This window comes from Vigna unguiculata, chromosome 7, assembly GCF_004118075.2.
Source record: "Vigna unguiculata cultivar IT97K-499-35 chromosome 7, ASM411807v1, whole genome shotgun sequence".
Taxonomy (NCBI): Eukaryota; Viridiplantae; Streptophyta; class Magnoliopsida; order Fabales; family Fabaceae; genus Vigna; species Vigna unguiculata.
The window spans coordinates 37,914,523-38,165,858 of NC_040285.1; the positions used below are offsets into that span (position 1 = coordinate 37,914,523).

Here is a 251,336-nt window from a genome sequence, read left to right on the forward strand (position 1 = left end):
CCAAATAACACCATCAAAAAAGTAATGCTATTATTTGGGGGGACTGCCACACTTCTATTTTCGTAACATATCTTTGTATATGCATACAACAATAATAGTAACACTTTACTTATTCATCGATTAAAAAATATTATCAACTAATGTTTTTTTTTTTTATTGTTTTTTAACTTATAGCTCGTGACACAAGTTAATAATAAACCTCACCCAATCACAACTAATTTTCAAAACTTATGTAGTTCGTTTGTAATTTTGAGAAAAATAATTGTATGGATAATATAATTTTACATTTAACATTGTAGGTATTTGTATTTGTAGTTATAAAATTAATTTAGTTTGTATTATTTATTCAGGTGCTAAAACTACATAAACATTAAAATTACTAACTATAATTTTTAAATATTATATATGATTATAATTTCCATAGTTTGTACAATAATGTAATTTGAAAGTGAATTTAAAAAAAATATGTGTAATTTTAGTGAAATTTTGTCATTTAAATATAATTTATATTGCATCCTAATATTTTTTTAATATTAATACTACTATTATTAATATTAGTTTTGTATGTAGTCAACGAGTCAAGTCCGTTAATATTTTTTTCTATTTTCTATTCTTTCAAAATCATGATTTTCTCAATCTAACTTTTTTTTCTTCTCTTATATTTTTAAGTTTTCTCGTCTTAATTAACAAAATTAAATTTTGCAAAAATATTTATGATAGCGAGTATCTTTGGACAAGATTTGTGGTGGATAGTTAATATATACAGATCGTAGATATTTTAATACTCGTTTATAAACGGTTTGGGATGGGAATCATACTACTCGTACCCATAGGTTTATGTTACCGACAACAAAATAAAATTAAAATTTAATTTATATTTTATTAAGTTAAATTTAATAAAAATGAAAATTTAATTAAAATAAAATTTTAATATATATTTTATTAGATTAATTTTAATTAATATTAAAATTAAATTAAATTTAAAGTACATTTTATTTCAATTTTATTTTTAAAATTTATAAAATATTTTTTTAAATATTTGAAGATATACGAATATTCCCGTGGATTTAAAAAAAATTGCATTTTTTTTTAAACGATCGACGAGTAAACAATGGGTAGCGGGTGTTTTTGTGCGGGTCGAGTAGTGAGTACTATCCGTTAGAGCCATCAAAGTGGATCAAAACCCGTGGGCCAACCCGGCCCACCACGGGTTTGGGTCGGGTTGGGTTGAAATTCTTTTACAAATTTCAGTACGGATCAATTTTTGGTCCGGTCCGCCAAGAACCCGACTCACCCGGATTGAACCCGTGGTGGGCCAGGTTGGCCCACCAACCCGCATGGTGACACACATTATGTTGAACTTTGCAATGTTGGGCTGTTTTTTTAACCAAACACATTGGTGGGTGGGCAAATGAAAACTAGCTTCAACTAATAAAAGTATAATTATTGAAAAAAGTACAATTAGTTTGCTGAAAAAAGTATTGCATTCAATAAAAGATTGGGTAAGTCACAATAATGCTTTGATCTTAGATAGTAATTTGTATTTTTATTTATTTATTTTGGTTTGTATTGGAGTTTAACATCATTTTGGATTATATGGAGATTGTATTAAAGTTTATTTAAATTTTAATCTAAAATATAATTTTTTAGTTATTAGTGAGCCAACCCGTTTAACCCATCAACCCGTGATGGGTTGGACCGGGTTCAAATTTTTTCGACTCACTAATAAATGAGCCGGGTTGGGTTGATCCACTAAGTGACCAATCCGTGGTAGGTCGAGCCGAGCGACCCATTTTGATAGCTTTACTATTCGTGCTTGATCTAATCCGTTATCCCTATCATTAATTTACATGTTCAAAATCATTTCAATTGAATAAATTTTACTTTGAAAAAGAAAATTGTTCTAAATTGTCCCAACTCTTTTTCACTAATATTTAAGATCAATATTAGTTACGTTAGTTAAAAAAATGTCTCGCTTGATTTGATTGTTATATGATTTTTAGTATTTACGCATTTTTTAAATATGCGTGATATTATATTAGTAGATGATGATAATGTAACATTTTTAAATTATTATATAAAATAAAATGAGATATATCAAAGAATATAAGAAAATAACTATTGATAAATAAAGAAAAAGAGAAGAAGATGAAATAAACGATTTTTTAAAAATGTTTATAACAATAACGATTAATTTTCAAAAATTTAATAAATAATTATATTTTAAAGGGTAAAATTGATAATTAGAAATATGGACACGAAAGAGGTGATTTCTTTATATTTTGTTACAGATGGTTACGTTGTTTTTTATTTATAATGTTTTGGTGAAATTATATTTTTGTTGTTGTTAGTACATGGTTTGCAAACAACACTTAGCTAAGTCAAAAATTTAAGTGAAAGAGTAACATTGAATATTCATTATTTTCTTGAAGTAATGATTGATCGTTTAAGCAATGCACTTTTAAATGTTTTTCTATGAGCTTTTTCATCTTCGTAAAATCTCACAATCACGCATTTCTCAAATGATATGACATTTGTTTAAGTGACATTTTACAATTTCAGTGTGGAACTCTAATAAGAGACTTTCATATTTTCTAATGTAAGACCCTTAGGAGTTATTTTTTGATGTTCAAGTTATTGCTAGTTCAAATTTTAAATGTAAAAATAAAATTGTTATATTTTATCGATTTGATTAATTGTGAATGTTATAGATTTATGATATATTTTTTTGTTTGATGTCATACATGTAAGATGTGGTAATGTAATTTGTAATTGCATAAATTGATTATAAACTTTTATATTTAATAAAAATCTATTGTTTCACTAATATTTAAGTTGAGTAAAGTAAGACATTAAATGATGAAATACTAAATGAAATGAGACTTATCATTTATTAGGACATTCGAAGATGTGAGAACATAGATTGGAATAAATTTATCTTGATTATTGACATTGTGTTCTTTTTATAAATCAAGTTAGGTTTGTTCACATTTTAGTATGTAGTAGGATGTGTTTAGACACGTTATATACCTATAAGACATAGTAATGATATTAATTTGAGTTGATTGATATTGATTTATTTGTTGAAACATATTAAAATATATTGAATATTTATATAAAGTAGTATTTCATACTTATTTTCAATAATTAATCCTTTTTTTTGCCATATTTGGAATATGTTTTGACTTACCTGGTACACGAGAAGATAATCGTTATTTATTTATTTTTACTGTACAACTTTTCTTTTACAACCTAAATCTTCTAATATTTTGTTCAACATCTCTTTGTTTGTAAAAGGATGAAAAAATTTAGAGGATAAAACACTTTAAAAAATCTCATTAAAAATTAAAACTAGGATTCTTTTAGAAATTGTTTCCAATGTTTCATATAGAATTTATAGGTGACTCATAAATGAGTAATATTTTTAACTATTACTAACTTTGTAAATCCTTTATATTATATGTGTGACGTGAAAAAAAAACTTGAAATTACAAGTTATATGTAATAAGTACCGGACAAAAATATAGTTTACACTGCTATTATTTCATTATTCTATTTTTATTTTAGGCTACACTAAACTATTTGTTTTAAATGTGTTAGAAAATGTTGATAATTTAGTCCACCTTTTTGCAATTATGGGTAAGTTAACTTCAAAATTTCATATTACTAAATAATAATTAAATTATTGTAAGGTGAATCGATTGTCTCATGACAGATGTTAAATAGGTCAAGTCACAATCAATCCATGAAACTTGGATTGTTATGTTTTTAAGTAGAAAAAGTTACACTTTGACTATCACCAATAACTTTTGGTCTAGTAATAAGTTTTTGATCCAATAATTGATATCAATTCATATCATTAACTAATTATGTTCCAAACGAAGATGTAACGATTAAATAATCATTATCTAAAGAATACACAATGTCCACGATCCGAAAATCGTGACGATGTAGTGTCATATCATGCTTTCTACAAGTTAAAAGTTTAAGCATGAGCTAAAATTCAAAATAAAATAAAAAAAACTATAAATTAATTGTTATATAGGCTAATTTTAATTGATAGACTATTTTTTTTTCTTATAAAAATGTGGAAAAAAAAGTTTGGTCAAAGATGGGTAAATGATTAGCATATAAAATCGAAATAAGTAGAATTATGGTTTGGTAAGTAGGGCAATAATTAAAGTGTGTTGTGAAGGAGAAGTGATATTTTAGAAAGTTGAGGTTGTAAATTGACGATTGAAGGTTGTTTTGGCAAAGAAAGGGTGGATGGATGGTTGGTTATGATTTTATCTTATCTTATATTCAACAAAAGTGGGTGTCTCCATCATTTTCCTTTCTCTTTATCATCATACCTATCTCAACTCTTAACTGGAAATTACTCATTCCTATCATCCACCTTTCAATCTCAATCCTCTTCTACTCATTAATAGGGAAAAATAATCACTTCTATAATTATCTTACTTTTTTTATTTATTTAACATCTTATTTAGACTATTTAACTTTTCATTTTAAACTCATCCCCTCATCTTATTTTCAAACAGTAAAAAATGAAGTTTTGTAATAACGAATTGATGTACAGAATTTGCATTTATTTAATGTATAAACTCGTGAATATATATATATATATATATATATATAATATTCCCTGATAGTTTTATTTTTGTGCATGGACTTAATTTTACTTTAATATACGAAAAAAAAAACAGAAATTAAAATACGACTCGGAGGAATTATGTTTCAGAGAGACATTGTTTTTCTCATTCTTCGTTTTTTGTTATTCTAAAATTGGAAATAATTTTATTTCTTCGTCTAGAAGAAAACCTATAACCTTTTCAAATATTTTTTTACCTTTAATAATTTATTATAAAGGTATTTATTGATATAACTTAAATAAAATATATTTATAACAGAAAATTTAAGTTTAAGTTTAAGTTTCACCTTTAATATAAATAAACTAAACATGAGTCTAACTCTGATGTTGGTTAATTATATTTAACTGGATATTAATATTTTATCCATTGAAAATATTATCTGTAGTAGTTAATCCTAATCTCATACACTTATTAAGAGACTAAAGATAAAATTTATTTCAGTTTAAGATGACTTGATATATTAGTCTATGCAATCAAATTATTCACAAATGATGAATATTTCTTTTTATTAATGAGTTTTACTTTTGATATATATCAACTCTTCTGACATAAATCATGATACTATTTAGCGTATACTTGGTAACATCATATCCACAAATGAGCAACATATTGACAAAGGGATAACCACGAAATACTCATATCATATAGATATCATCATTTGAGTGAGATAACTTCAAATATCAAAATTGTTTTTTTTTTTCTCCTCGCTAAAGTACCAACTTATACGCTTCAATGTTATAATGGTTGAAGGATATTCGAGATTCAATAACCCATACAATGTTGTCATGCTTGTCATTTATGTAAATAACCTATTGCTTGAGCAATAACCCATGAGAGAGTTGTCTCATTTTCTTTCTCACTTAAGCTACACACTCTCATTTGAACTATTTTTTTATCGCTTGAAGGTCCACATGAAACTTAATGTTTCACTTATGCTTGAATAGGGGTGAGAAGTACAAATAATTATTATATACGGTTGGGAATTCAAATGTGAGTCTAAATCTCACATTGAGTAAAAATGAGGAAGTTGAACACCATATAAAAATGAAAGCCCATAAATCCATCACCTTAAAGTTTTTTGTTAAGAGTGATATCAATCCCCTATATGTGATTTGACTCATGTCTCATCAGTGTTGTATCTCTCTAATGATCATTCCTCAAAAGACCCAACAAGTGGTATTGAGTCTGGTTCGTGTGGTGACCAACTTGAATGACTTAAGGTATCCGGAGGTACCAATGTGAAGGGACTCACACTTGAACAAAAAATTGTTGGAAATCCAAGTGTGAGTTTAAGTCTCATAACCTAAGCCTCACATTAAGTAAAGATAAAAAAGTTGAACATAATATAAAAACAATAATTCTTAATAAAAGTTGAACCACATACCAAAATCACAACTTTAATTTGTTTATATATATATATATATATTTTACTGTCTCCTTAACATTATAATCAGACTACACCACAAAGTTCTAATTATTTTTTAAACTTAAAGAGAACTCACTGGAATGCGTTTTAGAAGAAAAACAAAGTGCATGTAGTTTTTTTTTTATTGACTATCTATTTTTTTATCTATTTAAAAATATATTTAAATAAAACTTAAATCTTGTTTTAATAAATAAAATATTTATAATTAAAAAATATTATTCATAACAATTACAAGGGCAAAATATAGCTATTAAAATTATAAAAACCAGTGGAATGCATGGTAATTATTCTACAACTGCGACCCACCGTGTAAGCATGCAACATTCAAAATTCTTCAAATATTCTCTGAATATTCTCCGAATGTCAAATACTTAAAATTCTAAAACCCAAAATAATTAAATTATACCAGACTCAATTCATTAAAAGGGAGCTGAAAATATACGTTGGTAATAAAAATTACAAAACTGTCGATAAAATTGATATCGGATACATTACCTACATAAATATTTTCCTTTTATACATTTTTTTCTTAAATTTTATTGTATTATTGTGTGTGTAAATTTAAACATATTTTGAATTGAAAAGGGTGAAAAGTATTTTATCCAGTTAGAAAAAATTTGAACAACTTTAACAGAAAAATAACTAAAAATACCATGATCCGAATATACAGGGCATACACAGATTTGAAAAGCTGCTTCTTGAACGGGTCTTCCTTCAAGGAGCCGCCATCCACTTCTTCTAGAACACCAACAACAATTATTTATCCCAAAAATCAGGAGAACATCGTAAATAGGATAATTAGGTTTTGTCGAAAAAAAAAGTGTCCCACCTAAAACACGTTACAAAATCTAATTTTTTTTCATTATCAGAAGAAAATAAAGAGTTTTAGAAAATGTATAAATGGTATGGGAAATAAATAAGTAAGGTAGAGAGTTACATCATAAGAGTGATGAATGAGATATAAGTATATTAAGATTAGAGAGGATTAGAAAGATGTAACAAGAATATTCTGAATACATCAGAAGTTTTGACTTTGATGGGGTTTTGTTTGGGTCCTTGAAATGGGTTTGTTCACGTGCAGGACTGAGGTAACGAAGGCATAGGGCTGCCTGAGGCATGTGACACAGACATGCTTTTGGTGTCTGTGTGTGTCCGATTTTGCAGTTCTTCATAATACATGTACGATGTGTGGGCTCTTAATTACTCATTTCAACACCCTCGCACATGATCGTGACACTCACACTCACACACACACAACCCCTAATGGCTAATGCTATTTATTAACCACTGCACCAACAACCGTCTCGCATTATTTCTCACCCGCTCCTTTTTTATTAGCCTCCAATTCCAAACACAGTTATTCACTGTTTAACGCAAATTATTAACAGATAGATAGATAGATAGGAATTGATGGAGAGGAGAATATTGACTCAGCTGTCAGAAAGGAGGCTTTGAGGGAAAGATGTTGATGTCATTTCAAATGGTGTGTGTGTGTCCTTTCTGTGCCACCTACCCATTATTATTATCATCAACCAGAGACACCTACTACTACTACTTCTACACCTTTTCCTTCGCTTTGGACCCTTCTCTGCGTGTGTCACTATGTCACCACTCACACTTCCAGGTCAGGTTTTGTGTGTTTTTCAGTATTACTTGTTGGATCGAGCACTTGCTACTTAGTTAAAAGTTATAGTTATTAATCAGGACGTAATTCTTTTTATTTAAGAGTGTACGAGTTTATGTGTCATGATTCGATTGTGGCTCGGCTCACCTGACCTTTGTCACGGGACAATTGTTGTCACCTTCAATAATCTTCTCCTCAACAATTTTCCACTGGGAATTGAACTCATGTCCTTGGGCTCATACACTCTTAAGTAGAAAGAGTTGCACCCTGACTAATAGCTATAGCTTTTGACCAAGTGGTAAGCGCTCGATCACATTATGTGGGTGTGTTGATCATCATGAAGATGATATCGTTAAGAATTTAAATGTAAATCTAAGTTTTATATTGGTTAAAAATGAGAAAGTATAATATTATATAAAGATAAAGTCTCATATTTTTATTGTTTTAAAATTTTGGATTGAAAGTAGTGTTAATGTCTTATATGATTGGATTCAGATTTTACGAATTCAGTATCTTTAAATTTTGCAAGGTGGTATCGATCATTTCGTGATACTTGAACTCTTACAAACATTTCATCCAATAATTAGTATCACAAAGTCACTTGATTTCGAGTTTTAGTAAATAAGTGTTGCTAAAATTCATGTGAATGTGACTTAGAAAGTGTCTCGGATGGATTTATGTGTTTATGGCTAGGTGAACCAGAAAAGGATGGTATCAGAGATGGAAAATTGGGATTCAGAGTCATTTTCCAAGAGCCTTTGTGTTGTGTTTGTTTCTGGGAGATGTGTGGTTTAGTTTTGTTATGGGAAGTAATGCGCCAATGGTTAATGCGTCCATTGCAAGACGTTTTCTTTCTTTTGTTTTATCTCAATTATTTCGTTTGCTTTTGCTCCTGCTTTATTAGCTTCTTCCAGAAACTTATCTATATTATTGAATATACTATTATTACAGTTCAGGACACTGAATTAAGGCGTGTTCTATTGTTGCAGTTTTTTATATGCAAAAATTCAAAATACAAATTAAATGATGAAAGTGGATTTAAAAGAAAATGATTGGACAAGAGTAAGACCAATCAACACCCTTATTTATTTCTTATTTTCGGTTCTCGTATCCTTCTTTTAATAGCATCCTTCATCAATTGTTACTCATAGTACAGTCATTATTATCAGAATCACAATAAAAAATCAATCTATTAGTTATAGCTATTAATAAGGGACTATGCTAACCAATTTTTAATTTAATGATTTTATAGTTATAATAGAACCCATTTTATTAATTTATTTCGTATTTAAAAATTACTTACTACAAATAATAAATATTCTAAATATTTTTGAAATTATAATATTATAAAAGTTGATAAAATATTTTTTGATTATTTTTCCATATTAATTCTTTTATAAATTTAATATAAATAATAATAATAATAATAATTGTTCCTCTTATATTCAATAGTTTCATTTTATTTAAAATTCGAGATCCGAGACGATTTAAATAATTTTTCTTCCTTTCATATTTTCTTTTAATAACAAAATCATGTCGATTGTTTTGAAAATTTTATTTTAATAATTATTATAACATATAACTTTTAATTACATTTTTATTTTAATATTTTTAAAAATCGATATCCAATAATAACAATTATGAAACTTAAACTTCAAATCTTAAACCTTAAACATCTTATATTATAATATATTTATATACATTTTAGACATACAGAATAAATATTTACATTTTAGAAGCTAAGATGATTTGTGTAATACGAATATATATATATATATATATATATATATATATATATATATATATATATAACTTTTTGCTCTATGTGACATCCCATTTAAATAGATTAAATCTACTAAACAAAGCATCGCATAATTATGATAATAGGAAACAATCAGAGGAACAAAACACGTACGGATCTACTATTACAGTTATTCATAGGAGTACTTAAAAGGAAACATAGGCATAACACCATGCCAAAATCGAAACAAGGGCTGAACGTTAACTGTCTTACAAAAGGGTCGCTCCTAGAGCAAGAAATCACAAAAGAGAGGGGTATTAAAGCCATAAAAATTACTATTAGGAGCTACAGGTAACTGGTCCAAACTATGCAGCACCGCTACCACCAGCAGATCCACCTCCAGAGCTCTTTTCATCTGCTCCCACCATAAGGTGATCATCGCAAAAGGAAAAGAATCAAGGCAAGAACATACACAACAAAGAAAGGGTAAGCTAGTGTAATTTAAAGTTAACATAGTATAGCAAACAAGTACTTACACAATTCAAGCATTTCAACACAGTGAGCACAGAGAATCATGTTATCGCAGACAAGCAAGACACTATGACTCGATTATCCAGATAAATATACTAAGATCGGATTCATTGGACGCTTGCACTTGTGATGGCCTCTACTGTTCTGCAGAGCCATTGCCAATGGGTTTCACCCTACCACACACAAGGTTAACCTTCAAGCATCTAAGGCCATTATCCTGCCAAAGACTAAGGCCTCCCGCCACTCTCACCACTTGGGTCAATTTGCTCTACCTGAGACTCACTGACCCCTTTGAGTTTCGAGATGCGATCCTTACTTGAATCCATACCTTAATATATACACTACACACCACCACGAGGTCTCCCCACGAGACTCATGGAATTACGCCTATCACACAACAAATTCATGTTTCATACCATATCCACCACCTTTATCTCAAAACATCCTATTCTCATGCAAGTTCTCAACCAACCAACCAACCAAAATCCATGTGTTATTCATGCCAACATACCAACTTTTAGTTCATAAGATTCAAGCAACCATATATATTCACATGCTTTAGGTTTTGAAAGAAAGGGGTGAATAAATAAATCACACAATTCACCCATCAAACAAAGAGAAAAGCAGAATTGAAACCACCCGCTGCAGCAGCCTCGCTCAAGCTAGGAGTCATCGCCCAGACGAGAGAAGTTGTCTCGCTCAGGCGACGGGCTCTCGCTTAGGCGAGCCTACAACAGTGGGTCTTGGAGAGTTTCACGATCCCTCGCTTAGGCGAGGCTGTCTCGCCTGAGCGAGCTGGCCTGTCGCTCAAAACGCAGCCCCTCGCCTGGGCGAGTGCTCAAGGCAGAACCCTGAGCGAGCTGCTGGTATTCTCGCCTAGGCGAGACGAGCTCGCCTGGGCAAGAATATCAGTTCTCCCCCACTGTTCCACACATGCAAGGCAGAAAAACGACATAGAGCAACATCCAAAATATAAGCCAACCATTTTTACACAATTCCAACACCATTCAAGCACCCACAATATGGAACAGAACATAAGCATGGCATAATAACTTTAAACTTAAAACCTAGCTCCCCTTACCTTGTTATACGCTAGCAGAATAGAGTGGTAACCCAAGAAAAGTAGTGGAGCACTAGAGCAGGTACGGAGCTGGAAGTACAATATCCTTTGCTAGCTTGAAACAAGGGGAGAATCTCTGTGCCCTAGCAGAGCTCTTACACTAGACGAGGGGAGGGAACAAGGAGCTGATTTTTCTGAAAATGGAACAGAATGAAGGGGTTAGGGACTGACAAGGGTATTAGGTCCCTTTATTGGGCTGGCCTTAGGCCCACGAAGACTAGGCCCCAACTACTCAGCTGAAAAGGAAGAAGGGGACTTACACTCTAGAGAAAATCAAAACTTATTTTATATATAGTTTGTTAAATTTATTTTAATTTATCTTCAGTTCTATTTTTTAATGATGAAATTTGTTTGAAGATGATAATTGATCAATTGAGAACTTAAGAGACAAAGTTTTAATTAAAGTAAATAATAAATTATTTTAAGTCCGTTTATAAAACTTTTTATGTTTTATTTATTTTTAAAATTATATCCTAATAAAATTGACACGTTACAAATTTGACAAAAGATTAGACACTAAAAAAATATAAAAAAATATTTATTTTCCACAAATAAACCTAATCCAATCCATTGGTGGATCCCATAGTGATGGATTTAGCTGTAGCTACAGTTTGATCTCTTTGGTGACGGTTTGATTTGATTAGTGTGACATAATGAATCGCAATGGTGGCATTGGCCGCGTTTAATGCCGTATACAATACCTTTTTCCTTCTTTCATCCTGTCATCTTCATACACATCTTCCAAAAGCTGTGCCACTTTATTACAATAAATTAAATATATCTTCGTCACAACTAAATTATAACATAATAAATTAAAGAACAATGGTATTTCTACATCTATTTTTCTTTTTTACTTTTTATTTGATATTATCATTCATTATAAATTATTTTTACGATCGTTTTACTCTACATAAAATAAACGTGTCAATGTTAATTTTTTTTTTCAAGACAAAAATCTCTTGCATTAGATTTTATATATTCCTTACTAAAAAAATTTATATTTCTTGTTATTTTATTTTAAATTTTTTTTCATAAAAAATACTTACAAATTTTGTTGTGAAAAAAAATTACAAAAAATTGCTATCAACTTGCAAAATATTTTGTATAACACTTTTCGTAACAAATTTTGTAAGAAATATTTACAAATTTTATAATTTTGTAAGAAATGATTATTCACGAAGAAATTGACTGCCAATTAAAATTTTTATAAAAGGTGACAAAAAAAAATTTGCTAATTTTTTTAACAAATTTGCAAGAAAAGTTCCATGTAATATGAAAATTTTTTGTAATAATTTTTATTATTAAATCTTAAAGGAATTTCTTTTTACATAAAAAGCTTCATGAAAATATGTTATTAAATTAAAAATTTGGTTTTGTTTGTGAGCTTAATTAAAAAGAATAATAAGAATATTTATTTTAATAAAATTTTTAAATATATTAAAATCTCTACTGCGAAATGAGGATTAGAGGTCGGTATATATGAGTTTAAATTACACTTGTATAAATATATAAGACATATTACGAAAAAACTAAGCTTTAAACTAACCAACTAATTTATTAGACAAATTTTCTGCCATCATTTTTTTTTCAAACATCAATATGGCATATTACTTTATTTATGTAACTAAGTTGTTGGAAATACCATGTGTTTTAAAGACAATGTTAAATTATAATGCATGAGTGGAGGTAAAATTTTTCTTCTTGATCCGTTTTGGTATGATTAAACTAGGTCTAAATTTCACTAGCTTAATATCATATTAGAGTCATTGAGAATTTATTATATAATCAAGATGGTGTAGTAATGAAACTCATGTGGAACAGTTTGGGCTATTCCCGTTATGTCGAAATTTCAACTATTTAACATTTTATAACAAAGTACCAAAGCATATAACTAGCATTCAATGATCCAATATTAAAAATTGGTTCTCATTTATCAAGAAAAGAATCATTCAGGAGAAAGTTGAACCTTGAAGCAATGTTTCGAGGATATAAGATAGTATGCTCATAAAAAAAAAATGTTGTAAGATAACAATTTGATTATCTCACTTATCAATCTACTTTAGTTTATGTTTAAACATACCATCACACATTGCCATAAATCTAAATGTTTTTTTTTTATTTATTTAATAAGGTAATTGAATTCATTTGTAGAAAGATGGATACTGATTACGAGAACAAAACTCATTAAAAAAATAATGGAAATCCCAAAATTTCAATCACTTTAATTAATACAAAAAAAAAAAAAACTAGACACGATGAATTAAATATATATAGCATGGAAGTTGCAGAGTGGGAAGAAATTGCATGTTAAGTTGGGTTGAAAAGAAGTAAGAAACGGCACGCAAATAGGGTTTGGTGTCTGAGTTTGTTGGCATCATATCATGTGCCAGTGCTTTTGCATGGTTCAGGGAAGATCATCACCAAAGAAGCAACACAAACCAATATCACTGTCTTTTAACGTGCGTTGCAAACATTAAGGAAAACAAAAACAAAAAACAGACACATACATAAAATACGTCACACACTTTTTTCTTTCTAGTCCCAACATCAAACACACCGTTCGCTTCACGTAATCACCATTCAATTTCTCAATCCATATTTACCATTATTCACAAACCACACATCAAACGATGCTCATTTTTGTATTGTCGTCTACATTTATCACGTGTAGTAGTGGAATTAAAAAAACACGCAATTTAAAAAAGTGATAGTTACTGAAAATCCGTAATGGATTTATACGAGCATAATATTATTGTAATTACCCTAGCTAACCCGATGGTGGTGATCCTATTAAGTCCTATAAAAGATTATTAGTGGGGAATATGATTAGTGGAGCATTAGTAGCATACACATAACCATATAAAGCATTTGACTTTCGGTGCAATATTTGGTCCTCATATCTTATTACTTTTTTATATGATCTTTCTCGGCTTAAGCAACTCAATTTTCGCTTTATTAACCTTCCACCCTTCAATAATTATTTTAATTAACCAACATCCAATCGCATAATTTAATGTGTACACCATATTAACTGTTAGGTTTTATAAAGGAGTATGACTATGGAGATACAATACCAATGAGATCTGAGCTCAATCATATAAGACATTGACATCACTCTTAACCAAAAACCTTAACCCACATTGGTACACTCTCCCTCCAGTGGAAGCACACGAATACTCCTTTTCTGCTGCAAAGATACAACATCAATAAGACCTGAGCCTAATCACATAAGACACTGACACCACTTTCAACCCAAAACCTTAAGACAATGGATTTATGAGTCTTTATTCTTATATAGTACTCTACTTTCTCATTCTATCCAACGTGGAATTTAGACTCACACTTGAAATTTCTAACGATATATATTTTTCGAAAAAGAGTAAAACAACATCGATGCAATTTTTGTATTTATTTTGTTTCTAAACATACATAAACATACATGTAATATAACTTCTTTTTTGTGTCGGGATGATAGAATTTGGGTAAAGAGAAATAACTTTAAGAATAGGTGTGGATATTGATAAAATGAAGAAACTTTATTTGGAGACTTTTGTGTGTGCTCTTTATCTAAAACTTTTGCATTAAAGAACGTGATAGATGACTTATCTAGCTTAGTTAATCGGTCCTTCTTTTGCTTTTTTTTTTTCTTTTTTTTCTCTTCCATGGATGAAAAGTGAGTAGCAATCATAGAACTATCAATTACCATTTGAACATGTCAACAACAGTGGGCATCTACTTCTTGAAGGAACCAACCAACTTCAGAACGAATACTTAAAGGGCTCAGTTTATATTTTGGTCCCATAATCATTATTTTCTCTTTTCAGCAAAATATTCAATTGTGTATTATATACTCTGGTCCCGTAATGATTAGGGTAATCTGATACATCATCAACTTAATAATTGATATTCACTTCCATATTAACAAATACTAAAGAATTATATATATGTATGTATATTTACAAATACTAAAATAAAATAAAAAAATTATATGTGGAGATTAAAATAAGAAAGTAATGTTAGAAATTAAGATATGAACGATTATGCGACTCTCTTATTTTTTTTTTTTGGAAGTGGGTATATGTTTTTGTAATTACCCTAATCGTCTATTTATGATTAAATGAATTAAATGTGTGGTTTGAATATATACCTTATACGAGGGATGAGGAAAGGCAAATTCTCCGCAATTTATGAACTAAAACACACTATTAAGGTGTGGTTAACTTAGGTCAAAAACTTTGAAAGGTATGAAGAATAATGACCATTAGATTTCCGCCATCATGCAATTAGATTTCGGGAAGTGGGAAATCCATTTATATAAAATACCTATTTTTTTTTAAAAAACGTGAGGTTTTTGGACAATTTTTGTATTTATTTTCATATAAAATTGTATTAATTACTTTTTTTTTATCAATGATGTCTTTATAGTGTTGTTTTTAGTTGAAAGGTGAATTAGTTAGACACTTAAAAGTTGGATGTGAAAACGACATCGTTCTGTTGTTAAAATAATAACAAGTCGTAATAATCACACTCATCACGTTTTGACTTGTATTGATCGATCCTAAGAAAACTTTGGTTAGGATCGAGGGGAATGAAAATGCAATAAAGAAAGTACCTACCAATGTATAATATGGTGTCATATCAAAGACATTTAATTAACTTTTACGGGTTATTCATTAATAAAAAACTTAGATATTATAAACTATCAATAATTTACGATTAATTTGATAGGAACAACGACCGTATTTCTAAAGTATTGTCTGTTTTAGAGTGTTTGAATTCTGTTATGGTTTTGTCCTTAACAGAAATCTTAAAGAATAGAAAGAAGTAAGAGTATTTAAACTTCACTTGACATCGACTCTTAAACGATTTGAAACTTTATTAAATGTATCGATATATATTTTAAAATATATATATATATATATATATATATATTAAACAAAGATGGAAACGTCTTGTTCCGTCTATTCAAACTTAGTTATATATGGAAAAATGTGATTTGATGTGAATATAAAGAGCATAAAGTTAGAAATGTAAGAAATAATGGGTAAGTTCTTAAAGTGTATGCATCGTAATGAAAAGCAAAAGCAAAAGAGTTTTTTTCTTTACCGAATGCATGGGTTAGGTTTGTCATCTTCCATGCTTTGGGCAAGGAATAAGACTAAAGAAGTTATACAATAATTATTGAATCTAGTGAAGCATCTAAATCACATTATTTTATGGATAAATGTTTGTTCACATTACTTTGATTCCTATAAACTTTGACTCCTGCACTTAAAGTTCAAATCAAGTTAATATGTATTCAAAGTTCAGATATGTACGCACAAGAAAAAGATTCTTTTTAAACAAAAATAATTACTAAATTTGAAAACAACTCAATTATAACAAGTTCCATATATGATTATTCAAACAAACTTTAAACCTAAATTTTAACAACTGTACTCCAAGATGTGTCCACCATTAAAAAAAAAAAACACAGTTAGATGTCATGTGGATGCAAGTTAAATTTGATTAAAAAAAAGTTTCACGAGAGAACAGTGTAAACATCTCTATCTTTTTTTCAGATGGAGTGGGGTTAATAAATTAATTCGTGAAAAAATAAATTTAACATATGTATTCAAAGAAAGAGAGACTAAAATAACCTTTTTGGTGAAGTAATTTATATTCAAGATTTAATGTTAGCTTGAAAGCTTTTTTCTCACTTATTTTCAAAAATTCTATGCATTCATTTGTATAAAACAAAATTTTCATAATGTATAAATCAGTTGATTAGTTTTCATTTGTTTTAAATGAAAATTTATGTAATATGTAATTATACGTATCCGTAAGACTAATAAAAAATACATTTCATAAAAAAATATATTAATGATGTAATATTTTCAAAACGGATAATCTGGTTCGGCTTGACTTGATCCACCATGGATTGACTACTTAATGAATCAATCTAATCCGGCTCACTTATTAGCGAGTCAAAATTTTTTGAATCTGGTCCGATCTAATACGGGTTGGTAGGTTAAACAGGTTGACTCACAAACTCACTTAATTAAAAAATATATAATTTTTTTCTTCGAATATCAAAAAAACTAAATTGTAATTATGATTAAAATCTAAATAAATCTCAATAGAATCCAAATACAATCTAAAAGGATGTTAAACTTCAAATACAAACCAAAATCACAAAAAATACAAATTAACAATGTGTTAGGTAAAAAAACAATCTAACTTGACTCAAATACAAAACTCAATATAATAAAAAACACTAATGTCACTCTTTATTTACATATTGGTAAGCCAACTCGATTCACCACGGGTTCTAGGTGGGTCAGGTCAAAAATTAACCCATACTGAAATTTGTAAAAAAGTTTTAGCTTAACCTGACTCAAACTCGTAGTGGACTGAGTTAATTCGCAGATTTCAATCCGTTTTGACAATTATAATTGATGAATTATTTAATGGAAATTAGTGAACACATACATGTATTAGGTTTATGTACAGAATAATAATTTCTTTCTAGTACTAATAAATAATCTAGAAGAAGTTTCACTTGCAGCAATTAATACATACATGGTTTCTAACTTCCATCAAACACATTAATGGCATATGGCAACAAATTTACTAAATTGTCTGTTTTCATCAAGTTTATCCAAACTGACAATTAAAAAAAAAAACATGAAAGTGTGTGTCACACAAACACAAATTGTCTATTTTTATAATTCTTTAAAATTAATAATTTCAATAAATTTCAAAACGTGGTACACCAAATTGTATGCATACTCTACATGTATAACACTTACATGGCATCAGTTTACAAAGACAGCAAAAATGTGTGAATTGGATTCCTGAAAGCAACATTTTAAATATTATCATGTAAGTTTAGAGAAAACGCCGACCTGCATAATTGCTAATTAATTTATTTTGATCACAGCGTTGCGAGAAGAATTAATATTAAACACAAATTCCTTCATAATTCATATTAACATAACATTAATAAAACATAAATTTAATTTATATATAAAATTTGTATCCATGGGAGAAGAAACGTAGTGGAACCAAAAATAAAATTATTTGCAGAGAAAAATATAATATAAATTAGTATTAATTGTTGGAAGAGTGGAGCAGACAGAAACAAATATACAGCTCCTATGTAGATAGAAATGAATGTTATGTTAGAAGAATGTAGCTGGGAGAATATCATTACTAATTGTTCAACATAAATAACTAATCAACCATCACCACAAAGGGCTCCACATGTCAATTTCAAACATCTAATTAATCATATCTTCACATTTTTTTTATTTAACTTGGCGGTGCCAACAATCTCCACATCACAAACATCATTTTTCACTTGTTCATATTCTCTCATTTACCTCAATTTTTCATTTTTTACTCAATAACTGGTTTTCTGATAGGTAACAAGATTAGAAGTGAGTGGTTTTGTTTTTGTTGTGTATCGAAGTGTATTATTGTAATCCTGATTAGGGAAATTTGTCTTCAGTGTTTGTCCTCTGCGATCCAAATCATAACAACAATAATAAATGAGTCGAAAACAACATTCTGATTCACTCAAATTACAAAGAAGCAAAAACCAGAGACATGTGCAAGACAAGAACTCACTCGCTACCTCAAACACTAGGGTGTCACTTTTTCAGTTCCTCAAGCGCATCACGCTAATCGCAAACTTGTGTGAATGTGACCAAAGTGTACCCTTTTCAATCTACATTACTTTCTCCCCCAAACCACAATCACACGTTTTGTAGTTAAATTTTGCAACTTCGAAGATATTTATGATAAAAATGAATAAACGTTTTGTTATGAATTCATTAGGGTCGCTAAAAGGGGGCAGAGAGACCCCTGCCCAGGCTGTCGCAGACTCAACTGGGTCAGATTCCATTATTTTCCCAAATTATTTACCTAATCCGAAAAGCATGCCCCGACAACTAAATCAATGTCTCATTTCAATATTGCTCCGATTATTTTCTAAAAATTAATAAAAAAAGAGTATTACATGCACTGATCCGACATCTCTAATCATGGTTAAGGTATAGAAGTGTTGTTTGTTTAGATGGATGAGGTGGCAGGTGATATATTAATTAAAATTTCGAAGGTAGTAGACATGAAAATGGAGTTGATCTGGGAAGTTATATTTTAAAAAAGATGATTTTGAAGTGGGTGGCCTAGGGAAAGAAAATGGAGTGGTATAATATATAGGGTCAATGAACCTTGACGTTTCACTAAATATATATATAATTGTCACAGTCACATGCAACAAGTCCCTACTGTGATTATCCCTGTCTTCTATATTCACTTCCTTCTCAAACTTGTTCATTTTTTAAGTCTCTCACGTTTTGCTGATGCTACCCACCTTCTGTTTCATCTCACCTTCTTCACTCTTCTTTTCTCAAATCTCTCTCTTTTTTCTTTCTGGACATCATATGTCTTTCTTTCATCAACTCGTGTTTCTGTTTTGGTTTTATAAGAAACACAGATGTTCTCATTTGTTTCCATTTTCTATCGTATTTATTTTAATAACTTCAAATCTAATTTTCTTCTTCTATAGGTTTTTAAATAAGTTATAATAATGTGCAATTTTATTGAGATCGAGTAGTTGTCGTGACAGATTTTTATATTATTATCATTTGATGATTTTCTTTATTGCATATGATTGAAAGTGTCATGTGTTCCACACGTCGGACACGGATACTCGTACGATATTTGTAGGATACATTATGTATAATTTAAAAGATATTTTTTTTTGAATATGATTTTGATGATTAAAATAAAAAACAAATCTTATTCTATTACTACTTTTTCCATATTGAATATTAAATAGATAGATTTGATTTATTTTTGTGTTAATTGACAGTTTCATGTCTTATATTTTTTCAATTTAGTCATATCTTCTTATTGTGCCATATCAGTACTCGTGTCCGACCAACCTAGAAGTTAAATATATAATAGAAGGTTAAATTTTAAATCATACAGGATTTTAAACAATAATTAAAGAAAAAAAAATAGAAAAATGATTCTGATGATTAGATATATATTTTTTTATCAGTTTTAGTATAGGTTGTTATATATATATATTGAGATATTTTTGTTTCAAATAAAATGGTATATTCCTTGATTCAACTATAGGGATGCATTATTGATTGTTTTTCTATGGTTTAGTTTACCTTTAGAAAATTGTTTACACTTCTATTGGTTTATTCTTTTTACTAAGAATTTTATAAAGCTTCTTCTGATTGCACATATATTCAAATCATTTAAGTCAATGTTTTTATCATCTTCCCTGCAATTTGTGTTATTTTAATGTTCTATCCAATATATTAATTTCAATTCTGTTTTTTTTTTTTAAAATGGACAAGCATCTAACGTAAATTTACATCTTTGTTATGTTGAGTTATATATATTATGGTCCATTTAAAAAAAAAAAACAAAATTTTATTGGTACTTAGTTAATTATTTATTTTATTTTTAAAAATTCAATTTGATTATTCTTAAAGCTGAAAAATGGACACGTTTTGCTTTTTGTTTTTAAAAACACAAGAAAATAATTAGTTCTGCTTGAAAATATATTTTATTAAATATATTTTATTTTGTCTCGTGTCTATTTTTTTCAAATTATTCCGTACTAAACACTTTCTTTTTGCTTACTTTATTTTGAAATAAAAAAGTTATTTAAAATAATAATTGAAAAAACCAAAAAATAAATAAATAGCTGGCCCTTGTAACTTTACAACTCTATAACAAGTTGTATCATGATAAATTTCTCTTAAAGTCGAATGGTACCTTTAACACTTAAATTAAAAGTACTTTTCCATTTGTACATTAAAACCTACATTGTGGTTTATATCATTCTATATGTCTTCGTCAAGTTGTACGAACATATACCCAAATTGAGTCACTTCACATAATTTATTTGTTGCAATTTTTTAGTTATTCTCCTTATAAGATATATGCACTTATTCATTATATAACATCTCCCAGAGACTCAACTGAATATTAATTATTAACAAATTTAACAAAATACTTCATATTTATAATATAATTAAAAAATAATTAATGATTTTTCATAAACCAATCATATTGATTCATAATGCCAAGAAATTTCAACTAGAGAATACAAGTTTTAGTTTTTTATAAAATAAAATCTATTTTAATATTCAGAATAATCATATATATATATATATATATATATATATATATATATATATATATATATATATATATATATATATACACATTTTAAGAGTAAGTGAAAAATAAGAGCTTACTCCTATTTTATCCTGGGTCGAGGAGCTTAAATTAAAAATGGATATCAATTGGGCCCAATAAGTGGGAGTTGAATAAAAGGCCCCGTGTAAGTGTTTGTTCTAAATCATATTACCCCTTCATTAAAAATTGGATTTCGAAATGAGGCCCGTTACAATAAGTGTGAGTTTTAAAGAGAAAAAAAATTACAATTCTTCATTTATTTTATATTATAACTATTTTAAAACTGTAAGAATAGTTTAGGCTTAATTTGATTTTTGTGTCTCTATTTCACAGAGTCCACAAATTTAGTTTCATCATTTTGGTTATCTATTTTAAAAAATTCATAATTTGGTTTTTATTTTATTTTTCACAATTTTAACTTCTCAAATTTTCATTATTTGTAATTTTAGTTCTTAATTTTTACGTAATTGTAACCCTTAATTTTTAATTATACATACCTTTATATTTTTAGTTTAATTATTCATATATTTTATTTATTCGCGTATAACGTAGTGAAAACATTATATTTGTAGTTTTTAATTTTTTTGAAGAGGATAACAGTGGCAGAAAGTCATTATAAGATGTAATTTGACAGTGATTGAATATATTTTAAAAGCTTTAACAAAACTTTTAGTATTTTGTGAACTTATCTACGTTTATTTTTGGCATATTTTACTATTATCTTTTAATTGTTCACATTTTATCACTGAAAATTTTGTTCCACATTTTATCATATTGTTTTCAATTTTTTTACCATACTAGTAACGAAACAACACCATCTTGTTTTTGTAAAACATGATGATAAACCGACATAATTTTTAAAAACATTTTACTAGTTGTTACAAATTTAACATATTAATAAAATGTGAGAAAAAAATTATAATAACAAATGAAAAATCATGATAATTTAATGGTAAAATCACCACTAAAGTTTTAATTTAATGATAATAGAAAATATCTTTTGCATTTCAATATTATTTATAAAAAAAACTTTTTTTATTCCTCTAAATAATATGATAGTTGCCAAGAAAAAAAAAACAAGTGGTTTATTCTTAATTTATATAAATAATAATAATTCAATTATTATGCACTAACAATATAAATATTTTTTGACACATAATTGATTTATTAGAAATTAGGAACGTTAAAAAGTAAATCAAATTACTTTCAAAATAAACATGTAACTGAACTAAGCCCATTTAAATTGAAAACCAAAATGATATTTTTATTAAAATTAGTGCTTACGGTTATCTTTCTATTGTGTTTTGTCCACACACACTAATCCAAAGTTATATTAATTTACTTATAAATAAACTGGTAACTGAACTAAGCCCGTTTAAGCCCAAAACCAAAACAAAAAAACAGTAAAAGTAACTAATTCAGCTTAACATACAATTTTTTTTTTGTAAGTTTTCCATGGACCCTTAAGTATCACGTTTCTTGGTGTTGGTTGGGAAGAGTTTGTTCAATCTCTAATACACATAAAATATCTTTTAATTTTTGTTGTAAATAAACAGTTGCTATTTTAAAAATAATATATAATTTAAGCATATTAAACACGTTGGTCCACAAAACCGAGAGTTAAGGAGTCAACTGATATATGAGTTAGGTATTACAGTACTGAATTTTGGTTTTTACGAGTTAAAACGAGTCAGCTCACTGTAACTTAAATTTTTAATCCCAGCATGCACGCGCGGTTGGGAGCGTGGAAGATAGATCTCACCGTCGTAATGTGCTTTAAGTGAGTATTTTTTCGCACGAACAGATAACAAAATAGAGGTAAACCTGAAGAAAGCAGTGGAGAAGAAGCAAAGAAAGAAGCACTTGACACATAGGAAAGGACGTGGTAGAAGTTTGCATGCTCTCGGTCACGCAACCTTCGTGCATTCCCAAAACCCTAAAACCCTTCATTCCCCTTCCGTCTCCGGCCATGAAGGACCGCCGCGCGCTGTCCTCCTATGGCTCCGTTTACATTCCGCCGCACCACCGTTTGCGCTCCGTTGCTAATTTCAACAACTCACCCTCTCCGTTTCGCGCCAAACCCCACGAAAACCCTACACACACCATTTCTACTCTGCAACCGCCGTTCACGGAACGAGTTACCGATAAGGCACGTTCGCGCTTCGTTTCTGCTTATGACGATACCGTTTCCGAGGAAGGCTCCGATCATGAATTCGAACTTCCCTCAGTAGTGGTGAGTAATTTTTTGTTTTTTGTTTTAACGTCTTGCATTTTCTGTTGTTATATTCGAAGTGTAGGTGGACATGTTTGTGAACGTGGTATTTGAGTTTAATTTGTGCTCTTTTGGTTTACTAGCGTGTTTCCAAATTTGCTTGTCCTAATGCTTCGCTTGATGATAACACTGACGAGTGGAAGCGGAAATTTACCGTGCTCTTAAATGACAAGAGTAAGCACGAATTAATCTCGAGAGAGAAAAGGGATAGGCGTGATTTTGATCGAATAGCAGTTATTGCAAGCGGAATGGGATTGTATAGGTGATTCTTCAATTATTTTTTCGCAACCTGAGTGCTATTGTTTTTAGTGAGGAGTAGGTCTTTATTGTGGGGATTTTCATTTGCGTTAGTTTTTGGCAGCCATATCTATGCTAAGGTTGTTGTCTTCAGTAAGGTCCCACTTCCAAATTACAGATATGATTTGGACGATCGGAAGCCTCAGAGGGAGGTATGTATCCTGTTCAATCATTTGCTCTTTACTTTTCCCTTTGGCCTTTACTGAGTTCAAATGTTTTTCCTTTTTATTTGTTTGTGTCTATAGAATGTATTTGAATCTTGTTATCCATAGAAAATTTACTTGTCAATAGATACACCTTAGTGAAGCTTTCAGGAATTGACAGGTGAGCTTGTCTTTCACCACATTTACCCGTGTTAAGGAGCATTTTGAGGAATATCTTAGCCAAAAATCCAGGATGAACAAAAGCTGTTTGGATTTTTCATCTGCAAGATCCAGCAGTAATTGCAGTATTGGTATGGATGAGGGGCTTTTTGAGCAACCTGAGCCACTAGCATCAAGTAAGGGTGTTATGGAGAAAATTGTTTGGCAGAGGAGCTTACAAATGCGTGATCAGCAGCAAGCTTGGCAGGTTACCTTCTCTCAAATAGAAAATAGTAGCATGTTTTCCTGTTCTGTGATAAAACTTTGTGCATTTTGTAGTTTATTCCTTTACCTGCATTTGGTTGTTTATTCTGAATTGAATGAATATTGAACCCACAAACTGTTTACAGAGATCTGTATTTATAATACGGTTCTGCTAGAAGTCAGTTGTAATTGTCTAACTAAAACTGTAGCACTAACTGGCACAAACAATGAAGAGCCTAAATAGAGATAACGACAAACTATAACTAACTAATTGATGACAAAGTGAGAGTTACACTCACCCCCACAAACTTGAGGAGCATTTGGCCCAAAGTAAAGAAAATCTAGCAGAAGATAATGGTTTAGCAAGAAGATCTGCCCACTGATCTTGACTGGGAACATGTTGAACCGCTAACTGCTTATCAACAACTTTCTCTCTTTAACAAAGAAAACATCAAGTTCCATCTTCTTTGTTCTTGCATGAAGGCCTTGATTATGGGCTAAATTGATAGCACTGAGATTTAAGCAAGGATTTACCATTTATTTTTTGTTCTAAGGAGTCTATGAATAAGTTTGTTGTAATTTTATAGTGTATTTATTAATTAAAAATCATAGAATTATGATAGGTGGAAATGATATCACATGCTTGTCATGGCATGCTGGTAGTATTGTAAAATATAAATAGAAATAGTCGTGAACTAAGTGAATTGCTATTTCTCTTAAAATACCTATTAGGTAGAAACTACGATGTTAATGCTACGATGATGTTTTAGATTAATAAAAACAGTATATTTTTTCAGAAGAAAAGTTGTTTCCAAATTTCAATTATTATCCTTGTCCCAAACATATAGCTAAAATTGCAAATAGCTTATGTTTTTTTATAAATCTCAAAAAAAGCTGAAATCTATCCCAATAGTCTTTCCCAATCATATCCTAAGTATGTGTTGGAATTTCATCCTCACTGGATTAAACACCTGTCCACCTCACAGCAACATACTGTAGCTTCAGCTTCAATTTGGCTTAACATTACCCTAAATACTCTGTAATGTGAACATAAAGCGATAACATAATGCAAATCTTATTTTAAATAAAAATCCTAATATCTTAATCTGCTTATCCGTAATGGTACATTTCTGCTGGATACATGTGAAAGACAATAAGCAGAACAATTTTTGTCAGTTTTCATCTTTGGACCATGATTTTTCCATTTTCATGAAGTACACATTTGGTACATTACATACCTGGTGCAGGACTACAAGTATGTGATAGATCTATGAATCTAGGAAGGTCTCAAAAGTATACTCTAATAGGTCTACATTGAAGGCCTGATTGCGATTATCTATACCTTTAACACTACCAAAGCACCATATATACACATATCTGTGGAACATAGGTTTTCATTAGTCACAGTTTTGGGATGATATCTTCCCCCCCATTGACAATGATCATATATCAATCTAATGCTTATTGTTAGTTGATATTCACACTAACTTGTTTCGTAATAAGTTGAAAAGAAAAAAAGTCCAGTGGTTCTTCTCCGTGGTCATTACAGTCTGTCCACATTACCTGTTACAGATACTTATTATTTTTGTGTGTTAATTGTTTTCCTTGATTATCTTTTCAATATTTTGAAATATAAACCATCGAGGCAAAACAAAGTTGGCTTGAATGTTCTTCTCATCTTACCTTCTCTTTTCAGGAATCTGCTGAAGGAAGTAGAATGCTAGAATTTCGCAGAAGTCTCCCGGCTTATAAAAAGAAAGAAGACATATTATCAGTCATATCAAGGAATCAGGTGTGTTGAATAGTTGCATTATTAACAAAATTGTTATTGGTTAAACTTATTGACTTATTAATTGTATTACAAGTTGTGTTGAACATCCTTTTAAATTAACTTTATACCGTTTGTATGTTGAATGTTGGACTTCTCTAAAAACAATGTTGCAAGTCAATTCCTGTTAGCTGGTTTGACTGGCTGATGCACTGAGGATTGTGAGTTGGTTCAGAAAATGAATCCAGTGATGCTACTTAAACTGAAATTTTTCTTGTGGAATTCAGAACCCGCTGCAAATACATTGTTGAATTTTTTATTTTAAATTTTTTTAAACCATGAATATCAAGTGTAAAGGTTATGGTGGTGGTTTGGGTGAATTTCAATGCAAACAGTAGCAGTGATTATCCCTTAAAAGGTGGGTTGTCAGGTGGGGAGTTGGCTCTTGACATTTGTATGAAAATATTTTATGATAAAAAATTTAATGTACAGGCTTTATAATTTTATACAGAAGTTAGACAACTGATATTCGACTATTATCAAGTTAATATTTATCAGACAACTATATATTAGACTGTTGTATCATATGGTTAGTTAGTTTAGCAGAGTTATTGATGAATGAGAAGTACTTGGGTTTGTGGTAGCTAGAATGCCATTCCCAACTCAATAATCAGAAAAAGCTCGGTATTTGACCTGCTTTGGTTTATACAATTGCTATAGTAATTTGATGTATGTGTGGGGACTTGGGTTGGGAGTGATAAGATATACTTCCTCAGTCTGTGTGGTCCTTAAGACTCTTGAAGTGATACCCAAATTTTCTGCTTTTATATGCCCATCGCTAGTGTCACCAGAAACACTCTTTTGGCAGAACCACTGATGTTATTGTGACTGTAAAGCTTTTATAATAATCAATATAAAATGTAGTATGCATCTTGGTTGAGTTCTGTTTCCCTTTACTTTTATTCAAATATGCAAGTTGGTTTGTTGGTAAATATATGATTTAAACACATTGTAGTCGTAATTTTGATCTTCTAAAATTTTGTTTCTATAATTTGATTGTCTGTTGTTAAATGACATATTTTTTAGGTAGTTATCATTTCAGGCGAAACAGGTTGTGGCAAGACAACACAAATTCCACAATTCATTTTAGAATCTGAGATAGAATCAGTTCGTGGAGCTTCTTGTAATATCATATGCACACAGCCCAGACGCATTTCAGCCATGTCAGTTTCTGAAAGAGTGGCCTATGAGAGGGGAGAGAAATTGGGCGAATCTGTAAGTTTATCTGCGATAGACAGAGACAGTTACTTTAATATACTATCCCAATCTATTACTTTTCTGTTTTCTTAAAATTTCATTATTTCTCCCTGTTTATTGGTTGCTCTCACACTTGCTCTTTCTCTCTCCTTGAAAGGTTGGATATAAAGTTCGACTTGAGGGTATGAAAGGGAGAGATACCCATCTTCTCTTTTGCACCACAGGCATTTTATTAAGAAGATTACTAGCAGATAGAAAGTTAAAAGGCGTAACTCATGTTATTGTGGATGAAATTCATGAGCGTGGGATGAATGAAGGTAGAGTTTTGAGCTTCATTGAATTTATTTCTTTTAGAACGTTTCTAAATATTCATATACTTTCATTTTTTTGTGACAGATTTTCTGCTTATTATCCTTAAAGAACTCCTTCCCTTTCGGCCAGAACTGAAACTGATTTTGATGAGTGCTACCCTAGATGCAGAGCTCTTTTCTTCATACTTTAATGGGGCTCCGACTATGTTTATTCCTGTGAGTTGCTGAAACATAGTGTTATTCCTTTTTCTTGATGGGAGATAGAGGTGTCTCTGGCAATTTCTTATGATAAATGGATCATGAACCTGACTACATAGATATAAAATGAAATAATTTCATAGTATCAAGGCATTAAATAAATGTTCTATTTTTTTAGTAAATAATAATATATTGGGGCCTAGAACTAAAGACTTCCCCTTTTCTTATTGTTTGGATGGACATGCTTATTAATACAGGGCTTCACATACCCCGTCAAAACCCATTTTTTGGAGAACATTCTTGAAATGACGGGCTACAGATTAACTCCTTATAATCAAATTGATGATTATGGTCAAGAAAAGATGTGGAAAATGAACAGACAGGTCCCAAGAAAGAGGAAAAGTCAAATTGCTTCTGCGGTAGAGGTATTTTAGAAATTCAAAACTTCAGTTGCTTACTACCTGTTTAGTATTTCTTAACTTTAGTTTATTTCGGAAAATGTATGACCAGGATGCAATTAGAGCTGCTGATTTCAAAGATTACAGCCCACATACACAGGAGTCTTTGTCATGTTGGAATCCTGACTGCATTGGTTTTAGTCTCATAGAATATATTTTGTGCAATATATGTGAGAATGAAAGACCTGGTGCTGTTTTGGTTTTCATGACTGGATGGGATGATATAAGCTGTCTGAAAGAGAAACTCCTGACTCATACTGTCTTGGGAGATCCAAACCGTGTTCTGTTGCTTACATGTCATGGCTCAATGGCTAGCTCAGAGCAGGTATTGTTCTGTACGTTGATGACTAATCTATAGTTGCTTTCATACAATCTGTATGTATAATGATTTGTTGTCTGAAAACAGTTTTAACAATATGTTTGTGCATGGTTTGTCAAAGAAAGGTTGTGTGTGCTTTTCTCCCTGGCACTTACTATTAATATTTAGATATACATAACGGATAGGCAATATGCAGAGATTAATATTTGAAGAGCCTGAAGCTGGAGTAAGAAAAATAGTGCTAACAACAAATATTGCCGAAACCAGTATCACGATAAATGATGTTGTCTTTGTTCTTGACTGCGGAAAAGCGAAAGAAACATCGTATGATGCTCTGAACAACACACCTTGTCTGCTCCCTACATGGATTTCTAAGGTTTCTTCTCAACAAGTAAGTTTATACTTTACTTGATTGCGTGTGTCTGTAATATATCACTCTAATAACATCTTGGTAATTACTAGACATCACTTTTTCTTATGTCATCTTCACCCTTAATGTATACATACTGGTTTTTTTCAAAACTTTCTGCATAGTTTGTCATGTTTAGTTGGTTGAATGCTATGGACATTGGGCTGTTGAAACCATAAATGTTGCTAGCTAGGAGTAATCTGGATTGGAATGTGAATTATTCTATGATAACAACTCTGCATTTTTTCCTGTAGATTAAGGCTTAGCTCTTTACCTTGTGTTTATCATTGACAGGAGAGTGGCTGTGTTCTTCATAGTTTCGTAATAATCATTATTTTGGGAAGAAATACGTACACTGAACATATTTTATCAAGTTTGATAGATGTTTTATTTACTCACTGGTCATTACTTGCACCAAGAGCTATAATGAAAAATTGGAAGTTGTAATACAGGAAGAACATTATATGGTCGTCATGAAAAGATATAAATCTAAGTTGGACTAATGGAATTCTACTATTCCTGACCATAGCCCTATAGAGAGCTTCTGATCTGATGTCTTAATTTTAATAGTTCCCAAGGGCTTTTGTAGATGAGTTTTAATTAATCTAAGTAACTAACATCCTACCACCTATTGCATATGGCTTAAATGGTCATGTCAGTCGACTTTTTAAATGAGTTAGAACAACGTCATTAGCTGCCCCTACAAATAAGAACCAGAAACAAATCTAATAATATAAAATAATAAATCGTGACACATGATATAAATTATCCAATCCAACTCTATTTGTACCTTGAAATTACCTTACATAACTAAAATACCTAATCATTCATAATTCATGTGAAAATAACGTCAAAGTAATCAAAATCTGAAATATAATTATAATTTGTCCTTTAGTGTGCTGCATCAGTGGCATAAAAGAAACTATAGATCATTTACATGGATAAGAGGCTACACGCAATTTTGATTAATTTTTTTGGTGGGGGTGGAAGAGTGATTTTATTGGTTTGTATAAAATATAAATAAAGTTATGCAATTGAAAATTGGCATTTTATTTTCTTGGATTTGGTACCACGATCCTTGGGCCATTATTTAATTACCAACTTATGGTAATTTCTCCACAGCCTATCTGAAGGATATCAAGGATAATGTCTGATGAGACTATCCAAGAGATTTCCTACAAACTTTTAGGCAAGAGTGCACTGTCATTTAAGTGAATGAATGCATTTGCTGCTGAAAATAATAATGCCTGGAAATTGCTGTTGTGTTGTAAGGCCTGGTCATGTGCCATTTTCTAAAGATTAAGGATGAAAATCGATTAGACCCGAGGATTATAATGGTAAAATGTAGTACCCCTAAAGGCTGCATACAGTTAACTACCAGTGAATTACGACCTTAATTATTAAACCATGAATGAAAATATTGGACCTTAAATGCTGAGTTTTCCCCTGAATCATTTTTCTAGAGAAGAGGAAGAGCTGGTCGAGTACAACCAGGAGAGTGTTACCATCTCTATCCTAGATGTGTGTATGATGCATTTGCGGAGTATCAATTGCCAGAAATTTTGAGAACACCTCTGCAATCCCTCTGTTTACAAATTAAAAGTTTAAGACTTGGAAGCATATCTGAGTTCTTGTCCAGGGCTTTGCAGTCTCCTGAGATACTTGCGGTATATATTTAGTTTATTCTTCAGAATTCCATCAATTCATGTACTTTTCTTTTTTTAATAAATTCATATATATATATATATATATATATATATATTGTGTGTTGGTTGTTTGTATGTAAATTTGTACCAGTTTTCTTTTCTGATTGTTTTATTCATAGGTACAAAATGCAATTGAATATTTAAAAATAATTGGAGCTTTGGATGAGACTGAGAATCTCACTATTCTAGGTTGGTTGATCCCTTGCTGGTACTAGAAAATTTAGCTTGTGTTCTCCCCCTGAAATGATGAGGACTTATACATGGTTCTTCACTTGACAGGGCGCTATTTGACAATGCTTCCTATGGAACCCAAACTTGGCAAGATGCTAATATTAGGTGCTATTTTCAATTGCCTGGATCCCATATTAACTGTTGTTGCTGGTCTTAGTGTGAGAGATCCTTTTCTAACACCGTTGGATAAAAAAGATGTAAGTTGTTTCTGTTTAAGATGATTGATTAATCATTGAAATGCTAGTTTGTTTTTATTATAGATTACTTAATTACTTAATGTCTAATCGTGTTACTCTCTTCTGCACTTATGTTCCCTCTTAGCATGAACATATTACATGACAATAACATTTTATTTTCCATTTTTATGCGTGTTTCTTGGACACTAATTGCAATTGAATTTGCTTCAAGAACCCAGATACACTGAACTTTATCTGAATTGAGGCTCTCTTTTGTCGCATACAATACAGAAATATGGTACTAGGAAATAAGAAGTATGGGCATATGAAAAAATCTTTGACAAATAATAATGTGTAAACCTTATGTATTATAGATCTTGCCTTTTACCTATAACCTATATAAAGAATTAAAGTGAAGCTAAATCTTATACTTATTTCATTTTTATTTTGTTTTCTTCTCTCTGGTCTACCTTGTCTTTGGTAAAATTTGATTAAGTTTGCGTTATGTGTTAGATGTTTAGTAGAATAGAAGTCGCAGCACTCCTACAATAATTTATTTCTGCTGTTCTGTAACTAAATACTCATTATTTGCTATCTGTAACTCGTTTTTTATTACCTTGGGAAAATGTATTTTTTGTTAGTTGTTGTTAAAGTCTTCATGTTGTCGTATAGATTAATTTGGTGCCCAACTAAAGAATGCACGGATTTAGTCCCTCAAAAAATTGATCATATTTTTCAGAGTTTGGAGATACTAAGTTGACATATTTTTCTAACTCTAGTTTAGCAATTAATTATTCTGAGCTTCTATTGCAGCAGATTATTAGGATTAAGATATTCTTGATATCTCCATAGTAACTAGGAAAACTATCTTCAACATCTTCCTGTAGATCAATCCTAGTCAAGTTGGTTAGGTCTATCATACGGCTTCTATCGGGATCCCTTCTATTTGCATGCTCAATGTTCTTAGTGTGAGGCAATGTGTGGAAGATCTTACATTAAGTAGAAATATGGCCAAATTATAATATCCGGTACAAATCTATCTTTACAAGCTAACTTGTAAAGGTTGAATTAGGTTTAAAGTCTACTTTATTAAAATGTATTAGATTTAGGTCCATTTTGATGATAGGCTCAAACGAGTATGATATATTGAGTGGTCCATGTATCTGTCCATGTATCAAAAGTTCCGTATAAGAGCTACTATTGAAAATCTCATGGTTAAAAATGCTTCCGGTCAAAGAGGAGTGTACCAATGTGGAAGAGACTGAGGAGGACATTGTTAGGAATCTAAGTGTAAGTTTGAGTCCTACATTGAATAGAAAAAAAAATTTTGAGCAATATATAAGAAAAAAATACCTACAAGCCCATTACTTTAAAGTTTTGGGTTGAAAGTGATGTCATGGTCTCTTATATTAGTTTACTCAATGGTGTCAAATATTCCCCGTTAAAAGACCCAACAATTTCCAATCTTGCTCTCCTTTTCTTCAGCTAGGCTTTTCTATCTGATAGTCCCTGACAACATACTATTATTGGGTTAAACTATGTTGTGTCCCACTTCCTACTGAGTGGTACCAACATGAAATTCATCTGATAATAGTGTGAAAGAAGTGTGTTCCTATTATTTCTCCAAAAACGAATTGCAGTTTATCTTTTGTATACTGCTTGAAAGATACTTTAAACCGTGCACTATTTAAAAAAAAAGTTATAAAAATTTTCTACAACTTGTACATTGGGTTTCATTGCCAAAGTGTATCATGTGATGTTTTGACATTTTTTTTCTGAATGTAAGAGCTAGTCCGGATAATCACTATTTCAGTTAATTAGACTTATTTGAAGTATATAATGGATATGGTAACTTTCATGACAAAAGCACTATATGTAATATGGCCAATTTATTTTCCAACTTGTTGGTTGGGCTATGTCTTGTGTTGAAATGAATTTCATTATTTGACAGCTCAGAGTTCTTCATTGTAGCTTGCAGAGGCTGCAAAAACTCAATTCTGTGGTGCATATAGTGACCACCTTGCACTTGTAAGGGCACATGAAGGTTGGAAAGATGCTGAAATGGACATGGGTGGATATGAATACTGTTGGAAAAACTTTCTTTCCTTACAATCCATGAAAGCTATTGATGCTCTGCGGAGAGAGTTCATATGCCTGCTCAAGGATACCGGATTAGTTGATAGTAACGCAGCCAGCTGCAATGCATGGAGCTCAGATGTAAATCTTATCCGAGCAGTTATTTGCTATGGCCTATATCCTGGAATTGCTTCTGTTGTGGTATGTCCTATTTTCAAGACAAACATAATATGTTAATGTCTTCATTAGTCTAATTTTATCTTTTTTCTGTTAATAGTTGATTCCAGCACTACTCCAGAATAGTTTGTTTATAAAAGTATATTTTCTTGTACTTGTAGTTCTAAGTTTTCTTTCTTAATTATATATGAAGAGAAATAATCAAGTGCAATTTAAATTAAAATTAGATCATGTTCTGTTTAGTCAGTTACAATACATAATGACACAAATTCTTTTATTCAACTCAGTTATATTTTAAAATTGAACTTTTGCCCGCCAGATTCTCGTATTGATGGACAGAGGCCCATCCTGAACGTTTGTATGTTAATATATGTATGTTTTGAAAATGTAAATAAAGATGTAATTTCATTTGCAGAATAATGAGAAATCATTCTCTTTGAAAACAATGGAGGATGGACAAGTGCTCCTATATTCGGTAAGGTCATTCGGACCTTTATAATTTGCTGCTAGCTGTGAAGTATTTTAAATAATTCTATTAAGGTTTTATGTCACCTTTCCGTTCTATTTTGGGCTTTCCTTTTTAATCGAATATTCATTACGTTTACCTAGAACTCAGTGAATGCTCGGGAAACTAAAATTCCATATCCATGGCTTGTTTTTAACGAGAAGATAAAAGTGAACTCGGTTTTTCTCCGCGACTCTACAGCTGTGTCTGATTCAATGGTGCTTCTGTTTGGAGGAAGCTTATTGAAAGGAGATGCTGTAAGTTTGATGTGATTTTCTATTGTTTCCTGTGTTTGTTATAATATTATATGCAATGTTTGCAGTGTCATATTGCTGTCTTAGTTTTAGTTGTCTGATGTTTTACTGGAATCCAACCCTTTTCTATCAGGATAACCATTTAAAAATGTTGGGAGGATATCTTGATTTTTTTATGGATCCGAGTGTTGTTGAAATGTACCAGAGTATACGGAGAGAACTCGATGCCTTCATTCAGAGCAAAGTAGGTGCAAATTAATATCATTCTACCTTGTCGATGCAAATAGAACTACCATTCTATTTCTGTTTTATTGCTTTTTCTGTGGCCAGTCTGAATTGACATGACAGTTAAATTTTTAATATAAACTTTGTATTTGGCAGTTAATTTTTCCAAGAATGGGCATACAGTGGTATCATGATCTCCTATATGCAGTACGGCTGCTGATTTCCAATGACAAATGTGAAGGTAGATTTGTATTTGGTCGCCAGGTCCATAAACCATCTAAGAAATCTATTATGTTGGCCTCACACCCAACCTTGGTTTCAAGGACTGAGAGTGGACCTGGGGGAGATAATTCTAAAAGTCAGCTCCAAACATTGCTTACGAGAGCAGGATGTGCAGCACCCGTCTACAAGACTAGACAATTGAAGAACAATCAGTTTCAGGCTGCAGTTGAATTCAATGGAATGCAGATAATGGGTCAACCTTGTAACAATAAAAAGAGTGCAGAAAAAGATGCTGCAGCTGAGGCATTGCAGTGGCTGATGGGTGGAAAGCAAGCAGGCAGGGAGTATATCAATCACTTGTCAATGTTACTTAAGAAAAGTAAGAAGGATCACAATTAAGCGGTCAAAGTAATATGCTCAATGCAAAGCTAAAAAGGACGTCTAAGGTTTCATGGGGCATTGTTACTATGAAGTCCTGGATCATTGAGTCAATTTGTCCACCATCAACCACATTGAATTTGAAGTTGAAAGATTACTCATTCTTTTATTGGAGCAAGATAAAAGATCGTCCGCGAGCATGAAGCAAGTAACTGTCAATCAAGGCTTGATGATCCTTTTCCAGCATCAGTGAGAAAATTGACGGTTAGTGGCTGGGAGGGATTAGTACATAGCATTCATTAAATGAGTTGGGTTGGCGATGCGGGCGGTTGTGCACATATTCGGCGGGAAATGATGCTACACTCGAATTCCAGTACATTCACCCATTCATTTTGTACAGTGATTATCATTTTTGACAGTATTAAAATCCTAAATATTCCAATGTTGAGCCCAAATGAACCTTTTTCTGGTCTTTTGTTCTTGGTCCGAGCAAAACCAGGTGAAAAATTAAAGTAACCGGCCAAATAAATGGGAATCTGAAACGATTGTTCAGCATCAATAAATTTTGGTTGGTGACAAATATGAGTTGAAATTTATCACATTCTAAGTTGCTTTGAGAGGACAAGCCCTGAAAGGAAGCAAGTGTTGCCAGCTCAACATTTGTTTGGATTTTCATTTCCATAGCAAGAAACAGACTATCAATGTAAAGACACCACACTCATGGAATGATTTGAATGTTCTTTGGAATGTGTATTGGCGGTAAACCAAACATGCAAGGGAAGTACAAAGATTATTTCAACCTATATCCAATTATATGTTTTAATTTATCTAATTTATTTCTTAAATAACTGATGTTCTTATTTAATAGTAATCTTATAATACATTATTAAGTTTTTTTTTCTAATTTGTTCTCACGTAAATTAAAATGTTAATTATTCAACCAACATTATTAAAAGTGTTTTTATTTTCTTAGTACTTTTACAAAAAATCTCAGGTTGCATATAAAATGAGATTGAGGTACAAGATTGGTTATCATTTGGTGTAGAAATTTAAAAGTAAAGAGAAGAAAACTAAGAGCCAAAAATTCCTTTCATTTTATTTATTTTCTATTGATAGGATTTGAATGAGAATTTCTTTGTAATATTCAGAATGTTTGCACTAAGTTTTGTTGAAATTTTATTTTCCTTTTCTTTTCTTTTATTAACATCCGTAAGAATGAGCTAGTCATTGTTTTTCCTCCCCTCCTATTACAATTCAGGATCTCCTGTCTCTACGCAGACTTTTTTCCTTTCCTTTTATTAAAAAGTTCTCTGCTAAAATGAAAAGAAAAACATCCTTTCATTAACTCTTGTGTTTGTTCAGTAACTAGAAGTTTTGGTTTATCTTATATTTCTTGATAATGTTTACCCGAAAAAAAAAAGGGACAAAAGTTTGCTTCAGTAAACTTCCCCAGAATCAGTTCTAGATACAAAAACAAATAAATAATAATAATAATAATAATAAATTCTCCACAATCATATTTAGACTAGTCATCATTAACTACGACCAACTTATAATTAAAATTTTATTTGGACCAAAAATGCAGTTTTCCTACTAAAATTAACCAAAAGTATACATGCATAACGTATTCCCAGCCAATGATTTCTAATTGGAAAACTTAAACACTAGCACAGGACAACAAAGACTAGTCAAATGCTTATCAACTTCATATCGCTCAGGAAAGAAAAACTAAGAAAAGACTTATTCTTATTGTTATCATTTTTTTCAATACTTCATAAATATGGCACACACATGCGGATCAAATATGCGTATAATATGTCCCAATCTCCCCATCACTGCCGAGAACAAAATCTGTAAACAGACAAATAACCAATAACCAAGTAATAAAACTGTTCTCATTTGGGTTTTTTAGGTTTTTTACTAATACCCATCCATTATACCAATAAAACCTTTCCTTCTAGCTTCAATTTATTCAAACTCATCTGCTAGAAGTAGAAAAAAAAAAACTACAACACATCTAAGTCCCCTTCACGATCACTGCAAAGGAATGATAAAAAGCTAAAGAAATTAGTAGACATAGCCCTTGACAAACATTCCCTTCTTTGCCTCTTCACTCTCACCCTCCGCAGAATATCTTCCGAGTTGAGCCAAGGAATTTGCTTTAGCGCGCACCAAAAGAGACTTTTGAGCAGCTTCCACATTCTCAGGGTGTCCTTTCCACGTCTTCAGCACGGTGTTCTGAAGAGCTCGAGCGTACGAGAAAGAAACATGCCACGGGTTGGGGCTTTGGTTCATTGCATTTAGATTAAGTGTGGCTTCCACTTCAGATTGCCCACCAGACAAAAACTGAGAAAATAAACATTTTCACGGTTTAATTTAGTAGTTTTATATTTCACCTTTTAATTAGGTGCAATAATAAGTAAAATCAGCATAGCCAATTATGTGATTGGAGAATACAAAGGACAGGTTACTTTACCATGATTCCAGGTACTGCAGGAGGAACTCTTCTTTTAAGCAAGGTTAGAGTATATTTGGCAATGGTTTCCGGAGAAGCCTTTTCCTTATGTTCAGCGCCAGGTGTAACCATGCTAGGTTTGAGCAGAATACCCTCAAAAAGGACATTGTTTTCAGCCAAGTAGAAGAAGACTTCTGACCAAACTTTCTCGGCCACTTCCAATGTCCTTTCAATTGAATGGTCTCCGTCGAGAAGAATTTCAGGCTCTACAATTGGCACAAGACCATTTTCCTGCAACAGAGAACAAATGGAGTCAGGGGGCATTGTAAAGGAAAAACCTTTCTTGAGATAAAGAGTAACAAAAGTTCAAAGAATGACAAAAAATTACAGGGTTATCATTCGTTCAAATTTGACACCCTATGGAGTTGCATAGTTTAACACGTGCATAAAATATCTGTTCCCTTTGTCATAGACCAAACTCAACCCACAACCAAAGTTCACTCCCTCCCTCCAAATTAAAAGAACCACTATTGGTGATCGATACCAAAGGATAAACTACAAATGTATGTGCGTTACTCTAAGAATCGGCTAATTTCAGCAAACAAAGATTTGTGGGAGCAAGAATACCTGAGAGATAGAGGCATAACGTGCAAGTCCCCATGCTGCTTCCTTAACAGCTAATGCAGAAGGACCACATGGAATGCTAACAACTGTCCTCCTGTGGATCAAAACAATTTTAAACCCATCTCAATGCATCTGATTAGGAAGAAAATTTCACAAAGAATCAATGACTTACCACTTGGCAAATCGAGCACCTTGCTTGTAGTATTCAGCAGACCTAGAAGCCAATCCATCCAACCCTTGGCACCATGATTCATTGTTTGAACCTGGCAGGGGGACCAGACCCTAAAAATAGCAAAACTATAAATGTAACTACCGAGCCAACTTCTAAATCTAATCGGTAAGACATGAAACCATTGACAAACTCAAACAACAAACCTTATCAACTTTGATGCCAGGAACAATGTTCTCATCACGGAGGCAATCCACAAATTTCTTTCCATCAGTGGTTGACTGGTACAGGGTTTCTTCAAAAAGAATGGCACCAGAAATATACTCACCAAGACCAGGTGTGGTGAGCAGGAGTTGCCTGTAGGCCTGGCGATTCACCTCAGTATTGTCCAATCCAATGGATGCTAAACGCTTCCCGCATGTTGCATTTGATTCATCAATTGCAAGAATCCCACGCCCAGGAGTTGCAATAGATTTCTATACCACCAACAAACAAGAAAACCAGTCAACAACCAATAAAGAAACCAAGAACTGGTCCAAAGAAATATATATCTACCTAATATGGAATGAATCATCTAAAAAAATGAGATGACCCAGGGTCATGTCTCATCATTAATTCCTTTAAACTTTCACTTTATAAAATAAACATAGCATATTAATAAAGTTCATTGAAGGGTTAAGATCCAAAAGTGATAATAATGTCACCGGAGAGGATCCGTTGCTATGGGAATGGATCATGTTCAGAAGAAAAAATAAATCTTGTGAATGATAAAGTGTCAAGAAAAGGTTGTTTTAAACCTAAACTATAATCCAAATGGACACGGAAAAACAGCACCTGAAAGCATCTTCCAAGAAGTAAAGTAATACTAAAAAACCAAACCCAAAGAGAGATTTCTTTACAGAGTAAATTACGGATCAAATTAATGTAAATCAACAGACAAACAAACACGACCAAAGGCAGAAAAATACGAATGCACAAAGGGTGTACCAAGAAACAGCAAAGTTAAAACCTTTAGAGCAGAAAAAGGATGGAAATCAAGCGAATAGAGAAAGGGCAATAAATAAAGAAGAAGATAACATAAAGAATTGGTACTAACAGCGGTTTGGACGAGTTCGTGTTGGAAAGAAGAGGCGCGGATCGGGAGAGAGACCCGGCGAGGAGAGGATCCCCGGCGTGGAGAGAAGGAGCTGTGGGCGACCCACTGTGAAGACAAAGCATTGAGTTTTGCAGAAGCCATGGCCATGGAAATTACGAGTGAAAAAATTGATTGATTCAAGGTACAGTGAAGTTTGTGCTGTGTTGTGTGATCTGAAGGTTATATAGTGAAACAGAAAATTTGGTTTTCTTCGGTTTGGTTTTCTTGGTCACACCGCGGTAGGTGATGTGAGACACTTCTCAAGCGGCAATATCAACAACCCACTTTTTGCTTTTCTTTTTCAATTTATATTTTTCAAACACAAAAGTCCTTTTCCATGCTTTGTTTGAATATCAAAATATTTTATTAAAACTCAATGTTTTTATTGATTCATATGCGGAAAATGGTTGTTATTTTTTCATTTTTCATTTGTTATAATTGAAATTATAATAATAAACTATATTTTATGTTTTATTATATTTTAAGTTTCATTGGTGTGATACTTCTTATTGGAATTTAATAACAATTGGTAATTGCGGTTAAAATTACCCGTGTATTTTTTTTAATTAAAGATTCATTATATTTGTTTCAAATAAAAATGTTTACTTTTTAAAAACTTGAGTCAATATAAACCCACAATCTGAATAACCATAATCCTTATCCAAACAACGTGTATTCAACTAATCTAACAAATTAAATTATTGAATATAAATTTTAAAATATTAAATTTAGATTATTCTTGATTAAATTAAATTTAAATTCAATCCGATTTATTGACACTCAGGTCAAATGTAAAGAGATTGTGAGACTGCTCAGTTCACTAATATATAAATTATTATTTTTATATTAATTAATAGATAAAATTTAGTGTGATGTATTGTATTATTGTTTTTTCTTTAAATAGAATTAAAATTCCACTTTAATAATATAAATTAAAAAAGATAAATATTTGGTTTATACGATGTAGATAAGTACAAATTTAAAAGATTTTAAAAGATATCACCTATTTAATTTTTAAACAAGACAAGTCTTTTGAAAAAGGATATTTGAACTTATTCAATTACGGGTCTTGCTAATCAGTGTCAGAGACAGGATAATTAATATACATTGGATCATATAAAAGTACATAAATATTAAACAAAATTTGACCTAATAATCATTAATGCAACTTTATTTTATTTAAAGGATAAAAATGCCCATAAATATTGTGCAAGTGTGTTTAATATTTTATTTAATGTTCACAAATAAAATTTAAAAAGTTATTAAATAATAAAATAAGTATTTTTTAGTGTTGTTAAAAAATAAATATAATTAAACATAAGAAAGTTTAAACTAACAGAAAAATCAACAAAAAATAATAATTTTAAACATTTAAAAAAAACAACATAAGAAAGTTTAAATTAACAAAAAAAATCAACAAAAAAAAAGTAGTTTTAAACATTTAAAAATTTGACAAAAAAATAAAATTAAAGTGTCAATTTGAGATTTCATTGAATTTTTTTTGCTTTTGTTTGGTATCAAAAAGTTATTGTCTAAAAAATTAAAAGGGTATTTTTGTCTTTATAAAATTTGTTATGTACATTTATACTATTTTAATTATTGTACTTAATTATTTCATCTTTCAATATAAAAATAATAGTATCAATGTACATTAATTATTCATTAACTAGTGCATTTAGGACACAAGTTAACATTTTCGTTCAATTATAAACAATGCAAGAATATAAGGACAAAAATTAAAGGAATGTTACTACAAGAAAATCTTAAAATAAAAATATGAGTTTTAGAGACAAAAATAATTGGTCATTATAGTGATTAATTTATAAACTAAAATTTATTGGTCTCTAAAATTATCACTATTATGAATAAAAAATTATAATTAGTGACTAATTTAAACACTTAATTTTTTGATAATTAAAACCTGAGTAGCTAATGTTGATGACAAATTTAAAATTTAACTAATTATTAATTATAATATTTTGTTTATAATTGTGACCGATTTAGAAATCAATAATATAAATAAGCACAATAACAAAATTGTTATTTATTTTGAAATTGATTATTGTTTAAAGATATTTTTTTATATATGTACATACTTATTATATCTTTATACTTAATTTAAAAATATAATATTTTTTATATGGAATTAATGTAAAGATTCTTCATCATGATACCGAGATAATAATGATACTCAAATAGTGTTTTAAGCTTCTTACAACACTCTCTCATCTCCCATCAGATGAAGTTATGAAAAAATGGATGATTTTTAACCTTTTATCCTGAAAATCATAAGTGTCTCACAGAGAAATCTTCTAACAAAAGATGTGAATTGTTCATTTAAGGTGGAAAAAGTAAGATTAATGAGGATTGTGCTGAATCATTTGAAATGTGCTCACCAAACTCTTGACAAAGATTAATGGAAAAGTTCATTTGTAAAAAATCAAATATACAAATAATGAGTGAAAGAATTGAATAAATATTCTATTTAAAAGCCAAACAAAAAAACAAAAAAATAAAATGGATTTAATATAATTTCTCCGGTACTTGTAATTTTCATGTATAACTACTACTATATTATATATACATTATAAAAAAGTGAAACAAAATATATTATTCAAAGTTGTACTATTAAATTAAATTTAAACTGCTGACAAATCCTCGGTTTTTAGTAAATTCTGAAATTTAAATTCCTTTAAAAAATATATAATTAAGAGGAAAGATACAACTTAACAATGACTAACTACTTTTTCTCATAACAAGTTAATAGATAGTTAATATTAAAACTTTAATTTCTTAAAACATTAATTTTAAATCAGTTCTACTACCATAATAATAATAATTAAAAAGTTCTTATCCACATTATAAATAAGTCTTAAATATAGATTTGGTTTATATTTTTATTATTTTTATTCAATTTGGTCTCTATTCTCGTTTTATATTGAATTAAGTCCTCATTTTTGTCAAATTGTTGTTGTTAATTTGATAATTTCACTGACGGTGTTTAAATAATTAACGTTTTTGAACAGTATATATCACGTGTCAGCTCCTGGATTTTTTTATTTTTTCTAAATTTTTTTAAATTTTTTTAATTTAAAAAATTGTCCACATGTCAAGTCACAATTGTGTCACGTGTCAATGCTAGTGCCATGTGTCAGTTTGTGGTTGTATTATTATTTTTTTGTTCAATTTAGTCCTGATATTCGTTGGTTTTGTTCAATTCAGTCCCTATATTCGTTATTTTTGTTTAATTTACTCCCAAAATTTGTTAAAACAAAATCGTTTAATTTTTAAAATTGACATTATTATTAGTTATTTTTTAAATTCTATTATAAATTATAATATTTAATTATAAATTGAATATAATTCTTAGATTCAATTGTTAAATAAAATATAATTATTTAAATATTATTAAAATATAATTATTAAAATTTAAAAAATATATATTAACATTTGTAAAATTCACATTTAAATTTAAAATATTTAATATTTTTATTGCATTTTAGATATTAAAATCTAAAATACTTTATATTTAAATGTTAATTTTACAAATATTAGTTTACTTTTCTAAAATATTTTAAATTTTTTATATACCAATTTTAAAAATATTAGAAAAAAATTTAATAACTATATTCTTATAATATTTTAAATAATTATATTCTATTTAGCAATTAAATATAAGAATTTAATTCAATTTATAATTAAATTTAATAATTTATAATTGAATTTAAAAAATAATAAATTGAAATGTCAATTTTAGAGAAAATATTAATATAATTTGTATAAAAGATATTAAATTTAGTGTCAATTTGAAAGGGATAAAATTGATTTATTGTAACAAAAATTGGGACTAAATTGAATAAAAATAACGAATATAGGGACTAAATTGAATAAAAATAATAATACTATCACAAACTGACACATGGCACTAGCATGGACACATGGACCAATTTTTTGAAATAAAATAAAAAATTAAAAATTAAAAAAAATAAATAAATAAATTAAAAAAAAACTGGGGCTGACACGTGGGTTGTACTCTTTAAAAACGTTAACTATTTAAACACCATTAGTGAAAATGACTAAATTGACCACAATTTGACGAAAATGAAGACCTAATTGAACACAAAACAAAAATAGGGACCAAATTAACCTATAAATAATCATGTAATTATTAGAGTTGTCAAAACAGGTAACCTAGTCTGATTTCACTCAACTCGGCTCACATTTTCGCGAGTCAAAAAAATGAACCATGTCCGGTCCAGCACGGGTTGACAGGTTATACAGGTTGGCTTACATATTCACTTAATTAAAAAATACAAATTATTATTTTTTTCAGTAAAATCTAAATTATAATTCTAATTAAAATCTAAATAAACTTTAATACAATCAAAATATAAACCAAAATTAAAAAATATAAATTATTTATGTGTTGGCTAAAACAAAACAACCTAACATGACCGAAATGTAAAGTCAAACTTAATAAACAACACTTATGTGACCCTTTTATCTGCGGATTGGTGAGCTAATCCACCAACCCGACTCACCACGGGTTCAACCCGGATGAGCAGGGTAAACACATATATTATACAATGAAATTATAAAAAAATAAAATTATATACATTTTAATGTGATAAAATCGTGAGTAGTATACATATAGGAAAAACAAATGTATTTCTATAGCAAACAATAATAGTAATAATTTTGTAATTGTATTTTTACTTTTTACTCAATCATTAATTAAGTTATACTTGTACATTTAATATTAAGTAAAATAAATAAGTCAAAATAATCATGTAATATCTTAAAAAAATGAAAAGTTTTCAGAAAAAAAAAATCAACACTAATAGCTCTATGAAGTACTTTTGTGAGGTTCAGATTTTGAGAGAGTAGACGAAAATGACGACGGGTGAATGGAGGTGATGAGGAGTGAAAGGAAATGCAGAAAAAAAAATGTTAGATAGAAAGTTATCAAAATTTGTATATAACATTTTTAATGGCTGTTAAGTCAATTTAAAAATTAAATAGCCTCTATTTAATAAACATGAGTAATAAATATATAAGAACAAAATAATTCACAAGTCTAAATATATTCAATAAATTAATAATTAAACCTAAATTTTAATATTATTATTAATATTAGTGAGTATTTGAACCGTGTCTTTCATCAATTATTACGCATTCATTCAAAACTTTGTTATAATTTGTAATCGTTAATTTTTTAACGATTACATCATCTACCAATAATATCCAAAAGTATAGTTTATTTTATTTTCTATGGATTTTGTAATGTTAGGTTTTCATACTTATACTAAAAGTTCACTCAAATGTTGATGTTTATGACGTTCGTGGTGTTCTCTGAGATGTTAAATTTAGTATTTACCCTATTTTTTATAATTTAAAAATACTTACTTTTTCTTATAATTAAATAAAGTTTTTATAACTTTAATCAATGTAAGTAACTTTGTTAATAACACTTTAGGGTGCATTTTCACGGATGTGATAAAAAATGTTAGGAATACAAATTTGAAAACTAAGTAGGGACTAAAAACAAAAATACAAAAACAGGTTAAAGAAAAAAAAAATAGTAAAGCCTATAAATGCAAAGATTATTGCAAAGAGAGACATTGGATGTTTTTCTCTTATAACGTCATAGCAAAACCACCAAAACCAGAGAGACACGATGAATTGAAGGGCAGTGTGAGCACATCACCACCCTCACTCTCACAACAATTACCCTTTTCAGTTTTCTTCTTTCATTCTCTTTCTCTGTGCTAAAGACCGTGATGTCTCAGAACAAGAATGTTTCTTTGGAGCGAAGTGCCCCACAACAACCTCGTCCTTCCAATGTATACGTGGGAGTGGGAGGTTCAGACAGCCTCTGCATAAGCCCCAAACGAGATCACAAGTCTGAAAACTATGAGGACCTTCAATTAGAGTTCAACCCTCTTGTGTTTAGCTCTCTGGAGCAGTATTTGCCTCCCCACATGCTCAACCTCTCACGCGAGGTTAAGGTTCAGTACATGAGGAACATTTTGCTTCGATATTTGCCCGAGAGTGAGCGCATTCGGGTGGGTGCCGCTACAATTTTGGACTTTTTTGTGTTTTCAATTTTTTGTTGACTTCACTGTGTTTGAAAAATGATGGTGGGCTGAAGGGCCCAGATGGGTGTTGGAGTTTGGAAGCGCTCAATTTTTTCGTTTCTTGAATTAAAATTTCATTTTGATGTTGCCCTGGGTCAATAGGCTCTCGTTTCGTTTGTGGTACCTTGTTGCTGTCTTTTTTGCATTCTCGATTGGTTTGGGAAATTTTTGATGGGAATTGGGAAAAGTAAGTATTTGAATTGTGTTACATATTGTCTTTCTTGATTGGCAGCACACAATTTGGATGATTCTATATTTTGATTGCTCAATGCGAGTGCATGTTGTGAAGATGATGATGTTTTTTTAACAAGTTGGTCTTTCATCAAAGATGTGGTTCCTAATCATTTATGTTTATAGTCTTGTCTTCTTAAATCTTAGGAAAAATGCCAATCTTTTCTTTTGTCCGTCGGAAGTACTTGCCTGCGCCTATCTTGAAAAATGATACATCTGCCATGCAATTAGCGGGTTTTCTGAAAGCTTATCATTCTCAAGTGTAGAAGTCAACATGATAGGGATTTCTGTCTGCACTTGTCTTAGAAAATTTATTGACTTGCCATTTCTGCTAAATTACTTGTTAACCTAAATAGGTGATGATAAATGAGACCAATTCCTAGTATGATAATGGAGATGTTTTTATTTTATTTTTTTCTGGTATTTTTACTTTTTTGGCTTGGTTTTGTTGTTCACTCTTTTTGAGTTTTTGACTTTGCTATTCTACCTTGGATTGAACAGATTCAAAAGCACAAGGAATACAGGCAAAAGATCATGTTGAACTATCCAGTAAGTTTTCTATGGAATGTCAAAATGGCGGTTTTGTTCGTTTGAGAATTGAAAATTTAGATGGTTTCATTTTATGATTCTCTTGGAAATTGTGGGAGATGCTATTGATGTTCTTGCTGTTAACGACATTTGAACTTAGAACCTTGTGGAAATGAATTTCAATAAGAGCCAGAGAGACCTGAATTGCCAGTAAAAAAGCACATGTTAAGATTTGAATTTTCTGAAACAACAACAGTCATACTGTTTCCTTTCTGTATGTTCTATCATGCTCAATCTCACTGGTTATTTTCACTTTTGATTGTAGCCTCTGCACAGGGAGATATATAGTATGGATGCTGAGAAATTTTTCACACCATCATTTCTCAGAGCAATTAAAGAAAATACAGAAGAGAGTTTTAGAAGTATAATGACAGAACCCTGTAAAGGAATTTATACATTTGAAATGCTTCAACCACGATTCTGTGAAATGCTAGTATCTGAGGTATTACATTTCTTTGCTTTGCTTTTCATGCGTATATAATTTTATCGGATCTATATCAATGTATGTTCTTATCAAGTTCTGATTATTTAGGTGGATCATTTTGAAAGATGGGTCCATGCTACCAAGTTCAGAATCATGCGACCCAATATAATGAATCAATATGGTGCCGTACTTGATGATTTTGGCTTGGAAGCCATGCTTGACAGATTGATGAGTGATTTCATACGTCCTATGTCTCGAGGTTATTTTTTATTTTTCTTAATGAGAATGGATTACAACAGTATGACTGAACTATAACTAATGTTGACTAACTTTTGCAATTTGATGTTTTTCTTTTGTAGTTTTCTACTCTGAAATTGGTGGATCCTCACTGGACTCTCATCATGGGTTTGTTGTTGAATATGGAATCAATAGGGACGTGGAACTTGGTAGGTTCTCAAATTTAGGTCGCTGTTTTGTACATATGGTATTGTCTGGGATCTGTAATAGTATTTTGAACCTAAATGGAGTTTATTGTTTCAAGCAAATCTATTTATAGTTTTATGTTAATATGCTTGAAAAATTTCTTTATGCTATACACATTACCTTTCATCTTGCTGATTTTTATTCTTTTATTTGGCCATACAAAAAGGATTAGAAAGAAAAAAATGGATTAGATTTCAGATTGTTTGAAATACCAAGATATTCAGGTTTTATATTTTTCAGCCGCAATGCCATATATGGCCGTTTTGTATTCTTTTTCTGAGTAGTAGGGTACCTTATCTTTCCCCTAAAGATATTTGGGATGAATGGTTTTGGAGGATAAATTTTTCATTACGTGTATAGATTCTCTAATTCAACAGTTTTCAGAATGGAAGGTAAAAAATGATAGTTTATAATGAAATTCCAGTCAACCCTTGTTCATTTCAATAAATACTATGTTAATTCAGTTAATTCAAGTTCACTCTAACTATGATTGATAACTTTGTCATTCTGGATTATCTTGTGTTAAATTTAAATGTATCTACTCTTCTACTACAAAATTATCTCTTGTTGCCTTACTCGTTAATCCACCCCAAATCATGACTATTAGATACTTTCTCTCACGAATTCGTTTCTACGCTAGATCTTTCTCCTGTTATATTGCCTACCTTAGATGCTTCCATGTTTTGTATAGTATACAAGTGTATCTTGCATGCTTTGTGTTGGCTGTTCCCAACAAATTAGCTTTATGTGCATTTGATGAAATCTAAAGTGCAAATATTTTTTCAGGCTTCCATGTTGACGATTCAGAAGTCTCCTTAAATATTTGCTTGGGAGGCAAATTTTCTGGTGGAGAACTGTTCTTCCGTGGTGTTCGATGTGATGAACATGTAAATTCAGATATCCAACCAGGGGTATGTTTACTACCTCACTCTTATTTAAGCTGAATAATTTATATTTAACTTCATTGATCTCCAGCATATATCTGAGTTCAATTTTAAACTTTAAAGAGGTATTACCCACCAGTTGATTATTCATACCCTTCCACTATTCTGGATGGTTTTCTTTCTGTATCCCTTGTTCCTTAATCTGACATACTTCTAATGTGAGACTTCAGTGTCATACCTGGCAATTTATTTCCATAGTGCATTAATGGACAAACTTCATAAATTTCTGAGTTGTATACGTGTCATGTCGTTCATCGTGCAATTGAATAATATTATGGCAATATTAGAACATGATACTGACCAAAAGATCTCACATTAGTCATAAGTATACAAATTTCACATGAGCATCTTTATTACTTTGTTAAATAAATAACACCAAACATATGTATGTAGGAAATCTTCGATTACTACCATGTTCCAGGACATGCAATTCTTCATCCAGGTCGTCATCGGCATGGTGCTAGACCTACAACATCTGGGAATCGGATAAACTTAATTCTCTGGTGTAGAAGGTATTTGCATCATTTAATTCTCACTGGGGCAGCAATTTTTTCACACGTCCCCATGTGACTTTAGATTGCAAATTGTAAGCATAGTTCTGGTCAATCTCATATGAATGAACCTTCATGTTGTCACGCAGTTCGGCTTTTAGAGAGTTGAAGAAATATCGGAGAGATTTCTCTAGCTGGTGTGAAGAATGCAAACGCAAGAAGAAGGAGAAAGAGCGTTTGTTAGTTATGGCCACCCAACAGGTAACACTGATTGACAATAACCACCATTGAGATTGAAGGGACATCTAAGATTAATGTTATTGTTAATGTTGCAATTCTGTGTCTTCACGTTGCAGGAATTAATGAAGAGGGAAATGCAATCGGCCTCGTGATGTTGCACATGCAAATCATATTGTATAGTTGATTCTCACCTCTGAGCTTCTTTACTGTCTCTAAATTATGGATTATCTGTAACGAAATGAAATGTACTTCAAGTTGAAAGTAATAGGCATCCATTTCATAGGGTTACATGAACCAAAGAGTAAAATAGTTATAGTTTAATAGTTGAATGTTTTTAATTTCTAATTATGATAATAAGGAACTTGAGTTCCTGATTTTTTTCATTCGTTTCTCGACAGGGGCTTTGCCTCTTTACTTGTTCACAAGATTAAGGGAAGCATGGCCACAAGACTGAAATCTTAGGACATTTCTGACCAAGCAATTCCTATAAATTAAAAAAAAATCAACTTTTTGTTCTATTTGAGTGACTTTTTAGAAAATGAAAAGAATCCAGACTAAAAAAATACCGTGATAAGTAAAAAGTAATTATGAAACTAACAAAGTATCATACCATTGGTTTGATGGACTTTGAAATGTCAGCAGCGACATAACAAAGAATTCTTAGATTGGATGCTTGTTTTGACAAATGATGTTGTGAGGTAGATCTGTTTAAATATAAATTCCATGAAACATGTTTTTGGAACTGCATGGCAAATCTAGAATTAGATGCAGCTAGAAAGCGCGAAGGTTATGAAGTCTCTCCTATTGTGTGAAATTTCTTTCACATTTAGATCTGTTCATTTCAAATATATAACTGAAATTCTCTCTCTCATTTTTTTCCCTTTTCTGTCCCTCCCTCTCTACATTTGTCCATGCTTCTTTTCTTTCTCCTTCTCTTCTTACTATATCTAATGGCTATAACACTGATGCTATTGTTTTTGAATACTTGAAAACTAACATTCTAATATATAAGTTTAAAAAAGAAAAACCGAGAATAGTAGAGAGAAAAAAAAAACTATGGATTGATAAGTTTAAAAAAAAAATACATTCTAATATATAAATTTTGTATTTGAGAATGTATAATCTAAAATACAAGTTTTATATGAATACACAAAATAAAAAATTCATTTTCAATTACATAATTCAAAACATAATTTTTCAATAAGCCACTTCATGAATGGGTATATTTTACTTTTCACACACCTTATCGAGGTGGAGGAGAAAACAATGGAGGTGTAAGAAGAAAGACCAAAAAGGTACTGTTTCTTATAAAAGGGGTCAATTGAATACTTTTAACAAAGAAATCTCCAAAAACTTTTTCCAATTGAAACAATTAACACTTAGATGATTTTGTTAATATTGATTATTAAATTTTAACAATTGATTAATTGAACATCTTTATTGATATTTTGAATAAAATTTAAAAAGTGCAGGTCATTGTCTTCTACCATCCTTTCTAAATGTATATATACTAGTATTTTACCAGATAAACGGACTATTTAAGAAAATAAAATATTAGTATTAATATTCTATTTTATAAAATTTAAAAAGTTTTTAAAATATAATTAGTATTAATATTCTATTTTATAGAATTAAATAATAATATTTTACAACTTTTAATATGAAAATGCATTTAAATTATTTATACCTTATAATAAATATATTTTTTCACACAATAATGAAATTAATTCAAATAAAAAAATCAAATTTAAATAATTTAAATAATTATTAAAAATTTATTTACATTATGTTTAAAAATAATATTTTATAATTGATATTCTTTTCTAAATATTTTGTTATAAACTATTTTCTAAAAATATAATTAAAATTATAAAACATGGAATGAAAATTATTTTTTTATTTAACTTAATAATTTTTAAAAGATACTACAATAAAAATGGAAAATAAATATCAATATAACTTTAAATAAATTGTTTATATATATATATATATATATATATATATATATATATATATATCTCGCATTGCTCATTTCTTTGTTCTTCTAAGTGAAGATGTCCCAGAACCAGTACAGTGCTCCACAGCAACCTAGACCCTCCGGTGGACATACGGCAGGGAGAGTCGGAAATTTGAATTCCGATAGGCTCTGCGATAAGCTGTGCGTAAGCCCCAAGCGAGATCACAAGTCTGAAAACTATGAAGACCTTCAATTGGAGTTCAATCCTCACGTCTTCGGCTCACTGGAACAGTATTTGCCTCCCCATCTCCTCAACCTCTCACGTGAGGTTAAGCTTCGTTATATGAGGAACATTCTGCTTCGCTATTTTCCTGAGAATGACCGCAATCGGGTGAGTGTCACTGTCACCGTAACCATAATAACGTCCCTCCCTCATGGGGTGCCCTTTAAGTTTTTTCTATCAAAATTTCATTTTTATTTTGCCCTTATTCTGGTTAGGTCTTGTTTATTTGTTTGTGTTGCCTTGTTGGTGCCAGGCCTGCACTGATGTTTTGTTTCAGAAAGTTTTGTTTATTTGTTCTATTTGGAAGACGGGAGAGTATGAATTTAGGTTGTTTCATGTTGCCTCGCTTTATTGTTGGCAAATAATTTGGATTATTCTGTACTTTTGACTGTTCTGTTGAATGGTGATGCATGATTTGAATATGGCCATGTCTGTTTAATTAACAAGGTGAGTTATGGTTCCAAATCATTATTGTATTAGTCTGGTATCTCTAGTTCTTAGAATAGTGTCATCCTTATATTTTATTGGCGTGCTGTCTTGGGTGTTGGGACTGGCAGTACTCGCTTGTGCCTGTTTTGAAAATGATACATCTACTGTGCATGTCAACTGGTTTTACGGGTGCTTGACTTCCTCTAGTCTGGAAGTCTAAATAATATGGATTTCTGTCTACAGTTGTGTTAGAAGATATCATGACATGTGCTATTTGGTTTCTGGCATTACAAATTTACTAGTTAGCCTAAAAAGGTGATGATAGGTGAGCATGGTATTTTTTTGTTTTGTTGATGTGGAGTTATTCTTGGTATGGTAGAGGAGAGGTGTTTCTTTTGTTTTGTCCTGTAATTTTTTTTTCTCTGGCTTGGTTTTATTGTTCACTCTTTGAGTTTTTGTTATTTTATGTTGAATTGAACAGATTCAAAAGCTGAGGGAGTACAGGCTAAAGATCATATTAAATTATCCAGTAAGTTTTCAAAGGATATGAAAATGGCAGTTTTGCTCATCGGTGAATTGAATATTTTGATGGTTTCCTTTTATGATTCTTTCTGAAATTGTGGGAGATGGTGCTGCTGAAATAATTTATACTACACTTTTAACAGGAGAGATATTTTATTTGGTACTTGTCTGTGAGAATTTTGAATGAGCAGCACATGTTACCATTAGAAATTTCTGCACGAGAACAGTTATCCTTTCTCGTTTCTGTATGCAACATGATTTTCCAATGTTGCTCGATCTTACTGGTTATTGACTTTTCTTATAGCCACTACATAGGGAGATATATACTATGAATGCTGAGAACTTTTTCACGCCATCATTTCTCAGAGCAATTAAAGAAAACACCGAAGCAAGTTTTAGAAGTATAATGGCTGAACCTAGTACAGGAATTTATACATTTGAAATGCTTCAACCACAATTTTGTAAAAAACTGATGTCTGAGGTATCACATTTCTTTCCCTTCCTTTCCTTTTCATGCTATATAATTTTATCAATTTATGTTAGTGTTTCATGTTCTGATTATTTAGGTGGATAATTTGGAAAGATGGGTTCGTGGTACCAAACTCAGAATCATGCGCCCTAATGCTATGAATAAACATGGTGTTGTTCTTGAAGATTTTGGGCTGGAAACCATGCTTGACAGATTTATGAGTGATTTCATACATCCCATATCACGAGGTTTTTGTTTATTTTTCTTAACGAGAATGAATTAGAAAATGATGACTGAGATGAGGAAACTGATATAATGACATGAATTCACTTGTGCAATTTGAATGTTTTTTTGTAGTTTTCTACAGTGAATTTGGTGGATCCACGTTGGACTCTCACCATAGTTTTGTTGTTGAATATGGAATCAGTAAAGATGTCGAACTTGGTAGGTTTCTCCAACTCGTTGAATTTGGTCACTGCTTTGTAGATGCAATCTGTTATATTTTTTTAGAACCTAAATGGAGTTTAATGTTTCAAGCATGTCTATTTATCTTTTTATGTTATTCTACTCTAATCATACACATGATGGAATAGGCGTTTATATACCTGGCATCTTACAGATTTTGATTCTTTTATGACTATAACTAAAGGATATGAAGAAAAAATGTATTAGATTTTTCAGATTGTATCAAATACTGAGATATTTAGTTTTGTTACATTGTTAGCCACAATGCCTTATATTCTTGTTTTGTCTATTAATTTTTATGTAGTGAAGATATCTTATCTTTTTTGGGGGTTGGGGGATGGAGTGGGAGGGTAAAATTTTCGTTACAACTATATATTCTCTAATCTGAGAGCCTTTTGGAGTGGAACAAATAAAATGATAGTTTATATGGAATTCCATTCATACTTATTCGTTTTAATAAATATTTTATAATCGTACCCCTCCTAAACAAGCAATCTAAATGGCTGAACTTTGCACGGTAAGGAGTCTTCTTACACCAGATTTTTTTGTTGAAATCTGAAGAGCAATATTTTTGCAGGCTTACATGTGGATGATGCAGAAGTCTCCTTGAATGTTTGCTTGGGAAAAGAATTTTCTGGCGGAGAACTGTTCTTCCAGGGTGTTCGATGTGAAGAACATGTACTATCGAAAGCCGAGCCAGGGGTATGTTTACTACCTTGCACTTAAATCCTAACATACGGTTCATTTCTTAAGTGCATTAATGGACAAATTTGTTATAACTTTCTGAGTGATACATTTCGTGTCATTCATACCGAAATTCAATAGCATCAGGAAAATATTAGAAACATGATATTTACAAAAGAGTATTATTACATTGGTGATAAATATAGAAATTTCATGCAGACGTTTACTTTGTTAAGTAAATAACAATAACGTATCTTTGTAGGAGATCTTCGATTATACCCATGTTCCAGGACACGCAATTCTTCATCCTGGTCGTCAACGGCATGGTGCAAGACCTACAACATCTGGGAACAGGATGAATTTAATCATCTGGTGTAGAAGGTATACAATCACTTTTTCTTAACAAAAGATTGACATGGAATGACCCCTTGTTTCACTGAAGCAGCAAAATTCTCACACTGTTCCCCTTGTAACTTTGGATTACAAATCATAATTTACATTATGCATGAACCTTCATGTTGCTGTCACAGTTCGGCTTTCAGAGAGTTGAAGAAATATCAGAGAGATTTTCCTAGCTGGTGTGGAGAATGCAAACGCAAGAAGAAGGAGAGAGCGCAGTTATCGCTTATGTTCACCCAACAGGTAAGAACACTGTTTAATAATACCCTTTGAGATGAAAGGAGCTACAATGATTAACGCTAATGCTTTCACCTTCTATGAAACAAATTCTGTGTCTTCACATTGCAGGAATTACTGAAGAGGGAAATATAAACGGCCTCTTGCACATGCAAATCTTGCTTGTATAGTTGATTCACATCATTGAGCTGCTTTTTTGTTTGTAGATTATGGATTTTTGTACGAAATGAAACATTATGTAGTTGAAAGTTATAGGCATTCGTTTCATAGTATAAATGTATGTTTTTTATTTTCTGATGATAAGAATGAACTACAGTTCCTGATTTTCTTTCCTTTTGGTTTCTCCTTTGGGGCCTTGCCTCTTTACTTTCTTAGAAGATTGAAGGAAGCTATTTCTAACCAAGAACAAATTTAACATTTTATTACTTTGAATGACTCAAATCTAGCATTTAAAAACAGAGGGGCCAAATTCAGCTTCATAAATAAATTAAAGGAAAAAAAACTTATTTAATAAAAATAGTGATATGTTTTGACAAAAAATGTATTTTTATTCGGAAATTAAATTTTTACCTCTCACTTCTTTTGTTTTCTTAAAAAAGCTTAGCAAAAAAATCCGTTCACAAAAAACAAGTAATAGCTAAAGGTTTTATTTTTTGAGGTAGTAACCAAATCAAGAAAGCATCCTCTCTTTTAAAGAAGTATTTTTTTGCAGTTAACACACCCTCAGTCAATACAAGGAAAATGATTTAAAAATAATTGAATTTTTATTGTTTTTATATTTTGTCTTCTAGATTATTCCATGGTAACTTTTCTTCCTTTTAGACTTTTTACTCTACAAAATTCATCCTCATTGTAAAAGAATATGATGAGGCGGAATTTCTTTAAGAAAAATCTATTGAAAAATAAATTATTGTGGTTTAACAGTCGCTAATTTTATTTTTTTAATTTAACCTAAGAATAAGGTTTAAATTACACTTCTTTATATACAAGACAAGAAGCAGTAGCCGTTATTTGTGTTAGAGTTAGTTATTATTATGGTTAGGATCATGTTTATGTCAATTAGCGTCTTCATTCACTCCTTTATATACACTTGGATCTCCAACTCACCTCTACAACGCACTCAAAACAATTCTCTCTTTCTTTATCATCTCTTTCTTCTATACTAACTCTTTCTTCTTCTAAAAGTTCTTTCAACTACATAACGTTGACGTCTTCTTCTAAAAGTTCTTTCAAAGAAAATGACTTCCGAAGAAGCTATATAGAAACCGATGAAGAAGGTGACAATGTACTATGGTAAAGCTACTAGAAACTCTTTCTGAACTTCCATGCTTTTCTTTTTTCTCCTGTAATATCAATTCATCCCTTGCGATGTCCAAGAACAACCCACTTGCATCCAAGATTTTTTCACTTCGTGTATTTACTTACAGGAATTAAAGAATTACATGTGAAGCTAAAAAGGCAATGACAACTCAGCACTTCATTTCTTGTTTTGTTGACATCGAATTATTATTACATGTTTCTTCTATTTTCTTAAATTTTTATTTTGCCTTTGGCTTGGTTTTGTGATTCAATCTTTTTTAAGCTTTTGTTATTCTGGGCTGGATAAAACAGTTTCGAAGGCGGACACACTACAGGCTACAGTTGATTGTGAATTATCCATTAAGTTTTAACACTCTGAAAGCAACACTTTTATTCATTTGTAAATCGAACATTTTTTTTTGTTTTATTTTAAGGTTCTTCCCAAGAATGTGAGAGTTGGATTCGTGGGATGATTTCTTGAACTTGTTAACCGTGCATATGTTATTTGATACTATCTATGAATTTATCTATGAATGTACATGTTAACATTAGAATTTTATGAATGTAGAATGTTCCAATTATGCTTGATCTTGAACAAAAGAGGGATTTCAGAAATATAATAGACGAACCGTGTTCAGGAATTTTTACATTTGGTATGCTTAGTTGTGAAAAGATGATACGTGAGTTATTACATATTTCATTGCTTTCCTTCTTAATCATATATTCATTTCTTCCCTCCTATATTATGTTCTTATTAATTTGTGGTTGCTTTGGTCGATTACTTTTTAAGATGAACAGATGATCTCAAAATCAAAACCATGCGACCAGATATATTGCATGAACATGGTGTTGATCTTGGAAAGAATATAATGGTGTGGACTCTCTTTTGCAATTTGAGTTTTTTTTTATAGTTTTCTACTGTGAATCTGGTGGATCAATGCTAGGGATGGAAAAGTTGGTTCGTTTCTCAGAGAAAGGTCACTCGTAACAAGTATTTTTGTTGTGTAGGAGATGTTGGATTATTGCCATGTTCCAGGACATGCAATTCTTGTGGGAGACGATTAACTTAATGTTCTGGTTGAGAGGACATGCAAAAATCTTTGACATTTTTCATGTTGTCATGCAGTTCGCGTCTTGGAGAATGCAAACGCAAGAAGAATGAAAGTAACTCTGCAACCATGAAAAAGCCTACTTGACAACTTGACTGAGTCCTGACCAACTATGGTTAGTTGGCTTTTATGACTTTATAAGTTCAATAATTCAAGACTTTTGCAGCCACACTTGTTCAATGCTAATAATAGATTGTGTTAACAATGAAAATTATGAATTCGTATTACATTTGCACATTGATGCCACTATTTTGTGATTATCTTATTCTACTGCAAAGTTTGAAACTAAACAATTGTGCAGGGACGTGATAATATGCTTACATCAATATTGTAAACAGTTTTTGACTGAAACTATTTAAAGAATCATCCATGCCACTCTCAACCCAAAGGTTTCTTATGATATCTTTGTATGTATCATTTCTTAATTACTGCTTTTAAAAAATAGACTAGGTGCTGCTGAAGTTGAAATAATAAAGTGATCAACAACAAAAGAAACACCTTTGAGTAATGTTATTATCATTAATATTTTTCCTCAGATGTTGTTGGTGATAAACTAAGTACTTTAAGGATGCATAGAGTCCAAATACACTATACTTTTTAACTTTTGTGAATAATAAAATTAAACTTAAAAATGATTTATAATGAAATATAAATTAGTATCTTTGGGTGAGCAGTTCTTTTTATAAAAAATAAAATAATTAATAAAATTCAAAAGTTTTACTTCAAACTACGCAGCCTCCACCTATAGCTGGCACCAGTTGGTCATATTCTCCCCTTTCCACTTTATTTGATGGATAGAAATTTATGAGAAATTAAGACGGGATAGTTAACGAGTGAAAATTATTTATGAGAAAAAAAAAATGAAATTATTTGATATCAGTAAACTTTTTAGTAAAAATATAAAATGGGGACTTTCACGAAAATGTATTTCTATACTAAAAACGGTGGGCGATTGGGAAGTTACTCCTAACTTAGATACTAAGCCTTACTATCCAAAATAATCTTATTTTTTATCTTAACAAAATTTAGGATATATTTATATGTATTTCTCCTAAAATTTAACACAACAAAGTTTTATAACAAAACAACAAAGTATTAGTTATATTATTTTTAATAAATATATAAATAAAAGGTGAAAAGTTAAATTTAAATATTAAAATTTATTGAGTGATAATAGTTATGTTGTAAATAAAAACAAAATAAAATTTTAAAATTTTTAGAATATGTAAGAATATTATTGTTAAAGATAATAAAATTAAGTGTATGAGATTTGTTTTTTTTTTTTTTCTTTCTATGGAGACTATAAAGATAGAATTGCAAATCAAAAGGTAATATATGAAGAGCCAATCAAAGACAACCGATGCGAAGGATTAAGGTAAATACTCTAAATCTCTTTGTAATTCAGTGTTTCTTATATTCTATCTATTATTTATTGTTAATGATTAGGTAAATATTTAAATTTGCTTACTATGTAAAGTTAATTATCAAATTATATTTAAGATAAAAAAAATACTTAAAAGAAATTTATACTTATATGTTTTTATTAAATTAATTATAAATTTAATTAAATTATTATCGGTGTCAGCTAACTTTTATTAGAATTAAAAATATTTCATGAGTTTAAAAAAATTTAATAAATTATAAATTTAATTAGAAAAAAGATAATTAGTTATTTTTCTCTATTATAATCGATTTTAATTCTATTTTTTTCTTTTATTTATATGTTACTTCAATTTTGATTATATTTTGTTTTTATCTTTATGTAATTTAAATTTTGATTTTATTTTCTTATTTTATTTATCTGTTATTTAAATTTTGATTTTTTTTTCTTTTTTATTTTTATATAACTTTTGATCTACTAATTTCACTCTTTGACTCTCCTTTCTTTCTGTTATTATAGAATTGTTTTTTTTTTTTAAGATTTTGATAGATTTCATTCCTTAAATCTGATATTGTTATACTAATCTTTTTATTCTCATTTATAGTTAGTATGTTTTTTTTTCTTTTTTGTTGATGTTGGTTTTATTCTTTTGCCTGTTTTTATTTATTTTTATTAATAATTAATATCAAAATAAACTTTGCAGGCTTATTAAAAAAGTTGAAACTTGAATAAGAGAAAAAGAGACTTGAGACTACAATCGAGTTTACTTTATTGACAGAGTTTACCTTATTGACAATCAGAACTAGATTTTATTATTTTAACTCATTTTTTTACATACTTATTTTTAGCAGTGTTTTATACTTTATTTATTTCATATAAATATATATAAATATATATATATATATATATATATATATATATATATATATATATATATATATCGACTAAAAAATTTGAATTAAATTATTCATAAATTCAAAAGAAGAGAAAAATTAAGGCTTTAATTACATCAGTTATAAATAAATTTATAAAAATAGATAAGAAAAAATGAATTATAAAATTGAAGAATCATAACAATATAATAATAACAACAAAATAGAAAATGAAGAGTAGTTAGTGATAAAAATGACTCTGATTCTCAAACTTATGATAACATTAAAAAGATATAAAAAATATTAAATGGATAAACTTTATTATCTATAAAAAAAATGTTAAATGAAATTAAATTCAACAATTTAATAAATAATTTTGCACAAAAAATTTTAAAAATAATTTTTAGATAAAAGGAGTTATTTTTAAGTCTGTTTTAGACCTTCAAACCCTTGACTTGCTCCTAATCTCTTGTCTTCTTCATCCCAATCCAAATTAAAAAAAAAAAAAAAAACTTAAGCTAAAAAAATGTTTAAAATGTTTGTATTTAAACCCATTGCATTTAAATATTTAACGAAAATAGATACCATTATGATAAAAGGGCATTTTTTATCGCAAGGTTACTCTCTCGTATGTTTAGCTTGTACTTTTCTTTTTCTATTTTCTTCATGCCTTTGTTTTGGGTGGTGGTCTTTGGTATACAAGGTAGTAGTATACAATTAGGTTTTCTTTCTTTCGAAGGATGAATTTGAGAAGATAAGTTAGGATTATGGTGTAATATGTTTAAGGGATGGAGAGATAAAAATGAATACATCTACAAGTAAAAATTGTAAAAGTTTGTGAATTATGATAGACAAAAAATGTTTTAATAGATAAAATTATTAGAATATAGTTTTATTTTTATGATTAAAATTATTAGAAAATAAAACATAATTATTATTTTTATCTTTATGATTAAAATTATTACAAAATAAAATGTAATTATTATTATTATTATTATAATTTCAAGTAAAAGTTCGCTATCATAGTTAAAAGCATTTTACTATTCAATTAAAATTCAAATAAAAGTACAGGAATTTAATTAAAATGAAAGGTATTTCTGTAAAATGATCTATACTGAGTTATATTTATTTTTTCCCTCTAATCTCTCTTTACTCATGTGAGGATGAGATTCAGTCATTTTTCATAATAAGTGGTAATGTTCAAGGATTTAAGTGAATTGGGTGGTTGAAATCTTATTTAAGGAAAAAAATATTTTAAACAGTTTATATTTACGGAGAATATTAACCCATGTCCCAGGTATTTTTTATGAATATATAATAAACATAAAACTTACAAAAGTTATAATTAATTGTGATATTAAAAGATTTTAGAATAAAAATAAATAAAAGATAATAAAAATGTATTTTAGAAAATTTTGCATCTTAATATTCTTTTTAAGTAAAGATTTTCTCAAATAATAAAGAATATGAATCTAACAAGATATATTAATAATTATACTCATATATTACCGTGTTAAAAATCCTGTAGGAAACAACAATAACTTACTAAACAGAGACATCGAACGATTCATTACACCTGTATTGTATCCTAGGTCTTAATGTGATTAATACACTTGGACACTCTGATGTTAACGTTTGTTATGATTTTTAGGTATTGTTAATGATTCAATGAATATTTTAAATAAAACAGTCTTCTTCTCCCTACTTAATATTTTAAGAATCTTCTGGACTCTCCTACTTCCACTAATTAATAAATTTCCATCATTACACTTTCTTGAACCTTCCTTGAAACTCTTCTAAACTTTGTAGGTTTACCATTTAATATCATCCAATCTAATGCCAACTCATCTTGAAAGCACCATTTCTCATGTCTCGTCATTGCTAATTGCTTCCTCTCCACCTATGAAGTTCCTCATCAATTGTGTGTCTTTTTTCTCACATGGATCAAATACTAACATTTGTACGATACGTATCAGTCAAGTCAAGTATTCAATTTGAAAAATATATTTTTTGATTTTAACATGATTTTAACATGACTCCAATACAATGTTAATAACCACAAATTCAGTCATTTTCTATAAAAACCTATAAACTTATAAATTTATCACATAAGTTTCTATTATGATTATAAAAATAAGGAAAAAATATTATATGAACACTACTTTTCACCTTTTCTTTATATTAGATTGATAAATTAGATTCATTTTTGTGTTAATTGACAATTTATTAGTTGAAAGTTTGAAACTAATATGTATATGCATGTCATGTCCCGTGTTTTTCAATTTAGCCATATCTCCGTGTCCGTGTCATATATGTGTCTGTGTCCACATCCGGGTTTCATAGCTCTTCACCCATGGACCATGTCACCCCAAATTTTATAATCACATTCTCTAGTTTTTCAAATTTATGTACATGTTAAAAAATAAAGTGATAATTAGTTAAGTTTAAAAAGTCATGTTAGATTATGCATTCAAATAAACCAATCACAAATAAGCACTTAATCCCCTTAATCAATGAAGTAATCATCAAAAAATCGGAAACTTATTTGGATTGGTCATAGATGAAGTTTAGTATCTGATTTTTTAATTGTAAAACACCTGAATGTTCTTTCTTGATTTTTTTTTCTTCTAATTATGGAGAAGAATAGAAAGAAATAGAAGTATTAAATAAAATACTTTCAATAGGACTATAACCCCTTTATATAACCTCTATCGATTACTTTCTTTATAAAAGTTAATATTTTTAATTTGGTTCATTCATCAAATCAAAATATTGTTGATATATACACAATTAATCTTTCATAACATATATTCTCTTAGTCATAAACTTAATTAATTAGACTTTTTTTTAATATTTTGAATAATAATATAATGACTCTGCCACATTTTTTATTATATATATATATATATATATATTAGAAAATGATTACTGAAATAATACTATTAATAATAAAAATATGAAAATAATATAATGATTATTAAATCAATAATAATATAAGACATATATATAAAACAATGAATATTAATCAGATATCAACAAATATAATAACAATAATAAATAAAAAATAAACAAGGAAAGGAATAGAAATATCCTGCGTTGAGGCACGCATAGCCCCTACTGCACAGGACTAAACAAATATATCAATACACAATCATATGTATTTCTTATCATATGCGTTTGTCTCCCGTCAGATCGATGGAGTGTAGCGAAGGATCTCCGAACCTTATGAACACCACTGTCTTAAAGATAATATAAAGAATAAAGAATAACACTTTTAAGAAAACTCTAGTGTTGTCTCTGTTTGTTGTGTTTTTCCCCATGCACCTAGGTGGTATTTATAGGTAGATAAAGGAGACAAAGAAGTAAATTGTAATAAGGATATAGCCGTTAGTCATTAAAAACCATTAACCCATAAATTAAAGGTCTATAAAAACTTCAGTAACAGTAAAATCTTTATTTTAATTATTTATTTTTTAAATTATAATAAAATATTTCTAACAATCCCCCCACATAATTTAAAAAATAAAATAAAACAAAAAATATATTATCTTGTTAAACAAAATATTGTAGTTCAGTGTAAGGAACCTTCCAGGTCTGACCCTTACACCTAGTGCTTATAAACTTCCACCCGAGAAAATGCAGAGACTTGATTGTCTTGAATTACGTCCCTTGTGGTCAGGTTTTAGTAAATAACACATACAATATCGGTGTTCATTATAGGTTCTAATCAGTGGGTGCACGTTACGACCTTGTGCATGTATCTTGTTTCATGAGTGTCACTTAGAGACTTGCCCATGTCTCACAATGGCAGCCCCACCATCACACTCACTAGGTAAACCCTCAAAGGGTGGTTTGTGACTCACACCCCTACAATAATTGTCATTGGGTTTATTAAGAGATATTTTATAAAATAAGCATAATAATGTGCATACCTCAACCATTGAGTTTATTAAGAGGTATTTTATAAAATAAGCATAATAATGCACATACCTCAACCTTATTATTGCCACAATTTATAGTACACCTCGCCATAGGAATGAGACATAAAATTTAATCAAATTATTTGGTGTACTTTAGTCAACAACAACTTCGTTGTTACCCATTGAACTTCATTCCATGGGATCACCACTCATGTGGAGATGGGTGTCCATTGTTGCAACTAATTTATGGGCTATAGTCTCATTCCCCTCGACGACTTAAATTCTTGTTGTTGATGCATCAACCCTTTGATAAGCAGATCTACAACATTTCTTTCTAACCTGACAAAGTCAAGAGAGATAATATCATGAGTAATTAAGTTTCTAATATATTTGTCTCTCATTCTCATATGTCAATTTTTCAATTTCATTGACATTTTTACTAAAAACTTTAAATATAACAATATGATTGTCATGATGCATTGGAAAAAGAAATAATTTATGCTTGCATAATAGATCATGATAGAACAACAACTTTTTAACATATTTCCATTATAGGACACCTTCATCCAAGGTTATAACATAACCATAACCAATAGTTGATATTGTGCCACCAAAATCAATATCCAATTTACATTATCCTTCAATCATCTCAAGAAATTGGACATATTGCCATAATATAAGAAACACAAATAATATTACACTAGATGGCAAATCAATAAAGTATATATTCATTCACTTTATAATATATATAGCCAAGATATTTTTTTTTCTCATTAAAAGGTATATTAACCTTTACAAGACACCCCCACACTTTGAAATATTTTAAATGTGGTTCTGCTTTCTTTCATAACTCATAAAAAGTGTTCAAAAAATGGTAAACAAGATATGAAATTTGACTAATATAATGTTAGGCAAGCTAGAACTTGTAGAATAACATTTACCACATCAAACAAAAACATTTTTTTTCTTTCGCTGCACCATTACATTAACACCATATGAAAATGTTGCTTAATGAATTATACCATGAATTTTACATAAAAACACTCATTTGTAAAGACATGTATCATCACTTCTCTATTTAATTAATTTTGAACCTCAAAATTTTATAATATGAATGGTCTTTAACCAAACTTCTCAACAATTATAATAATAGCATGTGATATATCAATACTTTCAACATATGTGATAATCAAAGAAAAACTACTAAATATTGTATTACAAGATAAAGATCCTTAACTCAAACAAACCATCACAAATATATTATTTACCAACCAAATAACACTATCTATAAATAATAATTTTGAATTCATAAATTTGATAAAGATTATATTTATCATCAGTCATTTTTTTTTCATATCAATATCAAGATAATTTTTTTTTTTGCAAATGCAAAGTTTCACAACTTAAAACAAATTTTAGTATGGCAAACATTTCACAATTATTTTCATACAAAACATTTAAAATATATAGATTATATAGAACATCTTTATCAATGGTAAGAATAGACAATATTAAATTATAAATTAATATAACAACATAAACATTAACTATAGACATCACAAAAAATTATTCAATGAGCAGGAATATCATTTATCCATAATTTTATTTATTGTTACCAATAGAAATAGAAACAATTATACACATCAATTTTTAGGCTTAGTTGAAACTGATTTAATTATGACCATAAGAAACACATTAGTTCACAAAATGTGTTTTGCTGTCTTCGACTTTATATTGTTTTTAATTTTAGAATTGAATACAAACGAGTAATCAAAAAATAGAAATAACAAGATAAATTTTCTCTCAGAATGTTAGAAAATGATTACTCAGATAATATTAATAATAATAAAAATATAAAATGATATAATAATAATTATTAGATCAATAATAATACTGAGACAATATATATAAAACAATGAATATTAATCAGATATCAACAAATATAATAACAATAATAAATAAAAAATAAACAAGGAAAAGAATAGAAATATTCTGGGTTGAGGCACGCATAGCGCTATCCTTAGAGAGAAAACGCCCCTACTGCACAGGGCTAAACAAATATATCAATACACAATCATATGTGTTTCTTATCATATGCGTTTCTCTCCCAAGATACAACAACCCGTCAGATCGATCGAGTGCAGCGAAGGATCTCCGAACCTTATGAACACCACTATCTTAAAGATAATATAGAGAATAAAGAATAACAATTTTAAGAAAAACTCTTGTTGTCTCTGTTTGTTGTGTTTTTTCCCATGCATCTAGGTGGTATTTATAGGTAGATAAATGAGACAAAGAAGTAAATTGCAATAAGAATATAGCTGTTAGCCATTAAAAACCATTGTCTATAAAAACTTCAGTAACAGTAGAATTTTTATTTTAATTATTTATTTTTTAAATTATAATAAAATATTTCTAAGTTGCTAAGGAGACTTATTTATTTTTAATTTGAAAAGACTAATTTAAAAGTGATGTTTTACCTAATTACTTAAAGGAAGGAGCATGTACTTTTTAACATTCTTACCTTCCTCCATTTGGGTGTGTTTGCCATTAAAGAGTAGAGTGTGATCTTGAATTCTTTACTTATGAGTTTCTTCTAAACACTTTTCCTGTAGGCAGAACCAACCAATATATATCCAAAAAGCATGTCAAGGTCAAGCACAGATAATAATAATAATAAAGAAAGCTTGATAGGTATGGTTGTTGTACCTAAACCACATTTTGGATTTCAAAATTCATCACCAAGATATTTTGGGATAAGAGATGCTAACAAACATAATCGTTATGTGCTTAATACTGATCACGCTCATTACAGTGGTTTAGTCAAGTGTAAAGTTAATTAAAAATGGTTGTAGAACAATAATTGAATACCTGTTTTAATGATACAAAACAAAAAATAAGATATGTTATAAAAGAATTTGTGACAACTCACATAAGAATCCTAGTTATATTATGGTTAGAACATCAATTTATAAATGATACGGAAGACCATATTGTAAGCAAAAAAACAAAAGAGAACCATAACCAACACAAAATTACAATTTCCACCTTTTAGAGACAAATTCAAACATTTCCCAACTCCTAGATAATATATCTATGTGCATATACTTTTATTGTTTATTTAAAAAACTAAAATACAATTATATCAACTCCCTTTAACATTTTTACTTTTTTATATAAACGAGAAAAAGATTACAAGATTACAAGATAATATATAAAAGATTACAAGATAATATATAAACGAACAAATGAGAAAGAAATTACAACCTTAAAAATAAACTATGAAAATAAACAATTGAGAGTTTCTAAAAAGGATGTTAGAAGAAAAATATTGATCTATAACAAGAGATATATGAATGACTATAGTAAGCTAGTGAAAATAAAATAAGCAAATAATAATCAAGCCACTTTAAATACAATGAACATGTATTACCAAACATAAAAGACACACTAATTCTAATTCAGTTATTCAGATCGGGTTCAATAGAAACTTGAACTTGTGGTGGTCTCTACTGCCTTAGACTAAGATCTCCTGCTATATTCACCACATGAACCATTCTACTTTATGTGAGTTTGAATGATCATTAGAGTGTCAGTATGTAACTTTACTTGAATCCATAAATCCTTACATACATTATATTACCACCAAAGAAATTTCTCCACAAAACTCTCACATCTTTCACATGTTATCTCAAAAGAACTCATATCTCATGCAAAACACATAAAGTCAAGTCTAAAAAATACCAATATTATTCATGCATAGTTTCATACATCATGTTTTTAAAATTAACTATGTCAATCACAGGTTAAAAATAAGGAATTATAATTCTGCAACATTCTCGCTTGAGTGACAAGTGTTTTCGCTTTAGTTAGGGATTCTCGCTTTAGTTAGGGATTCTCGCTTAAGCTAAAGATTCTCGCTTGAGCTAAAATTAAACATAAACAAAAAGAGTTCTAGTGATTTTCTCGCCTAAACTAGAGATTCTCGCTTAAGCTAAGATTCGAACAGAGAACAAGGTGGAATTCTAGTTATTTTTGCTTAAGATAGATTTCTCTCGTATGAGCGTGACAAAGTTTCTCGTTTAAGCTAAAGATTCTCGCTCTAGCTAAAATAGCATATTTTCACCTGTTCAAAAAAAACATCCAAAACCAAAAGCACAAACAACTAAAATTTCACATACACTCATAAATCCAACACATCAAAACACAATAATTAAAGTAATTCAATCTATCAAATTATAACATGCAAGAAACAAAATTTACTTCCATAAAAAGGAAATAGCTTTCTTCACCTCAAAAGTAGACCAAGATTAAAATAACAAAAAGCCCCTGAGACGATTTTTGAGTTGTGAAACTTCAATTCAACCTAAAGAAACCAAAATTCAAGAACATAGAAAAAAAATTAGAGATCTGATCATGATCAAAGCGAATTAAAAACTCCAAAATAAGAAAAGGAGGTAAAGGTCAAATTATCAATTTACACGGATGGATAAACTATTTGGATGAATTTGAAGAGGACTCCGCTACAAATAAAAACTGATATCTGATTCAAGAAGAGATGGAAATCAAAAGAAAAATAAGGTTGATTTAGGTAAAAAATGCACTAAGTTGAAAGAGAATGAGAGATGAACATTTTAGAAAAATATATCTGAGAATTAGGTGTTCAGTTTAAAAAAAAAAGAAATGACTATAGTAATTTTACAAAAAGGTAATTGTATTATTAATATTAAACTTGAAAGTTAAATTTCACTTGCTACAAAATATTTGTACAAGAAGTAATGAATACTAAATTTAAAAAATAAAAAATTAAAACATGATTATCATTCGTTCTAATTGCTCCAAAACATGTGGTTGCATCGTGTCTGCTGCCCACACTTGTTTGAAGCCACTAAAAGTGTGGTCGGTAGATACGCGGATTTCATTGGACGGCGTGGATTGGATTCGGGTCGATGGGAACTCTCTTCCATATGGTTTTATTAGTTTAATTTAATTTTGGCAAATAATAAGAGAATATCTAAAAAAACCTTTAACAAGTTAACTATACAAAATAATGTGAAAGTGTTTTGTAGGAGTAAAATACCAATCACATAAAACATACGCACATTGTTGCTTATTCCTCTGCCAGGATCATTTACAATTTTAGAATTTTTAATTACATTGCTTTGTGAGTTTATTAAGAGGTTCCAAAAAGCTTAATGAGTTAACCCTTTTTAAACACAATTATGATTGTGCTTATAGTCTGAACACAAGTCACCGACCCAGCGCAGATTACGCAGAATCTGTGTGTTGCAAATCTTGGTGACATCTCTCTTCTTTACCTATCAATTCGTTGCTTTACCTTAATTAATACACATTTTTTTAATTATCCGCTTCATTAATGGACTTAGATACATTATTAATCCACGCCACAAGATTAAAGGTGGCAAACAGATTCTTTTCATTTTTCTATCACAACCACCCCAACACGTCCTTATTATACCATTGCAAATTGCACACACAATTAATTACTCTCTGACAAATCATAATTAATGAGAGGTTTTCTCGTAAATACCATAATCTAATTCTTTGGTGTTAATTTGTTACTACACAACTTCAAATAGCGTAAGCTTCGCCTTACACTCATATTTGTTACCACCCAAACTGCAGCATGTTTCTCAACTTGCTTATTAATAACGTCAATTATAGGTCTCTGGGGGATAACATATCACAAACTTGATCCACATTATCTTCGTTTGTTTTTTTGAATATCCAAAAAATATATTATAATTTTTAAACAGGTTTAACGGTTAAATTCTTTCTATGTTCTTAATTACTATAATGTTTAATCCCCTAATATTTTACATTTTTTCTAGAAAAAATTATAATATTTATACATAAATATAGTAATGGTTTTCTTTCATTGGGAGGATTGTGAAAATATCTACAATAAGATGAGATTAATACTTTTTAAATTTACCCTGATTTCAATTATAATTGTTTATCCAACCGTCATCATATTTAATTTTTTAAATATTGATTTTGTTTTGCAGCTATACTCTAATCTTGCATTATTTCATAATTTCGATGTCACAATTGATAAACTATCGTACAACACAATGATCTTACATCATTTATATATATGTGAAACTTAAATATATCTTTATAAATAATATATATATATATATATATATATATATATATATATATATATATATATAATTAATTTGCACTTCCTTACTATCTGGTAGATGAGTTGTAAATAATATACAACCCAAAGATTAATTTTTATTGGATCTGATAATTTTATTTTGTCTTAGTCTAAATTAATTGGAATTGTATTATGTCAGATTTTATTTAATATCACATTTATATATATTTTAAAGGATTTAATGTATATTAATGATTTTTAATCGATATATACGTGTATTAAGATGCATTTTACCAATCAAATGAGTATTAAAGAGGTCTTGAGAGTTATTTTTAGTAATTCTATCATAAGCTTAAGTAAAGAAAGTTCGACTCTTGAATTTTTTTTTTTTAAATAATGATAGGACATTAAAACATGTTTACATGATTTTCTGTAAGTACACGTTTTTTCAAATTATCTTACAAGATGGTTTGTAGTTAAAGTTTTGGATCTTGATAACTAATGTTTTAAGAGCACTGATTAAGGATAATTAATATGCATTGAATTTTATAAAAATATTTAGATAAATGTGATATTAAATAAAATTTGATCTAATAACCATTGATGTACTTTTATTTTATTTAAAGGATAAAAATGTCCATAAATATTATACAACGATATTTAATATTTTATCTAATGTTAAGAAATAAAAGTTAAAAACCAATTAAATAATAAAATAACTATATTTTAATCTAGCTAAAAATTAAATATTATTAAACATAAGAAAATTTAAATCATTAGAAAAACCAACAAAAAAATAGTGTTAAATATCTAAAATTTTACAAAAAAAAAAATAACATAAAAAAGTTTAAATTAACAGAAAAACCAACAAACAAAGTAGTGTTAAACATCTAAAAATTTTACAAAAAAAAAAAACAAGTAAAGTGTCAATTTGAGACTTTCGCTATTTTTTTTTTGTTTTTTAGTAGAGACCTTACAAATTTCAAAGTCTTTGTTTTGTATTAAAGAATTATTGTCTAAAAATTTAGAAGGGTATATTTGTCTTTATAAAATTTTTTATATGCATTTATACTATTTTAATTACTGTACTTAATTATTTCAGCTTTCAATATAAAAATGATAGTACCAAAAGACATTAATTATTCCTTAATCGGTGTCTTTATAACCCTGGTTAGCATTCTCCTAAAATTTTTTGGAATTCAGATATAATAACATTTAAAAAATATTTCAAACATTTATATACTAAATACATTTATTTATAATTTTCCCAATATATATAGATATGCGTGTTTTTGTATTCAGAAAAAAATTGGCATTAAGCAAGACCCAAATTATAACGTGTAGTGAAAGAGTAAAATTCTTCCAAAGATAGTTTTTTTTTTACCATTATTTTGGAATAGTTAACCAGCAGAATCAACCTTAAAAGTGCACTACATATACATCATGCGAATTTTGCAGTGATATTTAGAGATCCCATCAATGTCATCTCTACGTAAATAACACACATAATATCGATAAAACAATGGAGAAAACATAAATCCTAAAAATACAATTTATAGTGTACACATATATCACATTATTTTATATAACTTCGTAAGGAATCATGCGTTACGAACTTTGTTCTTTCGATAGTTGGTACTATTGCACCTGCTTTTTAGACGTGATTAATAATTTGGTAAAAAACTAATTTCTAGTGTTTGAGATGGAGGATACGAAATTCGAGATATATGTCAAGCTAATGTGACTGACTATATTCGAATTGGGTGCTTGCAACTATTATTAAATAAAAAAAATGATTTAAAGTGCTGTATTTTATGATATTTTCCAACTCAATTTAAAGAATCATACCAACTTACTATTCTCAAATCAATTGAGTTATGATAACTCTTATAAATAAAAAGACGTTACTCTTATAATACTTGTTTGTAAATTAAAGTTTGTATTTATATTTTATAAATTTATCTTATTTTTAATTTTTATCTCCAACATATTATTTATATATATATATATATATATATATATATATATTATATTATATTAAACGTAAAATTAAATATTTATGAATAGTTTAAAAATAATTTGATAGAAAATATCATGATATATCTAACAAATAGAAAATATTTTTTAAAATAGATTCTTTAAATAATTTTATTACTACATTAAGAAATGAAATTTAATGATAACTCCGTTCTATAAAATCAACTTATGTAATAAGATTCACACTAATTTATATAGTATAAATTTCATTTCACTTTCGCATAGTTCTCGTAAAAACACTTAATAGTAAAGGTACAATCATCAATAAAAAGTGAAAAGTGAAAAAATTAGACAATAATGTAAATTATAAAAGATAAGTACCCTATCAAAAGACTATGATACTTTGACAAAGTTTATTTTTTAACACACATCAAATTTTTTCATCTCTTTTTAAGTTACATCAAATCTCTATTGAGGTGTTGTCACATGTGCATTATAAAAAATTTGTCAACAAAATTTTTATTAAAAAATAATTTTCTCCAAAAGTAATTAGATGATGTTGTGAACATGAGAATATATATGAGAATATCCATCAAAAGGAAGTAGAAGGAGGAAGGGATGATTCCAAGCATCTCCATATCTTTCTATTTGGCTTTACACATTACAGACTTCATTTAACACCCATCAAAGCAGATTAAACTCTACTTACTACTTAATCATCCCACATTTTGGGTTCTAATTTTCCTTTTATTTCTAATAATAATACAAAAGGATTAAAGTTCACAATCTTATAACAAAAACAATATCAAAACTGTTGTAGATAGAGTCTTCCTAGTTCCTACACTCTTCATACGTATATATAAATTAATTGTTGCATTGTAATCGATTGAATATTAAAAGATACATTTTAGCGGTGGAACTCCTTTCGAAGACCAAGAGGCAGCATGGTTTTACTTTCTTTAAGAGAAGAATACAAAACAAAATGGTAAGAATTAGATAGGAAACATAAAGAACACACACACTTCCATTTTTATGAAAGTTCGTATCGATCTTCCTAAAGTTATGAGAGTGTAGGGTAAAGTTGTGAGTGTAGACTCTAGTATAAAAAATAATATTTCTTTTTTCTACATCCTACAAAATACATGAATATCAATATCTTCTCTTCTTTATCCATTAGGGCAAACAACAAAAGAATAAAAATGGTGTATTAGAGTAAGAGACAGAAAAGTTGAGAAATCAGAAAGGGCACTTTGCTTTACAAGTAAAAGAACAGGGACAGAGAATCTTAAAGTAATCGAGTAAAAGAATAAACTATTTTTGTAGGGATAAAATGGAAAACAAAGATTCTATCCAGCCCGATTTACTTCTTTGACTGAAATTCACATAGGAATAACCGAAAGAACACGGATAAGAATTTTAAGAAACGTGTTGTTATGGGTAATTGTTTTTAGAAGGTATTGCACATTAGTGTTGGAGGTGTGATTAATTGAACTTAAACAGAGAATATAGTTAAGAAATGTGGAAAAAAGAGGAAGAAGAAGGTATTGCATATTTGTGAAAGATCCTGTCCAGCTTTTGACGTTTGAAAAGCGAAACTAATTCAATGTATGAGATAAACATCACATGCCCATTTGCTCTTAATTTACTTCCATTTAAATAAATCATCACCTTGCATTGACTCTAATCTTGCAGATCCATATCAAATTACACAAATTACACAAATTACTTTGGGACACCTAATCCTAAAAAGGTAGTTTTTTTTTTTTTAATTTTAGAAAAAGCTCACATTGCAATTTTTTAATCTAATTGTTTTAATTTGAGAAAGGTTATTTATTACGTTCCAAGTTGGTGGATTTAATGTGAGTAATTTATGAAAATGAATTTAAAAATAGGGGAATAAAAGGAAATTAGAATAGTGAAGAAGTCCCTGACATCACATCAGAGAGGCTTTTTATAACAGAGGTGGAAGGTGTTGTGTTCTCGCAATCCACACAAAGACGACACGACACGATACGATACGATACACCGCGACCTCTTAAAATCTTCGTTCTCTCTATTCATTCATTAATTCATTCAGAGTTGATTGGGAAATTGGAATCATGGGTTTGCAAAGCGAATTAAACGACGTGTCGTCGGGTTCGATTCCGCTGCTGGTGTTGGCGCAGATAGCCATGTGCGTCAACTACCTCCGCTCGATGCTCTTCGCGCTGTTGCAATCCCTAGGTCTCGCCCGCTTCCACACGCACCAGATCGTCGACGACCGCTTCCTCGCCGCCGTCGGATCCGGCCTCGCCGGACTCATCATGCTCTCCGATCAGCTCACCCTCAACAACCAATTATTCTTCTACGAAGGACCCGCCCACGACCACCCCTGCGTCGTCTGCCAGGCCACCTTCCAGGACGGCGACCAGCTCCGCATGCTCCCCTGCCGCCACGTCTTCCACCGCCGCTGCTTCGACGGCTGGCTCCACCACTACAAGTTCAACTGCCCCCTCTGCCGCTCCCCGCTCCTCTCCGAGGAGCGCGTGGCCCTCACCGAACGCCGCCTCGGCCAACAACTCATCTCTTGGTTCTCCCTTCACTGATGCGGCGCCGTTTCGGTTTTCCAATCTCCCACTTTTACCCCTCTTTCGCGATCACTTTTTACAGACCTGGACGCGGTTTCTTTTCTCTTTTTCGTTTCTTACTTTCCCTCCTTTTTTTTCTTTAATATTGGGCTTTTTATTTTTTTTGTAGGGTTTTAATATTATGATTATTAGGCTAGATTTTTTCTTTCTTTTTGTCCTATTTAACAGTAGTTCTGGTGAAGGTATTTTTTGAAGGGTTTTCTAGCGTCTGAGAATCCTTTTTTATCTGCTGTAAATTTTGGACTCCCTTTGTGTCTATTCTAATAATCGGAGATATTAGAAAGCTTATGCACAAATTTCCATAACACACCACTATCTTGCCCTCACTTCCGGTAAATCTTGGATGCATCTAATTCACCGTGTCTAGTTTCTAGCGAAGGGAAATTAAATACAAAATTATCAGAAAAAGGAGTATTTATTCTGGAAATTAAATGCAAAAGGGACAAATTGAAGTCATTGAACTAAATTTTGAGAGATAATTACGGTACGCAAGTGGAAATTATTGAGTCCAGTGTTATTTTCACTTGGGATGGCCAACTAGAAAAAATCGTTAATACGAATGGAAGGACACTGTTTCTTTAAGAGAAGAAGGATAGAATCTAGATGGAGTGATTATATGAATTATGTGAAAGTTAAATTTTTGTTGTGGGAATAACACTTAATAAACCTAAATGGTTGATATTTAATAAAAGTGTATAGTGATGAAATAAAACTGAATTTTCAAAATTTTGAGGCATTAAATTGGACATTGAAGTGGAAATTAGTTGGGAGAGAAATTGGGAATTGGGTTTGTTTGATTGAAGGGAAATAGGAGAATGTAGAGTTGTATATGAGGTGGAGAAGTGCGTGGTGTGAGTGAAAGTGTGGAATTTCCAATTTGGCAAAAGCTGTGTGTGTGTGTGGTGTTGAAGTTGAAGACTCCGTGTTAAATTACAGGTCTCCCAGCATGCGGCGCCTCCAATTTACGTCACCATTAAAACTCAGTTGTTGAACTGTCACTGTTTCTTTTCTTTTTCTTTTTTACATTTTATGTACTTCGTTAATTAACTCTACGTCTAAATAATAACTATAATTTCATATAGTTAATTAATTTATATTTCAGACGTTGAGTTGAAAAAACTTGTCTTAACAGGCTTACACGTAAACTAGGCTCAACTGTGGGTGATGATGCCAATATTAACAAATGCTTACGCCTCATATTCAACCAATACCGGTTTCTTCATTCTTAAAAAAACACACATGTGTGTATACCATGTTTATACATATGATGAAACAAAGTATTGTGCTGAAAATTAATACGAATTCCGAGAATACTAGTAAGTAGGAATTTATTTATAGGTGAGAGACACGTCAACAAACCCCTGAACTTATGAAACTTAACATTTGACAGGTGTCAAGCTCATCTGGTCAATCGTTTGACTAGGGTATATAGTCAACCTATGTGAGTAACCGTAATACGCCTTTAATCTCATGTTTAAGGGATTTTTAATTCATGATTTACTTTAAAAACACCTATATGTTTGAAGGGTTGTGGCCCAACAATGCAAATCACCATGAATAATTAGTTTAAATAATCGTCACAGCACCAAAATTATAGTTTGAAATTGTAAGATAAAATGGGTAGAGTTAATATGGATGAAAAATAAAATAAAAAATAAAATGAGAAATTGGTGGTATTGGATAGGAAGGTTGGTGATTTGTTAGGTTAAAGTGAAGAAGGTTTGAAAATAATTGAGATGATTGCGATATTTGAATAGTTATGGTCCCAACACAACTCCTCTCAGCTGCATCACTTTCACATTTTTTTGTTGTTTGAATAATTTTAGAATGGACCCAATCCAACCCTTACACAGCTTTGGAACAAGAATTTGTATCATTATTGCTCCTCTCAAACTCACATTGCTCAACTCTTTATGCATTTTTTTCTTCTTCATTCATTCATCTCCGTCCATTTCCTGCTTTTTCAACCCAAGGAGTTCAATCTTCAATGCCAAAGAAAAGTCAGCAAAATGGTTAACCTTCAACGTCTTGCAAATTTATTAAAAAGAGTTTTTTTTTTTATGTATGAAAATACATTTTTTTAAATATACATATGAACAAATCACGCTAGAAATCATTGTTTTACAATAAAAAATTGTACCAAATATATGATTTTAGGTTATTTTGTTTTTGAAGTTCATGTTGTAGCACGACTTCAACTTCTTTTAGAGCTAGTGTTTCCATGCGTGAGTTCTATTTTATTTATTATGTTTTGGAATGGACAAGTTATTGAAACTTTTTTTGTTTCATTTTTAGACATTGTTTACTTTTAAAAAGTTATTTAATACGTTAAATTTGGGTATTAATAGAATGAAATTTGAGATAAAAAAAATAGAATGGAGAAAGCTTTTGTTTTTTTTTTTTCAAAATGAATGTTTAAAAGCGTATATTATAATTTTTTTCTTATTTATTTATTGTACCTGAAAAACATTTTTTATTTTCTCAAAATTTGTTTAATTAATATTAATTTTCAATTTATTAATCAAGTTTTCTATATAAATATCTAAAAATTTGTTTCAATAACCTATTTATTTCATTTACATCAATTAAAACCAAATATTTATAAATGTTCTGGTCTCAAATTTATTGAAGTACATTATTAGGATTAAATACTATATTTGAGATATTTTTTATTTTATAATTGTTACTTCATCATAATTATGTCTTTAAAAGGTGTATTAAAATGTTGAATGAGAAATATATATTTAAATCAGTTTTAAACTCTTCACCTTAACAATAATTAATAATGTGAGACTATTATGTATCAAAATAATAAATATAAAAGGTTTAAAAAATAAAATTATGCATGCAATTATGATTTATTAAAAACTCTAAAATCATTTTTGCAAACATAATTTCAGAAGAAAAAAAAATAGTAAACCAATTAAAGTTGTGTTACCAATTACAACTTCAATCTAAGTTAAAGAAAAAAAAAAAAAACAAAGTTGTACATAGTGATAAATTTCAAACAAAAATCATGTTTTTACCTTCGTCATCGTTAGATAGAACAGTTAATCATTATACTAAATTCTTTTCAACTTTGTAAAATAATTATTTCATAAAATTTAGATTCTTTGTATCGTCTTTTGCTATGATTTCAGAGTACACTAATTTTAATAAGTAGCTTAAACTTCAAAAAAGAAATTAGTCCTGTTTTTAAAAAATGTAATCACTTCTATCAATTTTAAAATAGTTATTTTTAATATATGCATTAATTTACCACTTTTTTTTTTGTAAGAGGACATTTTGTATACATTCGTACGGAATTTTGTTGGCTAATAGAATAATGTGATTTGGTAGTCAATAAATGGTAGTTTGAAAATTGATTGAATATTATTTTTGTGATATTTTTTTATTAAAAAAAACATTTAGCTGAGTAAGTTTTCGCTTTCCACATCACAGATAAGCTTTCCTCTTTTCTTCACTAAAATATCTAAAGATAGAAAGTGGAAAGTGCTCGTAACTGTTTCAAAAATATATAAATAATTCCAACTTGCCATCAAAAGTGACCTCTTAATCTTCATTTGCCAACAAGATAACCGATGGCACAAATTCAATGGACCCAAATGCTTCGACGGTGGCACTTGGAAAATTCAAGTTTTTTTTTTTTCACGAATTTTGCTTTCAAATATTTATAAAAAAAAATGAATTGTTTTTTACATAAATTAAAATTGATTATTCATTTTCATTTTTATAATCATTCATGAAAAGATTTATCTACAGTATATAAGATAGTTTTCAGATAAGAAATGCAATATGATTCAATAGTTTTTTAATGACCAAGATAAAAGCTTGGAGGGAAGAAGGTTAGATAGGTGTTTGGATTATGATAAGATTCTGATTACAGCATCAATGATTAATAATTTCGCATGCATTATTTCAGACTACAACAAACACCTACAACTCTAATAAAAAATGTTAGAAAAAAAACAAAGGATATATAAATTAAGGTTTAATTATTCGAATGATACTCACTTTGGTACAAGTGTGTCAATCTGGTAATCGTTTTTAAAAAAGTGTCAATTGCATCCCAATTTTTGAAAAAGTGCTTCAATTAGGTCCCTTTCAGACGGGTTGACTAACGCCGTTAGTCAACGTGTCACGTGTCAGTGTGTGGTTTTTTTTTGTTTTTTTTTATTTTTTGAAAAAAAAATTTAAAATGCCACGTGTCAGGTCCCTGTGTGACACGTGACATTGTTAGTGCCACGTGGTATTGCAATGCCACATGCCAGTGTCACTATCAGATACCATTGTGTTGATTTCGATTTAGTCCCTATGTCTTTTTGTTTCAATTTGGTACCCACTTTTTTTAATAAATAAAATATTTTTGTAATCCATTTTTTTAAGATTAAAACTAATTAAGTATAAATATTTTTACAAAATTAAGTACTAATATATATATTGTTTCTCTCAATTTCAGACAAAATTTATTATTTGTATAAAATGTTTTACTAATATTTTTTATTAAAAATGACTTTTTAACATATTACTTTATTAATTACTTTTTTATTAAGTACTCATGTTTTGTTAATTATTATTTTTTTAACCTAAAATAGAACAATATTGTCTCTTACTAATTTTAAACCAAAATTTTTATTTGTTTGAATGTTATACTAATTTTTTTATTAAAAATGACTTAATAAAATGACTTTTACCACTAAATTTTAATATAAATATCAAATACTTAATTTTTGTAAATTTTGTATACTTAATTACTTTTAATTTTATAAAAAATGGATTTTAGTTATTAAAAAAAATTAGGTAAAGATTGAATCATATACACATAAGTAGGTACTAAATTTAAAGAAAATGACATATATGGGGACTAAATCGAAATCAACACAATGACATCTGATAATGACACTGACACGTGGCATTGCAATGCCACGTGGTACTGACAATGCCACGTGTCACACACAGAGACCTGACACATGGCATTTTTTTTTCAAAAAATTAAAAAAATTAAAAAAAATTAAAAAAAATCAAAAAAACCACAGACTGACACATGGCACGTTGACCAACGACGTTAGTCAACTCCGTCTTAAAGGGACCTAATTGAAACACTTTTTCAAAAGTTGAGATGCAATTGACATTTTTTTTAAAAGCGGTATCAAATTGACACACTTGTAGGGTACCATCCGAGTAATTAAACCATAAATTAATTAAAAAATATAAATGTTTAAAAGTGTGAAATTAGTTTCTAATTTTTTAAGATTTTTAAAATGTAATTACGAGATTATTTGTATAGAGTCACTTATTTTCAATTAATAACAAATTGAATACCAAGCAAGATGGGATAGTTTGGGAGAAAAAAAGAACCAAAAGAGGTAAGTTGAAGATTCCATTCCACAGTCGTTGGCTGCGAACGCAATGACCTTTCAATTTTGGAAATATTATTTTCAAAATATATTTTATAATAAACTTTATAAAAAATATAAATAAAATAAAACAGGGGAATGCCAACAAGATAAATAAGTATTGTAAAAAACTATATAAAAAGTGATTCTTTGTAAATTTTCTTCTCATTCTTATTTAAGCTAACAAAAGAAAACAATCGATAAAATAAAAGTACAAGATTAAATATTATCTTTTATGGAATCAAATAGTGTAAAAGGCCAACATTCATGGGTGGGTTCTTAATAGATTAAAAATTCATGCCTACAAAAAGCTGTTATTTGATGGTTTAAGATAATGATGTGATGATTCCTTTTTATTATAATTAATTAAGTGTTATTAATTTATTTTATAAATTAAAAGTTTGAAACATGATAATCCCAAATTACCTAATGATTTTTGACACAGGGGAGGGAAAACATAGAATATGTGGATAGAAGTGAAGCTCTGAAGTATCTCTATCTGCATTTGCCAAATTATTTGACTGGGTCACCTTGTTCATATTATTGGTTTGTTCTTGCTTTGTATCGCATTAGATTCCTTATTATTTTTAATGTGAGCAATAATTGGATATTAAATTATCTTTATTGTCTTGAACTAAAAGAGTTAAAAATTTAGATTATGCGCCACCCACTTAGATATCTCACTATATAAAATGTGTCTCTTTTATGTTGTTTGGTATCAATACCGTCCGTAAAAAAATTACTTTGTTTCTTTTGTAAAATTTCAAGTATGAGTTTAAATTTTATGTTGAAGAAAAAAAAAGTTAAATATCGTGTATAAAAGTAAATATTTATAAATCTATTATTTTAAAATAAGATTTTGAGTTAAAAATAATGTTGATATTTTATGTATAAGTTGAACTATTCTATTATTGATGTGGATTTTTTTCGAAAGACTCAACACAAAAGTAACTCTAAGCTTAAACACAAAATATAAACTTACATAATTTTTCATTTAAATTTACCAAGATTCGATTTTCTTAATTTATTTTCATTCGTTTAATTAATGTATTTTTTATATAATGATGTTTAATTCAAGGAATGTCCTTAGTTATACAGAGATTGTTGTCTTTGCACCTATGTTCTTGCACCTGTCATATTTATGTAATAATGCGATGAGAAATAAGTTTGGTTTTCTTTCAAGTTGATTCAAGTTCAAAGTTTCTAAATGGACGATAATATTTTGACTACTAAATTTTGATAATTTTTTTTTACAATATGAGATGTCATTTTTTAAATAATTTTAAAATATTAAAAATGAGAAAAATAAATAAAAAATTACTTAAAATATGACACCTAAGATCGTAAAAAAAAATTGTCAAAATTTAGTAGCAAAAAAATCATTTTCTTTTCAAAGATTAAGGACGATGAGAATCAAGGAACCTTAAATCATCCTTTTCCTTGTAACTTGGTTGTGGTTCTGACTTAATATTTCAATCTCATGACAAAAGAGATTCTACTGCACAATGCAAAGTGTATAGAAATAGCAGCTACCCTTTTCGTCTAAGCCGCCAACCATTAATTGCGGTGGTCCTCATATCATGCACTTTCTTCGTCACTCCTAAAAACAAAATAACCTAAAATTCTTCAAACAATTTAGTTCAACATCATGGCATATGTTCACTTTGTCTAGATACAGTTATATTAGGATATAGAAGGATCAGAAAACCACCCTTCTGATACATAGATCTAATACTATCCACATACTCAGATATTTCAAATTTGATAAATTCAAGAGTTATATGTTGAACATTTTTTGTATGATAGATATATTAAATATTTTACTATATAACTGTTGGAAGTTTGATGTTCACTAAAAATAAAAATTAATTCATAATATATAAATAGGTACAATTCTCATTTTACAAATTTAATTTTGTAAGATTAAATTAGATTTAAAGCTCGCTTTAAATAATTATGTTCACTCGATACTTCTGAGTTTGGTCCTGGAAAAAAGTAAGTGAAGTCAATTCGTTAAGACGAGTAAAATACTCTTCTCAGCATTGATGTTAACTTATCAAATGAAGAGAAGGGTAAATGTAATATTCTATTTTAACCGTTTGTTTGAATGTCACTTTCTCTCGCAAATATATTGAGTGTGCTTCTAAGTCAAGAAATTGAACGAATGTTTTCCACCAGAAGTATCAAATTTACGTTTTAGTTCTTCATAATTAACTGTGATGGCTTTTTAAGAAGCTTGAAGATGATATTTAAGATGAGGGAAGCAAAATTGAACTCTTACAGATTTCAAATTTCAATGTTTTTTTTTTTTCTTTTTTCTTTTCTTATGGGTTTATTGCTTGTACAATGAGTCTCTCTTAAACATTTGCAATAACTATTTATGGTTGTTGAATTTTGCTTAAGCCTTGCGTTTATTAAAAGGTTCAAATTTTGAAAATTGATTATTTTGACATACACGATTCATTTGACAACCCATTTTAAGTAAATTAATTTTTAACAAAAGAAATTTTTATATTTATAATAAAAAAGAAAATTAAAAATAAAAAAATAAATATAAGTCCGTAACAAAATTTAAATGTCAAAGTAACAACTTTTATTTTTTGTTTTCGTTTATGTATGCTCATTTGTGGTTGGAGCACATGCATTTTTTATTGAAAAATTCACATCGATTATAAATAAAACACTTTCATAATATATAAGTGGATGTAGTGCAAACTTTACCTTACATACCATTTTTATGGGATTGAATTAAGTTTAAAATTTATTTCTTAACATGATATCAAAGTCATAATTTATAATCTATCATAACGAGATTTGTGGGCATATAGTTTCATCCGCTATCGGATTATCCATTAATATCTAGTCTCACGCACAAGACATATATATATATATATATATATATATATATATATATATATAAAGTATACATATGAATGCAAACTTCACCTTACAATCAGATTTTGTGAGATTGATTTAAGTTTCACCTCTTATCATCTTTTACTAGTGATTGCAAAAGTCTTTTTTGTAATTACAAATTTTCTCTGTTTAATTTTGCATTGTTATTTAATTAAATAAATGACTAATATTAGTAGTATTATATTAAAGACAACCATTATAAAAGTTAATATATTAATTATATGTAATAGTTTATAATTAAAAAGATATTTTATTATTTTACATATATAGTTAAGTGCTCTAATCAATCTTTTACAAATATAAAACTCAAATTTAATATTATACAAGACACTTCAAAATTTTATTTTATTTAAATGAATTTATTTATTATAAGGTTTTACTAAATAATTAAAATATTTTAAGATTAAATTGTTAATTTTGAGAGTGCGTGAGACATAAGAGTATGATGATTCCCATTGAAGTTTTTCCTTTAACTTTAATATGTTTTCACTCTTTAAAACGATTGAGTTTTAATTTTATGCCACAGTAATATTGTAGTACAAGATCACACGTATTCCTTCAAACTCTCATTCGTAAAATAAATGTGATTTTTCTATTACACGTTACGGATAACAAGAGTATAATGTAAACTTTTAAAAGATGAAAATCAACGAAAAATATTTTTCTCAAGTTAAAATAAAAATCCACAGTTTCCATAAGAATTTAAAAGAATTATTACAAATTTCATAAGGATGAAAAAAAAAAGGAAAAAAACATAGAAGGTCCAAAATTAAATCACTCATTTAAGAAGAACTAAAAGATATTTAAGCCTTTTATTCTATGCCTTATTTTTTATTATTTAACTATTTTTGCTTGTAAAAACAATTATCGTTTTTTGACCACATAATAAGACGAGGACCTATGGTCTATGGGTTTGTTAATTTCTAAATAATATAGTTGTTGCTCTTTAAAAAACTCTTATGTTTTTAAAATATATTTAAAATAACAAAAAGTAATTCATATGACGCAGAAGGCTCATGAGCTCTTCTAGGCTAGTTGACCCAGTGAAATTTATTAGATTATTCATAGGGTTTTCAATGAAACAAACTACACTTTTAAATAAACCTGATTAAAGCCCAAAAAAATAACATTTATTAGCTTAATAAATTAAAGTCAAGTTTGATAATAATGATATTGGTCAAAACCAAAACTTGAAATTCTCTATAGTGTGTTTCCATCTATACTCGAAGTTACAATCAAAATCACCTTACACTGTTAAGTGAGTAGGTTTTTGGTTGGCACTAATACCATGTTAGAAGTGGGTTTAAAGTCTAATTCAATTCCACAAAACCGACTTGTAAAGAGAGGTTTGCACCTCACTTATATTGTGAATTGATCTTATCTCTAGTCGATGTGGAACTTCCAACAATTTTTTTTCATATTTTATTATAACAGATAACCCATAAAAATAAGAATTACTAATGATTGATCTTCTTGATAACAAGTACTCCACAATGGTAGAAGGAGGATTTAATTAAAAAGCACCACTTTATACAGTACAATGGGCATGTGATTAGGATGATTAATGTCAATACTAAGAAAAGTTCTTTTGCTTAATAATACTAATCATAACTAATGTCAAAGACACTTTACTTCTTTAGCTTTTGGGCAGGCAAAATCAAATTTACCCACTTTACCTCTTGTTCGCTAGATGCAAGGGTGGTTTTGTACAAATTGTTTTTCATTCTTTTTCTATATCGTAACTACAGTACCCTTTCCATTTCACACCTAAACAAATAAATTCTCAAAATATAAAAATTTTATGCATAATAGTTTTCAACTTACGCATAGTGGATCTTTTGGGAGAATAATAGAAAGTGGAAGAAGGAACAGGGTTAATGATTTTCGTTAGACATGTGTGTTTGTGATGCAGGAGTAGATTATTATGAGTTAAAAGACAAATAGGTTGTAGTATGATAAAGACATAACATGTATCCAAATTGATTCATTTCTTGCTATTCAATCAATGCTGGAATATTCATTTTTCATTAATTGGTTTCATTCTAAGTTAGCGATCAAACAGACATTAAAGTCCAAAGTGATCAACTTTCTTTCACCAAAGGCACACACTGCTTTTTTCCATTGCTTTTGTCTCTCTCATTCTTTTTTATTTTCTTTTGGACGTTTGGTATCTTATCATTGTCTGCTTTGCATCTCCTATCTTAGGAAGGAAAAATCAAAAGTTGAAGAGCGATAGAATGGAAATTAAATTAAGAAAACCAAAGTCATTCATTCATTCATTCCCTTTATATAAAACTCACAACAAAGGAAAATACATTGATGGGTGTAAGTGATGCATGCCAGAAGCATAAGTTCCTAAACTAAAAGCACCCAAACTCAAGACAAAATTCCCATTAGACCAAAACCACCAGAACCAAACAAGCAACCTCGTATGCATCTCTTACATCCCATGATTCTTCCATCATAACATTAACATAAAGAAAAATCAGCGGCAAAATACGTGAGAAATAAAGAAGAAGTAAAATACAAAATTTAAGAACCTAAAAAAGTTGAAGGTAATTCGGACCGCACCCCTCAATTCCCCGCGATGCAACGATGACACTCTCCCAATTCTTCACATTGTGATGAGCCAGAAACTCGGGAGAGTGCAATTGCAAAGCTTTTGTGTTGCGTTGTTTCCTTCATTCATCATCAGCTTTTATGCATATTTACGGAAACACCCCTCTGCCCTACACCACCGTCGTCGACGACGGAGCGAACATCTCTCGCCGTCACACCTTGAGGTCTCGGAGACACGGTCCTAGTCCCAGATGCCATTTTGGTGGGGTGTTAAGAAAAAAAAGTTATGAGTGATAATGGATGAGTGACGAAGCTATGAAGAGCAGAAGAAAATGGAAATGAGGGAGCTACAGCTAAGCTAAGGCTTAGAAAATGAGAGTTGGAATAGAGAGTGAGAGTGTGTAAGCATAGGGACAAGGGGTGACATGATGGGTCGTATATAAAGGCGAGATTTTAGCTTTTGGTTCTGCATTATTATTATTATTATTATTATTATTCTGATTTATAATATGCATGTGAAGAAAAAAAGAAAAGCGAAGTTGAAATTGTTGGTCTCATATAGTTAAGGGCATGTTTGTGGGGAATGGCAAAATGTCCACTAACTCGGTTTCCAAAGCTCTTGGAATTTTCATATTGATTTATGGTGGGTTAAAGAGGAAGAGGGAAAGAAAAATTTGTAGGGGTTTGATGGGGTTTGTTTGTCTGAGTATGTGAACGTGGCTTGGTTTTGTGGGGGTAGAAAATTTTGGTGTTTGGTGGGTGATTAACTATTTTCTCACTAAGCTCAATACACAAGCTTTTATGGGCAACTTTTTGGATTTATTACCCTATTATTGAGGGTTGGACTGGGAGAGATGATTCGTATAGTGTGTAGTAGTAGTAGTAGTGGGGCATTAACCTAGATTGGAGTGAATGGATATGGAGGCGGATGATTGGCCCAAGGTGCAGCTAACCCCACCAATTTGTGTGTCCAATTTCACACCCATTTATCATTGAGTAATCAACACCACCATCCAACCCAAACAACACATACAAACAAAAATCCCCAAAACAACACGTATGCTATTAATTCTCTCACATTTTCTCTGTGACATTTTCTCAAACACTTCCTCTTCATACCATTTTAGATGGCCTATTTACTTCCCTCTCGAGTTATCGATAATCATAATTTTCATGTATCGAATGTGGTGTTCTTTTCTTTCTTCCACGTCCTTTCCCTGTCTGCTCATTTTCTTGCTCACATGAAAAGGTGTTTATCTGAGAACGTTGTGAGGGAATTTTCCAAGTCGAGCCAACCTGGTGCATAGTGTGGACTCCACGCACAGGGAACGTCAACATTTTGAACTAGACAATCGAAGTTGCATGCGCATTGAAATTTAGGAGTCGCTGCAGTAAATAGGAAGACAAGGAGAAAAAGACACTTGAAAAATTCTACCTCATGCAATCTTTCTCTGCTTTATTAACAACCCTTTGTCTTAGTCAAAGATTTTGATTTTATGTGGAACTTCATCACGTTGCGTTACAAATGTTGTAATTTTATCCCAGTTGGCTACTTGAATCGATTTGTAAGCACATTGTGTTTGTGAACAGATTTTTGCAATTATTGTGTAATGATCGATGGTAGGATTGAAAAAGGTGGAATGATGTTTGTCACGTAGCTAGGAAGAAAAAAAAAGAAAAGGTGAGAAAATAAGAAATATAATGGGCACGAAAGTCGTTGTCTAGCATATTGGTGGTGTGATAAAGAGTAAATGTGAGACACTGGGAAACATACTTTTGAAGATGATAGAGAAAGAACGCACCTGTACTAACAAAATGTGCAGCTCAATCACTTTACTATAGATTTTGCCATCAGAATAGAAAAAAGCACAATAACAAGTCAGCGGTGTAGATTCCTTCTTCATTTTTTCCTTTACTTTCCTTCAACGTTCATTCAAACCCAATAATTCTATTCATTGCTTCATTGCAGAGGGGTTTCTCTCAATTGCGTGCCTTCTTAATACATTATGTCACGTCCAAAGCAAAAGGTGTTGTGCTATGGTACACTACATTAAGGTGAGAAATAGACGCACGCACCACCGCCTTTTGATCTTGATCCAACGGATGTTACACGTGGATCTGTCTTTCATTAGGATAAGAAGGTTGTTTCTTCAATCAGAGTTGACTCAATCCATAGAATGGGACCCACCACGCACATGGGTTTCGTCCCGTTCTTGACAGGGCCATTTTTGTCAATTTTTACTTCACCCTTACGTCATTAATATGTCATTAGAGGATAACTAATTATTACGAATCACCTTAAACCTACTTAATTCATTAAATCTTTCTTTATAGTTCTATTCAGTAGGTGGTTAGACCGTCACCCTCTTGCTTTTTGTTTGCTAAACAATTATGTAATACACAATTCAGTTCATAACTTAAATTATTTGAAAATATTCACTCGAAAAAATTACATGAAATAAACTAATATATCCACCGTATAATCACAATATCTTGTTAAATACCTCATAATTTGAAGTTCTACAAACAAATTCTAAGTTTGTCTTGTGCTGTTTTGATATTTGAATATATATAAATAATATATTTTAATCTACTTTTTTTTTACCCTCACTATTTTAATTACTATTAAATCATCACATCATATTATTAAAAAATTTAATAATAATTGAAATAATAAATAAATATATTTAGCGTACTTTAAGAGATAAAAGATTTTAACTATTTTTAAAATTTGAAATCAATCAAGTCCTAATATAGATTAATGTAAGGTTTGATTTATGATCTCTCAGCAAAGGATTTGATAGCAGACCACCTTATACAGAAGAAGACTCCCTAGATTTGATGTCTCACTTTTACCTTTCAATTGCTATGTCTGTCCTTCACTTTTAATCACCCTTATGCATAAATCCAAATCAAATTTAAATTGTTGACATTACTCTCTAATTGCAACCTAATAATTGAGTGTGCTCCACCTGTGTATATACCATCTTTTCCTTACAAATTATTCAGCATAGACTATGTCACACAAATATAATTATCTTACAATATAAAATTAATCAAATTTTAATTTCTCATACATTTCACTACTTTTTTAAAGTTTTATTTAAAAGGTGATTTAACTGTTTTTATATATTTTTAGTTTAGTCTACGTTTGATTTTACCTTGAGTGAACTCATCATTACTTTATATCATAATCGTTTATGTATCTTTCAATTATAAGAAAAAACGTGACATAATTATTTTTGAAGTTATTTGTAGATTCTTTTTTATTTTCAATTGATTACTATTTTTTTTCTATTCAGTATTTATAATTTTTAATTAAATCTTTAATATCAATTGGAGTGACTTCACTGTTTGATCGTGACGCAATATTCCAAATTTGAATAATAAAAAAACAAGTTATAAAACTTTAGTTATATTTAATAAAAATATATTATTTTGTGTTTTCGTATGATTGGTTTATTTTTTATTTTCATACTTAATCTTAAAATGAAATGATAGGATTTAAGAGATTATTTTTTATATCCAAATTCATGATGTTATATTGAGATTGTAAAATCAGACAACAATATTACTTCACTTGACAGTTAAAAAAAACTAAAATTCAATTAAAAACATAAAAAATTAAATATTTAATAAAAAACTTTTTAATATGAATTCAATTAAAAAAAATTAAAATATATAAGAATTCCAAATTTAATTATGTGTTTTCACTTTTACTAAAAACACGAAAGTAATAATGATCCAAAATAAAAACTATATTATCTGTAAAATCATTTAAAAACCTGAATTTGTTTCATTTTAAAAGAAATAAAACAACTCTTTTGTTTCAGAAGCACAAAAACCTAATTTTTTGAATCGTCATCTTATTTCTCCAGCTTTATTTTCTTTTTTCTGTTGTTAATTTCACATTTATCTTTTTTGAAATTGAGACGATTTAATTATTTTTTGTGATGAGTTTGTCGAGATCTATCGATCAGTTTTTTCTTTTTTTAAGATAAATTAATCTTTTATTTTCTTTTCTTATCTTCTTCGATCTTGCTTGCAGATCTTTATATAGATAGATGGGTCATAACTCCTGAATTTTGTATTATTTTTATATAATTTTAAATATTTTTTTAAAATTTTAATATATTTTATATATTTGTTATTTTTGAAATCTTTTAAATATTTATATTTATATAAAAAAATTCTCTATTGTTTATATTTATTTTTCTGTTTTACCTTTTAAATAAATTTTTTTAAATTAAAATAACTATTTTATTAATATTTCAAGTAACTATTTTTTAATTAACTATTTTTTTTTTCAATTTCACTGGTTTTTTACACAGAATCATAATAAATAAAAATTAATTAGGGTAAAATTATAAAAAAGATTTATATTTAATTTTATAATTATAAGAATGACAATAATAATAATTTTTTGTCATAAAAAAATTAAATATAATATTTCTATTTGTTTGTATAAAAATTATTTTAAATTTAATTATTATTATATTTTTCATATTTTGTTTTAAAATATTAAATTAATCTTTCAATATTTTTTTAATTTTAATTTGATAACAATTTTTTAAATTTTAATACAATTTGACTAAGACATCAAAACCCTTTTATATCCAACACACGACTAATTAGGATCAGACGTATAATCAAAAGATATAAATTTACGTTCGTCAGACCAACAAAAAATGAATTTACATATAGTTCAAATAATCAAACGTTTGAACAAAGGTGATGTGGAATATCACTCGTCACACATCACCATGATGAATTTACTAATAATGCAAATTTTGAAGTTATTATAAATTTAGAAAATTTTAATTATGTTTTTATTAATTTTATTTTAGTTTTTATTTGTAATCTTTCTTAATCCACTCAATCTATTCTTTAATTGTCGTTAATGTATACTAGTGTAATACAGGCGTTATGTATGTATTTTTTAAATATGCATAATATTATATCAGTAGGGATAATATTATAATGTTATTAAGTTAATATATATATATATATATTAAAATTATATTTATTAAAAATAAAGTGAAATATATCAGAACAAATAAAAAAATAATTATTGATAAATAAAAAAAAAATAAGAAGCAAAATCATATGATTTTGTAAAAAATTTATAAAAATAACGGTTAATTTTTAAAAATTTAATAAATTATTATATTTAAATAGTAAAATCAAAAGTGAACACAAAAATAAGAATTTCATTCGTATATTATTATAGGTATATAGATTTGTGAGAATATTTATTTAGAATAACATACTGTATTGAAAATGGTAACTAATCAGAAAAATGATTGGGAAACAAAATAAAAGGATTTTGACAAAGCGTTGCGAATTTGAAGTTAGAATTGAATGATTGGGTAAGAAAAGGGAAAAAAGTGAAAATTGTTGCACAAAGATAGTAAGGGATGCGTGTTTGTGGTGTGTCCGAAGAAGTCTGTACAAAGAGCGGCGCGTGAGGCCTCGAGAGTGTGTATCACCCAACACTGGTGGGTCCCATTTCATTTCTTTCAATGTGTTTTTTTGTATTTTTTACGCATTGGATCCCGCATGCGCAAAACCACACCATTCACTTTTCTTATTAATTATTAATTTTTTTTTTACCTTTTCTAATTAATGCTTTTTCACTCTGTTCTCTCTTAGCTTTTATCCCATTAACCCTGTGTTAATGGTTTTATTAGTAATTAATTATCATGGGACTATGCATAATGCATATGCATTCACGTTAATCCATAACTCAAAGCTCTCCTTTTTCTAAACACATTACATTACACAATCCTAAGTAACTCTATTTCTTCTCCCTTTCTATCTCTAATTTTGCAAGCTACTTTAATGGCAAACTCTTCAATGACAAATCTTCTAGAAAATATCCTCTATTTTCCTTTTTTTTTTTCACAAAAACAAGTTGTTTCTATATTTCTTTAAATTGAGTAAGTAGATTTCTGTTTTTATATGTTTGTCTGTTCTGTTTTATTTTAACTATGAATCTTGATTACTTTTTAAATGAATAATTATTCCAAAAAAACAAGGTAACAGGTTATTTTAAATTGAATGGTGAAAAAATATTATTTTCTAAATTTGGATTTAGTTTGTTGAAATAATCTTAGTTCTAAATATAAGTATACTCAATCAATGAAAGTAGCGTCTTATGTCCACACTTAATGTAGTAATGAAATTTAAACTTTTAGATTTACTGTTTACCAATATAAATTCCATATGACCTATCCTATAATTTCTGAGTTTGATTGAATATGATTTTAATACTTAAATTTAATCTGAAATTGAAATTGAAATATGTCTGTTCGAACTTTTAATATATTTTAATATCGAACATTACAATTTAATGAGCAAAGACATTTTAATTCAATAATGTGAATTTCAAAAAATAAACAATTTTAATTTTTTATATAAATTTAGGACTAGAGACGTATTAACTCTTTAACATGAAAGAAATTTCTTTTTCATTTCAAATACTGTTATTGGTCATAATAGTCAGAGTGGTTATCCCGACAAATTTTTGTTGAATAATAATAACGAGAGAAACTTATATAAAAAGTAATTATTTTAAAGACATTAAAAATATATATATATATTTTTGGACGATTTTATTCAATGGTGTATTAAAGTGTTTTTATCACACATTTAATAATTTTATCACCATCAAATATATATTAAATTCAAAAAATAAAAAATTTATGTTAAAATTTTAATTATCGTGAGTTTAATTTTTGTTATTCGTGTGAATTTGTTTACGTAGTGTATAATTCATTAAAATTTAAAGAATGAGAGTAAAGAGACATTTAAAATATTTTTAAATTTGAATATATATATTTTCTTGTGTGAATTTGTTTACGTAGTGTATAATTTATTAGAATTTAAAGAATGAGAATAAAGAGACATTTAAAATATTTTTAAATCTGAATGTATATATTTTCTTTTGTAATCTTGTAAGAATATTTTGAAATCTTATCAAATTTGTTTCATTAATGTTTGTAAATTTAATAAATGTTTTGATTATCACAAAAATTGTATTTGGTACTCTAATTTGAAACGTATATAATTATAATTTATTTTTAAATATTTGATATTGAAGAAACGAGAATACATTCTTTTGATATTTAATATGTGATAATATTATGTTTTCTTTGTAATATTTTTCATAATTTTATAGAAATTAAGTAATTGGGTATGGATATGAGAAATCTTCGACTTTTTTAATTGAGTATGAGAATGAGTATGGAGATGTGCATATCTCCGTCCCTGTTTAAATTATTAAAAATTTCACAATTAACTAAGTAACACTATATATATATATATATACACACACTTTATTTTTTTATTTTTTCTAATTATTTGGATTGTCATGAAACTCATTCGTATATCCAATATAGTTTTCATCTTATCATAACCTTTATGTAATAATGTTGAAATGATGTATGTCAATTAAAAATATTTTATGTCTCACATCTGAATATTTAAATTATTTTTAATATTTTTATTTATTGTATATTTTCCTTTCACATGAGAATATTTAATCCTCTCAATTTAAGTGTTTGATAGCATAAATCATTCATTTACTAGGTAAAAACATTATTTATTTATTATTTATTATTTTTGTTTCATTTGAAGAACTTTTTTGTTTCGCTAAAAAAATTTTCGTTATTTCTCAACCATTGAGTATATATGTTAATATTCGAAATGTTTTATTAGATGTATTTTTCATCTTATCATACATTTAATTATACATTTTTTTTGTGCGATTTCTTTCGGCAGTCTCTCAAATTGTTTATAAGACACACATTTGTTAATTTTTTAATATTTTGATTTTTTGTTTATTTTCATCATATAGAATATTATTTCGATGTATTTTATCTAATTATTGTTTATTTTCTAATTTGTTATCAATCATTCTGTCATTTTTTCACTATAATTATATAAATAACTTTTACTTACTACAATAAAAATTTAATGTAATTGTCATGAATATTTTTTTATCACCATCCAACATATATTGGAGTTCAAAAGATAAAAGATCTATGTCAAAATTTTATTATTATGTTTATTATTCATTCTTTGTATCATTTTTATCAAGTGCTGTATTATAAATTTTATTAGTGTATAAAAAAAAGATTCATTAGAATTTAAAAAATTGAAATAAACAAACATTTAAAATATATTTTAATTTGAATATTTGTTTTCCTTTTATGTTTTTTTAAAAATATTTTAAAATTTTGTCAATTAGGTTTCATTAATATTTGCAAATTTAATAAATGTTTTGGTTCTCATAAAATTTTATTTGGTATTCTAATCTAAAATGTAAACAATTATAATTTATTTCAAAATATTTGATATCGAAGAAACAACCATCCTCATAATATTGAACATTTGATAATATTATGTTTCTTTTTACTGTAATTTTTTATTATCTTATAAAAATTAATTAAAATGAATATTAAAATAGTAAGAAAACGAGTTGTATGAGTACGAGATTATACCCGTTATTCGGTGGAAATGTAAATGAAACAAAAATTTGATACCCATTAAATTTGAATATGAAGATGAGAATGAATTTTTCTACGGGGATTGGTATAAGATAGTGAAATCTATTCCCGCTCTTTCTCGTCATCTCTAACCCGCTATAAAAATTTCACACATATTAAGTTTGGACATGGAGAGAAGGATAAATTATTTGTCTGAGAATGTGTATGGAATTCGTCCCCAACCATCCGTTACCACTCAGGTCTAAATAATAAATAGTGGGGCTTTTATGTGTTGGGATGGAATTTGGATTGAACTAAACCTTTTCAGTTTTAAAGAAAAAATGATAAAGGGGGTGGGTTTATCAAGCCACAGAGGTTCTAATATCAATGAAAAAAATTATCGTACTTCCAACATATTATAACACCTCAGAATTATCCTTTCATTCTTCTGTTTGTTCTCTCCACTTATATATGCTATCCAATTTCTTTTTACACCAAAGTCACACTAATATTCTCTCCACCTTGTGTGTTTATTAAGCTTAGATAGTTACTAATTACAAACAAAGGTATAACTTTTATTTTTTCCTTACTCCACCTGCATGCAAAGATGAAAGTGATTTGGGTTTTGGAGAATCTTGAAGAGTTTTAGGTTTTTAATGGTTAAGAATTGAATCTTGCGAGGATAAATGAGCTCTTAAAGTGTTATACTTCATAATTCTCCTCCAATCCAATTTTTTCTTAGAAGTTGAGGAAATTACGGTAAAGAAAGTTGACTATTAAATTTCAAATCTTAAGTTCCGAATTGAATTTTTATTTGAATTTAGGTGGAGACTTTGTATGTGGATGAATTGAGTTTAGTGATTTTTATTTGAGATTTTTGTAAGATGTGAATTTTGAGAATATTGTATTTTAAAACTATGAATTTAGGTTAAAGTTTGCTATTGGAAATTTGACTCTAGCCTTTTTTATACTGAGATTTTAGGATAATATGAAATAGATAGATAAATAAATAAAAATATGCATACATAGTTATAAGGGAAAGGAAAAATTCCAACTTTACTTGATAAATTAACTTGGTAAGCTCAAATTGGTGAGCTTGGAAGTTCCATGCTATATACATAACATCCTAAATTTATACTATAATATTTTTCTATACAATATTTTAACTATATTATTATCATTAAATAATATAATTTGTTATTATTTTGTATACATGTATACACACCACACACACACACACACACTTAATTTTCATATATTGAAGATCCATATAAAAAAATAAATTTTAAAAAAAGTGATAATTTTTTTTTTTTGAAAATTAACACGTAAGGAAAGGTAATCAATAAATATTGATTTGAGAAAACTCATCCCACAATTGGTCTTGTATACAAATTTGTGGTTTAACATTATCATTATTATTCTTATCATGTTGTCGTCACAAATTAATACAACCAGTTCACATTATCTAAATATTTGTTTATCTTTCCTTAGGTACTATTTAAACAAAAAAAATGATTTATTTTTAATATACATTTTCAATATTATCAATTATTTTCAATTAAGACCTTATGATGTTATATTTTCAAGTAACATTAAATTAATATAATTATTTTATTACCGAATCGCACTGTTTAAGAAACACATGTAAAGTAAAATAAACACAACAGTTTATTTATAATTAAAAACTTATAAGTAAAATTTAAAATTTACAAAATAACAATGAATAAATTATTTAAGAACATTAAAATCCAATAACTTGTTTAGAAAAACAAAACATAGTTTCAACAACAACTACAAATTCAGTGAAACCTTGTCCAGAACATTAAATATTTCAGTAAAAAAAAATAAGCCAAAAAGCAATTTAAACTATTATAGATAAAAATCCATGCGTGATTTTAGAAATTAAGGTAAAAAAGAAATGGAAATTATATATAAACACGTCAGATACAAAAGTATGAATAAAATGTGTTTTTATACACTATAAAAGAAATTGAATTCATGCTTCCAAGCATGATTTTAACAAAAAATAAAATGAAATCGAAACATATTTTCGATCACCGCTTCAGCTTTGAATATTTGCTAGTTTGAAATACGAGTTTTTCGAAACACGATTTACTCACTTTTTGTTTTATTTGCTCATGTATTATCTCAATGAATTTGTACTATTTAGTAAAAAAAAAATATTAACGTTATTGTACCCTGGTCTTTGAAAAGAACATCTGTTACGTTGCAGGAAATTGTATAATTTGAAATAGGAAAAGTTGAAAAATAATATTTCAAATTTAGGAACAATCAAAACAAATATATCTAACTTTGAAGAAAAATAGCAACAAATTAACTAAATGAGAATTAATGGGATCACTGTTTAAAAGTTTTTCTTTTGGGTGGTGGTGATCGTAGGGAGAGAAAGATTCAGTGGGTGACATGGAAAAAGGAGAAAGGAGCGTTAGGGGTAAGCGCTTTGATGAGCGTTCTTGATTTTGCTCTTCTTGGATTCAACTGCTTCAACTGCTGTAGTATGAAAGAGTTGTTGAACCATAGCCAATTTTTAACATCACACGGATAAATTAGGGGCGATTGAAACAAACGAAGAATCAAAAATTAATTTTATCGTGAAAATTATCTCAGACTTCAAATTAGAAAATTTCAACAAACCTTTTTCAATATCAGAAAGTGACGCTTGTTGATTGAAGAGAGATCAAACTTTTTGAGTTTCAGAACAATTTGCATCTGTGAATGATGTATAGATGGTAAAATTGTATACAACAATATGAATCTACTGTGGTTAAAGTACTCATACCCAGACAAATGGCTGTTTAATTGATTGGTATAATTTGTTAAACAAGAACTTGAACCAAACTTGTCTAGATCTAAACTATGGTAAATCGGTTCATACTTTTCTGATATAGATCTAACGAAATTTGCAACCAATGAATCTTTTAATATTGGAAACATGATTAAAAATAATTGATAAAAATTTGATGAGATAATAGAGGAGAGAAAATAGGGATAACATTACCAGATGAGAAAAGAAGGAGATCTGAGATGAATATGCAGCAGAAGGAGGAGGAAGGGGGAGAAATAGAGGAAAAAAGTGGTATGGGAGGTGTAGGGAAGAAACACCATATTTTGCTATGCTTTGGTTATGGATGGATTCAACAATAGCATAGCATAAGCTTTACTTCCCAATCCCCCCATACCCGTTTCTTCCTCCAAATTTGTCTCCCTTTTCCTCTCTTTCTCTCTCTAATGTTCTTCGATGTTTCTGTTTCACAGGGAAGGGTTGTATCAAGTTAGATTTAACAGTGATGCAGGAAAGAAAGATTTAACAATAATAATAAGAATGATACACAGAGACAGTTTTTTAATCACACTGATAAAGGTGCAAAAAGCAAAAAGGAATCAAAATTGTGAGCATGATGAAACTCGTGACACAGAATATGGACAAAAGTTGTCGGCAGAGAGAGAGGATATTGAATCGAATATTTTCGCGTAATGGATTGGCCCCTCCGAGGCCCCCACTTCTATTTATTATTATTATTTATGATTGGGTTAAATATGTTTTTGTCCCTCAAGTTTTAGTGAATTTTGGAATTAATCCCTCATCAAAACTTTATACCAATTTAGTCTTTTATCTTTTAAAATGCGTGAATTTAGTCTTTTTAACCAAATTTTGTTAAATTTATCTGACGTTACAAGCACATTTCATGATAGTATTTAAGTTAACATTGAAGCAAAAATGTGTCAAACAATGTAAATAATTTAAATACTATCATGAAATGCGCTTGAAATGTCAGATAAACTTAACAAAATTTAGTTAAAAGGACTAAATTCACGCATTTTGAAAGAAAAAGACTAAATTGGTCAAAAGTTTTGATAAGGGACTAATTCCAAATTTCGCTGAAACTTGAGGGACAAAAACATATTTAACCCTTTATGATTTTTTCAACGTGGTCTGTAGTAAATCTTATACTAGTTTTTCTTTTATCCTCAAATGCATGAAATATTTAAAATTAAAAAAAATAGTCTTTTTATGATATACAATTTTAATATTTATTTTAAAATTAAAATGTTATATTTAGAATATTTATAATTTCAATTGAGTTTTCCATTTACTTACTTTTTGTTTTGATACAATTAAGTTTTAGACCTGACAGAATCACTTAAGATGTCATGGAAAATAATTTAATTAATAAAATAAGAAATAAATGTGGACAACTTTATATTTTTAAATTACTTTAAAATCTCCATTCTCAAATGAAAAGCAAAATTATGGAATGAACCCATAAATAAATTAAAATTATATTTAAAATAAGATTTAATGATAAGTGATATAAGTTAATCAATGTAACATTGTTGTCATTTGTGTAAGCATTTAATCCACGCGGAATTTTTTTTAATGTAAATAGAAGCATTTTGAGCGTAATTACGTTCATGTTTACCACGGCCAGAATTTCTCACATTTGCAACTTTTTTACCGTAAACAGAGGCAATTTTTACTCCCTTTTATAATTTATTTAAAGGATTATTTAATCATCTCATAATAATCTGTATTTGTAAGATTATTAATTGTAAAGAAGATTTAAAAAAAAAAACGTTGAAAGAAATATTTTCCAAGAATACTCATGATCAAGATTTGTATCACTTTCTTCTCTTGTACATTAGAAAAATCCAATCTGTAGGATTATTAACGGTAAATATTAATAAGATTTTCTAATAGACTTCCATCGTAAATAGAATCCAACTTTAGTCCTTCAACCGTGAACTTTTTTAATACAGAATACATATATGTAACGATAAATTTTCATTCGAACATTTTCTTATGCTGAGTTATACTTTTAACCTTCATCTGATATTAACTAAATACACACAATTGAAAATGGAAAAAAAGAAGTTTGTACCTAGAATATTTTTGTAATAAAAATATTTCACTAATTTATTCACCTTCCCCCTTCTTCCCAAGTTTGGATGGCCTTTGAGATTAAGAATGAATGTTTTAACTAACAAATAGTTTATAATAGCATCTTCTTCTCATCTTTGTTATTTTAGGCCTGAACAGAGTACTCCGGTGTGAAGATCAGATATAGGAGAAATTTTGCTCTACATTTTTTGTACGATAATATCTCCTTACTACATCTTACAACTGGTGAAATCGAATCAAGTTATAAATCTCAATATACAAAGCATTATACAATTTTATTTAAAAAAACTTGAGATCACAAGTGAGGAACCCGTGATGTGACGAAATCGTTTGATTCGGTTGTTCTTCACACGAGACGGTGAGTGACGCTGCGCATGAACAGATATCTTTGCAAAATTGCTTTTGATATAATATGAATTGCAAAAACAAAAGAGCATAAACATAGAAATGATGAACCTGAAGGAGATTAGGTTAGAGAGAAAAAAAGTGAAGAAAGAGAGATAGATGAATACATACCTGGTAGCGAATTGAAATGGGAGGCAAATAAAAGAGGAAGGAGAGGAACCAGGAAGCAATTGGAATGGGAGGCTCAGGCAAGAGGAAAGAAAAACAAAACCAGAATCATCTGATTTCTCTTACCTAACCACCCATTGCAAACCCTTCCTCGCTCAAACCTCTCTTTCCTTTCTGCCTCATCTTTTCCAGAGAAAACCTCTTTCACTCACACAACACACTCCTTTTGAGCCAATTCCTCACGGCGCCTTAAAATAGTCACTCTAGGTTTCGATATCTTCAAGGAAAACCTAAAGTGGCACTATTTTGAAACTGAAGGACTGTTATTATTTAATTTGGGATGATATTTTTTAACCGCTGGTAAAAACTTTGTTATATCTGTATTTTTAATTTAAAATATTAATATATGTTATTATATTATTAAAGTAAAACGCGTTGATGTAATGTCACGTGAGTCAGTGATGGGTGAGTCTGCAAAATGCCCACTTAACTTGACTTTACTGAATTGTGGGTAATACGACAGAAGACGCATCAATCTCGATGCCATGCTTGCCTTGCCGTGTTCACTCCTCTGATACCATCTTCAACGCAACTTTTTCTTTTCTTTCTTTCTTTTATATAAATTATCACTAAATTAGGTTTTAGTTGTCTCTATCATGATGGCTTCTATTAGCTTTTAGGACCCACCTTCACTATATATTATTCTAAATGGTGTTGCCTCATGGTTGCAGCCACTAGGTTCTCTTATTAGGGTCTTCAATTTAAACGGAATAGTTTTGTGCATTCCACATGTAGTAATATTGCACCTTCATTTTTATTTTTTTTGTCATAAAAAATGATTTCTTAGTATGTTATTCCTTTAGGTATATGTTTTTTCAAAGTTATATATAAAATATATTTTAATGTTATTTTTGGACATTCAACTTTATTGAGTAAATCAATAAGATGGTGATACAACTATTTCTTTTGGTTGAAAAAATATGCCTACGTCCCGGTTTAGTAATATGTTTATACTTGTCTTCCTTAATTATTCAAGTTAAATATACTTTTAATTCTTGAAGTCTATTTATATTTAAAATGGTAATATATTTCAATTTTTAAATTGTAAAGATAAATAAATATAATTATTTTAAATTAATTATGATAATTTTTAAAATATAATAAATATATATTTTATATTAATATTTATTTACATTATTTAATATATTTTTGTTTCAATATCAATATCAATTACATTTTATTTTATTTTAATAATTTCTTTGTTGATAAGATTTTTATTTACTTATTATTTAAAATAAATAAATAGTCGATTAATTTTAAATTTTCGTGAGCTGATGTATTTATATTCAAACAATCATCTTATACTTCTAAATGTTGTATCATATATATATATATATATATATATCAGATACAATATGTATATGACACAGATACATTTGTTTTAAAAATAATAAAATATTATATGTGATATATAAATATTGAAAAATGTATAATAATTCTTAAAAACATAATAAATATAGGATTGTTATAATATAAATCTAAATTAAAATCATATATACTAAAATCTTCAACAACAAAAAACATAAATTATCACCATTTCAAGAAAACTCTCAAATAATGACCAATTGTAGCAATAAAAAATATGTTATGACCAATTTAGAGACTAATTTTCTAATTAAAAATCACTTTATAAATTAATTATTTTGATAGTCAAATTCTTGGTAGCTAATATTAGTGACAAATTTAGAAACCAATCTATAATAAAAATTACTTTAGTTTATAATTGGTACCTAAATTAATCATTATAATAACTAATTATTTTTTGTCACTAAAATTAATCAATATTCAAAGATTTTCTTATAATTTATTACGATTTTATAAATTAAATATTTTATTAATAAATATCGATAAAGTATACCAAATTATGAAACACATATACATGTCTAACACATATATAGATAACCCTATCAGTGCATCATAACTCTCCTTTTAACTTTCATTTCAACTAATGAGACAAATTTTTAACTTTCCATATTATTTACTTTCTCGGATACAATCTTTCCAACCTCCCTTTATATTTAAGAAACCTAACCTAATTATAAATATGTAACTATCTTGCATTCTAATCCTCAATCTATACTCATATTTAAAATATTCAAATGTATACTTCTATTTTTTGATTATATCTACACCTTTCGTCTTTTAAAGTTTACACGTCAATTTTCTGAACATTTTTTTCTATTTGTCTCGAATATATTAAATCTTCCATTTTTCTTCAGTGAACTCCTTTGTCAGGTTCCGAACATTTTCTTCCATACAAACTTTAATATTATATTAAAAATGTATATATAAATTCAAAAATTAAGAAATGAATTAATAGACCGTTTTACTTGGCACTGTGAATAAGCATCTTCACACCTCATCTATTATTTTGATATTAATTAACAAGTTATTATCATATATTCAGGTGTACTTAATCTCATCATTTTGAGAAGTACTCGCTTATTGTGTGAACTTTAACAATTTTTTAAAAGTAATTTTTAAAATAAATATTTTGCTTTGAAGATTCAGCAGGAGTGATTTCACTATCAAACATTATCTCTTCAAATTCGTATGTTTGATTTATAATCTACAGAAAATCTAATTTCCAGACATCAACTACCTATCGCTGTTACTGTATGTTAATATCTGTTAATATTTTTTGTTTATTTAGTTTTAATATAATTCAGATAAAACCAGTTCATATATACTCATTGATCTACAAATGAACCAAGATTCAACTGGATCAATTAATTAGCTTCTCTCTTCAAAGGTACATAGCGCATTTATCATAAAGAACACACGCACCTGCTAGAAATAGCTCATATAATCTGTTAAATCTTAAACATGAACAACAAGAAGAAAAAAAAAAAGGTAAATCTGTGATAGTAATTATAGCAGAGTAACACATACATGCGAAGCAAGGAAAAAGTAAGACGATAGAGAAATCAAGATTCATAAAAGCACAGATCTATGGTATAAAGAAGAGATCTGAAGGGAAAAAAGAGCTTACCATACATAAGTAAGAGAAGGTAAGAGGAGAGTGTAAAGAGAGAAAGCAGAGGAAATCATAGGAATGGGTGGAATCGGCAAAAACAGTGAGAAATATTGATTCTCTTATGCTTTACCAACCCACCCATCTCCCATCACTTCCTCAGCCTCTTCTCCCTTTCTCTTTCTCTCTCTGCGATATGAAACGAAATGTTGTTGGGTTAGGTTAGGTTAACCACATGTAAATATATATTGGTGTGTGTAGAAAGAAGATGATAGGAATAGGAGTTGTTGTGGAATGTAGATGCTTAACAGAAGGAAATGGGTTTTATTACTCACACTAACCCCACCACACACGAATCTTTTCTCCCTTCAACTTTGGATTATCTCTACGCCACTCATCAATCACATATTTCAACCGTTAGATTATGGATGCACGGCCTCATATCATGTACTCGACTGCATACCACCACGTGCTCCCTCAGTCGAAGTTTTTCAAACATAAATTAGTGTAACAAAATAAAATATACTTTTGATACGATTTATTTATTTTTTATTTTTTACGATCAAAGTAAATAAAGGTACAAAACGTTTTTAATAACTTACTATTTGGTTTCTCTATTAATTTTTTTAATTTTAAAATATATTTATTATATACATTAAATTTTATGTTTTAAAATATACTAAAAATCTTTTTAATATAGACAAATAATATTTTAAAAATACAATAGAGGATAATATAGAAAGGTTCAGCGTATAAATGGATTCGAATTCTAGCGACTCCAACGGCTCACCTTTTATACAATTTTTTTATCACGTATTTATCTTAACATTATTTATATAAATTAATCTTACAACAACAAATAATCTATAGTAATCTTTCTTTAATGAACTTTGAGCAACAAATTACCAATTTTACAACAAATCAACCTACAAACATGATTAATTATCTATGATGAATCTTGAGCGATCTTTCTTCCAAAATAATTGAATTATGTAAAAATATTCTCACAAGATATTTAGAAATCACAACATAGCTCTCTTGATTTAAAAAACATAAAAATTTTCTTGATAAAATCAATTATGTATCATAATTAATCACATATATCCAAAACATGTGAAATTTCCTTTTGCAGAATGTAATGCATACCCAATATTATTGATTAGATGCGGAATTTGAGAAAAGTTGTTGTAAACTTGATAATCAATTATTTCAAAGGTGTGTTAAGAAAATTTTGACTTAACTTTACATGTTCGATTATATATTTATTGGTATAATTAGTGCAACACACCCACTTTCGTTCTAACGTGTCTAAATAATACCCGCTTCTAATTTTGTGTCTACTTAGTATCCAAATTAGTTAATTTGCATTAATGTAGTCTCTTTTCGTTGACGTCGTTAATTAAGATAACATTTGACTGTGTGGACCTAGTAAGTGAAAAAAGTCGTTAATTAAGATAACGTTTGACTATGTGGACCTAGTAAGTGAAAAAAAATATTGTGATGTGGCATAAGAGTTGTGTATGATGTGGAACAGTGCAACATAAGACAAAAAAAAAAGTCACACATTTGTTCCCATTTCTCTGCATACGTTAGTAAAGAGGGGGAAGAGGGTTTGCTGAATTTGAGGGAGTCTGCACGATTTGGATAAAATTGAAGTTGCATGATTTGTTGTTTGGATCATAGGGTTTAGGGTTTTTGTTTGAACACACAGGAGGAGGATGATAATCAAACCCAACAAACCAATTATCCTAAATAAGTATTTCAGCCACTTCTCAGAATCAATTAACTTTTTTTTCCAGATTACTTATCCTTTCCTTTTGCTCTGTTTAGCAATGGTTGCATCTCTTTCATTCCCATTATCTCCATTGCACCATTTGAAGTAATTGCAGCCTTTGAAATCTTCATTCACAGTTCGTTGTTAACAAAAATCAAACCAAAGATGTTTTTCAACAACAAAATTCAACTCAAGATGAAGGTAGCAATGGAAAATTAGGGCTTTCAAATGGGAAAATCATTTATAATAAACTTTAAAAGAGAGATATGGCACGTTAAACCAAAATTGCCACTGGACAATTATTTCTGGTGACACTGTCTGTTCTGCAATGCCACATCAGTGTCATTGTTAACGGCGTTTATGAAAATTTAACGAGATGGACTACATTGATGCAAATTAATTAATTTGGGTACTAAATCAACACAAAGTTAAAAATAAGTATCATTTAAACACATTAGGACCAAAGTGAGTATGTTACAACTAATTATACCTACATTTATTCTATATGTGAACTTAGTTACGCTCCTATGACTAAGCATTTGGTGCAATTGTTTAAGCATAGCATGTAACTTTTTTACAAAATGCGTCTTTGATTTTAAAACACAAATTTAAAGTTGTAAGTTATAAGCATAATGTTGTTCTCTTAATTTATTTTTATCGAGACAAAAGTTACATAAGATAAAATGATTTTTTATTCTGATAGCTTAGAATAAAAAAATTTATACTTTCGTCCTTAAATTTTATATCATTATACTTTGATGGAGGTTTCAAAACACAATCTTAGATTTTTAAAGGATCTTTTTTTTATTTTAAATTATCTATTTTTATAATTCTCTATCTACACACAGAATATGAAAAAAAACTTCAAATAAAAATAAAAAACCATTCAATTCGTGATCTATGGTGATGTAAAAAAAATGTAAAAATGTATCTAGTCTCATGGAACATTTTAAATAATCCGTAAATAAAATCTGGTTAGGGTAAAATTTAATTTATATAAATTATTTTGTTTAGATATTTTATAAAATAATTTCATGTTAGATATACAGGAAGCAAATAAGAACACTACGAGTGTTTATTTGGCCGTTTTAAAAGCCAGTGATATCAATTGATCTTTGATTATTTATTTATTTTTATAATTAAAGGGCATGAAATTAGGCATAATAAATAATAAAGTTCTGGACAGAGTTGGATCACTGTGAAAGAAATTATCTTACAAGAGTACATATATAAAATGTTTGAAGTTTTATCTCTAATAAAAAGTGAATGACATCAATTTCCTTGAATAGTTTATTGATGGATTTTTGAAGTACCAATGTCCAGGTATGTGAGATCACTGGTAGGCCGAATAAACATGGTAGTATGTCCGAGCTTAATTAGATACATTTTGTTCACGGGAGAAGGCTGGAGTGAGTGTGAGCATATTACTATGGGCCAAGGCCTACGGAATCTTGGGCCTAAACAATTACAGGACAATCTTGGCAAACACACAGATTTCTACCAAATTTATTTTAAGACCTGATTTTGTAGCCTAAGGAAAGAGGGGGATTTACTTGATGAGCAAAAAAGGGAAGTGAAATATATTATATACTCGTATTGAAAGAAAAAAGTACAGGCAGCTAAAAAATAGACTACACTAGAAATTGCTTTCTTTGCAAAGTATCAAATGGTATCATTTCAAAAGTACCAAAAAAGCAAAAAAGAAAAGTAGTATCATTACAAAGAATACTTTCTATCGGTTGGTTGGATCGGGATCATCTGACGTATTATGAATTTAACTCTCAAAAATCAAAATGTGACGGGAGAAAAAAATGAAAGACACGACGACTACTGACCACATTCTCCCCAACAATCCTGCTCTAGATATGGCGGCAAACCTCCTATTTTGTATTTGTATTTTACCCTTACTTTTCCAATTCATTAGAAAGCAATATTATTTTTTAGGTGGTAGTTGTCCATGTTTGTAATTACACAATGAAGAATATTATGTACCATTTACGTTTACTCCAGCAGACAAGACGGACTCCTATCTTTCCAGCTTCATTGTTCTGGGCTTAGGCTGTGATACCACAGCTTTCTCTTGTTCAGTGAGTGCATGGCGGAAATGGCATCTATGGCCATATGGGCACACAACCCCAGCAAGGACCATCCTGCAGACCTCAGTTTTGTAGCGTGGGTGGCGAATGACTGGGCGAAGCTCCCCAATACCGTGCGCAAATTGGCAGTGGTCTCCGTATGGGCATGTACCAGTTTCCTGCCACTTATTACACAGCTCAGTTTTGAACATCCCCTGGTTATACACCACCATTTCCAGAGGCTCTTCCTCTTTCTGCCCTCCCCGCACATATACCTTCTGCTGTACCATTTCATGCCAACATATGCAAAAATTTCAACAACAATCAAATAGCATAAATTACAATAATAATAAATAAATAAACTCTTTCCTATATTTTAGGCTGCCAACTATCAACAGTAGTTAAGTCAGATTCGTAATTTTTTCATCCATAAACATTGAATATATTTAAGATATTATAACAATTCATACATACGGTGCTCAACCAATTAAGCTGACTTTTTAACTTAGGTGTCATCCTCTCTAAGTAAGCTGAACTATACTCTCTTAATTTAGATGTCATCGTCTAAACGAGCATAAGTGTAAGAAGGAAAAGATATAATGTGAATTCATACAAAAAATAATTAAAGTTTTGTTAGATATTGTTATCTATATCATGTCCAATTATGCATTTATGTGCACGGTGCACATATACTTTCCACACACACACTAATTACGTTATTTACTAAAATGACTTCTTTATTTGCTGACAATAAAAATTTCCATAATAAATAAAATATATTTGCATCAGCTCTACTCTACCAATTAAAAACAATAATGTCATCTAACACGAATTAGAAATTGTTGTTTGTGGCTATCAAAACGTTAAACATACCCAACCACTAGCAGCTAGCAGCAGAATGACAGATCAAACATGACTATCATAAATCTTTTCAAATCTACACATGAAAGAACAATATTTAGTGGACGTGTGTTGTATGGCTAACACAGCCTTGCCAATTCTCCATATTTCAAAAATTCATGGAGGTTTTAAAAACCACATAATTATTTGACCCCTATACAATACCAAAACTGTATGGCTCCTTATCAAAATTAATCTTACTTAACTGGGACATGATACCCACGCAAGAAAAAAGAAACAACGGGAAAAGCTAGAGCCCCACCTAACCTAACGACCCCAAAGCCCAGGTTATGCTAGCTCCTACCCACCAAACAAGTTACAACTGTCACAGCAAGGCTTGGGCTACTTCTTTATGCCTTAGAGCAACTTGAGCTAATGGGTCCTGCGAACCCGATTGCTAACTAGAGTTGCACACTTCCAAAACAAGCACACGCAAATGAAAACAACAACCAGAAACTACTCCATTCGTTGCAGCTACCACCAGGTAATGACATAGACAAGCAAGGCTTTACTTCTTTTGAAAGGAAAATAATTAGCAACTAACAAGCACGTCAAGTACGGTAAATAACGATAAACGCAATAATCACATATCAAAATAAATAATAATAATAATAACTTAAAAAGCCCAAGCATATATAGAGAGTTAGCACGTGTGTCCTTACAACGGCTTCAGGTGGAGTTGCGGTGGCGCGTGGGCGAGTGGCACCTTTATTGCGAGTTGCATTATTATTGGTGGCAAGAGCAGCAGACTGAGCCATCTTCAAGTAACCATTGGACCTCACAGATATGCTCTTAGGGAGCGAGAATCTCTCAACTTCCACCACGTTATTCTCCATCACGCTCGTTGGACTCTCGTCCGAAACTTCCTGCAGGTCCTTGTTATTATTATTATTCATAATATTGTTGTGATTATGATTACTGTTGTTATTCCAATCGGCATAATTCTCTTTGCCTTCCCCAATGTTGAGGCTGCGGAAGCCATGCAAGACATCGAACAGCGTCGGTTGAGTCTGGCCGGAGGAGCCACTTCCGGCGGCGGCAAACTGAGTCTCCAGCGAAGCCTGGATGACGAGGTGCAGCTGCTTCTGCAACTCCTTGTTTGCGGCCCGGAGCTGACCGTTCTCCTGCCTCAGAGCATCCACCTCTTTGGAAGTCTCCACCAGGCGGTTCAGGCACATGCTTTGACGGTTCACCATGTCCTGGTGCTTCTGAATCACGCACGAGTCATACTGAGTTGCTGACTCGGAGTACGGGTACAGCGAAACGCCGCCGCCGTTGCTGCAGTTCGCGGAGAGCGAAGGAAGGTTATCGTTCGACAGAGCTGAGTACAACGAACCGTAGCCTCCGTTCGACGGCAGTTGACCAGAGGCGGAAGCGGGTCCGAATCCGCCGTTGGAGGAGGGAGAGCAAGCGTCCTTATTAAGCATTTTTCTCGATTCTGCAAAATCAGACAAAGATGGTTATAACTGAAAAGAATTCCGGAATCGCAATGTGATGATCGATCATTAACTGAATTGTTTCATCGAGCATCACTTAATTCATATTTATTCTCAGATCATAATAATTTGATAACCGATTCTTTAAAGAATCACAGTGCGCGATCGAAGAAAACGTCGAACTAAGTTTTATTCAAGAAATGTCGATGAAATGATTAATAAGTCGAACATGCAAATTACTTAATGTATAATGAAGTTAATTCATAGAGAAATTAAAATTGAATTAAAGAAGCTACTGTTCATTGAATAAACCGAGAATTTCTTGAAAATCACTGACCTCTCTGTTGGCTTTGAGCTTCTCTCCAGGAGTGAGGCGATTTTAGAAAGAGAAAGCGATTTGAGAGAGAGAGAGAGGTGGAAGAAGAGATTTTATAGTGGTAATGGTTGAGGCGAGTGTGTTTGGTGCCATGGAAAGAAAGAAAGAAACCGTCTCTGACACACTTCCTAACAGAACGCTCTTTCGGAGCTTATTCAACTTTTATGCCTTTCCCTAATTACCCCTACTCATTCCGTAAGATCTGCTAAATCTTTTGAGGATTTTTTTGGTATTTTAAAATTGGTGTGTTTCTTAAAACTAAATTTCCTGCTTAAGCATTGACCATTGATGTAATTTCCTTTTAGTCTTATGTAATAAAAATGGCGTGATTTTTTAGTCTTACTGATAACTTAAAATTTAATTATATACAATTTAAAAATGAAAATTCGGAGAAATTATATAAAAAAATTCCAAAGAAGGTTCATTTTAATTTTAATTTATTTCTCTTACTAAATTGTTATGGAGCAATGCAGTTTCTCACTACTGTAATTGATTTATGCAACCTTTTTAATTTCATCCAAAACTCATTTCAGCAATATTTTATAAAGGATAATCATAGTTTGACATGTATTATATTTTATACTACCATTTAATAACTATAAATATTATTATTTTATTTCAAAATTTTGTTATATTAGTTAAATATAGTATTTTATTATTAACAGAAAAATAGAAATAAGAGAAAAAGGAGGTGTCAAGATAATTTTTTCTTTTTATAAACTACAATTTAGCTCTCAATTATTGCTATATCCATTGTTGTCTATTCATTTATACTTAACTAATATATGCGTTTAATGTCAAATCCATATGCGCTCACATCAATAATTATTACTTAATGCAGAAACTATTGTGCGGAGGTTAGTAAACCATTGTATATGTCAAATAGCGTAATAAAATTCTCATTAAAATTTATACATTGTTAATATTATTAAATGTTATATTTTTTTTTGTATTATCTTAACAATAATAGCTAACAAAATAATATTTGTCTAAAATGGTCACCAGTTATATTCTACACTCTACATAAATCTAGCACTCAAAATTGTTGAAACGGCTCAGCGAATTATTATTTTTTCACTCTGATAATTAATTTCTTTAAGTGCATCATACATTTTTAAGAATTGAAATCCATAAAAGAAATACAATAAAGTTTAGTTTGATGTTACATATACACGAATGAAATAATAAGCACTTATATGTTTGTTTGTTATTTTTAAAAACCGTTGATGTCAAAACGATCCTTAAATTTATTTTTCTAATTAAAGGACTTGAAAGAACTTACACAAGGACAAAATAACTATTTAAAAAACCCTTCGGACAAGAAAATAAAAAATTACATACATATAAAGTTGTAAAAAGGGAATGACATAAAATTGGTAAATGGGGGTCCACGTTGTATGATTTATTCTTGGTTTTGAGCATAGACATAAATAGAAATAATAATTTTTTGGTTCTAACAGAAAGATAATAAGAGGCGAAGACAGTTTAGAGGGCGTATTCAAGGTGCAGTTGCGGTTAGGGCAGCATTTGATTATATAATGCTTGAATTTGAAGTTAGTTTGAAGGAGGGTACTGGCTGGTGTGGTTTAGGCTTTGGTTTCCCATTTTCAAGTCATGAAGTGGATTAAGACAGTTTGACATTCATTTAGAAAAGAAAAGAAAAGAAAAGAAAAGAAAAGAAATCATGGTCTTTCTATTTGGAATTGGAGTGAGAGGTTAGAGGGATTGCTTCTTTATCACATTTACAACAACCTCTTCCTCTAATCGCTACTCCATCAAAATCTGGTATCAAAATGTTTGTTGAATAAAATAACACTCATTCAAAAGCCTCACGTTAATTTCTTTCTCAATGAGCAATAGATAAACTCTTTCCCACGTGTCATGGTTGTTAAGTTAGCCACACAATTCTTCTCAGATATTATTTTTTCATAAACAAACAATGTTCAGATTATCTTTCCCTTTCATTACAGCTTTGGTCACACTGCTAAAAGCTGAATTAGTTGTTCTTAAGTTTTATCAAGGTCTGAAGAGCAAATCACAAATGTCCCTTTCTCTACTACTCTCAATGCATAGAGCTGCCACTGAAAATGGCTGCTTGTAGTTGTACAGCATAATCCTTAACTTTGATTGAATTGAAACATAACTGTTGAGTATTGGTAGATTATTCTGTAATAGGGTTTAAGATTTCAAACGTCAGCAAAAAAAAATGCAAAGGGTTGACTAAACTTAACTATCAAGAGAAACCAGAATAAGTCCATAGATCTGCAGGTACAGCAACAAACATATCATTTATCAAGAACCAAAAAGACCTTGCAAAGTATTTATGCATGTAGATTACACACTCTCGCAATATTTTCCATTAGATGAATTATTGAAAATCACATATTTAGATGAGTCTAACACGAAATTTAGTAAATCTCTCATAGTTTTATATTTTTCGATGAACTTTAACCAATAAAGGACTGTATATTGCAAAGAATGTATTCTCCTTGTATTACATGGAGACTTGCAACACTTGTCTGTAGAGTTTTTTTCCGCTGAATATAATGTCCATGGTATTGAGTGGATGTTATACAACACCATGTAGGAATTGAGTTGTCAAGATTATTAGACTTTTAACAGGAAGAAAACTCAAATTTGGAAGAAATTGTTCATATTTACATACACATAGATTAACTATATTTTCTGAATAAGCAGCACATATCATGATGCTATACTTTTACAATATATTATGAACAGAAAAAATATGAGCGAATCAATTTATCAAGTTAACAAATGCTTCATGATGAGGAACAATCTGGAATAGAGAGAGATATCTACAGCATGAATATGCAAAAGTCAAATGCTTTCTGTCATAGCAATGCCTTTCACTCTCTTTCTTACATTAGCTCCAGGTTTCCTGGATAGAAGTCGAAATTGCTTCTCATGCCTGGAAGCAGAAAGAATATAAATATGATAAAAATTGATAAAATACAAATATCAACTTAATAATATTTCCAGGGACAAAATGCATTATTGCTGGTAATAGATCAATGAGGTACCAAAAACAAACTCGAATGTCAAAATTGACAATACTGAGATGAAGAACTAACAGGTATGTGATAATAACTGAATGGCATGTTAAAATGACTCAACTAAACATAGGCTAAAGTGAGACACTTAGCACTCAGAACTCACAATTGAGACCTTTTCTCTTTATACTTCATATGACATTTCCTTTAGGCTCCACATGTGCAATCTTCAATTCAATTTAACTACCTGAATAAGCCTTCCCTTCACTGTAGGGAGAAAGGACACTGTCCTCATGACCTGTGAAACTGCTTTCCAAAGTGAATCCCAAAACAGATAAGGGTATATTTGAATCAAATGGTTGAGTCGCATGCGTAGGATCCATGCTTTTTGGACAGTACTGGCCGAGAGGGTTCATATGCTTGTTCTCATGATCATATTGGGAGAGATTAATGGATGCAGAAGCCGAAGAATCCTTTCATGACAGAAAAACAAGAGTACAATTAATAGGTATTTTATTTTGGAGACGGGGTATCTCGTCGATGTTACCTTGACTTCTTATATCTTAGCTCGATCAACTATTCATGAATACAGTATTAGATGATTTTGATGAAGATCAACTGGAGTTAACCTTAAACTACATAATGAATTTTTTATTCTAAAGCTTATACTATAAAAATATGGGAGCTTCAAAACATTTGCACCATATATTACACAATTATGGACCTAAATCATTGTATCACATGGGAGGACACAGTAGTCCTCCAATTCTTCTTCTATGGTATTTCTTTGAACTTTTGTGGTTATAAATAGCTTCAGAAATCAAGATATAAAGTAGTTACATACAATGATTGCTGAAACTTATATTAACTATTTTACTGTATCTATGGTATCATTGCAACTGCATTTGTGTTTGAATGCTTTCCAAAAAAATGTGTGGTATAACCAAAACCATGAATCAGAAAGCATTTAAACCAATATTATTCATGTCTAAATTTGAAAGTTTCACATTTCCGCTTTTGATTCAAGAAGTGATAAGTCACCGAAAGGAAACTGCTGAAGTGCACTGTTCTGCATAACATTATTACTCTGCATTAATATTGCCCTTTGTCCTTTAAAATTAGCCTTACAAAAATAAATTTCTGTTCACATTCTGCTAAAGTTGATATAAATATTATGACGCTCTTCTCTAATCATTGTAGTCTGATGTAGCCCTACAACTATCAACACACTAAGAAGGAATGAAAATATGTTGACTTATAAAGGAAGAAATTCAGACCTCCATTGCACTTAGATTGTCAATATCTGACTTGTCGATTGACTTATCCTTCTCTAAAGAAGAGCAGGAGACATCTTGATCATCAAACAATATTCTAATTGGATCCTTATCTCCTCCAAATAATTCATCAAAGTTTTGGAAAGTTAAGTCAACATCAGGGATGTTAAAATCATCCAGACGAACAAGTTCTTCACATATACCAAGGTCTTGAATATTTTGGGACCACAGCTGCAACATTGACAAAAAGAAATTTCCATTTTGACAACAAGTATAAAGTTGACCAAATGTAGATACTGAACAATCAATATAATGTCAACCAAATATAAATGAATCAAATGCAAGAGCAGTCACAAACACACAGCAAAACAAGTGTCTTGCTACATTACTAGATATTCAACTCCTCCTCTTTCTTGTCACTGACAGATTGGGAGGGAGGTCTAAGATTAAAAAGCCAGCATGCTATGTTTGAAACAAAATTTCCAAACTTTCTATGATACCGATTTGAGTTTAGAAACCCTATCAAGAGCATGTTTAATTTGGCATTTTCCAACCAAATTCCTGTTAAAGACATTCAAAAGCTGGCTGAAATTTGTTTGTATGATTTTCCATTTTTTCCAGCTTGAACCCAATTTTTCTTTAAACAAGGATAGGCCTGGAAGAGACAAGTTAAAGCCTTTGCATAGGAGGACCTTCACCATTAGGAAAGTCTTGGAATGATATTAATCTTATATTATGAAACCAATACCCGTTTCAATAATTATATGTAAAAATAACTCCTTTTCTTAGCATACTATACTTGTGTTTTGTTTCTAGCATAATATCCTTTCTTATGTATGGGTTTTGTTGGTCCAGTTTGTCCTTTAAGCTCTTCATCAATATGTAATTCTGTTTATCCTTGCTGGGTTACACAGACATCATCATAAAGCTTTTTTATTAATATGTTGCAATAAAGGAAAAGGAGAAATGTATAACAATTATAACTGTTGGAAGCTTATTGCAGTATGGGGAAATTCTATTTCAAATTCGATTAAATTATGATTTGTAATGTAGCAGAAAATGTGAATTGCTGTTTATAATCAGGATTGAGGGAATATCCGTAATTTCAGAAGTTAGGATTTAGTTGAATGGGAATTGGGATATCTTATCCCTAGCTAGATTGTGGTTTTCTTTCCCAGAGTAGACAAGATATACTTGAGTTTTAAGCTCGCGTTGCTTGTCTGGTTAGATTTAGTGCCCTTTGAGTTACCTATACAGCATAATATCTGTCTCCTTGATGATAGCTTATCTTTAATAATTTAATATCAAATATGGAATTTTTCAATTGTTTTTGTGTTTATTCCTCGGTTCTATGTTCCCATTCTTCATCATATGCTAAATATATTATCCAATGACGTACAAAACCTAGTGTTCTCTTTCAAACTTCAATCGAAAAAAGTTTTGATATTTGTGTGTACATGTTCATATTTTCATGTAACCAAAGGCATGCATCCCACCAAAGCAAGGTGCAAAATAGGAGAAGAAGTTAGCAGTTCATATTTCATAAAGAAGAACAGAGGTTAAAACCAGTGGTCTTCGAACAAAGAAATCTCTGACCTGATTACTTCGAAGTGGACTTTTGCACGTCCAGAACAATTCTCCATGCAAGGGAAGATCGATAATAGAAGATGAAGATAAATTATCAAGTTGAGAAAAAGTAGAGGGCACAGTTTCTGTACTCGGCTCCACAGTAGGACAGTATTTTTCCAGAACATTAGTAGCCAAATCCTGGGAATTTTGTGATTGACCATTGAATTTTTCGTCCAATTTCTTAAGAGTGTGATATAATGAAGGTGATGATTTTTTTTCTTTTAGCCTGCTGATCTTTGCAGAATAATCAATCTCCTCAATTTGTTGGAGCCATTTTAGATCAATAATCTGCTGCACAATAGTTTGACGCTCTTGATGATTGTGCAATATCTGCAAGACAATATTAAAAATTGAGATGCATCACATTTTAACTTGTATCAGAAGCGGAAAAGAGTAAACCATATGGGTTGCATTTATACATATGATAGAAGCTGTTCCTTTTTCTAATTAATTAGACATGTATATCCAAATTATACTATTTGTTGTCTTGATTTATTGAATTGGGACTAGAAAAAAAAAATTACAATTTAAGTAAATACTTTAAGGGTTACATTTTAAATTACACCTTCCCGTAATTGTTGTGTTCTGACCAAGCGGTTGTCATACAATGAGAAAGGAAGGAAGTTTTAGCAACTACAAGAGATTTTACAAGGTGAGAGGAACACCAATTTGGCCAAAACATGTTGCATATTCCTAAATTTGAGAATGCACAAACCATTCCTTGGATTTGCTCCAGATTTAATAAACTGGTAGTTTCTATCATTTGTCCAAGACAAGAGTAACCATCAAATCAATTTCCAAAAAAAAAAATTATTAATTATTTTACTCCCTGGAATTGTTAAAAGAAATTGTAATCCCTCGACTTGTTTTAGTTTAAATGTAAGTCATTTTGGGTTCTGATTGTAAGTGTGTATCAGTCAATTTAGCCTCTCACTTTATTGTGTATTATCAGTGGCTTCGTCCCTAAATGCCAAGAACCAAATTGATGGATAGTTGTTAAATTAGATAGCAAAGTTGACAGTGGTTGTTGAATTCAGGAATTAAATTATTAATTTTATAATCTAAAAGACCAAATTAACTGTTGGAGCCAATTTGATAGACTAAATTAACTGACATCCTTTTTATAAAACGAGGACTAGATTAACCATTACTTTATAATTTTCGGAACTAAAGTATCAAGTACTCTATTATTGCATCCTTTTAAAGTAATTTGAAAGCAATAACAGTGTACATCCTGTTCAACTCTTAAGTCGTTATAATGACTCCTCTAATTCTCACAAAGTATGGAAAGTAAACTCGTAAACTTTAATATACATGTGTGTACGTGCTTTTAAACTATGCCTTTTATGGGCTCAGTATTATAAAGTCAATCAATTCAGAAGTACCAGATGGTTTATGACTACAGCCATCTTATATTTATTGGAAAACTTCGGTGACAAAGCTAAATTTTATATCATGAGAGCTTTAGCTATTAAAGTAGTTTTGAAATGACTGAAATCCAAAACTACGTATAATATATTTCATCAGTACAATAAATGAGATATTAAAACTCTGTCTTGCTTACCTGACCTTGTTGACTGGTCGATCCCTCATCAAGTTTGGCCCCAGCTAGCAGTGAAGGGACCCCATTTTGAATGTCAGGCTTTCCTGAGACTTGTGCTACATTCAATTCCGCAGAAACACAAGAAACTGAATCAAACTGATCCTGATTGGCACAGTTTTCAATCTCATTCAATTCAAACCCCCAGAGTGCTGCAAAGTCTTTAGCAGAAGGGGAACCTATGAAACTTCTGATAGCTCGTTTCTGGTGTGATAAAGAATTATTGTGCAACTTTTGATCACAGTCTCGACAGATTAACATTTTGTGGTCCAAACATACAACATAAGCAACACGATCTCCACATGAGTTACACACAAGGTTCCGGAGGTGCCGGCCGGACAAAGCATTTGCCAAATGCACCTTCGCATCACAGGATAGACAAAGATATGCCGAATCAGCTTTACAGTAAACAAGTGGCCTCAGGGCCGTGCAGAACTCACAAACCTTCTCCATTTCCTTAATCTTCAATTCCAATAATGAAAAAGGCTCTGAGATTACAAAACTGCATACTGTATAGACACCAATTTAAATAAAGAAGATCCAGATATCAGCTCAGCTACCATGCAGGGTTGCAGAGTCCTTTTATGCAAAAGGCAATCTCGTCTTGCATCAGTTGTTGCCCTGTGAAGGTTTACAAGCTGTAAACAAAATCGCACAGGGTCAATAGAATTTAAAGCTGAAGAAGAAAAAATGGAAACTGCAGAATAGCTTCACATGAAATGCAGTTATACTTGTGAAACCATAAGAAGACTGTTAAGAATGATAAAACAGTCCTTTGACAAAATAAAAATGGAAAATAGTTTATTTTCTATAAACCAGAAAATATAAAAAAAAAAATTGCCAACTATTCAGAAATCATGATAGATACAAATAATCAGAAACCATAACAAATATAACATTTAAAGTGATTACTATTAAAAAAATGACAAATCCATTATATGTAACGATTCATAACTGAATAATGGTGAACGCTGACACTGGATATACTATTTACTCAATATACTATTATGGAAAGAAAAAAGCGATTCAAATGTCCATGTCTTACCTGTTGGTCCAAATCGATTACAAATCCAAAAGAACTATTTCAAAAATCCACAATTTACCCACACGACTAATAATAACTCGAGAACTTGTAATGGTATGATAGTGAAATCACCCATCATAAAAACACCCAAATCAGAGGGAACTAAGTAATCATAGCCCACCACTCTGTCCTCCCAAAAAAGAGTAGCAAAAACTATAACAGAAATGAATGAAGATAAGAAAACCACCAGAAGCAAACAAAAAAAAAAAGAAAAGCCGAATTAAATTTAATTTTCGTGATGAAAAAAAGCGAAGAAAGTAAAAAGCAGGAAAAATAGTGTATAGAAACCAGTGAAAGGAAGCAACAATGAACATGAAATCCGAGAGAAGCATGGAGAGTTGACTTTTGAGAAGGAGTTGGAAAAGCGAAAAGGAAGTAAGAGATTCTACCTACGACTGTTTCCCAATAAATAAAAAGTGGAAGAGAGCAAAGAGAAAGCAGCGAAAAGTGTTTGTTTGTGGGAAAAAAGAGAGAGGGGTTGTGAATTTTGGAAAGTGTGGGTTGTGGTGTGTGGATTCTTGTTGTGCAGTGAAGAAGAAGAAAGGGAAGGAAGCAACAAGAGTCATGCGTTGTTGCAGGCTTTACCCAATTGGGGGAGGTGACGTGTACAGTGAAGAGATGGAACTTTTCCAGCATGGAAGAGCGATGTGGTGAAGTGGGGTCCATGAGGACGTTATCCAGTGTATAGTGCATGTGAATGTGGTGGTTACGTAATCCCAAAGGTTAGCCGCGTTGGGCCAATCGGAACTCGCCTAATGGGATGGGCCCAACCGGACCGGCCACCCCGGGCCCACCCCTCGTGTCTCACGACTCCGTCACGTTACTTTTCACTCCATTTACATCGCAACAAACAAAAGTACTGTACTCTGTAACTCTTTTCAATCTATTTAATCATACTTTGTTTTTTTTCTATTACATCATTTTTTTTAATGTATTTTTTTTTTTAAAAGTAAAATTCTATTATTCTGTGTTATGATTATTACAAGTGGCTGAAGCTATTTATTAGACACAAATGAGAAGATAATTGAGAAAAATAAAAAGAAAATAGCATTGAATTGCGCTGTAGGTGAGATTGACAGTGCATTAAATAAATGTTGTTTGGACTGACGCGAAAAGTGTAGGAGGTGTTGACTTGTATCAGCATAATATGATTTCAGACAACACTGTTAATAATTCAAGCCCCATCTACTTATTTACTCTTGAAAAAAAAAAGAGGTTAATTCGTGTGAGTTTTATATTACTAATCGAATGCTAAGGTTTAAATAATCTTTTAGCTTTTGTCTTCTTTTTGCATTTGATTTTGGTAAAAAAAAATTAAATATATTTTTGTCTCTTAAATTTAATTAAAATTTAGAATTAGTATCTTTTCAAAACGTTTGATTAATTTAGTCATTTATTTTTAAAAATACGTAAATTTAGAACTTTTAACTAAATTGTGTTACATTTATATGATGTTTTAAGCCCATTTTATAATAGTATTTGAATTATTTACACCGTTTAACACATCTTTGTTTCAATGTTAACTCAAATATTATTATAAAACGCATTTACAATATTAAATAAACTTAAAAATTTTTGGTAAGAATGACTAAATCTACACATTTCTAAAAATAAATGACTAAATTAGTATAAAATTTCAAAAAGAAATTAATTCCAAAACTGACTAAAACTTGAAATATTAAAAACATATTTAACTAAAAAAACGTTTGATTTTGGCTTCTTTTTCTTTGTTAGACTTTATTTTTAGTTTTGAGGAAAAAATTACAGCACTTAAACTAAAATTACTTTGAAATTTTTTATTGTAATATTTTTTATTATTTTTCATTATATAAAGTAGTCAAATTTTTTAGTATATTTTTTATTTGAATATTTATGTAAAAATAAAAAAATATACCATGAAAACAAAACAAAAATAAGATAAACAAAAAAAGTTAAAAAATGTGACAGTTTTTACAGTTAAAAATGACATAAAAAATAATCAAAATGAGACTTAAGTTTTTATATTTTCATAGTTTATTTCTTATTATAAGATAAGGTTTTTCAATTTTTTCTTCTTATTTTCTTTTATTTTTATAATATATATTCTTTTAAAATTTCAAACTTCATTTCGTTTGTTTGAATGTGATTGAGTAGTCGGTATGAAAAGAAAAAGGTAGATCAGTGATCGTTGATAAATGATTGTGTGAAGATAAAAAGAAATCATTATCGCTTGTGTTGTTAAAATAATACATGTTTTTTTAGCATAGTTGATATGTTAACTTTTATATTTTTAAAAATTAACTATTATATGAATAATTATAAAGATTTCTATAATTTCTTAATTCTTTTATTTCTTGTGTTTGACTAGTAGTATTAAGATGTTAAATTTATTTATTTTATATAATAAAGTAGTAAAATTATAAAAGAAATATATACCATTATTTTTCGGAGATATAGAGTACAAGAATAAAACTCCATGGGAATAAAACAGTGGATATCATAAATTACTAACTCTGAAAATCATAACTGAAATTTAGTTTATTAATTTCATACATTATATATAAATGTATGTGTACTGAAAATCAAACAATCATTTGGTATTTTTCCTAAAACTTTAATTGTTTATTATATTAAATTTGGAGATGGAATAAGGTGTGGGACCAAAAGTAAAGAAAAGGGGGAAATTTGAAACTTTGGAGATGCAAAGATGGAATGCAAGTTGGGTGAGAGAGGAAGACAACATTTTACATGTGCGTGGCGTGGGTAACAATAGTGGACTCTTGGCCCAAAATTGGATTTTGTGCTATGCTTGGGCCTACAGATTTAGGTTTAGATAACCAATTTTCTCGGGGAATGTAAACATATCCTTGAATATTTTTTAAAAAGAATGATTTTTTTACAATCTAAAATTAAATTATATATTATCTATCAATCTATTTTGGAAAAAAGTTTATATAATTTCTATAAATTTATATAAACTAATTTTAATTTACAAAAAAAAGAATTTATTATTTTTCTCTTTTTTAAAATATTTAGGATAAGTTTCTACCTTTTTTCCAATTATATAGTTACTTTTCTCTTTACTAACGAACATACCTTTTGGCATCAGGACACTCTCAATGGAGATTATAATACAGTTTTAATTTAGGTTTTATGAGTCTCTCTATATCGTTTCATTTTTAAGATCTGTCTATATTTTTCTTCAAATATAAGAGTCTTATAAAATTCATTTAATTCTATGTTATTTACACTTTACCTTACAAATATTTAATTTTAAAATATTTTTATTATTAATTTATTGTGAATTATTCTTTTCTAGTTATTGGTCTATAATATTTCTCAACAAAAATTATTTGTAATAAAAATATTTTTTATTATTTTAGAATATTTCTTTCAGAAAATAGGTTGTTTTAAAAAATATTTTTTTTATGACTTAATATCATATTTAAGATTCTCATATCTAAATTTATTCTCCTGTCAATTTATCTTATAAAATTTAGATCTTAAATTGATTAAGTACTCTGCATTAAAAATAGTCTTATTTGCCTCTTCCACGTGGCTCATATATCATCCCTCCCGCTTGACACAGTCCTTCAATCCCTTCCGACAAATGTTTTTCCCTCAGAAAACATTAATACAGTACGGATTTCAATAATTTCAAAAAATTGAATATTTAATAATTGAATTATTTGTAATTTATTTTTTTATAATTATTTAAGTTTGGATAAAATAATTAAAATATTTTTAATTTTAATTTTTTTTATAAAATAATTAATTTTTTATTTTACCGCAAACTCAACTCTATCTTTAAATTTAATTTAAATTTAACTTAATTTAGTTATGAAATTTGATTTGATACAACTCGTATTGATTTGTGGTTCAAATTAACCTTAACACAACTCAACCTTTAGTCCAGACCGACATGGTTCAGCATTTAGTATGAATTGTCCCGACTTGACCTTCTGATAGGCTCAAGTCAACCTTCAGTCCGATCTAGTTTGACCTAGCTTGATCTTCATTTTAGTCCAACTTAACTCGACTTTCGACCCCGCCCAACCTAAATCGACCTTTGGCCCAACTTAGCCCAACTCGACTTTCGACTTAGGCCGGTATGCTTGTTCTAATCCGGCCAATTCATCCTTCGACCCTACTTGACCTTCGATCCAACCTAACTCGATCCGATTCGATCTTTGACCTAGATCATCTTGACTCGACCTTTGATCTAAGCTGACTCATCTCAATTTTATGTTCGGTCCAATTCAACTTTTTAGACTTGTGGACATTTTTATCTTAACTAATGAACAATTTCACAACTTAAAGAATTTTTATTTCCTCATTATTTAAATAAAGTTTAAATTTTAGTATTTTAGTTGTTTGAAATGCCTTCTTAAAATTTCTCAATTTCAATTTTCTTTTTATTTTCTCATCAAAATATGTCATATTCTTTGAAAAAATTTTAAATTCTCCAAATAAATAAATTACCTTCTTAAATTGTCTTATTCAAACACACAATAAAAAGATATCAAAAATTGATTACGTTGACTACCTACTATGTAGATAAGAATATTTCAAAAGTTTTACATATGAAAAAAAAAGTATTTACGTAAATTTATTAAATTTTTATTAACTGAATAACAAGATGTTATTTAATCTTGTTTTCATGTCATAGGAAATTTTGAGATCAATATAAATGATATTACAATATATATTGATTGATTTTTATTGAAAATGTATAAAATAACAAGGATAATCATCTCTATCAACTTTGAAAGAAAAACAATTATGTTTTTGAAAGGACTAAGTTACGTTAAAAGAAAAAACAACTTTCTAATATTAAAGAACTAAACTCATACTTAAGCCTTTAATACATGAACGGTACCTTTTCCATCTCTATCATAATTCTATTTCTCTCTCTTTTAATTATAAAAATGCATTGTATGATTCATTGTTCTAAACCATTTCTCTTTTTTTAGATTGCTTGAATATTTTTGCGTAAAATTTTAGCATTTTAACAGTCTTCAAGAGACATGCTCGCTAATTGTCTCTATGAATAACGTCAGAGGATAATAAATTGGAAAAATTAAAATTAATACATATCCTGGACTACAAATTAAAATCTCTAATTTGAAAATGAGTAACCATAAAATGATACTTGCATTTGTTTATGTAATCTAGTGTTAAAAATAATCTCTATATGTGTGTTTCAACTAAAGTTTCGGAATCGACTTTGAGCTAACTCTTCGCTTACAGATCTATTGAACGATCAACCAAACAGCAGAAAACAAAATGCAGGCACCTCTAATACCGGGAGGTTTTCTGGATTTTAACAGACCTATATGACAAACATCTAACAAAAGAGTGCCTAAACTATTCTGTCAAAATATTTGCTGTACAAATAAGTATTGCAAATACGAACTAGAATTGTTCTTGTTTTACTAAAGATGCTAAAAACACAAAAACCTTCAAGGGTAATGTAACTCCCAAACATCGTCCGAAATGTCAGTTTGAGCACCATGATTACCTGGTCAGATGAGTATAGGCGATATTGTAACTATTTCCAGCAAAAAGAAGCAAATTACGTTTTGAATGAAGCAATCAATCGAACGGCTACTGGAGCAGGAGACAATATGATACTTCCCTGGAAAAAAACAAGTCAATGACAGAAAGTGAGTACGCAGGTGACACCCTTACATTAATTCAAGTCAGAAGTGCATTACTAATGCAAGATATCGTAATACTATGAACAAAATCAAAGATTTCTTAAAAACAGAAAGATAGAATATTACTCACCTGGATCAACGTGATTTCACGTGAACTTCAATAATATCATCGTCTTCCATCCCAAGGCTAGCAGGGGTTTCGGACGAACTTATTTTATCACCATCAAAGGACAATACTATCTGTTTCTGGTCACACTTGATTTTATCGGCATATGTCTTGACAATCCTTTCAAACTTGTCATCCTAGAGACAAATAAAATATGAGCGTAAGGATTGAGGCCAAACTCTGTTTTGAAAATATGTCCACTGGCCTATAAATGAAAAGCAGCTTTGAAAAAAAAAATCAGAAACACAATTCTTGTCCCAACAAAAGCAGCTTTGAAAAAAAAAAACAGAAACACAACTCTTGTGCCAATAATTACAACTAGATTTTACCTGAAAAATAAAACAATCGGGATAGCATAAGAGCAGTTTTGTCCATCAAATATAATTATAGGGAGCTGGAAGAAGAAAAATATACGGTGCAGGAGGAAGAATTTCCCAGTGATCCAATAATAACTTACGGCCCAAAGTAAAAAATCATAACTCGGTGGTGTTTGACCTGCATCTAAGACAGAGAAACTCCTAAAGGAAAAAAACATTTTTCTTTGTTTTAAATTAGGGTTGTGGGTCATCTCCCTCCACTAGCAGTAAGAGCAGCTAAAGTGGAACAGAGACTGGATCTTTGGTTGTGAAAATTATTATTCCAGCCCCAATGGCCGGGTACAAAGCTGATGGCTTTGTACAGCAAGATGTCACACCCCAACTGCTGAAGAATTGCGCGAGGGTGATTCACACGATCCTTTGCTATTTGCATGGTTCACAAGCAATTCAGAAACAATTAATGCAACGCAAATATTGTATCACCAAGCTGATGAACCGAATCGTGAATCATAGGATAACGATAATCATGCATTGACAACAAAAAGTATATCTGTTGACGGAATTATATACCATGAACATTCGAATCTGCTTTGTTCCATCTTTGTCTTGAACAGAAATGACAATCTTTGGTCTTTCAGAATGCTGTAGACTTTTCTCATCTACACCATCTACCGAAGACTGCAACGAATCATTAACTTCGAATTTAGAAGACTCTTCCACATCTTTTAACAATTGTTTTGCTGATTCAGCAAATGAGGCAAGTTCCTGCTTCTTTAATCTACATGCATAAGTAACACCCTGTTAGAAACTGTAGATAAAAGCGGGTAGGTATTGGGAGTAATTATATGGAAAATTAAAACCATTTTATTCACCAATGCACATCTTTTTCTGTGTAATATCCACATGTGGAGCAACGCAAAAGGCAAGTCTAGTTCCAGAGGAAACCACAGATGATTAACACACAAAAAGTATAGATATACAGAAACAAAATGAAAAACTGTGTCAACGATTCCATTTTATCATTGCATTATGTGGTTAGGGTTGAGTGGCCAATTTTTTTTTTCAAGAACATAAAAAAGGCTATCACCCATCCCACAATAGACTACAGATGTATGCATTATTCTTATCCTATAATATCACTGTTGGAGCAACCAATTCCAGCGCAGAACAATGACAATATAATTTCACGGGGGAGTAAAAAAAGAAGCAATAGCAAGCAACTAAGATTTGGCATTTGAAAATTCCTAAGGAGAGTGAAAAGTACACAACCTTAATTTTTTCAAAGTTGAATCATCATCAATCGACCTCTGCGAATTACTTGCACTCATTGGTGGAGGGGGTAACCAATCATCATCTTGATCTTCAATGTTCACCACTGAGACTCCTTTCCCATTGGTCTTCTTGTCATCCTCAACCTAAAACCCCAACATTTTCAATAGTTACAAAACCAAAACCAATAATCAGGGCACAAATACGTGAAAATCAGAGCCTAAAATAAGACTTACAGTCTGGGTAGTCTTCCTCTTCTTACCATCAAGAAAAATCACATCGTCGTCATCATAAAAATCATCTGCGACCATCACAATCAGACATTCAAATTCAAACACAAACTCCCGTAGGGTAGTGATAAAAAGGGTAAACAGTAATCTTGTAAAAATTAGGGTTTGAAGTAGTCGAAATTTTTCAAGAAAAGAAACGCACCATCGATGGTGATGGGGTTCACAGGCTGAACCCGGCTGTAGTCAAACAATGGTTCCAACTCTTCGATTTCATCCTGCAAACAAATCAAGAATATGAGATGGCGATTACAAGAGAAACCCTAATTTCAAATCGAGTAAGGGATGGAGAGTTTCACCATCGTCGTCGACCTGTGTCGCTCGGTGTCTCTGGATGTTGGCATTTTGTAGTGTGTTCTATTTCACCGAACAGAATCGGCTACACAACTGCACATGATGCACGCTCTAGATCATGTTTCGTGATGAAATAAATAAAATTTAAAGGTGAGGATTGTTTGGAGTGTTTGTGGATTCTGTAGGCGATCTCGTCTCCTGTCTCACTATCCCGCTTCAAACTTTAAATTCGTTTATCAGTCTATTATTTCAAAACAATACTTATCTACATACTTTACCAACTTTTCCAATAAAATAAATTTGAATATATTCCTACAAATAATGAAATTATTTAAAAATACAGAAGAATGTTTAGTTTAATTTAAATTTACAATAGCCAATCATTACAGCACTGTCTTGAAAATGACGCATGATAACAAAATCTAAGTGTATTAAATTAGAAATATCAGTGGACTTGTATATATAATCGATTCTTCGACACCAAAGTAAGAGTTAGTTATTTAAGTAATTTTTTTATTTTTTAATTAATTTTGAAAATTAAACATATACTGAATATAAATTAAAAAGTTAAATATAATTAATTTTATATAAATTTAATGCAGAACTAGACATGCATTAATGTTTTGTAATATTTATCCGAATAATGCGTATGATTTGTGATTGATTTTTGGTAAATAGATAATGATCTATGATGCATAAATACGATACGTGTATTAGATACCACTGAAAATATAATATATGTATAGTATATGCCAAATACTTCAATCTAACATATTAATCTTCTTCGGCATATCTATGTAATTATATATATATATATATATATATATATATATATATATATATAATTACCCTTGGGTTTTATTCAAATAATCCAAATTGAATTATTAACACATGTTCATTTTACAATAAATCACCCATGTTTAAAACAAGCTTTCCTATGTCCCTTATCTGTGGTCCGAATTTTACATCTTTTCCCATTCTTTTTTTGTGTTCAAACAAAAACATATGTTGGGTTAAAAGTGATTTTATTTTTTCCGCTTCTTAGGATTGTGGAACGGAAGGAATATTATTGACTTGATGGTGTACTGAAAATTTATTCAAAAAGTTATATTTCTTTATTTCCTCTCCAAATCTTCGTTGCATGGAGAATAAAGATGAGAGCGAAGACCGATATCTTGTTCTAATTTTCTTTTACTCGAAAAAGTAAAAAAAAGTGTTTATAGGTAATATTTTTTTATTAGGATAATATTCCCTACTCCTATTTTCATTCAGTTGTGTATTAATGTTTAAGTTGTGACAATATTTGCTTTACCTTCCTTGTAGCAATATTTGAAATATTTTAAAGTGTTTGGATGTTTATGTTTCACTTGTTAGGTTTTACAAAGGGGGTTTCACTAGGAGAACAACACCAATGAGATCTGAGCCTAACCACATAAGACACTGACACCACTCTCAACCCAAAACCTTAATGCACTGGGTTTATGGGTCTTTATCTTTATATAGTGCTCTACTTTCTCATTTCTGGTTAATGTGGGACTTAGACTCACTTGAATTCCTAACATCACTTAGTGTAATAGATTAAGAGAGACAAGCTAGATAAGAAAGTTGAATCTAGGATTTTCGTGGGATATAGTTCATTATCCAAGGTTTATAGAGTTTTTCAACATTCCAAAAGGAAAAATCTTACAAGTAGGGATGTGTACTTTATGAAGGATGAACAATAGAATTGGAATGGTGTTGAAAAAATGTCAATAGTTGACCATTTGTTAAATCAATATTAGCTAGTTGATGATGCACTTATAATGGGTACTAAATTACTTTCAGATATTTATGATAGATGCAAAATGTAACAGTGTTAGAACCTGCAAGTTATTATGAAGCAATATGGAGGATCCCAAATGGATGGCTTCAATGCAGGAGGAATTTTTCATGATTGAAAAAAAAAACTTGGGAGCTTGTTGAAAGGCCTGAAGACATGAACTTCATAGGAGTGAAATAGGTGTTCAAAACAAAGTTGAATGTAGACGGTTCAATCATCAAGTACAAATCAAGGTTAGTCGTGAAAGGGTATTGCTCAAATTTTTAGAGTGGATTACATTGATACTTTTGCACCGGTAATAAGATATGATACCATCAACATGTTGTTAGCTATTACAGCACAAAAGGATATAAAATCTACCAACTTAATGTCAAGTTAGCCTTTTTAAATGGATTTCTAGAGGGAGAAATCTTTTGTTGAGCAACGTGAAGGGTTTTGGGTGAAAGGACATGAAGATAAAGTTTATCTATTAAAGAAGGTTTTATATGGTTTCAAATAGGTCTCAAGAGTTTGTTACAACACAATTGATGAATTCTTATCAAAACTAGGCTTTGTTAAAAGTCTTAGAGAATTCACTTTATACACAAAACGTAATCAAGCTAATTTTGCTGTGATTTCTTTGTATGTTGATGATCTCCTAGTTACTAGCAGCAATCTTAAACGTATTCAAGAGTTTAATAATGCAGGTTTTTGCGATGACAAACTTAAGAGAAATGTCATTTTTCCTTGGTACGAAGGTTAAGCAAAAGAGTGGTGAAATTTTAATTAGTCAAAGGAAGTGTGCAAAGGAGATTCTGAAGAAGTTTAGCATGGAAAATTATAAAAGTGTGAACACTCATATGTGTCAAAAGGAGAAGTTATGCAAATATGATGTTTCAAAACAAGTGGAGGAAACACTCTACAAAAGCTTATTTGGTTGCTTAATGTATCTCACAACAACAAAACCTGATATATTGTATATAGTAGGTGTACTTTCAAGATTTTTGAATTGTCCTAAAGAATCTCATTTGAAAGCAGCAAAGAGAATGTTGAGATATGTCAATGGAACTTTAAATTATGCCATGAAGTTTAATCAATCACAAGATTTCAAGTTGCAAGGTTACTCTGACAGTGACCGGAGAGGATCTTTAGATGACATGAAGAGCACTTCGGGCTATTTTTCAATTTTGAATTAGGAATATTCTCTTAGAGTTCAAAAAGTAAGAAATTGTTGCACAGTCTACCACAACCACAACAACTCTAGATCAAGCCTTATGGCTTGGAAAAATATTAATTGATTTGCACTTGGAGCAATAGATTACTACGGAAGTAATGGTGGACAACTAGACAACCATTATCATCTCAAAAAATCATGTCTTTCATGGAAAAAACAAAGCAATACAATATCAAGTTATTTCAGATATCTTCACCAAAACACTTCCAAAAAATAAGTATGAGTTACTAAGAGAAACATTTGGACTTATCATTCACTGATGCAAGGAGGAGTGTTGAACGTGTACATCAAAAAGAGTGTTGAACGTGTACATCAGTGTGCATGTGCATTAGGAATTTGGAATTTGTTGTTTCCTCTTACTTATATAAGTTTTTAGAAAATTATTTATATTTAATTACTCAATTATGTTAGTGAAGGTTGTTTAGGAATTTGTTATTTTGTTTTAGTTACAATTTCTTAATAGAGTGTTGTTACAATATATAAGATTTGTATTTAAAACAAATCATTATTAAATAAGATATAATTATCTTTTGTCCTTTGTGAGTTTAAGCTGCTCTCATCAACATAATTTAATATGAAATTTAGTATGTATTTTTATGGAATTAATGATTCGAAGAGGAAGAGATGATTGATTTATGTAGATTTAAAAATAAAATTTATGTTATTCTTTTCAAAAAAATTCAGAAGTGATAACGAAATTGACTTGAGGATATTTTAAAATCTTTATTGACTTAATTTTCTTTTTCTTTTTGAATATTTTATCGATATTTTTTAAATTAAGTTTGTGTTTTTTCTTGACAACTTTTTAAATTTGTCATATTGTAAAAATAGTTCATATTTTTAAATGTTTAAAAATCAGAGTACCCTTTTTAAGATAGATAGAGATGTATTTATATCTAACAGATTTTTTGACTGTACAAAAATTATTTTTCTTTAATTATAAGAAATTGTTTTTCCTTAGTTATAAAAAACTTGTTTTTCTTTTTAATTATAAAAACAATGCTATTTCTGTTTTTCTTTTTCATCATTATAAAAAAATTCTTTTTAATTATCATATTATCCTTAAAAAGAAACTTTTGAAATGATTATTTAGTTTTCAAAAACTCATTTTCTTTTTACTCGTTTATTATCTTCTAACATATCTTTTATTTATTTTCTTACACACGGTTCTAACAAACCTAATTGAAACGGACTGAAGCGACAGCTATTGCAACAGAGTGGAAGGTTTCACTTTATCTCAGAAAATCCGGTAAAAAAATTATAAAGATATTAAAATATTTGACTTTTTAAGCATGGAAACCAAATTTCTTAATAAATTTTAAATGAATTATTATTAATTCAACAACACTCTTTCATAGACATTAAATTTTTCACAACCTAAACAGGGAAAAGTATTGTTATTAAATAGAACAATTAATTAATTCACCAACAAAATACTACTAGAATTATAAAAAAAAAATAACATTATAAACTACATTTATTTCTGGAAATGTGAGAATAATTCTTAAAATTAATACACTCTTAAATTTATTCAGTACCACATTACTTGTAGTAGAAGTTTACTATTTTATATAGAAAATGTGAACCATGTCTTTTTTTTTTTTATTTAACTACCATTTGCTACTAGTAATTACAAGGTCTTTTAGTGAACCTTCTAGAGTTCCTGTGATGGTCAATGTCTAACACATGCCATAAGTCACTACCCTTCTCAAACCTATTTATAATTTTACTTTTGTACTAAAATGGCATGTATATTATAAATGTTTTATGTTTCCTAATTCTAAATTACTATGAATGATGAAATTGTTATCTTTTTACATAGAAATCGTTAGTCTTTAAAATAACTAAGAAGTTATCATACATTGTGATATAACTATTAATACAAAATTGTTAATTTAACCTGTATTAAATTTTGTATGCACAATTAAGTTTAGTAAAAAAAATCTTAATTAAATTTGAAGTCTTTTTTTATAAATTTGAGTATTTTTAATTGGATTTATTAAAAAAATTTAATTTAGTGAGTATCTAATTTTTAATTTTATTTTGAATTAATTTTTTATCACTTGTTTTTTCTGTTAATTTTTTACATCATCCTTATTTATGTGTCTTTATATAACAATAAAATGAAATTTACTTCAATTTGAAGCATTTCATTAAATTGAAGTGTTGTTAATTAAATTTTTATTAAAATTTTAGCTCTATTGAGTGTTTAAATTTTTTATATTTTTAACTAATTTATTGGATGACTTGATTATTTAATTTTACACTGTCAAGCATAGCACTGAACTCAATAATAAAAAGAATAAAGTTTCGCAATGCTAATTATCTCTATTAAGTAACATTGTTTGGTATTTCCAAATTTTAATTGATGTAGAGACTCAGTTAAAAATATATAAATATTGAACATTCGATATAATAATTTGTTAACAGAAATTTAATTGAAAATACTCGAATTTTTTTTTAAAAAAACTAGTTTTTAATTTTTTATTTAAAAACATATAAGTAATGACAATGTAAGGATACACCCGCGTCATCCCAAAAGATAAAATTTTATATCTATAATTGGAAAATAATTTTTTTTAACTATATAGATCACAATTGAAATCATTTAAATTTATGAGTTAATTAAGTTAAAAAGTATATTGTTTCCAGAAAAGGGTACAAAAACGTTGATAATTAAAAAAAATACCTTTTATATGGTCACGTTTATTTCACCTTGGTTGACACTTGTCCTCCTACTTCATATAATGTACTCAAACACCTTAGTTCTTTATAATCCACAAACACTTCAAAATTCTTCTTCCTCTGTGCTTTAATCCTTCAATTGGTTCATTCCTCTATTCAGTTTCACATTGTGAAAATGGTAGATGAGTCAATTTCACTGATAAAACATGTTCCTAGTTTTGCAAGAGGTTTTAGAATTCTGCTAGTGCATGATGACAAAATTTCACGTTCGTATCTCTCAGCAATTCTTCAGCTATATTCTTTCAAAGGTATACTTCAAATTTTCTCTCAATTCTCTTTGCCACTTTCATCTCACTGAATTTTTTTGCTGACATGTAAGTAAAATGATAAATTCAGACGGATCCAGCTTTTAGGATCCAAGAACGTTCTTGAAAATGGTTTTCAAAATGATCACACAGTAAAACTTTAACCAGTGTTTTTCGGGTTAGCATTTGAGGAGTAATTAAAAATTTGACACTTTCTGTAAGAGTTCATAAGAATTGAATCTGGTGTTAGATATGTGCTCAACTAATAGCTCTGATAATTGTTTGGTTAATCAGTTACTGCTACAAATAATGCTTCCGCTGCTGCATCCATGATCTGGCATCAAGAAGGAACGTTCAAACTGATCATGGCTAAAGCTGATATGGCTGACATGGATATCCCTTCTTTTCTGGATGTAGCAGTTGAAAAGGATGTTCCTATCATCTGTAAGTTCCAGTACTTCAGATCTTTCAGTACACTCATTTGATTAATAATGCATCGTTTTGTGTCATGCACAGTTATCTACTCTGGAGTGTTTGATGATGTAAATAGGAAAGCTTTAGCTACAGGATTGTGTTATTTTCTTCAGGAGCCAATCACTCCCAATGATCTTCGATATCTCTGGCAACATCTGTATCACTCAAGACCCTGTTCACCCAAAAACACTCAAAACGCAGGCTTACAGAATACCCAGGTACATGTAAATGTTTTGAGTTTTGAATTTACGATAAAAGCTATTAATGTCTGTCGTACAGAATACCCACAATTATTTTGATTTATTGCGAAATTAAACCTACACTAAACAAATGAAGAAAATCTACCTCGAAATTTTAGGATGTGTGATGATTTTATAACATTTATTATATATATCATACACTTCATTAAAAAATCTTTGTCTTACTTCTATATGTATACATCACATTAATGTCTATCGTACTCATATTTTTCTCAACTTTCTCTCTGGGTGTTGGTTATCATGAATTATTTTCCCTCAACTTTTGAACAGGTGACAAAAACCCAATGTCAGGTTCTTGGAGAAAAAAGAGGAAGAAGCGATGCTGATACATGGACCCTTAACAACACAATGCCAACCACACAGTGCAAGGGTAACAAAGCATACGGAAAAAGAAACCATGATCACTGTGAAGGCAAGAAAAAAGAAAAGAGATATGTTTTGCACGAAAAGCCAGATTCTTTGGGATCAGCCATGATGAACATTAACAACCCCAATGAACATTTCAGAATGTCCGAGTCCAAAAAACGTTTGAGTGTTTGGACTCCTGAGTTGCATCAGAAGTTTTTAGATGCAGTGAAAGAATTAGGAGAGAACAGTACTGTTTCTTTTCCCTCTTTTCTTTTCTTGATTACATATATCAGTAAGGGATCGAAGCTTCATTCATGATAAGAATATTAGTAATTATTAATTTAATTGCCTGTGTTTCACTTCCGTTTTTCATATTCAGTTGCTCGTCCAAAACAGATATTAGTTCGGATGAATGTCAGTGAATCTTACCTCACTGTTCGCCAAGTTGCAAGTCATCTGCAGGTAATTTTCTACTACTTCAACTTAGACAAGCAATAGTTTCTGATCAATTATGTTTCACAGATTAGCCTTTAAAATTCTTCATAGTAAGTTAATCCAAATAATATGTTCTTGAAAGTTATTAGGGTTAGGGTTATTTGGAATTTACTGCTTAACCTGCCATAAATGGATTTGAATTTTTTTCTGCTTTCCTCCGAGAATGTACTATATGTAAGTTTTAAAGGGAATATCAATGCATAAAATTAGGGCACCAGGAACGTTTTACAGGTATCACGATTCCGTTACTTTGTTATCTTTTTCCATAACTATACATAGCTGCATTCATGAACCGGGAAAAGTCACCATGCATGTTTTGTCGTCTGCTTCATTGTTTAGGTTTTTTCTTCATCAACATTCTTCTTACACAGAAATATAGATTGCGGCTGAAAGTTGAAGAGAGCTCTCGCAATTCTTATTTGCCTAAAGTATCATCCTCAAGACACAAACCCAACTCTTCCTCATCTGAAGGGTCCACCTTGGGAACAAAAGGTGATTATTAATTATACAGTTTCTCTTTGTTTTTCAATGATCATAGATCGCAAGCCAACACTGAAAAAAGAGCTTGGGATCCAGATCTCGCAGCACCAAACGTTTTCTTGAACGTGAACCATAATCAAGATCAGATTCCAGTGAACAGTGTGGGAATGGAATTCACAGATTCTTGGGATTCACAACCAATGACAGGGGCTTCAGTGGATTCGAACATACCTAGGACTGAGTTCTGTGATTTCGTAGAAACGTTTCTGGAAGACTCTGACTGTTTTAATTTGTATAAATATGAAACCAATCTTGCTGCTGTTGATCAATGCGCTGAGATGCTAAGAAAAGTTCTAGAAGGAAGGGGTTCCTCGTAATTAATGGTAGCTTGAAATGGACAACACCAACCAGATAAAAAGGTTTGCCATTTTATTACATATACTTCAAATAATATAAGAACTATGTCATACTTCAGAGACTAAGGATACATAATTTCTCATTCCTTTTCCTGTTCTATACATGTGCTTGCAGATTGATTGAACTTTCAAATGGAAGCATAAATTTGGAGCAAAATGAGAAACTTTCTGTTATGTAGCAAGTATGTTAGCACCATCTATACATGGGCATTGGTTAACTTCAAGTTTGGACATACATGGAAACCTATATTCCTTTCCTTTTCCAGTAGTAGACATTATCCTATGTGCTTCATATATAGTATATATATTATAAGCATATGAATAAGTGTAGAGGTCACTTTCAAGATATTGATAAATACAGTGTTTGTCTTTCTCCTTCTTGCGAGAAAACATGAACAAAGTAATCTTTGTGACCCAGTACATACATGTGTATATATAGGCTTTTGCTGATAATTTATTAAAAATATTATATATTGATTTCTCCTTAAGAGACAAAATTATGTGATTTTGAAGTGAATTATTATGTTAGAAGGGGAGATAATTTACTACTATTTGTGGTGCAATTAATACCGACAAAGAAGAATTTTAAATGATATAAGCTAATATTAATATAATTTATTTTTAATATTTATTAATGTTAGTATTAGTTTAGTTGATTTTTAATATTTATATTTATTTATAAATAGTGTCAACTAAATTGACATTAATTCTATTCATTTTTTTAATTTTATTTAAATTAATATTGATATAATTCACATTATTATAATTATCTAAGATTTTTTTAAGTTTGTGCCAAGTAAATCAATTATGATTTTAGAATAATGTGTCCCCTCATATTTTCACCCTGTATAATGACGATTTCAGCTTTGATGCTGTTTACACTCCTAACTATTTCATCCTGTTTTACAGAAAAAAAGTATATCAAATGATCCATGTTTATAAATTTAACTTCAAATCAACTATGAAAAAAAAAAAAACCATAATCTAATATAATAAGTCCAACTTACTGTTGTTAGTTACAATCGTAAACATGATATATTGAGTTTAACTTAGTATGACAATATATATCTGAAATTATAATTTCCTTACTGTGTGACATGTTCCTAAACCTAAGATAATAAGTCTAACGAGTATTTGTTGATCTCACGTAAGAAATGTAATTTACTATAACAGTTAGAATCTCAACCGTCGTAACAAGTCAATTTTTTAATGATAATTATGGTTATAACCATCATAGTAATAGTGAGTATTTTTCTTTTTTACGAGTTTTTTTGTTTTTTATTCTTAGTATCATTCCTATCATATAACAATGTACAATTCCCAAACAAACAATTTCAATGATGAATAAATGTCATTATCTAACAAACATTATCCAAAAACCACTAAATTCTACCAAATTATACATAAAAGAGAAAAACTGATAAGTTTTTATATATTGGTTATAGGGCCTTTAAACCAATGGCGACCACTGATTAACCAGAAAGAAACTACAAGAATAAGCAAACATCCAACAGCCACAGGGGTGTAGTTAAGTGTCTCCATGGTTATTGGGTACGAAACAGGCAATGAGAAGAGTATGGAAATGATGAGCACCCAAAGAACAGCCACCCACCCCACAATGACTCCATAGCAGCCTAAGTTGAAAGGCCCTGGGACAAAATCCCTCTGTGCCAAGGTCACCCTAAAGAATATAGGTAAGGCATAAGCAATATACAGGCCAATGGTTGCAATGGATACCATGGCCTCAAATGCCACTATGCTTCCAAGAGACTGCAACACAATTACATTTCACTCATATGGTCACTTTTCAACAAAACAAATCACAGAAACCTAAATATTCAGATTATTATAAAATCAAAGTTTATAACATATCACATACCGTTAAGGCCATGCAAAATGATATAGAAACGGAAAGCCAAACTGCATAGATGGGAACCTCCTGCTTGTTAACCTTGCGCCACACTGATGAAAATGGCAGGGCCCCGTCCCTAGAGAAAGCATAAACCATCCTGAACAAGTTTTAAGCATCATATTATATTATATTATATTCATCACTAAGTAGAGAAATTAAGTCTCGCTTGGCATCCACGTTTTACCTTGAATTGCTTGTGACGGAACTCATGCCACAGAAAAATATGGCAACAGCAACAATGACTAAGCAAATAATACCCCCAGCTCCATTGCCATATCTTTTCTTGAATACTAGATAGAACACTTCAGCAATAGCATACCCACCAGCGTCATTATCTTCGCTCAAAAGGTAATGAATGTCGGTGACTGCAAATGTAATGCCTAGTATGTAACACCACCCAACTATAACAGATATCCCAACAGCACTGATAATTCCTTTTGGTCCATTTATGTCGGCCTCCCTGGTTTCCTCTGTCTGCATATGAATTTACAGTAATCAATGAGTCTTGGTGAGATGGTGTTTACAAAATTATTTTTGGTTAAAATTGATTTTGAAGTAATGTGATTTATGTTAGAATTTTTTAGCTTTTAATTATGAAATTAAGTTATCGGAAATCCCAGAATATTTTTTTCTAAATAGCAGTTATACGAACTCTCTTTTGTCTCAAAGCGGATAATACTGAATATTACGAATGATTTGTATATTGGAGAACAAAACTCTAAAAGTTTTTCAGGGCAATAAATTCTAGGAAAAGAAAAAGAAGGAAAAGAGTGGAAAAGATATACCATATAAGCTGATGCATCATATCCAGTTAGGGTATACTGACTCATAAGAAGTCCCAAGAGAAATATGTAGGGCTTGCTGCTGATTCCGTCCTCATTTTCAGTATTGAAATGAGTAAAAACAAACTCGGCACTAGCCCTTTCCGTTGCAACAGATGGAATCCCAATCATAAGCACAAAAACACCTAAAATTTTCAATTTCAGTTAAAAATTCAGAAAGGTTGCCACGGAGAACTGAATGCAGAAAACAATTAAACAGGAAATTTCTTCATACCTACAACATTCCAAATGGCAGCGAGCCGTCCCAGGAATGATAACAATGAGATAGGAAGGTTGTTTATCATACCATGTAGGAGCAAAATCACCCCATGGAAAGCCATAACTACGTATTTAGAAGCTTCATATCCGCCACCATTTTTCCCACCGGTACTAAGGAGAATAATAACTTTAATCAGTTGTGCAAGTGAAAAATCTACACTTGTTGTCACTGCCCACTGCAAATGAAAAACGAAACCAAAGTTGGAGCATCAGATGGATTAATGGAAATCTACATCGAAAAGTGAAGGATGTGTAATTTGTGTCTTCTTAAGAATACCTGGCCAACAATGTTGAACCTGCAAAAACAGATAAACAATCAAACATGCATCAGAGAAACAACCGCGGTAAAGCAAATATGGCAGAGTCTCTTGTTATTAGACTTCACAAACTGATTAAGCAATAAACTTTAATTTCAAGCTACATGGCGCTTAGGAGAGCTAACAAATTAGGCAATTGTAGTCAATTTTACCCGATGAGAGCACTGAATTTTCAAAAACCTGGTTGACCAATATACATCATAAGCTAGAGAAGTAAATAAAAAAAAAAACGAACAAATTATGCATTATATCATTAATTATAAGTTATAACTGCCAATTTCGGGACTGGATTTAACATAATAACCATCTTATTGTTGATTCTGATTTATCTATTAAATACAGTCTAAATTTCTGTTTAGTTCAGTGAATGTTCCTTATTGATGTGTTTTCTTATTCACCAATCATACTGAAATTTAAATATAATGAAAATCACTAGTGGAAAATCTTGAGAAATAAATATATTGGGACGAACATTTTATGATAGATTTAACTATCAATAATATCAATACTTGGTAGAATGACATGTTTGCTGCACAAATATATTGGTGAATATTAGTATGTTACAAACCTCAAAAGTGTATTTGTTCTGAAAGATCAATTATTATTTTTCTTCTGCTTGTTATCCTATAGATAAAACTACTACCAACACTCCTTCAACCCCCCACACCCCCCCACAAAACCTCACAATTAAATTACAAAACATTAATTTTCAGAAATTTTAGTTTGTATGTGTAACAACAACATTAGTGGCAGAAGAGAGAAATACAGAGGGTGGGGAAATTCGTGAGACCGTAACACACGATCCAAATGATATGGGTGTGTGAGGAAAAAAAAGTACACGGCCCAAAATAATCAATCTATTGGTCAACGATTTTTTATTGGCCCCTAACTTACGTTTTATATGTGGTTGTAGAGGGAAAGTGAGGCAAGGAATATTTTGTTACAATCGTCTCCTTTCTCTCTCCTCTGGAAATTCTCATATATTTCCATCTCTGTGCCTGCATTTCTTTTTCCTGTTCCTAGGTGCAGTTATTTCAGTTTTTTTTTCTTCTTCTCTAACGAATCGGAAGAGAGTGGAGAATATTACGAAGTAGTTTTCCTTCGCACTGTTTCCATTCTTTGTTTCCTAAACCTTAAATCCAACTCAGTCCCTAACAAGATCCTCATTCAAACTGCAAAATTGCACTCTCGTGCTCTTACATAACCAGAAGTTGCTTGTGACGCAAATAGAGACATTTTCAACTCGGTATTAACAAATTTACGAGCCATTAATTGGGGAAAATAAGTTAAAGGAATCGGGAATGGTACCAGCCGGTGATCCATGAAGCGAAGGGAGCCCATCTGGGCCCAGCAAGCTTGGCGCTCCAATAGTAAAGCCCACCAGAAGTGGGAAAGGATGAGCAAATCTCCGCCATTGAAAGCGCGACAATCATGGTGAAAGCAGAGGCAATGAACCAACCATAGACGATGGAAACAGTGCCACCGTAGTTCAACCCAGTGTTGTAAAGAGTAGTGACTCCGGTTAGCACCGAAATAATACAAAACGAAAACGCAAAATTCGAAATCACCCTGTCACAGTTCAAAGCAAGATTTAAGAAGAAAAAAGAAAGAGTGCAGTGAAAAAAATGGAAAGAAGAGAAACATACGATAAGTCACGCTTGAGTTCTTGCTTGTAACCGAGTTGTTGAAGACGAGCATGGCCAGAATCAAGTGGAACGTATCCTTCTGCAATCGCATCGGAGTGAGATGGGACTGTTTGGTTACCTCTGCCCATTATGACCAATCACCACCAAACACACCGATGCAGGGAGACTGCTACTATATATAACTTCATTTCCTTAAACATGGCCACCTTTAATTCTTAATCGTCTTTTTTTTTTTTTTTTGCCTGTTCTTATTCACAACAATATGTTTAGTTTTATTTTTTTATTATGAAAAAGTGAAGGATGTGTTGATGATAGGTGTAGTATTTGACGGCTGTGACAATGACTACAATAGGAAGAAACTAATCCAACAAAATTAGTATAATTGTGGCAAGTCATAACTAACTTTTTGTGCGTGTTAAGGAAGATTGTAAGTGTGGATTTCGTATGTTGATTTTTCGGTGAATGAATGAGCGAATTAATGAATGGTAGATTCAAAAGGATGGTTGTTGAATGGATTTTATTACGAGCTGCTGTTCAATAATAGTACACATATCAGACATTTCGCTTTCAAAATGGACGTTGAGTTACTGCATAGGAGTTCTTTGTACAACACCTTTTTAAATCGTCATCACAGAACTTTTTGGTTCTAATCAATTTTATTTAAAAATTGTTTAATGCTACCTATAATTGATGATTTTATTATGTAAAGAAAGTGTTTCTTACAATAGACCTTTTCTTTTATGTTGGAAAAGAAAGACCATTAAAAACAAATTTCTTTGAGATTTAGTTTCAATTCAAGAAATACATTAAAAATATTTATGCTTTTAATATATATAAATAAATAGATAGAAAAATCAATCCATTTATTCCCTCGCTGGAGTAGTATAGTGTAACGTGCCATTCTTTTATTAAATTAGAAAAACAGAAAAGAACAAGTAATACGACAAAGAGGAAAAGAGGCATGGAAAAAATAGAATGAAAAGGTATAAAAGAAACAAAAATTATGTATACTTAAAAAACAAAAGAGATATACTGGGACCTGAAGGTAACGAAAATAGCTAAAATCATTTATCATATCTAAAAAAATTATTTAATAATTGTATAAGATATAAGTTGAATTTATGAAATAATTCTTTTTCTTCATAGAATGTTTCTCAACAAACTTATCAAAATTTTGGGTTACTCAACATTCGAAATTTTCTTCAGACATAATAGGTCATTCGAGCAGAATTGCTATAGTTTTGACAACAGTGAAGAAAAATTAAAAAACGAATGCACACAAAGTCACAGGACAAAATACAACTACAAATTGATTTCCAATGGATTGACTCATCTCAACACCAACCCATCTTTGGAGATGGCGTTTAAAATATTCAATTTACATAAACCAAGAATAATATTATAGAGACTAAAACATAAAGAACAATAAATATCAATCTAGGATTCTAAAATGAATCATATTGCAGATGAGTTTGATACGAAAAAATATGTACCCAACTTCATTTTTTAGATATTAGTAATTGGACCTTTAAACCAACGACGACCACTGATAATCCAGTAAGAAACTACAAAAATAAGCAAACATGCAACAGCAACAGGGGTGTAGTTAAGCTTCTCTGCGGTTATTGGGTAGGAAACTGGCAATGAGAATAGTATGGAAATGGTGAGCACCCAAAGAACAGCAACCCAGCCCACGATAACTCCGTAACGGCCCAAGTTGAAAGGCCCAGGAACGAAATGCTTTCGTGCCAAGGTCACCCTAAAGAATATGGGAAAGGCATAGGCAATATAGAGACCAATGGTTGCTATGGACACCATGGCCTGAAAAGCGACTATGCTTCCAAGAGACTGCAATATATTATTACATTTCAGTTTATAAATCATATTATTCCACTTTCAACAATTCAGAGAAGCCAAAGTTTGCACATACCGTTAATGCCATGCAAAATGATATTGAAACGGAAAGCCAAACTGCATAGATGGGAACCTCCTGCTTGTTAACCTGGTGCCACAATGATGAAAATGGCATGGCACCATCTCTAGAGAAAGCATAAGCCATTCTGGAAAATGTTTAAGCATGTCATAGTATATTCACAAGTAAGTGTAACTCAGATATATTTAATCCCTATCTAAGGGTTGCCACATTTACCTTGAGTTGCTGGTAACTGAACTCATGCCACAGAAAAATATGGCAACACCAACAATTACTAAGCAAACAATGCCCCCACTTCCATTGCCATATCTTTTCTTGAATGCTAGATAAAACACTTCAGCAATGGCATACCCACCAGCATCATTATCTTCACTCAAAAGGCTAAGGATGTCGGTGACTGCAAAGGTGATGCCTAGAATGTAAAACCATCCAACAATAATGGATATCCCAACAGCGCTGATAATTCCTTTCGGTCCATTTCTATCAGCATCCTTGGTTTCCTCTGTCTGCAGATACATGTTACAGTAAACAGAAAGTCTTAGTCTAGATCATTTGGGAACACTTCGGCCATCAATAGAAATGAAGAGCATAAAATTTTCAAACAGAAATTGAGTTGTTAAATTTTGAGTTTAGCTCATCTCTACAAAAATCCATTAAGATTTGTAAAGTCTTATCTAGCATTATCTTATCATTTAGATTCTGAGCCCAACTCATCCTTTAAAAACAATATTATAAAGTGAGAGTACATAAGTCAAATAACATAAGCTGTCAAGCATTGTCTTTAATTAATGTAGTGCATGGTTTTTTCCCAAAAGGAAGACAAAGAGTAGAAAAAGTTCACCATATGAGCTGATGCATCAAACCCAGTCAAGGTATACTGACTCATCAGAAGTCCCAAAAGAAATATGTAAGGTCTGCTGCTGATTCCCTCCCCATTTTCAGTGTTGAAATGAGTGAAAACAAACTTGGCACTTGCTCTTTCCGTTGCAACGGATGGAATCACAATCGTAAGTACAAAAACACCTAAAAGTTTGCAATTCCAATAAGAGATTCAGAAAGGGTTGCCAATGAAAACTGAATGCAGAAAATGCTAATCAAACAGGAATTTTCTTCATACCTAAAACATTCCAAATAGCTGCCATTTGTCCCAAGAATGACAACAACGAGATAGGAAGACTGTTTATTATGCCGTGTACGAGCAAGATTCCCCCATGGAGAGCAATAACTACATATTTAGATGCCTCATATCCACCGCCATTTTTCCCACCAGTACTAAGCAGAATAATGACTTGAATCAGTTGTGCGAGTGAAAAATCTACGCTTGTTGTCACTGCCCACTGAAAACGAAAACAAACCAAAAGTTGAAGCTTGAAATGAATTAACAGAAATCTACACCCATACAAGTTTAGACCTTGCAGTGAAATTGAAGGATGTCTAAATTATAGAATGTGCCCTCTTAAGAATACCTGGCCCACAATATTGAACCTGTAAAAACAGATAAACCATCCAACAAGCATCAGAGAAACATATTGCAGAGTATCTTGTTATAAAACTTTATACGTTGATTAAGCAATAAACTTTATTTTCAAGCCACACGGTATATCAAGGCACAACATTAGGCATCTGTGGTGAATTATGTCTTAAATTATCGAAAACATGGTTGAACATTTTACATCATAAAATTGAGAAGTAAATGGAAAATCTATGCGCCATTATCATTAATTAATAACTGTCTGATTACAGTTAAACCTGAAATAATAGTAAATGTTCTGTGCATGCTGTTGGTAAACTGAAATATAAATACAACTCTAAAATCTCTATTTGGAAACTATTAAAACAGTCAGAGATTGGAATGAATAAGGAAAATTTGTGACTAGCTTTAATGATTGATTTACTATCTATAATACCATTTTTTAGTAAGTAGAATGGCATGTAGTTTGTCCAAGCAACACTGGTGAATACTACTACTACAATATAAAATAATGCTACAGTTACAATCCTCAAAAGTTTCTTCAGTGATCCCTAATGATTAAATGAGAATTATTCGTCTGCATCTCTTAATATTAAATTAGATAAATATTACAAAATATTAATCTGCTGAAAGCTAAGAAAAGTTCTGATAGATAAATTTTCTGCATAGAAACATAAATAAACAAGTTTTTCTAAAAGATAAATCAATATATATATATATATATATATATATATATATATATATATAAACACAAATTAATTTGATAATTTTTTTAAAAATTTATATTGCTGCAGTTAAATTTATTTTATAAAAAATTTATTTTATTTTTTTCACATCTATCATAGAGCTACTTATGAAAATATTATTAAAAAAAGTTAAAAATTTGGGTATATCCCTTATCACAATGCGCACAGGCCCATCTTCAGACTCAGGTCGGAGAATCGAAATCCAATGGGTCCACCAACCGAGTCAACGCGTCATTAAAAATTTGGTCATAAAAAAAATGTGATGGTACCTTCTCCATGTGCAAAGTGTCAGGCTTTTATAAATTACATTTACTTCAGGCATATATTGAGTTATGCATACAACATACAACAAACTTTTTAGATGTAGTATCAACATAGCAGCAACACAACTAAGTACTAAAAATTACCTGAAATAAAAATTTTACAAATCTTCATCAAAAGACAGTGTAAAATAGTTTCTTTAAACAGAAGAACATCTTAAATACTTATAACTCATTTTCCTTGTTATCTTCTAAATAAAGATGAATGGAAGAAGAACAAAAAGTCATACTAAATAAAGAAAATGCAAATTACTATTCATGTTTCCGTATAATACATACTTACTACTTTTCAACCACTACCTTTTCAAATATCACATTAAAATAAATATATAATCTTCTTCCTGCAACTATATACTGTTGTTTTATCTATTTTTTTACACCTATATAAATTTATCTTAAAAAGGGACTACTATTGTTATTTTAGACCCTAAAAGTTTCGGCCTGTACTCATTTGTCTGGAAAAGGAGAAATTTGGTATATTAACTTTAGGGGAACGAATTTTTTGACTGACAATTTAGTCCAATTTGTAATAGAAAAACTTTTGAAGATTAAAGTAACTTTTATTTCGAGCATCAAATATGTCTTCATTCATATTTATAACATAATTAAGAGGGTGTGTCAAATAAGTGAATTTTTTAAATGACAAGATGTGTAAAATAATTCACCAAAATAATCAATAATTAGGTTTTGAAATTTTTCACTTATGTACACAATGCATAGCAACTATATGATTATATCTCTCAAATTAACTCGTATTTAATAGGATACTGTAGACTGGGCGATTCCTGCCAAATACGGGACCAGACAGAACCGAATACAGAATCATTCATATCGATAAGAAGAACGAAATCAACCGAAAAGAAAGTGGGAGGGTAGGTATGGGTGATTTTGAGAAAACAATTGCAGATTTAAAAAAGAAAAAAAGAATGATACATGAATGATACTAATAATGGTGGTGCATATGATGTGGCTTTGTCATTCACGCATTCATTGATTCATTCATGTAGCATAATAATATCCTGTGTTAGGAGAAAAACTATTTATTTTTGCATTGAGAATTAGAAACTAAAACCATGGAATTGGGGGAAAATAAGTTAAAGGAATTGGGAATGGTACCAGCCGGTGATCCATGAAGCGAAGGGAGCCCATCTGGGCCCAGCAAGCTTGGCGCTCCAATAGTAAAGCCCACCGGAAGTGGGATAGGAGGAGCAAATCTCGGCCATTGAAAGCGCCACAATCATGGTGAAAGCAGAGGCAATGAACCAACCATAGACGAAGGAAACAGGGCCACCGTAGTTCAACCCAGTGTTGTAAAGAGTAGTGACTCCGGTGAGCACCGAAATAATAGAAAACGAAAACGCAAAATTCGAAATCACCCTACCACAGTTCAAAGCAAGATTTAGAAAATTAAAAAATAAAAAAAGTGCAGTGAACACAGGGAAATAAGAGAGAAGAGAGAAGAGAAACATACGAAAGATCACGCTTGAGTTCTTGTTTGTAACCGAGTTCTCTGAGACGGGCATGGCCGGAATCAAGTGGAGCGTGTCCACTTGCGAGCGCATGAGAAGGAAGTACTTTTTCAGAGACCATTGTGATTGATGAAGCAATCACAGAGATTCTCCGTGGTCAATGGAGGCTGCTCCAGAGAGAAGAAGATGGGAGAATGTGTTTCTTTCTGTTTCTCTTTCACTCTTCTCCGCAACTCCTTCTTCCTTTTTTATTTTTTTTTATTTTTCCGTTTAATATCTCATCTCATTTTTTTAGTGTTTTTCTTTCTCCATAATATTGTTTCTAATACTAAATAATACTATTGATTTCGCTTCCCCTGTCATTCCCAAGAAAATTTAATAATACTACTTGACTTTAGAAAAACAAATAAATTACTTAGAACGCCAAAAAATTGATGAGATACTAAAAAATATATATATAATAGTTTAAAGAAAAAACAATAGTAAACTCTTTCTTAATCTACCTGACTAACTCGATGTCGATGCCTTATTTTAATTTGATCAGTAATTAACCTTTTACAAAACCAGAGGTGAGCGAGTCGTATTAATTTTATTAATGACAGTTAAAAAATTATATTAATTTACCGACTCTAGATTCGTGATTTTGGACAAGGATTCGTTTTTGTAGGAAAATCAAATTTCTATTTTCTTTTTGTCTTTTGAAATCTACTTAAATATATAAAGAGAAATAATTTTATGGAAAATTAAAAGTCTACTTAAATATTGTATTCACCGCACGCATAACATTCTTACTGTGAAACAAAAGGACACACATAAAGGTTCATATGTTGTTTCTATATGATTTCTAGCTATCTATATGGATTTTTATGTTATAAATTAAATATTTGGTTCTAATTATTTGTAATGGTCAAATAGTAATATACCATAACTCTTTATGTTTTTATGTTGGTAAATGTAAAGAATAAATTTCATGTAAAATAAAGAAGACTTAACTTTAACTTTGTTTAAACACGTGTCCAAATAATATTAGTTGTCGAATGTGAATATAGAAACTAAGAAGTCGAAGATACGATGCTTACAACAAATAGTTAATACTTAACATTTTTGTCGTGACACACAAAATTACTAATGATTCACATGGCTTTCATCTCCTTCCACTGATTATTTTAATATAGTAGACAAATTTCATATATAATTTTAAATCAAATGAGAATTATATATTGCATAAGTCATAGTTATAATGTTTATTTTTAGGATATATATATATATATATGACTACTGTGGTAATAACGTTTTATACAGTTATTTTTTAAGCAACATACATGGATAGAACAATAAACAAATAGCAGTAACCACGAAATCAAACACAATAAATAAAAGAATGAAAATAATTACATTTAAATAAAAATAATATAATAAAAATATTGAGAGTAATCAGTTTACACCGATGTAATTCATCAAAAGCATATGTTGACAAAATTTATATTAAGATTTTATAGATATAGTCTAGAACACTGTTTTAACTCAGAAGTATATTTCATAAAAGTTTCAATAAAATCTTTTAAAATGCAAGGAAAGTTTTGTAAAAAATTGTCACTTACTTATTCATGCATATCTATTTGTATATTATTTATTATTTTATTAGTATTTTTTCATTTTGGATTAAATATATTTTTAATAGATCAACTAATGTCCAATTGTAAATGATTTATGTTCAAAATTTTGATTATTTTTAGTCTCTTATTTTTTCAAACAATGAATTTAGGTCATTTTTTAATAATATTAAATTTGATCTCATGTGACAAATAACATTTGACCTTTATTTATATGTGTAGTGACACGTGACAGTCATGTATTTAATTTTACTTATTTTTTTAATAAAAAATGTTATTTGTTAAAAAATAGATCTAAAACTAATTCATTCTCACATGAGTGACTTGTAAAATAAGGTTTTCACTTGTTTATATATTGTAAATCTTACTCACTCATATTGTTAATTGACCTTATATTATCTTTAATCAAGATACTTCCAAAACATCTTCTCATACCAAATTATATACATTTTACGTGGGAGACTAAATTAATATATGATCCTTTGCCATGTTAAAAACAAAATCAGATTGTAATATGAGATTTTGCACCCACTTACATATTGTGAATTGACTTTATTTATAATCAAAGTGAGACCTCTAACCCTATTGCTTTATATAAATACAAAACAATAAGTTTAAATTTTACCATGGTATAACAAGAGCGATTCATTTGTATGAATTCAATAATTAAAGTTTTAGATATATTATACATATCTAAAATAAAAGAAATAAAAGTAATTAAATGTGTGTAAAAAATAATTTGATACATATCAAAAGAAATCACAAAAAGAAAAAAAAAAGTATAATTAACATAATGATAAAAGGAAAATATCTTATAAATCTAGGAAAACTTTTAAAATATGAAACTCGTCAAATTATTAAAAAAATATAACAGAAAATTAGTTTAGAAAAAAAGAAATTAATTCTTCAAATGAAATAAAAATTAATAATAAGATAGAAGGGAGATAAGTTTTTTTTATATTACGTAAAAAATGAAGGATTTGTGTTATTGAACATTTAAATTGAAAATTAAACATTCACATGCAAACAAAATAAAAACATTAAAAAGGGATTAAAAATATTCAAGTATAAAATCTAAAAGATATTTAATTTATATATTTCATAAGAGAACTTCACAAAAATTTTAATTTTGTGAATTGATTTTATGGTAAGCCCAATAATTAAAAAAAAGAGAAAAACATATGTATATAAAAAAAGTTATAAAACTAAAAATTACAAATAATATATATATATATATATAATTACTTAATAAATTATTAATATTTTAATAATTTAAACTATAATAAAAATAATATAAAAATTTGTATTAAAAATATATGAGAATATGAACAGAGTAAATATATACGTCCAATTAAAATATCGAGTATTACTCAACAATACTATCCATCAAAATAAGAATAAGCTCAACAATACCTTCCAAGAAAGGTTTATTTGTCATATATCATTATGTAAGCTTCCGTTAAGAAAACTAAAAAATATTCCACAAAATGATCTGTAGCTGATATTTGTCCACCAGCAACTTCCATGGTTGGAAAAAACGAAAACAACGTCTAACGTATTGTATATTTTTTTTCTATTAATAGAAAACATTTCAGAGATATTTAAACCAAATATTTTATACGTTTACTTGACTGTTTTAAAATCTTATTCACACAATTTAGCAAGAGCTTACAAAATTATTTTTAAAAAAATTGATTTTAGTTAAAATTGTTTGTACGAAAATGATATATATTTAAATGGTATTAGGCTGCAAGCAATTTTGTCGTGAATTTTAGGGTATTTTGTTGTGACACGATGCAAAAACTAGTTTTACCTAACAATAACCTAACTTTATAATTTTACAAAATACAAGAAAAAATCCAAGTTAATAATAATTATAGTTATTCCTACGTAGAACTAAAGACATTGAGTACGAAGAAATAATTGTTTGGGTGGACCACGTGCCAGTTTTCTTCAATCCTTGTCTTCACCCAATTGATTCAAAATTTCAAACATGTGGTGATGAACAAACACCGTTTCCTGTGTCCTCACAACGTAAACTCGATCTAAATTCAATTTTCTTATTTTTATTATTTAAATAATTAATTCATATTTTTGAATGCTTTAATGATTTTGATCGGTGCTTTCATTAACTTTAGAAAAATTAATTATTTTTTACGCATAAGACTGAAAAGATAAATTATTATGTTTTTTTTTTTTACATTCGGTCAATTTAGAGTTATAAGATGATTTTGTGACAAAACTATAAGTGAGAGTGAAGAAGGTTATGGGTTCAATCTTCATTAACACTAAAGGATTTGAAAGGAAGTACGAGAACGGTTATAAATTTAACTCTCTCATTAATCAAGTATTAAAAACTAAATTTTGCCAATAAAAATATTATTTTTACGACTCACTTTTAAAGATAATATAGTCGTTAAAAAGGTGAATATTGTATTTATATATAAAAATTAAAATAGTAGATGTAAAAGTTTATTAATATCAAAGCGTCATAATCTTACTAAAAATTGTAGATCTTAAATAGGTCAAAATTTAATTCCATATAAAGATAAAAATTCAATGTTGTAACGATAGGATGATGATGTTAAACAATCAAGGCATGATCACAGTTATAAATAAAGAGTTCTCATATAAACATTTTCTTCTTCTTTTTGTATTGTTATTTTTTTTCTTTATTTTCTCAACGTGATGAAAGGTACTTTTTTTTTTTTATCTTTCTCTCTTAACTTCTAATTCTGATTTTCATTTTTTGACAAACAAATTCTATTTTGTAGAAGTTAACCAGTGATAAAATCAATTTTATAAATTTATAGTTGAGAAAGTTCATTATCTTAACGACTTTAACTTGTTACTAAAGTTTTGCGGTGTCTAGTTATATTGTACTAATTCTTTAAGATTTTTTATACCTCCCAACTATTTATAACCACACAATTCGTATCAAGTAAAAAAGAAATGTTTTAAACTCCAATTAATATATTAACTTGTATGTTACGGAAATAATTGGTAAATTGTAGATTGAGATTGAAATTTGTTGGATTTTGGTATGTATACGGATTTTACATGTAAGAAAATTAGGAATGATATTCTTCCTTAAAAACTTTGACCATGATTTTCCTATTAATTTTTCGTTGACATTAGGCTAATGACGGTGAATCATACCCGTGTAAACACCAAAAGGTTAGGCATGTTCTCCACCAGCCTACAAAAAATTTAAGCAACACTTTTTGACTTTGTAGTCTTCAAATACATGTTACAAAGAAGATAGAGAGATATTTTTGTACAAGCACAACACATAAAAATGTAAAGAAAGAGATTTGTTCAAAGAAGAGTTATCTTGAACACTACCGTTGAAATTATGAACAATTTCACTGAAGTTTTGAATTTCTGGTTCATAGAGTATTGGAAGTCTCACATCGACTAAAGATAAGATAAATTCACAATATATAAATGGGTGCAATCCTCAATTTACATATTGGTTTTGTGGAGTTACTTAGACTTAAAATCTACTTCTAACGTAGGAGAATGATAATAATGATATATATTTAGGAACCAAAATAAAAATGAGTTTGAGAAGCTAAATTAGTCATTTACTTGTAAGGTTTGATAAGTGAGGTTTTACAAATGGATCATCATGACAATGAAAAAGTAGAGTTTTTAACATCGGTTAAAGGGCCTTTGAACCAACGGTGAGCAGTGAGTATCCAGAAGGCGACGACAAGAACAAGCAAAGATCCAACGGCAACAGGAGTGTAGTTAAATGTTTGGATGGCTATTGGGTACGAAACAGGCAACGAGAACAATACGGAGATTATCACAACCCAAATAACTGCAGCCCAGCCCACAATGATTCCGTAACGGCCCAAGTTGAAAGGCCCTGCAACAAAATGCTTTTGGGCCAAGGTCACCCTAAAAAAAATAGGTAGGGCAATCACAGCTATAGACACCATTGCTTCAAATGCCACAATGCTACCAAGAGACTGCAACACATTTACATTTCACTCATGTTAAAACTAACATATTACTCCATTTTTTCAAAACTGTACATTCTCGTAATTTTGAAAAAAAAAATTGCACCATTTTTGTTTTGCCAAAATTGCACCTCATCACAAATATAGTATGTAACGCACCGTTAATGCCATGCAAAATGATACTGAAACAGAAAGCCAAACTGCATGGATGGGAACCTCCTGTTTGTTAACTTTGTGCCACAATGATGACAATGGCATGGCACCATCTCTGGAGAAAGCATAAGCCATTCTGGACAATGTTTAAGCACACCATATTACATTCACAGGAATTTTTATATTTCGGACTAGTTTTGACCATAAATTTATAAAATAAGTTCCGTTAAAAATTTTATTGCAAAATTTAATTAAGTTGTTATGGGGAGGACGACTTCACCCGGCCGGTTTCTTATTTTTTATTTTGTAAAAAGCAAAGTCTTTTTAATAGAAAACAGTTTCTGTTATTGTGAACAATAAAATCGTTGTCTTATATAATAATTTTACTTTTAGTTTTTTCTTTTAATATAATAATATTAATTTTTATTTGTATTCTAATTAATTTTTTTATTTTTATCACTTATTGTTCTAATAAAAAAACCCCTAAAAGTGAAGTCATTATCTATGACAACGACTTTATTGTTCACATCAACTTTGTTTTTTGAAAAAAATAATAAAAAACTGGTTGGGTGGAGGATGATTTCACTTTTAATGTAGTCTTCCACCCTGACGACTTAACCTTATTTCTAAATAAAAAACAAACGGACCTTCTTTACAAATTTGAGTTAATATCGATCCTCAAATAACAAAAAAAAAGCCTACCTTCACATGTAAGTGTAAACTAGATATCATGAGAGGATTGACATGTTTACCTTGAATTGCTGGTAACTGAACTCATACCACAGAAAAATATGGCAACACCAACCATTACTAAGCAAACAATGCCCCCACTTCCATTGCCATATCTTCTCTTGAATGCTAGATAAAACACTTCAGCAATGGCATACCCACCAGCATCATTATCTTCACTCAAAAGGTAATGGATGTCAGTGACTGCAAAGGTAATGGCTAGAATATAACCCCATCCAACTATAATGGATATCCCAACAGAGCTTATAAGTCCTTTTGGTCCATTTCTATCAGCACCCTTTGTTTCCTCTGTCTGAAATTCATATCAGTAATGACTTTTAGTTAAAGAAAGTGCATAATTTTAGACATTAAACTTGTGATTTAATAACAGTGTGGAAAAGATGTACCATATGAGCTGATGAATCATACCCACAAAGGGTATACTGACTCATTAGAAGTCCCAAGAGAAATATGTAGGGTCTGCTGTTAATTCCATTCTCATTTTCAGCATTGAAATGAGTGAAAACAAACTTCACACTAGCCCTTTCGGTTGTCACAGATGGAATCAGAATCATCAGCACAAAAACGCCTAAAAGTTTCTCAGTTCAAATTAGTTATTCAACAAGACATACCTTGAGAACAGAATTTTGGAAGAAAAAAATGATCAAATTACTTTTTTCATACCTAAAACATTCCAGATAGCACCCAATTGTGCTAAGAATGATATCACTGAGACAGGAAGACTGTTTATTATACCGTGGAGGAGCAATATTCCCCCATGAAAAGCAATAACTACATACTTGGATGCCTCATATCCACCACCATTTTTTCCACCAGTGCTAAGGAGAATGATAACTTGAATTAGTTGTGCAAGTGAAAAATCCACACTTGTTGTCCCTGCCCACTGCAAATGAAAAGAAATGAAAATAACATCTTCAGATAGATTATCAACATTCTACATCTTCATCAGATGTTAAAATTCATGACAATGTCACTTCTCAAAAATACCTGGCCTATAATATTGAACCTGCATGAAAACAGAAACATGCAACATGCGTCAGAGAATGCCATTGTATTTTGTAATTAGACTTTCATCAAGCTACAAAATTGAGTTTCAAGCCAAAGGCTATTAGGAAGAGCTGCATAATTTAGATAGTTACACAAAAATGCTGTGTACATCCATGGAACATGGTTAAAATTTCTCATTCTGACTTATAATTACTCTAATGTATCATCAACTTTGAAATTGGCAATGGATTATTGACCCTTAACTTTCTTTGACAGATTCAACTATCAATTAAGACTTAGCTATCTGGTGTGGAGCCAATCTTGCAATTATGAAATATGCACTATAAATCTAAAAAGATTGGATAATAGTTGTTCTTCTTTTGGCTTACCAAAGTCCAAAGATGAATGCTAAGAAGAGAATTAGAATATGAAAACAGAATAATTGGTAATGTGGTTTAGAAGTGATTACCAGCCAGTAATCCAAGAAGCAAAGGGTGCCCATCTAGGGCCAGCAAGTTTAGCACTCCAATAGTAGAGACCACCAGTGGTTGGATAAGATGAACAAATTTCAGCCATTGACAGAGCAACGAGCATGGTGAAAGCAGAAGCTATGAACCACCCATATTGCATTGAAACGGGGCCACCATAGTTCAACCCAGTGTTGTAAAGGGTGGTGACACCAGTGAGCACCGATATCACTGAAAACGAGAGGGAGAAATTTGAAATGGCCCTGCGAACACGTAATGAGAAATGAAAAACCAACAAAAAAGAAACTGAAGGAACGAAATAAACGATAAAACCTTACGAAAGACCACGCTTGAGTTCTTGTTTGTAACCAAGTTCTAGAAGACGGGCATGCCCAGAATCGAGTGAAGAAGCATCACCCTTTGTGATTGCAACCACACGAGATGAAAGTGTCATGTTTTCCGCAGCAGAATCCATGATCTTGCAGTAAAAAAACACGAAAGCAAAGTAAAGGGCTGGTTTGTGTCAAGATTTAACACAGATTACTCAAACACAGTATTATGTAGCTCTTTTATCCTCCTTTGTTTTTGTCGTGTATCTAATCAAATTCAACGTGAGATCAGCTTCTTAACATAAGTTTGATTACTTTTTTTTTTGTTTTCGTTTAGCAATTACGAGTTTCAAACTTCTGATGACTGTTTTTGTAATAGTAAATGTTTTCATAGTTTACTAATTGGTAACAAATGTTTGGCAACATATTACAATAATGGAAGTCTTACTCCGCCGTTGACTTATTAACATTTTTACAAAATCTTTTGAAACTGTCTTCGAGATGTGGTAATATATGAATAGGAAAACTGAGACTGTTTGCATAATATTTATTAATAAATATTGAATTTGTCACATATCCATGGTAGGTGGAGTTCGTTTCTTCAAGCTTTTCATGCTCTAGTTGTTTTCATCAGAGGTGTTCTTTGGTTTATTCAGGTGCCATGCATCAATCTCATCCTAATGCTATGTACTTTCAAAACCTTCGACTTAGTTTGTTAAAATTTGTAAGATTGTAAAAAGTTACCAGAAAAATTAAATAATTTTACTTAGATAATATACTATTACGGGTATTATATTATAATGTAATATAGCGGAATTTACTATGTTTTTATTTATTTATTTTACTATCAGTATTCAATTTTAAATTTGAAATTATATTAACTTTATTATTTTACATTCATTATACGTAGAAGTTGTGGAGTTAAAAAATGCTTGTTTTATATAATAATATAATATAATATAATATGTGATAAAATATCATTGCATAAATTCTATTAGAACAAATATTTTTCTATATCTAATAACATAATACATAATAATATGAAATTGAATATTTATAGCACAATATAATTTTAAATGTTATTAGTTAAAAAAAAGTATAAAATAGCAGTTATATTATAAATTAATATAAATATAAGCTCTATTTTTTAATATTTATATGTTAAAACTTTAATAAACGAAATTTCAAACGATAATTGTTTTAAACTCTTATTAGTTAGCAACTATCTTTCAGAAGAGATCTAAAACCGTTATATTTGCTGTCATAGTGATGTCAAATTAAGTTGAAAGCAACTTTTTGTTTAAATGTATTGAAATGGTCTTGATCATTTTAAAGAAGTAAAAAAGAGATTACATTATATATATATATAATTACTAAACTTTAAATCTTAAATTCTTTTTTCATTTCATTTATTAAAAAAAATTCTAATACTTTAATTTTTGTTTAAAATTAAAAGAAGCATAATTTACGACAAATAATTAAGAAATCATGTTAACGTTTTTGATCGGAATTCAAATGATGAATCGTCAAACTAATTTTTTGAATAATAAATCATAATTTATATAAAATGGTAAGATTCACAAATGATAAAAAATACTACAAGTATCAATCAATAGAATAAAAAGTGGTGGAAAAGAAGATACCCAAAACACACATCTAACAGTATTTTAGTGATTTAACTCTAGTTAAACATTTCTACACATCCATATTATTTTTTTTATTAAAATTATATTAAATAATAGCAATACAAGTATGAAACATCTTTTTCGAACTTATCTTTACAGAGAAGTAACTCATTATATTAGGAATTAAAATATTGCTGAACAGTAATTTTATACCAACCAATGGAGAAGCAGACGGTAATTTCATTGTTTATAATTTATAGCTACTGTTAAAAAAGGATTAGAACTATATCAGGTGACAATATAAAGCAAAAGACAAAAACATAAAATGCCAATTTTTATAATACAAGAAAATAAAGTATATTTATATCAAACTACATCAAAGTAAAGTGTAATCGGTCCTAACAGAGTAATGTAAGCAAAAACTAGAGTTACAAAAAGTAAGATAACTTCCTCAAAAAATATATTAAATTTTCTCGACCATTTTCAGTAGAGGAGTTCTAGAAGTTCTATTATTTTGCTCCCTTTCGTCACATTGCAAAGCACCGTATAGTGTATACTTCAATCTCGGGAAATTAAAAGAGAACTAACATCACATCCCAAATTTTCAATCTAACAACCATCTTATCTAAAATGGTTTATCTGCAACTGAAACTCACGAAGCCTATAATTTTTACAGATTATGGACATGTCGGTGATGTTTCCTATGTCTACGGCAGTCAATGTGTTCTTACATTTTGAGATGCTCCTAACATGGGGCTTGAATCCCAGCTGTTGACTCGTGTATCAGCATCATGTTGAGGTGGAATATACACAGATACAGCTTGAAGCTCAGAAGATTGCACATGATGAATCTCATTATTCACGGTAGAGGGCTGAGAACCATTACGAGATTCAGCCAACATTTGGAAATATGCGTGAGGTCCCCAACCTGCATATATACAATTATGTAAATTAATACGCACACAATTGTGATCGAAACATTTTTCTTCAATATCTGAACTAGAACCCATAAAAACATCATCTCAGCCTGGCCATTTTGTTGAAAATTTAACAGTAACAAGATTATCCAGCCCAATTTTTTATTGGATTGAGGCCTATGTTTGGAACTACGGCAAAAGCAATAAACTAAACTAAATTTTAAAATTATAACTACTTGGCATAAAAAGGTATGTTTTGATAAAACAAATTTAGACACAAACATGGAAAAGTTGTATAATCATATTGAGCACTTCGGTAAATTATTAGTATTTATAAGTAACATATACGTGTTTTCTAAATTTAGATCAGACCCACATATTTTGATCAAGCCTGAGTCTGGTTAAATGTCCAAAATGAGAGTAGCCTGAAATTTCAGAAGTGGCTAGACTGATTTGGGCTTGAAAAGTATTCAAAGCAAATTATCACAACAACAATATTAACACATACTATGACGAGATGATGAAAGGAACAATTCATGGTCTTACCATCTAGGTCGTAAGGAGGTGGATAGAATTGTAAGTAACAAAAGGAAGCAATTGTCGTCCCTGGTAAAAGAAAATCGTATCAGAAACTTTGTAAGAGGGTTTATTGAAATATGTAATCAATATGGCAACGATATACTAACCTATAAGACCTCCAGCAAAAACATCTTGCCAATGATGCCAATAATCATCAACACGGGAGACAGCAATCATAGCTGCCACGAGGATCGGTAAGAAAACGAGACAGAGCTTTGCAACATGGCCCCTGCGGTCAAATACCCTAATTTTGCCGGATAGATACCAAGAAAGATAAACAAGACCAGCAAAGGACCCTGCATACAAAAGAAATATGTCATTTCTAAGATATTGACGACACAAAACAAAGTGATATATTTTTGCAATGAACGAAGACAGATTCAAAAGGTTGAGAAACTGAGGCATTTGATATATTTTTACTATGATCTTATTTCTTGTTTACATTAAGATGTAAGGAAATGTTGAAGAAAAACAGAAAAAAAAAAAAAAATTCTTTTCAATAAATCCTTTCCAAGTTCGAACATCTTGGATAAACTACGAGAAAACAAAAGTAGTATGTTTTGCAATTACAAAAGAAAACAAAAATATGTAATCAATCAATACCACGAGAGAATACTTTGCTTATATTTTTTAACAAAGTAAGATCTTTGTAGCCATTGAAAATGACTACAAAAATAGAACCGAACTCCACCTGAATATTCCAAAACAGACCAAATACCTCAACCTTTTGAATTGAAAGTAACATGATTAATCAAGACTGTGCAAGAATCCCTAACAAATACTTTCCATAATGTGAAACTAATTCCTCTAAAACAATTTCTACGCTTGTAGTTCTATTAGAATAGACAAACTTCTTCGGGAACATACTGACATTTTAACTTGTATAGATATCTGGAGTCAATCAGTCCATCTAAATAAAAGCTTTTTCTGTATCTGCAATATTACCTGTTTAAGAAAGAAAAGTTTAAGATTGTAAAGAGTTCTTACAAGAGGTATGTCCGCTGGGGAAACTTTTGTGTCCTTCCTTAATAACACCCTTATCTCCAGTACAGCGAACATCACTTGTTACTGGATCAAACACCTGATCATGTCATGCACCAATAGGGCGTTTATTGAGTAGTTAACTACATAAAAGCTGTACATGTGACATTAACTAGACTATCTAGGAGGTCAATAAAATTGAAAACCCACCCCTTTTCCATCAGGGAAACAACGCCAGAAGAAATCTGGCCTCGGCCGTCCAACACCATCCTTGATAGCATCAGTTATCACCGCAGTAATGAGTACAGAAAATAGAAGGCCTGAGATGCATCCGATAAAAGGTTTCAGTATATCAAAGTGACGTGCAAATATTGACAAATAAGGAATTGTAAGGTCCAGAAATGTACCCAATATAGCATGGTGGAAGTCATAGACATCCTTTCGAATGAAATAATAAACGAGAAAAACGGCCAGTGGTAACAATATGGCTACTATCTGTTCAGGAATTATAATTCAAAATGTTATATCTTTGAGTATTAACCAAGTCAAGGATAAACGAAACATAATATCAGTAATGAATAATTTCTTTGAATTGAAGACGCAATCCAAGGAAGCTAAATATACCGGAACAGCCCAAAAGGGAATAGTATTTCCTTTCAAAGGGTATCTAAGGTCAGTCATCATCCCCTCTCCAACGAAACGGTGAAATGGCTCTATTATATTCAAGACAGCATCGATGATCACAAGAAGCAAAAGAATCAACCAGTCATGCATATGTATCCTTGCCACTCTAGTTCCATGTGATCTGATAGTATGCATACCCAGCTGAATTTCTGGCATTATGTTTCTGCAATTGACACACGGGAAGCTTAGCAGAACATGTGTTAAAGATTAAAGTGCCAAAAGAAGAACGGCATGCGCAGAAACGGAAGAGAGTACAGTACCAAACAACAGGTCACAGTGAAAAATGTGTGTACACACACACACACACACACACACACACACACACACACACACATATATATATATATATATATATATATATATATATGAAAACTTCTATTTATACATATATATCCTCTTATAAAGTGATCCAACAAAATGGAGCATTGGTGGGATTAGATCCAAACAAGAAACAGCAACCAAGCCTTTAAAGATCAATCAGCACCATAATGCACAACCAGGCTTTATTAATTATATCACTAATCTCATAGTTTTTCTTTCTCCGTTTGCCTATGTTTCTAGCAACTAGGCTACCTTCTATCTGATCTATTTTCCTAATATAACATTACTTTCAACCCAAATGTAATTTAGAGGCTGAAGATTTTTTTTTTTTTTTCAAAAGGTTCCACGAGACCTCAATTTCAGAGCTAAGTTTCATTTCATATGCTATGATTGAAATACAGTCAAGTTTAACGGAAAAGTAATGTGAGTGTGGTGAAGTTCAACATACTTTAGTATTTCTGGAACCACAGACGATTATGCAGTCCATGTATTGCTCTATTTTCACTATTTTGCTAGTGGTATGTAATAATATGCGTTGTATTAATGTTCGATAGATATGTAATCACGGGAGCTGGATTGCCCGTGTAGTCAGTTTTGACACAGATAATTCTGCAGTCATTATCAAGTAGCTGAAATCTTTTTCTTATATTTTATTAATTTTGTAAAAATTGAAAATAAATAAATAAAATAACGAAATTCTACTCTCTCTCTCTCTCTCACTGCAGAGAATTCGAATTCTTATACGTATCCTGGCTGTTGGCTTTATTGTTAGGTCGTGGGATCTTTATTACCTGTTCTGTTTAAATCTGATATCTCTCTCATCCTTCTCATCCTCTCCTAAAATCTCACAATTATATTAAGAACACACAGGATCGCACAGTTCACTTCTGTTTCAGTCACAAAATTCAAAAAGACACTCTCCTCTACCACATTCCCTTCTATAGTAAAATCACTGTCAATAAAGGCTACACGCTCTGCATAACAGAAAAAACTTGCAAGTAGTATAACTTATGGTCACAGCATCAAAATATCACCTTGAACCCAAATTTAAAAAAATAAATAAAAAATAAAAAGCAAACACAGTGTTGCATCGATCTGGTCAAGATGTCTTATATTTTTCTCTTTCAGCAATTACAGAGACAGAAAATCAAGGGCTTCTCGTATTACTACAATAATTATTACTCCAAATTTAAAATCAAATCACATAAAATCAAAATCCGACAGGTGAACCACCGAATCGAAAACAGTTAGACTATAAACTTTTATTTATTTTTCACTCGTCGTGGTTTCAAGAATTAGAAGAATTTTGAACTCCGGTTACTCAATTAGTTGTGGTTTTGAGTTAGAACAGAAAATAATAAAAGAAAAAAGAACATTCGCAGTAGAGTAGGGAAAGCGAGAAAGCCGTGTTTTGAAGAACAATGCAATAGAAGAGAGAGTAGCAAAGTCACCTGCAACTGCACGTGCACGAGAATCGAGGCAGGCGAAGGAGAAAGAGAGAAAGAAGGCTGAAATGTAGATGGGAACGAAGGAGGATTGTCTGCAAGGCCTATTTCAAAATGACAAAAAGAAGAAGGCGCGTGGGGATTATTAATTAAAAGGAAAACACTTTATTTATTACTTTTTTTTTTTATCTCTCCTTTTAATATTTAAGACTTCTCCCAAAGTATACCACTTAATCCGTGGTTTAACAAAACGTTAAACAAGAAAAATAGGGAGCAAATGTGAATATTTATAAACATTTCTTGTTAAAATAAAATTAATGAAAATTTAATGAGTTAAATTAAAATTTGTGTAATATGTATATCTATTTAAAGTGAAATCAAAAGTTTAATACCGTTTGATAACGATAAAATAGCATTGGAGATGTTTTAAGTCTTATTCGTGCTTATAAGAAAATTATTATCTTCATATATATTAGATAAGAGTAAAGATATTCTTATTAATATATATTCATAATTTATTTATATTTATAACAATTATAATTACAACGCACAACAAGATTCATTAACTTTGTGTAAATAAATTATATTTTTCTTTTACTTTTATTTATAACAACTATGGTTAGTGAAAGGAGATAAATCAGATTTTAGTAAAGAAAAAAAAAATACACGAATGGTAAGTGGAAATCACTATCATGTTGATATTTGGTATTTCTTTATTTTAAATTTGAAACTCAAACCTTTTATGTATAAAATTAATATAAATATTAAATATAACTCGTTAAAGTAATATATATATATATATATATATATATATATATTTTACTTTAATAGATATTTATTTTTTTTACTTTAACGAATTCTAATCAATATTTATATTAATTTTGTTTTAAATTTAAAAATAAAAAAATACCAAATATATATACGCACATACAAACATCAATTTTTACTAATATCTATAATATTTTATGGCACAGAGACTCTTCGATTTAATATAGAAAAATTATTTTCTTTTCATTTACTTTTAAATATATTCTTAAAGTAACAACAAAAAAGTTATCGAAATAGTCGGTAACGTAAAAAAGTAAATCGAAGAAATTAATGAAACTAGAGCACAGTGGAAAAAACAAGAGAAATAAAAAGTCTAAAACACGGCGGAAAGAAACTTTTAGAAGGAAAAAAAAATACTCACCTTCTTCATATAGTTAAATTAAATATTTTCAAAACTTTGAATTCCATGTATAACAAAATTTAATATATACGTTAAATTTTAATTTTAATCCCTTACAGTAAAACAACCGCAACATAAAATATAAGCCAAACAACATCTTTATTCTCGTTAGTTTCAAATCAATTCAAACCGTTGTTAGAATTTCTTTTCTCGGGACATACTCACAATTTTTTCAAGATTTTGTCTTAGACTAATCTTAGCTGAAATGAAAGGTAAGTAAGCTGAATAAAAAGTTGATGTTGGACAAAGAAAAAAGGAATCTAAAAATAGTTCAGATTCTAATTACACTCTTTCACCTAAATTATTTATGTTTTCAAGAAAATGAATACATTTAAAAGAAACTACAAAATTAGCTATAAATTCTACAAAAATTTAATATGTTATATTAAATCATTATTATTTGTTGGTGATTTGTTGTTTTGTTTTTCAATAATGTGAACAACACTAGAGAGAAAAAAAAAAGGAAAAAAACAGGAGTAAACTCTAAACAGCAAGTGAGAACCACACTCTCAATCCATTCACAAATACACCAATGAATTATTATTATTTTTAAAAAAGGTGAGGAAATACCATTAAAATGTGAACACCTTTATTATTAAACGTTTTTTTATAAATATTTTGTGGTCGAAGCATCTCTAAATGACAATATAACTAAACCCTTCACACGCTTTTGGCTTTTCCTTTTCTTCGTTTTGACCACTCATTCAATATTTGCATTGATGTCTCCCTTTTAGGAAGTATAGTGGAAGCTAGCGTGTAAGTTTGTCACATGGCAGCAATCACCCATTTTAAATTTTAGAACACCTAAAAATACATTTATTTTTTCAATAGGAACACCTAGATGCACTTTCTGTACAAAATTATTTGCCTTTTTTTAACATTAGTTCAACTACTTGGTATTAACATCATTGTTTGAAAATATGATTAAATATATTTTTTTAGTAAAAAATCAAAATTAGTCTTTCTTAAAAACATTAAATTAATTTAGTTTAATATTTTTGGAAATACGTTAATTTAGTTTTTAAAACCATTTTTCTTAAAGTTTATTTAACATTTCAAATGCGTTTTGTAATTAACATTGAAACGAAAATATGTTAAACGGTTTAAACAAGTTAAAATACTATAAATAAATATATTTAAAATATCAAATAAACTTAATAAAAAATTGTTAAAAAAAACTAAATTCATACATTTACATAAGTGAAAGAACGAATTAATTCAAAATTTTTAAAAATAACTAATTTTAGTTTTCACTGAATATCGAAAGATTAAAAACATATTTAACCTTATTAATAAGGAAAGAAAAAGAAAATTTTTGTTTTTATTTTTTTTGCGATGATTGTGATTATTTAATTTCTGGGCAAATATGTTGATGGAAAGTAGATGTTAAACTAAGCTTATAAAAAGCAAAAGGGCAAAAGAAAGAGGAAGTTTATATAGATGATGAAAAGGAGGATGAGAATGTCTTGTGGTCAGGCTTTAGGGGTATAAAATAATAATACTAAATGATGCTTAAGATGGATCAAACAAAAGAGACAATGTACGGGAAATAGATTCACAGTTTCAGAGTTTCAGAGGATCCAAAAGTTAAGTTTCTCAGCTTCTCTTCAATAATATTTTATTAGGTTTGAAAATTCAACCAAAAAAAAAAAAATTGGGTTGGGAATTTGGGTGTTACATATTCCTATATATACCTAGCGTGTTTGGAGAAAACTGTCGACGGAAGCGTGTGGTGGAACTGTATTGTCATTTTTGGATTAAATTTATTTCCCACTTTAGTCTTTTGAATCTTCAAGTTGTTCTCGCTTTCGATCTTTTCTTTTTTCTGCTACTGTTTTAGATTCTGGGAAGTTATTAATTTATCTTTGTGAAAATATTTGCATTGTATTTGGTTTCAGAAAATTAAAAAGAAAAAGAGAGAGAAAAATGTATAAGAAAAATAGTAGAAATTTCATTACGAAATTTCGGTGATAGTGTAAATTGTTCACGGGATAACAAAATGGTGGTGGAAGATATTTTAGGGGTATGCATAAATTAAAAATGAAGAACACAAAATAGTTAAAGCTATTGAAATTGAACAAGAAAAAAAAAGAGAATGAATGTATCATTGATGAACAAATGTCATGAAAACTTAGTGGAAATGACATAGAAACAAAAAGGTGTCAAATATGGGAAGATAACACGTCATTATGAGACTTGTATGAAAATATTTTTGTCAGAAAGCATCTATCGGTCTTTTTCAACTTTCCTTTTTCTCTTTTCTCAAATTAAGTTGTTAACATTTTTTTTTCTTTTACCTTTTTAAAAAAAATTAAAAAAATATTCGTTCAACGGGATTTCTTCAAAATGTACTAATATATCAAGGGTGAAGTCTGGTATTTATTTAATATCAACTTTCAATAAAATTAAAAGGTAATTTACACTGTTCTAATTTAGGGACAAGTCTCCGAGTCTTAACTTTCTCTTATTTGTAATTCACATTATTCTAATCTATATAGTGTAATATTGAAGAGAAAAAGAATGTGATGCTTCTTCTAGAAGAAATCCAAAACTTTTACCTTAAAAGACATCCCAGTTTTGCAAAGGTCATGTTGAAAGTATGGTGTTGAACAGAAAATGATAAAATGATAAAATGTAACAAAGGTAAATATGTGACATCCCATTTAAATAGATTAATCTACTAAACAAAACGTCGCATAGTTATAATATTTAAGAGCAACGCTGACAAAAGAAACCAGAGTTAAGGAATGTACTTTAACAGTCATCCATAGGAGTACCTAGAGGAAAACTTGGGCATACAACCATGCCATAAACAACACAATTCTAAAGTTGAACAGTTGTGCAAAAGAAATGCTCTAGGAGCATGGAATTACAAGGCACTAGGGCCATAGAACTTCTTCGGAAATCATAGCAACGGGCCCACTAGGCTGCACTGCTACCACCCTCAGGCCTACCTCCAAAAGTATTCCCATCTGCTCCCACCAATGGTGATCATCGCAAAAGAGAAACACAACAAGAACATACACAAAACGCAAGGGTAAGCTAATATAATAGGAAACTCATCATAGTGTAAAAGAACAAGTACATAAACATTCTCAAGCATACAACACAGAGGCACATAAGTCATGTTATGGCAAACAAGCAGGACACTATGACTCAATTATCCGGATACATATACTAAGATCGAATTCACTGGACGCTTGCACTTGTGGTGGCCTCTACTGCTATGCAGAGCCATTGCCAATGGGTTTCACCCTACCACACACAAGGTTAGCCTTTAAGCGTCTAAGGCCATTATCCTGCCAAAGACTAGGACCTCCCGCTACTCTCACCACTTGGGTCAGTTTGCTCTACTTGAGACTCACTGACCCTTTAGAGTTTCGGGATGCGATCCTTACTTGAATCCTTATCTTAATATATACACTACACGCCACCATAGAGTCTCCCCACGAAACTCATGGAATTACGCCTATCTCACAATCAGAATCATGTTTCTCATACAATTCCCACCTCTTTTTGGTCATTCATCCAATTGTTATGTTAAAACATTCACGAAGCCACAAAATCATGATCAATCTCATACTAAGCATGCCAATTTCGTTCATAAAGACCCAAACACCCAAGTATAATCACGTACATCATTTTTAGGAGGAAAAAGTCTAACCAAATATTTACAACAAATCACCCAAACAGTTAAGAAAACATGTCACACATTCGCAAACTCGCTCAGGCGAGACGCTGGCCTCACCGACGCAACGGATTCTCGCCCAGGCGAGATGAGCAACGTGGGATTTTCACGAATTCTCGCTCAGGCGAGACCTCCTCGCCTGAGCGAGACAGGGCGTCGCTCAGAACGTGGACTGGTCGCCTAGGCGAGTTCTCGTGGCAGTGAGCACTCTGCTTCTCTCGCCTAGGCGAGACGAGCTCGCTTGGGCGAGAATAACAGATCTCACCACTGTTTTACGCATGCAAGGCAGAAAAACAACACTACCAACATCCAAAAGCACATGCAACTCAGTTTCATTTGATAAAACACACTACTCAAGCTTATAAACACAGATCAACCCAAAAGAAACACACAATGACTCGGACTGGCGAATCTAGCTTCCCTTACCTGTTCAGGAGAACAACCAAAACAACAGATTCGAACTAAGGCACCACAGCTCCTGGAGTTAGGAAAGAGCTGGAACCTGCAGATTTGGTATAGAGCGAGGTCAGGAAACTAAAACCCTAACGTGACCAACGCGCACAACTGTGAGAACTGAGGAAGGAATGGGACAGAACCTCCAAGACTCCGCTTACCTGGGAAAAGGAAGGGTTTTGGTAGCTCGAAGACGAACGGAAGTTGTGCCCTAGCAGAGCACTTTGCTGGAGATTAGAGTGTTTTGAGGGAGAGAACCTGCTTCTGTAAGGGAGACAAGAGCCAAATGAGACAACTGAAAGGGTATAGGGTCCTACTGAAGGGCTGGCCTTGGGCCTCCGAAAAGACCAGGCCCAAAACTCTAAAGCACAGAAAAAGGGCTTACAAAATACAGGGTAATAAATTACTAAAATAGAACAGAAAATATAAAAGAAAACAATTAAAGTAGTGACCTAAGTTGTAATAAACATCACTATTAGACTAATTATTATCCTGTTTGCAATGTTCTCAGAGTATCATATAATTTTTATTTTTATTTTTTCTAGCAATTATTTTTCTCAATGCATTTCTTGATATCTCAACCATTATTCAATTTTTACTAGTATGTTGACTTTATTCGATCATTATTCAATTTCACTTCTTAATCTTGTCCTTAATATTTTTATCTACTTATTTCATTCTTTTTTGTATATTTACTTCAATATCTTTTTTATCTCTCAATTTCGACCCCTTCAACAATAATATTATTTTTCAAAAAATTTATGAAATATTTAGTTATAATTCTAAGAAACCCTCAATAATTATATACGTAAACTTTTGGTGCAAAATTTAAAAGATATTGTCTTCCTCGTGGGACATTAATAGTTGTTTGATAGGAGTGATTAAATCCGCTAATAATTAATTTTGTTATGAGAAATGTACTTTAAATAAATAAATTTTATAAAATTAATTTATAAGATAAGATTTAAAATTACGTAAGTAATGTAAATTAATTTTATCTAATTAACATGATATGTCCAACCATATATAAGAAAAATGTATAAATATTTTTCAATTTTGTGATTTGAAATATTTATTTATTTTACGAATGATTTTTATGTTATATATGGTGACAATAGAAAAATATTAAAAAAGTGAAGTTTTTATCGCATGAGCTTGCAATGTTAAGGGTATAAAATAAGGTGTAAACTAAGTGCTTACATGTGCGAAACTTAATGGAAGAAGCGTTGAGTTGGCATATATGATGGCACTGTCCCCATATCACGCCTCCCCCAGATCATCAAATATATTATTTCTAGTTTTCTTCACAAGTTATAGGACAACACGGTTTTTAAATAATAAATTCTAAAATCAGATTTCTTAGTTAATCATCACTTATTTATTGCCCAAAGATTACGTGTCTCTAAATTAACCAGTCTTTTGTATACAAATAAATATGAGTTATGCTCTGTTTGTCTCTGTTTGTGCTGGACAGTCTTGAATTCCCTTTCTAAAGCTTATTGTAGTTAGAAAGGCTATTATGATAGAAATATTTGATAATATTAAGAAGAAAAAAAAAGAAAAGTTTTGTGATTACAATATGAAAATAAATAATAATAATAATAATAATAATAATAAAGGTTAAATCTGTTTGAAAATTTTAAATTTAGATTTAAAATTAAAATTCGTTAAGATCTCAAATTTTAATATATTTTTATATTTAAACTTCAAAAATTAACGAATATATACTTTAACCCAATTATATTACTTTATTACGATTACGATTAAATATTGTTTCAAACTTATCTATAAGTCAAAAGATATTAAATGGTTTAAACAAGTTAAACGTAATTAATTATGTTGTTTAACATATTAAAAATATTTAACATAATTTTCTTTTTATTTTTAGAGTTTGAAAATCAAACTAAAATAATGTTTGAAATATGAGCATATTTCAATTTCAATTAAAAATTAAAAATATATTTAAGAAATATAATAAAATAATTAGTATAGATAACTTTTACTGTCATGATCAAACAATCACGAAAACAGGAATTGTTTAAATTGTGAGTGTAATTTGAAAATAATATAAAGCATAATCAGCAGATTGTTTATACAATCAATCCTCTGACCAGCATTACAAATATTTTATTTTCACTTTCTTATTTTGGACGATACATGTCAGATTAATAATTTTGACTCATTCCATATTTAGGCCGCATAAATCAGATCAAAATAAACTGTCTTACATAAAAATTATGAATTAATTTTGTTGATCCATCTCAGTTAACTACATGCACTTTACTGACATAAATAAACCAAAATAAATAAATTTCACATTTAAAATGAAACCCCAATGATTGTATACTTTACTAGTTCACATTTTTCAAATGTGAGATTAGGTCTATCTAATCCATGTAACTGTGAGATTAGGTCTATCTGATTGTTGTATATTCCAGACACTTTCTTTAAAAAACCATTTAATAACTCATTTTATTAATATAGAGATAATAACTTTAAATTTTTATTAATTTACTTATATTCATTAGTATATCAAGCAAATTAAAACGTTGAACCTGTACCTAACTAGTCAGCCTTACCCCGATGTAAATAAAGCAGTACAGTTCCCAGTGTAACTTTTTTTCTTATTTAGGTAAAAAAAGATTCTATATGTAAACAAAAAAAATTGCAAATCAGGTGTCATCTATTAACATGATCTTATTCAGCAGAAAGCAGCCGCCATTTTTTCATCTTTACAGTGGCAGTGCCAATAATGATAATAATGCATGAACAACATAAACGTGAGAAGTTGCTAAATCTAAGGTTTCAGAGTATACAAAAAAGTAAGGAAGCAGAGGGAGAAGATTAGAGCAAGAGATGAGTAGTTTAAGATTACTTATGTGCCATTTCCATGGCTTCCAAGGTTGGGCTACGAAAAGGGTAAGGCGTAAAAGTATCACCATTTCTCCTTGGTTCTTGATTCGTAACCCCTTCCTCCATGGCCTGCACAACGGGCGACTCTCTATCATTGTTTCCATTGTTGCCTCGTGATTCCTCCATTGCTCGGAAATATGCATATGGACCCCATCCTGAAAAAGAAATAAAGCAGTCTTAGTAGAAGAAGACATGACTCAAATGAGTACTATGTTAAGAATCACTCTGTATGGATTTTTGGACCACATGAAATGCTGCTAATTAAACATACGCAAACATTTTATGATGGGTAAAGGGTGGCCAAATTAAGTCTAATTTCTAAAAACGATCCTTAAGGTTTCCAGACTGATTTATTAGTACCTCTATAAAAATATGAGTGTTTTTAAGAATTTCAATCAACATGTCAAATTTCAAGATACACAAAATGATAGACTGAGTATAATGCAAAATTAAAACCTTGGATAAATCAAAGATATAAACAACATGTCTTGCTGATGATGATAATAATCATGAATAAGATAGGGATGTTACCTTCATTACTATAGGGGGCAGGGAAGAACTGCATATAGCAAAAGGTTGCCACGACTAACCCTGAAAGAAACATCACACAGTAAGATGGGTTTCACTTTTATTTAATTTTTTCAAAATGACTTCTGATATTTAATCCATTAATCCATAGCCTTTTTATAGTCCATAAAAGACAAACCCAGAAGTCCTCCTGCAAACACATCTTGCCAATGATGCCAATAGTCATCCACTCGTGAGATTCCAACCATGCAAGCAGTAAGAAGGGGAAGAAAAACAATGCATAGTTTTGCTATGTGCCCTTTTTGATCAAAAGCTTTAATCTTTCCCGATAGGTACAGAGAGAGAAAACCTAAACCTGCAAAGGACCCTGCACAACAACATTTATCAGAAAAAGGCCCATACACAAACAATTTTCACTACAAATACAAATGTGCTATATTGTAATCCGATGAATAATTAATTTTCTGATAAACTAAGTAAAATAACATTTACCAATTTCCCACTCTTCCTATTATTAAAAGGATGCTCGCTTTTAGCTAACATTATGCTTCTAACATAATTAATGAGCATTACGAGAAACATAATTACCATTGCTCCCACCAAATCAAGCACAGAAAGAATGGGACCACCCAGCAGAACGAAAATTGTGAAAGGTTTGGTACAGTTGGATATTCTCATCCCGAAAACCAGCTTTTTGTTTCAATTAATTTTGTATTTTATCATGTGAAAGAAATATCAGAGTAGTCCTAAATTTGATTGCAAAGAAATACCAAAAATTAACACAAGTATGCTATTGAATCAAAGTTTTGTATGAATAATAATTGATACTCACATGATGTGTGGCCGCTTGGGAAACTCTTGTGTCCTTCTTTTATATCGCTCTCCTTGCCATGACACACCACACCTCCCCATTTATCATAGTTCTGTAAAGTTAATCAAAGAGAAAACGATTAACAATGAGCGCTTTCTTTAGCAGCTATCCACTGCATAAAATGACAGATATACTTTTCTAAAGGCATCTGACAGCTCTTATCCACAAGACAGACAAAAACATCGTGTAACCAAGAATATTTGAAGAGACACAAAAGTGAATTTAGAATACATTTTAATCTGGATGCTGTTAACAAGAGATGCACGTCCCATAACGGTCTATTAGCCTGTGAAGGAACCGAATCCATGCTGTTAGTTTTCGAGCTGTGCAAAATTCTTAAAACTAAAAGTGTTATTAACAAAATTAATTTACTATTTTAAAATACAAGTTAATGGTTAACTTCAATGAAGTTATTTTTATATGACTGTAGATTCCTTGTTCAGTGGGGAGAGGGTATAAAAAAGTTTTGCTAAGGCTATGAATCTCACCTGATGTAGATATTAAAGTGAGGTAACCACGAGATTAATTTTGTTGGGAATTAGTATTTTACTAAAACTTATTTCTTAATAACAAAAAATAATCTATTTTACAAAATATTAAATGCTTGGGATAATATGAAGTGGGATAATATGAAGTGAGAAGTAGGATAAAGTTGAAATATTAATTAAAAATAAATTTTCTTTTAAAAGAATAAATTAGGAACATCAAAATATGAAATTACCTAAATTCAATATTATAATCAATGATGATAGAAAAAGTATTTTGAAGATATAAGGAAAGTTAGTGAATATATAAAATAAGTCAAATAATTGAGAGAAAAAAATATATATAGTGTAATAGAAGAATAATTTTGTAAATGAAACATAAACAAGAAAGAAGATAAGTGTTGTAAGTCACTTTATAAACCAAGAGCTTTTACAATTGCATGTTCAGTTCAAAGTTATTCATTATTCTTACATCATAAATAAATAAATATATTAAAAAAAGCATCAATTAAATGTATGTTTTTTATTTAATAATTAAGGTTTGTGTTTTTTAATATGCAACACACAAACAAAAAAGAGAAATAACAAGTGTAATTAAAATTATGATGAAAGAAAAACACTTTCAAGATTTAGTGAATTTAAAGGAGAAAAAAATGAAAAATTATATAATAAAAAGTTATTATTTAAATAGAACGTAATTAAAAAAATGAATATAAATTTTTAAATTAACTAATAAACTAAGAGTGTTTTAATACGGAAAGGAATATTCATCCCGTCTTCATATTTGATTTATAGTATATTTTTCATGTCTATGCTTAATCATGTAAGAATTTCTCATTAAAATCGAAATAAATTTAGATAACACAAAGACAAGTTAATTTGTCATTTCTAAATTTTAAAAACAAAAATTAATTATTATATCCATGAACAAATTTGGTAAAATATTCACCTTTAGGATCTCTTATAAAATAGTTAAATACATACTACTTAATCACTCAGGTCTATACAAATTACAAAGGTCTATATAATTTACAAAGTTATGTGCATAGAAACAGCAAGTTATTTACAACTTCATCAATTTATAAGTAATTCTCTTCAAATAATACTTTTTTTTATAAGTTTTTTAAGTAATTTTTATTAGATATTCTTCCTTTAACAAACTCTCTTGGTAGATCCCCACGACTATTTGTTTTAGGCAAAGACATAAAAGAATGGTATTTGACTGTATTTTTATTGCCACTCTGTATCAGCCAAAGTTCTATAAGAGTTTTCAAAGTGACCCTTCCCCTCTTATAGGCTAACAGACAAGGGACAATACAATTATTTTTCTAGTTAGTTTGTGAGTCATGGCCTTGTCTCCCCAAATTTTGGAATATTACTACTTGAGTGTTGATTTATTAGAAGTTTTTGTTCTAAGGTATCCAACATTTGTGTCCCCTATAACCCTTTGTGACATAAATTATAGTAGTTGTGTACCTCCACTCCATCGGGGAAGCAACGCCAAAAGAAATCTGGCCGAGGCCGGCCAACTGCATTTTTTATAGCATCGGTTAAGACCCCAGTGATCAGAACTGCAAATAGCAAGCCTGTGGTACCAAGTAACGAAGCACATTAACACCTATTCACCAATCTCTCCACTAACAGATCCATAAACCAGTTAAAATCAACTTATACAGTTTCATTTTCTTTATTGAATGAGTAGTTTTAAAGATTAAATCTAAGCAAAATGAACCATCAGATCTCGACTAAAATACTCTTGACTAGGATGCATGACAAAGGGAAAAGGTTACCCAGAACACTGTGGTGTAAATCGTATACATCTCTCCTGCGCATATAAAAGAGAAGGAAAACAGCCATTGGCAACAGAACCGCATATAACTGGTCATTAGAAGAAGAACAGATAATTAGTTAAAAATTTTAGCCCCAAATAAAACTAAGCTATCTCATTATTTTCTATCATCTCTTAGACGAAATTTCCCAGGACCAAGACAAAAATAAGAAGTACATGTTTTATAAAAGATCCAAGAGGCAAACTAAAAGATCCCATAGACTAGGAAGCAACCTACTGAACTTTCACTTCAAACTATTATTATGCAGTAAAAAAGAATAGAAAAACACTTACAGGAACAGCCCAAACGGGCACCGTGTTTTCTTTCAAAGGATATTTAAGGTCTTCCATCATATCCCTTCCCACAAAGCGATAAAATGGTTTGATGATGAAAAGGACAACCTCTATCACTATAAGAAGCAACAAAATAAGCCAATCACGAACGTGATTTCTTGCGAGTGCGGCTCCATGGGACTTGATAGTATGAGCCGAGGGATCAACCGGCACCCTCATCCCTCCCTGCCCCGACATAATCAACAATCAAGAAATTAAACATCTAAATAAATTGGGAGTAAAGTTGAGCAAGAAATTATTGGCACTGCACATGCATATATATTATACTAGCTAGCCCACAAGGCAGTACATAATTATTATAGTTGGAAGCATTTTCATTCTCCACCACATCACATGATTGGTTTTACCCCCAAACAGGGAGGGCACAAATCTGGCTGGCAAAAGTCATGGTTCAAAATTGTGGTTCACAATCATAATTACAACAACAACTCCAATACTTTTCGAAATTGAAACTCAGTTACAAGTTGCCTACATTTGTCCATAGTTTTTAAAGTCACCTTACACCATGCATAAACTCATTTTCCGATGGCTTTCAAAAACAAAAGAATGATTTCCCAAAGCGTTTGAAAATGAGTAATGCAACACAAGATGTTATCAGAGTTGTGCACAAAAATTAAATGCTACAGAACCAAAAGAAGAATTTTGAAAAATTGACCCAACAAATTTGATTTTATTCTCTGGGAACTCTTTCGATATAATTTCTCAGAGTATGTTCTGACAGTCTCCTCGCATTCCATTATACTGGTTCACCAATGTCTTTTTATTGAGAGATTCGAGGATAAAAAATGAAAAATAACAGAATTAAACAGAGTACTACTACAACAGGGTAGAAGAAAAAGAAACTAAAGAGAAAGAAAGAGTAAAGGAGAGAGTTAACAACCTGAAATGATGCCCAAAACCTTTGGAAAGAAGAGAAACCCTGCCACCCCGAAGCCATAGTAGAGAATTTACGAAACCGCGGCGACTAAACTGTGATTGTCATCACGCACACAAATGAGAGAAAGTGAGAGTAAGAGTCTTATCCCAAACAGAGAAACCAACAATAGAAAAGTATCAATAAATTAAGGAGAAACCAATTGGAGTGTAAGTGGGGAAACATCAACAACTTCTTCTGTCTGTTACCTTTTGAAAAGTCACAAATGTTTCAGTGAGGGAAAGAAATATTGAGATTTTTCTCTCTTGAGATATTATCACACAAGAAAACTGTTGCTCACAATTCAGAAGTACCAAAACACTCAAAATAGAATAACTGACCGCTTTGAAATGAAATGGCGCGTGTTGTTAAGGAGCAGTTCCTGTTTAATCCAAATTCTAGATCCCAGGTAACTAACTCCTTTTCCTCTTCTGAATAAATTCAAATTTGCTAAACTGAGTCTTAACCACAATTTTTTCAACATTATATGTTGTTCAACAGATTCAACTGATCAACCAAATAATGAAACATGTCTTTGTTACAATAAATTGCTGTTGAAAGTTGTTATCTAAAATAAAATATAAAAAAAGCTAATTTATTTTAATAATAATAATTAAATAGGGATATGTTGAAGAGAAATAAATTATAAGTACATGAAATGAAACCAAAATTTGTAGCAACGAAGAGAGTTTAATTTAATAATGAAATTATTAAAATAGTTAAGTTTATATGGTAGCCAAAAGGTCGACATCATCCATTTGCAAAATGGGTCCGATGAAGTTAATCAGACTATATATTAAAGGTCCTACAGCTCAACCTTTTCATATGGACCACTATAATATATGCATTGATGTCAACTTTTGGAGTATTACAAAATTCAAATAGTATAAGTCATAAGGATTTATGCATAGTCAAATTATATTTTTATTTTATTTATTTATTTATGTATGTCACGTCCCTCTTGAATCAAATTTAAATATCAACAAGTATAACTCACTTTCTAGGCAATAACCTCTCTCTGTGTACAAAAAAATTAATTAAATTTTGAATTATATAAATACATTATTCAAAGGAGATTTGCAACTTATTGACTCATCCATTTCGTTTTGATTTTTCATATATATATATATATATATATATATATATATATATATATATATATATATATATATATATATATATATATATATATCCCCTTATTCCCGTCCTGAAGATCTTAACCAATGAACCTACCACACATACCTGAGATTAAATATAACAGTCATACAATATTTACTTTTTTTAATACATTATTCAAATATAATTTAAATACCTTAATGTTGTACAATATTTAAAAAATGATGAGGTCAGAAACTATATCATAAGAAGTCAATATTTCAAACGTCCATAGGAGAATGATGTTACAGACAAATTATTCCATGGCTAGAACACTGAACCATTTGGCCAAATACGAAAATCAGCGACAGAAGTTTGAAGAGACAACGTTGATGTCCCACAAATAAAAGTCACCAAAAGAGGCTTAGTGCTGAACCTTCTTTGCCATCCACTTGTTCTGGATTGGCTGTTGCCAAAGATTTTTTTTTTCCTTAAACACAACTTGATTGTGGAAGCTGTCTATATCTAACGCCATTTTTTCTTTACTAACCAACATGTTTTAGTGCTTTCCTCTGTATCCATTTTGTTCTAATAACCAATAATTAAAAACAATAATTAACTAGTGTTTCACATGTAATGTATGTTGTGTGCATATAAACTTGTAGTCAAAATCAAGTTAATGACCGGATGGAAATTAACGTCTGCTTTAAAAGGTTGTCCTGTTCCACAATGGCTAAAAACAAGTTTTCATCACAAGGAAAAATAAAATATCTGGTTTTAATTTTTTACACTATACTAAAGAAAATTAAAATTAACTGCTTAAATTTTTATGAAAATGGAATATATAAGACTTTGTTCATTGTGGAATTTACATGTATAACAAATAATCTCTATAAAATTATTTTGAGAAAGTTTTATAAATTCAGTTTGTTAATATAAAGTTTGCACTCAGGTGAACATTATAATTTTATCATATATTTAGTTAATATGAAACTAAAATATGTTTAAGAGTAAGATCAGATAGATAAAAAAAAAATCATCTCAACCTTTTCTTATAAAAAAAAATATTTACAGAGTTTTTATTCGTTTTACACAACAAAAAAGTTTTTTTATTCATTTTTTTATCTCTATTTTTTTAATTGACAATATTCTATAGCTTTGTTTTATTCTATTAGCTAACGGGTCATTTTTTTAAGTAAAGAGTTCCGCGCACTCTTAAATTCTGTAATTGGGCCTTGCTGAAGATGAAAATATGGATCTCGATTGTAAGGTCAGCCCAAAATAATTTTGGATTAATTGTTGTAACTTCAGTGAATTGGGTTAGGTATACTTTTATTTTTTTTTATACTTGGACACCACTGCAACGCTGTTGTTGGTGTTCTAGTTATGTAGTTCTTATAAGAAAAAGAAAAACAGAAAGGACATTGGCAGGATTACATAAGCAAGGTTGAAAACCAAAAAGACAAGCAAGCCGAAACCAAAAAAACATGGGACAACCAATTCCAATTTGAATTCAGTTTTCTTTTAACTCATTTTTAAATAATAAATATGAATGATGGATTGTGAATTATATCTGACTCTAAATTTCTGTTTCACAGCTTTTGTTGATCTTGATTTGTTTTGGAATAGTTTTTTTTTTTTTCTTTTCAGAAGTTTTTCTGATGAAATTTTTGAGAATATTGACCAAATTGTAATTTTCATAAAAATAATAACAAATTTTGAAAATTTCAAGGTCCTATCGTCGTGCACCGGTGGTCATGGTCCTCATGCTGTTGCGGGTGATAACTAATCTAGAAATGTTAAAGCATATTCAGACAAATTTTACTATTCATTACTTTTAATTTATATCAGTTGAATTCTATATCTAAAATACTATTCAAAATAATTTAATTAGTTAAAATGTAAAAGATAAACATATACAAAATTAACTACTGAATATAAAAACGTGAATTTTTGAAATTCCGATACAAGAATTGTGAAACGAAAACGGTGAATTAGAAATTAGAAAAACAAAAGTTACAGAAAAGAATAAAATTCTGAAATTATACAGTTATTGGTTTGTTTGAAACCGCGGAAACAGACAAATACCTTGGAACTGGTAAATTTGGGAGATTGAGCAAGAAAATCCAAATCTTGGTATATCGAAAATTTGAAAGCCCTATGATCATTCATGCAGCGGTGATGGTCCTCATTGATCTTGCAGAAGATAATGAGTGCAGCAATGTCAAAAGCATTTTTACTAAAATCATAATGCATAAAACAACAAGGTTCCTGAACATCTCTTTCTCCTTTCATTGGGTTTCCAAATTCTTATCTCTTCTTTCTTTTGCAACAATTAATCCCTGCGTTGGGACAATCATCGCTATCTACATCATCCAATGAACCTTACCGAGGACTTTTTCATCCAATGAACCTCGTTGGTATGACATTTTTCATTCACGACGGAACAAATTATATACTTTTATCACACATTATAGATTAACAATTACCTTTTAATCTTAACTTTCGAGAAATTAAATTTATGAATTTATATGAAAGTTATATTTATAGATTAATATATGATGTTATTATTAATGTTGTTGCAGGAGTTAACGACAACCTAGGGCTCAGTAAAGTTGGATTGAGTTGTTGGTAAAGTGAAGCCCAATCCACCCTTAAAACTTCATGCCTGTTCCTTAAAGACAACACATTTCGTCTTCTACTGCTTCGAACACATTCCACTCTTGCCTTTATCTTCCTGTTACCCTTCTTCTACAACACCACCTTTTCAAAGATTACATTTTTTTTTTTTCTCAAAATGTTAAATACTGACTTAGTTTTAGCTTCCATTTCACGCACCAGGTATTAAAAATTATAGCATATTTTGAGCTACCCTGCAAATGTTTTTGACAATTAACTATAAAATTATTAAACCTTGTCATCACAGTTGACTAATAATAATTATAAAGTTTTTCAAAAATGGTAAAAAAAAAAATCATAATGGAGGCTTAGAAATATTTCAGTCATCACACTTCGTTCTTCACGCCTCTTGACGCCGTTGCAACGAAAATTCCATTGAGAGAGTGGGTCCATTTCATGAAAAGACTAGAGTTTGTCTTATAGTAGGGTTAATAGGGCGAATATTCAAATTTTGTAGCTTCAACACATCACATTGCAAATTCACTCTAATTCTTACTCTATTTCGGCTATAACATAAGATCACTACTATCATTTTAATTTTGACCACAACCTTTCAATCATGGTAAACCATACTTTCTGCTTTTGCATTTTGTCTATAATTACCTTATTATACTGTTCAAGATTCATCGTGTCTCCGTATAGTGACATGGTTTTCCAACACTTTCTCTCTTAACCCACACACTATGCTTTTACCCTTCCAAAATATTTTCATTTCTTTAGTAGAATGTCGCTTTCGACTCCAAACTGTTACCGTCTATTGATTTAGCATCCAACGTTATAAAAGTTATTTTAATTTTAACTACTTAACTACAACAATGGTTAAATATTTTGGGATCCTTAAAATCGACATTGTTAAACTGAGTTTCTAAAATTATGAATACAACAAGTTTAATTCCAAAGTTCAAATAATTTACCCCTAAATTTGACTTTTCATGCTTTTACTCAATAGAGTTTATTTGTAATATCTATGGAAGACTATACCGACTGAAAGTCTAAAAGAATTATTGGTAATTATGTTAATTATTTGTTTTTAACTAAACTAATCTTTTACTTGTATTATTTTACAATGAAAAAGTGATTTTTTTTTCTTATTTGAATATTACCTTTTTAACCGTGTTACTTGAAATAATAAAAACTCATTTAACATGTTAAAAACAAAATAACATAGTTAAGTTAAAAAAATATATTTATTTATTTTTAAAATTTGAAATAAAAATTATCAAGATTTTGAAATAAATAAATTAGAATTTAACAATAAAATTAAAGAAAATAATATTTAATCTTAAATAATATAATTAATATCTTACATCTATTAGATGTATAACTTCAAATCATAATTAGTTATAAAATACCCTAAACAAACAAAAATATAAAATGTATTCTATTTGCCATCATTAAATAACGCATCATATATGTAAAATATATATCTACACACAATGATTTATATAAAATATGATTTAAAAGTTAAAATAAAATGTGCGTTTGCCGGGAGTTGAACCAGGTCTATTACTTAAAAGACAATTATCCTAACCGTTGGACTACAAACACTTTTGATTTTGATGTAGATATTAACAATATTTCATTAAAAGTAAATACTTTAAGTTCTAATATTTCAAAAACAGTATATATACATGAAATTGAAATCAGTTTAAAAAAGGAATATGCTGTTATCATAATTGTCTAAAAAAAAAATTCTTAAAAGGCAGATTAATGTGAGAAGATTTTTTCCTTACAATATTATTTTACTTACTTCTTTTTTAAAATTCCTAATTTTCTGTTTCCGTATGAAAATTAATGTATTTGTTATATTGTTAAGAACTTCTAAAATCAATATTTTTTAAAATATATTGCACCTACGTTTGACCTCTAACCTTAGCGACTTAATTCGACTTAATTTAAAAAACTAAACGCAAACTCTATTTAAAAAAAAAATCCTCATTTTTATTTATATATATTACATTTTTTTGTCAACAAATACCTACCGTATTAACTAATACTTTACTTCCTTTAAAAAAATTTATATATTAGTTCAGCAGCTATTAACAGTTGAACTACTCATAGTTAATAATCTGTTCTGTCACAGTTTTTAATTAAATATTATCATTAAATTTAATTTTAAGCTGTTTAATCAAAATTTAATGTGTAGTCAATACGAAGAGATATAATATACGTGAAAATATTTACGTACATCTAAAGGATATTTAACGTGTTAAGTGATAAATAGATACATAGTTTTCGTGAATGTCTTGTTCTCTGTTGGGTTGGGTGGAGTGTTCGGTTCGATGCTCCATAAATTATTTTATGTTTGAGATTAGGAAATTGAAGTTAGTGACTCATACCTTAAATTTTCTAAAAAAATTATGGTAACAATAATATCTAAAATCATTCTTCTTACAAAACTTGTAAAATAGAAAATAATTTATCACATGTCACTATTTCATTATTTGATTGCAAAAATTATAATCTACCAACATGAAAATACAAAATTATCTAGAAGAACTAAATTCGTAAAAAACTATAAAAGAAATAGTTGCCCAGAAAAAAAAAATCCCAAAACCATTACATTTAACTTAGATTAAGTATTTTAAACTTTCCTTAACTTTCATTAAATTTTGAAATTAGTTAATTTTAAAATTTTGGATTAATTTAGTCTTAAAATTTTATTAGATTTATTTGATGTTTCGTATGCATTTCAGGATTATATTTGAGTTATTTATATTATTTGACACATTTTTATTTTAATATTAAGTCAAATACTATTATGAAACGCGCTTGAAATGTTAAATAAATTTAATAAAATTTTATTAAAATGACTAAATTTAAGTATTTTAAAAAATAAAAAAGACTATATTATTCAAAATTTTAAAATATACTAATTTTAAAATTTTATATTTTAAAATTTACCAAAAAATAAAAAATAAAAACATATTTAATCCTATTTTGAATAAGTACTTCTGATTTTCTTTCGTGCATCAATTTGTTTTGTTTGAGAGTCTGAAAATGGTTGTTGAAATTCAAAGAGATTGTTTTTTGGGTCAAAGCAGAGTGGGGTCATGTATGAGTTGGCAATGACATCTTCGAAAACTGGGTGGAGGTAGGGCACTGGACCATAAACTAATGTTGAAAAAAATAATTATTAAAGTACTCTTTTTCATAGAAAAATATAATCCTTACATATAATAAATAATAAATGCACACTTACTTTATGTATAAGCAATAAATATGCGTGGATGTAGCATTTAATAAACACAGTACTCAACCTACACACATACTCCCTCTCACCCATACTATAAAATCTCTACAAAGCTATCATTTAATAAAATAAATATTTAAACTATTTCTATAAGATATAATACTTTTGTACACGTGTTATCTAAAACAGTTCATTTATTTCTAGCAAAACCATGCTAGAGTCAGTAAAGAAAAATATATGGGATAGTAGTAACTAATTAAATCAAATAATTTAAGGTTAATATTCGGACTAAAAAGATGACTTAGCTTATGATTTCCAACCGAGGGTCATGTTTTATCGATATCATGATAATTAACCATTTTATACTTTTTCAGGATTTTAAAAAGACCAAATTGTTGAAAAGTAGGTAATAAGAAATGAGTTTAGTACTGGTTAAAAAATATATTTACATGTTATTTTTTTGTAATACGATTGGTTAATTAAATGTTTTAGTCGTCAATAACAAAGTCAACTAGACAAACACATCAAAACTTGAAAAAGAATAGTTATTTATAGAATGATTATTTTTTTATATTACGCAATTAGTCATCATTGAAAGTATTATAAATATACAATAATGTTATTACTCCAATATTTTAAATTTAAATTTAACTTTAAAACTTAAATTTAAAATAATAATAATAAAAGTAATAATAAAACTAGTTATTATTATTATTATTATATTATTATTATTATTATTATGATCACTGTTATACGTTTCATACAATTATGTTAAATAGAAGTTTATTGTATTACTATACAATTATAAATTTGTTTTATTATAATTAGGAGAAAATATATTTAAATATTTCAATTGAAAAATATATATGTACAAGTATACTGGACGTATATAACTCGGTGAACTCATTTCAATTAAATCGTCTTATTTTAAAAACACAGAGTATTTTTTGTACCATTAATATTTAAGTACCTATGGATTTAAGTTTGTCTTTTTTTTTATTACGATCAAATAATAATAATAATAAGTTTGACCTTTTTTATTACAAATGGATTTAAAGACAGAAGAATGATATTCACCTATTAAAAACTTATAAAGTAAATCAGACATAAATATAAATGGTAAGGATTTTGTTCGAGTAATAAATAATGTAATATTATATATACAAATATTTTCTTTTAAATATTGATATTGAGTATATCATCATATTTAATATAAATAATAAACATGCTAAATGGTAAACCTTTTCGATTAGGAACTTATTTATACTTTTTATATTTAATATGGTGATGAAAAATTGTGAATTCGCTAATAATTTAAAAAAGTAAAATTGATTTGATAAAATTTATAAAATAGATGAAAAAGGTTCTAGGTTTAACTGACTTAACATTTATCAATAAAAAAAAGTGAGAAAACTTACCCGTAGTGACGTGTTTCTATGCTATGGAAAAATAACACTATAAAATATAGAAAATTATGTAGTAATTTCAACCAATTTACTTTTTTATTGTGATTATGTCAACCTTTTACCCTCAAATATTGAATCTTTGTGCATGGGGCATAAGAGTCATTTTGGAAAAACAAAAGATGGTAAGATTAATTAATTATATTTTTTGTATAATTAATTAAAAAATATCTATAAGTATGAGTACTATCCAGATCCAGCAAAATATCTATAAATATCTAAGAATTCTTCCTTAAATAAAATAAACTGACATCCACTTTTTAAGCGGACATTGAACACCTGATACGTAGGAATATCTTGTAAACAAAAAGAAATATATTTAGTTATTTATTTAAATTTAGTTATACTTAACTTTTAAAACAATGGTCTTTTGACAGTGGTTTGAATTTTATTATATAAATATAATTCTTTACTTACTTTTTCCTCGATTTTCGTTATATTTATACTTATTGAAACAATTTCATCTTCCACACTTTTTTTTTAGTTTAGTATGCAACAGTGATCCAAGTGTGAAAAGAGTAAATAATGTCGTAAAAGAAAGTTAAAACTGTTCCCATAATCATAAGCCACATACACATATATTATGTCAGTGAATATTATAAACATAAACTAGATAAGTCAAAATTAAGAGAAAATGAATAATTGTATAGTTCAAAAAGTTCTTAAAAATTAAGTAAAAAAAATAAGTATAGAAATAGTAAAAATAAAACTTTATACTTCTTAATAAACTGATTGTGACTATAAGATATTCGTTCCGTGTATCAAATTTAAAAAATCAAATATTATTTATACTTCTACTTAATCGAGATTTTTATCATAAAAAAATTATTTTGATTAAACTACAAAATTTCTTAATAGAAAGTGAAATAGAATGCGAATTTAAATTACATAATAAGATGTTATTTGAATATATAATTTGGTTCTTAAGAAAATATTTAGCTAATGAAATATTTGTAATAAAATAATTAATTCAAAATTCAACATTTATTATAATAATTGGATTTGATATGAAGAATATTTTAAATAAATAATAAAATTTATGGATATAGAATAGTATTTAACTTCATGTTTATAAAATGAAGTTTAAAATCAATCGAAATTAGTTAAAGGTGACAAACGGATATATTAATTACACTCCAATATTCGAGATAGTTAAGAAGGGCATAGATTTGCAATTACAATTACATGTGTATGTGAAATGAGAAATATGAGAAATAAAACCAAAATTTTATAAGATTCCATGTTATGTTAGATTTATTCTTAAAACCAATTTGCATTAATTAAAGTGTCAAATGAATATATAAGTGTCTATACCAAAACTCTTAAAAGATAATGTGAAACTTTTTAACAAGTTGAACATTAAGTATTAATTATAAACAATCAATTTTGAATTTTTGGATCTTGTTAGGAGTGATAAAATAAACGCAAATATGTCATTAAATTAGAATGTTAAATAAATACTTCTTGATCTTGTGTTTGAATTTTGTTAGAAATGACGTTACATCTTATTAAAACTGACATCATCTCAATCCTGTCCTATAGACACTTGATGAATTCGATAAAATGTATTAAGTTAAATTAATTTTTCACTCGTCATACCACCATCCTCTTTGATACAATGAATATTAAGAAGACAATTCCTATAACATACATGATACATTTTTATTCTAAATCAGAGGTTAAATTTTAAATTCTTCTTCTAACTATGATCACTTGATACATTCCTCTATCCAAGATTAATAATCAATAAAATAAAAATATATTTAGACATCATAAATGCATTTAATCACTACACAAAAATATAATGTTTTGGTAAATACATGTCCACATTTAATCATTGACCATTAATTCACATAAATATATATTTCATAGTTAATCATTCACATGTATGTTTTCTATACAACATAATTCATTGAAATAATATTTTACATATATACAAAATTAAACATTTAACATATTTTTTCATTATCCAATCATTTAACATTATGTACGTGTGATATTTTATCCTATGTTAAAATATTTAAAACATGGATGTTTTTACCAAAGTGTTCAATGTTATTATATAAAACATGAATATTTTTAATTTTGAAAAACTTTCGCATGTTGAATGTATATATAATTTATAACCATGATTTATCTCATAGTTAAAGTAATATTGTTATGATTAAAATCTAAATTAATTGGTTAAAAGAGAAATACCGGTTCATTCTTTTTATCACAGTATGTAAAATTAAAATCTTCTGTTTTTATGAATTTTTTGTTAAGAAAAAAGTTGATGATGTATATTTTTCTCTTAGTGAGTTTGTAAGCACACCCAATCCGAGTCAGGGCGTCAGGTGAAAACGTTACTGTGGCAGTTGTCAGTTCTCACTTTACAGCCTCAACCTCATGCCCGCCGTTTACCTCCTTATTCCCACGCGCCTTATACGGTAAGCAATTCAGCGCGTCAAACCCACTTAGTTGCGTTATAACGCCGTAACCGTATCTTATCCGTCAAACATAAAACGGTTTTACATGTTCCGTTATGTCAGCCTGATACTTTTTTTCATGTTTGGTCACTAGTTACCACCACCCCACTTGTTTACTCTGATTTCCAATTTTCCTTAATTATGGTTTGAGTGAGTGATTAAGCTATGAGGTTTCATAACAGACACTTATGATAAAAAAAAGTTATAAATCCTACCCCAAAATGCTAACTCTTTATGTCAATATCCCAAAATCCAAAATTCTACCATTTATTTCTCCTATTTACCCCTTTCATTCTATTTTGTCATGAACAGAACAGATACACTGGCCTTGTGATTATTGGTTATTATGCTATTTATGGGTTTTAAAAAAGTTGTCTTTTTACAATTTGAAGTTGGGTTCTTTAGTTTGGTTAAAGTAGATTCATGTCTTGAATAATTGCATATTAACAGGCTAAATGAAAAAAAAAAAAACTTGTTTTTCTATCACCATGTTACTGGATATTTAAATAATTTGAGAAATTGGTAAAGTGTTTATAATTGAAAGTTAGGACAAGTTGAGTAGAAGATATGGTGTTTCTTTAAAATGACATTTTTGTACTTTAATATTTTTTTTAATACAAATTAGTTTTTAAGCATGTATTGCTTTTTTAACAAATAAATGGTTACGTGTATGATGAAATTTGAAATACTAACCACATTAGCAAGAAACCTATCCTGATACATAGAACAGATCTGTGCAGAATTTGGAAAAATGAGTGAAGAAATGAAAAATAGAAATGATGGAAGAAAGATTAAGATTATGATAATGTTTAAAAATGAGAATTAAAGATAGGAAAAGTGAGTAGGATTGCATGAGGCAGAAAGAAACGAACCCAACTGGGTCCAATGAGTAAACCAGCTGGCAAATTCAGACCTTCATCCTCCCTCCACATCATACAGTGTTTTTTTCCACTTCCCCTTTCCCACAGTATTCCATCCCCAACTTCGCTTTTTCCAATAACCCAACAAACAAAAAATATTTAATCAATAAAAACTATATTTCTATTAAAAAATAAAAACAAAAAACCAAAGGCATCAAGTTACTATAAGAACATCCCAAGAGCGCGTTCCTTCCTCCCTTCTCTCTCCTTTTCTCACACGCTCACCATGGAGGTGCAACCGCCAACACCCTCGACTGCGCCGCCACCTCCGCCGCCACACCTCAGTTACCCTGACTCGGTGGAATCCTCACCGCGCTCCCGCAACACCGACTCCTGGGACGAGCCCTTTGCGCCGGCGTCGTCCAAGCTACGTCTGATGTGCAGCTACGGCGGACATATCGTTCCGCGGCCACACGATAAGTCCCTCTGCTACGTCGGCGGCGACACGCGCATCATCGTTGCGGAACGCGCTACTTCACTCGCGGACCTCTCCACACGCCTCTCCAAGACGTTCCTGAACGGACGGACCTTTACGCTGAAGTACCAACTCCCGAACGAGGACCTCGATTCTCTCATCTCCGTCACCACTGATGAAGACCTGGAGAACATGATCGATGAGTATGACCGCACTGCCGCTGCTGCCACCTCCGTCGTCAAACCCTCCCGCATCCGCCTCTTTCTCTTCCCCACCAAACCTGATTCCACTCACTCCATTCCCTCCCAAATTCTCGACACCTCAACCAAATCGGACGACTGGTTCTTGAATGCCCTAAACGGCAACGGAGTACCTAACCGAGGGTTTTCCGACTCTGCTTCTGTTAATTGCCTTGTCGATCTCGATGACGAGGTTGCCGGGAACAACCTCGAACCCGGTTCCAAAGACGTTGGGGATGGTGGTGCTGGTGCTAGTGTTGGTGGAGCCGCTTCTTTGGGTGGATCTTTCGGGAACGGCAAGAATTTGAAGCAGGATGTTCACTCCGTTCCCGATTCGCCGATGCTCGAAACGACATCATCGTTTGGGTCCACTTCGTCGTCACCATCGCTGGCCAATTTGCCGCCGATTAGGGTTCATGTCGTGGAGGATCAGAAGGTAATGGGGATTGAGGAGCAGTTCGCGCAGATGGGGGTTGGAGTGGGGCAGAAGCAGCAGGATGAGGGATTTGTTTTGCTGTCTTCGCCACCTCCTCCGCCAGTCCCGGCCACCCTCGCCGCCGTGGGTGTACCGATTGGGCCACCCACGATTGTCGCTGGCGATTATCACAACCGGGTTGTCTCCGATGATGAGAGATCCGATCATGGGGTTCTGGTTGGGTATAGAAAGCCTCCCACTCCTCAGCCACAAGTACAGACGCAAGCGCAGTCACAAACACAAACCCTTGCTCCTCAGTTTCAACAGAAGTCAACTGGTGGTAGCGGCGGTGGTGTTGTTGATTTGCCCTCTCCCGATTCAGTTTCAAGGTATGCTCAATTTTCATTTTCTCTCTGGTTTTGGCTGAGGATTGTTCTAATTGTAATAAAAATGTTGAAATTGGATTCATTAGTATTTCATTTGCATGTTGTGTCGAGTGCTTGGGTTTGAGTGTGTAGGATTAGTGAGGTGATTTGGTTATTGGTGATGGATTTCAATTGGCACTGTTTGAATTAGGTTTTTGGTGTTTATTTTGATCCTGCAGTGATAGTAGTCTTGCGAACGCAATTTCGCGTCAGAAACCTGCTGTATATCAAGAACAAGTTCAGATTCAATCTGGGACTACAAGGGTTCCTAGTAACCCTGTGGATCCGAAGCTCAATGTTTCTGATCCGCACGGTCGGATCCAGATGCAGCAACATGTACAGGACCCTGGATATTTGTTACAACAGCAATTTGAACAGCATCAGCAGACGCAGCAGCTGCCACAACAGCAATTCGAGCAGCACCAGCAGGCGCTGCCACAACAGCAGCAACAGTTTATTCATGGCACACATTTCATCCACCATAACCCTCCAATTTCTGCGTATTATCCTGTATATCCTTCCCAGCAACATCCACAGCAGCCACAGCTTTACTATGTTCAGGCGAGGCAACCCCAGACTTACAACCTACCCGTGCAGCAGGCTAATATGGGTGACTCTGCTGGAAATCTTGCTTCTAGCCGCCCACAAACTCCACCAAATCCTGCTACACTGGTTCCACAATCTGCTGCATACAATCCCATGAGAAATGCTCCCATGCCTAAAACTGAAATGAATGCTTACAGAGCCGCAACTGGAGGCACCCCTCAACTAGTTCAAGTTCCTACAAGCCAGCATCAGCAACAGTATGTCACTTACTCACAGATTCACCATCCTTCTCAGTCCATGGCTCCCAATTCTGCTCCCCAGGCGAATTATGGTTTTGATTATGCTGATCCTGCTCATGCTCAAATATACTACTCTCAACCCTTGGCACCCACAATGCCTTCCCAGTACCAGACTATGACTGCTGCTGCTGTGATGATGCAGGAAGGTTCAGCTCAGCATCCCTCAGACAGTTTGAAGCAGCAGATAAGAACCTCACAGCCATTATAAACCAGTACTTGAAAAAAAAAGAAAAAAAAAGAAACAATTTTGAAAAAAATGGGTTTGGTTTCCCTTTAAGTTTTATATGCAGTTCCTGTCGTCATGTTTGGTGAACTGTTTGTGGTATGTATTTTGATAGAAAAATAAGAAACTGTGATCATCTTGTACTCTTTCTTGTATGTCATAATTTATAATTTATATAGGAAACGAAATTGGTCCAAGGATATACTGTAAAAGGTCAAGTCTGAAACATTGTATTGTGAAGTTCAAATATCAATTCCTGAAATGATTGTCATATAAATTAGCGGGTTTTGTTTCTTGCTCTGTTGTTGTCATGGTGTTCATGATAAACTATTAATCCGTCTTTACAAGTGCAATGGGAAAGGCCATTTTGAAGTTTTGGACTGGCAGTTTACCACCCTTGGCCTCTTATGGGACCGCAAGTTTGCTCTTGTGCGTGCAGTAGGCAAACCACATATTGTTCTGGCCGTATTTTCAATCCTCTCGTCCGTTTTACACGCGAAAATCATATTTATTATGATTGATTTCAGGTTTTGCTGCGCAAGACCAAAAAATAATGTCCGTATGAGTTTTAGTTTGAATTTGATTCTCCTTGATGAAAGCTACGCCTTGAATTATCATCTACAACTACACGGCAGCTTTTAAATGCACAACTACAAAATTACTGCTCCTTGGAATGCTCGATGATCAAGTGGATCCTTTACTATAATTTCAAGCTGCATAGTATGACTTTATACGGAGGTTAGTGAGTCCAATGAAAATTGATCACGCGCGACAACTATGTTTCTACTTATCCCAGTTTTGGATTCATAGCTTATTTTTCATTTTATGTAAGAATTCTGCATAGAAGCTAGTCTCTTATATTGTTGAGACAACTGGAGGATCAGAGTTCAAATACTAGTTAGTAAAAGGAGACGGGCACTTACAGTAACAAGACCAATTTCTTATCAAGACTCAACTGTATAATAACAAACACTGATAAGCAAAAGTGCTTGATTGATGTGAAATTTTAACGTATAGTGCATTTTAAGATTTAATATAACCCCTGCACAACAGAGTGCACGTTACATATTGTTGATTTTGCTGAATTTCATGTGACTTTAGTGGCAAGGTACATAAGATTCTATGTTTTCTTGTATTCAAATATGCACTGAGCACTAGTTAGTGGTTTATTTAAGAATAGTTTAACTGTACGAGGTTGAAATGTTAGGATCAGGTATGTAAGATTTGGCTGGGTACATGGTTGGGAGTACAATTCTGCGGGGCTCGAACCAAATAGAAATAATGAGTCAAAACAACGACAAATATAGTTATATCTCAATATTATCCGACTAGACGCTTTCAAGATTATGCAGCTGCCTACGCTAAAACGTTGTGATCCGTGAGTTATAATAAAATCCTGGGACTAGTGGTTGATGCTGACTCTGCTTCAAACAACTTATTGCATACCTGTGATGTATTATTAACATTATCATCCACATTAATGACGGAGCTAGCAATTGTCAAATGGCTTATGGTCCCTACCTCTCCAATGTCAACGTAGGTCAGTGTCCCTCACCATCCCATAATCTGGGTTTTTCTTGGAAGAATGCTACCGATTCAATGAACATAATTGGTGCATTATTGCCGACAGAGGTTTTAGGGAGCCTTAGTCCAAAGTGGAAGTTGGGTTGATCATGGAAACCCATATGACTATGAGAAAAGCATGGAAGAATAGTGTGTGTACGTACACCCCACCCAAATTAATGCCATGTTTTAATTAGTACCATCACCCTTGCCCTTTGCTTCCAAGAACTGAATCCCATCAATGAGCCATTTTCTAAAATTTGATTCTCTGCCTCCCAAGTTTTAATGGATGGTCGGAGTGTCCAAGGCACTGAGTAAAAAGCTGCCTATCAATGGCCCCACTCATGATCATCATAAAGTTTTACTTCTCTTCAATTTTATTCACCAGATACACTTGCCTTCTCGGAGCTCCCACAGTTTTTAAAAAGACACTGATGTTAAATCAGAATCATCTACTTCAAAGGGTGAACAATATATCTGTCATAATGAACATAACACGTTTACATATTCTCAATGGAATATTCGAAGCTTTTGCCTTTGTTTGGAAGTGGGAAAGGAAAGGATGAACAGAACATTTATTAATTCATAACATCCGTGTAATACTATATGAGAGAATAAAGATTGCAATTCTACAAATCTTTTCCTTTCCTTTTTTTAGCATGTATCTCTTTTTCTTCCTTTGATAAAAGAACGAGATAATCTTCCCATATTCACTCGAATATTAGCATATCATTTAGGCTTGAATCCACAATCGACACAATGAACAATTCTTAATCGATGAAGGTTGGCAAGCATATGCTCGTTTATGACTATTTTATGCATAAAACAACATTTTCGTCCTAATTTTCACTTAAATCACTTTCAAGCATTTCATTACAAAGTTCTCACCCTCTCACCACGGTCTCAACGTTAATTTCGCGAGACAATGACAAGTGCTAAACTGAAGACCGTTATTAGAGACACTTTTGGAGGGTATGATTACCCGCAATTCACATGGTAATGATGTAACGTGCCCAGTGACTACGGGCTCATTTTTCGGACAATGAAAAAGAAAATACGATAAATATTATTTTAATGGCGTGACACCAAATAATTTTACAAAATGGACCTAATGAGCTCTGTTTATGTAGCCGAATGCAATTCCTGACAATAGAAGTAACACTAATAGGTATTTCTGGAGAAGAAGAACGCAAGCTATAAATTTTCTTCGCCATAGGTATGAGGATCAAAAATCAATCTACATATATATCAAAAATGAAGGGGGAACAATAATCTAATTCTAAACCGTTACATCAAACACTCTTACACAATTATCAGCTCCGCAAGAAGCAAGTTGAAGACTCGTGTGATCTTCCTGATTTTTCTTCCACGCTAAGCGGTTTACAGCAGAGGCATGGCATATAAAAGGATCTATACGTACGACAAGAGCAGCAACCAAACCTGGTGCTGCTATGCAACCATCATCTGCTCTGTTATAAGATAGATTCCACAATTCTATTTGCCCATTTTCCATTCCAACAGCTAGAAGTCCGTGATCCCTTTGATTATGGAGACCAACCCAAGATAACGCTGTCACACTACTCATAAATGGAGGCAAAGTCATAAGCTGTCGGATGGATGAATCCTTTTCAACGGCCCAGATTTTCACCGTCTTATCCCGTGAGCCTGTTGCGAATTCATGACCATGAGGATTCCATGAACATGACCAGATAATCCGCTTGTGCCCCTCCTGCCTCGCAAGAAGACTATAATTGATTTCACCGGACCCTGTAACCACAAGTTAGTGATTAGGATGTCTGTTGAGTTGTAGTAACTAAACCCTAAATCCGAAATCTTAAAAACAAAAACTTGCAACTGTTACAGTTCTGAAAGAGTCCCAGTAAATGATTGTGAATATTTAGCTTCAAGATAAGAGTTAGCTCAGTTTCATTAGTTTTGTGCAGATTTGAGACTTATCATTCCATTTCAAGTAATGTCAAGTGTGAACCACGGAAAATCACCAAATGATGATATCAAAATGGTGCAAATCTATGTCTAAGAAATGAGGATGTGTGTACCTGTTCTTGTGATTGAAAAAACAGAGAACTGACGATCCCTTGAGACAGTTAAAAGAAAGTTGTCGTCATGTGAGAATTCCATCTGTGTCACTGTTAAACTGTGGGATTGCAAGCGGCCAACGGCTTTCCATGAACCAACCTGCCAAAGCCATACCTCTGCCACAGCAGCAGACTGAGCCTGTATTGCATAGAACAAATGTCCAAATGATACATAGCAATTTCAGTGATAAAGCAGAAAGGGGAACAAGGTTGAGACTGCCTAGCAGAACAATCTAAGCCAACTTGATTGAAGTTAATTCATATCCAATGTAGGGAAAACCCACTTAATGAAGAAGATTAATCCAATAAGGAGTGTCTACCCCTCTAGTTATGAGATATGCAAGCACAGAGGATTTCAATATAAGTAGGCATTTGATCTTCTGTGTAACGATGGTAATCATACAGGTTCGTAGCTAGATGAATAACACTACATACCTTACATGAAGAAGCAACAAGCTCACCCCTATGATCGCAGCATAAAGAAAATAGTTCATTTCCATGCCCATATAGTTTATGTGATTCAGGCCAAAGTGTATGCCAAGCCAGTTGATCTTCAATTGGAGGTTCGGTGAAAACAGTTGGAACAGCGTCCGGAATAGTTTCAAGGGTGTCAATACCATCGATGCCACTTCTCTCGGGGATCTCATGCACAGCTGCGATGTAGAAATACTCTAAAAATTATAAACTTTCAAAAGACTAACAGTTCAACATGCAAGGAAAAATGTATATTTGTTTTAAAAGTAGCACACAGTATCTTCCTAACTCTAATAAAGCAAATCTACACCCAATATACCAGTTCAAATCTCTGAGTGACCAGTTATCTCAGTCAGTTTATCTTGAAACCAGGTTCAGAAAAAATGTACCATTTTTTAATTTGTGAGAAATCAGAGTCTACTGAAGGCAAGTGACCAGTGCGCTAACGAACAAGCACAAAATAGTCATCAATCTCAACTAGAGTTCTGAACTGGCTAACTCTAAAAATGCTATAGCAGGATCACCATTATTCTAAATACTATAATACCAACAGTAACTTATAACTGCACATACGAAACAACAATTAACCCAAAACTACAAAAAATCATAATAAAAAAAATCACAGTTTATGGTCACAATCACTGTCAATCTAACAGCAAACATAATAAAAAAGTCAAAATCAAAGATGATACCTGATAGAAAGGAAGACTGATTTCATCAATTTGAAAATACCAGGACTTAAAAACAAGTTCAATCAACAGTACAGAACTAAAAACATGTTTTCTTTAAAAAAAAAGAAAAAGAAAATAGCAAGATAATCTTTTGTGTAGGGCTAAATGAGGAAAAAGAAACAGAACACGATAAAAAAAATTAGTCGTATAGAGTATGAAGCACAATATAAAAAGAAAGACAAAATTTTGCTGAATACTTTACCCAAACAATGATGTTTCACGGGTATGAATGAATTTTTTGATTCATGCATCATGGTAGCGCTGCAATTCTGTTAGCTCACAAAATCTGCTACTTTTGCTCACTATTGAAAACAGTTCCTCTATTAGAATCTCATTGTGGCCAAGGGTTCCGCACCATCAATATCATGATGTAGTGCACTATTGACTACTATGAGAGAATAATGATCTAAAATTCACATTTCTAAATTAGAGGCCTTCCTACAATAGGCCAGGCAGTAGAAAGAAACAACTACATAGTTCTGATTAAAAAGTTTACATCACTGCCACAAGGGAAAATTTAGAAGTCTATTTCCCGAGAGCTTATATGTTCAACAGATTAAACAGAATAGATGAGTCAATTGAGCTATTATGAGACTTCTACACATACCACTGCCCATTTCAAGCAGTAAATACTAGGGTTGAGTCTAGTATTTAAAAGCATGTTAATATTGAAATATTGAAAAAGTTAACCAGTAAATTACATTGAATTATGAATTAGCTTAGGTTGGTGCACATTTTACCTGATTATTAAGATTAATAAACTACATGGTTATATTTTTTTCTCTTACCTAATAGCATTCATTTTTAGTCTCAACCAGTGGATACATCCATCCGTGTAATTACAACCATGTGTAATAACTAGAAAAATCAACACCAAAGATTACATCGAGAAAGAAAACCAACATTTTTCCAAAACGGCCTAAATTCCCTGACATGCTTCACATCACCATCAAGTTTAACTTTCAACAGAATAACTGACCTTGAACATAAATAGGTTTCTGTGATAGTCCAAGAGCTGACATGTTTGCACCCAAAATCTGAACATTTCCTAAGATATCATCAGAAGAACAAGACTTCTGCAGAGTAGCATTATTTAATGTCTTAAGAAATGATAACGGGGCTTCAAATACTCTGGCAACTTTTTCATCAGCTCCACTGACAAAACGATGATTACCCTTCCCATGAATAACTGCCAAACAATTTATATCATGACCATGAACTTGAGGACGAGATATTTCATGCCAAAATCCTCCATCTTGGAGAGAAGCCTCAACTTTCCATGGAGCATAAATTCTAGTTGTCTGCAATTTTTCATATAGCCGCAGTTTCAGAGCCAATTCAAATTCAATAAAAATATTCAGTTATTATTTGAACAACAAGCTGACGAAACTAAAACAATTGCACAAGCAGCTTGAATTTCATTTTTTTTTTCTTCTGAAGTACAAAATTATGTTCTTACGCAAATTAGATAACAGGGTCAAGCCGTTTACAAATTCTAAAAAGCAAGCTCACAGAAAATCATGAGATAAATTAATAGACGTGATCGGTAGTTTATAACTTTTGCAGACCGAATGTGTTTTAAATACCTGGTCGTGACTGGCAGATATAATATAATCACCAGATCTAGCCCAGGAAATATCAGTAACAGGTGCAAAATGACCAGAGGGAACCTTTTGTGGCAGCCAATTATCATTACCAACATTTCTCCAAAGATGGAAAGATCCACCATATCCATGTGCTAAAATTGAATCTCCATTGGGGCTCCAATGACCACCATAGAAACCCAGAGCACAGTGGCTTAGTTCCCCAACAGTGACAACATTCATCCAGACACCAGAAGTCTTTTCAGGTTGCCAGATCATCATAGTCTTGTCCATAGATGCAGATAAGATACTTTGTGGTTGATAATAGGTATCCCCTTCTAGGGATGAAACCAAGGGGGGTTGCCACGTTACTGAATATACCCAATCCTCATGTCCAATTAAAAGAGATTCTAAGGATATCTGAAAAGAAGATGAACCAGCCAAAAGTACAGGACCTTCTATATAGGATGATAAGCTTATTTCCCCTTTCTTGTATATGCCATTTCCATTCAACATAGAGCTGCGTAATGCCATCTTCCAAATTCGTATGCCTTTATCCTGAGATGAACTAACCAGAAAAATATTGTTTGCTTCCCCATTCACATTTATAGGCAATGAGAAGTCCAAACTCCGGATCCAATCTGTATGGCCTTTTAGCTCACATGCATGTACAAGCTGGGTTCATAAGTAAAAGAAGAGTTTAATATTTTAAACATAAACCAACATAAAACACAAGATACCAAAAGTTCATGTTAATAATCTACAATTATGTGGATGCAGATACCTTTCCTGTCCTTCCACCACAATAAAGATGAACTTTGTTATCCAATCCTCCCATTGCGAGGACAATTTGCCCACAATCTCCAGGCAATTCAGCTAATGATAGGGCTACCATAGATTTAGATCCAATCGAGAAAGAATCCAGGCATGACAATTTACAGTCACCTAAAATGATGAAGCACGTCTCAATTAATGATCATTATCAAATGACTAACATTGTACTAAACAGAATTATTATCATTGAGAACTGCGGCTTACCGCTACCAGTCATTGGAAATACAAGTTCCCATACACACACAGTGCAATCTGAAGAAGTAGAAGCAAACATTGCCTCAGTTTGGGAAACCATAATTCCACTAATGCACGTAACACCTTTTTTGTGCAATTGTGGCAGTTGTAACACTTGCCTCCACTAAAAACAATTCAAAGACAAATACGCAAGAAACAATAATTTATAATTAATCTAAATTCCCAACAAACAAATTTCTCTCATAATTTATTCGTAAAAAACTTGAGGAAGAAAAAACGACAATCAAAGAACACATACCTTCCCATCCGCAAGGGACAGTTCCCACAAAATAATAGCACCATCTGCATCCCCAGAAAGCAAATAATGCTGCGCCAATTGTTTTGCTGCACTTCAAAGGGGAAAAGGATATCAAACATTGATTAAAAAAATTTAAACATTGAAACTGGTCCAGTAATTTCACAACAACTCACTATATCGTTATGCCAAATAGTTTTATTCAAGTTAAACTTCACCAGAAAAAAAAATACAAAAAATGAGCTTGCAGACTTCGAGTTGATGAGAGATGGAGAAAGCGAGCACCTTTAAATAGAAACTTGGAAGTTGGGAGCCAGTGGGTGCAATTCACAACTGCCTTGTGACCCGGAAGAGTAGTCACAATTTGAGCACTCTGCGAAAAACAAAAGGATGAATAAAAAGAAAGGAAAATAAAATCTAAGAAAAAAGGTGAGTATAAAAGTAGAAAAGGGTGGAAGAAAGAGGACCTTGGGGCAGAAAATAGCAACGGCGTTGTGAGCTCCAAAAGAGACGAAACCAGAAGCACCCCATGAAACGTTGTTCACTATTCTGTTGCATCCCGCTCCAATAAACACCCTTTTCACTTCCACTTCACCGCCGCCGCCAGGCATTTTCACTTTTCACGCACTGTGCACGCAGGGAGAAACTTTGAAGGCGGCGAAAGCTTTTGATTTTGGGTTCTCAGGCGAAAATAGAGCCAAAACCGATCGTAAGAAAGAAGAAAGAGAATTGGGCCCCAAGTGGGCTTCTGGTGCTTCTTTTGTAATGTTTGGTTCAATTTTTGGCGGAAAAACAAAGCCCAGATAGAAAGTTCATTCTTCGTTTTGAGCAATATCAATACAATGCTTTATTAATTTAACAAATATCAATACAATGCAACTCTTCAAATTGTAATTTTTGAATACATTATAATAGTATAGATGCATCAATTAAAAAATCACTAGTAATATAATAATATTATCCTCAACTTTATCATTTTTATTAGAATTTAAATTCATATATATATATATATATATATATATATATATATATATATATATATATAAAGATTTCCTTTTTTGTCAACTTTTCAAAATATCAATTTTATCCTTTAAATATAATAATTTATTAAATTTTAAAAAATTAACCGTTATTTTCACAAACTTTTTATAAAATCTCTACTTCTTTTCTTCTTCTTTATTTATAAATGGTTATTCTTTTATCTGTTATGATATATTTCACTTTATTTTTAATAAATATAATTTTAATATATATATTAACTTAATAATATTATAATATTATCACCTAATATATATATATATATATATATATAATATTATTTAAAATCTTCTACATTGATGTGGAAAAAATTCTTTGGAGATTCCATGCAAGTATGTTGTTAAATTAGACAATACTTTTCTTATTTGGTAAACAATTTTCCTACTCTATTAAATGCAACTCTACGAGATAAAAATACAACATCTTTTTACTAATATTTACAATTGTTTAAATTGAAACAAGAGACACAACAATATGGTTCTTCATAACCTTGTATAGAGACATCATTCAAGAAAACGAATAACGGCTTAAATTCACAAGTAAACTTTTCCCAAAAGTTTAGAAAAATACTTATTTTACATAAATACTGATGACAATCTATTTAGCACTAATGCAACATATTTAAAAAGAACTTTCTCATTTTTGTAAAAAATTTCAGATTTATTTAATACAGTATATTTGCAAATTTTGTGTGCAAAACTTGTCTGTAATAATTATCAAATCAATAAAAATAAATTGACGTGGACAATTATTTTTAGTTGTTTTTTGAGATTTACTTCACAAATGGCTTGAATTTTAAAGATATAATATTTAATTTAATATTAAAATTATCAAAACGGATAATTCGGTTCGGTTCGGCTTGACCAATTATGGGTTGATCATCTAATGAGCCAGCTCAATCAAATTCACTTATTAGCGAATCAAACAAATTATAATCCAGTTCGGCCCATCACGGGTTTGTGGGTTAAACGTATTGACTCACGAACTCACTTAAATACAAAAAATACAATTTTTTTATTTTTATTCTTCAATCAAAACTAAATTATAATTATAGTTAAAATCTAAATAAACTTAAATACAATTCAGATATAAATTATTGATGTGTTGACTAAAAAAATAACTTAACATGACCCAAATACAAAGTTTAACTTAACAAAAAACACTTATATGATCATTTATTTGTGGGTTGATAACGGCTCACTACGGTTTAATTCGGATGAACCGAGTAAAAATTAAACCGGAATTAAAAGTTGTAAAAAAATTTCAACCCAACCCAACCAAACTCGTGATGGACAAACTCAATTTACTAGGGGGTTCAATCCATTTTCACATTTCCAGAAGGTTGGCCACATTAAAAGTGTGAGCGAGAATAATAATAATAATTAGGGAATTATATTCAGATTTTTTCTAAACAACACTTCCAGTATTTATGGTGTCACTGTACAATTGCTAACAATTATTGTCGTGGCTAATCTGGCAATGTTTTCTTTTTCTATTTGGAGGGATGGCGACAACCTAAAATAAACCTTAAGTCTTTTAAGTTTTTCTCATTAATTTTTATTTCTACAAATATCCGATTTCAAAGAAAGCGAACAGTAAAACATATAATGTAGCACACATTTTCTTCTTCTTTGCTTCACCTTTATTTTGTGTTTGGATCCGTTCACTCGGATCAAATAGTAGGAACGAATTATGTTTGGTTCAACTTATTTGAAAGACAGTGCGAGATCTGCGGTTGAGTTATCATTTTTGTTACCTATTAAACCAAAGGGATATGCAGAAAATTCATTTTATCTCGTTGAGTTTACTTATTTGTTTCTGTAATTTAACCTATTAAAATTAACTTCTATTTATCTTTTGACTTTCCACTTTTTTCTTTTATATATTATGCATACATAATTTAAAGAAAACATTACAAATAAAACTTGACAATACTTCTCATTATAAAAATAATAAAAATTTTCTGCAATCAATAAAAATTAAAATAATAAATAATATAATAACAATAAAAATAACGACACAAATAATCAATTATAATTTTTTAATTTCAAATAACAATTTCAATTTCATTTTAACATTATTTTCCTTATTTAAATTTAAATTTGCATTCCATTTATCATGAAAGGTAAATATGAAATTATACAATGTAATCTATTAAAATTAAAAATTAAATAAATTTTATTAATCAAATCATACATAAATTTTCACATACTTTTTTCTGACCTCGACTTAAATCACAACATATCTACTTTAATCCAAACAACTTCATTCTCACACACAAATCAACTTAAATTCATTCTACCAAATTCACATCCCAATCCAAACAACATCATATTAAAGATTTTTATGCAATAAAAAATTCTTTAAATGATAAAAACAAGTCTCTTTAACGCTATTAAAATAAAAATAAATTTAGAAAAAAAATACAGTCTCACAAGTAATTATTTATTTTTCAGTAAAATATATTTAATGTTTTTATTGATTTCTTTACTTTATTATTATTATTATTGAAAACGTAACAAAAAATAATAAAATTATTGTTATTATGATAAATATTTTAATTTGAAAAAAATAGTTAATTTAAAAAAATATTTAAATAAAAATAAAATATTAAAAGATGATTATATGAAGAATAAAATTAATGAAGTAATTATGTTAATTTAAAAGAAAAATTTTGAAGTTTTGAAGGATAAAAATGGAAAATAAATATTTACACCGAAAAATCTCCTATATATAGCATAGAAGTTTAGATTATGTTTTGGTAGAGCTATAAAAATCGATTGGACTCGCGTACGAGTTTGAGTCGGGTTGGGTTTAAATTTTTTTATAAATTTTAATATGGATTGATTTTTGACTTGATCCACCCATGTTGAATCTGTGATAAGTTGAGTTGGCTCACCAACTGACAATTAAAGAGTTACAAAAATATTTTTTGTATTGAGTTGAGTTTTGCATTTAGGTCACGTTAGTTTTTTTTTTTTTAAACTAACATATTAATACTTTGTATTTTTGTGATTTTGATTTATATTTGAAGTTTAACATATTTTGAAATTTATTTAAATTTTAATCAAAATTATAATTTAGTTTTAAGTTAAAATAAAATAAAAAGTTATTTTTTTTAATTAAATAAGTCGATCTATTTAATTCATTAATTCATATAAATCAAATTAGATTGGAAATTTTTTAACTCGTTATCTTAACTTATGGTCCGATCAAACTAGATTACCCCTGCTGAAAGTTAAATGTTTTGGTTGGTCGTACTCCTTTTATTTTCAGTTAGTACTGTGGCTTTCTGTTTTATATATCATCATACCCAGAGATAAAAGTTGAATAAAAACTTAAAATAGTCCTTTACAGTTGCATTGTATACCACCATTGTTATCCATTACTTTTATTAAAACCATCGTTATCTTTTTATAAATACACTTCTCTCTTTTCTTACTTTTTTCTTTCCTTTTCTTTTATTTACTCACTCCATCTTCTGTATCCTTTTGCAGTAAATCAAACAAAGTAAACCTAGAATCATTCTTTTCTGTTTTTTAATTGCAAAAAAGTCACGAAAACTATTAAATACAGAAGACATATCGAAAGGGATCCTCTTCCAAATTTGCAAGTGCAATGTTCTGGATAAAGGGTCAACCGGCATAACAATTTGACTACTTTGAAAAGAAAAAACGAAGTTAGAAAGACAGAAACAGAGAAAGAAAAAGAAACGTTAGAAAGAAAGAAACACCAACATCATACCAAAACCATAATAAAGGGTATAAACACGAAGCTTTATGTTATCCAAAATGTTAACCATGTCGATAGCCATGTCCATGTCCTTCCAATCTGACAAGCACAAAGTTATCTGCAGAGGCTTTTCCACCTTCAGCTCCCTCCCACGCGCCACCGCGCCCTTCCGCCTCAGGGCTTTATCCACCGCCGTCACCGATAAGCCCTCCATTTGCACGGCCGACGAACTTCATTATGTCTCCCTCTCCAATTCCGATTGGAAACTCGCTCTCTGGCGCTACTACCCCTCGCCTCTCGTTAGTTTTCTTTCTTCATTCAAATCGCAGTTTTCTTCTGTTCTCTCCCTATTATTTTGCTAAGATTTCTCACGACACAATTTTGTTTCACAGGCACCTCCGAGGAATCATCCTCTGTTGCTCTTGTCGGGCGTGGGAACTAACGCCATTGGATATGACCTTTCACCTGAGGTATTTAACTTTTTGTTCTTGTGTTTTCTCGATCCCTCCTTTGTAATTGTGAAATTGTGCGAGTTTATGCTCTGTGTTTAGTTTGCCTTTGAAGCATACTTGTCATACAGTCTTTTGTTTCCTTGGTTTTTCAATTTTTTGCATCTCGGAATGTATTGGAATATTATTTGCTTGTGCTGGTAAACTTGTTTCGGAAATTAGTGGGGCAATCTGTTTCTTCTTGACCAATACTAAAAGTCAAAGTAGAAATTATTAATCACTGGCATCATAAATCACTCTCCATTGTCTACAAACAAGAACAGTACCGATCTCTTTCCCTCCCTGAGAATCATGAATAAAGAAGATAGCCTTCTTCTCTGGTTCATAAGCAGCAATGCTTCTAAGCTTCTTTCTATAGATGCATGCATGTCTTGTATCTGGCTTGTAAGATTTTCTTAACTCTTTTTTTTTCAAAAAAAAGCTTTGATACTTAAGGAATACATATTAGTGAAGTATCCAAAAGTATAGATATCATTTGATACGGATATGTGAAACAAATGCAAGTATTGGTGCTTTGTCATCATCCTTTTATTCTTGCATAGGCAACTGCCCATATTTTATTGTTCTTTTTTTTTTTCACCTTAATTTGAATATAAGATATATTGAAGCATGATCAGTGTTTATAAAATAGGAAGCAAAAACGTTCAGTAGTGTATTATTTTAAGTAGCTTTTTGATTGAAAATTCTGAATGCCTCTTCTCTTAAAGAATGCACCAAAGCTACTACTTTTGATTCTGTATTATTAATATTATTAAGCTTTCCTCCATATTTTTTGAGTGTTTAATGATGCTTTCTTACGTAATTATAGCTGGTCGGTAGTACATTCTTTTCTGATTTTATTTATCAGTCTTCCCACTAACACATTGTATGTACTGCAGTCATCATTTGCACGTTACATGTCTGGTCAGGGATTTGAAACTTGGATTCTTGAAGTACGAGGAGCTGGGTTGAGTCTTCAGGGTTCAAATTCTAAAGATATTGAACAATCTGCTAATGCAAAGTCTGAGAAGATGGAGGCTGCTTCAGAAATTGTTACAGCTACCAACGGAACCATGGCTTCAAATAAAGAATTGAATAACATCTCTTGCACCGTATCTGAACCTGAGATTCCTCCTGTCTTAAACGGGGTAGAAACTGAGAATGTGGCCATCAAAGGTGACCTAACTAGGCTGGCTACCGTTTGGGATGAATCAAAGTTGGTGGCAAGATTGACCGAGACTTTTATGTTTTTGTCAGAAAGAGTCTCTGGGTTTCTGAGTGAAAGTCAATCAAGGGTAATGTTTTCCAAATTTCTAGATCAGATTTCAAAACTTTTGGTAGATTCTCAATTATACGAACAATTCAATGAGGTTAGGGCAAAACTTTCCACTTTGTTTGAAACAAAGCAAAACTCTGGTATTACTAGTCAAATAACTGATCTGAGTCAAAAACTAGTAAATATTATTGAGGAAGGTCAGCTATCTGTTTCTCCTCCATTATATGATCTACAAGCTCGCTTTACTTCTACAATAGAAGATTTTCAGAAGCAACTTGACTTGATTGTGAAGTATGATTGGGACTTCGATAATTACTTGGAAGAAGATGTTCCTGCAGCGGTAAGGTGACATCTTATTGTTGGAAAGCTATATATCATTAGCGTTTAAAGTACCTTGTTTTACTTGTTATATACATACAGGTAACTTAGCCTGGCTACATATCCCTTTTATGACTTTATCTGTACAGATAGAATACATTGTGAAACAAAGCATGCCTAAAGATGGAAAATTGCTTGCAATTGGACACTCCATGGGTGGTATCTTGCTTTACTCCATGTTGTCACGGTTTGGTGAGTTTATTGCTTCATTAGTATTAATTTGCCATTGTCACGTTGCTTTTATTTGTTATTGTATTCTTTTCTTGTGTGTACTCTGTTTGACATTTGTGATTGTCTAAACTATAATTTCAATCACTAACAAAGAGGGTTGGGGGAATATTAGGATTTGGAAAAGGGTGATATTATTATGAGGCTCATACATGGAAGACATTTTATCTGTTCTAGGATTAGTCATTAGATATCAAGAATTGGAATCAGTCTTCAACCAATACTTTCACTTTTGGAGGAAACTGCTATGCAACAACTTTGTCTATGAAAATCATCAGCTAGCACTTTATTTTTTTTGGTTTTGATCAAGTCACTGACTATAATCCATATCAATTTGTGAGCCCAACTTGAACCTTCCTGATTAACTAGTAACATGTTTCAAACAATGAGCAACAACAAATCTTTGATGAACCACAACAGTATCAAACTTTCGAACTTAATGAAATTTCATCCTTGTATTGACTGAACGTATGATCAAGTATTAGTTATGCATCATTAGTCTTCTGAATGTGAGACGGGAATAAAGTCAAATGAAGGAATTTATATCTACTCGATGATGATTGGCCATTCATAGAATTATGTTACTCTCAAATCACGTCCACCCTTCTATTTTGCTATCACCACACATTATTTCGTGTTGTAACTTCAGTGACAAATAAAAGAAAAAAATTGTCATAGATGGTAAAACATGTCACTAGTAGCATAGAAGTGTAAATCTAGATCTGCAAGCAGAGTGTTTACATATACTGACTCATTTGTATTTGCATATGCTTGGACATGTATAAAATAAATGTATATGTTATTTACCTGATATTTGTTTTAATTTCATGTAAGGTTCTGAACGAAAAGATCCAAATATTGCTGCAGTGGTCACACTGGCATCATCATTGGATTACACATCATCCAAATCAGCTCTGAAGTTACTGTTACCCTTAGTAAGTGAATAGTTTAGATGTTTTTGGTTACTTCCTTCATAGACTTAGTGATTAAATTTCCATAATTTCTGTTAAGGCACTAAGTTTAGCCACTTCATTGAGCAGGCAGATCCTGCACAGGCCCTCAATGTTCCTGTTGTTCCTTTGGGGGCATTGCTGGCAGCCGCTTATCCTCTTTCATCTCGTCCACCGTATGTATTGTCACGGCTAAATACTTTGATTTCAGCTGAGGACATGATGGATCCAGATTTATTAAAAAGACTTGTTTTGAATAACTTCTGTGAGTATTTCTATCCTTTAGAAATATAAATTATTTGTGCCAACATCTTTTTTACGCAACTTATGTGCCTACACCTAATAGCTTAGCTTTTATGATGATTTTTTTGAACATGGAATCAGAGCTGCTTTGAGAACATGTTTAGGAATTAAACTCTTGTCCCATTCATTTTGAATTTGAGCACACTGTGAAATGGGCTTGTTCATAAGCTTTTTTATGACGTAGCATGGGATGTAGTTTCTTTCCACTGCTGGGTAGTGCCCTTCAGATAGTAAACTTCATTTTGGAACCCAGTAGTGATAAGTTAGTATTTGGGTTGTTATTTCATGACTCAGTTTTTAAAATGCAAACTATTGGTTATTTTCTTTTTAATTACTGAGGTTCAAATCATTTCAGCAGTTGATATTTTAAAGGGACAACCGCTTTATCATTACTAAAATTGAATGAGTTCTTGGCCTTCTGTATGTCTCTTGAGAAAGTATAAAGAGCAATTCATTCTTCAAATATGTATAAAGCGTCAAATCTTCTGGAATTCATTTTTGTTGGACTTAACAGTTGATATTTTAAAGGGTGGCGGAGTAAACCGCTTGTTCATTGAATTATTACTATATGTCAAAATTGAATCATTCCTTGGACCTAGAAAGAAAGTGTAGAAGAGCAACCATTCTTCTAATTTGTATTACAATCGTCAAATCTTGTGGAATACATTTTTTTTGAACTTGACAGTTTGATTTCATACACTTGAATTGGACTCTTACCAGAACTTTTGTTCGACGTGCACTTCTTTCTCATGCTTATTTCAGTAGTTATAATTATCCTGGTGGCTGCATTTCAGAGATATTTGGAATTGTGTGTTATGCATTATTACTTTACATTAATATTCGAAGAGGATATTCAGATAGATCACTAAAGCATATTAAGATGAATAGGATGTTGGAAAAGAAAAATAATTCCTCTGCTTTCGCTAGGTCATTGGACCTTTAAACATAGATAAAGAGAGTAAGATATTAAACTATTAAAAGATGATAGATTGAACAAGTAGTGATGATTTCACCGACTCATTAAATTCAAGTGGCAATCCTGCCAGATGTACGTTCTATATACTGTTTCTTTTGCAATAAAAAGGTAGGGTATTGGGGGGTTAGAACTCTCGTCTGGAGTAACACTATTATAGGCATTGCTGTGTGTGCACATAAATTTTTATTTTTTAATTAGCAAATTACATGTTGACTATTTAATATGAATATAATATCTGACCTTTTGATACAATTACGACTGATAGGCACCATACCCGCAAAACTTCTCTTGCAACTCACTACAGCATTTCGAGAACGTGGTTTATGCAACAGGAATGGGACCTTTTTTTATAAGGACCATCTACACAAAATCAGTACCCCTATCTTAGCTATTGCTGGAGACCAGGATCTGATTTGCCCACCTGAAGCTGTGGAAGGTTTTTTTTTTTTTACCATAGCTGTAGATGCTTTATTTGCATGTTTCTCTGTTTCAAGTAGTGAATTCATGAAGGTATTTTTTGAACAGAAACCGTTAAGTTAATTCCTGAGCACTTGGTTACCTATAAAGTTTTTGGAGAACCTGGAGGCCCACATTATGCACATTATGATCTAGTTGGAGGAAGGCTGGTATGAACTTATTCCTTTGGTTGTTGTCGTTAGTGCCATTTTAGATTAGGAAACTGTCAAGAAGTAAAGAAAAACGAGCTCAGTTTATTTTTGTGATTAATTGGTTTATTGGCTGCCCTACACGAATTTTCTGTCTTTTGTTCTATTCACACCTTTATTCTCCTGTTCATCTACTCTTGATTTTTTTCTTTTGCTTCATTATTAATTTTTGTCCATTTTTAGTCGTCTAATTTAACCACTGATTGTTTTATTCGTATGAAGAATTTGTTTTGGCATAAATAATTGGTCTATATTTTCTTATGCCCACTGCTGCTTTCTTTATGATGTCTTTTGTATGATTATTTTGAGCACAGGCAGTGGAGCAGGTGTATCCCAGTATAATTGAATTTCTTAGCTGTCACGACAAGTGATGTACACCATCGATTTTCATCAAATACATTCTTCCTGGATCATGCTTGATAACTACAATCCAAACAGGTGTGAGATGCCTTTCTTTAATTTCCTTTGTACATAAGTTCCAGCTTATGCTGCACTTACCTACGTGGTTGTTCGTGGTACAGACAACGTAGACAAGACTAATCGTTTGTTTATTTATACTAGGTATACATTAAATTACGAAGAAAAGTTCAAATAATTTATAACAGACCTTTTCTACTTTGGAGCAAGGGGATTGGCTTTTTTTATTGTTTCCTAACCACAGCAGCAGAAGGTAGGAAATATGGTCGAGGATATAGAAAAAAAAAATAGGAATTACAAAGAGTCTAATCGTTTTCTACAGCATTTTCTCTGAATTTTTGTGAAGTATATGTACACAATTTCCTACATGATTCTCCACATTCTGGCTGTACCCTGCCCACTGGAATTGTTTCACCAACTTGTGTATGTGCGTGCATGATAAGGCCCCTTCGATCCGAGTTTCTATCAAAATTGCACAGATACTTTAAAAATGTGACAACCTTTTTTTTTGTACAATGTTCACAGGAAAACTATAATTTGTAACTCCATGCATATTTTTATTTGAATTTTTTTGAGCGCAGATGGAATGATTTTTTACACACTAGAAAAATCATTTGAATTGAACATAAAATTAATATGCATTTGATTTAAATGTAACATTGAACGCGAATTTTATTTGGATTAGTTTTCTTTAGTATTTTACGAGTTGCGTTTATTTTTAATTTGATAGCTGGAAAAATAAATTGGCATTCTACAAAATCTAACACTTAAGTTCTATTAGTTTTTAGAAGTTGTCACGTTTACTTGATAATAAATGTAATAAAATATAATAAAAAAAGTAATGTGATAATAATGATAATATATCATCAAAATTATTTATGGTTGGAATATTCCCTGACATACATAGCGGAAGTCGGTGGCTTGATCCAATTAGATAGGTAAAAAGTAGTTTCCTTACCAGATTAAAGGTTTATATTAACTTTGTTTTGATTTAATGTATGAAAAATAGACAATATTAAAATAAAGTACGACTTTTAGTTAATGGTTTGAGCATTGCTTTCTTATCTTTGATAGAGCAGAACATTTTTAAATTATAAGATGAGAGACAAGGTAAGAACCTCTTAAAATATAAGAATTAATCATGCCACGAGAGTTGGTAGGTGTTTAAAGAGTTCAAGGTTTTATAAATCTTTAGGTTTAATTGGTTTAATTAGTCGGATGGTACCCACTTTCATTTAAATTTGTCAGTTTGATACCCACATGTCAATCGTCCCAACTTTTGAAGAAGTGTCTCAATCAGGTCTTTTCTAGACAAAAAATATTAAAGTCGTTAACTTAATTCATGATTTTTACCACTAAATTTTAATATAAATATCAATACTTAATTTTATAAGCCATTTTAAATATCAATACCGTTAAGGTGTTAATAATTTTGTGCTAAAAAGGACATATTTGAAGCATATTTTCAAAAGTGGAAATTCAATTGACATCTTTGTAAGAGCGGGTACCAAACTGACATATCTAAACGAAAGTGGGTACCATCCCACTGATTAAACCAAATCTTTATATAACATTTCACACTTTTAATGTGGGTCTCAAGGCTTATATCTTTTAATGTGTGGCTCGAGCCAGAAGTTGATGAACTCTTCAACACACCAAATTCATTGCACTACAATATTAGTTACCTGTTACCCCGCCATCACTACTACATTCAATTCAAAATCTGAATGCATTCATTTCATATACATCCCTACTATTTATGTTGTGTGTTCAACGTATCTATTTTCATTTTTTCATTTATGTCTGACTTCTTTTTCACACACTCAGCACTCCCAATAATTTCAGGCCTTTACCTATGATCTTCACACCCCATCATTACCTAAACCAAGCCTTGGTTGGTTTCAGTTATAGCGGAGGTTATAATACTCAAGAACTTGTGTCAAATGTGTCTTTTTGCTAATAATTAAATCTCCCAAATGCAGGTTTTGAATCATACAGAGTGTGCATTTGAAATACTAAGATATTCTTTTTATCGGTATTAAAATAGCAGATACCATATGGCTCTGTTATTATATTTGATTCAGAAATGGTGAACGCAGGAACAAAAACTCCTTTTCTGTAGTTCTGACTGTTGATATCAATATTAAAGTTAATCTATTTTAATTTAGTATCACTACTAAACACTACATTCTGTTCTCTGTACTTGCAACTCATAAAAAGAAAAGGAACAAGAAAAAGACATTTCCTGCAGAAGCATAGGGGCATGGGATGTTATGATCTGACCAGATCTTTGTTCCCTTGAAAAGTGGTAGTCCTGTCATATGTGGATAACTCAACAGATATTCAAAATGTGATAGTTAGCTTTATGCCTATAGCTCCACGTTGCTCAGATAAGCTTAAGGACTAATTTTTAGAATTTTAAAAATTCAAGCCCCGAACCCTAATAATCAAGTCCACTTGGATACCTTCTTTAAATAAAAAACTTACACTTTCATGCAACTTAATATTGGACTCCCATTAATCTCTGCGGATGGGCTTGAAATTTCTTCCCGACAGAAACTGTCAGTATTTAAACTTAATTATTGCTCATTTGACATACAATGGAATTATTTTTCCAAATATGTTTTCATCTTACATAATACACCACTTTTGGACATTTTATATTGTATAATGATTGCTTCTATGCAAGAATTGGAGTGATGTTTGAAATGATGCAATGAAATGTGTTGTTATGCATTTACAATGACACCTAAAACAAATTTTGAAAGACAGTACTTTTACAAGTGAGTTATATGTTAGATATTTTCTGTGAATTTCTGTGATGGTATGAGTCAGATTAATATTTTCCATTTGGTGTCCTGGAGTTACTGTCACCATGGAAAAGAGTCTGAGCATTTGTAGCAATGTCAGGAAGCAGAATCCAGAATAACTTGTATTAGGATCAATTTGGCCATCCTTTGTTCTTGGGGTGTTTTGTTTTTACCTTGTGTTCCATGTTGACAGTAACAGAAGATAAGCTTTGTTCATTTAATGATTGATAATGGAGGACGCTTCCTTGTCTTCCCTGTGTTCTTTCATGTCTCATTTAGATACTCAAGATTATCGCTATAAATAGTTTATGTCTACAAATGCAACTCACTAGACCTTAACCAGCTATACCTGCGTTGAAGAGTTAACTATTTCAGTTCCCAATGGATTCAAACACATCAAGCTTTCTTTTGAACTCCTCAACTTTGCACTCAGTTTTCTACCAAGATAAACAAGATGATGGCATAATTGACCTGGGTCTCAGTCTCGGAACTGTTCAGCATGAAGCTTACCATTCTTCTAGCAACTGTATGGGTTCTCCACCTCCTTCATTCCTTTAATTCTTCATCTCTTCTAACTTCTCATACACCCTTTACTCAGATACTTTCCAATTACAGAAAAAGTAAACAGCATATATATACTATAAAAAATTGTTATTGTATGTTGATGATTCATCTGATATTTATGTTACCAACTTTGTTAGCATGAAATGAACAAATAATTAACGTTCAAGTTGTGACATTAACGTTTAACTACTGATTAACAAAGTCTAATGAAGTTAAATTTGGTATCAGTGTATGATGATGACCTTATGAACTGGCCTCAGTCGAATCTGAACCTGAAGAACTCAAGCACAATGCATGGTAGATCTGTGAACGAAAATTTTGATGAAGAGATAGAGGGGGTGCAGAGCAATGAGAGATGGGCTTATGTGAAGGTGAACATGGATGGGGTTACCATTGGTAGGAAAATTTGTGTGCTTGATCATGGTGGATACTCAAGCCTAGCACTTCAATTAGAAGACATGTTTGGTAAGCAGAATCAAATAATGCATTATGCATGCACTTGCAATGCAAGATCTTTTAATGTTTAGTATAACTTTTGTTTAACTGATTGTACCATTCAGGAAACCAGACTGTTTCTGGATTAAGATTGTTCCAATCGAGATCAGACTACTCATTGTTCTACAAGGACAGACAAGATAATTGGAGACCTGTCGGTGATGTACCATGGAAGTAGGTCCCATTTTTCTTCTCAAATTTCCACATTCTGTTCTCTGTCATTTTATAACAGTAGTTCTAACTTGTTCCTTTTTCTCTTCCACTTGTTTTTCATCACAGGGAGTTTATAGAATGTGTGAAAAGGTTGAGGATTGCAAGAAAGAATGCAGGCATTGTTTCTTGATCATAAACCTAAATTTTGTGTCTCTTAATTAGCAGTATGAGTAGAAGTTAAATTAATCAAAGTTGGTTAAGTAGTTTGTGCATGTAATCAAAGTTGATGGATTCAATTAGTGCACATGGTATTTTGGACAAGTCCTCCATGGAAACGTACCTTACTTCATTTGTAATCATTAGAATGAAATACCAATAATAATCACTTCCAACTTTCAATCAAGGACTTTTAAGGCTTCACTTGGGTGAATTTGGGTCCATCTCTATAATGTAGGTCAGTGCCCTATTGTTGCATTAAATTAATATTTAATAGGTAGTGAATAAATAGCAATGACTACAGGGACACATGTTATCCCTTATTTCTCTCAAACTTGATGCAGAATTTGGAAATCACAGCTGTCTGAACTTGCTTTCAATTGGACAGTGACATGTTTCCTGCCATTGGCTTGCATCACAGTTCTTCATTTATACTCATTCTCTTTAATATTGAACGTTATCAGTAAGTTGTTTTCGGTAGTTTATATTACTTTACAAGCTATGAATGGGTCGAATCTGGCTAAAAATGTTAACTTTTGGCAATCGACTGAATCAAAATTTAGATTTTTGTTACGATAGCTGGTGCGCATATTTGAAATGGCATCATATGATCATATACAACGTAATAACGTCATAACAAACATGCTATTAATGTTTGACACTGGTTTAAATACAATTTTGGTTGGAGATAGCATATCTATTGGATTTAAATTTATTTTTAATCTTTAACTATTGTGATAATTAATTTTATAAATTTTCATATTTTTTTACCACCGACGATAGACTAAGAACCGGTTAACGTTATAATATAATCCTAGGAAAAGAAAAGAGGCCGTTCGAAACATCTATATGTTTTTAAGAAAATAATGTTAATAATTATTGCTACATAAAAAAATCATAGGTAATTATAATGTTGAAGTATGTATTAGTTACCTTTAGTATTTAAATTTACTTTTATTTCTACAAAAATTTAAAAGAAAACAATTAACGTGAAAATGTTGCAATCTTGTTACATTTTTGAATAGAAATCTAAATACACCAGTCTCGTATTTTCTCTTAATATGTTTTTCACATTACTCTACCAAACAAATAAAATCCAAATACTTTGATTTCTTTCATTTCATCTCATTTCTGCTGAGAAAATGCCTTGAGTCACTCAGGAATACAAAAACCTTATACAGAAGTTATCTTTTAATATTCTATTCTGGAACCAAATTCAGACCAAAACATGTGAAACTGAAAGTGGTGTGTGGTTCAAAGTCAAAAGAATGATGAACAGAGACAAATTAGCAGTTAAACAGAAAGAGAACCAAGAATTTTGCTGCGTACGTTTGGAGTTTCAGTCTTTCACCCACAATTGGCGCCACATGATTAGGTCTTACTTCCCAACCCCAACTACGTCTTTTCCAATGTAAAAACAATCTTTCTAAATCAACAATTTACTAAAATTTGAGAAGTGCAAGCAACTTAACATAACTAATATATTTGTAAAATCAACTCCTTTGATTTCTGATTTTACGTCTCAGAATAATCAAATTGTAAAAAAATGGTTGTATCTGTTTTTTCTCATCATTCACCCATTGTTATTACTTTTCCCAAATTGGACTGCTTAAGCTATCTAGTTGCCAATGAAAAGAACTACGAAGCAAAGTTTGAGTTATTTGACTTCGAAGCTTCGTACTTTTGTCTTTTGTTACTTTTTCGCTTAATCGCAAAGTTTGAGAAAAAAGGAAGCAGAAGATGACCAATAAATACATACACATACTATACAACCTGTCGTATGACTCTCATTTTGCCCTACAAATTCCAGAGCTAAAAAATCAAAGAAAATTTTATCAGCAAAACTGATGTTCTTTTTAATTGTTGTAATTGAATCCTTCAAAGAATATATAGATCTTGTTGGGTTATATATGCTTCGAACGAGTTATAGTTATGAAGAGATTGTGGTTCTAGATGGATATAAAACATTAGTCGTACACATATAAGGTTTTTGACATCACTTTAACTCTAAAACCTCAAGACAATGGTGTTATGAGTATTTATTCTTATATAATGTTTAAGTTTGACTATTCTATCTTTTGGAGCTATTTGTTTACAAATGTTTAGCAATAAACAATTATGAAATGGTATAAATTAAGTGAATATTATTAATACAAATGTTTTATTAGCTTAAATGGAATCTATGGAGTAATATAGTAACACTAAACCTGCATTAATTTGTAAGGGTGCTGATAAACGATTTAGTAACCAAAGGAGCAGCATCAGTCACCAACAATTTTAATTGTACCTACCCATAACGATCTCATCAGTGACATACAGGTGTTAAAAATTAATATGATATTTAACAAAAATGATACTTAAATAAAAATCTAACATTCTACATCAATATCTGAATAAGTTAAATACCGTTATAGTAGTAAATAAAGAGTAAATATAGTTGGTCATCTACTCCAATTACTAATTTGCCCAATTCTTAATTCAAATAATGATTATTAACCAAGAATAACAAAATGAGTGGTTGGTGCTTATATTAAACTATCAACATGGCTCTGATACAGGTTTACAGGAGTTTTATTGGGGAGATACAACACCCAATGAGATTTGAATCCAACCACATAAGATATTAACATTATTTTCAATCCAAAACCTTAAGACAATAGATTTATGAGCCTTTATCCTTGTATAATGTTCTACTATCTCATTTCTAATTAATGTGAGATTCAAACTCACACTTGGATTCCTACAAAATATAATACTCACTTAAAAAGGGAAACTTCCTACATTAAGAAAATTTCCTCTCCTAATTTGCAACACCTGCCGTTTCATTCAAATATTTCAATTCATCTTTATATCCTTTTACTCCTGATCAAATCTAAGGTTATAAATAAAAATCTACTTCTTACAAATTCTTTTACTAAACAACATTCAATTTTGTTTCTTTCTAATGTTTGTATCACTTGATATGTATTTCTATTCCATTTGTTGTTTTTAGAATAAAACGTCCAATCAGTTAAGTGGATAACACGTATGTCTATGGTTACTTGGTGATGGCTGATGCGATAAGATCGTGAACAGGGAACACCAACTCTTTCTTGCGTCCTCATCACTGCCCATGACAAGAATAAATACACAATACTGTTCTTTTCACTCCGAGTGAATCAGAATTTATCTGACATTTTTTAGAATCCTAAGACGTTTATCAAGTGTTATTTTTTATATAAAAGAGTGAATAATACATTTGAGCTATTGGACAAACATTAATACAATATGAGTACTTAAATAAGGCGACTTTTAAAAATCTTACAAATTCTTGTGTATTTTAATTCTTCTTGTCTGTGCAAGTACGAGGTTAAAAATACGATGATAAAAAAAAAACAAAGTATCTGCATGTGTCTGGTAGTAAAATCTCAGAACAAGTGATGATTTTTGCTGAAACAAATTCAATTTCTCTTCTAGTGCTCCAATTACAAGGATTCATGAGGTTGAAGACATTGTTAAACATGACCAAGACAAGAGAGTAAAGGTAAAAGATTCACAAATGAGCTGCATTCACAGTCCACAGCTCTGAAATTTCTCAATCAGAGGAAATAGTCAATCTATCCAAAGCATCAAGCACGTGCCTCATCGTAGGTCTCTTTTCAGGGCTGCTATGGACACAAGCCATTGCAATCTTCAAAACTCCAATAATCTCCTCCTCCTTATCTGCATCTTCAGCCAAGTAAGGGTCTAAAACCTCCACGAGTGGCTTCTTTTCCTCAATGCAGAACTGAATCCACTGAACAAGGTCCATTTCTGAGTTCCCAAATTGGACAATAGATGGTTTTCCTGTGATCATTTCCAACAATATCACTCCATATGAGTAAACATCCCATTTCTGTGATGGCTTCACCACTTTCAGTGCTTCTGGAGCCATATAACCGTTTCCCATCACACTGGTAGTCACTACTTCAGTGGACATGCTCTTTTGTCTTCCATGTTGTTTCTCTGCAGCCACTCGGTTGGATTGCAAGGTTGGCGACCCTCCAGCAATGTTTGCAAGCCGCCCAACTCCAAAGTCAGAAATGTGGGGTTCCATGTCCTGTCCAAGAAGTATGTTACTTGGCTTCAGGTCTCCATGGACATATTTTTTGGGGCTAAATTCATGCAGATAGACCAGTCCTCTTGCAGTTCCTTTCATGATCTTCAATCGATAGGACCAAGAAAGTGGTGCAAATGTGAGAAGTCCAGCCTTCCCTGGAGACATAAAATGGAACCAGACAAACAAATGAACAAAAATTAAGTGTTAGGTTAGGCCAAAAGATCAGTCATTGCCACAAGAGTGGAAAAAAAAAAGGAAAAGAAAAACTTGTATTTGAACAAAACTTGCCATGAATTGCTGTATCAAGGCTTCCGTTGGATATATAATCATATATGAGAAGCTTCTCATCAACAGACCAGTAATAGGCTCTCAGGGTTGCAATATTTGGATGTCTTAACTTCCCTATTGCTTCTACCTCGGTTTGGAACTCTTTAAACCTTTGAGAACCTCCCTCCCCCAATCTCCTCACAGCCAAAGCAAGCCCATCTTCAAGCACCACTTTGTACATAATCCCTATTCCACTCTTACCCAGAACAAAAGCTGAAGCCTTGAGAAGCTCATCCAAATCAAAAGTCACATGAGAATCTAATGGGACAAGATCATATTGCTCAACGTTATTATCAGACAGGACCTCGGATTCATCCTTTCTGAAGCAGAAACACTCTTTCCTCCCTTTGCTTCCCTTGTTAACTCCATCTTCATCAAGATCCTGGTTAAAACCACAAACCCTTGAGTAGCAAAAAGAGAACAGCAAACCTAAGAGGCAAATTCCAATTATATCACCCACAACAATGCTAACCACAGCTCCCTTACTTAGCCCTTTATTTTTCTCACTTCCCATGGAACCATTACCGTCAGCTGAGTAGTTATTTGGAATAAATGGAAACGAGGGAGGTGAACTAGCAGATGGGGTATCAGGACCGCATGAATTCTTCAAAGGAGGACCACACAGGCCAGGATTGCCAATAAAGGCAGTTGGTCCTCTGTTCATCAAAGCACCATTCTGAGGAATTGGACCGTTTAAATTGTTGAAAGTAAGATCAATGTAAACCTTCTCAGGCAGATTACCGAGGCTGGCTGGAATTGAACCACTAAAATGATTATGAGACAAATCAACAGTTCCTTGCAGGCTTGACAAATTTCCCAAATCACTGGGAATTGACCCATTGAAGTGATTGAAAGAAAGGTCCAGTCTTTCCAGAGAAGACAAACCAGTGCCAAACCCATCTGGCAAGGGGCCAGAGAAATTGTTCTGACTGAGAACAAGGAGCTTGAGTCTCTTGCATTGGACAATTGAAGCAGGCAATGACCCGTTAAAGAAATTTTGTGATAAATCTAGAGTTTGAAGGTACCTGAGATTCTGAATCTCACTAGAAACAGGCCCGGAAAATGAATTGCCATAAAGCACCAAGCTTTGCAGTCCCTGAGCTTGAAAGAGCTGTGCAGGCAAGTCTCCGAAAAGCTTGTTGTTCCTGAAGTTGACATGGCGGAGCTGGGAGAGAGATCCCAGAGAAGAAGGGAGAGAGCCGTTGAGTTTCCTCTTGGGGATGCTGATGGACACAACATTTTGGTCCTTGCAAGTGATACCATTCCATGAACAAGGGTTTTCATCAGAGGAATTCCAGTTACTCATGGAGCCTTGCGGGTCTGTGAGCGACTGCTTTAGTGTCAAAAGCACAGAGCCTTCGGCATTGAGAGAATGCACCAAAGGTGCAATAGAGTTGAAGCAGAGAAGGAAAAAGTAAAAGAGCAAAACAAAAGGGAACATCTCTAGCTCCTCCAACTAAGAGACTGTTGGAGCAAATCCTAAAGGGGAGAGAAGAAGAAGGTAGTGAGCAAGGTTAGTGTAAACTGGTTTGGAGTTATGGAAAAGAGAAGAGAAGAGAAGAAAAGAAAAGAAAAGAGAGGGGTAAAGACAGACAGAAAGACAATGCAAGCTAGACTGTGGGTGGAAGGGAGAGAAAAAAAGCTTAAACAGTAAAGTGAGAAAAAGAAGTGTTGAAGAATGGGAAAGCGAGACCAAAGCCTCGGGGAGGGTTACCAGGTTGTTGGTGAGAGACAGTGGAGAGAGAGAGAAACAACTCGCTACACGACTATCATTCCCAAATTCTCCCGATATTTGTTTTATGCAAGTAAAACTACTTTGGTAAAAAAAAAAAAAACAAATATTTACAAAGTTAACCGAAACTTAGTGTAATTCTAAATTGTTGGTTTTTAAAAGTCACTTTTCATAAAAAGTAATTTAAAAACCAAAAATAAATTATTTATTAAGATAATTGGTTAAAACTTTAACCTTATTATATGTAAAATTTCGTAACTAATTTTGAATAATTTAGATAACGAAACTCGGTTTCTCACGTTTTATTGTCATTCTATTTGTCTATTTAACAGTTATGTATATTTTTAGTTTTTGAATTTTGATTCAAAATTCAAAATTATTTTTGTCAAAATATTAAATATATTTTGGTTTTTAAATTTTATAAATGTATAAATATAATTATTTTAACTTAATTATGTTGATTTTTTTAGGTGTTTAACACATTTTTTAGTATATATTGAATTGAAAAAATGTGTCAAATGGTCTAAATAATTTAAATACTAATATGAAACACGTTCGACACGTAAAAAAAATAATATATTTGAATTAAAAAATTATATTTATTCCTTTTAAAGTTTAAAAATTAAAATATATAGATATTTAAGACACGTCAAAAATAAAAAGTTAATATTAAAATAATTTAAACCTTTTGACACATTTTCAATTTAATATTTATTAAAAAATGAGTTCAATACGTTAAAATAAATTAATATAATTGAATTAAAATAATTATATTTATTTATTTTTAAAATTTAAAGAACAAAATATATTAAAATTTTAAATAGAAAAAAATCTCACTTTTGAATCCAAATTTATGTAGTAAAAATATACTTAACTCTTATTTATATTATGTTATGAAAAATTGATGTTTTTGTTTTCTTTCGAGAAATTAAATATACTGTTATAACATATATAAGTCGTGTATTCTTGGATGATTTTTATCGGATAATTTTATTCTGAAATGTTTCGTTAGATTAACTTTTTATACGCCGATCATACTTATAAAAGCTTTTGTCAATATAAAGTTATATAATATGTGAATAAAAATAATGTAATATACGACCTTAAACTATACAAAATAAGAACCTTATCGTATATTTGTAATTATCTATAAATATATAATACACTAATTTTTTGTTAACGTTTTAATGAAATTATTATTATTAATTTCAAATTCTCGATTAAATATATCAATTTTATCTATATGCCTCTATAAAGTATTACACAGTTCATCCTATAAATACATTTTTCTTTTCTATAATTCAGGCGCGCGTGCCACTGCGTGGTTTCTTATTATTTCTTAATTACTTTAGAACACATTAGACTCTGCACATTTTGTACTTTTTCCTGTTTATCTGGTTTTGGTCAGATAAGGATCCCAATATTTAGTTAATCAGATTATGATTGTTAATATCCACTATAAAAAAGAAAAGTAAAAAATTAAAAACCTTGAAATTGGAAAAGAAGAAGAATGAATAGTTTTGTGCTTTTAGAGGACCACAATTGACAGCCATGATTGTTCTCTGTTACCAATATTCTATCAAACCTTTACATATTCCACCTCTTGTTTAAAAAAAAATATATTTCTACACCCAAATTTCATGCTTTAGTACATAAATTGGCAATCTGAAATTTTTTATTTGTATTTTTAATATTATTAATGTAGGGTTACATATGCTTTTGAAAAACACTTGTTAATGTATAAAAAGTTACATAGTTAATAATATAGTCCTGTACATATACATATAATTTTGAAGCATGCATTACAAAACTTTTTTGTTTATGTTTAGAAACAGTGGATGGGATGTTACAAAGTATGGATATTTTTTTCTCCCCTATGCATCAACAGCAATCAGAGTGTCTTTTTTACTTTGTTTCCCTTTAAGGAGAAAAGACTATATTACTTTTTATCTTTATTTCTTCTGTTATTGAACTTTTAAGAAAATAAAAGTCACTATTTTAAAAGCTTATGGAATTGAAAAAAATAAAAATAAAAAGGAAATTGAAAAGAACCATTCGTCCTCTATCATTTGCTTCCTCTTCCATTATACATGTATTATTTTGCTTTAATGTCCACATCCCTCTCCATTGTTCCACCACTTTTCAAAGTCTGCATCATCTTTTTCGTTATTTGCTCTCAGCACTCATGTAACAGCTACCCATGCTCATCACCTTTCGAATAACTCTCTTTCATAAACTTCTTCAATGTTTTAGTATTCAGTTGTTTTTTTTTTTTAACAAACCCTAATTTCCCATTCAAGTCAACACAAACAATACAACCCAAATTAAAAAAAGAAAAAATTAATTCCTTTGAACTCTCCTTGTCTGGTTCAAAATTTATTATCAGTCAATCCTAATGTAAATGAATACCTCTATTTAAATTATAATCCCGTCTAACCAACACTTGTAATTGTTCCTGAAACTTGTTATTTGTTCCTGAAATCAACTTTTGAAAATATTACATTTTGAAAAAATACATGGGTAATTCGTATGATAATAATAAGTCTATTCACTTTTCTAATATAATTAATTAAAAATTTATGATGATATATACTTTTTTATTAATTCAGATACATAACTCTTTCCATTTGATCCTCGATTTATTTTTTTAGTACAAGATAACATAAAACAAATATAATCACATAAATTTTAACATGACATAAATATATACTTTTTATTCTTTATTTTAAACATTACCCATATATTTATTTGATTTGAGTGAGTTGAGATGATTTATAAATAAAAAGAAAGAAGAATCGAGTATGAGAGATAAGAAAAGAGCAATGGATTTGTAAAAAAATATTTTAAAAATTACTAATTAACCATCGGTTAATATTTACATGCATACTTTATTTTTTAAATAATAATCATTGTTAATAAATAAATAATTTTTTTTTAATAAATAATTTAATATAATTTTCTCTTTCAGTATTTTTTATAAAAATGTATTTTATAATATGACAATTTTAACCTTACGCTTGAATAATACTATGCATTGTGATTGCACAGCACGTTGCAGTGCACTGCTCACTATGGAATCATTACAAATTTACAAAAATACCACGATACAAACAGAGAAGAGGACGACAAAATAAGGATAAATCGGTATGTGAGTGATAAGGTAAGCGCGCAAGTAACCGTTTCTGTCGCAATACGCTGCGGGATAAGTGGTCCCATGTTAACGTTGAAGTTCACACTAGTCCACATTCACTAAGCTTTGTATCTAATCAATGATTCACTGTTCTAATATATATAGCTCCTGCTACACTGTTGCAATAATAATTTTTTATTTAGTTGTATGTTTATGGAAAAATATTTCCTTTCACAATATAAAAATATTAGAGTGAAAGTTATATTTTGAATAATGATATTGTTGCCTTGGGTCAATGCTTTTATCTACCAAGTTCTAGACTGAAAATATTTTTGTTTATTAAATTTTTTAAATGATTTTATTTATTACGTTTAATTAATTATCTCCTCTTCTTAATATTTAACTTTTGTATGTGTTGTGTAGCTGTTACAAAACATAAGTCAGTTTTATAAAAAGATAAAGGAATAACCACACTAAAATATAAAGTGAATATGTACATTGTAATTTTCTTTTATAGAACTTAAATACGAGTTAAGCAAGAAGTTTAACAAAAACATACATCTATTTGAAGAAAAAGTGTATTACACCACGATATTCTTTCTTAGATAAGTTGATAATATTATATACGAATACATGTTTCATAAAGGATAATATTTATCTAAATTTTTCAAATATTACATAATACAAAACATTTTTTATATCAAAACTTTGCTGATTTTTATAATATACATTGGTCCTTTTCGAGATAGTGAATTTTTATTTTAGGGCGAAAACTGAATTCGCCTATAATATAGTATTATTAAGCTTTTTGCTTAGACGACTTAAGTTTGGAGTTTTGATTTGTACTAAATAATTGGTTTTAGGGTAAAAACTAAACTAGTCTATAATCTGGATATTATTAAATTCTTTCTCCAAAAGACTTGAGAAGGATGATTGTGTGTTTAAAATAATGAGTGTCTTTCTCTGAATACAAGAAGTTTGATGTATTCAAGCTATATAATTTGTCTCAAAATATATAATTTTGTTCTATCTTATTCCATAACATCCATTGACCTGCTATCTTTAAATAATAAAATAAATAATAACTATTTATAAATTTATAAATATACCTCTAAACCAAATACATGAATGTTTTTAACTTAAATTTGTCTTCAACTTTTGAAGGAATAGTTATTTAAAAAACATATTAATTGGTTAACTACTTAATAATATTTCACATAGTGCAAAACCCATTAAATATTTATTTATAGTTATTGTTACGAAGTAAGTTGTGAGTATAAAAGTTTAGATTTTTTATTGATTTTTCTATGTTATTTTTCTGCTGTATCTTTAAAAATTACTGATGAACATTAATTTTAAAATATGTTAAAATTATTTTTAAATTATTAAAATAGTGATTTTTAGTACTCAGCATAGCAACTTAAAAAAAAATTAAGCACAACAACCGAACTCTAAATATAAATATAATAATGAGAGTAACGAGTGCACAAGCAAAATGTATATGCAGAAAGGTGTAACGGCATTCAGAATGAGCGTGACCGCTTACCAATTCATCTTTTGCCATATATGCCTTATTTGCATGATTCATGCAATTAGTGACCAGAGTTAAGATAACTTTTAATTAACTTCTAATTCATTTTTTTCCTCTGTAACATGATAGTCTGAAATCACGTCATTAATTTGTAAAATTATGTTGGTTACTGAATGAATCCTATTTTTTTTAATCTTCATTTAGTTTTTGTTTATAAACATGAAATGTTAATACTGAATTTTGTGAAAGATTTATAGCTGTAAAAACATTTAAAAATTCTATCATAAAAATAAACATTATGCATAGAAATAATACTTTCACCCCATACATTCTTCAAGCTAAATCAAATTAAAAATATAAGTTTTTTTAATAATAAACTCTTTCTAATAAAAATTAATTAAAAATGTTCCGATTCTAAAAAATTGAAACACAGTTAAACTAATTTTAAGATAAAAATAAATTTGAAAATAACAAAATAACACTTTGAATATACTCAAAGCTAGAACTTTTTGTGAAAGATAATCTGGAGCACATTGTGATCGATTTTCATAACATTGTATGCAAAAAAAAAAAAGTAGTGATGGATTATGTTTTAACATTTGTTGGTACAGGCTTTAGGTTGATAATTGATTTCAAATAATGTGGGAAGAGGATGAGTATTTGGTAAAATATGATATAAAGAAATAATAGTGGTGATAAATTAATAATTTATCTGACACTTTTTTCTTAAATGAATTGTCCAGTTCCACACCTCAGCCAAGAGTTTGTTTAATGAAAAATCAAAACGGCGTGACTTTGGGCATGGCGTTGTCGTTTGAGTGAAACGACATCGCTGTGATGGCGTTGCGCGTTAAATCTGAAGAGGGGAACGAAAGGTGTGGGAAGGGAAGAGAAGGAGAATGACGGAGAGTCGCATCCGAACCGTCGTAGAGGCCATTCATTCCTCTTCTTTCCAAGCCGTTCTGCATCTCACCGGCGGAGCATCTCAGGTTCTTCCTCTCTCTCTCTTTTTCTCTGTATTTGGTCGCATGCAGAGTGTTGAATGAATCAATAGTAATTGGACTTTTTTTTTTCAGACGGTGGGTTCGTTGCTATCAGTTCCTGGTGCTTCAAACACTGTGCTCGAAGTTGTGGTTCCTTACTCTAAGATGTCTCTCATACAGTTACTCGGAAAGGTCTCTTTCTATTAATCTTCTATGCGTAAATTCGCTTTTCTGTTTCTTCCCTTTTATTCTCACTGTTTTTGTTCGTTCCTGCAGATTCCATCCCAGTTTTGCAGCCAACAGACGGCCGAAGATATGGCTTTGTTGGCTTATAATCGCGCTCTTAAGCTCTCCACGCCAGGTTCATTTTTGTCTCTGTTATTGCCTAGGATAAATAATGTGTAAAAGTTTACGAGTTGTGTGAAACATGGTTGTTTTGGCTTTCTGAAAATGTTTTTATGGATGGATTGCGACTTCATTTTTTTTTTTTTGTGTGGTGAAAAATGGAATAGTTTGACCTGACGTTGTCTGCATTAACCTGTTGATTAGGATCACCAGTTGTAGGTGTGGGTTTCACTGGCTCTTTGGCTAGCAGTCGTCCAAAACTAGGGGAACACCGGTATGTCTGCCTTATTTACGAAAATGGTTGATGAAACCTCACTATATTTAGTTTCAGCGTAATTTCTGAAAAGGTTACCATTGGCCTGTGCATTGTGTTGCTGCATTGGTAATTTGGTATTGAACCAGTTTCCATATCTCAGGCTTACTGTCGTTCCGTCCTGTGATTCCCATTTTGGTTGAACATGTAACATGTGCCCCTTTGTCCTTTATAGAGCCATCTTCTTATTTATGGCAATAAATTCATGTCCGGAAGCTTGTTCTGTGAGATTAACCTGGTACGACCTTGTGAAATTACTACCCTAGGGATTGAAATAAATGGACTCTACTTAAGGAAAATAGGTAGGTTAAATTTTAACGAGCTTTGGTTGGTAGATCAGATTTTTGTTGGAAACACAGAGAAATTGGGTTGGACTTTAATAAGTCAGAAAAAAGGAGCTGCTGGAACCTTTTCGACAGCAATAAGTTTGATAGAAAGCTTATCATCAACGCGAGATTATTGTTAGAGAACATATAATATTTTTTTAATGTTCTATTGCTACTGTTCGCCCTGACTTCCTGAACTTGTATTGGTAGAGGGAAAGCCTTGGCGCAATACTAAGGTTGCTGCCTTTTTATTTGGATATCATGTATTTAGAAAATAGTCTTTCTAATTTTTGTTGTGAGGCCGTGTACATTTGCCCTCCCCAGAGCCCTGGTAACCTTGTGCTCTGGTCAGCAACTTGTTTTAGTCATTTTTGATTTAAAAATGATACAACAAAGACTTGATACAAGCTATGATCAACTACAGAGATGTGCTTTACTTCTGCTTTTGAAGTTACCTCTGGATTTATTTGTGTACATTTTGAGTGCTTGACTATCTGGATCTTGTTAATTTGTTGCATTTTCTTGAAAGAGTCTCTTTTCAGATTCTCAATTGTGTTTTCCCTCTTCTAAATGTGATCTTGGGGGGAAAACTAGTGCCCACAGTCAACTTGTTTAGCTTTCATGTTCATTTGCAGACTTTACATGTCAACAAGGACAGCTGACCAACTTTGGATGTCAAGAGTGACCTTGACTAAGGTGCTATTATCCTATTCTTTCTTAGATGTGTTACTCTAAACTCAATACTTATCATACACACACACACACACGCCCATTCAAATTTTCAAAGGCATAGAATCGAATGTGTAGCTTGCTAAGTTACACTTTTCAAAGATAAAATAAAATAGGCATAAGTTAGCATATCTCGTGCGTGTGTTGTTTATTGTTTATGTAAATACTTTTATTTATTTTTCTGCAAACTGTTCAATTCTAGGGTCTTCGCACACGAGAAGAAGAGGATGGAGTTTCTAGTCATCTTTTGATCAAGGTGTGTGGCAGGTGTGAAAACTGTTGATAATATTTTTATTCTGCTATTTATTTGCACTTAAATTATCTTCTCTCATTTTTTTCACTTTTGAAGATTAGTATAAGAACACTGAAGATCTTGTAAAATGAGAACAGTAATAGTTGGAGGCTAATCTTTACTTTATTCCTTCACAATTGTTTTAAAATCCGACTTTGGTTTGACTTGCTTTTTGCTCTCTTTTTGGTTCTGGTTCTAGGCAATTGCAAATGCATGCAAAATTCGTGCAGCATCAATTTCAGTGTTGAGTGAATCAGATGTATCGGATGAATGTGTAACACATTTCAATGAAGATCAACAGTTAGAGCAACTTATAAATGGTCAAATATGCTTTAAAATTTACCCATTTGCAAATGGTATGGTAGAACCTTTAGCAGAAGCTAAATTATTAGTTACATATACATTCTACTTTCTTAATGATAAATTTTGTTGCAGAGATACCGGCTGAAAGAAAAATAATAATGCCCGGTTCTTTCAATCCATTACATGATGGGCATCTCAAGCTTATGGAAGTTGCTACTCGGTACTTAAACTCATAACATTCGTTAAATGTTCAATTTCTTTATAGTTTAATTTATGAAGGATTAGTCTTAAAATATGAATTGCCTGTTATTTTTTCGAGTTTTATTTTTAAAGTGCTTAATATATATGTGCTTTTCAAGACACTGCACTCCCAATTTGATTTTAGTATTTATACTATAATATTCTATTATACTGATATTTGTTGATAATATTAGTGTTATTTATCATCAGTAGTTTCCGCTGTAGTAAATAAATTATTTAACTTTGACACTGATGATAAAGTATTCTGTCTGTTTAGAAGTTGATATTGTGCCAACACTATAATGATACAATTTCATACCCGATAATTGTAAATTTCACATTATATTTCTACATTATGGATTACAAATCAATATTCTTCTTTTCTATCTAATTAGGACCATATATCTACGCATGATGGTTCATTTAAATTTTGTTTCTTTTGTTCATAATTTTATTTCAAAATTTCTATTATTAAGAAGACATATATGCAGCATTTGTGGTGATGGGTATCCTTGCTTTGAAATATCTGCTGTCAATGCAGACAAACCTCCATTGTCAGTGTCTGAGATCAAAGACCGTGTCAAACAATTTGAAAAAATTGGTGAGGATCTTTTCTACTCTGCCAGATTCTATATTAAAAATGAATAGGTCTTAACCTCTGGTGTACAATTTTCTATGTGAAGAGGATCTACTTCCATTTTTATATGAAGTGATGGGCTCATAACTTTCCATTTTCATGGTGAATACTGAATGGAGTTCACGTGTTTTAAATTCAATAATTAGGATAAGTCATATGACAATATGATATTTGGAGTTTAATACCGTTTAGTGCTTAGTATTATTATTTAATGCACCAACTAAAGCCGTTAATGATTTCTTCAATGGCAGGTAAAACAGTAATTATATCGAATCAGCCTTATTTTTATAAGAAGGCTGAACTTTTTCCAGGCAGTGCTTTTGTAATTGGAGCAGACACGGCAGTGAGGCTTATTAATGTATGAAATTACTTTATGCTTGGATTAACCTTGATTTTTATCGTGTCGTATCCTGCACTTGTTTGAGCATCTGGTTTCTGCCCGATGATGTCATTGTTCCTTACACACACACGCACATATATATTGTTTGTGGACAGTGGTCTTGTTATTGAGGTAAAACATGTTTTACTCGTTCGCATTATTACAGTTGCTCAGGAAACTTTCTTATGGCTGAAGGGGGGTTAGAGCAGTCTGATTGTAGTTAAGGAATAAGTTTACCTTCTTTTTTTTTTTAATAGATTTTATTAATTAATATCTTCAAATTATTATATGTTACTTATGCAGCCTAAATATTATGACGGGGACTACTACAAGATGTTGAGGATACTAATTGGATGTAAAGAAACAGGATGCACTTTCCTTGTGGGTGGTCGGAATGTAGATGGTGCTTTCAAGGTATTACTGCATAAGAAAATATGATCCTAATTATGATGATTTTTTTAAGTTCAGTGTTAGATAGTCTATCATATGTTGTACAGGTTCTTGATGATATTGATGTTCCAGAAGAACTAAAAGGCATGTTCGTCTCCATTCCAGCTGAGCAGTTCCGCATGGATATATCCTCCACTGAATTAAGAAATAGAAGTGGGATGTAAATGATTTTATGGCTATAGATCAGTATATACTCAACGATGAAGTTGCTGACGACAAAAAAGGTGGATGAAATTTTATGGCTATCTATGTCATACTTGGCATTTATCATATTAGAAAAAAATGATGATATATTTTGGTGTCATGATCATGAACGCTGCTGGTTTGAAAAGAACTGTTGAGCATAGTGATTCATAAATGTACGTGTCAGACGGACAGAAACATTCATGCATAAGACACGACACTTAAATTCGGAAGGTGGAGGTGCGCCTGTTTAATGTACATTGTTTCGTAGTTTTCATATAGCTATCAGACAAAAATGTCTTTGCAATGTTGATTGAATGAGTGGAGGATGATTTAGATACAATGCTTTTAGTTAGTGGGGTTTGAGGATAGTGTGTGAATGTTGGTATCTCTACCTTTACTCCTCACCTCACAATAAGAGGCTTCTAGTAATTTTGGGCGTGTTTTAACTGTGCATCAAGTTTAGTACGATGGATTGTTCCTTTGTTTGGAAAAAAACAAACAGATAGTATGACTGAACTGAAAAAAGAGTACCTATACAGCGTGAACTGCGTTTAGTAGAGGAGAAAAATAGATATGATGGAAGTAAATAAATAAGATTAAAATGGACATTTTATTACTAAATTTTAACAACTTTCTCTTATAATATGATGTGTCATCTTTTAAGTGATTTTTAAATATTGAGAATGAAAAAATAAAAAAATGAAAAATCATTTAGAAGATGACACTTAAGATTGTAAGAGAAAGTTGTCAAAATTTAATAGTCAAAAAATCATTTTTCATATTATAAATAGGTAAAAACGGGAACCTTAATTTTTTGAACTTATTTCTCTCATTTACATAAAACAATTAATTTTTTGAACTTATTTCTCTCATTTACATAAAACAATTCTTTTTTCATTCATTTTAACCATTTAACCAAATTCATCCAACACAAATTAAATTATTCCTAACTGGGGCTAGTTAAATTGCGAAAAACTTTTATTTCTGAAAAATTCAATTGGGGCAGTGCTAACGAGTTGGATGAAAACAAAATGTCTTTGTCTAATGTCAAAAGTTTGACATGTCAATTTTGATAATTAAATTCGGCCCAATTAAAACTCCACATATTGAATAAGACTAGGCTGATCTAACTTGTTGCATGTAAAGTAAAAACACGCTAATCTTATGAGTTTATAACGACAAAATTATAAATAATTATTCACTTGTTCTTTTTTAATGAATATACACCAATAAGTGTAACTTTTTGCCATTCTAAATTAAAACCTAGACCCTCACTATTTTTTTCTTTTATGAGAAAGAGCACCCACTCACAACAATCGAATACAAAATAGCTACCCCACCATCCTTGCAATGTATATAAAGAAAAAATTGCTGAAGTCACCTCTGTGACAGATTACAACTTGAAAGCACACTTCTTTTCACAACCCTTTAATGCAAAAGATCTTAGAGGGCCTACCAATAATTATCAGTAATAATTATGTTATTTCTCTTGCATTTTAAGTCAGAGGTACAAGTTTTTCATATATGGCATAAAAAAATACTTCTTAGTTTTAAACCAACTCAAGCAAATTCAGAAAAAAAGTGTTTTATGACAACCCAGTTTTGTGATCAATTACTACCTTCTTATAGTTTATTAAATTGTTTAGTTTTTATTATTATAATTGATTAAGGTACTATGCAATCAGTTAAAGTATATTTACATCACTTAAGTTTGATTTAAGAAGATATGATCGATTAATATATTTTAAAATTTTAAAATTAATAATCATCAATGTATTTTAAAAACATATCAGAAGAACAATTAAGAAAAACTTGTAGAGAATTCAAACTTCAATTTTAAACTTTCCTAACTATATGCAGAAATGATGAAGGTATTTATGCAATCTTCGTAATATTCTCCAACAGTAAAACTAGCTAGAGTATTTATCTGATACTCTAAATTTATCTTTACAAAAGCTTTTATTAATACTTATAACATAATCACCAAATATATCAGAAATAGCACCTTTTAACGTAGTCAGTAAAAACAAATTTTGCAATTATGTATGTGCTTTTTGAACTTATTTCGGCGCTGAAGGCAAATTAGAAAAAAAGAATGAGCTATAATATTACTAAGACACACTCATTATTACATAAACCCTAAATCAAACACTTGAGGTCCACTATTTTTACCTTCCTTTCATTACAGTGAGTTGTCTTTATCAAAACACCAAGACATCTTTGGGGCTTGTCATGATCACTTATTCATTCACAGTAAAAGGGTTGTCGCAACCAGAGTCAAAATATAAAAAAGCCAAAGTAGAAAAATCATGATACCCTGGAACAGGATAAAGAGAACAAAAAAGAGCATGTATCAAAGTTTAACAGGTGGAGAGAAAGAGAGATACAAAATGATAACTTTCCATCAAGAATATTTAAATTTTAAACAAACTAATAAGAACTTACAAGACTAGATCTTAGGTTCGCATAAGATAACATAAAATTTGGATAAAATGAAAGAAACACATGATCGAGCAGGTCAAAGTTAATTTTAAAAATTAAAGCTTTAATCCTTTAACCAGCAGAGAACACAACAGCTATTATAAGAGGTAATGTTTTGGTCGCTTTGTTCTAGAGATCCAAATGTCTGTTCACTTTGCGTTTGTCGTTTAAATTTCTCTGTGTTGCTAAATTATAATTTTGATATGAAGAATATGAAGAATATAAAGAAGGTAAGAATAAGAATAAATAAAAAGCAGAGACAGGTAGGGTGATTTGATTTCACGCATTTTACTTTGGGTCGTTGGTACAATCAATCATTTCATGTACAACAGCATCTTATACTATTTTGACCACAACAACGAGAAAAACACAACCATGTGCCAAATAGATTCTCTCTCTCAATCTCTCTCGTTACTTAGTTAGTTCCTTAACCGCCGCAAGCTCCGCCACAAGTTGAGCCACACCCGGCGGCGGCGCAGGCTGAACCAGCGTTGCCATTGTTGTTGTCATGGGAGTTTTTGGAGTTCCTGTGTACTCCATCTGCACAGAAGAAGATGATGGCTGCAAGAAGCGACAGAGCCACACATAAGACGAAAACAAGAGTGTGAATTGGAAGCTGTTCTCGACCACCTTGGAGTTGGTACCTCAATTGCCTTGCCATGTTGTTGTTGGAAGGTTATGTTATGATGTGTGGGAAAGATAAAGAAATGGTGGTGGTCGCAACAAACAAATATGGTTACTGTCCCTTCGAACAACGAAAAGGTGACGTGGAACAGTCTCATGCAACCATGGAAAAAGAACATGGACATGTGAATCTGAATGGTTCTAAAGCTTTCAATAATTATAATTATCCTGCTTTCTTTTCACTCCATTTTTCTTTTTATTTCTCTTTCTCTTTTAATAAATTACCCTGCTTTCGATAAATTATATAATTCCCATTTATTTATTTGAATCATAAAAATTTGCGTTAAGTGTCCACATTTAACATGAAAAACCAAAAAGGTGTTCCACGTAGCCACATTTAGATGAAATCCAAGCCTCAAAATCCAACCATGAACTAGTAAGCTAAGATTGACACGAAGAGCTTGGTGGTACTTATCAGAAATTTTATATCCATATCGTTAAAACATTTTTTAAAATTTGGAATCAATTTGAAATCATCGTAAAAATGGAACAAAATTAGAATAATCAATAAAATTGATTATTTAAAATTTTAGTGAACCTTCTCTTGCAGCTAAAATTTCACTCCATCATTATATTTCTTTACTTTTTTTTTTATTGTTGAAAGAATTGTTATTTCTGAAACAAGAGTTATCACATTCACATATAAATTCTCTGTTTAAGATAGTTCCACATATCAATGCTTTATTTGTTTGACACGTATATGTAATAATAAAATTTTGGTTGAGTTGTTATCTCTACACTTTTATTAGATACTCTTCTCCCTCCTATCACCCTTTCACTTTCTTCTATGTCTCATCAAATTCTGTAAAACTTTGGTCAACAATTTTTCAATTCCAACTTATCATCCTCTTTCTATTATTAAAATGTTTTCCACTACTTTATCTATTACTGTTATTTTTTATTTAAATTTTGCATTCAGTTAAGACAATTGAATTTCTCAATCATAATATATAAAATTTATCAGGAATTTTTTTATACCTTTCATCTCACTCTTTTCACCTAATTAATCAATGTGTATATCGAGAATATATATTGGATGAGTTTATCTTATTACTGTTTGGGACTAACAGTCTTCCTCAATCTCCACAAGAAAAAAGGATTATCTTATTAATTTTCTATATATTTATAAACAAATAATAATTTGAATTTAAAAATTAAGAAACATATTTTAGAGGAGTAAAAAAAGACTAAACGTTTAAATTAGTATTTTGACAAGACACTTGATTGGAAGAAAATAAAAATAACCTTAAAAATGATTTTTCTTTTTCAATAATAACTTCCAAAAATAGTTACATTTAGAAGACGGTGATTTAACTTTATAACATGGAAGTGAATTGAATTTCAATATTTTTTTTCTAAAATGTAATTAAATGTTAGAAGTAGTTATATATCACTATATATATCAAAGACATTTATTACTTTAAATTTTAACTTTTAAAAAAGATTGTATATAACGTTATTCATTGTTAATTTTATTTAAATAAAGTAAAAGATACTAGAATGATGGTGTTTGGTGATTCCTACTCCGACAATGTTAGAGTTGTTGATGGGCTTGCGTATGAAGCCCTCTTTTCATAGATATTAGATACTAATCCCTATCGATCAATGCCTCCATCTTTTACCAGTTCTTAATTTTTTTACATCAAAGGTTTATCCAACTTAATTTACATCTCAGTTCATTCGTTTATATTAATTCATTAAAAATAAAATAATAAAAACATAGATCCTAGCTAGCAACTATTTCAAACGAGATCATTTTAAATTTTGGCCTAATAGGAATTTACGTATTTAATGATAAGTGAGAATAGGGTAAAATTGCAAACTCAGTTTTTTTTTTAGACCACGTGAATATAATTATATTCGAGTTAAACAGGACCATTATTTTTAATCAAAGTTAAGTATGACTACTACGAATAATAAAACCTTTTTGAAATAAGGAAAAAATATTTTTGACACTAATTACACACAAATATTTTGATCATTAAAAAAAACATTTTATTTGTAAAGAAAAAGAGATTGAAGTGTTATGACCAAAAGAGATGATAGTCCGAATTAGTTAAAGCATTATGTATTTTTCTTTAATATTTCTTAATCTTTCTTTATATTTACGGTCTCTTATCTTTCTTGTCTAGATAATCATCTATTAACTCTTGCTCTTAAACATGATTCTTTTCATATTTTTAATTAACATTGAACTATTACCTATTAGATCGTCATTCAATCTAATGATTTAATCGATGTTGGGTCTAACATCACACAATCTCTTTAGAGCATATTTAGTTACACACACAATTAATTTTAAATGAGGTGAATAAATCGATTTTGTTGACGGAGAAGTTGTGATAAATAGTTTATCTCATGAATCTCCTTCTTCAAAACTAAGTTTAAAAAATAATCAAACATGATTTGAATAATTTTATATGCTTTAAAACCAATTTTGGATGGTTGGGACTCGAAACCAAACACCGGTGTGTTTGGTTTAGTATTGATGTATAATTAAATTTTCAGCACAAAATCTATGTATGTTTGGTTTTAAAATTAATTTAAAACTAAAAATTCAATTTCAAAGAAAAGTTACAAACTTCAACTTTTGCATCTATGAAATCGATTCGATCAAAATTGATTTTTCAAAAGCAACTTAAAAAATGATAAAGTTAAAATGATATTTTTCTTAACACTAACACAATGGGTCTTGATTTACCATCAAAGTAAAATAATAGATGTATTGAGTGTAGAAATTTATTAAGCTTCAAAATAATAGTTCCCTTAAAATAATTGACACCATTGTATACTCCACACTAAATTATAATTTTGTTTACAAAAAAAGAAAGGATTAATTATCTTCTTTTGTTTACGAATTGTATTTTCTTTTTATTTTTGTTTCTCGTTACTTTCTTTTTTCTAAGAGTCATTTTTTTTAAGCTGTGTTCTTTTGGGTGAATATATTATTCACAAGGAATGAGAAGAGATGATTAGGAGATCAGTAATGTGTTATTTTGGAGGTGATACAAGGTGATGGGAGGAGATGATTAGAGGGATAAACTTAAAATTCAATCTCACTATACAGTGAGATTAGAGGATGACACAACTGGATTTACCAAATTACCCTTCATTATCTAATTTTTGTTACATGTGATTTAGCTGTTAAAATCAATACACGTAGTGATTTTAATTCATTCTCTTAATTATATGTTAACGGTAATAATAATTTATTATGGTTATAATAAAAATTTATTACTTCTAAATTTACTATTAAAAAGAAAAAAAAAGTTTCCATGTAAATTAATTATTTTCCACCTTATATATTAAATTTATTTTTATACAAAATATATTGTGTTACTCATTTTTTATAAATAATTTTTGGTTAAAATACTCTGTTGGTCCTCGTTTTTGTAGCAAAATCTCAATTTGGTCCTCGTATTTTTAATAGTCTCAATTAGGTCCTCATTTTTGTAAATTAGTATCAATTAGGTCATTTCCGTTAGTAGAGAACTAACACCATTAAGTAGGTGTCACGTGTCAGCTTCTCGTTTTTTTGAATTTTTTTAATTTTTTTTAATTTCTTTTTAATTTCTTTTTAATTTTTTTTTAATTTTTTTAATTTTTTAAAAAAATATTTATGCCACGTGTAACTTCTGTAATGTGCCACGTGTTAATCTAATATGGTGACACGTGTCAAATTAATGTATGAATCTCAATTTGGTCCTCATATTTGTTAATTTGATTTGATTTCAGTCCCAATTTTTTTTTAAATAATTTTAATTTCATATGCTCCAAATTTAGAACAAATTTAATTTTTTATAAATGTAATGATGATACTTTTATTACAAGTGATATTTCTATTACATATTTTTAACAAAATTTAATTTATTTAAATTTATATTTTACATTAAACTTTATTTAAATTTTATTTTAAAATTATAAATATATAAATTAATAAATTAATATTTGAAATATTTGTATAATATTCAATATCAACAATATTTTAGAGTTGGCTTAAAAATAACAATTTTATAAATTCAAATTTAAAATTTTAAAATAATTTTATAAAAAATTAAAATAAATATATTTAAAATTTTAATATTAAATATAATTAATATTATTAAAATATTTAATTAAAATATCAATTTTAATAAAAATAATCATAACATTATATGAAAGTAAAATTTGGTTTAAATTTGGAGTGCCTGAAATTGAAAATTTTTAAATCATATATTAATTTGACACGTGTCACCATATTAGATTGACACGTGGCCAATTACAGAAGTGACACGTGGCATAAATATTTTTAAAAAAAAATTTAAAAATTTAAAAAAAATTCAAAAATTCAAAAAAAAATTCAAAAATTTAAAAAAAAAATTCAAAAAAAATTTAAAAAAACGAGGAGTTGACACGTGGCACCTAATTAACGGTGTTAGTTCTCTACTAACGGAAAGGACCTAATTGATACTAATTTACAAAAATGGAGACCTAATTGAGACTAATAAAAATACGAGGACCAAATTGAGATTCTACAACAAAAACGAAGACCAACGGAGTATTTTAACCATAATTTTTTTATATTTTCAATCATTCAATAAAATTTATAAAATAATTTTAAATTATTTATATATAATTTTATATTACATATAACAATAAGAACATTTTGGTAATCTAATTCTTTTTTCTATTAAAATATTTTTTTAATATATCATATCAGTCAATTCAATCACAAATTTTCATAGACTTCACTCTATAATCCACTCTAAGATCATCTCTGAATCACTTGAAAGAAATAACACCAACTTCACCCTCTAATCCTTTCGATCTCTTCCTCTTCCTTTTCCTCTCCCTCTAATCCTTCCTCTCAAAAATGACGAGACAAATGAACTCAGTAGTATAAAAGCAAATGATTAATCACTTCTTAACGCTTTCTTAAAAATACAGTGAGTTCACCATTATTTAAAACGTTATCTATGAAGACCATTAATTGCATTAATGCAGCACAGGATCTGAGACAATTCAATTGACACAAAAACTGAGGCAAGACTTCTCTGCAAAGTTAGAAGTTCAAATTCAGAGATCACGACCTCGGAAAACAGTTATATGACAAGTCCACGGCTTCCACACCCCAATTAATTGTACCAGCCATTACAAGAGAAGAAAAAACATCACTCACAGAAATTGTACACAAATCAGAACAACGCATACCAAAAAAAGAGATGTGACTTTACACACCACATTCACAACCCTATCATTCATTCATTCCCAATCAAGAATCCCTCATCACACATCAAAATGGTCCGAAGTAATAGCGAAGAAAAGAAACAATAAATACACCATGTAATTCATCTACTTTCAAAACAACCTATTGGTAGTTGCAACAACAACATTGGGATATCAATAAATGAAGGCACCACTGCCAGAAAATAAAATAGATGGACAAATCTATCACAGTACAGATATCCCAGCATGGACAAAATAGTATATGTGTGATACACGTTAAAAACAAAAACAATAACTTTAATGAGAAGGTTGGGAAGAAGTTCTAGTAGAGTGCTCAGAAGCATTGGCAAGGCCTTGCAACATTCTCAAAATCTCACTTGTGTCTTCCAAGTAATACTTGGCCTTGCTAGGTTTCTGACCCACAGTGCAAGGAAACACTTCAGCAACTGGTGACAGTAACGCCCTTGCATTCATTATCACCCCAAACATGTCCTCGTCTGATCTGTCATCGCCAATGCACAGAACAAAATCTGGAATCACTCCCTTTTGTTTCATTGTTGAGACAAGACGTTCTGCTACAATACCCTTACTCACACCCTGCACCCAAACTCCAACAACACCAGATACTAAGTTAACCACATTTCATGACTTAAGTACTAAATTAACTTCTTTGATGTACAACACCAAATGCATTCCAACTATGACCAACCTAAAATTACATTAAAAGTTGAAAGATTTCTCATAACTGACCTGAGGTTTTACTTCCACAATGTTTGGACTACTTTTAACAGAGACAGGCTCGTTGGCAAGAACACTTTCCAGGTGATCAAGAAGCTCCTTAGCTTGACATGAACCAAAGTCTCTGTCTGCATACTCGTAATTCCAAACAAGAGCACTTTCTTTAGCCTCTATGTTAGAACCATCAGTTGTTTCCATATACAATTGCATAACCGGCTCAGCAATCTGTTTCCACTCAAAATCGGGTACTGGAACACACGTTTCCCATTCTGAATTTTGATTTGTCCTGGAAAAACAAAAGAAGATAAACTTCAGTTTGATACACAAGCAAGCTCGGCCAAAAAAGAATTTTTCCTCACCATTCTATCATATATAAAATGAAACAGTGAGTTTATTTCACGGTTAACAATAGAAAAGCCAAATATGATTAAAAGATTCAAACTTGATCATTCTTAAAACTAGTAAAATCCATTAATATGATTTGCAGTAACTAAAAAGGTAAAAGGATGTGTACCTCACAAAATAACCATGCTCTGCAGCAATTCCCATCCTTTCACAAGATGAAAACCATTCAGTAAGAGTGCTTCTCTCCCTTCCACTTACAATGAAAACACAATTCTTGGTGTCCCTGCACAAGATGTTCAAGATGCCAACGGCTTCGGCATTAGGTGTTGTACTCATCGATCCAGGCTGCACCATAGTACCATCATAATCCAAAAGAATTGCTCGGTGCTTGGTCCTCTTGTAAGCTGAAACAATATGTTCCACGGATAGTTTTCTAAAGTTTGGATCCAAAGCAATTACTCGAAAGCCTAAACCAAAACCAATTCCCCAGCATCGCCTCCTTAGATGATCTCTACATGCCCTCTCCAGATCCTGTAAGAAGCTGCGCGCCCAATATGCAACATCATGTGTACTAACATACCTATAATGTTTCTCATGCCGCATCTGCTTTTCAGCCTCCGGAACCATCAGTGCAGAATCCATAGCTTCAGCAACAGCATCAATGTTCCACGGATTCACTCGAATTGCCCCACTCAACGAAGGGGAGCAGCCAATGAACTCGGACACCACCAGCATACTCCTCTTTTGAGCAAGTGGGTCTGTCCCTAAGATCTCATCTATCTTCTCACTTCCTTGTCTACAAATGATGTATTCATAGGGTATAAGGTTCATCCCATCTCTCACTGCTGTAACAAGGCAACATTCAGCAATCACATAATAAGCAATTCGCTCGTAACTCTGAAGTGGTCTATCAATCAACACCACAGGTGTGTATCCAGGCCTTCCAAAAGTATTATTTATCCTCTTCACCGTGGCATAAGTTTCACTTTGTACCTCCTGCACATCCTTTCCGCGGCCTCTTGCAGGGTTTGCAATTTGGACCAGCACAACTCTGCCCCTCTTATCAGGATGTTGCAATAGCAATTGTTCCATGGCCAAAAGTTTTAAGCTGATTCCTTTGAAGATATCCATGTCATCAACCCCGAGCAGCACAGTTTGATCTCTGAACTGGCTTTTTAACTCTGCAACCTTGCTTTCTGTCTCCGCAAGACTCATGACTGATTGGAGCTGACCTATATGAATACCGACAGGAAGAATCTTAATGCTTACAGTTCTTCCATAGTACTCAAGACCAATGTAGCCCCTCTTGGATTGGTAAGAAATTCCAAGCATTCTACTGCAACAGGAGAGGAAATGCCTGGCATAATCAAAAGTATGAAACCCAATAAGGTCAGAATTCAGAAGAGCTCTAAGAAGTTCGTCCCTGACAGGAAGGGTTCGGTATATCTCAGAGGAAGGAAAGGGACTGTGGAGGAAGAATCCTAGTCTCACCCTGTTAAATCTCTTTCTCAAAAATGTTGGAAGTACCATCAGATGGTAGTCATGAACCCACACAAAGTCGTCATCAGGGCTAATGACTTCCATCACTTTATCCGCAAATATCTTGTTCACCGAAACATAAGCCTGCCAAAGGGACCTATCGAATCTACCACCAAGATCAGGCGACAGCGGAAGCATGTAGTGAAACAAAGGCCACAGATGTTGTTTGCAGAATCCATGGTAGAATTTACTGAAAAGCTCAGGTGGGAGAAAAGTGGGCACGCATTTGAAAGTGTCCAGCAAGTACTGGGCAACATCATCTTGCTCACTCGGCTCAATCTCTTCTTTAAGACAACCGATATAGATAGTTTCCACATCATCCCCAAGACCATCTTGCAGCTGCAAAAGAAGTGAATCCTCGTCCCATGTGAACTCCCAAGTACCATTGTCTTTTCTGCGTGCCCTTAGAGGAAGCTGGTTACCTACAATTATCATCCTCTCTTGAGAGACCGAGGATGGAGTATCAGAGCCAACACTAGTGCTGGACTCATCATCTAGTTCAGACAGTACTCCGGCAACAGTCGCCACTCGAGGCAGCCTTTTCTTCTCGCGACCGAAAGTTGGGGAGCCACAGGAAGTAAGATCTAGCAAGTTTGAATATGACCTCGAAACCATTTTGACGATGGCCAAGTGACGAGCTTTGGTGTAGAAGATGCAGAAGCAGACTTGTATTGTATTAATTGTTCACTTCACAGTCCTTCAAACAATCATAGTAGGGATGAAAATTCAGAAATCTGAAAACAACTTAAAAGACATTTATACCCCGAAACTAAAAATCCAGCAGAATAAAAAATCACCTAATGTTACATTACAAGAAAGGTCCATAACAAAAGTTTCATGGGTTTTCTTTTGCACCTCAGAATTTCAGAAAATTCAGGTTTGGCACATGGTGCTCGTGAGAAAAATGGCAGAGAGGGATATAAATCTATAATCTCACACTAGAACAGTAAAACCCCTCCAGTTAGGCTTGATAGAAGTTGTATGCTTTAATGACAAATTATGCTTCGAAAAGATTACCTTACGACGTTCAAGGAGAAAGGTAACCATAGCAACAATTTGAGAAAATCCTAAACAGAGAACAATTGAATCTATTAATAGAATTATTAATAATAGTAATACCACCTACCAAAAAGAAAAAAATCGTGAGTGACACTGGGAAATGGAGCAACGCAAAGGATGGCTGCGTGAACACTTAAATCGATCCAAACACCAAGATGTGTAAAAATGCACGCTTAGCCCATCTTCCTCTGATAAACGAAGAAGCTCAAAAGAGGCCAAAGTAGGCCAAAAGATGAATGAATGAACAGAAAAGGGAGAAAGGGAGAAGCTTTTGACAACAGGAAGAAAGAAAATCCCAGCCTTTGAAAAGAAGAAGCAAGAGGGGGTGGTGTGAGTTGAGATATGAGAGACAGACACCAAAAGATTCTTCTTTCCTTTCTCTTCTCAGTCACACACACAAACACTGAGCTGAGTGAGCAATGGTGTCAACTGGGAATCCCTTTTCTCTTACTTTTGGTTACAAAAACAGAAAATTCATAGTGATATTTTTTGCCTCTAGCACCCAACTAACGACAAATTGGATGTCTTTATACAAAGAACTTGATTCTCTCCCTCTCCGCAAACACACGCACACACTCTCACCATGTCTCTTTCTCAGTGATGTGTGATGACATGACTACCCCAACACAGTGAACTCCAACATCCTTAACCACGGTTAGTTTTCCTTAATGAGAGATTAACTATACCTAACCCTGCTCAAATGTGACGGTGGTGCTTCGTTGCTACCACTGAGACCCGGTTAATTGTTAGTGTACCACAGCGCGTGTAACCACATCACAAATTTTCCAGTTGCAGCATATATTCCCTTGTCATTCTCTTGTTTGCGAAGAGGGCTTGTCGGTCTTTTTAAGGTCCAAATACATTCTAACTAACCCCTCAAACTAATTTCACACAAACTACTGTTTCTGTTTCTTAATCGCACAATTAATTTTATTATTATTTCTGCCCAGATTCACATAGGAGAACTCATTAATAATTTTCAATTATGTTGTGAACAACTTTTTTAAAAAAAATTATAAATTTACTCCAAGCATCAAGCTTTTTATGAAATTCCTAAATTTAAAAACCAATCATTATACATTTTTACCTGTAAAGAAACTCACGGAGTGATTCCCACAAATTATTAGATAATTATAGTACTAAATTTCAGTCTTAAACACTCTACTAAAAATTATATTGAAATTCTTAAATTTTATTTAATAATATATAACTTATGAAAAAATGGGTCAAACAACTCATATCATAATTGCACCATTGGATTTGTAGAAATTATTGACAAGCATGGGCTTAGAATTTGCTGCAGTGTATATTAGACGCACAATATTAATGAAAAACAATTGCAACATTTGTCTTATTTTAACAAAGTGCGACAAGTGTCCAACGGATAGAGCTTGCTTAATGAACAAACTAATTCTTAAATGTTTTATCTGGTCATAGCACATTTGATCGAATTTTAATAATTTTCTTTTTTTGGGAGAAACTATAAAAGAATATTGATGATTTATACATACTAATAAAAAAATATGATTTAAATCTTGAACATTTTTCGCTTCCTTATTGAGTCACGGAGGCTCTCATTATAAAAGTATAAAATATGTGTGGTTATTAGTTTATTCTCAATAAAACTATAATTCTGTGAAAAATATCTTTCATAGCTAAATTTGATGGGAAAGATTAATTTCCACTCACGGAGATAGGAAGTTTTACGGACACTATTTATAAACTAACGGTATTTCATTTCTTTGCTGATAAAAAAAACTAACGGTATTTCATATTTTCTGTATATTATCAACTAATTAAATTAATCTGATTTTGTCTTATTCTGTATTAAAATTAATTAAGTCCATACATTATACTTGGGATTTAAGAATGAGTTTAGTTTTAAAAAGTAAAGTCAACCACAACATCGAAGTTGAACTAAAGAATGAACATGTTATATATTTTACCCTAGTTGGTTTTCATGAAATAGATTTGGAATAAAACTAAACGAACGAGGATGGGATGGTAAATTGTCACCATTTACTTACAAAATAAGGGTAAATTTGGAAGAAATTGTTTTCGTATAACGTATTAGAAAATTATTTCCATGAAATAATAACCTACGAGAAAACTTGATGAAACCTTTGTTGCATTGTGCATGGTCCACTAAAACTCCAGATTTGAAGTCATAACTAGTTTTATCAGTATGCCACAGAAGCCACCAATGAAGTGTTTGTGGGTGCCATTTCCAATAGAAATGAATGAACTAAATATAATGATCCAAGTCCTTTATTTTGTTCCTTCGAGAAAAAGTTATTTAGTATTGATTTTTACGCAACTTCTTTTATTAAGTGGTCCAATGTAAATGGTAACTAGCTAAGGTGTATTTATTGTTTGAATGGTCAAACGAACTTTTTTTTAGTGTATATATAAAGAATTAAGATAAGTTAAAGACTAAATATTTTAATTATTTTAAGTTATAATATGATATAAAATAAAACTATTTTTTATTTCCGTAAAAAAGTTCTAAATTTAAAGAAAGTGGTAACCTTTTATATATCCTTTAGAAATAATAGTATAGAAGACAACAAAATTCAGATTAATTCTACAAATCATAATTTTCTTATTCAAAGTAAGTTTTGATTTTTTTTTTATATTGATCATTTATTTAAGTCTATATGCCTTCGAGGTTCAAAAAGAGGAAAAGAAATGTAAATTATTTTGGAACTAGTTACACCTCCTGTTCAAAGGGAACATATATAACTAATCTAATGGATCGATTACAGATTCAATAACTAGTTACATCACCAATAAGTTAAGATTCAATAGTATGTACTTGTGGTACTTGAAATTGGTCGAAGAAAATGCAACTAATTAAATCTTATAGAATATACCTCTTACTATGGGCTAACTAATTTCTAGCTAAAAACCCTAGGGATTATTATTATAAGGTACTTTTGATTTGAAAAGAAGTAATTGGTTTTCATTCAACCGTGGGAAACATTTGACTTAAATGGTGACATTTAGTATTTTTCTAGAGATTCATAATTGAAGTGTCCAACTTTTAACTTTCCGTGTGTAATTTACCTATAAGAAATATAGTGTGTATTATTGAGTAGTTAAATCATTAATTAAGTAAAATATCATATTTCACTAATTTTGATGTCATATGGATGAGGAGCCAATTAATGTTCATCATTATACTTATTATAAGAAGGTGCAAGGAAATATTTTTTGATCCTTTTATAAACCATTGTGTGAGTGAATAGATTATAATTCTGAGTTACATATTAATTCTCATATACATGCTCAACACATATTCTTGTAAAACAATATTATGTTTTTCTGTTATTAAAATTATTATTACTCGTTTAAAATACCCTCACATCAAAATTCACTTTAAATCTAAAAGTACATTAGACGGACCCTATCTATTATTTGATTTGGCTAGGATCAAGGACAAAAACTTCGGAACCCGATCTCTAATTTTCGTAATTTATATTTCCTTTTCTTCTCTTTTAACTTAATTATATAATCCAAACAAAAGATTGGTTATCTTCATACAAATCTTCGTACAAAGTGAAAAAACATATGATACATACAGTTAATAAAATTTAAAAAGGTATCTAATACTTTTCTATATCTAGCATTAATTAGGAAAAATAGTACAGAAAATGAGGTAAAGAGTATAAAAAAGTATTTAAAGTAGAAGTTACGTGGTTGTGTCTCACGAAGGCCCGACCAAAATTATTTCCCTGCATACATAACAAGGATAACTCCAACAACAAGGTTGTTATATTTTTCTAGGGTTTTGGTGCGTGGTGTTTGATGTACCTACAGGTCCAGGAGAAAATTAATATTGTCCTTTATGTTTGATGTGCGTCCCAAATTGTTATTAGAATGGATAATTGGTTGTGATATGTTTGATAAAATCTGGTTCCATGGAAACTTCAATCAACATCTGGACCCAACATGTTAGATTAAAATACATAAGTGTAACAAAATGGATTGCGTGATCCAATGACTAAAAAACTACTCTCGCACAATTATGAATCACCTCCGACTCTTACTTAAGTTCGGGATTAGATTACTATGTTTCATCTCAACCTTATGCCCGCAAATTCTGCACCATACACTTTAATTTAGATATGTCTAAGTGAGACAATTCGGCTCACACGAGTTGGATCATCACGAGTCGGGTTGAAAATAAGTAAATTCAACTTGACTTACTTTTATGGTGAGCCAGAAATTTTGTAACCTGACTCAATTTATCATGGTGAGTTAAGTGGGTTGACTTACCAACTTATATAAAAAAAATAGTTATGTATTTATTTTTAAGTATTCAAATAATTAAATAATTTTTTAAGCAACCAATACCACCATATGATAAATTGTTTCTAAGAAAGTATCCATATAGTCCAAGAAGATATGGTTAATATTACACATTTTTTTACATGCTATTCAACGAAATATAAATAAAAAATTACACATTTTTGTCATTCTAATTTAGAAAAAATTATTTATACGACGATTGTTTGAGTAATTTACTATAAAGATTATAGTTAAAGATTAAAGTATCAACGTATATAACTTGATAATCAAATTAATTAAACATTTAAATTATTCAAATATTATTAAGCAACATTCTAACATTTAAAAATATGAAATTGTGAACATATATAATTAGTAGTAATAAATAATTATTAAAAAAATTAAATAAATATATAAAAAAAATGTTAGTAGGTTAAGTGGGTCAACACATCCTCAACCCAGCTCGAACCCGTAGGTTAAGTGAATTGAGTTGAATTCAACCCACTTTTGAAAAAACTGAATTTTTTTCAATCCAATCTGACTCAAATCCGTGATGAGCCGGGTTAACTCATAGGTTAAAACCCATTTTGACATCTCTACTTTGATTAAACCCTCGTTATATAAAACTTCAACTTTCACACACACGTAATGTGAATAAAAGTTATATCATCAACTAATTATAATTTGTGTTAAATATAATTTTTAAACTAGTTATTAATCCTATCATCATATATGATTGAACAACACTGATATGGGTTTTTATGTTAAAACTCAATAAATTGGTGCCACTTTTCATAGAAAAAAAATGCATATATAAATAAATGATATGAAACTATACCCTTTTTAATAATCAACAATAATGACCATGACTCTACATGAAAGAAAAAGTCAGAAATAATGGATTTGACGACTTCTTTCATACTATCTCAACTCCAATTAATCACTTATTTATTATTCTAATTACTTTAGCCTCAACTTCTGGTTACATTTTTTCGTAACAAATAGTTGGATATTATATATTCCATTTGACAATTCAAAGTAACAATCATGCAATGCAATGAAAACAAGTTGTAACTTTAAATTGATTCAATTAATTTAAAGAGCATTATTTACATACACTTTTATTAAATTTCAAGTAAATCGAAGAATACTTTTAAGCAGTTAAAATGAAGATTCATATTAAACTATGACCATTATTTATTTATATTTATAAAGTAATTATTGCTTTTTAATTATTTTTTGTATCTTTATAATTTAGACCAACTTTAATGTTGTGTTTGGATTGGATGATGAATTTTGAAGAATGAATTTGAGTAGATTTGGAGAAAAATATGAAATTGTTTAAATTAAGAAAAAAATAGTATGAGTTTAATGAATTTGAGACGAAATTTTATAAAAATTTGTATATGAGAATGAGAGATTATAAAGAATGTTTTATTGGATAAATTTAAATGATTATTATTTTAGAAAGTGATATAAATTTAAATGTAAGTAGTGAAAATTATGTTCAAATAAAATGTAAATTGTTATTTAAAATAAAAAACATATTAATTTGGAATAATATTTAGTTAATGTAATCATTTATATATTATTATTATTATTATAAAAATAATTATTATAATGGTAATAATAATTAAAAGTGATTCTTGAATGATTTTGAATAATAAAGAAGCGATTTTCTACATCAATATGACGTTTTCCTGAATTAATTCTCAGTCACGATAGCAAGTTTTCCACCACTCTACCATCACTCACTTTACCACTACTGGTATTGACACTCCTTGAGATGCACCAACACTCGGCCTTCATGGACAAATTGGTAAATGCACAATATTAATGTCTTTCTTTGCATTTCTCTGCACTTGGGCGAGGAAGCTATTTTGCTTTGCTGAAAACTCGTTATTCCGCGCTCACATTTATGCGTAAATCTATCTAAACAAACATCACAAATACTCATTTCTCCATCTTCGTCAATAGTCATTAGTTGAACCAAACACAAGTATTTATAATAAAGTTCATTTTTAATACATCACTATATAAAGAGCTATTTCATTTAAAATTGATTTTTATTTTTTTATTTCAATCTATCGTCATAAAAATGTGATTTTTTTTTTCATTTCAATAATTTGTACAAGTAATATTAAAAGAAACAAATCGTATTCATTGCATTACACAGTTTTTTTAATATTAATTTCACAATTAATTACAAAATAAAAAACATATCCTGAACTTTTATATCTAATTTACTCCGAAGAAAAACAATGCTCAAGAAGATGAAGTATCATAATAGTAAATAGTAGGAATAACAATGTAGGGTAAAATTAGTATTTTAGTTGTCCCACTTAATTCAAAGTCTGCACGAGCTAATGGAGCATCGACTTGTATTGATCCATATTGACTTAAATATTTAAAAAAATTCGGTGGCACTAACACCATAGTATGTGTGTTTTTTATAAGCAAGTTGCTCATTAGAGTTTTTTCTCTATTTTATACGTAAACAATTCTATTGTTTAGTTTCTTCTCTTATTTTAATTTAGATCAAATTTGTTCTTATTTTTATCATACATGTATTTAAAAATTAGGAATTATAAAATTTGAATATTACTGTCTTTTTTTTAAGAAATAGACTTATAGAAATTTTTATTTTTACCAATTTAATTAAATAAAATAAAGTTATTAAAATTTTATACCTTGATGAAAAAAATAAAAATACATAATTTTTTTATGTGGGCTGCATATCCATCTGCAAATTCAATGGTCAAAGGTTATGCGAAACGAATCAGAAAAATTAGTTTGTATTTCTTATGCGGTACGGGCCAGTTCAACATGCTTTTTGTGGACAAATGCAGGACAGACCAAAAAGGAGTGGACCGACCTACATCGTCATCCCTGGTAAATAAAAGAAGCAACATATTGTGAATTTAATTGCAGTGTCATGATATAACATGTACATCAACAATATTTCCTAAAATCACAAACAACATTAGAAAGAGAATAATATTAGTTTATAAAATAAAAAGACACACACACACATATATATATATATATATATATATATATATATATATATATACTTAATAAAAATAAAAATAATGAGATTGTATATTATGAAAGTGATTTTTGTCTAAGGAAGTGACTAAACGAGAAAGGAGAGGGGAAGAAAAGCATGAGAAGAAGAGTGAGATAGGAGAGAAGGGAGAGAAGGTTGGTGTTGTTGTTTTAAGTAGACGTGAATGATTTGCCTGCCACTATATATAATAAGCTTATCATTATTCTGAGTTTTGTTAAGTTGCTTCTCCAACTCCACTCATCATGTCCATTTAACTTCAATCATCACTTCTACCAAACTCATCATATACCTCATGCGTCATAATTACCTTTTTTTTTTTCCAGTTACAGACTTACTATAATCATTATCTACTTTTCTTTTCTTACAAAATTTACTTTCATATCACCATAACAAACCTACAACACAACATTCATTAATCATCAACTTCTTCTATATAATATCTTCTCAAAACCCAACCATTTTGTAAATACTTAGGACTCAAAATATTATTTTCTTATGGTAGTTTTTATCTTTTTAATGATTAATTTATTAGTGTTTTGCAATAACCAATGCTAATTATTCTTTAATTTATTCTTTTGTTTTCTTCAATATATGAATATATTTCGTATACTATCTCTTATGCATTGAGAATCGGTTTAATTTTTTTTAATAGTTATAATGATTTAGAAACATACAGAAGAGTTTAAATTTAATTTATCTTTATATAATCAGTTTATAAAATAAAATAAAATATATTTTATTTATATTATATATTTTTTTCTATTTGAAAACTCAATTATCCATTTCCTAGGCTTTTAATGTTTTGAAATTTCCCGTTTCCTCACGAATACAATTTATGTAAACGTTTATATATAAATTTATCGTATTGAAATATTTTTTCTGAATTACTTTTAATTAATTAATAGTATTATATTGCATAATAGATTGCATCCTATTTTTTAATTAAATATGTTGAATGTTAAAATAAATTTTTATATTTAATGGTAACCGGATAGTATATTATAAGAAAAGACTTCTTTTGTTATTTTTTTAAAATTCTTAATTGACAGTTGTAATAAATTATTTTTTATAAAATTATAAAATTATAAGATCGTAAGTATATTTTATAAATTTATTGTAAAAATATTTTATACAAAATATTTTACAAAAAGATTGACAACAATAACAAAATTGGTAGAAAATATGAATATTTTTAATAGTGTATGTTATAAAAACATTAACATTTAAAATATAAAATAATTTAAATTTTCTGAAATCATAAAATTTTCTATTCAGATATACAGTAAGTTTTTCTTTCATACTCTTCAGAAAAATGAAATTGAGAATACAGTTTTCTTTTATGAAAGCTACAAAACATCTCTTGTATCACATGTTTTGTACTTTTATATCGACTTTGTCTTGATTATGTTCAATAACTCAATAACAATAACGTCCTCTAATTCTAAAATAAAAATTGAACTCCCTTAAACTCGAAAGAAAATAACAATCCCATTTTTTAATTTATATCAAACTCCCGTTAATTTGTAATAAATTGCAATTAATATCTTTATGTGATGCCCCATCTATTATTTTATTTAAAAATAACGTAATTGTCAAATAATTATTTAATTGAAAATTAAACAATTTAACTATTATATATTAATATATAAAAAATTCTTTTGTCACTCAATTACCTTTAAAATTATGTTATACGAATATTATTTAGAATCACATCATGGGAGTGGTAGGTGTAATTTTTTTTAAATACTATTTATTTAAATTTAACAATTATACTTTTAAATTTCAACCTCCACCCAGGTCAAAAGTTGGCACTCATAAAAAAATGGATACGGTTCAATTACTTTAAATTCATACTTTATTTTTTCTTAAATTCAAAACACTGGTCTATTTTCTTAACATAATCTAGTTAACTACGTGTGTGTGTTCACTTCAGTTACATAAACATATACAGACAACAGTGTAATAACTTTGAGCATCATAAGTCTATCAAAAATTGCATTTTCATACTTCGATGTTAATTATTGGAAGAAATTTAAATAATCAAAAGTGGATATTTCGTCATATTCCAAAAGACCAAGGAATATTATTTTTTCGGTAATAGTCAGAGCCATGATGATGAAGTTGTGACCTAAGAATACTAATGAAAACGATGAGCTAACTCCCCACAATGATCGGTTGATATAATTTAGATATGTGGTCAAATCACACTTTACCTTGCAAAACCTATATTATTTTAATTTAATTCCTAAGTTTGATGCATATCCCACTTCAATTAAGACTAAGTCCATTTACGTAATTAAAGTATCAAATGATAATCAATTAGACTATATCATACATATGATTACATTAAAATTAATTACATAACTTATGTATAAGTTTTAATAAATAATTTGTCGTGATAAAAGAAGCCGAAATATTCTTAGTGGAAGTACGCTAGAAGTGAGGTTTATGTACCTATAACTCAACCAATACTTTAAATACATACTACTATCACTACTAGACAAACCCTATAGGTTATAAATGAATGCATTAACTGTTATCCTACAAATAACAATTTTTTTAAAAATGCAAGAAGTTAAAATAACGACGATCTCTCACCGAATCGAGAAGAGACGAACACATCGTATATTCAAAAGAAAAAAAAAAGACAATTACAGTAATTTCGACAATTTTTTAAGTTTTATTTTTTTTACAAAGTTCATATTAAACATCACTAAAAGTTTTAATAATTGGCAATGAATAAAAGTTTGCGGATTAAAAAAAAAACAAATATAATATCATGTTTAAACAAAAGAAATCCATAAAATTAAATTTGAAATTTTTTTCACTAATTATTGTTTCTTTTATTGATAACTTTATTTTTCAATTGATTTTTAAAAATATAGTCAAATAAAAATCAATAACAATATGATATCCGTTTCATTGAGAAATGAATAATATTAAAATGCTGTTCTTATTACTTAGAAATATGTAATACAACTGTTTATTGTAAATTTTACTGGTGGTGGTGGAAGAAGTTACATGATGTGAATTAGTGGTTGAAAAATGGTATGATCTGAATGGGCCTAACTATGCTTAGAGAGTAAAGTTGGAGATTAGGTGGCTTAATTTGTTCGACCATAGAAAAAGACATCTAACTGTCTACAAATAATAAAGAGCAGAAGTGGGGAACCCAACCCCACCAATTATTGTTTTAAAATGATTCTCCTGCAGCCACCCAAAATGAAAATACTTGTCATCAAAACATAGTGTAAAAAAAAAAAGAAAAACTAAATGATATGAAAATAGTGGTTTCTATTAGGGAATCTAGGTTAGTGGTGATTATTGGAAGATTGGGTCTGGTGAGTTAAGTGGCTACAAACTCAAAACAAGTGCATTTTCTGAGCTAATCCCTCGCTTGAATCTTGATTAAAATGTTAATTAAATAAAGCATCGTTTTCATGTTATGAATTTCTTGGTAATTCTTGTCGGATCTTGAAGATTAGATACGAAAGAAAGTAAATGTGGTAGATGTAGCACGAAAGTAACGCAACATGGCGACTTCAGCTACATTTCCTTTCGTGTAATCATATTTCTAGCTCACCCATTCTAGTAGACAACTCTTTCTAATGTGTAACCTAATTAACGATGCTTCATTCATTTATTAACTTGTTTAAGTATTATTAACCAGATTTTGAGTTATAACGTCACCTTCAATTACTAAGAAACTTCTCCAAATGAATTATGAATTTCATACAAGTTTGTGGTTGCGAATAAATAAATTTGCAATCATTATTATGTTTTACACACTTAAGAAAGAAAATGGATCCACTTCTTGCCCATATCTAAACTTCATTTGTTCTTCTTTTCTTTCACAGGTCCCCTTGGAATCTTGTTCAGAACTTTATTATCCAATGTGTTGAACAATCTCTTCACGTCTTGGTTTCCTTTGCTTGCTAGATAATTCACCTCTTGTTCGTATCGCTCATACATAATGGGAAGGGTCACCAAGCAGAGGAACACTGTGGAAGAAAGATAAATAAAGCGCAACAAAAGGTTCAATTATTGTTAAGAATCTTGATATAAATGATAACAGCACAATAGTAATTAGGATCTCACGTATATATAGGAGATTCAAAGTTGTAAAATAATTCCCAATAGCTGACATGACCCAGAGACCGGTGATTGTCTGAAATTCAATAACATGATGTAAATAAGAAATAATAATCAAGACGAAATGTGTTTGACTGAGTGAAAATTAGTTTCTGAATACCATAAAGAAGAGGGTTAGGTCTTTCCCAGTTGAAATGTCGTAAAAATTCCTCAAGAATGAGTTGAGTTTTTGATACAAGAATCTAAAGGTGGGTTCGGGGATTTGAAAATCATAGATTTGAGGCAGGCTCCTGCAAAAAAAAATATAACGTATTATGAAGAAAGATTTGAAATTTAGGAGTTTATAATAAATTAGTGTATGCAAAGATTACATTACCATGTGATAAGTCCTGCGGCATTATACCAAACGAATAGGACGAGCATGATGGCCATGAGGATGTGACAAAGAAGAGTGAGAAAATTGTATTCGACCACTTCAAAGAGGAACCAAATGATGGAGAACCCAGCAACCATTGTTGCCGATGATATCTTGTCTTTCCATAGCAATATATCAGCAACTGCAAAATCAGATCAATCACTCTTCATTGGTCTTTGGAATATAAATGAGCATAAATGCATCCAATGCTTTGGGTTTAGTGCATATCTTGAATAAACCCTAGAAACAATTATTTGCCTAATAATAGGGTTTGTGACATTTTTTCTTTCTCTTCTGGACAAAATCTTAAACGTAGAAATGATTTGTTTTAATTTACTTGGGGTAAAAGTTGGGATGAATTTAATGCGTGAATCCTTGTATAAACTTTTTTCTATAGAATTTGTTAAGAAATATATATTCGAGCATGTGCTATTAAAAGTTGGGTTTTAAAAGTAAGGAGCTTTTATTAAAGAAAAGTAGTTGTTGTGCATTAAAAATGTAAAAGTGCAATAGATTTTTTTTTTTTTTCTAACAAAAACTTGTGTCTTTAAATAGTTACGATCAATGATAAAAAGATAAGATTTTTGTTAAAACTCTGATAAGATAAGAAAAAGGTGAAGTTTGTAAAAAATATCTTACGCTTTCCTCCGCCAAGAACTGCATGCAGTGGTCTTTGTCGGTGAAAGAAACCTGGCCTTTGTGCTGGCTCACGAGGACGAATCGGCATGGTTAAGAAATTGGTTAAGAAATTGAATGATTGAAAATGTATTGGTAGTGTTTGTTGATTCTGCTGAGGTAAGTTTGTAGCACTATTGTGATTCATGTGTGGGTCGTGTTAGCAACTTATATGTGATGTATTGTGGTTCTAAGCTTTGTGACCAAGAAATTTGATGAACTCGTTTCTGAGAGGAAAGGTATGGCTTTGGCATGCTTTTCAAGTTTCATTTTCTCGTGCCCACACATGACTTAAGATACATTGTTAGCGTCTATCACGTTTACCCTCACCATGTCTAATCCTATGTTGTTGTTTTTTGTTACTACTTTTCGTGGGAATATTATACATCTACACATGAGAGGGACGGAGGCTTGTGTTGGAAACAAATAGTTGACAAAACAATATGACAATTATGATTTTGAATTCTAAACTTTTGTCGTGTTTCCCGACCACAATGATCTCTTATAGTTACATCGCGTCTCATTGCAGTCATTCAACTCGTTCATGAAACTCGTGGGAAAATATTCGTCAATTTTTTTGGTAGAACCTTTAAGTCATATCTCAATCGCAGTTCAACTTCGATGGAGCTCTTGCTTACGTAGAATCTCATTTCTTATGTATTATTATGGAGACGAAGAATTTATAGATTACAGTTTTTTTCTTTCTAATATGTAGATAAATAGTAAAAGCAGTCCAATAATAAAAGCCCAAGTATTTTAGAACCCAGTTCATGCATGACCTCATGCTCGGCCCATATATATTATTCCTCTCCAATAATACTTATCATTCAAAAATAAAATCTAAACTTATAATGTGGTAATCCCAACTATCCAATAATTGAATAATTTGAGATCTATGATAAGCCGAATAAGACATAAAATGTTTTTTAAATATAATTTTTCTCTATGTTTATTTATTTTTTATAAGTCTTTTTGTGTTATATCTTGCGTTAATTAATTTTTTATTCAAACACTTTTAACTCTTTTAGCTCATAAATATTAAATGGTACGAATAGGCTCTTTTTGCTCTTTTATAGAAATTGGAGAATATGTGAGCTTGTTTTAAAAATAAAACTTCACTATTATTATTCTCTCTTCATTCAGTTTTTTTTTTTTTTGTTAACAAATATTAACTTAATGTTACAAACTGAATTTGTAAATAAGTTTTCAATATGTTAAATCAGGGGTTAAAAGTCTTACAGATATAATTTTTAAACGACATTTTACATAGCAATATTTTGGCTGTTGACATCTCTTCATCGGTAGGACATGTAATTACCAACTAAATTTATTTTTTATTGGTAAAAGAAAAATAGAATGGAGAAGAAAAAAAAATGTTTGTGGTTGATAGGAAATAAAAAATGAATGGGCTTTGATAAGTCTTTCCGAAGGCCTTTTTTTTCATCATCATAATTTCAACATGCACCTTCATAAAATTTTATAATTTAGAATATATAATTTGAATTATATTTTATATATTTTGAATTCAAATTTTTTATAAAATGATTATATATGTTACTTTTTAAAGTTTAAAAAATAAAATGTACCAAAAGTTAAAATAAAAGGTTTTCCACGACAAATTTTAAGGATTGAAAACACATTTTGAATTGCATAATAAAAATATAAAATTGAATTTTGTATTTTAA

At 30.4% G+C, this 251,336-nt stretch overlaps 22 protein-coding genes and 3 long non-coding RNA genes across 43 annotated transcripts; 9 read left to right on the plus strand and 16 right to left on the minus strand.

Moving 5' to 3' along the window:
* The first annotated feature begins 23,098 nt into the window (after positions 1-23,098).
* On the plus strand, positions 23,099-35,910 carry LOC114191804 (DExH-box ATP-dependent RNA helicase DExH5, mitochondrial). 4 transcript variants are annotated; one of them, XM_028081205.1, is made up of 20 exons: positions 23,099-23,539; positions 23,662-23,840; positions 23,940-24,027; positions 24,200-24,445; positions 26,138-26,233; positions 27,296-27,484; positions 27,624-27,783; positions 27,863-27,993; positions 28,233-28,400; positions 28,486-28,758; positions 28,949-29,143; positions 30,625-30,828; positions 30,987-31,056; positions 31,147-31,295; positions 33,246-33,551; positions 33,943-34,002; positions 34,137-34,289; positions 34,420-34,530; positions 34,668-34,752; positions 34,835-35,910. In XM_028081205.1, the coding sequence occupies exons 1-20, from the start codon at positions 23,204-23,206 to the stop codon at positions 34,933-34,935; spliced, it is 3,300 nt and encodes a 1,099-aa protein (XP_027937006.1). In that variant the 5' UTR covers positions 23,099-23,203; the 3' UTR covers positions 34,936-35,910. The 4 variants fall into 4 exon arrangements, with proteins under 4 accessions (XP_027937006.1, XP_027937005.1, XP_027937007.1 ...); XM_028081203.1 differs by having other exon boundaries at positions 23,101-23,539; positions 34,668-35,910; XM_028081204.1 differs by lacking the exon at positions 34,420-34,530 and having other exon boundaries at positions 34,668-35,910.
* A 930-nt stretch (positions 35,911-36,840) lies between these two features.
* On the minus strand, positions 36,841-39,763 carry LOC114192080 (fructose-bisphosphate aldolase 3, chloroplastic). The gene is made up of 6 exons (XM_028081654.1): positions 39,456-39,763; positions 38,566-38,835; positions 38,363-38,472; positions 38,194-38,284; positions 37,588-37,857; positions 36,841-37,457 (listed from the first exon to the last, which is right to left on the minus strand). Exons 1-6 carry the CDS (start codon positions 39,600-39,602, stop codon positions 37,179-37,181), a joined length of 1,167 nt encoding a protein of 388 aa, XP_027937455.1. The 5' UTR covers positions 39,603-39,763; the 3' UTR covers positions 36,841-37,178.
* Positions 39,764-45,112: 5,349 nt separating this feature from the next.
* Positions 45,113-49,415, plus strand: LOC114190435 (uncharacterized PKHD-type hydroxylase At1g22950-like). The gene is made up of 9 exons (XM_028079312.1): positions 45,113-45,559; positions 46,364-46,411; positions 46,716-46,892; positions 46,983-47,133; positions 47,234-47,320; positions 48,144-48,268; positions 48,695-48,813; positions 48,942-49,053; positions 49,149-49,415. Exons 1-9 carry the CDS (start codon positions 45,275-45,277, stop codon positions 49,182-49,184), a joined length of 1,140 nt encoding a protein of 379 aa, XP_027935113.1. The 5' UTR covers positions 45,113-45,274; the 3' UTR covers positions 49,185-49,415.
* Positions 49,416-51,069: 1,654 nt separating this feature from the next.
* Positions 51,070-54,807, plus strand: LOC114190419 (uncharacterized PKHD-type hydroxylase At1g22950-like). Its single transcript, XM_028079292.1, has 9 exons — positions 51,070-51,380; positions 52,183-52,230; positions 52,528-52,704; positions 52,790-52,940; positions 53,050-53,136; positions 53,735-53,859; positions 54,104-54,222; positions 54,372-54,483; positions 54,589-54,807. Exons 1-9 carry the CDS (start codon positions 51,087-51,089, stop codon positions 54,610-54,612), a joined length of 1,137 nt encoding a protein of 378 aa, XP_027935093.1. The 5' UTR covers positions 51,070-51,086; the 3' UTR covers positions 54,613-54,807.
* An 18,316-nt stretch (positions 54,808-73,123) lies between these two features.
* On the plus strand, positions 73,124-74,096 carry LOC114190143 (E3 ubiquitin-protein ligase RHA2A-like). Its single transcript, XM_028078924.1, has one exon. It carries the CDS (start codon positions 73,262-73,264, stop codon positions 73,745-73,747), a length of 486 nt encoding a protein of 161 aa, XP_027934725.1. The 5' UTR covers positions 73,124-73,261; the 3' UTR covers positions 73,748-74,096.
* A 20,578-nt stretch (positions 74,097-94,674) lies between these two features.
* LOC114189942 lies at positions 94,675-96,641 on the minus strand. Its single transcript, XR_003605748.1, has 2 exons — positions 96,522-96,641; positions 94,675-96,414 (listed from the first exon to the last, which is right to left on the minus strand). It is a non-coding gene; the product is annotated as an uncharacterized LOC114189942 (long non-coding RNA).
* Positions 96,642-97,950: 1,309 nt separating this feature from the next.
* On the minus strand, positions 97,951-101,898 carry LOC114192189. 2 transcript variants are annotated; one of them, XR_003606070.1, is made up of 2 exons: positions 101,636-101,898; positions 97,951-101,433 (listed from the first exon to the last, which is right to left on the minus strand). It is a non-coding gene; the product is annotated as an uncharacterized LOC114192189 (long non-coding RNA). The 2 variants fall into 2 exon arrangements; XR_003606069.1 differs by having other exon boundaries at positions 97,951-101,462.
* Positions 101,899-104,948: 3,050 nt separating this feature from the next.
* Positions 104,949-108,287, minus strand: LOC114190666 (zinc finger CCCH domain-containing protein 15). The gene is made up of 3 exons (XM_028079641.1): positions 108,140-108,287; positions 107,029-107,804; positions 104,949-105,747 (listed from the first exon to the last, which is right to left on the minus strand). Exons 2-3 carry the CDS (start codon positions 107,791-107,793, stop codon positions 105,418-105,420), a joined length of 1,095 nt encoding a protein of 364 aa, XP_027935442.1. The 5' UTR covers positions 107,794-107,804; positions 108,140-108,287; the 3' UTR covers positions 104,949-105,417.
* Positions 108,288-110,751: 2,464 nt separating this feature from the next.
* Positions 110,752-117,442, minus strand: LOC114191779 (putative zinc finger protein At1g68190). Of its 7 annotated transcripts, none has more exons than XM_028081166.1 (7): positions 117,166-117,442; positions 116,253-116,330; positions 115,657-116,154; positions 114,060-114,422; positions 112,467-112,694; positions 111,437-111,662; positions 110,800-111,107 (listed from the first exon to the last, which is right to left on the minus strand). In XM_028081166.1, exons 2-7 carry the CDS (start codon positions 116,253-116,255, stop codon positions 111,058-111,060), a joined length of 1,368 nt encoding a protein of 455 aa, XP_027936967.1. In that variant the 5' UTR covers positions 116,256-116,330; positions 117,166-117,442; the 3' UTR covers positions 110,800-111,057. The 7 variants fall into 7 exon arrangements, 6 of the variants coding, with proteins under 6 accessions (XP_027936972.1, XP_027936967.1, XP_027936969.1 ...); XM_028081168.1 differs by lacking the exon at positions 117,166-117,442 and adding an exon at positions 117,065-117,159; XM_028081167.1 differs by lacking the exon at positions 117,166-117,442 and adding an exon at positions 116,738-116,989.
* Positions 117,443-121,961: 4,519 nt separating this feature from the next.
* LOC114190095 lies at positions 121,962-124,974 on the minus strand. Its single transcript, XM_028078862.1, has 7 exons — positions 124,754-124,974; positions 124,600-124,672; positions 124,404-124,468; positions 124,168-124,313; positions 123,469-123,676; positions 122,546-122,718; positions 121,962-122,393 (listed from the first exon to the last, which is right to left on the minus strand). Exons 1-6 carry the CDS (start codon positions 124,796-124,798, stop codon positions 122,551-122,553), a joined length of 705 nt encoding a protein of 234 aa, XP_027934663.1. The 5' UTR covers positions 124,799-124,974; the 3' UTR covers positions 121,962-122,393; positions 122,546-122,550.
* Positions 124,975-130,640: 5,666 nt separating this feature from the next.
* Positions 130,641-133,422, plus strand: LOC114191433 (two-component response regulator ORR24). The gene is made up of 8 exons (XM_028080605.1): positions 130,641-130,773; positions 131,065-131,214; positions 131,287-131,462; positions 131,775-132,099; positions 132,232-132,314; positions 132,719-132,819; positions 132,886-133,200; positions 133,359-133,422. The coding sequence occupies exons 1-8, from the start codon at positions 130,641-130,643 to the stop codon at positions 133,420-133,422; spliced, it is 1,347 nt and encodes a 448-aa protein (XP_027936406.1).
* Positions 133,423-134,567: 1,145 nt separating this feature from the next.
* On the minus strand, positions 134,568-138,388 carry LOC114190793 (amino-acid permease BAT1 homolog). The gene is made up of 8 exons (XM_028079830.1): positions 138,219-138,388; positions 137,881-138,141; positions 136,533-136,551; positions 136,212-136,431; positions 135,941-136,122; positions 135,340-135,629; positions 135,123-135,252; positions 134,568-135,013 (listed from the first exon to the last, which is right to left on the minus strand). The coding sequence occupies exons 1-8, from the start codon at positions 138,344-138,346 to the stop codon at positions 134,672-134,674; spliced, it is 1,572 nt and encodes a 523-aa protein (XP_027935631.1). The 5' UTR covers positions 138,347-138,388; the 3' UTR covers positions 134,568-134,671.
* A 1,119-nt stretch (positions 138,389-139,507) lies between these two features.
* On the minus strand, positions 139,508-144,412 carry LOC114189632 (amino-acid permease BAT1 homolog). The gene is made up of 8 exons (XM_028078257.1): positions 144,160-144,412; positions 143,805-144,065; positions 141,618-141,636; positions 141,269-141,488; positions 140,993-141,174; positions 140,368-140,657; positions 140,149-140,278; positions 139,508-140,066 (listed from the first exon to the last, which is right to left on the minus strand). The coding sequence occupies exons 1-8, from the start codon at positions 144,276-144,278 to the stop codon at positions 139,725-139,727; spliced, it is 1,563 nt and encodes a 520-aa protein (XP_027934058.1). The 5' UTR covers positions 144,279-144,412; the 3' UTR covers positions 139,508-139,724.
* A 4,829-nt stretch (positions 144,413-149,241) lies between these two features.
* Positions 149,242-152,700, minus strand: LOC114192299 (amino-acid permease BAT1 homolog). Of its 3 annotated transcripts, none has more exons than XM_028081979.1 (8): positions 152,434-152,698; positions 152,098-152,358; positions 151,629-151,647; positions 151,305-151,524; positions 151,028-151,209; positions 150,644-150,933; positions 149,898-150,027; positions 149,242-149,747 (listed from the first exon to the last, which is right to left on the minus strand). In XM_028081979.1, the coding sequence occupies exons 1-8, from the start codon at positions 152,568-152,570 to the stop codon at positions 149,400-149,402; spliced, it is 1,587 nt and encodes a 528-aa protein (XP_027937780.1). In that variant the 5' UTR covers positions 152,571-152,698; the 3' UTR covers positions 149,242-149,399. The 3 variants fall into 3 exon arrangements, with proteins under 3 accessions (XP_027937780.1, XP_027937782.1, XP_027937781.1); XM_028081981.1 differs by having other exon boundaries at positions 149,243-149,747; positions 152,098-152,326; positions 152,434-152,502; XM_028081980.1 differs by having other exon boundaries at positions 149,426-149,676; positions 152,434-152,700.
* A 1,777-nt stretch (positions 152,701-154,477) lies between these two features.
* Positions 154,478-159,136, minus strand: LOC114191884 (lipid phosphate phosphatase 2-like). The gene is made up of 8 exons (XM_028081330.1): positions 158,983-159,136; positions 157,151-157,373; positions 156,934-157,021; positions 156,737-156,846; positions 156,533-156,626; positions 155,653-155,841; positions 155,513-155,572; positions 154,478-154,977 (listed from the first exon to the last, which is right to left on the minus strand). Exons 2-8 carry the CDS (start codon positions 157,364-157,366, stop codon positions 154,766-154,768), a joined length of 969 nt encoding a protein of 322 aa, XP_027937131.1. The 5' UTR covers positions 157,367-157,373; positions 158,983-159,136; the 3' UTR covers positions 154,478-154,765.
* Positions 159,137-162,882: 3,746 nt separating this feature from the next.
* LOC114189611 lies at positions 162,883-164,637 on the minus strand. Its single transcript, XR_003605697.1, has 3 exons — positions 164,507-164,637; positions 164,319-164,394; positions 162,883-163,176 (listed from the first exon to the last, which is right to left on the minus strand). It is a non-coding gene; the product is annotated as an uncharacterized LOC114189611 (long non-coding RNA).
* Positions 164,638-166,997: 2,360 nt separating this feature from the next.
* LOC114189994 (lipid phosphate phosphatase 2-like) lies at positions 166,998-172,749 on the minus strand. 3 transcript variants are annotated; one of them, XM_028078730.1, is made up of 10 exons: positions 172,579-172,729; positions 172,398-172,446; positions 172,205-172,293; positions 171,265-171,489; positions 170,933-171,020; positions 170,619-170,728; positions 168,619-168,709; positions 167,965-168,153; positions 167,790-167,849; positions 166,998-167,413 (listed from the first exon to the last, which is right to left on the minus strand). In XM_028078730.1, exons 3-10 carry the CDS (start codon positions 172,259-172,261, stop codon positions 167,217-167,219), a joined length of 1,017 nt encoding a protein of 338 aa, XP_027934531.1. In that variant the 5' UTR covers positions 172,262-172,293; positions 172,398-172,446; positions 172,579-172,729; the 3' UTR covers positions 166,998-167,216. The 3 variants fall into 3 exon arrangements, with proteins under 3 accessions (XP_027934531.1, XP_027934529.1, XP_027934530.1); XM_028078728.1 differs by lacking the exon at positions 172,398-172,446 and having other exon boundaries at positions 172,579-172,749; XM_028078729.1 differs by lacking the exon at positions 172,398-172,446 and having other exon boundaries at positions 172,447-172,729.
* An 11,481-nt stretch (positions 172,750-184,230) lies between these two features.
* On the plus strand, positions 184,231-186,913 carry LOC114190606. The gene is made up of 2 exons (XM_028079557.1): positions 184,231-185,513; positions 185,729-186,913. The coding sequence occupies exons 1-2, from the start codon at positions 184,282-184,284 to the stop codon at positions 186,600-186,602; spliced, it is 2,106 nt and encodes a 701-aa protein (XP_027935358.1). The 5' UTR covers positions 184,231-184,281; the 3' UTR covers positions 186,603-186,913.
* Positions 186,914-189,399: 2,486 nt separating this feature from the next.
* On the minus strand, positions 189,400-195,094 carry LOC114192020 (elongator complex protein 2). 3 transcript variants are annotated; one of them, XM_028081557.1, is made up of 10 exons: positions 194,856-195,094; positions 194,674-194,761; positions 194,392-194,477; positions 194,103-194,256; positions 193,849-194,009; positions 193,068-193,739; positions 192,461-192,782; positions 190,712-190,929; positions 190,238-190,415; positions 189,400-189,947 (listed from the first exon to the last, which is right to left on the minus strand). In XM_028081557.1, exons 1-10 carry the CDS (start codon positions 194,997-194,999, stop codon positions 189,460-189,462), a joined length of 2,511 nt encoding a protein of 836 aa, XP_027937358.1. In that variant the 5' UTR covers positions 195,000-195,094; the 3' UTR covers positions 189,400-189,459. The 3 variants fall into 3 exon arrangements, with proteins under 3 accessions (XP_027937358.1, XP_027937360.1, XP_027937359.1); XM_028081559.1 differs by lacking the exon at positions 194,856-195,094 and having other exon boundaries at positions 194,103-194,150; XM_028081558.1 differs by lacking the exon at positions 194,856-195,094 and having other exon boundaries at positions 194,392-194,482; positions 194,674-194,743.
* A 3,933-nt stretch (positions 195,095-199,027) lies between these two features.
* On the plus strand, positions 199,028-205,405 carry LOC114189731. Its single transcript, XM_028078395.1, has 10 exons — positions 199,028-199,457; positions 199,551-199,628; positions 200,546-201,262; positions 201,390-201,492; positions 202,363-202,463; positions 202,569-202,743; positions 204,023-204,193; positions 204,283-204,383; positions 204,737-204,860; positions 204,984-205,405. Exons 1-9 carry the CDS (start codon positions 199,206-199,208, stop codon positions 204,791-204,793), a joined length of 1,755 nt encoding a protein of 584 aa, XP_027934196.1. The 5' UTR covers positions 199,028-199,205; the 3' UTR covers positions 204,794-204,860; positions 204,984-205,405.
* A 1,475-nt stretch (positions 205,406-206,880) lies between these two features.
* On the plus strand, positions 206,881-209,264 carry LOC114192642 (auxin-responsive protein IAA32-like). The gene is made up of 4 exons (XM_028082418.1): positions 206,881-208,175; positions 208,442-208,678; positions 208,774-208,882; positions 208,988-209,264. Exons 1-4 carry the CDS (start codon positions 208,031-208,033, stop codon positions 209,049-209,051), a joined length of 555 nt encoding a protein of 184 aa, XP_027938219.1. The 5' UTR covers positions 206,881-208,030; the 3' UTR covers positions 209,052-209,264.
* Positions 209,265-212,497: 3,233 nt separating this feature from the next.
* LOC114191606 (receptor protein kinase-like protein ZAR1) lies at positions 212,498-215,224 on the minus strand. The gene is made up of 2 exons (XM_028080888.1): positions 213,444-215,224; positions 212,498-213,310 (listed from the first exon to the last, which is right to left on the minus strand). The coding sequence occupies exons 1-2, from the start codon at positions 214,921-214,923 to the stop codon at positions 212,652-212,654; spliced, it is 2,139 nt and encodes a 712-aa protein (XP_027936689.1). The 5' UTR covers positions 214,924-215,224; the 3' UTR covers positions 212,498-212,651.
* A 5,442-nt stretch (positions 215,225-220,666) lies between these two features.
* Positions 220,667-225,504, plus strand: LOC114192722. 3 transcript variants are annotated; one of them, XM_028082515.1, is made up of 12 exons: positions 220,680-220,864; positions 220,952-221,050; positions 221,135-221,219; positions 221,408-221,477; positions 222,478-222,538; positions 222,774-222,827; positions 223,063-223,219; positions 223,299-223,386; positions 223,898-224,007; positions 224,295-224,401; positions 224,726-224,836; positions 224,920-225,504. In XM_028082515.1, exons 1-12 carry the CDS (start codon positions 220,775-220,777, stop codon positions 225,034-225,036), a joined length of 1,149 nt encoding a protein of 382 aa, XP_027938316.1. In that variant the 5' UTR covers positions 220,680-220,774; the 3' UTR covers positions 225,037-225,504. The 3 variants fall into 3 exon arrangements, with proteins under 3 accessions (XP_027938317.1, XP_027938316.1, XP_027938318.1); XM_028082516.1 differs by lacking the exons at positions 224,726-224,836; positions 224,920-225,504 and adding an exon at positions 224,589-224,698 and having other exon boundaries at positions 220,667-220,864; XM_028082517.1 differs by lacking the exons at positions 220,680-220,864; positions 221,408-221,477.
* Positions 225,505-233,444: 7,940 nt separating this feature from the next.
* Positions 233,445-237,653, minus strand: LOC114190112 (alpha,alpha-trehalose-phosphate synthase [UDP-forming] 5). The gene is made up of 4 exons (XM_028078882.1): positions 237,177-237,653; positions 234,681-236,747; positions 234,179-234,452; positions 233,445-234,025 (listed from the first exon to the last, which is right to left on the minus strand). Exons 2-4 carry the CDS (start codon positions 236,663-236,665, stop codon positions 233,726-233,728), a joined length of 2,559 nt encoding a protein of 852 aa, XP_027934683.1. The 5' UTR covers positions 236,666-236,747; positions 237,177-237,653; the 3' UTR covers positions 233,445-233,725.
* A 10,512-nt stretch (positions 237,654-248,165) lies between these two features.
* Positions 248,166-249,809, minus strand: LOC114192373 (reticulon-like protein B14). Its single transcript, XM_028082077.1, has 5 exons — positions 249,616-249,809; positions 248,938-249,118; positions 248,722-248,851; positions 248,568-248,637; positions 248,166-248,470 (listed from the first exon to the last, which is right to left on the minus strand). The coding sequence occupies exons 1-5, from the start codon at positions 249,797-249,799 to the stop codon at positions 248,301-248,303; spliced, it is 735 nt and encodes a 244-aa protein (XP_027937878.1). The 5' UTR covers positions 249,800-249,809; the 3' UTR covers positions 248,166-248,300.
* Between the last annotated feature and the right edge of the window lie 1,527 nt (positions 249,810-251,336).

Bases quoted from the DNA above. Each gene is read 5' to 3' on its own strand.
- LOC114191804 (XM_028081203.1), top strand. From the start codon at position 23,204: ATGCTCTCGGTCACGCAACCTTCGTGCATTCCCAAAACCCTAAAACCC. The intron at 27,485-27,623 runs GTAAGTTTATCT...TCTCCTTGAAAG, and splicing joins GAGAGAAATTGGGCGAATCT to GTTGGATATAAAGTTCGACT. The intron at 33,552-33,942 runs GTATGTCCTATT...TTTCATTTGCAG, and splicing joins CTGGAATTGCTTCTGTTGTG to AATAATGAGAAATCATTCTC.
- LOC114192080 (XM_028081654.1), bottom strand. From the start codon at position 39,602: ATGGCCATGGCTTCTGCAAAACTCAATGCTTTGTCTTCACAGTGGGTC. The intron at 38,473-38,565 runs GTTTGTTGTTTG...TGCTATTTTTAG, and splicing joins CTGGCATCAAAGTTGATAAG to GGTCTGGTCCCCCTGCCAGG. The intron at 38,285-38,362 runs GTAAGTCATTGA...TTTGATCCACAG, and splicing joins GGTGCTCGATTTGCCAAGTG to GAGGACAGTTGTTAGCATTC.
- LOC114190435 (XM_028079312.1), top strand. From the start codon at position 45,275: ATGTCTCAGAACAAGAATGTTTCTTTGGAGCGAAGTGCCCCACAACAA. The intron at 46,893-46,982 runs GTATTACATTTC...CTGATTATTTAG, and splicing joins GTGAAATGCTAGTATCTGAG to GTGGATCATTTTGAAAGATG. The intron at 48,814-48,941 runs GTATTTGCATCA...GTTGTCACGCAG, and splicing joins TTAATTCTCTGGTGTAGAAG to TTCGGCTTTTAGAGAGTTGA.
- LOC114190419 (XM_028079292.1), top strand. From the start codon at position 51,087: ATGTCCCAGAACCAGTACAGTGCTCCACAGCAACCTAGACCCTCCGGT. The intron at 51,381-52,182 runs GTGAGTGTCACT...TGAATTGAACAG, and splicing joins CTGAGAATGACCGCAATCGG to ATTCAAAAGCTGAGGGAGTA. The intron at 52,231-52,527 runs GTAAGTTTTCAA...CTTTTCTTATAG, and splicing joins AGATCATATTAAATTATCCA to CCACTACATAGGGAGATATA.
- LOC114190143 (XM_028078924.1), top strand. From the start codon at position 73,262: ATGGGTTTGCAAAGCGAATTAAACGACGTGTCGTCGGGTTCGATTCCG.
- LOC114190666 (XM_028079641.1), bottom strand. From the start codon at position 107,793: ATGCTTAATAAGGACGCTTGCTCTCCCTCCTCCAACGGCGGATTCGGA. The intron at 105,748-107,028 runs GTAAGGACACAC...GAAATGGTACAG, and splicing joins CAACTCCACCTGAAGCCGTT to CAGAAGGTATATGTGCGGGG.
- LOC114191779 (XM_028081166.1), bottom strand. The intron at 114,423-115,656 runs GTAAGCAAGACA...ATTGTCTTGCAG, and splicing joins CGACCAGTCAACAAGGTCAG to ATATTGCACAATCATCAAGA. The intron at 111,663-112,466 runs GTCTGAATTTCT...CTGTCATGAAAG, and splicing joins ACAATCTAAGTGCAATGGAG to GATTCTTCGGCTTCTGCATC.
- LOC114190095 (XM_028078862.1), bottom strand. From the start codon at position 124,798: ATGCCAACATCCAGAGACACCGAGCGACACAGGTCGACGACGATG. The intron at 124,673-124,753 runs GTGAAACTCTCC...ATTTGTTTGCAG, and splicing joins GACACAGGTCGACGACGATG to GATGAAATCGAAGAGTTGGA. The intron at 124,314-124,403 runs GTAAGTCTTATT...TTGGGGTTTTAG, and splicing joins AGAGGAAGACTACCCAGACT to GTTGAGGATGACAAGAAGAC.
- LOC114191433 (XM_028080605.1), top strand. From the start codon at position 130,641: ATGGTAGATGAGTCAATTTCACTGATAAAACATGTTCCTAGTTTTGCA. The intron at 131,215-131,286 runs GTAAGTTCCAGT...TGTCATGCACAG, and splicing joins AAAGGATGTTCCTATCATCT to TTATCTACTCTGGAGTGTTT. The intron at 131,463-131,774 runs GTACATGTAAAT...ACTTTTGAACAG, and splicing joins CAGGCTTACAGAATACCCAG to GTGACAAAAACCCAATGTCA.
- LOC114190793 (XM_028079830.1), bottom strand. From the start codon at position 138,346: ATGGGCAGAGGTAACCAAACAGTCCCATCTCACTCCGATGCGATTGCA. The intron at 138,142-138,218 runs GTATGTTTCTCT...GAACTGTGACAG, and splicing joins GAACTCAAGCGTGACTTATC to GGTGATTTCGAATTTTGCGT. The intron at 135,253-135,339 runs GTAAAACGTGGA...AAACTTGTTCAG, and splicing joins TCCGTCACAAGCAATTCAAG to GATGGTTTATGCTTTCTCTA.
- LOC114189632 (XM_028078257.1), bottom strand. From the start codon at position 144,278: ATGGTCTCTGAAAAAGTACTTCCTTCTCATGCGCTCGCAAGTGGACAC. The intron at 140,658-140,992 runs GTGAACTTTTTC...ATGTATCTGCAG, and splicing joins TTGATGCATCAGCTCATATG to ACAGAGGAAACCAAGGATGC. The intron at 140,067-140,148 runs GTATGTGCAAAC...AATATATTGCAG, and splicing joins CATTTTGCATGGCATTAACG to TCTCTTGGAAGCATAGTCGC.
- LOC114192299 (XM_028081979.1), bottom strand. From the start codon at position 152,570: ATGGATTCTGCTGCGGAAAACATGACACTTTCATCTCGTGTGGTTGCA. The intron at 152,359-152,433 runs GTAAGGTTTTAT...ACGTGTTCGCAG, and splicing joins GAACTCAAGCGTGGTCTTTC to GGCCATTTCAAATTTCTCCC. The intron at 150,028-150,643 runs GTAAACATGTCA...AACATTGTCCAG, and splicing joins TCAGTTACCAGCAATTCAAG to AATGGCTTATGCTTTCTCCA.
- LOC114191884 (XM_028081330.1), bottom strand. From the start codon at position 157,366: ATGCCAGAAATTCAGCTGGGTATGCATACTATCAGATCACATGGAACT. The intron at 156,627-156,736 runs GTGGGTTTTCAA...TGACATGATCAG, and splicing joins GTTTCCCTGATGGAAAAGGG to GTGTTTGATCCAGTAACAAG. The intron at 155,573-155,652 runs GTTAGTATATCG...TTCTTTTACCAG, and splicing joins TTTTGCTGGAGGTCTTATAG to GGACGACAATTGCTTCCTTT.
- LOC114189994 (XM_028078728.1), bottom strand. From the start codon at position 172,261: ATGGCTTCGGGGTGGCAGGGTTTCTCTTCTTTCCAAAGGTTTTGGGCA. The intron at 170,729-170,932 runs GTAACCTTTTCC...TTGGTACCACAG, and splicing joins TTTACACCACAGTGTTCTGG to GCTTGCTATTTGCAGTTCTG. The intron at 167,850-167,964 runs GTTTGTCTTTTA...TGTTTCTTTCAG, and splicing joins GTTTGCAGGAGGACTTCTGG to GGTTAGTCGTGGCAACCTTT.
- LOC114190606 (XM_028079557.1), top strand. From the start codon at position 184,282: ATGGAGGTGCAACCGCCAACACCCTCGACTGCGCCGCCACCTCCGCCG. The intron at 185,514-185,728 runs GTATGCTCAATT...TTGATCCTGCAG, and splicing joins TCTCCCGATTCAGTTTCAAG to TGATAGTAGTCTTGCGAACG.
- LOC114192020 (XM_028081557.1), bottom strand. From the start codon at position 194,999: ATGCCTGGCGGCGGCGGTGAAGTGGAAGTGAAAAGGGTGTTTATTGGA. The intron at 194,257-194,391 runs GTATGTGTTCTT...AATTGTTTTTAG, and splicing joins TGTCCCTTGCGGATGGGAAG to TGGAGGCAAGTGTTACAACT. The intron at 190,416-190,711 runs GTATGTAGTGTT...TATGCAATACAG, and splicing joins TTGTTGCTTCTTCATGTAAG to GCTCAGTCTGCTGCTGTGGC.
- LOC114189731 (XM_028078395.1), top strand. From the start codon at position 199,206: ATGTTATCCAAAATGTTAACCATGTCGATAGCCATGTCCATGTCCTTC. The intron at 201,493-202,362 runs GTGAGTTTATTG...ATTTCATGTAAG, and splicing joins CTCCATGTTGTCACGGTTTG to GTTCTGAACGAAAAGATCCA. The intron at 204,384-204,736 runs GTATGAACTTAT...TTTTGAGCACAG, and splicing joins ATCTAGTTGGAGGAAGGCTG to GCAGTGGAGCAGGTGTATCC.
- LOC114192642 (XM_028082418.1), top strand. From the start codon at position 208,031: ATGGATTCAAACACATCAAGCTTTCTTTTGAACTCCTCAACTTTGCAC. The intron at 208,176-208,441 runs GTATGGGTTCTC...ATTTGGTATCAG, and splicing joins TTACCATTCTTCTAGCAACT to TGTATGATGATGACCTTATG. The intron at 208,679-208,773 runs GTAAGCAGAATC...TGTACCATTCAG, and splicing joins TCAATTAGAAGACATGTTTG to GAAACCAGACTGTTTCTGGA.
- LOC114191606 (XM_028080888.1), bottom strand. From the start codon at position 214,923: ATGTTCCCTTTTGTTTTGCTCTTTTACTTTTTCCTTCTCTGCTTCAAC. The intron at 213,311-213,443 runs GCAAGTTTTGTT...TTATGTCTCCAG, and splicing joins CCTTGATACAGCAATTCATG to GGAAGGCTGGACTTCTCACA.
- LOC114192722 (XM_028082515.1), top strand. From the start codon at position 220,775: ATGACGGAGAGTCGCATCCGAACCGTCGTAGAGGCCATTCATTCCTCT. The intron at 221,478-222,477 runs GTATGTCTGCCT...GTTCATTTGCAG, and splicing joins CCAAAACTAGGGGAACACCG to ACTTTACATGTCAACAAGGA. The intron at 223,387-223,897 runs GTACTTAAACTC...ACATATATGCAG, and splicing joins CTTATGGAAGTTGCTACTCG to CATTTGTGGTGATGGGTATC.
- LOC114190112 (XM_028078882.1), bottom strand. From the start codon at position 236,665: ATGGTTTCGAGGTCATATTCAAACTTGCTAGATCTTACTTCCTGTGGC. The intron at 234,453-234,680 runs GTACACATCCTT...TTGTTTTTCCAG, and splicing joins GAGCATGGTTATTTTGTGAG to GACAAATCAAAATTCAGAAT. The intron at 234,026-234,178 runs GTCAGTTATGAG...GTTTGGGTGCAG, and splicing joins TTGTGGAAGTAAAACCTCAG to GGTGTGAGTAAGGGTATTGT.
- LOC114192373 (XM_028082077.1), bottom strand. From the start codon at position 249,799: ATGAATCACAATAGTGCTACAAACTTACCTCAGCAGAATCAACAAACA. The intron at 249,119-249,615 runs GTAAGATATTTT...CTGATTTTGCAG, and splicing joins AGTTCTTGGCGGAGGAAAGC to TTGCTGATATATTGCTATGG. The intron at 248,471-248,567 runs GTGAGATCCTAA...TTTCTTCCACAG, and splicing joins TTTGAATCTCCTATATATAC to TGTTCCTCTGCTTGGTGACC.